General features: G+C 39.8%; 4 protein-coding genes and 2 long non-coding RNA genes across 8 annotated transcripts in view; 4 read left to right on the top strand and 2 right to left on the bottom strand.

The window, feature by feature from the left end:
- Positions 1 to 4,367, top strand: part of prkacbb (protein kinase, cAMP-dependent, catalytic, beta b) — a 19,689-nt gene extending 15,322 nt beyond the window's left edge. Inside the window, exons 10-11 of one of the 2 annotated variants that reach the window (XR_013821928.1) lie at positions 1,863 to 2,899; positions 3,890 to 4,367. Coding sequence is in view for 1 of the 2 variants with exons in the window: in XM_079877768.1 (XP_079733894.1) it covers positions 1,863 to 1,988 (126 nt within the window). In the remaining variant the exon portion in view is untranslated. Of the gene's footprint in view, positions 1 to 1,862 lie in introns of both variants that reach the window. The other variant, XM_079877768.1, reaches the window with a different exon arrangement.
- The window catches only part of LOC307161663 (NLR family CARD domain-containing protein 3-like), a 339,467-nt gene extending 307,948 nt beyond the window's left edge, over positions 1 to 31,519 (top strand). Inside the window, exon 10 of the mRNA XM_079876534.1 lies at positions 31,477 to 31,519. Within this exon, the coding sequence (XP_079732660.1) occupies positions 31,477 to 31,511 (35 nt within the window). The 3' untranslated portion in view covers positions 31,512 to 31,519. The remainder of the gene's footprint in view (positions 1 to 31,476) is intronic.
- LOC307161660 (NACHT, LRR and PYD domains-containing protein 3-like) lies at positions 6,853 to 47,187 on the bottom strand. The gene is made up of 12 exons (XM_079876528.1): positions 47,083 to 47,187; positions 46,121 to 46,249; positions 45,415 to 45,519; positions 45,155 to 45,239; positions 42,666 to 42,861; positions 40,741 to 42,571; positions 39,331 to 39,501; positions 31,368 to 31,541; positions 30,486 to 30,656; positions 17,922 to 18,095; positions 8,075 to 8,236; positions 6,853 to 7,267 (listed from the first exon to the last, which is right to left on the bottom strand). The coding sequence occupies exons 2-12, from the start codon at positions 46,177 to 46,179 to the stop codon at positions 7,222 to 7,224; spliced, it is 3,174 nt and encodes a 1,057-aa protein (XP_079732654.1). The 5' UTR covers positions 46,180 to 46,249; positions 47,083 to 47,187; the 3' UTR covers positions 6,853 to 7,221.
- A 25,888-nt stretch (positions 47,188 to 73,075) lies between these two features.
- LOC307162342 lies at positions 73,076 to 74,219 on the top strand. The gene is made up of 4 exons (XR_013821906.1): positions 73,076 to 73,223; positions 73,308 to 73,370; positions 73,639 to 73,689; positions 74,141 to 74,219. It is a non-coding gene; the product is annotated as an uncharacterized lncRNA (long non-coding RNA).
- Positions 74,220 to 130,001: 55,782 nt separating this feature from the next.
- LOC307161654 (NACHT, LRR and PYD domains-containing protein 3-like) lies at positions 130,002 to 242,969 on the top strand. Of its 2 annotated transcripts, XM_079876518.1 has the most exons (21): positions 130,002 to 130,137; positions 130,685 to 130,854; positions 137,035 to 137,163; positions 157,998 to 158,105; positions 158,296 to 158,403; positions 158,581 to 158,665; positions 158,928 to 159,123; positions 159,218 to 161,048; positions 169,000 to 169,170; positions 178,639 to 178,812; positions 179,341 to 179,511; positions 196,625 to 196,798; positions 197,067 to 197,240; positions 198,648 to 198,821; positions 204,519 to 204,689; positions 228,929 to 229,102; positions 229,372 to 229,545; positions 229,943 to 230,116; positions 230,357 to 230,518; positions 242,025 to 242,108; positions 242,697 to 242,969. In XM_079876518.1, the coding sequence occupies exons 3-20, from the start codon at positions 137,105 to 137,107 to the stop codon at positions 242,071 to 242,073; spliced, it is 4,329 nt and encodes a 1,442-aa protein (XP_079732644.1). In that variant the 5' UTR covers positions 130,002 to 130,137; positions 130,685 to 130,854; positions 137,035 to 137,104; the 3' UTR covers positions 242,074 to 242,108; positions 242,697 to 242,969. The 2 variants fall into 2 exon arrangements, with proteins under 2 accessions (XP_079732644.1, XP_079732645.1); XM_079876519.1 differs by lacking the exon at positions 130,002 to 130,137 and adding an exon at positions 157,669 to 157,762 and having other exon boundaries at positions 130,753 to 130,854; positions 242,025 to 242,969.
- An 18,989-nt stretch (positions 242,970 to 261,958) lies between these two features.
- On the bottom strand, positions 261,959 to 263,658 carry LOC307161687. Its single transcript, XR_013821781.1, has 3 exons — positions 263,233 to 263,658; positions 262,350 to 262,468; positions 261,959 to 262,230 (listed from the first exon to the last, which is right to left on the bottom strand). It is a non-coding gene; the product is annotated as an uncharacterized lncRNA (long non-coding RNA).
- Positions 263,659 to 281,176: the final 17,518 nt, after the last annotated feature.

Below are 281,176 nucleotides of genomic sequence, written 5' to 3' on the forward strand. Positions count from 1 at the left end.
TCCTACTGGTTGTAGTCTCTCGCCTCTGGACAAGAGCCTCAGATGATGCTAAATGACGATTTTTTGCATCATCAGAGGTTTTTTTCCAGACACACAATACAGAAATCTCTCGTCTCAGGGGGGACATGAGGGAGGAAAGCAGGGCCACTCGAAAATACTACCGGGTTTCTACTGATACAAAGCTTAATGCTAATCGCTGAACTATCCCTTTAATAATGGCTCTTATTAATAATAGTTCGGTGTTGAATACAGTTTTTTCATGATTCTTTGAATAAAAAGTTCAAGAGAACAGCATTTGAAATTTGAAATGTAAATATTTTATTTAGTCTTTAAAGTCCCTGTAAAGTCAAAATTAAGTATGTGTTCTGAGTTTGTCACACCACAGAAAAATGTGTTATTAGCCACCCTGCCAAATTTGAATGATAAAAAAGCCGGCAAGTACATAAAATAAGCGATCAAAATCTTGAAAAAATGAGCAGTGGTCTCTGCTCTCAAACGCTGGGGGCGTGTCCGCTGGCTGCGCTGAAACCACGCCCACTCGCGGGAAAGCTGCCGTCGACACACTCAACTGTCACCGCTACAGCCGGAATGGATGCTCCTAGCAGCTTTACAAAGCCATACATGTTCGAGCCTGGACTACCTACTATAATTATAACATAAGCACACAAGGCAACTTACACTCATTGGTGGGCACGCACTGCCGATGATGGCACCAGTTGTCGGCGCGACGGGAGGATGAAGGCCGAGGCGGGAGATAGTCGGTTCGGCCACATTCACCAGTAACAGCGGATTATCAGTGAATGAATCCCAGTTGTCTCCGACGAAAGTTTATAAAACTATCCCGTGTAAAATGATCACTACAGAGGCGGGTTTTGGCGGTGATCCTCAGCTCTCCATCAAGGTGGCTCTTCACAAAATTAATCCACCTCTTCTTGATGTGATAGTTTTTCGGAAATTTAAATAAGGACACCGATCTGTTTTGTACGTGATCGCATCCAGGTAATACGCATTTCCGTGAAGGCATAGCTAGCTAGCAAACTGTAGGATGTAGTAGTAACTAATAGTACTGACAGTAACTCGCGATTGAGTTGCAAACTGATGTGAATGGGCTCCAGTGCGTCAAGTAGGGGCGTGTCCAGGAGCTCAGGGGCTCCAGTGCGTCATCAAGTAGGGGCGTGTCCAGGAGCTCAGGGGCTCCAGAGCGTCATCGAGCCCCCGTTTTAGCCCCGCCCAAAAAATCCGGAACACAGCAACGGTGAAAAACTGTTTAACGGTCTAACTCCACAATTCAGTACTTCACAGTGCACAGTCTTTGTAATATGATTTAGCAATACATTTCTAACATTTATAATGTGTTTAGAATTTTTTTTTAGAATTGCCTTTACAGGGACTTTAATGTCACTTTTGATCAATTAAATGCATTCTTGGTGAATAAAAGTATTAATTTCTTTTCTTTTTTTATGTCTTTCCCCAGATTGTTTTATAAAAAATCTGTGTTAAATCTTTTTAGTGATTTCTGAAGGATCATGTGACGCTGAAGACTGGAGTAATGATGCTGAAAATTCAGCTTTGATCACAGGAATAAATTACACTTTATATTCACATAGACAACAGCTGATTTACATTGAAATAATATTTCACATTATTTTTTATTTAAAAAAAAATGCAGCCTCTGTGAGCAAAAAGAGACTTCTTTCAAAAACACAACATTTTTTAATTATTCCAAGCATTTGACTGGTAGTGTATAGTAAGAGAAGTAAAACTGTCACTATATTGTCAGTATAAGCATATATCAGTGTAGCTGGAGCGCACAGGCATTACGACACACACACCTGATGACATGAGTTTCTCCATCCCGCCAGGTGGAGGCGCCGTTCATACCAAAGTGCAGAGGTCCCGGAGACACCAGCAACTTCGACGACTATGAAGAGGAAGACATCCGTGTGTCTCTCACGGAAAAATGTGCAAAGGAATTCTCAGAGTTTTAATTATGGACACATCAAAGCTAGACATGCGCATATACACACATATGTACTTCTCCATATATGTGTGTATATGTGTGTGTGTTTGTGTGCGTCACACGACACGTCAAATGAGGGTATCTTTGCACTCTAAAGACATGGGATGAGCAGAGAGCACATCACCCTTCCTTCATTCCTCCTCCATCCATCCATCCATCCATCAATCATCCGGCTTTAGAGAGGTCAGAGGTCACCGGGGTCACATGCTCTTAACCGTCATACACTGGCACATCTCTCACTCCTGTAATCACTCCCGTCCCACTCCGCTGTTAAACAACCTCAGTTGTTCGGCATTAAGTTCCCCATTTCAGAGATGCTTTAGTCCGTATTTTAATTATCGTTTGTGTGGGAGAAAAACAAACACACTCAAAGGCCAATCAGCATTGTTATCTTTATTTCCCCGGCAGCGTCTCAGTGTTGTGATTGGAGAGGTAGGCGTTGCCTATTGGCATTGTCGGTGTTACACGTCGCTTTTATTTTATTTTTACCTTAGACCAAAACAACTGACAACTTTCTTTTGTTTTGTTTGTTTGTTACATGTGCAGATCTGTTGAATTCAGAGTGTTTTTCCGTTTATTTGAACCGCCGTGTGTGTGTTGAAAGCATGACCAAAAGCATCATGTTGTGAATGGCAGAGGAGATCCCGATGATGTTACAGTGATCTTGATCACGACGGTACAGTGAAGGTCCAGTCTCATGCATATACTGACAGATGTTGTTAGCAATATGAAATATATCTTATTTTACCACTTCATTATGCAAAGGTTTTATTCTAAAGTGTAAGATAGAACCGGTTCACTTTGATCATTTTAACAGTGCTGTTTATTATCTGATATTTAAAACTAAGAAAAACAGCAAGTGTATTGGTCCGATGTGCTGTAGGATGAATCCCGTCGGGAATGAGCAGCTTCAGTCCCGCAGAGTTAGAGGAGAAGTTCACTTCAGAATTAGTATTTCCTGATGATTTATTCACACCCACGGCATTCAAGATGTTTGTCTTTCTTTGGACAAGGAAAAGGTTTTTGAGGAAAACACTCCAGGATGTTTCTCCATATAGTGACTTCAATGGGGTCCAACGGGTCGAAGGTCCAAATGTGAGTTTCAGTGCAGCTTCAAAGTCTCGACACGATCCAGCCGAGGAATAAGAGTCTTATCTAGACAAACCAGCGGCCATTTTATAAAAAACATAAACATTTATATACTTTTAACCACAAATGCTGGTCTTACACTAGCTGTGATGCGCCACACATTACATAATCACGTTGAAAGGTCAAGCGTGATGTAGGTGTAAGAGCCGACATAGTGTTTACAAAGCCAACGTGCAAAGACCGAGTCAAACGCCCTTTACAAAAAAAAAAAAAAAATTATAAAAGGTAAAACAATGATGTCGCACGATTTTGAAGTTGGAGGAGAAAATGAGATGGTTTTCGCCTTTTTTGAACAAATGCTTGAAGTCGTGGACGTGCAAGACCAGTATTTGTGGTTTAAAGTATATAAACGTTTATTTCTGTTATAAAATGTCCGCTGGTTTGTCTAGATCAGACTCTTATTCCTCGGCTGGATCGTGTCGAGACTTTGAAGCTGCACTGAAACTCACATTTGGACCTTCGACCCGTTGGACCCCATTGAAGTCACTATATGGAGAAACATCCTGGAATGTTTTCCTCAAAAACCTTCAATTCTTTTCCACTGAAGAAAGAAGGACATGAACGTCTTGGATGACGTGGGGGAGAGTAAATTATTAGGAAATTTTAATTCTGAAGTGAATAATCCTTTAACTCAAACCATGATGATTCCTGTAGCTATTAATCCTGAAGCCCTCGATCGTGTGTGTGTGTGTGTGTGTGTGAGATCCTCCAGGACTGAAGCTGCTCATCCCTGGATGTGATCGTCACAGCGAGGCACTTATCAGTTACACATCAGTTACTTATGTTCACGTTTGTGTCACTGTTTTTAAGTTGTTAATGTTGAAGCTGTTTTGCAAAGTTCTCTCTTAACTGAAAATTGTAAAACTGCCAAAACTGTTTTTTTCTTTCCATTGTCGCTGTTAAACTTCTGTCGTCCGTTCTTCTTTTGTTCTTTTCTTTATGACCGAATGTAGTGTTGAAACTTCTAGGTATGCATATTGTTTGACAAGTTTGAATTTTGAGGTACATTCTCACAGACATATACTAAGAAACTGAATATGTTACAAAGAAGGAGAGAAACTGAGGTTAGCGAGCCTCTTCTTTGTATCACATATAATCCAGTTATTGTTCAGCTCATACTGCGTATATGCATTATTTCTTATAAATGTTTTTATTTATACACATATTAGAGAGATGCTAATAAATTTTATTTTTAAGATTGGTTGTTCTTTTCAATGTGTGCAAATGATCTGTTGCTTTTACATGACATCAATTATGTTTTAAATCACCTTTTCAAACTAAGATTTTAAGCATTGTCAAGCAGGCTCAAGCTAAATTATTATGTTTTAATACATGTTGGCATATATGTGTCAAAAAGAGTTAAAATTTCAGTGTATTTATCCAGTACTGGCCTGAGGTCAGTTAGTGCTCATACAGATAAAGCCAGTGTTTTCTGTTCCTCCATTTCCCCAAAACTACTGCATTTCAATCAGTCGGTTTAATACAAGTCTACTGAAGAGATGCGGTTTTTATCCACATATAAACATATGATCAATGCACAAATATAAAACACGTGTAAACTGAAGATAAAACATACTTGCTTGATGCTCGTGAGCCATCATTCTTTATTAAGTATGAAAAACAGTATAATCCTTGTTCACAGTCATCAAGAATATGAAGTTGTTCATCCCTGCATGAGCCACAGGAGAGATGAAGTGATCTCACATCAGCCCAGCAGGAGGAGATGTGGACACACACTCTCTGAGATGAACACACTCCACAACACACACTGGGAACAGATATCCACGAGTAAGCAATGACTGGGTTAATAAACAGAGGTCATGTGACAGGAAAAGCTTGTTTACACCACATAATAATTTTTTTTTAAAGATAATTGAGACTACATCTCGCAATTCTGCTTTATTTCTCAGAATTGTGAGATATAAGGTCAGAATTGAGTGTTATAAAGGAAATAAAAATACAATTCTCAGAAATGCATGTATAGGCTATATCTCGAAATTCTGATTTTATAACACACAATTGCAACTTCATATCAATTCTGACTTTATATCTCGCAATTATATCTCATATAAATATGCAATTGTGAGAGGAAAAAAAAAGTCCCAATTACCTTTTTTATTTTTTATTCTGTGGCGGAAACCAGCTTTCATAGTTAACCTTGCTTTCTGGAAACATGTACTGGTCAAATATATGCAACTGTTTAATGCTGATGTTTTTTTGTTATTTATTAACCCTGTAAAGCCTGATATATGAAATAACGGTCAGACAAGTCTAATGTGCTTTATGTGTTGTACACCGTTGGTATAACGGGCTTTTACAGCTCATAGAGTATTAATACGGAGCTCATACTCATAGGAAACATATATTCCGAGGCCCAAACTGAGCTAAAAATAATCAAGTTGGTGCAGTTGCTGATATTCATCTGGCCATAAACATTTGATGAAATTCTGAGAGCTTGTAACGTAAATCATAAATAACTGTAAAAATAAAAGAATAAAGAAATAGAATAGTTTGTGAATAGAATAGGAAATTAACATCATCGCAATTATTTCATCACATAGGATGCTTTTTTTTGTGTGTGTGTGATTGTTTCAAGATTCATTATTGTTGGGTTCTTGCATTGCAATTTTCAGATTTTGTATTATTATTATTATTATTATCATGTATGTATTTGAGAAATAGGGAAAGCAAAGAAGAGTTTTTTTTTTTTTTTTAGATTTACATTTAGCCTAATCATATTTAGCAGATGCTAATTTTGTCCAAAGCGACTTTCAAATGAGGAGAACAATAAATTAAATCAAACTAACAAAAGAGCAACATCTAAGTGCTGTGACAAGTCTCAGTTAGTCTAGCGCAGTACACATGGCAAGGTTGTGTTTTGTTTTTAAAGAAAAAAATAGACGTATTAGTAAGTGTTAGTGTTGGTCAAGTGTTGACAGAAAAGATGTGTCTTCATCAGTTTCTCTAAGATGGCTCATCAGCTCGAGTTGAGTTGGCCAGGTCAGTGCACCAGCGGGGATCAGTCCAGGTGAAGAGATGTTGTGCCTCTATGAGATGGTGACCACTTTTATATGACCACGAGGTGGCGCTCTCTCCCCCACCACAGGCTTGAGGGAGTGCAGGGGAGATTGTTCTGCACAGAAGCATCAAGCTTGAACTTGAAGCCAGTAAATAAACCCCAGTTGTGCAGGCGGGGCATGTTGTCACACTGCGTTACAATGAGCCCCTATTAGATATATGATATTCTATTCTTTACTTTTATAGTTTATATACACCTATGGGGCATGTTGTCACATTTCACTTCCATTCTTTCAGGCTATATCAAGAAAAAAGTATACAGTGTACTAATGAAACAAAACAATTGTACTAAACGTGTGAAATTAATTCTCTGAACCCTAAGTAGGTTTACACAAACTGAGAAAGTCAAAAAGCGATAGGTTGTGCCCCGCTCTCCCCTACTTATGTATGCCGAGTGTTTCTGCACGTGATCATTTAAATCTTTGTGGACTCGGCCAGACTCGACTCGGACTCGGATGTTAAGGACTCGGACTCAAGTCCGTCTCGGACTTGGACTCGGACTCGATTGTTAAGGACTTGGACTCGACTCGGACTCGACAATGGTGGACTCGGACCCAACACTACTACTCTGTAAAGTGGAATAGAAGAGAAACATTCATGTGCTATACTTGACAATCACGTTCATGATTAGAAATATTTTAATAATTATGGATGAGTTCAATCCAAACATTATTATATTTGCAGGCCTGATACTAAAGATTTCTGCTGACACTCATCTGAGCTTCTTCCTCTGTTCCACCTTTAATTACAACTAAACCATCATTTGGCTGAATAATAAACCAACATGAATCATTCAATATCACATGTTTCTAATACGCATGCTAACACACACACGCTGCTTTATTTAATTGTGAAGTCTGAGTCTCTTCCACCTGTATGAAACACATTTACACATTTATTTCTCCTCATAGACAGTAGTGAGACTCTTCTGTGGATCATCTGATGGTTTCTGCTCCTCTCATGATCATTTCTCACTATGATATAACGCATCCATCAGAGTCTGATGATTGATCTTCATCTCTGTAAAGTGGAACAGAAGAGAAAACAATCAGTGTTCAGTGGAACAAAGTGCAAATTATTATATTTCAATTACTGTTTTCTTGAGTAAAGGGTTAGGTAAATTGAATTCCTGTAATCAGATTAATTACCGACTTTACATGATCTTGCATTGATATTTGTATTTTAAATATAATAGATTTAAATCATGAATCATGTTCATATGTTTGTCTGTGTGTGTGTCGGTGCGACTCCTATTGAGTCTCTGTAAAGGATAAACTAATGAGTGTACGGCGTATGGAATAAACCACAGGGAGCAAATACAAATGTTATTTTGAGTTCAAACACAAACCTTTAGTTAAAGCCGTTTGTCCTCTAGTTTAAACATGTTTGTAGGCTCTTAGTAAATAACTGAGAGTAAAGTAAGTGTAAAGTAGTGTGACGTGTTGCTTGTCACAGTAAAAACACACTAGAGACAGAGACATTTCTCATGTGAGCTGGACGCTGTGAGCTGAAGCTGGAACTGCACTGATTTTAGCAGGAGTGAAGCGTTTCCTACAATCTGACCAAGTCTGTTTTCACACTGAAATGATTCACTTCTACTGACAGAGTTCATAAAGCAGGTGTTGATGTGTAAAGCTGTGACAGTGAGCTTTTGTTCTCTTTCCTCCTTTGTGTTAAACATCTCAATAACTTCACATTTTGTTCTCACACAAACCCTTTGTTGCAATAAAGCTTAATGATAATTTCCTTTCACGAATTTTTGAAAGGTTTGTTCACATATCAGAGGTAAATGAAGATCTCTTTAGTATCTCAGTGATGTTTCCTCACCTCAGGACACAGTTTGAGTCTCGTATCACGTCTCTGAGCCGCCGCTTTGAGTCTCCTATCTTATTGTCTCCCAGATCAAGCTCTTTTAAAAACTGCAGTGCTTTTGAGTCAGTCAAAGACTGAGTTAAAGAAGAAACATCTGTAATGCCACAGTAGACTAGACTAGAAAGACACAAACAGAGGAAGAGAGATTATCTTACAAACAAATCATGAATGTGAAGAATTTTACACAAATATAATGTGAACTCAGACTCACTGTGAGATATTGAGTATAAAGTGTTTTAGTTTAAACTGTTGAAGTGATTTTAAGCATTTTGATTCTTGTCTGTGAATGTAACTGACCTCAATCTCTCCAGTTTACAGTGTGGATCCTTCAGTACGGCACATAAGTGCTTCACTCCTGTGTTTCCTAGCTCATTCCCGCTCAGGTTCAGCTCTCTCAGGTGTGATGGGTTTGATTTCAGAGCTGAAGTCAGGATGAGACTCTGTTTCTCTGTAATACTGCAACTCCACAGACTGAAGACAGAGAAATAACAATAGTTCACATCTATGATGATCATTTTATTGAAGAGCTACAGCAGCATTTAGTTTCCAATAGTCTGTTCTGAAACCCAGTCACACTAGTTCTGTGTGCTGGAAGACACTGTTTCTTCTCTTTCATTTTAACTATTTATTTGACGTCTCTCTTCTTTATTCTCTGTTGAAAAGGCAGATTTCTGCATGTACACAATCAGTACATTGTATCAAATGCTGGAAATTAAACAATTACTATCTAGATAAAAACACATAAAATGTGAGCAATAGGAAAACCCAGAAAGTGCACTGCTATAAACAATGAAACAGAAGCCCTGCTGTCTTCAAATAAATAAACTTCAGTCACACTGTAATTGCTGTACAGTATAATGATACTAACTGTAGTTTCTCCAGCTTGAATTGTGGGTTCATCAGTAGATCACTGAGGTTTTTCACTCCAGAGTCTCCTAGTTTATTCCAGCTCAGGTTCAGCTCTCTCAGGTGTGACGGGTTTGATTTCAGAGCTGAAGTCAGGATGAGACTCTGTTTCTCTGTAATACTGCAACTCCACAGACTGAAGACAGAGAAATAACAATAGTTCACATCTATGATGATCATCTTATTGAAGAGCTACAGCAGCATTTAGTTTCCAATATTCTGTTCTGAAACCCAGTCACACTAGTTCTGTGTGCTGGAAGTAGGGCTGGACGATTTTGGAAAATAATCTAATTGCGATTTTTTTTTACCAATATTGCGATTGCGATTTAATATGCGATTATTTTTTAAGCTCTTTATCTTTTCTATTATTCAACAAAAACAAGCAATAAATCATTGTAAAATAGGGAAGGGAATCTTTAGGCACCTCATGAGCCGATACATTTTTTTTCTTTAATTGATCTTATTAATAAAACTTAAAATATTTAATTACATAATTATAAGTAGGCCTACTTATAATAATTATTACACATTAAAAAACAAAATTAATACAATTACATGTTAATAATTTTAACAAATATAGCTTCAAAACAAATAACAAAGAAGGAAAAAAATATTACAAGCAATAAACAAAGAGTGCTTTCAGTATTTAAGAGTAGGCTGTCTGAACGTGTTCATCTCTTGAAATTATAAGATGTGGTTTGTCCTGTTTGTTTAATAACTGACTGTGTCACATTACCGGTAATTTCGCGTCATAAAAGCATTTTGAGATGCAAACGTAGGCTACATTTAACCACGTAAACTCGCTCACAGCCGCATACTCAAATGCTCTTCGCAAAACGCACGTGAGTATTTGAAATTGAAAGCAGCTTCTGTCGGTGATTTTCATATTTTTAATATATAAGCCAACTGCATTCCAAGACATATGATGCCTTCGTAGAACATTTGTAAGTAAAATACCGGCGGGCGAGACCGCGCACTACTGAAGTAACATCACGCAGACCGCGCGTATCTCATATCTTGCGCAATGAAGCCCGCGAATGTCCTTGTAACTCGCTTCAACTTTTCCGAACTTTATTAAAGATTATTTCTCGTAAGGTTCGAGTGGTGTCGTGTGTGTGTGTGTGTGTGTGAGAAAGAGACAGAGGAATTAGAAGCAAGCAGAATACGGTTGTTTATAAAGCACGCGCGTCGTACACGTCTGTGTTTAAAACTAAGCTCAGACATATACAATACAGAATCGTTGGAGAGAATCTATAACACAATATCACATAAATTAAACATAAACTGTTATTTCCTGTAGCCAGGTCTATATGTGTCGCGTGCCAAGTTGATGCTTCATCTGCAATACAGACTGGTTTACTCTCGCGTGTCACGTGACCAGACTATAATCGCAGCTTTGCGGTTTAAAAAATCGCATTTCATCATATCGCGATATTATCGCAAATGCAATTAATCGTTCAGCCCTAGCTGGAAGACACTGTTTCTCCTCTTTCATTTTAACTATTTATTTGACGTCTCTCTTCTTTATTCTCTGTTGAAAAGGCAGATTTCTGCATGTACACAATCAGTACATTGTATCAAATGCTGGAAATTAAACAATTACTATCTAGATAAAAACACATAAAATGTGAGCAATAGGAAAACCCAGAAAGTGCACTGCTATAAACAATGAAACATAAGCCCTGCTGTCTTCAAATAAATAAACTTCAGTCACACTGTAATTGCTGTACAGTATAATGATACTAACTGTAGTTTCTCCAGCTTGGATTGTGGGTTCATCAGTAGATCACTGAGGTTTTTCACTCCAGAGTCTCCTAGTTTATTCCTGCTCAGGTTCAGCTCTCTCAGGTGTGACGGGTTTGATTTCAGAGCTGAAGTCAGGATGAGACTCTGTTTCTCTGTAATACTGCAACTCCACAGACTGAAGACAGAGAAATAACAATAGTTCACATCTATGATGATCATCTTATTGAAGAGCTACAGCAGCATTTAGTTTCCAATAGTCTGTTCTGAAACCCAGTCACACTAGTTCTGTGTGCTGGAAGACACTGTTTCTTCTCTTTCATTTTAACTATTTATTTGACGTCTCTCTTCTTTATTCTCTGTTGAAAAGGCAGATTTCTGCATGTACACAATCAGTACATTGTATCAAATGCTGGAAATTAAACAATTACTATCTAGATAAAAACACATAAAATGTGAGCAATAGGAAAACCCAGAAAGTGCACTGCTATAAACAATGAAACATAAGCCCTGCTGTCTTCAAATAAATAAACTTCAGTCACACTGTAATTGCTGTACAGTATAATGATACTAACTGTAGTTTCTCCAGCTTGAATTGTGGGTTCATCAGTAGATCACTGAGGTTTTTCACTCCAGAGTCTCCTAGTTTATTCCCGCTCAGGTTCAGCTCTCTCAGGTGTGACGGGTTTGATTTCAGAGCTGAAGTCAGGATGAGACTCTGTTTCTCTGTAATACTGCAATCACTCAGACTGAAGACAGAAAGAGAAAAGAAAATGAATCAGATTTATGATGATCAACTAACGTGTTTAGCTTCATCCAGCAGACTTTTGCTGACAAATAAACAGGGATATCCAGGTTCAGTAACACAGGGAAAGACTACACATTGTTCATTTAAATATACTACCAACATTGTAACAATACAAAGGTTGTCTTGATCTATTTATATTAGTTTACATATTAATTTCACATCATTTTTAAAGGGTCATGAAACCCACTAAAACACATTTTTTTAGATGTGAACAGATATGAACAGACTGTACATCACTGAAAATAATAAAAGCACTCATAAGTATTACAAATGAGAGGAAATTGGTTATTTTTTCTGAGCAATTTGGTTCTTCCGGGCTGAAAAGTAAAGTGGAAGTGAAGATGAACTCAAGAGGTCACATGACTGATATTCATGTATTAAATATATTTCCATAAGAGTATTATTGTATAAATATATATTTGTATACTTCAAATGTGTTTGAATATTTCACCAGTATCAGCACTGGGACTTTTCACTGTATTACTCCACTTGTCTGTGTTTGTGCAACTTGCATCATTAAGCCAGAAGGGGGCGACACGTGACTGTCTTTATGAGTGAGCAATTGAACCATTAATTGAACTGATTAGCACAAAATCATTGATTAATTCAGGAAAGAAACAAGTTGCTGAAACTGATCTTTGATGCTCACACATATTGCTCATATGCCTCTGGACACAGAAGGATTGCATTGGCGTTTGATTGAAATGTAACATCTATGCAAAATAATCATTGAATCATTTCTCATTCCTGTTTGGAATAAATGATTGTGTTTCATCAACAATAATTAATAATTAATAATTTGTCAACATTTCAATTTTGTAGTGTGGATCATTCATTGCAACATTTAACCTGATTCTCATGTTTAAGAATCTGTTTTCTGCTCGACAAATAATTTATGCTACTGTCCACTGACATGCTTTTAAATCTATTGATATCCAATGTGTTTGTCCTTCAAATTGCACATGTGTAGGTGCCCCCCCCCCCTCCTCCCTCCCCCCCCCCTCCCCCCTCCCCCCTCCCCCCTCCCCCTCCCCCCTCCTTGAATAAAGCTGCACTTGCGTTCAGTACTGATGGGAGAAACAAAGCTTTTCAAAGCTTCAAATCAATTAAACCAATTTCTTCGCAAAATGATTCACTGTTTTGAAGCGTTAGTCTAAGCGTGCAAGCGTGTAGTTTCGAAACGACACACGCTGGCCAAAAACTGCATAAAAACACCTTCTACAAACCCATTACAAATGTTTTATTGAAAGTAAAATCTATCAAATGCAATTAACTAATCATCTAATATGATTAAATATCAAGTGTCTGTATAATATGTGCTCTTTTATCAAATTTCAGTGCTTGTTTTGTTTATTTTATGGATGGCTCAGCTAAACAGGCCAATAAGAAACTATTAACTACTATTATTCTTTTTAATTATACTAATGTCTAATTAAAACGTCTACAAATGTATAAAACTGATCAGAGATCAGGTTAAACCCACAGACACTTGTTCAATCTCAGTAAATCTGCATGATTCATGGGTTCACAGAGATCATCGCCCCCCAGTGGTGAACCACTGACATTTCCAAACGTTTCGAAACAGTTATGACGTAACTAAGCCTCGTTTATTGAAATCATGTGACTTTGGTAGTTTGATACACACTCCGAACCACTGATTCGAAACAAAAGATTCGTAAAGGTTTCGTAGCTTCATGAAGCGTGTTTCGAAAGTGCCCATCACTAGCGTTCAGTGGATCTTATTACAGGCAGATACTGATCACAGACTTTTAAAATGCACTTGTTCAATTCAAGTTACAGTATATGCTGCACCAAAATTAGACATTTTACATTTTGTGAAATACAAACATTGAATTGAAAGCAGTTATGAACATTTCTGATTCTGATGTCACAAAAAACATTGTTCTGCCTCTACAGAAACTGAAATAATTATTGACCCATGATCAAACGGTCTGTCTTAACCAAATATTTAAAGCTTCATATCACGTTTTAATTGTGCTTTTAATTTGCTGTTTAATTTTATTACTTTAAATTGTTGTGGCTCTGTGTGACGCTGAGGAAAAAACTGCTCTGACTCAAACAAGTGAGGAAATATTATCATCAGCTAACATTACTACTAAAAGTAAAGTAATATTGTAAATAAATGAGCAATACTCACGTCAGTGTGTTGAGTTGACAGTGTTTATCCTGCAGTAGAGCAGCGATCTGATTCACTCGTATGTCTCCTAGTTCATGTTTACTCAGATTCAGCTTTTCTTGGAGAAACGGGTTTTTACCCACAACTCTCTTCACATACTGACAGGCTTCCTCTGCAGCAGGACTCAAAAACCTGCAGAAGAGGCAATTCAGTTCTCAAATAAATGACGATTGATACGATACAAAAAAATAATAATTCTTTGAACATTTAAATACACAAATAAATATAAATTTAAGATAAACGAGAGCAACACTCAGTCCTAAAGCAAACTCATAAGAACAGAAACGTCTCACAGAGCAGAAGGGCAAAAGCTCACTAGATCATGGTTTTCAGTATGAACACAGAGTGTGAAATTAAGATCTTTCTGGCTTTTAAGCAAGAGAAGTGAGAAACGTCAGCACAGAGAAAACTGGCTTGTGAAACTGCATGTTTGTGAACATCTGGAGACTCATAGACCTGCTGTAGAGAGATGCAGTGAATCTGGGCTTGATGGAAAACAACTGTGTTCAGAAAACTATTTCACTAAAAGGTTATCTAGAATTTTGATGAGAAGTGTGCACAAAAATAAAATTGTGCATTTCAATTATCAAGGTATACTCCAGAATAGCAGCCCATATACTGACCCATAATGTCTATTTGACCTTTAGCTCGTATCACAACTAAACTGTTGACATTTATCATCTTCATGACAGAACCTGCAGCATCTGATCTGATCTTGATCATTTTGATGCAACAAATTGTCAAGCTAATTGTATAGCTAAAATCAGGGTTGCCAACTCTCACGCATCTGGCGTGACACTCATGCTTTCAGCATCAATCTCACGCTCTCACGCACACGCAAGAAATGTCACGCCAAAATCCATTTTTCTCCCCTCTCAATCCATTAATTTTCTGTTGATGACTAGACCACAGCGTATTACTGACAGGAGAGAATTTTAAAGCCCACAGCTGTAACATCTGCCTACAACATTCTCACTGCAGTTTTCTCTGATCGTTGATTCGCTGAAAACCTTGCACCTGATACGTCAGTTGCATGTGAAAAGTTCTGAGAGAGTTCAGAGCATAGGTTCGGAGTCGGAGCCACTGATGAGCATTTGAAAGTTTGGATGACACTAAAGGTAAGCAGATAATAAAATGGTGTGCCTTTCGCTACAGACGTAGCCTTGCCTAATCAGTCTGTGTGCCGAGAGTACAGACTTCATAGTTGCGAAGGTTGTCTGATGTGCGTCATGTGGGCTAGCTAAATTTCTCAATAAAAATAGGCTCATGGTACAAATTACGTTTTGGCAAATCGGGCAAGTGGCATTTTAAATTTCCCCAAATGATCAAAGGTTGCCCAGATTGTGTTGAGCCTGACACAGTCAAATGCTGAGCGAACCTTTTCAGTTACTGGCCTAAACAAGACTGACACCAGGAACAGACTGGCACTTGATGGCACCCTGTGTGATGGGAAGTTCGGATCATTTTACGGACTCGCTTGTTCGATCTCGTTCATTAAAATGAACAAATCTTTTTTCGAGTCATTTCATTCATTTAAGGGGCTTTAAATGTTATACTTTTAACAGCCAAATTCCCCGAACACATCCACCTATGCAGTCTTTATCATATTCTGAATTAAGAAATCATTATAATGCAGTCAAAAATAATTTACAGGGAACATAAATAATTACTTTACCTTCCGAGTCTTTCGTTCATTTGTCACGTGACAGACGCAATGACCGTTCATGACCGGATTGAACCCTGCTTCAGATACGAGCCTCCTGCAGAGGTGGTGAAGCCACAGTGGCATAGGCTACAACAGGCCTAATGTGTGAAACTTGTGTTGTGGTTTTCTGGGGAGGTGGAGTAACTATTATGTGTCCCTTTTGTTTTGAGATTTTTTATTGTTTTGATGTTGTTGTTTTACATGTTTGCTATTTAATTACCTCTATCTTTATTTTTTTTATAGTGCAATCAATAAATGAATTGTACATTTTGAATTTTTTTTTTTTTTTTTTCAGAAATCAGGGTTTATACTAAGTAAACAAGGACTGACATTTTTAAAATTAGGGTTGGGTTACGAGCGCACACTGATGTTTTACAGAGTCTCACTCCAGCCAAAGTCCCAAAGTTGGCAACCCCGGCTAAAATAATATATTTGTTATGAATATTTAGCCTCCATATAACTAATTTAGTTAATTATTTGACCCCGTCTCACCTCAGTGTCTTCAGTTGAAAGTCTGGATCCTGTAGTAAATCATTGAGCTTCTTCACTCCTGATTGTCCAGGATCATTTCCTGTGAGATCCAGCTCTATCAGGTGTGAAGGGTTTGATCTCAGAGCTGAAGCCAGAGCTTTATAACCTTCCTCTGTCACACTACAGTTGGAGAGTCTAGATCAGGAATGAAAGCATTCAGCTGATTAATCAGTTAAACCTGAACAATATAAATCCTTAAACTTGAATTTTATTTTGTTCTTTGTACAAATGCATTGAAATATAGATGCAAAAACTGACAACTGAATATGGAGGCAAACAAAAGGCACAGAAATCTTTAATATGTTAGACATCAACATCACTTTTGAGATTACAATTATTTAAAACTGTGTAAGCCCGTTTATCGGTCCAAATGGGGGTTTCCGCCAGAACGGGTGAAGGTCTCTGCGTGTTACTGTCTTTCCGCGTGGCAAAGTAATTTAATTCCATTTAAGCTTTTATCTAACTCCATTTTATATCTGACTCCATTTTATATCTGACTCCATTTTCAGTTAGATTGCCAATTGGTTATTGGTCAATTACATAATAGTTTAACAATAGATTTAATTGTTCTATTTAACTCTTTACTTATATTTTACCTGTTCATATTAAGAAGCTATGTCGCTCAGAGTTCCTCACGCCTTGTTTAACGTGGGTCTCACGATCACAATCTCTCCAGCTTCGGTCACTAAACAGAGGTAATTGCTATATACCTGAGATCGGTCGCTAGCCTGGCTCCGCCCTCCTGTGTACTTCCGCTCAATTTTATTTCCCTTCAGTACTACGTCTGGGATTGTGGTGTATTCTTTGGTTTTCTCTGGCCAAATTTTTGGCGGCCCAATCAGCGAACAGAGGGAGTGGCTGAGAACGATGACGTTGATGTCGTGCGTTAGTTTGAGTTGTAGGGTTACGTCACGACCAAAGGTTAGCGATTGGTTATGGCAGATCCAGAGTGGCTCTGGGCAGATCCAATAGTTTTAAACTTCAACAGAATACCCGCCTACAAGGAAGTTAACGCTTGTCAATGGAGAGAGGCCAGACTGTACAAATGAAATGTACGAGAGTCTGGTAGAACCAGGCTAATCGGTCGCATTCACGCTTACACAATCAAAGATACTTTGGTATAGCCCCCGTGATTGCATACACTTGAAATTAAAGTAACGTTTACTTCAGTAGAGGTATGGCCACTACTACAGATATAAGTCAACCAACTTTACTTGTCTGGTTTCCCACGTACACTTATCTAAAGTAACATTAAATTAAAACAGAGGTAAGACACAGCCAGATTTAGGTTGGTCAAGCAGCACTTTTGCTGCCCTAAACGGAAATTCACTTCTTGTCTTTGCAAAACACGTACACTTGAATTAGCGCCAAAATATTAGTCGTCACCAGTCTGACACAAAACTATTGGTAACATACGAATCTGTTTAATTCAGCTCTCTCAGGTGTGATGGGTTTGATTTCAGAGCTGAAGTCAGGATGAGACTCTGTTTCTCTGTAATACTGCATCCACAGACTGAAGACAGAGAAATAACAATAGTTCACATCTATGATGATCATCTTATTGAAGAGCTACAGCAGCATTTAGTTTCCAATAGTCTGTTCTGAAACCCAGTCACACTAGTTCTGTGTGCTGGAAGACACTGTTTCTTCTCTTTCATTTTAACTATTTATTTGACGTCTCTCTTCTTTATTCTCTGTTGAAAAGGCAGATTTATGCATGAACACAATCAGTACATTGTATCAAATGCTGGAAATTAAACAATTACTATCTAGATAAAAACACATAAAAATGTGAGCAATAGGGAAAACCCAGAAAGTGCACTGCTATAAACAATGAAACATAAGCCCTGCTGTCTTCAAATAAATAAACTTCAGTCACACTGTAATTGCTGTACAGTATAATGATACTAACTCTAGTTTCTCCAGCTTGAATTGTGGGTTCATCAGTAGATCACAGAAGTTTTTCACTCCAGAGTCTCCTAGTTTATTCCCGATCAGGTTCAGCTCTCTCAGGTGTGATGGGTTTGATTTCAGAGCTGAAGTCAGGATGAGACTCTGTTTCTCTGTAATACTGCATCCACACAGACTGAAGACAGAAAGAGAAAAGAAAATGAATCAGATTTATGATGATCAACTAACGTGTTTAGCTTCATCCAGCAGACTTTTGCTGACAAATAAACAGGGATATCCAGGTTCAGTAACACAGGGAAAGACTACATATTTGAAATTAACAAAGACATTTGCTTTACTGTTTCCAGTCCCTCTTTCCACCACAAGGATCATTTGTAGTTCGTAAAGGCACAGAGGTTTCTGATAGTGATCTAGGCCTGTAGGCCAAAATGTTTGTACTTTTGGGGTGAATTGTCACACCTTTAGTACGGTGGGGGAAGTGTAATTATCTGATTGGTCAGTTTTAATGTCTCACATCTGGGTTTTAGTCACATGGTCAGGAGAGGATAAAAGAAGATTGAAACGCTTCAGTTAACGGTCATAAAGTGTGAGACATGATGTAAGCAGCGAAACTAAACAGCTGTTTTACGCTAGAAGTTTAAAACAACCCACAGAAATAATCAGTTTGCAAAGACTGTATCAATCAAAGCTAATTGATTAATTCAGGAAAGAAACAAGTTGCTGAAACTGATCTTTGATGCTCACACATATTGCTCATATGCCTCTGGACACAGAAGGATTGCATTGGCGTTTGATTGAAATGTAACATCTATGCAAAATAATCATTGAATCATTTCTCATTCCTGTTTGGAATAAGTGATTGTGTTTTGTCAACAATAATTAATAATTAATAATTTGTCAACATTTCAATTTTGTAGTGTGGATCATTCATTGCAAAATTTAACCTGATTCTCCTGTTTAAGAATCTGTTTTCTGCTTGACAAATAATGTATGCTACTGCTCAATGACATGCTTTTAAAGCTATTGATATCCAATGTGTTTGTCCTTCAAACACCATAAATTGCCACATATGTAGATCAGGAAAATCTAAATTTCCCCCGAAAAACTGCATAAAAACACCTTCTACAAACCCATTACAAATGTTTTATTGAAAGTAAAATATATCAAATTCAATTAACTAATCATCTAATATGATTAAATATCAAGTGTCTGTATAATATGTGCTCTTTTATAAATTTTCAGTGCTTGTTTTGTTTATTTTATGGATGGCTCAGCTAAACAGGCCAATAAGAAATGATTAACTACTATTATTCCTTTTAATTATACTAATGTCTAATTAAAACATCTACAAATAAAACTGATCAGAGATCAGGTAAACCCACAGACACTTGTTCAATCTCAGTAAATCTGCATGATTCATGGGTACACAGAGATCATCGCCCCCCAGTGGTGAACCATTGACATTTCCAAACATTTTGAAACAGTTTTGGGGTACTCGGACTCGAGTTAAATTTTGAACGGACTCGGACTTGTCAAGCAGTCGGATGAATTTGTACTCGGACTTGACATGGACTCGGACATTAGACTCGGAAAAACTTCTGAGTACAGTCGAGTCCGGGCACTAGAGGACACAATATTATTCAAAAACGAAACTAAACTACTCGTGTTGTTTGTAGCCAATCACAGACATGTTAAAGGAGAACTCGGCAACTCTAGCGAACTCTAGTCACTTCTTCGCTGATTTTTCCTTTTGTTGTCGCATGTTTTCCCCACGAGCTCCCCCTACAGCTGTGGGGGGGCGTATATTTCACAACACGGTCGTAAAAAACTCACTTGCGGCGGCCTCCTCCCCCTCTCTACAGCTGCTCATGTGCGTTTGTTTTGATCGGAGCAAGCCAACTGTATCGTGTGGAGCTATGTCTACCGAGGTGGGTAATCTGGTAATACATGCGTGTGTGTTTGTCGAATTGCCACAAGCAATTCGTGTTTCGCGCTCGTTCTCGCTTCTCACGAGACTTCCAATTTCTATCTTGCCGGGACGGTAGTCCCCAAGTTGCAAGGTTGGTTTTCCGCCTGGGAACGCTGGGGGGAGCGGGGAAAGTCACCAATATCACCAGAACAGGTTGTTTAACCATCCAAATGAATTCTAGACAGTTTTATTAAGTTAAAAAAGTTACCAAGTTCTCCTTTAAGCGCATGAACACAGTGGCAAATCAGAGGCGTTTTAGAGTCACCATGCGGAGAATTCGCTCAAAATGTAAGTTCAGAATCAGCACAAGATTTATCATTTCGCAAATCCCCTCATAAACAACAAAATATACGCAATATAAATAAGAGATTCACTGTGCAGTACAGACAACTTCAGTGTTTATGACGAGAGTTTCAGTGAGGGTGCAGAACGCGGTAAGTATGTGATGGCTTAAAGGGAGCGCTATTGAAATTATAAAGAGTGATAACTGCATTTAAATGTGGGAGTGATCCGCTAAATTTTAGTCCTGTGAGTCATGAAATTGCGAAGATTGACATAGCAACCTGAAAACGTGATAACCATAGCAACATTTTGTTTTTGTTACATTTACACTTTAGTCATAAGTTTACATACACCTTGCAGAATCTCCAAAATGTTTTTTTTAATAAGAAGGATCATAAAAACATTGTTTCTATTTAGTACTGCCCTGAAAAAGCTTTTTCACATAACAGATGTTTAATAGCCTAGTCCACAAGACAAAATACAAACCCAAAATGCAAGACAAATTACATAGGCTTGATTTTTAATATTGTGTGTGAATGACCTGAATGATCCACAAGTTTGTTTTTTTTTTTTTTTTTTTAATGGTTGTTCATGAGGAAAAATCCTCCAGCTCCTGCACATTCTTTGCTTTTCCAGCATCTTCTGCGTATTTGACTCCTTACTAGCAGTGACTATGATTGTGAGATCCATCTTTTCACACTGGTGACAACTGAAGGACTCATACACAACTATTACAAACCCTGCAAACATTCAGTGATGCTCAATAAGGAAGAATTAAGAGCCAGGGGGTGTAAACTTTTGAACTGGATCATTGGTGTAAATTGTTCTTATTTTGTTTAAAAATTCATTCATAAATTTAATCTTGCCCTTCAGAGGCTAAATAAGATAATAGCATGTAAAACAAAATAAGAAAAATGTAAACATCACCATCATCTTGCTCAAAAGTTTCCCCCTGGCTCTTAATGCATCGTGTTGCATTCTTGAGCATTACCTTGCAGATTCTGAAAGATGTACAGTAGGTAAACGTATGACTGTAACTATACATTGCAATCATTTTGTAAGATTTAAAATATTAAAGGCGCTATGTGTAGTTTTTCTACTAAAATGAATCCTTTTTTTATTGCCTGTGTGTGAAGGGGTTGTAATCTCACATTAAAATGATCCACTTTGCGGGTTTTGCTATTACCTCGGAAAGCAAGTATTCTTATTTTTATGTGAAGGTGCCGGGTTGGATTTACCACGAAATCCAGTGGCGTGACCTGCACGCGCGCTCCTGAGCCTCTCGCCTCGTCTACTGACTTTGCACTCAACAGCGATGACACTGCAACTTATGACATGTCTGATAACACTAAGAAACGACCTGCTCCCAGCACAACACAGACTCCAACACAAACTCCACATATTGATAAAAAACAACAAAAAAAAAAGAAGTTTTTTTTCTGCTGAAGCTCGTGAGGCCAGACGTGAATCGGATCAACTTCGGACAAAAACACGGCTCAACATCGGCAGGGCATTTGAATCATGGAGAAACCTTATCTACAAACCTAGAATGTACCTTTCCTGAAGAAAATGTGAAGTGGTGCTTGCAGTGGCAAAATTCGGCACGGTTGATAGGGTTCCATGCTTATCATGGTACGAGCATGGAGCATTAGTTCAACGTCAAGCTGATAAAAGTAGCCTATTATTGTAACGTTGCAGTGGGAGTTTACCTTAGTTTCCAGCATGTTGTGTGATGCTTTCTCCGATGTGTTGCGTCTCAGTCTGGCCGGTACCCAGAGTGCTTGCTCATGAGTTCGAGCACGCGCAAGAGCACGCGCTTGTAAACATATTGGTTGCAATCTGAAACATCACCGCTAGAGGCCGCTGAAAACTACATATAGCTCCTTTAATTTAAGGGTCCCGTTCTTCGTGATCCCATGTTTCAAACTTTAGTTAGTGTGTAATGTTGTTGTTAGAGTATAAATAATATCTGTAAAATTATAAAGCTCAAAGTTCAATGCCAAGCGAGGTATTTTATTTAACAGAAGTTGACTACAAAAAACGGCTGGATTGGACTACACCCCTCTACTTCCTTCTTTAGTGATGTCACTAGAACCGTAACCTCCGCCTACAGGAACACAGGCGTATTGATGGCGAAATGTCAACAGACGTGGTTGATGTTTATCTATAATCGGATACCGCAAAAGTTTAATTCGAAGTTGTTAGTTTGCTCTGTCCATTTCACCACGGACTGTTTTTCTAACCTGGGATAATATCAAGCAGCCAGGCTTCTCTCAGCGTTTCATACTGACGAAGGGGGCAATTTCAACTATATTCCAGCAAGCGGTAAGTAGTGATCAACTTCACATCGTTTCTCTTAGTAGGATGAAAATAATCTTACTTAAACTGTGATTAATATACAGAAAGCGATCAAAGAACAATCCCTTTCCAATCGCCCAAGCTGTCAATAACACAGCGCGAGTTTATCTGGACACTTGCCAAAACTCGTTATGAAATCAATGACGCTGTTACACTGCACAACGAATCTCTTACTGTATTTATATACCTCATGTTTGCATTGGTGAAATCATTAGTGAGTGCAGAAATTGCGTTGCAATGATAAGATCTTTCACGCGATCAACAGGCTGTCATCTGCTCAATGCTCATCATCACTGCAACCTTTTATGTGATGGGAATAGATCATTCTAAATACTTAAAAAACTTCTCACGATTCGTTAATCCCGATAGCTGTAATAGTAAAAACGTATAATAGCTGTAATAGTAAAAGTTTTCCAGATAGTTCCACATGTAATGCCAGATATTTCATATGCAAGCATGTCAGCCAATCACAGCAGAGGGCGTTTACACTGAAGTCTCACAGCAGACACGCCCCTTCAAACAGAGTGTTCAAACCAGGGAATGAAATCAGGCTAGGAAATATGCCTTTTATTTCTAAATTATAACAATTTTTGATCTAAAAAACATACTAACATTATAAGGGCACCCCTGGAAACATTATAAAATAATAAAAATAATCCATGGAATGGGACCTTTAAGAGCTCAGTGGTGAGACCTTTTGCCGGAATGTGATTGACAGGCGATTTGACCAATCATAATGCAGATTAAAGTCAGTGGATTTGAACTTGAAAAATGGTGTGTATTGATTTCTTTTTGCAGTTCTGGTGTTCATTCATGTTTAATTTGTGCTAAAACTAGAAGATTATCAGTTAACATGCTGCTTGAATTGAGGCCTACACATTAAAGCACCACAAAACAGTATTTATTGTTTGAATTTCCTATAAATTACTAAATTTGAAAGCTGAGACTTTATTTCATACCAAAAGTAACCTGCTCTGTCTTGTCTGTTGGCGCATTGTCAGTGTCCTCTTTGCTCCGCAATATATTTTTCACTGTGTGAGAACATGTGGAGTGAGAGCGGAATGGCTTGTTGTACGTAGCAACAGTAACTAAGAGGGGCGGGTCTTTGTAAAAGGTCAATTTCAAATTGTTTAAATCTTTGTGGACTCAGGCGGACTCGACTCGGACGTTAAGGACTCAGACTCAAGTCCGACTCGGCCCTCTTTGGACTCGGACTCAATTGTTAAGGACTTGGACTTGACTCGGACTCGACAAGGACTAGGACCCAACACTAAGTTATGACGTAACAAAGCCTCGTTTACTGAAATCATGTGACTTTGGCAGTTTGATACACACTCCGAACCACTGATTCGAAACAAAAGATTCGTAAAGGTTTCGTAGCTTCATGAAGCGTGTTTCGAAAGCGCCCATCACTAGCGTTCAGTGGATCTTATTACAGGCAGATACTGATCACAGACTTTTAACCTGTTAACCGTTGCCAGTGCGCCCGCGCACTGAAGCGTTTTTTTTTATTTTGTTCAAAGTTACTATCAGATTTAATGTTATACCTTGACAAACTATACATCATTAAAAAGATATAAGACTCAAGTTTCAGTATTTGACCACTATTGTATTCTGAGCAACTTCTTAATTTATGTCAGGAGTTATGAAATTAAAAAATGAGTCGATACCTTTAATATGAATTATGAGCGTCAGCTGCTCCCATTCAGAAAAAAACTCTGTGCTGTCGTCATGACAGCGCTTGACAAAACAACGTCCCTCAGGGCTTTTAGCTCAAAAATGTGCAGATTTTGAGAAATATGGATAGATTATCATAGGTTTACATCAGATTTCTATAGACAGGAATAATATTTATTGAATTTATACCCAAATGCGTCGATGTAATCATTATGAGCGCTTGGTACTCTATATACTGTGTTTTCAATTCATACCAATAGCCTGAGGGCGCTACATGCACAATAATAGTCCATATATGGAACATGAAGAAGAGCCATAATCATGTGACATTCCAGGATGTCACTGATACACACACAGCTAAACAGAGTAGACATGTGCCGGTATTCGGTAATGCGATAAATCGCGGTAATGAATATGCACGATATTGTTATCGCGGGCACTTCAAAATACCGTGAAAAATAATAGATCCGAATTTAGATTTTTAGAACGCGCATTATAGCTTATTTTCCATCAACTGCTTAAACAAACACTGTGTATATGCTGCGCGAAACACGTGCGCACTCTAATGTAAACAATCGCCACGTGTATAAGCATGCGGCCGGTGCGCACTTCTAGTCTAATGTAAACAGTCCTCACATGGAGAAGCAGCATGGTGGAAGGGGGAACGCCGCCGCCTACAGTCTATGGCCGCCGCCGATCTATCCGGATCCATCCCGCTTCTAAAAGCAGAGCTGCCAACTCGACGCATTCAGCGCGAGACTCTTCACACGCTCACGCCACACATCCGTTTTCTCACGCAGAGAAAAATCGCGGAGCAAAGAGGACACGAAGACTGTCAAACAAGACAGAGCAGGTTATTTTTGATATGAAACAGGAGAACAATTGTGTCACAGAACGTTACATTTAAACCATTTAATTACCAGCAGCATGTTAGATGACTAAAACAAATAGATAAAGAGGAGTATTTTGCTGAATATGTGCACTGCACTTTTTTTACATATTTATTATATTTTTACTTGTGTCATTACATAATTGTTATTATAATGAAAACCACATTGTATTTGATTTAATTAGTTATTTGTAACCTTTAATAATACCAGCTGATCTATATGGTTACATAGCATTATGTGAGATATTTTTTTTCATGAGAAAAAAATAACATTTATCCAAAATTAGTCAATATTGAATCAAGATTTAAATCAAATCCCAAGTATTGAATTGAAATCGTTAAATTTGTGTTAAGCAATACAAACAGTAGCCTACCAGACATTGTACCATGTAATCATTGTATCATGTTGTCACTAAACTTAAAGGTGCTCTAGGTAACTTTGTAACCTTAACTGAACAGCTTCGGAGTCAGTGGAATGGTTATATTACTTATTTCGGGTTGAATGGTGGTGGTTTCGCACCCCCCTGGTGCCCGAGAGCGGAAAAAACTCACTTGCAACTTTGGGACGCGGGTCGGTGTCAGGAAGTATCGCGTGATATCAGGTCTCGCGATGTAACGAATTGCTTGACGGCACTGCACACGTACACGCCCCTATTCAAGCACCGACGGGCTAGCTATAAGCAAAGGGCAACGATAGATTGAGTTATGGCTGAGGCTGAGCCTGTAAAAAAGAAGCAGAAAGCTAGGAAATCTTTGTCGGAGGACCAACGAAAGAGGAAACGGGAGACTGACCGAGCAAGTCAGACTCGAGTAAATATATCGGACCGGCTTTTTCAGAATGGTGAGAACTGAGAGAAACAGAAGCCTGCAAAACGGATGCTGATCCTGCTGTTGCACTTGTAAGTTAAGTATCTTTGGAATAAACTGTGTTTAATATTTAAATTTCAAGTAATTGCGACCTCAGGATGTTTGCTATTGTCTGTAAAGGTTTTTATTATGATCGCTGTCTGTTAGGGGCTTACTAGCTAGATAGTATAACTTTGATGTTAGCATTGTCATAGCAAACACGTTTGATTTCTGTAGTTGTTTGGCCGTTCCTCTGTCGGTTTTATTTGTGTAACTTACACTTTTATTTTATGTCACTAAGTCAACGCGTCTGATAGTAGGCAATATCAGACGCGCAAAATGTTGCACATATCATGATCGAGCTAGAAAAAACGTTCTGATGTTTTCTTAGACAAGCAAAGGTAAACCATCATTCTACCAGATGAACTTACAGACCTTGCTAATATAACTTTAGACAAATATTAGCCTCCGATATATATATATTTTTTATGCTCATGCCCATTCTCCCAAAAACAAACAAACAAACAAACAAACAAACACGAAAGCAGTAGTTCGCCTCGTTCATATCGTTCGTTCCCGGTAAAAATACTAGTATGCATGACAACACAATAAATAAAAAAATCGCCATCAGTTGGAAAGAAAGTATTGCTTTACTTGCCTCGGTAGACATAACTGGTTTTGAAATAGCCGGTTCCTCTGCTCAGCTAGGTTGACAGCTGATCAGCTGGGTTGCTCGTGGCAAGGGGGGAGGGACAACAGTTCGTTTTTACGACAGAGTGTTTGAAAGCATTATACTACCAGACACTAGGGGGAGCTCGTAGAGAAAAAACACTCAGACTTGCATAGTGTCCCTTTAATAAAATTCAGTTTAGTTACCAAATGTTTTGACAATCACAATTACACCTTGTGATGCAAGTTTTATTTATTTTTTTACATATCTGTAAAATTATAAAGCTCAAAGTTCAATGCCAAGCGAGATATTTTATTTAACAGAAGTTGACTACATCCCTCTACTTCCTTCTTTAATGACGTCACTAGAACCGTTTTTTGACTAACCTCCACCCACAGGAATGCTCCCTCATCTCTACCGAAATTCGTTTATGTACTTGCACACTTCTAATAACTTACTGTGTTTACTCAGCTCTTACGGTGATTTTCTGAAGTAAAACTGACGCTTCATCTTTTGTGTGATGTACAATAAACTTTATTAAACTCATCAGTATATGTTTGATCATCATTCAGACAGCAGACTTGTAGGCTATTGAATAATGGATACATACAAGCAGATGACAAATATGTTATAATAACCGTAATTAAACTACTAAACTATACCTGTTCCATCTCTATACAGCACTCTGACTCTGTAGGCATTATTGTCCGACTCGAAATGAACACCGTTACTGAGAGTTTCTGATATTATCATCATTCCGTGAGATGAAATTGTCCTGAGAGACTGAGCACGAGCTCATTAAGCTCCGCCCCCTGTGCCGTCCAGCAGCAGCTCATTTGCATTTAAAGGGCACACACTAAAACAGCGCGTTTTTCTGAGCCCCAAAAAATGACAATTTAAACATGCTGTAAAAAATGATCTGTTGGGTATTTTGAGCTGAAACTTCACATACACACTCTGGGGACATCAGAGACTTATTTTACATCTTGTGAAAAGGGGCATAATACGGGACCTTTAACTCTTCCGAGTCGCCGATCACGCCGGCGTGATCAAATCACATGACCAGTTTAAGACGTCGAAGCATAAAAACAAAGTCACGTTGAGCGCTGCTGTCCACTTCTGTCGAAAGTGCTGGCTTGAAACTCTATTTTACTTTTTGTTTTGTGTTGATAGACCAAGTAAAAACGGAGATATGATAATTTAAACTTTATATAAAAAAATATTGAAAATATTGACGCGTTCATAAAGGAACGCAAGATGGGATGCGACAGGCGTTGCATTTATTCTCATAACTTCGTCGGTTTTTGTCATAAAACAAAACGGAGAAAAATGTGTGAATCTGCTGACTCTGCTCTTCAGGCTGCACATTTTAGGGAGTGGAGGAGGAGCCAACTGAGCAAAGAAGTGAAATTGAAAGGCGCCCGCGGAAGTCGGGAGATTGACGGAGTAGACAGAGAGACATATATATAGAAAGAGAGAGAGAGAAAGATTATTGCTAGTTTTTGGAAAAGTTTGAATAGATTTTGAGAGTAGTTTAGGAGTAGTGTAGATAGTTTAGGTAGTTTTTTGTGGACGGAAAATGAAGCGAATGTCTTTGGTCTCATTGTTGACAGAAACTGTTTTGAGGAGTGGCACAGATAAAAAAAAAAAACTCACCTGATATTCGTTGTAAATAGTTGTATATATAGTTTGATTTTGTGTTCATTTTACCTTTTGTATAGTATATTTGCACTTTTTAGGAACCCCTCTTACTCAAGGAAGGAAAGCCCTGTAATGTAGCTGTCTGTGTAATTGTACATGAAGTGTTTTGTAGAGTTTCTAAGCAAAAAAGAAAAGAAAAAAACGCCTATTGCCACACCTGCTTTTTGCTGTATATAGTTAGATTTTATCTCAATTTTACCTTTTTTATGTTGTATTTGCACTAAATGGGAACCCTCATACTCTGGGAATGCAAGGCCTTAAATATAGCTCTCTGTATAATTGTGTGCATAAACTTTTAAAAAGTGGCAAAGCTAAAAAGAGGAAAAAAAGCCTATGGCTACACTCGCTTTTTTTTTTGTAAATCATATTTTTTTTGTATATAGCTTGATTATATCTGAATTTTACCTGTATATGTTGACATTTACAACTTGTGTTTACATTTTAAACCTTTTAAAATGCTTCATTGAGCATGTTTGTGTTTTTTGTAGTAAAAAAAAATTAATTTTTCTATTCGGATTTTGTGTTTTTTGTGTGATTTTGGGTCCAGTATGTTGATACAGTACATAAAAGTGAAAAAATAATTGTCTGTTCATATAGGTGATGTTGTGCTGAAAAAAACAATACCAAACATTGGTATGGTAAACATTTGTTTATGTCGCAAAATAAAAAAAAATAAAAAGTACTCAAAAACGGCCAAAATAGCCCAAGACTCCGAAGAGTTAAAGACAATAAACATGATTGCAATAATATTTGGTTTGCCTGTGTTTTTCAAGCCATGCCAGGTATTTTCATAATAATAGATTATATTTATAATGTAATGCTAATCTATATAGACTATCATTGTGCAGAATACTATAAAATAGTATATTTTCTGATGGATTTTTTTATCTGAAGCCAAATTAGATCACAGGAAATTATTTAAAACACTCGACTTGCGTTATAAAGTAAGTTTGGAGCACAAACATGGTTTTAATCTCATAAATTGTCATGTATTGATGGTGTGCTAAGCTAACATGCTAGCTAACCCTAGGTGCACCTGCCACCTAACTGTTATTCTTTTATGATTTTTTTCTAAATAGGAATGCTTACTGAAATGTTTCTTTATTCCAGAAGGGCACTTGATCCAGTTAGATACAGTGAGAACTTTGATAAAAGAAATTAGGGATTGAAACTCTATGAATAGCCTGTGAATAGCCAGTCATTAGTAACTATAATGCAGACAAAAGAAATGCATATTTAGAGCCATAACCAGGCTGGAGAGGTGTGAATGTGTGCAGGGGAGACTGAGACTGAATGGGGCTCGTTTGCACCACAAAACAATAGAGACAAAAGAGTGAATGGATGACGACTAAACATCAGTAGCATTTTAGAGTCTAATCAAAATAAAGGCATATGACATGATCTTGAAAAACATTTAACTAAATACAGAGTTTTAGACTTACCATCTTCAGATTTTACATATAACATGGTCAGACATGTGGCTTTAGCTGTAGTGCATTTCTAGATTGCTACAGTGCCAACTTCAATTTTATTTTCATGAAGATGTTTCATAAAAATAAATTTCTAATAACTTTACAAAATTTTGAAGCTATTTATAACTATTTTTTTTCATTATGGCAATAATTAATTCTACATTTAAAATAAACTGCCAGGTGTCAGCTTTCAAATGAGATCATACTTGTGCTTTTAGTGCAAGGGGATCATGAACTGTATCTGTTTCAGTTTGGGTATGTCATTTCTGGGGATTTTTCAAAAGTGGGGTTGCAGGTTAACAGGTTAAAATGCACGCACTTGTTCAATGTTTACAAGTTACAGTATATGCTGCACCAAAATTAGACATTTTACATTTTGGGAAATACAAACATTGAATTGAAAGCAGTTATGAACATTTCTGATTTTGATGTCACAAAAAACATTGTTCTGCCTCTACAGTAACTGAAATAATTATTGACCCATGATCCAACTGTCTGTCTTAGCCAAATATTTAAAGCTTGATATCACATTTTAATTGTGTTTTTAATTTGCTGTTTAATTTTATTACTTTAAATTGTTGTGGCTTTGTGTGACGCTGAGGAAAAAACTGCTCTGACTCAAACAAGTGAGGAAATATTATCATCAGCTAACATTACTACTAAAAGTAAAGTAATATTGTAAATAAATGAGCAATACTCACGTCAGTGTGTTGAGTTGACAGTGTTTATCCTGCAGTAGAGCAGCGATCTGATTCACTCGTGTGTCTCCTAGTTCATGTTCACTCAGATTCAGCTTTCTCTGGAGTAACAGGTTTTTACCCACTACTCTATTCACATACTGACAGGCTTCCTCTGCAGCAGGACTCAAAAACCTGCAGAAGAGTCAATTCAGTTCTCAACTATATGTCTGTTGCATTACAAAAACAATTGATACGATAAAAAAAATTCTTTGAACATTTAAATACACAAATAAATATAAATTTAAAATAAACTAGAGCGACACTCAGTCCTAAAGCAAACTCATAAGAACAGAAACGTCTCACAGAGCAGAAGGGCAAAAAGCTTACTAGATCATGGTTTTCAGTATGAATACAGAGTGTGAAATTAAGATCTTTCTGGCTTTTAAGCAGGAGAAGTGAGAAACGTCAGCACAGAGAAAACTGGCTTGTGAAACTGCATGTTTGTGAACATCTAGAGACTCATAGACCTGCTATAGAGAGATGCAGTGAATCTGGGCTTGATGGAAAACAATTGTGTTCAGAAAACTATTTCACTAAAAGGTTATCTAGAATTTTGATGAGAAGTGTGCACAAAAATAAAATTGTGCATTTCAATTATCAAGGTATACTCCAGAATAGCAGCCCATATACTGACCCATAATGTCTATTTGACCTTTAGCTCGTATCACAACTAAACTGTGTTGACGTTTATCATCATCATGACAGAACCTGCAGCATCTGATCTGATCTTGATCATTATGATGCAGCTAATTGTCAAGCTAATTGTTTAGCTAAAATAATATATTTGTTATGAATATTTAGCCTCAAATAAAAAATCTAGTTAGTTATTTGATCCCGTCTCACCTCAGTGTCTTCAGTTGACAGTCTGGATCCTGTAGTAAATCATTGAGCTTCTTCACTCCTGATTGTCCAGGATCATTTCCTGTGAGATCCAGCTCTATCAGGTGTGAAGGGTTTGATCTCAGAGCTGAAGCCAGAGCTTTATAACCTTCTTCTGTCACACTGCAGTTAGAGAGTCTAGAACAGGAATGAAAGCATTCAGCTGATTAATCAGTTAAACCCTGAACAATATAAATCTTTAAACTTGAGTTTTATTTTGTTCTTTGTACAAATGCATTGAAATTTAGATGCAAAAACTGACAACTGAATATGGAGGCAAACACAAGGCACAGAAATCTTTAATATGTTAGACATCAACATCACTTTCGAGATTACAATTATTTAAAATTGTGTAAGTCCGTTTATCGGTCCAAATGGGGGTTTCCGCCAGAACGGGTGAAGGTCTCTGCGTGTTACTGTCTTTCCGCATGGCAAAGTAATTTAATTCCATTTAAGCTTTTAACTCCATTTTATATCTGACTCCATTTTATATCTGACTCCATTTTATCACGACCTCGAATTTAAGTTTGATTGCCAATTGGTTATTGGTCAAGCAGCACTTTTGCTGCCCTAAACGCAAATTCACTTCTTGTCTTTGCAAAACATGTACACTTGCATGTACATTAGCGCCAAAATATTAGTCGTCACTAATCTGACGCAAAACTTGCGGTAAAATACAAATCCGTTTAATCTACTTGGGAAAACCATTTCAGAGTCAGTCAGAATAAAATCAAATGTAACAATTTATTATGTCAGGTAAATGTATCATGCCAATTACATAATCAGTTCAAAGGTAATAAATACAAAAGATCAAATGCTCTGGAATAAAGAGAGAAGATGCGAACCTGACAATATAAAATACATGATGTGGAGTGCCTGCATACACTCTGCATCACGGTCTAATTTGAGTTACAAATCGCCACAAGTCTTCTTTAAACACTCAGACCAAGGCAGAAACCTCTTTTCAAATGTAAACATGAGTTCACAGTGGGAATTTGCATTGATCACCGTCCCAGACTTACTGGGGACAGAAGTTGAGGGAATGATGTGTAAATTGGGAGGTGATCAACTGAAGTGTGATCGTGTCTCGAATGGGGATGGTAATATATCAAGAGAGTTCAAATGTTAATTTCCTTTGTTTTCTCAGAGAGTTGCCCTCTCTTCCAGTTCTTCCAGTTTATCCAGTCTTACAACTGTACAGGTCTGAAAGTCTGTGATCTGAATGATCCACAACAAGTAACCTGAAAATGGTCGGAAAATGAGAAAAATTAAGTTTGAGAATGGCCTAATTAAAGTCCAGACTTCAACTGCATTGAAATGCTGTGGAAGTACGTGAAACACAGCTCATGCTGGAAAGTCTACAAATGTCACTGAGCTGAAGCAGCTTTGTAAGGAGGAGTGGGACAAATGGACCAAAATACCTTCACAGTGGTGTAAAACACTCATAGACTAAAGGAAGTGTTTAGTCGAGACTAGCTGCAAAGCTGAAAGCAGAATCAAAGATACACAGCTCCCTCAAAAGCACTAAAATACATTAATCCTGCCACATAAAATATTAAGAGAAGTGATTTCTACCAGATATCGCTCTCCATTCTGTGGCAGATTTACCATCTCTAACAGAATCAACATTAGGTATGCAAGTCCTTACTTTTAACATTCACTTCCTGTTCTCAAGATGGCTCCGGGCTGTTTGCTGGCTTGCCGTCAGATGTCAATGCCATTTGTTTTATATGTATTGCTATGGGCGATTTGTTGGTCGGTGATTGAAACCACTGCTGTACTCACCTACGATCGTCAAGCCCTTCTTTATTTACGTCTCTCTTCGGCGGACTGCTGCGGACGCATCCCTATTGAGGATTATTTCTTCAACTCACGGGCCTCCTCTATCTTTCCTGCGATCAGCTGTCACTCGACGGGCTGCTGTCTGCATCGTAAAAAGCGTGCCAGAAAACGAGGAAAACGCAGTGGACTTCTTGTTAGGCTAAAAAGACGCGGGGCTTCATCGCCACGGATTATCCGCGCCTGGCCTGGAAGCTATTGGTTGCCTAAACACAACAGCGCCTCGGAGTCACAGCCTATCGGTCCTGTTCCAGTCCTCTCGGACTCATGGACCCCCTTTCGTCAATCGTTAAGACAACGCCGCGTCAACAGAGGTGTCGACATTCGGAACCTTCGCACTCTGGAATACGTCAAACCACCGGCTGTGCTTACGGACACCGGACCACAACAGGTGAAATTGGCGCTGGTAAACGCAAGATCCATCTGCAACAAATCATTTATTTTAAATAATTTTTTTACATCTCATGACCTGGACTTCCTATTTTTGACGGAAACCTGGCTCAATGCTGGTGAGCTGGATTCTCTGACTGATTTATCTCCAGTTGATTGTGTCTATTTTAGCTCTCCTAGGCTAGTGGCCGCGGCGGAGGCCCAAAAAACGTTTAAAAAACGTTTTAGGTGTAGGCTCTTGCCTGCCACCCAATATCATACATTTGAACTGCAACTATTCACAATTCAGCTATCCAGCCCAGTGACTTGTGCCCTTATTTATAGACCACCAAAATATAATAAGGACTTTATGCAGGAATTTGGGACATTTCTTTCTAATATAGTCCCGACTGTGGATAAATTGCTAATCCTGGGTGATTTTAATATTCATGTCTGCTGTCCTTCCCATCACCTGGTAAAGGAATTTCTACAACTCATTGACTCATTCGATCTCATCCAACATATTAATGGCCCTACACACGAACACGGACATACCATTGATCTTGTTTTAACTTATGGACTCTCAGTATGTAACATTGATATTGAGCAAAGCTGCCTGTCGGATCATATGTCTGTCATGTTTAATATAATACTGCCATATCTACCCCCTAACGACGAGAAGGATGTACACTTTTCTCGTGTAATAATTCCCTCTACTGTAATTGAGTTTTCTAATGCCTACACAGAGTCTTTAACAAGGTCTGTTTTGGAAGCCCCATCGCTTAACCTCAATACTGAGGAAATTACCATGTTGTTTAATGAGACAAATATCTTAGATTTGTTTGCACCACTAAAATCAAAGCGCTTTAAACGCAGCTCTCGCCCTTGGTTTAATCATCATACCCGGGCTCTCAGGCAGGAGTGCCGTAAAGCAGAACGTAAATGGAAAAAAGATAGGCTACATGTCTCATCTGAGATTTTCAAGAACCACCTGTCTACCTATCAGTGCGCTGTTAAAGCAGCTAAAATTGAGTACTTCTCAGATTTTATAAAGAAAAATTCACATAATCCTAAAGTACTGTTTAATACTTTTGATAAAGTGGTTAATCCGAAGCCTTCTTCACATCCAGATGCTACCCCTGAGTTGTGCATACAATTTCTTGATTTCTTTAGGAGTAAGATTGAGGTTCTATACTCTTGTATCCCCAGCTATCATGCCTCTAATTCTTCCAATTCTAGCCCTAATAATGTCCAGCTAACACATTTTAATCCAATTGATCTTATTAAAATGACAGAATTAATTTTAAAATTGAAACCGACCACCTCACCAGCGGATATTATGCCAACACGTTTTTTTAGAGAGGTGTTAGGAGTGATTGGCCCATCTGTTTTGACTACCATGAATAGTTCATTATGCACAGGCATTATTCCATCCTGTTTTAAGCATACCGTGATTAGGCCATTTTTGAAGAAGCCAAGTCTTGATCCATCGGAGTTTAATAACTTTCGACCTATCTCCACAATACCTTTTCTGTCTAAAGTGTTGGAGAAGATTGTCTTTCTCCAACTCTCTGCATTCTTAACAGACCAAGATCTTCTTGATAAATTTCAATCGGGATTTAGGACCTGTCATAGCACTGAAACTGCCCTCCTTAAAGTGACAAACGACCTTTTGCTCACTTTGGACTCGGGTAGCTCCGCTATTTTAATTTTGCTCGATCTAACCGCCGCCTTTGATACAATCCATCATAATATTCTTTTAGATCGTCTAAAGCAGGAGGTTGGGCTTAGCGGCATGGTCTTACGCTGGTTCTATTCATATCTTTCAAATAGGTCTGTCTCAGTTAAAATTGGCAATTACTCATCACCTTCAGTTCCACTATCATGCGGACTCCCACAAGGGTCCATACTGAGTCCTATTCTATTTTCCTTATATATGTTACCTTTGGGCTCTATTTTCAGGAAATATGAGATCACATATCACTGTTATGCTGACGACACTCAAATGTACAGTGCAATGCAATAATGAGTACACCCTCTTTGAAAAGTAACATTTCACACAATATGACAAGGAACACAGATATATTTCCAAAATGTTCCAAGACTAAGTTAAACACAGGTTCTGTTGTGCCTTTGAACTCAAAACAAAGGCTAATAATATAACTTAAATTATTTTTATTTCAGTTTTAGTGAAAGTGGGGTGGTGCAAAAATGAGTACACCCCACTGAAGGGCTCTGAGTAAAGCAACGTTTTAGGCTACCAATGTGGACCTGAACAAACAATTAACCACAGGTGAGTCTAATTAGTAAGTACACAGGTGTTAATTAGGCAGTTGCCTACAAAAGGCTGTTACCTAAAGCAAACCACCCTTTCCCATTTCCTGCTGTCAGCAATGGCACCTCATGGCAAGGAAATGTCTCTGGATCTGAGAAAGCGGATTATTGCTTTACACAAGAGAGGTGAGGACTACAAGAAGATCAGTAAAGCCTTACTTATCAGTAAGAACACGGTTGCAAAAGTGATCCAAAAATTCAAGACAGATGGAACTGCAGCCAAAGTACAGAGACGTACAGGCCGGCCAAGAAAATTAACACCCAGGCAGGAGCGGCTTGTAATGAGAAAAGTTGAGGAAAATCGGCATGCAAGTGCACAACAGGTATCTAAGGAAGTAGAGACTGAAATTGGAGTGAATGTGTCACGTGACACAATATGCCGTACAGTGCAGCGGAATGGCATGCATGGGTGTCGTCCCCGAAGGAAGCCTCTCCTAAAGCCCAGTCACAAAAAAGCCTGTCTAGAGTTCGCCAGGGCACATGCTGAAAAGGATGAAGGCTACTGGGACTCTATACTCTGGAGTGATGAGTCCAAAATCAATCTTTTTGGAACTGATGGCTTCAAAACAGTCTGGCGTCGCAAGGGTGAGGAGTATAAGGAAAAATGCATGGTGCCCACAGTGAAACATGGAGGGGGTAGTGTTCTTATGTGGGGTTGCATGAGTGCTGCGGGTGTTGGAGAACTGCATTTCATTGATGGCATCATGAATTCTCAAATGTACTGCTCTATACTGAAAGCTAAGATGCTTCCATCACTTCGGGCCGTTGGTCGTCGTGCCATTTTTCAACATGACAATGACCCAAAACACACATCTAAGGCCACTGCTGACTTTCTGAAGAGGAACAGGGTGAGAGTGATTCCATGGCCAAGTATGTCACCTGATCTGAACCCTATAGAGCATCTTTGGGGAATACTGAAGAGGCAGGTTGAGCATCATTCTCCATCCAACATCCAGGCTCTGAAAGATGTCATCCTTGAAGAATGGAAAAAGATTGATGTAGCCAAATGTTGTCAACTTGTGCACTCCATGCCAAGGAGACTTGGGGCTGTCATTGCAAATAATGGAGGCCATACAAAGTACTAAATGTACTGGGGTGTACTCACTTTTGTTCCACCCCACTTTCACTAAAACTGAAATAAAAATAATTTAAGTTATATTATTAGCCTTTGTTTTGAGTTCAAAGGCACAACAGAACCTGTGTTTAACTTAGTCTGGGAACATTTTGGAAATATATCTTTGTGTTCCTTGTCATATTGTGTGAAATGTTACTTTTCAAAGAGGGTGTACTCATTATTGCATTGCACTGTATGTCCCACTACATCCTCTTGATAAGTCTTGTTCCAATCTTGTAAAGTGTCTTGATGAGGTAAAGTGCTGGATGGCTAAGAATTTTCTCCACTTAAATGAGAGCAAAACTGATGTTGTTGTTTTTGGCCCTTTTGGCTTTTCACCACTTATCTCTACTTATTTGGGGCCACTATCTAGAAATGTTGACCCATGTGCAAAAAATCTGGGTGTATTTTTCGACTCTGAATTAAATTTTACAAAACAAGTGAGTGCTGTGGTTAAAAGTAGCTTCTACTACTTAAGATTAATAGCGAAAATGAAACCTATAGGAGCCAAAACACTGTACATATTATTTGGGATATGGAATAACCTTATATTTGATTTATAAGGGTTATATTACTACATTAATAGCTTATTGCTAATAGTAGTCGAACATAACTTTATTAAAATATTATTATTTCTCAGTTATGTTTCTTAGTAATGTTAAAGAGGTTTACAGAAAACGATCATTGATATAATTTGAATTATAAATGCTGTTTTTGTGATTTGGAAACAATAAAAAACATTTTCTGTTTAGCTCAGGGTTTAGGTTGAATTTAGGGCTACCGCCCCTTTAAGAGAATTGTGCTGGGTTTCCCGCGATACCGTTGAAGCGTCATAACTGACTTTGGACGCTCGGAGCCAGCAGTGAACTAGGACCTGAGCGATATAGTTTTCTTACCGTAGCCTACGGACGTTACATTGTCTTAGAAATATCAGACAGCATTAGTTTTGGTTTAAGAAACATTTATTTTATTACTCCTGTAAGAAGATTTCACTGTGGGACCTAAATAAACGGTCATTTTTGTTATCCTTTGACATTGGAGTCCAGTGGAGCTTTTTTTTTGCCCTGATACAACGTTCTACGGCACGAGTAATTAACTTATGCAAGGGATTGGACTGCTGGCCCTGAAATAAAACCTATGCTCTCATCGAGGGATTTGGAGACGCTCATCCATGCTTTTATACTATCTAGATTGGACTATTGTAACGTGATATATTTGGGACTCTCTCAGTCATTGCTGAACCGATTGCAGCTGGTTCAAAATGCCGCTGCCAGACTATTGACCAATACGAGAAAGAGTGATAGAATCACCCCAATTCTAACATCCCTTCAATGGCTACCTATCAGATTTCGGATCGATTTCAAGACTTTAATATTCATTTTTAAAATTTTAAATGATCTCGCACCCTCCTATCTATCTGATTACTATCTTATTATTTTGCACCAGCCACTAAAGAATCTGAGATCGGCAGATAAATTATTGCTCCGGGTACCGCGGTCCCGACTCAAGCGGAAAGGTGATCGAGCCTTTTCGATAGCCGGTCCTAGGTTATGGAATCCCTTACCTCTTGCCATCAGCTCCATCCCCACGTTGCATTCTTTTAAAACGGCTTTAAAGAAGCACTTTTATAGTTTGGCATTTAATTCCGACCACCTAAATATATTAATTTTATGTTGTTGTGTTTTGTATTTTCTTTGTTTGGTTTTATTGATGGAATTGTACAGCACTTTGGGCTGCACTTGAGGCAGTAGAAATGTGCTATATAAAAAATAAACTAAACTAAACTAAACTAAGTAATGATTACATCACTAAAGTATAAATTACTATAAACAAAAACTGCACAATTTAAGTGTTAACTTATAAGAAGTAGACTATATATATATATATATATATATATATATATATATATATATATATATATATATACTTTATCCACTAAATATTATAATCCCTTGAAAATTAGCCCATGATTTACTCACCCTCAAGTCATCCTGGGTGTATATGGCATTCTACTTTCAGACGAACACAATCGGAATTACATAAAAAAATGTCCTGGCTCTTCCAAGCTTTATAATAAGTCCATCAAAGTATGAAAAACTCAATGAAAAAACACAACAACAATAAAATAGCACAATGACAGGATTGATATGGTATTCCCACATTGTAACAAATAAATAAAAGATCTTTGAATTTTTCATAAAAGTTCTCTCGCATCGTCCTGTCAATCATCGCACCTCACTCTAGTCATGTGACTCCTGTGGCTCAACTTACCTCAGTATCTCCAATTTACACTTTATATTCTTTAGTCCAGTGCAGAGCAGCTTCACTCCTGAATCCTGCAGATTATTATTGTTCATGTTCAGCTCTTTCAGATTGGTATCTGATCCAAGAACTGCAGCCAGAGCTGAACAGCTTTTGTCTGTTAAGTTACAATCATTTAACCTACAATAAGTCACAACACAGAGTTAGATGGAACACATACAATACATTTTCTATATACAAATATTAAACACATTTTTCATTTATTTTTTACATAAATAGCACATACAGCAAAGAGGCTGAGTTAAACTAACATTCATCTTCAGAAACTACTATTTCCAGTACATTAGTGTTTTTTATTCAGTGACAAATTTCCTAGATAAAATGAAGCATGTTTTAAAAAATATTTGTGTAAAGCTTTTATAGCTATAGGATTTTTTTCTCAATTTATGTCACCTGATGGAGTTTAGGTTTTTTCCACTGTTGCCTCTGTCTTGCTTATTTGGGGAAACTTAATATTCAACAATATTATTGACTTGACTGCACTGACACCATTATATGAGACAGTTCACACTTTTATGGCAAGTTAAAGGCCTTTCACTATAATTCTAAAAATGCCTCCATTCACATGTACATGTCTTTTTGACATAAAATCTTTAATGATTTAAGTAAAGCTAAGATTACTTAAAACTAAGAACCTAAGAAATTTGATTTGTTTTTAATATTTCAAGACTTAGGTAAACCGATGGCTGATGCCGATATCTTAGAGAGCAGGGTGGCCAATGGGTGATATATCATTAATTTAAAGATAGTAAAAAAGCATCCATAACAATTGCTGAAGTGAAATTTATAGTTATTTTACTTAATTACTAAATTAGAAAACTGAAAAATATTTTATGAAAAAAAGACATTTTGAACGACAAAATTTAACTGTTTTGTAGAAAAACCATCTTAAAATCAACAGGCTTTTGATAAATGTTTATTTGTAAATCTCTCGATCTACATATTGCATTACATTATTATTACATAAAACTACAGAATTACTCATAGAAATAAGCATTTAAATTTAAATCTAATTACTGGGAGAAACAGAGGGACAACTAATATATGATGTGGTAATATATATGTACTTTATTTTTTATTCCTGTTTTATAAAATTGTCAATGTTTTATATTATAACCTTCCAGAATTTCATCTTACTTTTTGGCAATATAAATAACATCTGTACCAAATTATTGTCTCCACACAGACACACACACACACACACACACACACACACACACACACACACACACACACACACACACACAAGCTTTATAGGTATAGGTTCATGTTTATGATGGGGAATCACTATAGACTAATGTAGATAAATGCATTTTTCAGATGAGAGCTAAACATGACAAAATATATTAAAAGACTTACAGAGCTCTTCTGGAGGTTTTGATGACTGCCGATAATCTAATGAAACACTCGTCTGATTTCTTGAATTTCTGAAGCTCAAACTCCTCCAGTTCTTCCTCTGATGTCAACAACACAAAGGCTAAAGCAGACCACTGGGCAGGTGAAAGGTCACCAGATGAGAGACTTCCTCTGCTAAGGTGGGTCTGAATCTCTTTCACCAGAGTTTGGTCGTTCAGTTCATTCAGACAGTAGAACAGATTGATGGATCTCTCTGCAGGAAGATCATCTTCTAATTTCTTCTTGATGTACTGAACTATTTCCTTGTTGCTCTGGTCATTGCCGTCTTGCTGTGTCAACAGACCTTGTAAGAGTCGTCGATTGGACTGGAGTGACAGACCGAGGAGGAAGCGAAGGAAAAGGTCCAGGTGTCCATTGTCACTCTCGAGCGCCTTGTCCACTGCAGTCTTGAGAAAATCAATCATGGTTTTATTGTTGTTTTCCTGTTCTGTAGACTCATGTTCAAACACACTTGTCTTGTTGATGTCTAGAAACAGATGTGCATAAAGGGCTGCAATAAACTCTTGAATGCTCAAGTGAACAAAGCAGTACATGGTACCAAGAACGATCCCTGTTTCCTCCTTAAAGATCTGGGTACACATGCCTGAGTACACTGATGCCTTATAGACGTCAATACCACAGGCTTCCAGGTCTGTGTCATAGAAGATCAGGTTGTTTCTTTCCAGCTGATGAAACGCCAGTTTTCCCAGTGAAAGGATGGCGTCTTTATCCCAGGAAACATCTGGTGTGTATTCTCCATCATACTTTCGGCGGCTCTGCTGGATCTGAAAGCGGAGAAAGTGTGTGTACATTTGTGTCAGAGTCTTGGGAGTGTCTTCAGTGTTTGATTCCTGCAGTGTTTTAGAGATCTCATCAGCCTGAGTGTTTTTCACAACATTATTTCTTTCCTCCTCCAGAATGTTCTGGAGAACCGTGGCTGAAATCCAGCAGAAGACTGGGATGTGGCACATGATAAAGAGACTCTTTGATTGTTTAATGTGATCTATGATTGTGTTGGCCTGATTCTCATCGGTGAATCTTTTTTTGAAGTACTCTTGCTTTTGTGCGTCACTGAATCCTCGTATCTCTGTCAGCCGGTCGATACAGTCAGGAGGAATCTTACTGGCAGCTGCTGGTCTGGTGGTGATCCAGATGAGAGCAGAAGGAAGCAGATTTCCCTTCATGAGGTTCGTTAGGAGAACATCCAGAGAGGCTGGTGACGATACATCACGCCACGTCTCATTACAATCAAACTTCAGTGGAAGGCGACATTCATCCAGTCCATCAAGAATGAACAGCACTTTGAATTGATTCCTTCTTGTAAGGTTCAGTCCTTTTGTCTCTGGGAAAAATTGAGTTATAAGGTCCATCAAACCTAGTTTTTCTTTCTCCTTTAAGTTCATCTCTCTGAATGGAAGAGGAAATATGAAGCTGATATCTTGATTTTCTTTTCCTTCAGCCCAGTCCAGAACAAACTTTTGCACAGAGACTGATTTCCCGATGCCAGCAACTCCTTTTGTCAGTACAGTTCGGATCTCCTCGTCTTGTTCAGGTGCTTCAAACAAATTTGTGCAATCAACCTGTATCTCTTGTGCTTCATGACGCCTGGAAGCAACTTCAATCTGTCTCACCTCATGTTCAGTATTGACCTGTTCACTGCCGCCCTGAGTGATATAGAGATCTGTGTAGATGTTATTCAGAAGTGTGGAGTCACCTGGCTTCGCAATTCCTTCAAACACACATTGATACTTCTTCTTTAGGCCACATTTCAGCTGATGAATGAAGAAGAGCTCATCTGAACACAGGAACAGAAAATAGATAGTTTTAGTCTTCATTTTCTCTCCTACATTTATGAGAGACAATCTGACTGATGATCATGAGTCTCTTACCTTCTAGAGTATCAGCAGCTTCATCTTGCTTCATCTCTCTCAGGTAATGTAGTGTGAGATCAAGAGCTGCTGATCTGATACTGGATCTGTTCTCATTAAAATCCTTCACAAAGTGTTGTGTGTTCTGTTTTTGTAATATTTTCTTTAACTTCTCCAGCTCATTCTTCAGAAATGCGATTATTTTGCTCTCAAGATCCTACAAACAAAAGTAAGAGAAAAGACAGAATAACACAATTTAAGCCAAATTGTACATCTACATTTTGTCAACACTATTTATTCAATAATTATAATACATGTACATAAAAAAAATCCAGTTAAAAGACTAACATGCAAACCAAGATGTGCAAAAATGTGTTTAACCCCCTGAGGTCGGCGGTATCGCCGGCGATACCAGCTCGCTTTTTTTTTATCAGTGTAAAAGAAACTCATGAATACTCTGTTGACTTTGATTTTCCATAGGAGTTTCATACATCAATCGATTCTGTTAAATGTGTATTATTTTTTGTGTATACTCACAATAAAAACAAAGTGTTGTGCTTTTCGCCAAATAAAGAAAAATAAACACGAAGCGAGTTCTGCCTTCTCTCTCTCCGTGTAGTCCATTCTGAAACGCGTCCGAAAATGAATCATAACTCAGCGAATACTTCTCACACAGGCACGTGAGATATGTCTTTATGAAGCTTGAAATCTCTTCTTTTGAATGAAGTAATTTATATAAAAAACAAATGTTTTAAACTCATGTAATCCGTTTGAAAGCAAGGAGAGGTACCGTTTTTCCTTCTGCCTCATTATCTTTATAATCAGCTGCGTCCGCCCCGCCCCCGGCGCGATTCACATGTAAATAGTTTAGGTGATCATTGCATACGCCCCCCGATCAATGCCATAAAAACACAGTTTCTATCAGACTTACTGATAGTTCATCGCGTTTTGAGTATGGCACGCTTCTCCGGTAATAAAGACGTCCTTCAGATGATTCTGGACAGCGAGGAAGAATGCACGATACCGGGTTGTTTCCTCAGAGGAAGATTATAACAGACGACGAACGGCAGCATTTTGAAGAGCAAATTCCGCCGAGGACACAATTTCGGAGTAAGTTTTACTTAAAAGTCTTTTGTCTTTTATTTTTCGTGTTCGCATTTATGAGGAAAAAAACAATATTACGTGACAGTTCTCCATTATGGACGCGAGCGCTCTAAGCACTAAAATACTTTCAAACATTCACAGAGACCTCAAAACAGAAAGTACAAATCCTTTCTTTAAAACGAATTTCGTTTTGTATCAATTGTATCTTAATTTTAATAATTTTTTCATTAACAAATTTCCTGGATTTTAAATATATATATGCTAGCAATCACAACATAAGGTCTGAACTGGAGATCATCATGAACCCGTAGCCTACTCGCCTAACATGTCTAAAAAAATTTGAAATATATTTACAGAAAGCTGGTTCTAAACAAAACCATCCAAAACAAAAAAACTATGTAGCCTAATAAATGTGCATTTCTCTGGTGCGTTCACTAGCCTACTGCGAAGATCGCGAGTCAAAAGCCTATCATCAACTTCCTTTTTACCAGAAGTTAAATTTAAATCGCGTGTGTGAATGATGTTTTAGCAAACTGTATTGCTAGACTGAGATGAGTAAAAATTTGACTGAAATATGAATACATAGATAAAATGTAGGCCAATAATCTTTTTTTTTTACAAAGAAAGAGTACACTTGAAATATTGTTAAAATTGTAATTATTGTTGTAATTGTAACCTTTTTAATAAAATAGCAAAACATATTTACAAGATGTAAGCAAAATCTTAAATGGTCAATATAAGTCTTCTTCTAAATATATCTTTTGTCCTTGCATTGTGGCTCAGTCAGTTTCACACCTGAATGAATGGCTAATTATGCAGAGTCATTATGCAGAGTGGGTGGGACAATGTAATCTAAGGTGAAAACCACTCCTCGTTCACGCCCCCCTCGCATATTGGCTTTCCAAGCAAAACCTGTTTTACATCAATTTAAATCAATGTATGGTTTTATGTGAACGATAAAGCAAGACTATTTTCACATAATTTTGAAGAAAAAACTATAGGCGACCACATCCATTAGTCAAAAGTCTTATTGACACATATTTACTATGTGTTTTGTGGCCTTATTTCTGCAACTTTCATTTTAATTTTTTCCAATAACCACGCATAAACATTATTCTCTTAAAAATTCAAACATATACATGCATGTTGATCAGATATTTTGGTAGCCCTGTTTGTGCTATATAGAGTGAATTTACACCTTTGCCATTAACATGTTTATAAATAACTGAAAAAAGCACAAATGTCAGAGCATGTCAGAACACCTCCAGGGCCCAGAAAACAGCTCAGACTCCAGAGGGTTAAAAGGAAAAAATAAGTGATCAAGAAAAATTAAATTAAATTTCTTTGTTCAATAACATATTTGTTTGTTAGAAATATTAAACATTTATAAAAATGTGTTTTCCTACCTGGAAGATCCCTAGAAGATCATCTTTGAAATGCTCGTGGTTCCTGTGAGTCTGAACGTCTGAGTCTAATGTCTCATATTGAAGCCTGTAATCAAATTAGTAAAATAAAATACTAACTGATATTTTACAGAAAGAGAAATAAGCATTAGCTGTGAATACTCTGACAAATATTTGATCTAAACATGTTTCATGATTGGTATTCACTGACACAACTTTTAAACACAGTCAACGTGTGACAAAAAATTAGTAACACAAAATACCTTTTATTAGATGATGGTGTTTTCTCACTGAAGTTTGGTGGATTACCTTTAGACTGATCACTCTTCAGAGACACAGAGCTGGACACATGTGAGCCTGATCTTACACTGATGACACAAAGAACAGAGAGAGAGAAATCACTTTAGTAAAGGAGGATCAACTGTGTCTGAAACACATCTGTGTCTTTATCTAATCCTCCACAGAAATACACACACACTCACATAATCAACAGTTTTATAGTTAACAAACATTTTATTTACTGGCTCACATTAGTTTACCAATTTCTTTAATATATATGAGTGAGATTAAATATGTTGAGATTAAATAATTTAAGAGAACATGTCAAGTTTTTGTTTATTGACAGAAAAGAGAGCAGAAATGTCTGTGCGACAGTTTTGTTAGCATACTTGAATTAAATTAAGTGAATAGTTGTTTTCTAATGTCTATCAATAATTTTATGATCTAAAAACTAAAGTCATATATTTGGATTAATTCAGTGTCTAACAGGTTATTAACAAATTATTAACTGTGATATTTTCTATAGAGGAAACAGGGCTTTATAGATAATGTCAGTGTTAATTTAAGAAGTTCGAAAGTGAAGTTGTGCAAAGCATTTGCATATATAGAACAATGCTTAAAGTTTTGTTATTGACAGGGAAACACAAAGTCCAGTCGAGTTTAAACTGATGAAAACAGACGCAGTCTTACCTGTGTTTCTCTGAGAGACTCATCTGAGAGAGAGAGTCCTTTCCTCTTTCCTCTGACATACTGCAGCTAAACTGACACTGAAAACTGATCAGCACTGCTTTCTGAAAACACTCGATCCTTCAGCATCACCTGGAAATTACACCATTTTACACAGATGAAGAACATCTTATTTAAGACAATAATGAAGAATGCTGAGTTATCATCAACAACAGCAACAGCAAAAACAATCTATAAAATAAAGTGAGTTACAGACAAATATATTGCCATGTAAAATAACCGAATGGTCTTAATCATTTCTGATTGTTTAATGAGTTTAACTGACTCTAAATATGAATTCATTGGGGAACAGAAATTTACATTGTGCTGGGAAAACTGAACCCAATTTGTTATATTCTCTATTACAGTATAATATCATTTTACAATCATATTTACCCAATCTTTATTAATTGTTGAATCGTTTGTCATTTAATCATTACTTCAAGTTCACAATGATGGTTGATTTCATTACTGTCAAATGATCCCTAAATAACTAATTACGTAAAAGTAACCAGAATTATAATAGACATACTGTATAACTACTAATATCATAATCATAACTGCTATATGAACTGAAATATTCAGTTTAATAACAGCAGATTGTTGTTAATTGACGTTAGGCTTCATCTCTGTCTACTGTAAATGTCTGCTTCAAAAATACTTTCGATTTAACATCACAAAAACAACAGCCTAAAACGAGGAAATGGGAGAAAACTTTCAAAAACATATTTGTTTTCAATAACCCGTCATCAATAAAACTTTTTGTGTTTTTACTTAAAAAGATTGTAATTTCTGGCAGATTCTTCGTCTGTTCGGAGTAGCAGAAGAACAGCCTTCTGTAACTTCACATTTAAATCACGCTTAATATACAATATAAAGTTCCTAATAATTACAAATTACTTTAATGGAGAATGTATTAAACTTACTTGCAGTCTTGTCCACTAAGAAGAGAATTTATCAGTATTTTAAACTCAGTAACGCTTGTTGTCAGTCCGCGCGCGTCGTCCTCAAAATCTCTTCCTGGTCTCGATGGATTGTGCATTAAACACATAAATGGCCGCGAGTGTTATTAGAGAGCAACAGGTGTAGGTGTCAACAGGTGTTGTTACTTTCGTTTTCTCCTTCTTCGTGTGTTTTACAGGAGGGTTTGGAACAGCTGAACAGTTGCACACCGACACCTACTGCACTGGAGCGGGATATTATACCACATCTCTAAATCCTGTTTAAAACCTCTTAAATAGACATTTCAACAGTGCATCTGTTATATTCCCTGTTTCTGGACTATTATCTAAGATGCTGGATATTGTAAATGACTGACATCCTGAGGTTTGTATTTATTATCCAATCCTTTTGTTTGCACTGTTATAGTGGATAACAGTGCTTTTGTTATCCAAACACTCGACAACCTGATCTCACAGAATTACGTGAAATGAACACGACCCCTTAACCCCGATTTGCGTGGTGGTGGCACGTAATGTGTTACAACAACACCCATACAAAGTCAATGAGGCTCATTTGTCGTGGTGGACACACGGATTCCCTGGTTCAACAACGTCACAGACTCACAGTGCGGCGGTATGTTGTTTTCTAGTTTACGAAACGTCCTCCTTTTATAATTTATTGTAGTGTATTACTTCCGATTTTTGTTGTCTAAATAACAGTAAATTGTTTGTGATATAACTATCCATTTATAGATGGAGTAGTTTTAAAGAATGGCCCGAGGCTGTGTTAAATAGATTGTTACCTTTACTTTATTAAACCATTTACGATATTTTATTCTTTTCAAATGTATTGTCTGTCATAGCAGCGAATATTATTAATTATTATTATTATGAATCAGAAGACTTTCAGTCGTTACCACGGCAACGATACGTCACATTACGCACGCTTCTTACCCATAATCACCGCGCTTTTACCACTCATTTCTCCCGCCACATGACTACAGTAAGTATCTCAACCCAAGGGGTGTTTGTTTGTTAAAAAGCACGCAAAACCTTTGCTGTTATTTCTTTAGTTGTAGCTGGATTTAATCATCCCTGGAGTTTAGGTTGAATTTGTTAGTGTTGCATTATCATTTACACGGCTACCCGCCGAAGTAGTTACGTTAGCTAGCCAGCCAAATGACAGCTGTCCCGATCCCGGCACAGTAGGAATGTGGCACTTCCACAACAAAAATCAGTTTAAACTCATGTATTTGTCCATGTGTTGTGAGGACAACAGTTAACAACGTGTTGTTGCAGTGGTTAAAGTTTTATTCAAAGTGCAAAGTAAATGTCAGAAGTGTAACTAAGGAGAATTACCGCAATCGGGGATGGACTAGAATAAAAAAGTGGACCGGGAGTCTTTCCAGAAGATTTGACTGCTCAGTGCGACTCAATGTCAATGACCGTTCATACCTGACATAATTAATGCATAATTAACTTGTAATTAACTTAATTATCCTGTAACACTTTGGTGCCATACTTTTGTAAGACTTTGCCATTTTAGAAGACACTGAAATCATCATAATTGTTACTTTAGTTGTGTGACATTGAGAAGAGAGAGCAGTAGATATTATGAGAAGCGTTTTATGCAACAGGACAGAAGAAGACCACCTTTTCCATTATTTGTAGGCCTAAATAAAAATAGATTTGTGTTGGTACTTGCTTGTGTCAAGTGAATGTGGTACAAATCTGATATTTGTACAGTAAGGATTGATTTGTATTGTACGTAGTGGTTGTGATTGATACATATTCAATTAAAGTGCAATTACTCTGTCCTAACAATTAAGAAATGCTCATTTACTACAAATGCTAATAATCTTTTGCTTTTTTCTTGTTTTACAGCTATATTGCAACACTTTGACTCCACCAACACACACATATACACACACGCACACAAATCAAACCAACAGCACTTTTAAGAGCCACTCTCTCTCTTTCTCACTTGTCTCTTTCGATCTCTCTCGTTCTCTCTTTCTTCATTTTGTGTATTGTATTTATATTGTTTGTATTTGTATGTGATGTCCCTCAATTCTGACATGAGGGTCTTTGATGATCCCAATGATGCCAGGATCCACATGGCAGCATTAATTAGTGATGCTTATCTCCATGAGGCCAGGGTAAGGCTTGTCATGATAAGCAAATAGTGCCTAAGTCTGAAAATACTAATTGCTATTGCTTTTATAGATGTGATGTAAATGGTTAGTAAGACCCTTTTATGCAACTACTGAATAATGCTCAATTATAAGTGCTGCTGATATAAGTGCTCTGCAATATAGGCTGCCATGGCCATGGAAACTGCCTTTCCTAAAAAAAAAACGAGGAAAAGGAGGAAGAGATCCCTCACTAATCCACTGGTCACAGGCAGGCGTGAGAAACGTCGGGAAACACACTGCCCTGAATCAGGTTTGTTCTTTACTAAAACATGATTACTGTATCTAAGAATAAAGATAATTCATTAAATAGTGTTGTGGTGGTTACACGTATTATAAAATGAGAGACAGATACCACTTTGACAAAATGGTGTTGCAATGTTTGTGAAAAATGTTCTTACCGTATTTTCAGGACTATAAGTCACACTTTTTTTCATAGTTTGGCTGGTCCTGCGACTTATAGTCAGGTGCGACTTATATATCAAAATTAATTCAGACTGAGATGAACCAAGAGAAAACATTACCGTCTACAGCCGCGAGGGGGCGCTCTAGTTGGCGGAGTTGTTCAGAAGCGACACCAATGATGAAGAAAATGATGAGGAATGAGATCGCGGGAGCTTGGTGAACTTGTTTACTGGTAACTTGCTTGTTGGACTCGCTGGCTTATGTTAATTTAGCTTATTCAGCCTCCCAGATATTTGTTCTTTATGCTATTGTGTAGCTGAATAATGTGTGCGGTGCGTGTTGCGGTGCATATGCTGTGCAGGAGCAGCACGCGCTAAAGTGCTTTCACATAAGCTGCGTTTGCAGTGCGTAACTGACCCGCGGCTGTAACCCCAAACACATTGGCCCTCATTTATCATTCTTGCGTAGAAACGGGCGTATATATTGGCGTAAGATTATGCTTACACTCCTCTCATCGCCTGATTTATGAAGCTGTGCGTACCTTTGAAATCCAGGTGTACGCAATACCTGCCCTTGATAAATGCCGCGGCTGAAAACGATCGTCATTAGAATAACACGCCCCTATATATTCAAGTCTTCGCCTGCCCCACGCCCTCATTTTACGCCATGGACACACGGAAGACGGCAAAGAAGATAAACTTCTTTGAGAAAGAGAAAGCGAAACCAGGAAGTGGAAAGAAACTAAATTGATTTCTAGATTTTTATTATTAATGACGCTTATTGTTATTAAGAAGAAGAATGTCGTTATTATTATTATTTGTATTATTATTATTATTATTTAAAAGAAGAAGAATGTCATTTTTATTATTTTGTCAGTCTAAATTATTTTTTTGGTCATTGAAAGCCTTTCATTACTAAACCCAGTCCGTGCACATCTGCCGGGCCTAACCCTGGCCTAACCATCGTTTCAAAGAATAGTACAACGGCGAGCGCGTCGAGTATAAACGCCTCGTCCGTTTGGGGAGGTGCGCGCGCAGTCTGCGGAGACTCGCGCTGCGGAGCCAGGCGAAAGTATAAACAAGGCTTGAAACGTCAGGTAAAGCGCACAGGCTCGCAACTGAAGGAATGCATATGCCTACAAATCAAATGCTTTGGTAAAATCACACAAATTAAACATTGAAGTCCATGTTGCACAAAAATAAACACTGAAGTTTATAATTACTATGTTTTTTTTTTTTTTTACAGTGGGTCATAATATAGCCTATCATATCTTTTAGTTTGTCAGTGCGTTTTGTGGTGTTAGGAATTGTTTTTCTGCGCATTCCCGCACTCAAAACGTGCGTACACCACCTCCTGAGCTGGCGTAGGATTTGAGCGTGCCGTACGCCAACGTCCATATTGATAAATCTCAAAGTCACCGTGGTTTTGGGTGTACGCCAGGTGTACGCTGGAAATTTGGTGTACGCACTTTTGATAAATGAGGGCCATTGTATTTCAAATCCAGAAGTTATCAGCAAATTTTATTTAAAAAAAAAAGAAAAAGTTTTTTGTCAGCATTGCGATTCTCTTTATACGTACACTCTTTAATAGACGTTTTCACGTTTAAACACAATTTAAACAAACTATTATTCAATGCATTACTTCTATATAATTATATATTAAGTTGCTCAAGCAAGTGGTAAAATATTTAACCATGCACTTATATTAAAATCGCATACATTTTAAATTAAAACTTAAAATTGACAAAAACAGCAGACTCATACCCTTTCTTTTGCATAATTTAAATCTTTATACAATAAATCTTGCATGTCACAAATAACTTGTTTTTCCACCTCCACGAATGAGACGAGTGTTGTTCATTATGTCGCCTTGTTGAAGTAAATTGTAGTTTTCCTTGATTTACCAACGCTTGAAGTAAAAAGATGACTGTGAAAAATAGTAGGCTAGTATTTAATTAAATGCATTTATGATGAAATTACTACATTTTCATGTCAATCTGGTCAATCTGTATTCATTTTGACCACAAACCGTGTGCTGTCACTTTAATTCAGCGCATGCAGCACAGCAAAAATAGACTCGGCGTGGAAACGATCGCTGCACTGCTGTAAGTTATACGCACCGCACCTGGAACGGATCGACGGACGCTAACCGCATGCATTGTGAAAGCTCTGACCTGTTAACAAAGGTACGGAAAAATATACGCACTACAAACGGAGTATGTGTGAAACGGGCGTTAATGTGTTACTTTAACATACTGGACACCTATTCAGCCTGTTGTTCTGTGTGCTACTGTGTAGTTGAATAACTTGCCTTTCCTGATTAAATGTCTGTTCTTGGTCTTGGATTTTGTGAAATAAATTTCTAAATAAATGCGACTTATAGTCCAGTGCGACTTATATATGTTTTTTTTCACTTCATGAGGCATTTTTTGACTGATGGGACTTATACTCCGGAGCGACTTATAGTCCGAAAAATACGGTACTAATATAGAAGATAGTTAAAGAGCATGCGACTGATAATCCTTACTTGTGTTGTGTATTAATAATTTATATAGTTTCCCTCCCTCCAGTCCTTATGGAATATTTTCATTTGGAAATGAATTGGTTTCATGTTATATTGATCAAAGGGTTAAGCAAAATGACTGTCTCTGCAGCTGCTTCTCAATCCAGAAGAAGGGATCCTGTGCATGAGGAGGGCTTTCAGATAGAAGATCAAGAGTTGGCAAGTCTTGGTGAGAATACTGAGTGTTACAGTAGTACAGTAGTACAGTTTTTCCAATTTCCACCATTTATTTAATCATAATTAATCATTATGTTTTGTCTATGCTTCCACTACAGACTCACAGTATAACTGATATATACTTGTGATCATAATCATGAGTATAGACCTTTTAAGGACAAGTGAATGTATATTTTTGTTTTTTAGAAACAAGACTCCAAGAGTTAAGGGACACCATAACTGCAGTCCAGGTTCCGGAGGGAACAGACAGAATAGTTTCTGCTTGGGAACAAAGGCAGCTTCTCACAGATGTGAGAATGAAAACTGCTAGGCCTATGCTTTTGGATGCAAAGCTCTCAGCCGAGAGAGTATTCATCCAAAATTGTCACAGATGCTGTGCTGTAGAAGCTGTGATTAGGTGCCTGGACTGTGTACCACTGGACATGGAGTTCCTCTGTGCTACCTGTGACATGGAGGCCCACAAGAGAAATGTCTTCCATGACAGAGAGGCTGTGTTCCATGGATTTCTTGAGCCCATTCCCCCTACAACTGCTGTGGTGGTGAATGAAAATGGCCAGCCTCAGTTTTGTGAACAAAGTATGTTAAAATTAGCATTATATCAAATTGTCTCATATTTATAGTGTAATTGTCCAAATGTTGTTGTAGATAGTGCACATGTTTATATTTAACAGTGTTTCGAAATGGCTTAGACATTGTTTCTAAAATGCTAATCTCATTCTAAGCTTATTCTAAAAACTCTAAAGTGCAAGTGTGAAATTGAATAGCTGAATAACAAAAGTATGATTGGTTTTGACAGTTCTGTCCAGCATATCTTTGACCAGCTAAGTCAATTGCGTCTTAATATTTTTCAAAATGTGCTTAAGCATTTACATGTTGTTTCAACATAATGACAATTACAGGTGGAATAGTGGTGTGGCCAGTTTGGATTAATTGTTGGGTTTTAAAGCACTATTTTGAAAATGAGGTTAGCGTTTTGGGAAATGCATCTAAGGGACTGAGGAGAAGCTGTAAATACACCCTTCATAACTTCTTTCTGTTTTGCAGTATGTCAACTGCCTGTTCCTGCACCAAGGTCAATTTGTGAATGCACTCATGACCTCACAATCACTCCAGGGAAGCATATTTCTGTGGTCACCATCAATGGTATGTTGTTCTGAAAGCCCTCCTTTTTGTGCAAGTATTATTGTACTAGAACTTTACCACTGTGTGCAACGCAAAGCTTTTTATCACCATGTCATTTTCAGGCAATGCCCAAATGCCATGTCAAATAGCTAATATCCCAGTCACCACGTGAGATCATGCGATGATCACAGTGACATCACACAATCCTCATACTGTGATCCTCACCATGTGTGTAAAGCGTGAGCTCAAGGTGAGTTCATCTGATCCTCATACTGTGATCCTCAGCATGTGTGTAAAGCGTGAGCTCAACGTGAGTTCATCTGATCCTCATACTGTGATCCTCAGCATGTGTGTAAAGCGTGAGCTCAAGGTGAGTTCATCTGATCCTCATACTGTGATCCTCAGCATGTGTGTAAAGCGTGAGCTCAACGTGAGTTCATCTGATCCTCATACTGTGATCCTCAGCATGTGTGTAAAGCGTGAGCTCAACGTGAGTTCATCTGATCCTCATACTGTAATCCTCAGCATGTGTGTAAAGCGTGAGCTCAACGTGAGTTCATCTGATCCTCATACTGTGATCCTCAGCATGTGTGTAAAGCGTGAGCTCAAGGTGAGTTCATCTGATCCTCATACTGTGATCCTCAGCATGTGTGTAAAGCGTGAGCTCAACGTGAGTTCATCTGATCCTCATACTGTGATCCTCAGCATGTGTGTAAAGCGTGAGCTCAACGTGAGTTCATCTGATCCTCATACTGTGATCCTCACCATGTGTGTAAAGCGTGAGCTCAACGTGAGTTCATCTGATCCTCATACTGTGATCCTCAGCATGTGTGTAAAGCGTGAGCTCAAGGTGAGTTCATCTGATCCTCATACTGTGATCCTCAGCATGTGTGTAAAGCGTGAGCTCAAGGTGAGTTCATCTGATCCTCATACTGTGATCCTCAGCATGTGTGTAAAGCGTGAGCTCAAGGTGAGTTCATCTGATCCTCATACTGTGATCCTCAGCATGTGTGTAAAGCGTGAGCTCAACGTGAGTTCATCTGATCCTCATACTGTGATCCTCAGCATGTGTGTAAAGCGTGAGCTCAACGTGAGTTCATCTAATCCTCATACTGTGATCCTCAGCATGTGTGTAAAGCGTGAGCTCAACGTGAGTTCATCTGATCCTCATACTGTGATCCTCAGCATGTGTGTAAAGCGTGAGCTCAACGTGAGTTCATCTGATCCTCATACTGTGATCCTCAGCATGTGTGTAAAGCGTGAGCTCAAGGTGAGTTCATCTGATCCTCATACTGTGATCCTCAGCATGTGTGTAAAGCGTGAGCTCAAGGTGAGTTCATCTGATCCTCATACTGTGATCCTCAGCATGTGTGTAAAGCGTGAGCTCAAGGTGAGTTCATCTGATCCTCATACTGTGATCCTCAGCATGTGTGTAAAGCGTGAGCTCAAGGTGAGTTCATCTGATCCTCATACTGTGATCCTCAGCATGTGTGTAAAGCGTGAGCTCAAGGTGAGTTCATCTGATCCTCATACTGTGATCCTCAGCATGTGTGTAAAGCGTGAGCTCAACGTGAGTTAGGGATGTCCCGATCCGATCACGTGATCGGAAATCGGGCCCGATCACGTGGTTTCAGACTCGATCGGAATCGGACGTTACCTCCCGATCAGGACTCGGATATATATGTATATATATTCTCATTTTTTAACACATCTATAGTTATGCGGTGGCACAGAGTTATGCCGGTTTCACACTGCACGCGTTAGCAGGGCGTAAGCAGCGCAGGAGCAGTGCGTATGGTGAGAAGGAGCAGGACACGCGCGTTTTGCTTTCACACTGGCAGCGTTTGTCACGCGCGGCTGAACCGCGGTTTGTGTACAGACAGAGTACTCCATAATGGATTAGTTGGCATTGCTTTCACGAGTTCACACTTACAAATAAGTCAGATAGAATAAATGCGTATTTGGCGTGCTGTCCGAGGAGAGGGCTCCGGGCTCGGTATTTGGCCCGAACCCAGAGTACTCCCCCCGTATTCCTGGCTGTGAAAGAACAAGCCAAGAGTGAGGAGTCGGGGTGGTGGAGGGATGCTGAAAACTGTCAAGGAAGTTAGGTGAGTTGACAGAGTGAATATATATATATGCTTCCTCTCATGCTGATAGGGTAGACATGGTAATTGTTTGATGAGTTGATTGATTGATTGCTTGATTATTTGAACGTGCTCCTCCCGAACTTTGTTAATAAAACATCATTTCACGAGTTCACACTTACAAATAAGTCAGATAGAATAAATGCGTATTTGGCGTGCTGTCCGAGGAGAGGGCTCCGGGCTCGGTATTTGGCCCGAACCCAGAGTACTCCCCCCAAAAGCTGCAAATAAATGCCGGACAGCCACCAGAATGATGTTGATGTTGATGACCCCCCAAAAACTTGCAGAGTGCAAAGCTTAAGGTATCAGAAGTGGGAAAGGGTTAGTCGCTGGAAGGCTTCTTGTAACATCGGATGGGAGTTGGTTGTCATGACGTTGGATGGTTGTGCCTCTCCGGTAGTAGGCTAGGGATGGTACGTAATGTACTTTTGCGGAAGAGAATGGTATAACCGCTGCAGTGTGATGGAGCAAGTGTGATGAGAATTAGTTCCTGCAGGAGCGGAGGAGATGACACTGCTGCGGCAGTGGATCAAACTTGATTTCGACTTGCTTTCCAACTATCTGATGCAGAAGGATGGAGAATTGAGTACTTGTGGGAACGGAAGAGGAAACACTGCTGCGGCAGTGAAAGCGAGTTGGATGGAGAAACGGAGCTCCTGCGGGAGCGGAGTAGATGACACTGCTGCGGCAGTGGACCAAACTTGCTTTTCAACTTGCTTTTAAATATCCAAAACAATTTGGACATAGAACTGAGCTCCTGGTGGAGTGGAGTAGATGACACTGCTGCCGCAGTGGAGCAAGTTTGGACGGAGTAACAGAGCTCCTGAGGGAGCGGAGTAGATGACACTGCTGCGGCAGTGGACCAAACTTGCTTTCAACTTGCTTTTAAATATCCAAAACAATTTGACATAGAATTGAGCTCCTGCGGGAGTGGTGTAGATGACACTGCTGTGGCAGTAGAGCAAGTTTGGATGGAGTAACGGAGCTCCTGCGGGAGCAAAGTAGATGACACTGCTGCGGCAGTGGATCAAACTTGCTTTTCAACTTGCTTTTAAATATCCAAAACAATTTTGGACATAGAACTGAGCTCCTGCGGGAGCGGAGTAGATGACACTGCTGCGGCAGTGGAGCAAGTTTGGATGGAGTAACGGAGCTCCTGCGGGAGCGGAGTAGCTGACACTGCTGTGGCAGTGGACCAAAGCTTGCTTTTAAATATCCAAAACAATTTTGGATATAGAACTGAGCTCCTGCAGGAGCGGAGTAGATGACACTGCTGCGGCAGTGGAGCAAGTTTGGACGGAGTAACAGAGCTCCTGAGGGAGCGGAGTAGATGACACTGCTGCGGCAGTGGACCAAACTTGCTTTCAACTTGCTTTTAAATATCCAAAACAATTTTGGATATAGAACTGAGCTCCTGCAGGAGCGGAGTAGATGACACTGCTGCGGCAGTGGAGCAAGTTTGGATGGAGTAACGGAGCTCCTGCGGGAGCGGAGTAGCTGACACTGCTGTGGCAGTGGACCAAAGCTTGCTTTTAAATATCCAAAACAATTTTGGATATAGAACTGAGCTCCTGCAGGAGCGGAGTAGATGACACTGCTGCGGCAGTGGAGCAAGTTTGGACGGAGTAACAGAGCTCCTGAGGGAGCGGAGTAGATGACACTGCTGCGGCAGTGGACCAAACTTGCTTTCAACTTGCTTTTAAATATCCAAAACAATTTTGGATATAGAACTGAGCTCCTGCAGGAGCGGAGTAGATGACACTGCTGCGGCAGTGGAGCAAGTTTGGATGGAGTAACGGAGCTCCTGTGGGAGCGGAGTAGCTGACACTGCTGCGGCAGTGGACCAAAGCTTGCTTTTAAATATCCAAAACAATTTTGGATATAGAACTGAGCTCCTGCGGGAGCGGAGTAGATGACACTGCTGCGGCAGTGGAGCAAGTTTGGACGGAGTAACGAAGTTCCAGAGGGAGCGGAGTAGCTGACACTGCTGCGGCAGTGGACCAAACTTGCTTTCTTAAATATCCAAACTATTTTGGATGGAGTAACGGAGCTGGCTGCGGGAGCGGACTAGATGACACTGCTGCGGCAGTGGACCAAACTTGCTTTCTTAAATATCCAATCTATTTTGGACGGAGTAACGGAGCTGGCTGCGGGAGCGGAGTAGATGACACTGCTGCGGCAGTAGAGCAAGTTTGGATGGAGTGACGGAACTTCTGCGGGAGTGGAGTAGGTTAGCTGTAGTAGACTTGGTTGACTTGCTTTTAACTGTCCGATGAGCCAGTTGGGTGGAGAATGGGCTCCTGTTGAAAGAGATGATGCTGCTGTTGTGGTGTTGGAAACAACTTGCTTTCAAACTGTGATCCAAAAGGTGAGTGGGACAGAGATCTGAGCTCCTGCTGGAGCGGAAAATAGCACTGCTGTTGCAGTAAAGCGAGTTAGGATGGGGAACGTGGCTCCTGCAGGAGTGGTGGTCTGTAGGGTTGGGTGTATGAGAAGTTGTCAAAGAATTAATGAGGGTTCGTTGGGCTTCTTTGATATGGAAGCGATTTGAGCAGATGTAACTCGAAAGCCTCCGCTGACCAGTGGCCAAGTGCTTGGATCTGCTGCTGAGAGAGGCCTTTTTTTTTTTTTTTTTTTTTGGGCAGCTGTAGCTGCGCCTATGCAAAATGAATGGCTGGAAAAGTGGTCTTCTGGGATGCCTGAATGGAGCAAAATTTGATCTGTCTTACTTTGCTTTATGGAGTAGGAGATGGTTTCATTGTCTAGCACTGATAGATCTGTGATTGTGGGGTGGACTTTTGGGTTAAAGCTGGAAGTGATGGTGAGTTCTGAGCATCTGAGGAAACTGAAAAAAGCCACTATGAACATTGCGTCCAGTGTGCGGGCAGTGTTGGTAGAGTGGTAGCCTTGGCGGAGGGTGGAGATGCATATAGTAAGTATGTCTAACGTTATTGGTTGTCTGGCATCTGGGCGAGTAGGTTGGGTTATGAGGTTAATTGCTCATGGAAGAGATGGGTTTTCATTTGTCTTTGAATGTAGCCAGGGATTCTGCATTCCGGATGAGGGTGGGGAGAGCATTCCACCAGCATGGAACTGTGAATGATAATGTTCTGGAAAGTGATTTTGTGTCTCTCTGTGATGGAACCACGAGACATCCCTCGTTGATCGACCGTAGGCTTCTGGTAGGGATGTAGGCTTGTAGGAGTGAGTAAAAGTAGGAGGGAGCTGAGCCTGTGATAGATCTGTGAGCAAGCATCAATGCCTTGAACTTGATGCGAGAGGTAGCCAGTGCAGAGAGATGAACAGAGGAGTGACGTGGGCCCTTTGGGCTCGTTGAAGACAAGACGAGCTGCAGCGTTCTGAATCCTTTGTAGATGTTTAGTTGCACATGATGGAGGTCCAGCTAGAAGAGCATTGCAGTTCTTGATGCTGTTGAGATAGGATATGAATGAAGTGATGGCGAGCAGAGAAATTGGGAAAAGGCAGGTTGTATGGGAAGTGGAAAGACTTATAAAGCTTCCATGCGGTTAAGTAGGATTGTAGGGTGCTGGGTGAAACGGCTTGAAGAATGGAATTAAGAGAGGCGTCAAGAAGTGGTTTCAATGGGTGGTTAATGTGGATATCAGCTCTGAAGTGAGGTACTGAGGTTGGGAATGGGTCCGTGTCTGGTGCCAGCAACCTGAATTTCTGGAAAGCAAAACGTGACCCGGGAACATGTTTTGCAGTTATGATGAACTGATCGCAGGCTGCAATCCAAATGAGGCATCTTAGGAGAGGCATTACTGCAGGGGAAATTTGAGCGGCCTTATTGATGCAATGCACGGATGCTTCGTTGTTGCAGTGTACTATGATGCTGTTAGAGGACCATTCTTTACCCCACAGGAAAGCTGCTTCCACTAAAGGATACAACTCGAACAGCGCTGAGGATGTTAATGACTGCGGTGAGTCTAACAGCTGGGCGGGCCATGTAAACTTGAACCAACGGCTTTGGTAGAATCCCCCGAAACCGATAGAGGGAGCTGCGTCGGTGTACAGTTGGATATCCACAGGGAGAGAAATCAGATTTTTTATAGAAAAAGGACAGGCCATTCAATTATTTAAGGAAGGTTAGACAGAAACTAAGCTCCTGCGGGAGCCAATGGTCACATCACTGCTGCGGCAGTGGAGAACATTAGCTAGAGAAACTGAGCTCCTGCAGGAGCGTGAGGAGACATCACTGCTGCGGCAGTGAAATCAATGTTAGCCAGAGAAACTGGACTCCAGTGGGAGCAGAATGGACTGCTGTGACAGTGAAGAAGTTTAACCAGAGGAACGGCAGAGACGGAGCTGCTGTGGGAGCGGAGGAGATGACACTGCTGTGGCAATGTGAGAAGCAAATGGGATCCTACGGGAAAGGTGGATATGGTGAGCTTGTAGGTTTAGAGTTTAGAGGGCAGCCTTGCAGGATTATGCACATCTGAAGTTTAAGTGGCCGAGCGAAGATAGTAGTTCGCGTTTAGGACAGTTTAAAATGTCTGAGAAGGTGGATGAAACCAGAAATATCCTTTGCAGTGCAGTGCAGCCTGGAAATTAACTGTATCCAAGTTAATGCCCAGAATTCAATGGATATGGCTAGACCCATGGTTTATCCTGGGTGACTGGAATCCAAAGCTCACCAGAACCGTGTGGGGCTGAGAGATCGATTGCTAAATTATTTTTATTTTATTTATTTTGAATGAATACATTAGAAGCCTAAATGGTTTATAACCTGATTTGATAACGCATCGATTTGATACTGTAGTTGTTGTTTGATAATCAAACAGCAAAGTACAATCTGATTTAGATGATCGTTTGTTCCTTTATCTGTTGCTGGTTCATTTATTTAGTCAAGTTCAAAATAGACTCACTTATTGTAAAAGACAAAGAGCTTTCATAAAATTTTGCGCCTTGAATTTATCCAATTGTGTTTTAAAATCACTAAGGACTTCAAACTTTGCCGTGGAAACACACTGCTTGTGTGTATTTTATCTAAAAATTTCTCTTCATTTCTATGGGTCACATTACCTGCCGATTTTGTTCGTTCTTAATCAGTTTTTTTTTTTTTTTTTTTTTTTTTTTTTTCCAATGGTGAAGCTGTGGTTTTAAATTACTTTAAAATAAAATACAGCTGTGCTATAACGAAGTTTCGAAGCGATTTTGTAGATAATTTGCAAGACAACGTTAACGATAGGTTCTTAATGATTCTGTGTGCTTGCAATCTAATGTGCGAGCTACTGTTTGTACGTGATAGTTTAAGCCACAAGGAAGCAGCGCGTTAATGACGTCAAATAATTTGAACAGAAACCGTTTAAAACGTGTATTCCCCCGATCAAAATGAATATCCAGATGGCATAACTGTGCTTGAGACTCGACTGAAGCGATGCGAAATTTAACCAGGGACAAAAATGAGAAGGTTTTGAGCTGAGCACTCACGGAGTCGAGCCAGCGGGTCTAGAGTGTGAGCTGGCCGGCCGGGACTGAATCTGCGGCGCGGCTTACTGAGGGCCTGCTGCGGCGGCCTGGTCTTGGAGGAAGACCCGTTTGTTCGTGTGAAGAGGGCGGCATTGCCCGAGACGCGAGCGTGGTGCTCGGCGGGCCTTATAGTCCATTTCTCTATTGCAGGAATTATTGAATGGTCCGGTTTAGAGCAATGCGCGGAAGGAGATCGCGGATGTTTCGCCCATGGTGGTGAGGACCCGTTTGTTTGGCCTGACGCCCGCGAGATAACACCAGAGGATTGCGGCAAAGATTCCTGAAGGACGAAAGATTCTTCATTGGACGGGAGAGCTCATTTCGGAAATGATAGGAAGGTAGGGCGAGGTCAAATGCTGAAAACTGTCAAGGAAGTTAGGTGAGTTGACAGAGTGAATATATATATATGCTTCCTCTCATGCTGATAGGGTAGACATGGTAATTGTTTGATGAGTTGATTGATTGATTGCTTGATTATTTGAACGTGCTCCTCCCGAACTTTGTTAATAAAACATCATTTATTTCATTTTCAAATACATTTAAGAGAAAAGACTTGTCAAGAAGCTTATTTTATTAATAATTTCATTTATATAACTTTTGGCTCTACTTTGTTTTTATTGTTCTGGCAACAAGTTTGTTTTGGACATTTGTTTTCTTTTTACATTGCTGTTGGTCATTTGATCGACTGTTTAAAACACAATAGATATCATCAATGCACTTTTTGGATAAAACTGCGGTGTATTTTGGCCATGATAAACGCATTGTCACTTTAATTCAGCGTAAGCGGCGCAGCAAAAATAGACTCGGCGCCGAAACTATCGCGGCACTGCTGCTTCTGCTCTGTTCCTGACGCGCTGCCGCGCCGCCTCTGCGTGCGGTGTGAATGCTCTAATCTGTTAACATGGGCGCCGAAAAAAATACGCGCTGCACACTCTGCTAACGCGTGCAGTGTGAAACCGGCGAGTGCAGTTCCTAAAAGCACATTACTGGCTTTGGAAACACTGTGGCACTTTTATTTTTTTATTTGTTTACATGCCTGCTGGGTATTTTAAGTTGAGGTGCTATTTGTTTATATATTAGACTTTTTTTTATATTTACTGTTGCACTAAGTCCAAAAGTGAAGAATTTATGTTATTTATTACTTGATTGTTCAAGCTACCTCACAGAAGTGCTCTGTTTGTTAACAGAGTTGTTGAATGTTAAAATAAGGTGAATTGAAAAAAAAATAAGGAACATCCTGGATCTGTTTTTCGCTCTTCTTTATTCTTTTTTTATGTATTATAGAAGTATCGGATCGGGACTCGGTATCGGTAGATACTCAAAATCAAATGACTCGGACTCGAGGGCAAAAAAACCTGATCGGGACATCCCTAACGTGAGTTCATCTGATCCTCATACTGTGATCCTCACCATGTGTGTAAAGCGTGAGCTCAAGGTGAGTTCATCTGATCCTCATACTGTGATCCTCAGCATGTGTGTAAAGCGTGAGCTCAAGGTGAGTTCATCTGATCCTCATACTGTGATCCTCAGCATGTGTGTAAAGCGTGAGCTCAAGGTGAGTTCATCTGATCCTCATACTGTGATCCTCACCATGTGTGTAAAGCGTGAGCTCAAGGTGAGTTCATCTGATCCTCATACTGTGATCCTCAGCATGTGTGTAAAGCGTGAGCTCAACGTGAGTTCATCTGATCCTCATACTGTGATCCTCAGCATGTGTGTAAAGCGTGAGCTCAACGTGAGTTCATCTGATCCTCATACTGTGATCCTCAGCATGTGTGTAAAGCGTGAGCTCAACGTGAGTTCATCTGATCCTCATACTGTGATCCTCAGCATGTGTGTAAAGCGTGAGCTCAAGGTGAGTTCATCTGATCCTCATACTGTGATCCTCACCATGTGTGTAAGGCGTGAGCTCAAGGTGAGTTCATCTGATCCTCATACTGTGATCCTCAGCATGTGTGTAAAGCGTGAGCTCAACGTGAGTTCATCTGATCCTCATACTGTGATCCTCAGCATGTGTGTAAAGCGTGAGCTCAACGTGAGTTCATCTGATCCTCATACTGTGATCCTCACCATGTGTGTAAAGCGTGAGCTCAAGGTGAGTTCATCTGATCCTCATACTGTGATCCTCAGCATGTGTGTAAAGCGTGAGCTCAAGGTGAGTTCATCTGATCCTCATACTGTGATCCTCAGCATGTGTGTAAAGCGTGAGCTCAACGTGAGTTCATCTGATCCTCATACTGTGATCCTCAGCATGTGTGTAAAGCGTGAGCTCAACGTGAGTTCATCTGATCCTCATACTGTGATCCTCAGCATGTGTGTAAAGCGTGAGCTCAAGGTGAGTTCATCTGATCCTCATACTGTGATCCTCAGCATGTGTGTAAAGCGTGAGCTCAACGTGAGTTCATCTGATCCTCATACTGTGATCCTCAGCATGTGTGTAAAGCGTGAGCTCAAGGTGAGTTCATCTGATCCTCATACTGTGATCCTCAGCATGTGTGTAAAGCGTGAGCTCAACGTGAGTTCATCTGATCCTCATACTGTGATCCTCAGCATGTGTGTAAAGCGTGAGCTCAACGTGAGTTCATCTGATCCTCATACTGTGATCCTCAGCATGTGTGTAAAGCGTGAGCTCAATGTGAGTTCATCTAATCCTCATACTGTGATCCTCAGCATGTGTGTAAAGCGTGAGCTCAACGTGAGTTCATCTGATCCTCATACTGTGATCCTCAGCATGTGTGTAAAGCGTGAGCTCATTGTGAATGCTTCACACTCCGGTCCAGTTGGCGGTGGTAATGCACCATCTAAGCTGGTCTTCCAACCACCATAAAACATGTAAAGAAGAAGAAAAAGTTGTGCATGCATGAGCTGTGTCCCAATGTGAAGTCTGCATCCTCCGAAGGCCGTATTTGAAGGCCGATTGCGTCACAGCGGCGCGTCGAAACGTCACAGCGGAGCGACGAAGGATGTCCCAATTCAAAGGCTGCACACTTCGGAGGTCGCATTTGAAGGCCGATTGCGTCACCGCGGCGCGATGAAGGCTGTCCCAATTCAATTCTGCATCCTCCGAAGTCCGTATTCGAAGGCCGGTTGCGTCATCGCGGCGCGACGAAGGCTAAAGCGACGCCAAATGCACCCTTCGTTTCCCCGTGAAAGGAAGGATACATAAATGGACACTTTGCGGACTATCTTACCCTATTCTACCCCATAATTCATCGCGCGGCGGTGACGACAGCATTTTTATTAATAAATAAATAAATAAATGACGGCCGAGAGTTCGCTGGTGGACGGCAAATTCACATTTAAATGTAAGCAGGGGCGTAGTTTGTGGGGGGGTTGGGGGGAGATAACCCCCCCAATATTTAAATCTATGCATTACAACCCCCCCGATATTTATACCATGATCACATGAAAAATATGCAGACCCAAACTTCAACCCCCCCAATGTTCAAACCAAATCTACGCCCTTGAATGTAAGTATTATGTTTTCATTTACTCAAATAGCTAGTGAAACCTGAGTTAAAAGCCACAAGTTTTTCTTTCTTATAAACTTAACCATAACTCCTTCGTCACCATTGCGTGGTGGCTTCATTTGTCAGGTGGTCTGATGCAAAACTTGAGCTAATAGTTTAATAATTGTTTCAGGGAGCAAGGAGCAGACAGCTCAATTTATTAAACTGCAATTTAAAATAAATAAATAAACTAAATAAATTAAATTAAATTTTATTGTAATATTTGCACTAGTCTATCTAACTTGTGTGAATAAGAAATATCACTCACCCTATAAAGCCCACAACAATAGGAAAAGCTGTAGATAAGGCAATGGGGTTTCACTTGTATGTGTTTTTGTAGTGCTGCTATGTCTACAAAGGTTTTAACCAAATTTGAGTATTCATGAATATGATTTCTGAACATGAATATGATTTTAAAAATACAAAGTAAGAAAGTTGAGATCACATCTTTGCTGAAATGTATGTGCTGTTGTTGTTAAAAAGCCATGGTTATTTTGCTCTGCCTTAGGATTGCACGTGTCCTGGGACAGGAGAGGGTGTGAGTGGGAAACCCACTGCTGAAACTTGGCCCTGGTTTGTCCTCATGGATGAGATGATTGCACCCTCATTGCCTCAATCCCTGAGGACACACCAGGGCCGAGTTCAGCTGTGTGTGACCAAGAAGAGGAGGAGCCAGGGGTAGCAGCAGCACCAGCATCAGCAGAGGGGACGAGTTTTTGGACTTGATTAGAGAAGACATGGGACTGCAGAGGCGAGGAGAGCACTGGAGAGAATGGACAGGCTGTTTTCTCTTCTTGAAAGAATGATTGAGAAATATGTATATATATATATTCTTTAACTTTTTTCACTTATATTTTTTAAAAGGAAAAAAAAATATGCAACTTTAAATGTGTAAATAAAAGAGAATTCATTGCTCTGGACATTGTTTATTTTTCAGTTTTTCACAGTCACAGTCATAATTTCTACATGAAAAATTCTTCTATAACGTTTTTCCCCCAACTATTTACAACATACGTTAAACATCTCAAAATCAACATAAACATTTAAATTTACAGTACATAAAATAAGAAAAAATGATGTAGACTTTTATTCAGCTGAGTGGGAGACCCTGGTGTGCTGCTGGACTGGGATGGGCTCCACAGTAGAGACCCGGGTAAGGCCTCCTGCTGGTGGGACATCATCTGGGATGGTCTTCAGAGTGTTTGACTGCATATTTTCACTATCCAGTGAAGTTGTCTACCAACAGGTTTGCAGGGCTGACTCATGGAATAAATATTGAGATACTTTATTACACTAAAGTACTTTTAATAACCACTAATACCGCATTGGGGAAAAACTACTAGTCATATATTTCAAACCTTAGTTAAGCAAAATTATCTTGCATACTGTAATGTACTTAAGGCATCAAGAGTAAAAGTAAAGGAATTCTGCAGGAAAAAAACCTTGTCAGGGTTTTTATGATGGTTCTGCTTTTATATTACTGCATATGTTGCATTTTACTTCTGAATATTTTCAAGGTTGATACATTTAAACTATATACTTTTGTGTAGTTTATTGTAAAACAATGCATCATATTGTAAAATAACATAATTTTGTAGTGTTGCTGTCCTGTGTGGGAAAATCACTTCGAGTATTAACGATGTAGTTCCTTACATACCACCACTGGTTATTTTGAAAATTAAAGTAAATGTAGGCCTATTGTCACAATATTAACAAATTGTTGCTAACTACAGCTCCGTCCCATTTCAAAGGGCGCATCTGAAGCGCTCGGACCGGTCTAGCCTACGGAGGACTGTTCTTGTCGCCTAGCAACAGTGACTGACAGCTGCCAATGAAGAGCGGGAGTAACATTCGCACTGGACTTTTTATATTCAACTGAGTTTTATATTCAAATAGGGTTGAAAACCTGTGTAAATATATTTACCAAGGCCCATTTAAAGAATACACTAGCCTACAAAATCGCATCAAGGTAAGATATAAATTAACATTTGAATCTTCGGCTAAGCCGAAAGTACATGACCTGAAACATCCTTAATACCATGTCCTCCAGTAAAATATAAAACATAAAAATGACAATAGCCAATTCTGGCTCCATAGAGTTTACTCAATTATATCAAATGAATTATCAGGATGGCAGCATACTCTCGCACCGTTGCTTGGCGCCTGGAGCGGTAATCGGGAACACCTGGCTGCACAATTAGGAAATCCTACTAAGGCTACATGGAGCGTCGTTCGGAGGACGCATAGGCTGCATCGTTTGAAGTCCGCAGCCTTCGAAGGATGCAGTCTTCACATTGGGACACAGCTATGGTATTGTTACACCGCAGAAATGGTGAGTGGCCTATTTACATACTTTTGGATGTGCAATGTGGTCTGGTCTTTTTTTTTTTTAGCAGAGTACTGCTCACACATGCTACATGTGCACCAGCCATTTTACCTTCAGTAATCACACCAAAATTGCTAGCTGCAGCTAGTTTGCATATCAGTATTTGTGAATTGTTAGGCCTGTTATGTCAGATACAACATTACTAACTTTATATTTCAATATATTATTTGTTTTTATTTATACTTATATTTCAATAATTAACAAGCGCTGTAAAACATCAGTAAGCAAGAATGCTGCACTGGTGGAATAGCGTAAACTATCATTGCTCTTTGGATAAAAAGATGAAGTACGCCTACTCTCAGACACTCATATTAAAGATAAAAAGCCTTATTTCACCACGCTATATGACTAGTAACAACTTCTATCTGTGGAACTGTAGCTGTTTTATGTTAAAAGCCAACGCCACTTCCCATCAAAGCTCAAAGTGACTGACATTCATCCTCTTATTAACATAACAAGCAAATTTACCCAGACATCAGATGCAACACTACATCATTAAGAATGTAAAGTGTAGATCTACAAAAGTGTAGTTTAAAGTACTTTAGGATACACACTTTCTTTAGGATACACAACAATTGTCCAAAGAAGACTTCTTAAACAATTATCAAATACAGTAATCAGTGAGAGTGGCTAAGGTTGTCCTCTCAAACAAAAAAAAATTGTAAAAGGTTTATGTGTTTCATATAATGTTTTACTAATACAGAAGTTCTTTTTGGCCTGTTAGGATTTGGAAACAAAAATTAAGGCATTGAAAAGACAGCAACAAAAAGCTCGTAGAAAATCAAAAAAGATCATTTTGGCTCTTCAGAAAAAAAATGAAAACACTTCTGATAGTGAACACTCCTCCAGAGAACTTGAATCAGACTACTCATCAGACGACTCAGGAAATATGCTGAATGTTGTGGAGCAGCATCTAAATGAAGACTTGCAAGAACAGTATGATTCCGAATCACAACAGAATACCATAATTAATATGCAAGATCAAGTGCTATGGTATGAAATTGATAGACTAAATGATTCCATGGATGTTACCAGTGAAAGTAACTCAGAGCTAGCTTTGTCTCTGGAGAAAAAGCTGTCTGAGTGGGCAATGAAATTCAACATCTCCATGACCTCTCTCACTCATTTGCTTAAGATTTTGAAGGAACATGACATTGATGTTCCAGCAGACGGACGAACACTATTAAAAACACCTCCTTCTGGCAGTTTGAGAATAACTGAAAAATCAGGTACATTTTAACTTTGAAAATGTCCATGCACTCATTTGGCAATATTATTCAGAAATTTCACTTAACTGTAAAATCTTGTTTTTGATAGGTGGCAAATAGACATATTTTGGATTAAAGGAAGGTCTTACGCATGCTCTGTCTGAGCAAGACACTTCAAAATACGACCACTTTGAGATTTCTTTGAATATTGATGGCCTACCCATTTTCAAGTCCAAAAACCTCACAATGTGGCCACTTCAGTGTGCTGTCATCAACATTGATGAAGTGAAAAACAGTCCTTTTGTTGTTGCTCTGTTTTCTGGAGCAAAGAAACCAAATGATTTGGAGTTTTTGAGGGATTTTATGGAGGAGCTGCAAGAACTGAAGGAAACAGGCTTTAAAGGGAAGAGAATTGTCCTCAAAAACATCATATGTGATGCACCAGCACAAGCCCTCATCAAAGGAATAGTTCAGTTTAATGGCCGCTATGGCTGTGACTTTTGTGATGTAAAGGGAGTTCATGAGAGCAAAATGCTTTTTTTGTATAAAGGAAATCTCAGAACCAATGAGTCATTTAGACAGAAGACAAATCCTGAACATCACAAAACAGATAGCATTCTTTTGAATCTGGACATTGATATGATCAGGCAGTTCCCAATAGATCCCATGCATTGTGTAGATCTAGGAGTGACTAAGCGAATGTTGATGCTGTGGAAAGAAGGACCTTTGGCCCATAGATTATCAGCTGGACATCTTAGCACCATTACTTATTTTCATCAAGCTGTCCGACATCACATACCTCCTGAATTCAATAGGAAACCCAGGGGGTTAGATGAACTGAAGCACTGGAAAGCAACTGAATTCCGAACATTTTTGCTTTATACTGGACCAGTGATTTTGAAATATGTTCTCGATAAGGAGAAGTATATTCACTTCCTTTCACTTAGTATTGGAATGCGCATCTTGTACAGTGAAAACCTAATGGAGCATCGTGATTATGCAGATGAGCTGTTAACATATTTGGTTGAAAAAGGTATCAGCCTGTATAGCACGAGTTTCATCTCATATAATGTGCATTGCTTGCTACATCTCACTGATGTTGCACATTACAACAGATCATTACACTATTGTTCAGCGTACAAGTTTGAGAACAATATGGGTCAAATCAAGAGGTTTATCCGCGGTTCAAGTGATCCACTGATTCAAGTAGCTAACAGATTGGCAGAGAGGCAAGCAATATCAAGTTCTAAGAAATCAAATGTTAACTCTGGTACGCCAAAGACAAAAGAATGTTACAGAATGACCAATGATAGCTACTGCCTTATACATGGAGTTCAAGAAAATCAGATTTTTTGTGAGGTTTTTTGCAGAATGGAACCTTTGTACACTAAGCCATGTGACTCCAGAATAATTGGCATATTCAAAGGATTTCGGAATCACACTAAAATGTTACATACTGACACCACTCAACTGAGACATAAAGCAATCATGATACCTTTGTCATTGATTGATAAAGATGAATACAATGCGGTAGCGCTTATACCGCTCATGCATTCAGTTTGATTAGTCAAGTAAGTCAGTAAGGCAGGGTTTTTGCCTTTTTTATTGCATGTTATCCTGATTTTGATCCAAAGACTATGAATAATGTGTGTGTGTGCATGTGCGTGTGCGTGTGCGTGCGTCTTTCAGTATCGAATTTGTTTATTCGGTGATGGACAGACATCTGTTGTACCAATCAGTTGGATTTTTGATGACAATGGAACATTGAAGTGTCGATGGACATCATCACTCTCAAACATTAAAAACAATTCTCCACCAAACCCTAACTGGAAGGTTTATGACATTGTGAAGATCGTTGGACCATCAATTGGTAAGAAATTGCAATAATGGTGCATTTGAATTGAAAATGAATGTGATGCTGAAATGTGGGTATAAGAACACAAATTCAAGTTGTTGTGCCTAATATAAGACAATCACAATTTTAGTTTTACATAAGTATTTAACATTTCTGGAAGATTTTTTTATCAATATTATGATAGGTGGTCTTATAAATGTGCTAATCATAATATATTTATGTATTCTATGATGAATAAATAGTTGACTGAATTTCCATTATACACATAGTATACATAAATTTACCACTTACAGGAGACTATGATCAAGCAAATCAATACATCTCAGATTACACAACGGGGGTCTCAGCAGCAGAGGACTCAATTACTTATTCAATGACAGACCCTGCAGTTGTGGAATTACCTGAGAAGAGAACAAGGAAAAATAAGCTTTGTGATGAAAGTGACATCAATTCAGAGACATCTTCCTGTGAAGGTCTGTATATATTGAAATGATTGGTATGCAGAAAACAATTTAGCCATAACTCTGTGATCATTCTTTATTTGTATGTATGAACAGATGATATGAACTTGAAGCAGTCAGGAAATGAAGTGAAGCAATCTGGTCTGAAGTCAAGAAATGTCCCACTGCCCAAACCTCCTATATACCATGGTTAGCCTGTTTTAACTTTGATGTAGAACTTTGAACTTGCTAAAGCACTTTTATGTTTTTTCAATCAATTTTTTTATTAGTTTGTTTTTTTCTTCTTTTGAACATTAGTCAATATTCAGCTCATTCAGAAAGTTCAGTGTGACAGTGTTTTAACTTTTTAACTAAACTTTTATTTAATAAAAAATATTTTTCTTCTGCATGATCTATCTTTAAAGATACTCTTCAGAGAAGTGGGAAAAAAGATGATGATCCCAAGCCCACAAGCTCTGATGTCTCAGGTGATTTAAACATATACACACATATACAAATGATAAATTCATGTATTAATGGTGTGTATAATGTGTTACTATGCAGAGGTTTTTACACTTTATATTGCCAAAACCCACCATATATGATGAACCTTTAGCTAAGGAGTAATGTTGGACATGTAAACCTGAAGATAAACATTTTTAGTTCAAATTTATTAGTTTTATAGAAGCTTTACAAATAATTCTGTTTTACAAAGAAATACAAATCCCATACTACAGATAAAAAACAAATATAAACACTTAAATGTCTCTATCAATAACTTAAAAATGTGACTGTAACAATGTTTGAATATATTAATATTTATGTTTTTTATGAATTTTATGAAGACCCTTACAACCCTCTGGAGGCCTGTTGTGGGTCCCCTGACCCCGGTTAGAAAATCCATGCATTCATGTATTGATGTACATTAAGCCACTTACTTCTATATCTTCCTCTCAGAATTTCATGATCTTCAACAACATCACATGACTTATAAAGAAATTACAGTGCAAACCAGGATACCAGGTGTGTATACATTGTTAATTCATTGTGTATACAAGGTTTGTTATGGCAAAAGATTAGGTGATCATACTAATTTTAATGTGATAAACAGATGATGTGCATTTAAAGAAGTCAAGAAATGCAATGAAGCGAGTTGGTCTGAAGACAAAGAATGTTCAGCTGGCCAAAACTCCCAGATACCATGGTAAGCTTGTGTTTTAACTTATCTAAGGAACTTAGCAGAATCAGCTTTATAATTTTATTTGCAGATTTTTAATGTCTTATGTCTTTTCTTGAAAGTAGTCAAGAGTCCACTTATTCAGAAAGCTCTGAGTGTCAAAACATCTGGGGTCTCATTTATAAAGCGTGCGTACGCACAAAACGGGGCTGGAAACGTACGTACGCCAGTTCCCACGCAAAGGTTGTAATCTATAAAAAACAAACTTGACGGGAGAATGTGCGCACCTTTAAGCAAACTTTGAGCCGTGCGTACGCACATTCTGGAGACAAAGGGAATTGGCGACACCGATGGTGAGCTGGAGTTAAGTGTCTTTTTGATCACTTTTAGACAGAAAATCTAAAGAAAATTAAACATATACAGAAAGAAAATACAAATATAATTTCACTCACCAAGCCTGTCACTTGAAGCAAATATCCATCCCTTCTTAAATGGCTGCACCAGCGAGCGTGTTGGGCCGTTTAGTGAAACTGACGCAAATAACAGTTTAAATAAATAAAATAATGATTTAAACTATGTTTTACTTCTGATATAAACATTTAGATTAAATATGCCATTCAAATTAATGAAGTTAAACACTTAAACATGAAATCATTACTGAGAAGTTACAACATTTTTATATTCAAATTCAGTCAATAGAAATATTTGTTGTGGATGCGATGTTTTTGAACACTTTTCCTGTGGCGTGCTGTGTTTTAATGTTTTAACCACAGAGACAATTGCTTATCATGATAACACATACCAGATTGTCTGAGAAAATAGTTTCGTGCAAATAATGCCCAAGGCCTATCTGTTTCCATTAAAAATATAAATCAATTAAAAATACAATTCGCCAAGTGGAAAAGATTGAGAAAAACTTTCTCTGAAATGTATTTTACACTATTTGATTTATGTATTCAAAAACAAGGCAAGGATAGACAACTACTTGATTTTTATTAATGTAATGTGTCTTGTACCGTTAAACGTTAAAACGTGGATGAATAATCATATGCAAATGATATGCAGATGAGGATCTGCATAGTAAAACTAGGCGTTGTAAGCTCCATATATGGTTATTTCGGGGAGGAGACGCATGTACGCACAATCTTCCGCTGACTGGGATTTATAAAGTGAATTCTGCGCAGGTTCTGGCGTACGAACGGTTTTATAAATCTGAATATGTTTTTGCGTACGCCATTTTTGGCTTTCGGGCGCACGTACACTTTTAGTAAGGTTCCTACGCACAGTTTTATAAATGAGACCCCTGGTGAGTATGAAACACTTTTTCTCTTAAATTGAATCTGGTTAAGCTAATTTGATCATTCTAATTCACATTGTTCAGGTGACTGTCTGGATGATAACAATGAAAGCCCTGATGACAGTTATTTAAACTCAAGCCAGCCCAACCCAGTATTCTTAGGTGAGACAATAGATATTCCCTTTAACACATGCAAACACATCACAAGGTACCTTATAAGAGAATTTTGTGTCATGACTCTCACAGATACTCTTCAGGGAAATGTGGCAATGCATGAGGATGATCATCCCAAAAGCTCTGCTTCTTCAGGTGAGTTATAATTTAATATAATTTATTGTGTGTGTGTGTGTGTGTGTGTGTGTGTGTGTGTGTGTGCGCGTGTGTGTGTGTGTGTGTTTTTTTTTTTTACATTGTACCAAATGTCCACAATTAAAGTGAACCACCTACATGTGCATTGTGGATAAAACGATCAGGGAAAAAACGGTTTAATTGATATAGAAAAATAAATATAGAAACAATATAACTGATTTAGATAAATGCAATTTCACTGACCTTATGTATGTAATTTTGATAACAGGGAAGGAACCAAAGGAAACAAAATGCAAAGTCACCATGGAGAAATTGTTTGGTATGTGATATATCAATTAGACATTATTTATTTATACAGACATAAAACATCCTTTGCTATATAACAATCTAACTTTACAATTTTTCAGATCTGAATACTAAGATACTCCAACAAATTCAAATGCTGGAACAGAGACAAGCTGTCATCATGAATGACTTGGCAAAAGTTAAGTCTGTTCTCATGAAGCGGGCAGAAGAAGATGCCCATGAGGAACTTTTTCAACAACAACAGTGCTCCAGCTTTGAAACGTTTGAAGCCTTCTGTCAGAGGCTTGAAGAAGACAAAAATTATCGAGAGCTTTATGTTAGTACTACTATATAAATTTAGCGTTTATTTTTACAACAAAGCCACAGTGTTTTTTTTTTTTTTTTTTTGCAGCAGATACCATGTAAAAGAAATGTTGAAGCCTGGTATATTTTAATCATGACAATATTATGTATGTTTTTGTCAGGTACACTATCTCATCCATACTCACGGCAGCTCCAATATAGGTGAGATGGTGAGACAGGCTTTAAAAAGCATAGCGTCAGACAATGTTCTCTGTCTGTACAACAGAACGGGGAAAGATGGGAAGAAGGTGTTGCCACCTGTGCTCCTGACATGTTTGAAAAGTAAGTGTTTAAGTTTTGGTTTGTGCATCTGGATGCTGCTATAGAAATTGTAATGTTAACACCTTGCTCTTTGTGTTTTTAGAATGTGTCAGGTATTTTCACAAACAAAGTGAAATAGAGGTGAAGAAGCTAAAAGTAACCACCAGAACAACACCAGACGCGGAATGTATTCGCCAAGTAGAAATTTTTTTGGCCAGCGCCAACACCAGGCTGAAAAGGAAACCAAATAAAGGAAAAAGCTGACTTTTTGTTTGATTGTTTTTATTGATGGAAATAAAGAATGTGGGTGTAAAAGTTTGAGCTAAAACAGTATTATACAGTATTGTATAAATACTGTTCGTTTTCTCACACAAACCGCTCGTTTCGTGTCTTAGGCCATCAATGTGTACTTATGATGGGGAATTGTTTCATTTGGACGATGGGGAATTGTTTTAATTTGGACTCTGTGCTTGTGTTTTGAGCCAGTGACCATCGACCTGCATTATATGACTGACAGACAAGAACGGTTTGACCTAAAAATATCAAAATTGAAACTACTGCGGAAACAAAGACACCTACATCTTGGATGCCCTTGAGGTAAGCTAAAACATATCAAAAATTAATTTCAAAGTGAACTATCCTTTTAATTTCACACGTCTAGTTCAAATATGTGGTTTTGTTTTATTAATACAATGTATACTTTTTTCTTAATATAGCCCAAAATAATGGAAGTGAAATGTGACAACATGCCCCATAGGTGGTGGTACATTGTAACATGACCATATGACAGATTAAAATGCTCTCTGATCTAATCAAAAAAAATATATATACAAGACAAACTAAAATATTTTCTCAATAAAATACAATTATTAACTTTTTCATATAAAATAATGGCATTTTTTAATAAATAAAAATAAAATAATTTTTGAGTTTGACAACGAACACAAACTAAAACAGTTGATTCTGTTATAAAAAAAAAAAAAAACTTGCTTCAATTAGCTTGAACAAAACTGAAAATCATTAAGAAGATCTTTGTTTCAAAATATAGTAAATCATTTTAGCGATTTCTCTTTTTTTATGACATTAGATCCAGATGGATCTATAATGCATTTAATATGGTTAGGCACAATTTCATGTATCAGGCCCTAATTATTTTAGCTTTATAAACAAGGTTGTCACAGGGGTGGTTGTATACACACACACACACACACACACACACACACACACACACACACACACACACACACACACACACACACACACACACACACACACACACACACACACACACACACACACACACACGAAGATGATGATTTATTTATTTTTATTTTATTTATTTCAGGTTTATTTAACAGGGACAATGCACACTAATAATGCATAATTAAATGTACAGTGTGCCAGAATTAGCCAAAAGGCTATTTTACATCTGCTGTCCCTGGACAGATCTTAATATGTCACACCTAAAAAAACAAAAGGATTGAAATATTACATGTTAATATGAATTAAAAAAAATTACTAAACCAACATATAAAAAGAACAATTGCAGAACAACACCAACACACACATACACACACAAGCCAAACTGCCAGTCCATTTAACAAACATTTTTTGGACATGCACAAAAAACAATATAGCTGGGACAATAACCAACAACAGAGGTTTCACCTATCTAAACACAAGAGAACACAATGAGCCAGCCAACATCATCGGCATAGCACAAGAAGCACAAATAAACAAACAGGCAGGACAGAGAAGACAGGGTAGCAGCAAGATTTCATGTCAAATGTAATGTTGACAGTCCTGACTACCTGTTAGCCACTTCTTTAAAGTAAGTTAAAAAGAAGCGTAAGTTTTAAAATTCCTAATGTGAATTGGAATGAGGTTCCATTCGCGAGCAGCCCTGACTGAGAAAGCTGTTTGACCAAGTGCACTCTTCCTCAACGGGACAATGCAGTCACACCTCTTGCTGCACCCCTTGTAGATCTGCAAGCATTTGGTGCTGTGCTTACAAACTGGCGCAATACAGGAGGAGCCAGTCCATGCAAAATTGTGTACATAAGACAGAGATCTGCATATATAATCAAGTTTTCGAAATTTAATAGATTATATATTTTTAAAACATGACAATGATGATAATATATGGATTTCCTATCAAGTACTTTAAGATTTTTTTTTTATATAGGGAGTGTAGTGATTTGAGAGAAGTGTTGCTAGCTTGTGACCAGGTTGTCAAACAATAGGTTATATGAGATAAAATCATTGAGTGCATGAACATCATAGCGGCCCTTTTTGACATGCAGCTACGGACATATCTAAAATTTGCCAGGTTGTACTTAATGTGATTACAAACCTTCTTAATGTGTAATTTAAAAGTAAGATTGTTATCTATGTATACTCCAAGGTATTTAAAATCTGAGACGACTTGTAGTCTCTCCCCTGCTACGACTACATCCGGTTCTGCACAGCGGCTTTTAGATTTACTAAAAAAACATACATACTGTTTTGGATACATTCAATTGAAGGCAATTGTGATTTAACCATTCTGTAATATTTTGCATCAAGTTTGATAGCAGATCAGCAGCTTGTGCTGCACTGTTAGCATGTACAAAGATTACTGTGTCATCTGCATACATTTGGGTGTTGGCATTAGGACAAACATTTGGCAAGTCATTTACATACAAAGAAAATAAAAGTGGACCCAAAATAGAGCCCTGTGGGACACCTGCAGATAAGGAAATAACACCTAATTGATGATTCCTAACTCTAACAAACTGAGTCCGATGTGTTAAATAAGATTTGTAGCAACAATGACAATGACATCCGGTCAGCTGCTTTTCAAATTAGTAAATCCTGATCTCGCAAACACATCCTTCATTGTCTGAGAAGACAAGAGGTCTGTTCACTCCTGCACTGGCGTCCCTACGTCTGCTTGGACTGTCAAAATTGCAACTTTGTGGCTCTCCAGAGAGACATTTGAGTCACACATTGCCTTAAACAGAAGGAACCCTGTTGTTTAAAATCCCCCCTCTCTCTAAAACTCACATGCCTTTGGGTCACGTGACAAGCCTCAAAGACATTCCAGGTATTCCACACACACGCACAAGAACACTCGTGGACTTTGAAACAGAAATTTCCACACATGTGATCCAATAGCAATGTTTTTGATATGTATTTTTATGTGTGTATAATTTCCATGACAGATTGAGATGTCTATGTTCTATCATAGAAATCAATTGACACCTAAAATGCTCAGAATTCAGATGCTCTGAATTCCCATATTCTGTACACACCATTTCTGGCATCATTCTAATCGTAGTGATCTCACGGAATTGCATATATGTATGAGATTACAATGAAATGTATTCTTATGGGTATTATCTTTCTGAAAGAGAAAATACGAATTCTATCTCTCACAGGACATAGTCAAAGTAGGCGTTTCTTCACAAACAAAGAAACTTTTTCCCGCTTCAGATCAGAAGATCCGATTTGCTGTTGTCCCAAAAAGAGGGCGTAAGCAGATGCCCTTTAAAAGTAGAGACCCTCTCCTCTTTCTTTCTCTCTCTCTTATCTCTTCTCCCCCGCGCAACACTTCTCCAAGGAACATCTGAAAAGGCTCCGGCCTTCTCCCTTGGACAAACACATGTTCGAGTCGTAGCTGCCGTTCTTTGCAACTAAGTTATATATATTTGCCTCTTCCTTCAAGGGAGATGAATCTTTTTTTCCGGTAAACGTTACATTCAGTGAGCCTTTTTAAGCTTCCCACGACACCGGAAGACGCAGCACAAACAGGACACCGTCCGCGCTTTCCTGCCTCTCAGCATCACCCGAACAGAGAACAAACTTGCAAGTATATTGATCCCTCTTAAAGCTGATTCCAGGTGCCTCTTGAAATTAGGTTTCTGTCTGTAATAATTACCAGCTACTTTCTCTCTCTCTCCTTATTTTCTCTCTTTCATTTCATTCACTCTGATCACATTATTTCTTATGTTCTTGTTTGTTTAAATGTTTGTTTGTTTTATTGTTTGCATTTTTACGTACGTTTATAGTTGTAGCTCATGTAATCTCTAGTTTTACATTTATTAAAACCCATTCATACTTTGACTGTCTCTGTGTTTGAAAACCCACCTTTATGAAGTCAATGAAATGCAAAAAGATCTAATTAAGCTACACGCTCGATATTATAGACTACTTTGAGTAGTTTTAATTCATAAACTCAGAAAGTTTTATGTTCGTGGCCAGAAGATAAACTTTCTTGGAGTTTGTAAACAGGGATACCCCTTCTTAACTGTGATCATCTTACATTTATTCGCTGGACGAATGACTGATGACCAGACCAGTTACAGAACAAGGTAATCTCGAAAATTGATAAAGTAAATGTATATGCGATTTATGAATTATGACCATGAGTTATGATTAGTAATATTTACAAAATTCCCTATATTCTTGAGCTAATTTGCATTGACCCAGAGTCAGATATATTTACGTTACAGTTATTTACGTTACAGATTCTACCCATTTAATAGTGGCTGTATCGAAATTAAAAGTTTGTAACTTAGATTTGAAGAACTCCATGATTAATGGTGTCAAATGCTTTTTTAAAATCTAGAAAAACAGCACCAACAACCCCTCCTCGATCAAAGTGTGACTTGACTTTGTCAACGAAATAGCAATTGGCTGTTTCTGTTGAATGATTAATACGGAAGCCGAATTGATATGGATGTAAAGAATAGGAACTGGTATTTAAATGATTTATCATTTGTTCTGAGACAAGTTTTTCGGCCACCTTGGAAACCACTGGCAGGATACTAATAGGTCTGTAGTTGCAGATGGACAAGCGATCACCTCCTTTAAATACTTTAAAGGGTTACTTCACCTCTGGGAAGATGAATGTGTATTTAAAATAGGTCATTTAAGTAGAAGAAATGTGAAGAAATTTTTGAATTTGGAGCTTTCTAGACTGAGAAAAGCCAGAAAATGTATTTTTGGCTTATGTGGATGTAAGACAACAACTCCCAGAATGCACTTGCTTCGCTGCCTTAGGAGGCCACGCCTACCGGTAAAAGTGTACAGTTGAAAACAACAACAAGGCTAGCTAGTCTACGTGATGAGTTTGCCAGGGATTTACAGATCGCCCAAAATGTCCGGGATTCGGCTTTTGCGTTCTACAGTCGCCATTCATCATGTTTACTGTGGTGAGCAGGACGAGGCTGACGGCCGCGGGAGAACGGCGCGAGGCCGGTGGCTTCATTACTGAGACGCGCCGGGTCTCGCATCTCTCACGGAGGAGCGGGAATTTTCTTAGCAATGTTAAAACGCACATCAACCGATCACTTGTTCAGCGTTCATGTAAACACTACATTCAGATTCACCAATCGGAATGAATTCAGTTAGATTGTAGCAAAAGGTGTGCATGTAAACAATGAATGGCGACCGCAGAAAGCAAAAGCTGAATCCCGTACATTTTGAACGATCTCGCCCGCCGGACAAGTCCGGGAAAAGGAAGATGGTAATCCCTACTTACTCAGCTTTCTCCTACTATTCAGCTTTCTCCACAGAACAAGAGCCTGCTAGCTTAGCTTCCAAAGAAAGACGGCTGACACACTGTGTGTACATTCTGTGAGTGAGATCCCACCTCCTATGGGCGGGCTGAAAACATGCGGAACAACGCCTTCTACTGGCTGTAGTCTTTAGCCTCTGGCCAGAAAATCCTCCGATGACGCAAAATGACGATTTTTGCGTCATCGGAGGATTTTTTTCCAGACAAAAAATACATAAATCTCTTGTCTCAGGGGGATATGAGGGTGGAAAGCAGGGTAATTCGAAAATACTACAGGTTTTCTACTAATACAAAGCTTAATGCTAAATCCTGAAGTACCCCTTTAAATACAATGATGAAGGTTAATAGGTGATGTTTAATAAATCGAACAGGTAATCCAAATGGAACAGAGCAACATACAACATGTAACGGCCACCTAGTGTTAAGTAGTGTTCATGACATGAATGTTGATGTGCCTTTAAGATAACTTCTTCTATGGCGTACGTTATTGTATGCATGCTGTTTTTATGTGAGCGTGCACGCACAGTAGTCAGGGGGCCAAAACTGATATTAAAACTTTGTTGGACACTTTTTGGTACAAGTACACAACCTATCCAGTATTAATATTTAACCCCTCAACATGTGTTCTAGCCAGGTTGTCAGCTTAGAAAATGTTTTTTTGTCCATTTTAACACTATATTCTTAAAAGTGGTAAAAGCGGATTTTCCCCCCAAAGTGCTTCCATTTTCTTCCATGTTACCTATTGTAATTTTGGGCAAATGTGCAATATAATCCAACTTATGTGCAAGCATGATCATTAAAAAATAATAATCAATAAATACCACAAGAGTATCACACCACAAGGGGCACTGTTGTGTCAGCACAGCTGTCATTTGGCAGCAGATTGAGGCAGCAGATCCAGAGAAGATGATCACAGCAGGTGTCAACAGTACAGTCTGAACAAAACTTTATAAAGGAGTGAATCACACAACAGATTAACTTGATCTATTTGTCTACACAAACATTTACCTCAAGATTCTACCATTCTACCATCAAATGTTGCCAGAAACAGGTAAGCTAAACTGTTTTCCAACTAGCTATATACTTACCAGACATACACTCACCTAAATGATTATTAGGAACACCATACTAATACTGTGTTTGACCCCCTTTCGCCTTCAGAACTGCCTTAATTCTACATGGCATTGATTCAACAAGGTGCTGAAAGCATTCTTTAGAAATGTTGGCCCATATTGATAGGATAGCATCTTGCAGTTGATGGAGATTTGTGGGATGCACATCCAGGGCACGAAGCTCCCATTCCACCACATCCCAAAGATGCTCTATTGGGTTGAGATCTGGTGAATGTGGGGGCCATTATAGTACAGTGAACTCATTGTCATGTTCAAGAAACCAATTTGAAATGATTCGAGCTTTGTGACATGGTGCGTTATCCTGCTGGAAGTAGCCATCAGAGGATGGGTACATGGTGGTCATAAAGGGATGGACATGGTCAGAAACAATGCTCATTTAAACGATGCCCAATTGGCACTAAGGGGCCTAAAATGTGCCAAGAAAACATCCCCCACACCATTACACCACCACCACCAGCCTGCACAGTGGTAACAAGGCATGATGGATCCATGTTCTCATTCTGTTTACGCCAAATTCTGACTCTACCATCTGAATGTCTCAACAGAAATCGAGACTCATCAGACCAGGCAACATTTTTACAGTCTTCAACTGTCCAATTTTGGTGAGCTCGTGCAAATTGTAGCCTCTTTTTCCTATTTGTAGTGGAGATGAGTGGTACCCGGTGGGGTCTTCTGCTGTTGTAGCCCATCCGCCTCAAGGTTGTGCGTGTTGTGGCTTCACAAATGCTTTGCTGCATACCTCGGTTGTAACGAGTGGTTATTTCAGTCAAAGTTGCTCTTCTATCAGCTTGAATTAGTCGGCCCATTCTCCTCTGACCTCTAGCATCAACAAGGCATTTTCACCCACAGGACTGCCGCATACTGGACGTTTTTCCCTTTTCACACCATTCTTTGTAAACCCTAGAAATGGTTGTGCGTGAAAATCCCAGTAACTGAGCAGATTGTGAAATACTCAGACCGGCCCGTCTGGCACCAACAACCATGCCACGCTCAAAATTGCTTAAATCACCTTTCTTTCCCATTCTGACATTCAGTTTGGAGTTCAGGAGATTGTCTTGACCAGGACCACACCCCTAAATGCATTGAAGCAACTGCCATGTGATTGGTTGATTAGATAATTGCATTAATGAGAAATTGAACAGGTGTTCCTAATAATCCTTTAGGTGAGTGTATAGCTAGGCTAATTTACTTCCATAATTACTAGCTTACTTACTAATAGGTAAATTAAGTTTTGTGCAGATGTGTAATGGAAATATTATGTTTTTAATTTATTTGCTGCACAGCAGCCTATTTTACAGTCTGCTATAGCTAAAAGTGTTAATAAGTTTGTTAGATAGCAAAGCCCTCAGCTTATGTCAGAGGACATTGTAGTGATCCACTCAGAAACCAATCAGACTAGAGTAGTGAAAAATTTATTTGCCTTCAGATGAGATAACATGGATCCAGAGGGAGCTGTAAGCCTAGCGTCCAAAGAAAAACAAATAGGAAGAGATATTGATTGGGAAAAATGTTTCATTTGTCAAGACAAATATGGAAAATACAGCCAAGATAAAGCCCTTTGATTGAAGTGATTTTTCAGGAAGTGGTGTCTCTGTGCTCTTTCTGGAGATTATTGTAGTATAATATTTTGCAATATTTTTGCAATATAATAGACACACACCATTATTTGCATTGCGCTTAGCTTGACCTTGCTTATTCAATCCATTCAGTCTCAAAGGGATGAGACTGACAACCTGAAAGCCACTGGGGAAAAACATACCTTTGCCATACGACTATTACATAGTTATTACTACTAACTAGTTACTAACCCCTAACCCTAAAGAAGTGAGAGAGCAGTTTTGTTAGGATGGAATTAATAACTATAGTGATATGTGAATTAAATATAATTTGTGTTACAACCTGGTACACTAATTAAGTCAAATAGCACCATAGACCATCATCTACAGTTCTAAATTTCCGCCTTGACATTAAAGTATTATAACTTGTGCAGCATTGCACTGTCTCTCCCTACAAGCTTTAAACTTGGCTTGACTCATTCCCATAGATATGGGTACTGATTGATAGAGGTTTTGGGATACTAGGTTATGTTTCCAAGCTGATATTCACTTTGAAAACTGGTTCTCTTTAGGCGGAGATTGTTTTTTTCATGTTCTAGTTCTGTTGTCTCTTACACTGTACAAGAAATGTTCATTCTGACACTTCAGCAGACATCCCATGAGTGTTGGCTTTCATTTGATACCATTTTTATGAATATGGTCCTTGTGGTTGTGGAGATATTCAACATTTACTGTTGGCATGTCGTGTTAAGCAGGAAACCAAAAAATTGGCCTGAAATTGCTTGTACAAGTCACAAAAAAAAAAATTCAGCTTGACAACCACCCTAATATCTTACCTATGGGTGTCTTCTAACTAAAAAAATAGGGTGACAGCTTGTACCAAAACATGTCCGCAAAAGTCTTAACGGAAGCCCTTTTCAGAATTGGCCCCCTGACTATAAATGTCTGTTGCATTACAAAAACGATTGATACGATACATATTTTATTTTTCTTTGAACATTTAAATACACAAATAAATATAAAATAAACTAGAGCGACACTCAGTCCTAAATCAAACTCATAAGAACATAAACGTCTCACAGAGCAGAAGGGCAAAAGCTCACTAGATCATGGTTTTCAGTGTGAATACAGAGTGTGAAATTAAGATCTTTCTGGCTTTTAAGCAGGAGAAGTGAGAAACGTCAGCACAGAAAAAACTGGCTTGTGAAACTGCATGTTTGTGAACATCTGGAGACTCATAGACCTGCTGTAGAGAGATGCAGTGAATCTGGGCTTGATGGAAAACAATTGTGTTCAGAAAACTATTTCACTAAAAGGTTATCTAGAATTTTGATGAGAAGTGAATTATCAAGGTATACTCCAGAATAGCAGTCCATATACTGACCCATAATGTCTATTTGACCTTTAGCTTGTATCACAACTAAACTGTGTTGACGTCAGTGGCGGAACTAGAGTTTTATACAGGGGGTGTGTTGTGAACTTAGAATCGAAAGACCAGGAGACTTGGTTGTTTCTTCAGCAGGATTCTTTATTGAGAACACGAGCTGTCGGTAGCTGCAGTCACCAAGTCTGACGTGAATGTTCTCTTACAGTTTATATACATTTAGGGGCAGGAACCGAAAAAGACAGGTTTAGGAACCGGTTTTAGACTGAGAGCATTGCCCACCCTAATCCACTCAGCATATCTATTCAAACACTGAGACCCGAGTACAGGACTGGCTGGACTTTCTTGCTAAAACACAAACTCCAAGAGTTTCAGTAAAACAGGACTGACCAGAGTCTTTTGCTAGAAAACTCTGATAATCATAATTTATAACTAACCTTAACATGCTAAATTCAATGTAAACCTAAATTAAACATTTTAATAAATTTGCATTCCCACAGGTGGCCACTGCTACTTTCGGGGGCACACACACACACACACACACACACACACACACACACACACACACACCACACAGTGGAAGGAATTGGGTCACTGTGTTTTTGTCTATAAATGTTGAACATCCAAAATATTTGCAGAAAACAAAGCTGAAGCACCAAGGAGATAAGATACAGTAGCATGTGTCTGTTATGAACTGCTGCGTTTATTTACAAAAAAACTCTTAATAAAAAAAAACTTTTTAATTAGATATAGCAGGCATTAAAGGACAATTCCAGTATTTAACACTTTGAGTCTATTTTGTAGTTTGTTTTGGCTGAACTAGAGTGGTGGACAAAGAAATTTTGACAATGGTTCCTGTCTCGACTTTTTGACTATTTTAGAATTGCCCATGACCGCTTTAGAATGGGAGTCTATGGCCATGCACAAACATGTCCTTAAAACAACCCTTAACGTTCGTTTGCAACTCACCGAGTGGTTAGTGGTTAGTTGATGATTAAAAACAAATATATCGGCGCAATGTATGTGTCAGGTTTCATATAGACGAAGCAGGCAAGATGGTAAGTTTAAATGCTTTAATTTGCAGAATGGATCGGTACAGCGTAACAGGTGAGTAAACAGTAAGTTGAATATCAGATGATAGCTTAACTGAATGATAACAAAGTCTCTCTTTCTCTTGCAGATGCAGATGATGAAGATTCTCTGAAGTTGGACTGAAGACAGGCTGAAGAAGATCGGGATCGACGGTAAGTATGCAGGTAGGAGAAGGAAGGGAGTCTGTGAGTCTTGTATTGACGAGACCAGACAATGACTGAAGGGTGAGTGCTGAATATAAAGGGGTGAGATGACGAGGTACAGGTGATGATGATAATTACTCAGGGGAGAGTGAGGAGAGTGAGTGCAGGTGTGCGCCAAGGAGGATTCTGGGGAGTGTAGTGCAGAGACAGATGAGGAAGACAGACGGTGGATGTGACATTACTCCCCCCTCCCACAAGGCGCGACCCGCGCCGAAAGCAGCAGAACACGGGAGGGGGGGGTGGGCATCTTGGAGTCCGTGATGGGGAGGTGGACCGGGTGTAGATGAACGGACTCCAGGATGGTCCAGACGGCCATGGTGGAACAGACTGGTCAGGGGATCATGGCGGAGACTTCCCTTCGGACGGCCATGGTGAAGCAGGCTGAGGAGGTGACCATGGTGAAGAAGGCTGAGGAGGTGACCATGGTGAAGAAGACCCTTCGGGCGGCCATGGCGGAGAAGACCCTTCAGGCGGCCATGGCGGACAAAAACCCTTCGGGTGGCCAGGACGGCATTGTGTCGGTGAGGCCTCCACGGTCCCCCCAGAGGACTTATAGCCCCCCCCCCCCCCCAAAATTTTCTTGGGGAAATTATCAGGCTCTGGTTCAAGGCTGGATGAGACAGCGGGCAAAGGCGTTGTATTCATGGCTCTTTCTCTTGCAGATGCAGATGATGAAGATTCTCTGAAGTTGGACTGAAGACAGGCTGAAGAAGATCGGGATCGATGGTAAGTATGCAGGTAGGAGAAGGAAGGGAGTCTGTAGCTGTGTCCCAAAGTGAAGGCTGCGTCCTTCGAAGGCCGTATTTGAAGGCCGGATGGCCGTATTTGAAGGCCGATTGCGTCACCGCGGCGAGACAAAACGTCACAGCGGCGCGACGAAGGACGTCCCAATTCAAAGGCTGCATCCTTGGAAGGTCGCATTTGAAGGCCGATTGCGTCACCGCGGCTCGATGAAGGCTGTCCCAATTCCTGCGAAGGCCGTATTCGAAGGACGGTTGCATCATCGCGCCGCGACGAAGGCTACCCTGATTCAAAAGCGACGCCAAATGCGCCCTTCGTTTCCCCGTGAAAAGAAGGATACATAAATGGACACTTAGCGGCCTATTCTACCCCATAAGTCATTGCGCGCCGTTGACGACAGGCCGGCGGCCGAGACTAGAGATCGGTGGTGGACAGCAAATTCACATTTAAATGTAAGTATTATGTTTTCATTTACTCAAATAGCTAGCGAAACCACAGTTAAAGTTTATTATAAACTTCATCTTAACTCCTTCGTCATCATTGCATGGCTTCATTTGTCAGGTAGTTTTAGGCAAAACTTGTGGTAATAAAGTTAACGACCTATTTGTAATATTTGCACTAGTCTATCTCACTTGTGTATTATAAGAAATATCACTCACCCTATAAAGCCTAAAAACAACCAACCCCCAAATTTGGTTTTTAATGTTGGTCTAAATTGGTATTGATGTGTCATATTTTGCAGTGTTAACAATGCACTTAAGATTGCACCCCTGTGGTAAGTACCCTTTTCTGCTTTTTTAGAACAGTTCAGTGAAAAATGGGTCTGGGGAATCTAACTCCCATACAGGCACAAAATAATATATATATATTATTTTGTGCCTGTATGGGAGTTACATTCCCCAGACCCATTTTTATATGGGTATATAGTTTTATATATATAAGAAAATTAATACACACATTTTTGCTTAAATGTATTGTGCTGTTGTATTGTGCTGTTGTTGTTAACAAGCCGTGGTTAATTTGCTCTGCCTTAGATTGCTCGTGTCCTGGGACAGGAGAGGGTGTGAGTGGGAAACCCACTGCTGAAACTTGGCCCTGGTTTGTCCTCATGGATGAGGTGTTGGGACAGAGGCATTGCACCAACCCCGCTGTCCTCATGGCCTCAATCCCTGAGGACACACCAGGGCCGAGTTCAGTAGTGTGTGACAAGAAGAGGAGGAGCCAGGGGCAGCACCAGCACCAGCACCACCAGCACCAGCACCAGCACCAGCACCATGAAGAAGGCGAGACAGAGAGGACGAGTTTTTGGACTTGATTAGAGAAGACATGGGACTTCAGAGGCGAGGAGAGCACTGGAGAGTAGGGAGAGGATGGACAGGCTGTTTTCTCTTCTTGAAAGAATGATTGAGAAATATATATATATATTCTTGTTTAACTTTTTTTTCACCTATATTTTTTAAAAGGAAAAAAAAATCTGTACATTTATTTTTATGCAACTTTAAATGTGTAAATAAAAGAGAATTCATTGCTCTGGACATTGTTTATTTTTGTAATGATAGTCATAATTTCTACATGAAACAAATTCTTCTATACCTTTTTTCCCCCCAACTATTTACAACATACGTTAAAAATATCAAATTCAACATAAACATTTAAATTTACAGTACATAAAATAAGAAAAATGATTTAGACTTTTATTCAGCTGAGTGGGAGACCCTGGTGTGCTGCTGGACCGGGATGGGCTCCACAATAGAGACCCTGGTAAGGCTTCTGCTGGTGGGACGTCATCTGGGATGCTCTCCAGAATGTTTGACTGCATATTTACACTATCTACTAAGTTGTCTACCAACAGGTTTGCAGGGCTGACTCATGGAATAAATATTGAGATACTTTATTACACTAAAGTACTTTTAATAACCACTAATACCAAATTGGCGAAAAACTACTAGTCATATATTTTAAACCTTAATTAAGCAATTTTTTTTCATTATCTTGCATACTCTAATGTACTTAAGGCATCAAGAGTAAAAGTAAAGGAATTCTGCATTTCTATTACTGCATGTTGCATTTTACTTCAGAATATTTTCAAGGTTGATACATTTAAACTATATACTTTTGTGTAGTTTAATGTAAAACAATGCATCATATTGTAAAATAACAGTTTTATAGTGTTGCTGTCCCGTGTGGGAAAATTACTTCGAGTATTAACGAAGTATGTAGTTCCTTACATACCACCACTGGTTATTTTGAAAATTAAAGTAACAAAATGTAGGCCTATTGTCACAATATTAACAAGGGCGCATCTGAAGCGCTCGGACCGGTCTAGCCTACGGAGGATTGTTCTTGTCGCCTAGCAACAGTGACTGACAGCTGCCGATGAAGAGCGGGAGTAACATCCGCACTCGAGTGTTTATATTCAAATGGGTTTTATATTCAAATGGGGTTAAAAATGTGTGTAAATATATTTACCATGGTCCATTTATGTGCATAATAAAAAGAATACACTAGCCTACAAAATCGCATCAAGGTAAGATATATAAATGAACATTTGAATCTTCGGCTAAGCCGAAAGTATGACCTGAAACATCCTTAATACCATGTCCTCCAGTAAAATATAAAACATAAAAATGACAATAGCCAGTTCTGGCTCCATAGCATATCAAATGAATTGTCAGGATGGCAGCATACTCTTGCACCGTTGCTTGGCGCCTGGAGCGGTAATCGGGAACACCTGGCTGCGCAATTAGGAAATCCTACGGAGGCTACATGGTGCGTCCTTCGGAGGACGCATAGGCTGCATCCTTGAAGTCTTCAGTCCTTCGAAGGATGCAGCCTTCACATTGGGACACAGCTTGTGAATCTTGTATTGACGAGACCAGACAATTACTGAAGGGTGAGTGCTGAATATAAAGGGGTGAGATGACGAGGTACAGGTGATGATGATAATTACTCAGGGGAGAGTGAGGAGAGTGAGTGCAGGTGTGCGCCAAGGAAGATTCTGGGGAGTGTAGTGCAGAGACAGATGAGGAAGACAGACGGTGGATGTGGCAGTATGATTTCAATCCGTTTATTTTTCTATAGTGGAACTATTTTTTCAGATACCTCACAACCCGCGTATAAACTTCCGCTCTTCCGTAACTTACATTGCTCTGCTCACCAGGGGTGTAGGAGCAATTTTGAACCTGGGGGGGGACAGTAAATGCTAGGGGGGTTTGGGGGAAATTCCCCGAATTTTTTTTATTTTATTTATTTATATATAAAGTACTTAAATGCTCATTTCTAATGACTTTTGGAAACAGACTGTACTACTTAGTTTGGTTGTAAGAGGGTATATGCAGTGACGGACTGGGTATATTATAAAAACAGAGAGAAGCAATCTAATATAACTACAACCAGGGGTTCAATTGGGATTTATTATATGGGGGGGCTCTCCCTAGGGGGGTCCGGGGGTATGCCCCCCCGTGAATTTTTTTTGAAAAATAAACCATTAAATGGCATTTTCTGGAGAGTTTTGTGCAAAGAAATGGAGAAATTGAGTCTTCCAAGATATGTGAAAAACTGCAAGGTTAAGAGCATATTCTTTGCATTGTTGTAGTATCAACAGGTATTAGGACATTTAGCATTTACATTACTGTTAATCAGCAGTGGTGGAATGTAACAAAGTACAAATAGCCTACTTTGTTACTTTACTGAAGTAGGCTACATTTTTCACGTAGTTGTATCTTTACCTATCTGTAGGTTACTTTACTTAAGTAGAATCAATAGTGCATAGGCATACTTTTGACTTTTACTTCGTTACATTTTGCAGCAATTATTATACTTTCTACTCCACTACATTTCTACAACGTTTCATTACATTTTCTGATCAGTTTTTCCCCTGCCAAAACTGGGATTGAAAAAAATCTCCTAAGGGTGGCGCTGCCAATAAAGCACCTAAAAGCTGTCACAAAGAACCGGCAAAAGTAATGATTATGAATATGTAAAATATAGCAAGGAGACATTTTAATTGTTTATTGATAAACAAGTGTTTTCTGTGTCAGTGCCCTGCATAGATGAAGTTGACGATGCTGACTCGCGATCTTCGCAGTAATGAACGCGCCACAGAGAAATGCACATTTCATACGGATTACACAAGCAACAGTCTGCTTTCTCTCGTTTTGAATTGTTCTGTTTAAAATAAGACATTTCAAGCTTTCTATAGATATTTCTCAGTTCTGTCAGGCAAGTAGGCTAACCTTATACGCTGAGTTTCGGTTCATTTGTAAGACGAGCTCCAGTTCACGCGCCGGCGCCTATTGTTTGCTATATTTACTTCTTAATTATTTAAAGGGACACTTCACCCATTTGCATTAAGCTTTGCATTGTTAGAAACCCAGTCATACTATTGAATGGTCGTGCAACACTCTCTCATTTTCCCCTGAGACGGGAGAAATCTGTTATTTACCTCTTACACTTCCTCCTACAATGACGCAAAAATCGTCATTTTGCGTCATTGTAGGAGGAAGTGTAAGAGGGGGGGATTTCTGTTAAGACTACAGACACTAGTTTCTCATCTTTCCCAGGGTGGGGCGCGCTCACGCTACAGACCTATTACAGATCAGTGGGTGGGACTTTACTCTCTGAAACTGAAAGCAATATCCTCCATCTTGTTTGAAGCTAAGCTAACAGGCGCTGTGGAGACAGATGTAAAGTTATGACAATAGCGGAGGAGAGTGCTCAATATGATATAGAAGAAGAGGATTTCGGAAGTCTGATGCTTGAATCAGGTGTTTGTGGCTACCTTTACAAGCCGCATTATAGCGAAGAGCAGCCGAGGCAGAAGACCTGCCTGCCGCGGACGAGGAGCCCGGACTGGCTCGAGTTAGGGCGGACTGGTGGCGCCGGTGATCTCACAATGCAGCTACGAACCGCTACGAACACAGAGATAGAGTCCGTCTGCGGCAAAGAATTTCAACGATGACAATTTCTCCTGGACGAAATCTCTGAATCAGACGAGGACACGGACGTTTGTGTTGAGAACTATCCTAGTTTCGCACCGCATATGTTCTGACTGAACATCCAGGTACCATGCAATAATTCACCTTTTCGAAAGAAATACAAACGAGGAGTAATGCACTATATGAGTTCGCCAACTAACTAGACATTTTGTGTGAATGTGAAATGAATTTCAAGCTCTGGTAGTAGCTAGCCTTGTAGACGGAAGAGTGATTTCTCTTATAGGCAGATATGCGCTTTCTGGATTAGTGGGAGTGGCTTGCGGAGCTGTGCAATGTGGTGCATTGTGGGAGTTGTTGTCTTTCATACAAATGCGTTCTGAAGTTATTTTTTGTCTTTTCTCGGTCACGAAGGCACCAAATTCAAAAATTATTTTACATTTCGACTACATATATGACCCACTTTAAATAAAAAACAATGTTCAAATGGGTGAAATGACCCTTTAATCCTAGCAATTGGTTGATGAAACATTGATTAAAATTAAGATATCATTAATACAAAACAAAATTTATTTTAAAGAAAGGCTTTGTGCTTTCTGTTTGAGGTCTCTGTGAAACAGTCTTTTAGTGCCGCTTTCAGAGCGCTCAGTCCGCAACATTGTTTTTTCCTCATAAATGCGAACGTGAAAAATAAAATAAAATGAATATGTTCTGTTCTGTGGAGAGTCAACCCTTCTTCATCCGGTGGGTAGTACTTTGGTTTGCTGTTTAATTCACAGAATTACAAAAAATATATTTTGCCACCTAAAAGTTAAAGATTTTTTGTATCATGTCCATGGCATGTGTAGCCTATTTCCCTCATATTAAATATAAAACGCATGTGTAGACTGATATCTCTTTATTAAGGGAGTATGGATATATAAACAGTTTTAATATATTGGTAGGCCTATTAAATGCATTTTCTGAGAATTTATATTTCAAGTTTTTACTGCAAATGTCACGTCCATAACGCTGGAATTGACATCACTTGATTACACATTGTATTACCTTGTTATGATATAGTGACCCATACAATGTGCCAAACATATTTTCCTTACCTTGTCATTCAAGGCCAGGACACTTTTTGTACAACCAACGTTGTGCTGAACTTGACAAAATTGATCTGCAGCGGCGGCCAGCAGCTCGTGAGTTTTATTTTTTTCAAGGCAGCTTAAGGTTCTGGAACTTTTGCGCGCTTCCACATCCCGCGCAACTACGGATCTCCCAGAAACATTCATTATATATTGCTGCGCACATTTATCCGTGTCGGAGTTCTGAGTAGTAGCCTACCTAGATGCGCATGGCATGCGCGAGCGGTGCGCGATCATGGTCGACTGGACAACGAGATTAAGCAGCTGAACAAGAATAAGGCGGCCTCCTGTATTTTTGCTAGTCGATTTTATTTCATCTAGTGACATGATGGGTTTTATCTTCATTCAGGAGATTTTGGGTAACTGCACAACTGACAGATGACTTTGAGCGCACCGCCAACTGTGTGTGTGCCTGTGTGTGTGTGTGTGTGTGTGTGTAGTGTAACCATAGCGACAAAACGACCAACTTTCGGACCCTGCAGTTAAGCCTATAATTTCATTAAAAAAAATTAATTATGTATTCATAAGTTGCAGAATGGATTCATTTGGAGACTCCGAAATCGGCAGAGATGGGCAGGCAATGCAAAATAAAATCTTACATTGGGAAATAGTGGGGGGGACAAAACTTAGATTTTGAAATGTGGGGGGGGCATGTCCCCCCCTCGTATAATGGCTACTACGCCCCTGCTGCTCACGCTAGCCTTCTGAGAGACAGAGAACCGAGCGAAAAGACCTAAAAGACTACAACCAAATGTAAACAGCCCCCTTTCCGTTTCCGGTAGCGCAGTAATATCAACGAGCAATGAGTCCTCCAACGGAAATCAATGGGATTTTACAAAATGCCAAATAAAACACGACAGAAACTGTATTTCGCTACGCTACTTGTTTTGGAACATCAACGAACACCACTAACCACTCGGTGAGTTTCACAGTTTTGAAATCGAACGTTAAGGGTTGTTTTAAGGACATGTTTGTGCATGGCCATAGACTCCCATTCTAAAGCGGTCATGGGCAATTCTAAAATAGTCAAAAAGTCGAGACTGGAACCATTGTCAAAATTTCTTTGTCCACCACTCTAGTTCATCCAAAACATACTACAAAATAGACTCAAAGTGTTAAATACCGGAATTGTCCTTTAACCCTTGTGTTATGTTGCGGGTCAATTTGACCCGTTTAGATTTTCTAGTTGTTGGAAATACTGGTTAACCTATGTTTTTTTTCTTGATATTTTGTGACTTTTTCTCATTTATCATCATGAACATGCATGCAAAGTTTCAACATGCTGGTGTTTTTTGACATATACAAACAAAATTACTATTCCTTTCGTGATGTTCGCGGGTCAATTTGACACGCATATTTTAACGCTCTAAGGCAACTGTACCGACCCAAAATAGTAACATTTATTGGTTATATTTTGTTATTTTATTTTTTTACTACCTTATGAAGCTAAAAAATTTGGTTTTCCACACTTACTTCAATACAAAAAATATTTTGTCAGTCACAGATGGTAAAAATTACCTATAATTTATTTTTTCAAGCTACCTGAAATAATATTAAACCTTTGTTTTTTTTCTTGATATTTTGTGACTTTTTCTCATTTATCATCATGAACATGCATGCAAAGTTTCAACATGCTGGTGTTTTTTGACATATACAAACAAAATTACTATTCCTTTCGTGATGTTCGCGGGTCAATTTGACCCGCATATTTTAACGCTCTAAGGCAACTGTACCGACCCAAAATAATAACATTTATTGGTTATATTTTGTTATTTTATTTTTTTACTACCTTATGAAGCTAAAAAATTTGGTTTTCCACACTTACTTAAATACAAAAAATATTTTGTCAGTCACAGATGGTAAAAATTACCTATAATTTATTTTTTTCAAGCTACCTGAAATAATATTAAACCTTTTTTTTTTTCTTGATATTTTGTGACTTTTTCTCATTTATCATCATGAACATGCATGCAAAGTTTCAACATGCTGGTGTTTCTTGACATATACAAACAAAATTACTATTCCTTTTGTGATGTTTGCGGGTCAATTTGACCCGCATATTTTAAAGCTCTAAGGCAACTGTACCGACCCAAAATAATAAAATTTATTGGTTATATTTTATTTATTTATTTTTTACTACCTTATATGAAGCTAAAAAATTAGGTTTTCCACACTTACTTCAATACAAAAAATATTTTGTCAGTCACAGATGGTAAAAATTACCTATAATTTATTTTTTCAAGCTACCTGATATAATATTATTATACTTTGTTTTTTTTTCTTGATATTTTGTGACTTTTTCTCATTTATCATCATGAACATGCATGCAAAGTTTCAACATGCTGGTGTTTTTTGACATATACAAACAAAATTACCATTATGTTTGTGATGTTTGCGGGTCATTTTTGACCCTCATAGGCTATTCAAAAGCAACTATACAGACACAAAATAAAAAAAATATATATATTCAGGGCATGAACTCCAGTTCTAAAGTGTAAGTGTATCTAAAATTGCTCTAACCATAACCAAACTTGAAAAAAGCTAAATCATGGTGTTCAGAATTAATTGCAAATTACAAATGAAAATCTTTGACAGACACAGAAAGTCAAATAAGCTCTCATTTATAAGCTCTCTTGGTGTCTGAAATACCTAGCTTTTAACCAAACCTTTTATGTAGGATTTTCAAAGGCAGCTTCACAGAGCCAAAAAAATAAATAAAAAACATGTATGTTTTTGTTATGTCTGGTTTCTCACTCACCTGTGAGTGAATAATGAGCTTTCCCACACTTTTGCTCAGTGTGGCACGAGACTTTGAAAAAGACAGCAGGAAAAATGAGCTCCCGAAGATTTACAGCAAAAGAAGTAGTTTCACAGGTTTTGGAGTATGATACCGATACAGATGAAGATGTTTCAGAGTTGGAGGATGCTTCAGAGATTGATGAAAATGCTGATGAAGACACAGAAAGTGAATGGTCTATGGATTACTCTGAGGAAGAGGCCGCCACATCCTCCACCTCATCAGAGAGAAATGATGAATCACAGCAACCATCAAGCCTTCAGCGATGGATGTCAAAAGATGGTAAAATAGAATGGACATCTATACCCCCACAACAGCGGGGAAGACTGCCAGCATCCATGGTTATCAAGAACATTCCAGGTCCGACACGATTTGCCATCTCAAGAGTTCATGACATACACTCAGCTTTTGAGCTGTATTTACAACCAATAGAGAAGACTATCCTGGATATGACCAATCTGGAGGGAAGCCGTGTGTTTGGTGAGAAATGGAAACCACTTGATCTTATTGATTTGAATGCTTATATTGGATTGCTAATTTTAGCTGGAGTGTACAGATCAAAGGGAGAGGCAACTGCCAGTTTATGGAGTACAGAGTGTGGAAGGCCAATATTTCGCTCCACAATGTCTAAGGAAAGATTCCACATCATTTCTCGGGTCATTCGTTTTGATGACCGTGAAACCAGACACAGTCGACGTGAGAGGGACAAATTAGCGGCAATCAGAGATGTGTGGGATAAATGGGAAGAAATTCTGCCTCGTCTTTACAACCCTGAGCCACACATTACAGTGGATGAACGCCTTGTACCATTCAAAGGACGCTGTCCTTTTCGCCAGTACATTCCAAAAAAGCCAGCCAGATATGGCATAAAAGTATGGGCAGCCTGTGATTCCAAGTCCAGCTATGCCTGGAAAATGCAGATTTACACAGGCAAGCCATTAGGTGGAGCACCTGAGAGAAACCAGGGGATGCGAGTGGTTCTAGAAATGAGTGAAGGGCTGCAAGGTCACTGCATAACCTGTGACAACTTCTTTACATCGTACAACCTTGGTGTCGAGCTACTCAAGCGAAAGCTGACTTTGATTGGAACAGTGAAAAAAAACAAACCTGAGCTACCCAGAGAGATTCTGAACATGGAGGGCAGAAACGTGCATTCGTCAAAATTTGCTTTCTCTGAAAATGCAACAGTAGTTTCCTACTGCCCTAAAAGAAACAAGAATGTCCTTGTGATGAGTACAATGCACAGAGAAGCATCACTGAGTGCAAGAGAGGACCTGAAGCCAGAAATGATACTGGACTATAATTCCACGAAAGGAGGGGTTGACAATTTGGACAAAGTGACATCAGCCTACAGCTGCCAGCGCAGGACTGTCCGTTGGCCTCTGGTTGTCTTCTACAACATCTTGGATGTGTCAGCGTATAATGCCTTCGTCCTGTGGCGTGAGATCAACCAAACCTGGAATGAGGGCAAATTGAACAAACGTCGGTTGTTCCTGGAGGAGCTGGGAAAAGCTCTCGTCACACCTGAGATCCAGAGACGCGCCTGTCCACCTCGATCACCAGCGGCTGCAGCATTGGTTGAGTCAGTGCAAGCAGGTGGATCTGAAGTCAGACCCACAGAAAATGAAAGAGTGAAAACGGGTGACCGGAAAAAACGGAAGAGATGTGAGGTGTGCCAACCCAGGGACGACAGCAAAACCAGCACCATGTGTGTGAAGTGCAAGAAATACATATGCAGACAGCACACACTTGCTGTGTGCTCATCATGTCAAAAGTAACTTCTTGACTTTACAAAATGAGTTTATTTTTTTGTAAAGTTTGAGTTTGTTTCATTATACAGATTGTTTCAAATGAGTTTGTTTCATGCAGCTAAATTTATTTGTTCAATTATGATGTTCTAAGCAAAAAAAAAAAAAAAAAAAAAAAAGTTACAAAAATGAATATGCAAAACAAGTCAGCATACTGTTTATTTTCAATTTTTGTCAAAACAAAACAGTTTTAAAAAATGGTTAAAAAAACATTTTCATTAAATAATATCTTCATATATATTTCTTTTGGACTATTTGACAATGTTGACATTAAAAGTTTACAGTTTGAACCGGAATCTTTGTTGTTTTTCATAGTGTGATTTTTGAGGAATTGTATTGAATCCAATGCGGGTCAATTTGACCCGGACCATAAGGGGAGTGCACAGAATTCCAACATAACACGAGGGTTAAGCAGACATGTCCTTGAAAAATTTAAACAATTTTAGTGCCCATCAATATAAAATCTTATCCTAGGAAGATTTAATACAACATAATTCTGCGGTTCTGATGAGAACTGGCAAAATGTTTCACAAAATCATCCATGTTGAGGGAGCGTGCTCTCCTTGACTTAAAGGGGCATTCCACCCATTTGAACATTGTTTTTTATTTAAAGTGGGTCATATATGTAGTCGAAATGTAAAATAAATTTTGAATTTGGTGCCTTCGTGACCGAGGAAAGACAAAAAATAACTTCAGGACGCATTTGTATGAAAGACAACAACTCCCACAATGCAAGGCAAGGCAAGGCAAGTTTATTTATATAGCACATTTCATACACAATGGCAATTCGAAGTGCTTTACATAGAAGAAATTAAAATAATAAAAGAAATAGGAATAATTAAAACAGTTTAGAAAAATAAAATAAAATACAGTACAAACAGTCGGTTGAACATTGGCACAGTGCTCATTCAGTAAATGCACAGCTAAACAGAAGTGTTTTGAGTCTGGATTTGAATGTGACTACTGTAGGAGCACGTCTGATCTCCTCTGGAAGCTGGTTCCAGCTGCGGCTGGCATAATAGCTAAAAGCGGACTCGCCATGCTTAGAGTGAACCCTTGGTATTTCTAGCTGATATGATCCTAGTGATCTGAGTGATCTGTTGGGTTTATATTCAGAAAGCATATCTGCAATGTATTGAGGTCCTAGGCCATTGAATGATTTATATACCAGTAATAATACTTTAAAATCAATCCTAAATTTAACTGGGAGCCAGTGTAAAGACCTGAGGACTGGTGTGATGTGTTCATATTTTCTGGTTCTGCTCAGAATCCTGGCAGCAGCGTTCTGTATGAGCTGCAACTGTCTTATGGTCTTTTTGGGAAGGCCAGTGAGGAGTCCATTACAATAATCCACCCTGCTGGTGATGAAAGCGTGAACAAGTTTCTCTAAGTCTTGTCTGGAAACAAAGCATCTAATTCTTGCAATATTTTTCAGATGATAGTATGCTGATTTAGTTATTGCTTTGACATGACTACTGAAACTAAGGTCTGACTCTAGGGACACACCGAGATTCCTGACTTGATTTTTAGTTGTTTGACCCCTAGAGTGAAGGTATGCGTTCACCTTGAGAACTTCATCTTTGTTTCCAAACGCAATGACTTCAGTTTTGTCTTTGTTTAACTGAAGAAAGTTTTGACACATCCAACTGTTGACTTTGTCAATGCATTGGCACAGGGAGTCAATGGGGCTGTAATCGTTAGGCGATAGGGCTAAGTAGATCTGTGTGTCGTCTGCATAGCTGTGGTAAGCAATTTGGTTCTTTCTCATTATTTGGCTCATTGGGAGTGTCACGGGTGACAAAATGCTGGGAAAAGCGGAACCTTGTTTTTCTTTCCATGTTCCCCGAGGGGAATTATTTTGGTGTAACGCCTCACTCCGGTTCCGGGTGTAGCGGAGATATTGTCCAACCTAATTATCACTGATGCACGGCAGGTGTGAGAGAGAGAGGAGCGGCGTTTGCACAGGCTGTTTGCTTCACAAGAGGAGGATAAAAGAGCCATTCGAAGTCGAGTTGAGGTCGAGGTTGGAACTGGTAAAAGTCAATCGGTGTTCAGTTGATCAGTTGTTTGGCTGGGTCTCTGTCGTTGTGTTTTGGGGTAGAAGATCTCCTGTTTGAGTGCTTACATTTGATGCTGTGATCCTGGAAATTTGTGTAAGTGAAGAACTGTCATTGGAGTCTGTCGTTTAGAACTGCTTGTGGAATACTACTGGATTGAACTGCTGCTTGGATCTGCGCTGGAAGAGGAAGAGAGAAAGATAAGTGAATTAATTACATCGTTGAATCAAAATGTAAAGCTTGAAGAGAAGACTGTGAATGTGAGATTTACTATTGAGGAGGACATCTGTTTCAGATATGCTGGAGAGGAATTGAGAGTTGAATATTCCCGTTGAAATGCATGGATGAAGCGAGGTTTCTGATCAGCCCTACTGTGTGTGAGTGATTTGCAGTTGTTTGCCTTACCCGATGCACGCTGAATTAATGCTGTGGATTTGTAGTGAACACGAGTGCTGTGTGCTATGCTGAGAAGAGTCTCCCAACGCCTGCTTTCATTCTTGTGAAATGATCTACTTGTCCCCATCCAAATTCCAGAACGATACAACTGAACTGGTGAAGTAATGCTTTGTATTATCCTCTCTTCCACTGAGTATTGTTGTGAAGTAATCCCTTATTGAAGGCTCCTGTTAAACCCTCTCTCTCTCTGAAATTACAAGTCTCGTGAAGAACCGTATGGCTGTGGAAAAGTCTAAACCGTTATACTTACTGATGGAGCTCTGAAGATGTACAACATCGCTGGTAAAGCTGCCTATTGAGTCTCTCGCTAATGTCTGATGAAAGTGTTTGATGCTGAGGGAAGAATCCTGAAGACTGCAGCAACGCTGTGAAGTAAGTTTTAAAGTCACAATTTCCCTTTCATGTCCTGATGAGAGAATCTGCTGTTGGGCGAAGAAACATTACCTGTTACTTACCGTCTGAGTCCTGCAGGTGTGCAGCAACGCTGAGAAGTGAGTTTTAAAGTCACAATTTCCCTTTTATGCCCTGATAAGAGAAGCTGCTGTTAAGAGAAGAAATCTTACCTGTTACCTACCGTCTGAGTCCTGCAGATGTGCAGCAACGCTGTGAAGTGAGTTTTAAAGCCACAATTCCCCTCTCACGTCCTGATAAGAGAAGCTGCTGTTAAGAGGAGAAATCTTACCTGTTACCCACCGTCTGAGTCCTGCAGGTGTGCAGCAACGCTGAGAAGTGAGTTTTAAAGTCACAATTTCCCTTTTATGCCCTGATAAGAGAATCTGCTGTTAAGAGAAGAAATCTTGCCTGTTACCTACCGTCTGAGTCCTGCAGATGTGCAGCAACGCTGTGAAGTAAGCTTTTAGAGTCACTGTCCCACCATTGTGCCCGACGACGTATCTGATACTGAGAAGAATACATTACCTGTTACTTACCGTCTGTGTCCTGCAGATGTCCAGCAACGCTGTGAAGTAAGCTTTTAGAGTCACTGTCCTACCATTGTGCCCGACGACGTATCTGATACTGAGAAGCATACATTACCTGTTACTTACTGGTTGAGTCCTGCAGATGTGCAGCAACGCCGTGGAGTAAGCCTCCCTAGCCACTATCGCTCCGTTGTGACCCGAAGACAGTGGAGAATCGTTTCAGCGGCTACTCCGGTCAAATAGCCCTAGAAGAAAAGAGCTGCTCATTCTTTCCTCAAGTTGATTATTATTCAATAAAGATTGTTACTTGTGAACTCAATTACTTGCCTCCTCCTTTGTCCGTCCGTTGCGTGCCTGTGGTGTCGGCTCCTCACGGTGGTGTCTGGAGTCAGGGGCGGCTGGTCATCCGAGTCCGCCCCGGCCTGCACCGGTGACAGGAGCATATACAGGTTGAACAGGAGTGGTGCAAGAATTGAGCCTTGAGGGACTCCGCATGTCATGGATGAGACTTATGGTCACCTATACTCACATAATAACCTCTCCCATCTAAGTATGACCTGAACCATTTTAGGACTATCCCAGAAAGCCCCACCCAGTTTTCCAGCCTGTCAAGAAGTATGTTATGATCAACAGTGTCAAATGCAGCACTGAGGTCGAGTAGTACCAGCACTGATAATTTGCCTGAATCAGTATTTAAGCGAATATCGTTTATTATCTTTATGAGCGCTGTCTCTGTGCTGTGGTGCGGTTGGAAACCAGATTGAAAATTGTCAAAGTATCCATTCAAGCTCAAGAATTTGTTCAGCTGATTGAAGACAACTTTTTCAATGATCTTGCCTATGAAAGGAAGATTTGATATCGGTCTATAGTTGCTTAATATGGTCTTATCCAGATTGCTCTTTTTCAGGAGGGGATTGACAACTGCAGTTTTCAGGGAGTATGGAAAACTCCCAGAGCGAAGTGAGACATTTACCACTTCTAGGAGATCTGCTTCTAAACTGTTTAACACACTTTTGAAAAATGATGTGGGAAGTGTGTCAAGAGCGCATGTTGATGTTTTAAGGTGCTGTACAGTTTCTTCCAAAATGTTGCCATCAATTTCTTTGAAATCAGACATAGTAACTACTTTCTCAGGTGGTTTGATCTGTCTGACCCCAGCGCAACTCAAGGATGTGCTGATCACCTTTCTGATATTACTGATTTTCTCAGAGAAGAACGAAGCAAACTGACTACACTTGTTCACTGAGAGCATTTCACTGGGAATCTGGCTTGGAGGGTTTGTCAGTCTCTCTACAGTAGCAAAAGGAGTGCGTGTGTTTAAATTGATGTTTATAATATTTGAGAAGAAAGTCTGTCTAGCTTTGCCTAGTTCCATATTGAAAGCATGAAGGCTGTCTTTGTAGATGTTATAATGGACTACAAGTTTAGTCTTCCGCCACATGTGCTCTGCTTTTCTGCATTGTCTTTTCATATTTTGCACTGCTGTTGAGTTTCTCCAAGGTGCTTTTTGTCTGCCACTCTTCTTCCTGACTTTAACAGGAGCAATATCATCAATTATACCTTTAACTTTTGAGTTAAAAGAATCAAGGAGAAAATCAACAGAGTCAGCAGATATACTTGGTGTTCGTCCAGGAGAAATTGTACAATGCACCACATTGCACAGCTCCGCAAGCCACTCCCACTAATCCAGAAAGCGCATATCTGCCTATAAGAGAAATCACTCTTCCGTCTACAAGGTTTGTATTTCTTTCGAAAAGGTGAATTATTGCATGGTACCTGGATGTTCAGTCAGAACATATGCGGTGCGAAACTAGGATAGTTCTCAACACAAACGTCCGTGTCCTCGTCTGATTCAGAGATTTCGTCCAGGAGAAATTGTCATCGTTGAAATTCTTTGCCGCAGACGGACTCTATCTCTGTGTTCGTAGTTGCATAGTGAGATCACCGGTGCCACCAGTCCGCCCTAACTCGAGCCAGTCCGGGCTCCTCGTCCGCGGCAGGCAGGTCTTCTGCCTCGGCTGCTCTTCGCTATAATGCGGCTTGTAAAGGTAGCCACAAACACCTGATTCAAGCATCAGACTTCCGAAATCCTCTTCTATATCATATTGAGCACTCTCCTCCGCTATTGTCATTACTTTACATCTGTCTCCACAGCGCCTGTTAGCTTAGCTTCAAACAAGATGGAGGATATTGCTTTCAGTTTCAGAGAGTAAAGTCCCACCCACTGATCTGTAATAGGTCTGTAGCGTGAGCGGGTCCCGCCCCCTGGGAAAGATGAGGAACTAGTGCTTGTAGTCTCAACAGAAATCCCCCCCTCTTACACTTCCTCCTACAATGACGCAAAATGACGATTTTTGCGTCATTGTAGGAGGAAGTGTAAAAGGTAAATAACGGATTTCTCCTGTCTCAGGGGAAAATGAGAGTGTTGCACGACCATTCAATAGTATGACTGGGTTTCTAACAATGCAAAGCTTAATGCAAATGGGTGGAGTGTCCCTTTAAAGGTCTCGTTCTTCGTGATCCCATGTTTCAAACTTTAGTTAGTGTGTAATGTTGTTGTTAGAGTATAAATATCTATAAAATTATAAAGCTCAAAGTTCAGTGCCAAGCGAGATATTTTATTTAACAGAAGTCGCCTACATCGAACGGCTCGTTTGAACTACATCCCTCTACTTCCTCCTTTAATGACGTCAGTAGAACAGTTTTTTGACTAACCTCCACCCGCAGGAATGCTCCCTCAACTCTACCGAAATTCGTTTATGTACTTGCGCACTTCTAATAACTTACTGTGTTTACTCAGCTCTTACGGTGATTTTCTGAAGTAAAACTGACGCTTCATCTTTTGTGTGATGTACAATAAACTTTATTAAACTCATCAGTATATGTTTGATCATCATTCAGACAGCAGACTTGTAGGCTATTAATAAATAATGGATACATACAAGCAGATGACAAATACGTTATAATAACCGTAATTAAACTAAACTATACCTGTTTCATCTCTATACAGCACTCTGACTCTGTAGGCATTATTTTCCGACTCGAAATGAACACCGTTACTGAGAGTTTCTGATATTATCATCATTCCGTGAGATGAAATTGTCCTGAGAGACTGAGCGTGAGCTCATGAAGCTCCGCCCCCTGTGTCGTCCAGCAGCAGCTTATTTGCATTTAAAGGGAACACACTAAAACAGCGCGTTTTTCTGAGCCCCAAAAAATGACAATTTAAACATGCTGTAAAAAATGATCTGTTGGGTATTTTGAGCTAAAACTTCACATACACACTCTGGTGACATCAGAGACTTATTTTACATCTTGTGAAAAGGGGCATAATACGGGACCTTTAACACTGAGAATTCCGATGTGACTTAACCTGTCATCTGCCATTGTTGTCCTAAGGTGGGTTTTAACCCCCTGGGGTCGGCGGTATCGCCGGCGATACCAGCTCACTTTTTTTCTTATCAGTACAAAAGAGAGTCTAAATAGTCTGTTGATTTTTTACATGTAAGTGTTATACATCAATCAAAACGCTTAAATGTCTTCTTTTATTTGTGTACACTCATAATAAAAACAAAATGTTGTGTTTTTTGTAAAAAAAGAAAATAAACATGATGCGCGTTCTGCCGTCTCTCTCAATGTGAAACTCATTCTGAAACGCAACAGAAAATGACCTGTAACTCAGCGAATGTTTGTCACACAGACTTGAAACGCATGTCTATACAATGCTTGGAGTCTCTATTTTTAAAGTATGTAAATTATATAAAAAACAAATATTCTCTGTTTAAGTAATCTGTATGAAAGCAGCGGCATGTACAGTTTCTCAAACGCTTCCTTATTAACTCTAATGTGACCACGCGCACGAGCGATTGACATGCAAATGATCCATGCGGAACGCAGACCTGTAAACGCCCGCATTACCGCAAAACAAAGAATAAGAGACTTCGGTAACTTACTCCTCTGCTTCTCATCGAGTTTGGAAGACTGTGTTTGTGCTGTGCTGTGCTGTTTACCTTGGATTTACCTCAGAAGAATTAGAAGAACGCGATTTGAAGATGAGAAGATTTTTAAGGTAAGACATGTTAAACTGGTGGTGCCAGATTAAAATGTATGTTATGAAATGAGATTGAAGTAAAAACATGAACTAAGCCTAATATCATACATGTATATGTATCTATAAATAGACAACATGTTGAAATGTGAACTAGACTGGTAGGCAATACATGTCCGACACAAGGATGTTTTTATATTCTATAATAAAACACAGCATGATAAAAGTAGGCTAGTATAAGTGTATACTATGGTGAATATTATAATGTTTAGAACCGTGTTTACTGTTAAATACTGTGTTTATGGATATCTGCTGAAACATAGATGTATAACAATAATTAGTTTAATAGTTTTGAGCGGCTTGATCGCTTCAGTAAATGTTATCTGCGCGCGTTTGGAAAGCAAAATGCGCCAAACAATCGGCTTTTTTTTTTTACTCCAAATGTTTATTTTCGTTATGACATTATGAAATGAGATTGAAGTAACATGATTATCAATATATGTTTCTCTAGTGCAGTGAAGTGTTGAAGTGTTCCTTTTTAATGATTTATAGGCTATTGTTATTATTATTTTATGCAGCACAGCTTATGCCTACAAGGCACAACAAACCTGGTGATCATTATATATATATATATATATATATATATATATATATATATATATATATATATATATATATATATATATATATATATATATATATATATATATGTATGTGTGTGTGTGTGTGTTCTGTACATTTTAAAAAGCAATTTTAACCTGAAAAATCTAAAATGTATTCCCCAAATCATGCAGCCCTAGTTTCTCTTGATATCAGTATGTTCACAGCGTTTTTTTTTTTGTTTGTTTTTTCAGGGATCAGATGCTCCACTGAGTCCTGCTGACTTCAACATTCACATAAGTCTAATGGCGGGATGTACCATTTCTCCGTTGGCATTTATAATGGCAATGGAGGTTATCATCAGATCCTCAAAATGGGTTGCTGGTGGACAGCAAGTCGACTCTGGTTTCCGCCTCCCTCCACTCAGAGCCTACATGGACGACATTACAACATTGACCACCACTGTTCCATGCACCAGGAGACTGCTCAGAAAACTTGAGGAGAACATCAGCTGGGCCCGTATGAAGACTAAACCATCCAAGTCACGCAGCATCTCGATTGTGAAGGGAGTACTCTCTGACTTGAAATTCTTCATCGGAGATGACCAAATTCCAACAGTGTCTGAACAGCCAGTAAAAAGCCTTGGAAGGTGGTATGATGCAAGCCTGAAGGACAAAGACCAGGTACAACAGCTGCGCAAAGACATCAGTAGTAGCCTACAGTCCATCAACAACACCCAGCTACCTGGAAAGTTAAAGGCCTGGTGTCTGCAGTTTGGTCTCCTACCCCGGGTGTTGTGGCCCCTAGTAGTGTATGAGGTTCCAATCTCAATAGTGGAGAAGATGGAAAGAGGAGTCACAGGCTACTTAAAGAAGTGGCTCGGAGTTCCACGATGCCTTACCAGTCCTCAAGCTGCCCCTCACCAGTCTAACAGAGGAATTCAAGTGTGCAAAAACCAGGCTCCAGATGACACTGAATGAATCTAGAGACCCAGTGGTGAGCAACAACGCACCGACCTTGGCAACTGGGCGCAAATGGAGGCCAGGAAAAACAGTCCAGGAGGCAACAGCAGCCCTCAGACATGCTGACATTGTGGGTCATGTTCAGCAAGGGAGAGGAGGCCTTGGGCTAACTAGCCATGCTGTTTGGAGTAAGGCCACTGCACCAGAGCGGCGGAAGATGGTAGTGCAGGAAGTACGCCATCAGGAGGAGGCTGCAAGGTGGGCCAAGGCAGTCTCTCTTGCCAAACAGGGACAGTGGACTCGATGGGACAGTGTGGAGAAGAGGAAGATCAGCTGGTAGGATCTGTGGGCTATGGAAGCGAGGCGGTTGAGCTTTTCCATCAGAACAACATATGACGTCCTTCCAACACTAGTTAATCTTCACCAATGGTATGGTGAAGATCCGGACTGTGCCCTCTGTTCCATGCCAGCCAACCTCAGGCACATTCTCACAGGGTGTAAAACAAGCCTCACCCAAGGACGCTACACTTGGCATCACAACCAAGTCCTAAAAAACCTTGCATCCGCCCTGGAGGACAAGCGAGCTGCCACCAACTCCCTACCACCCCCAGCAGCATCACACCCCTTACGGACGACTTTTGTCCGCGAAGGGGCAAAACCACCGAAGAACAGCTCTACACCATGAGAGCAAGATCAGCTGCGCTTGGCCCGCGACTGGAAAATGCTAGCTGACATTGGTCGGCAACTTGTGTTTCCTCCGGAGATCGCAACCACCACCCTAAGACCTGACATGATGCTCTGGTCCCGTTCGCTCAAGAAGGTCTTCATTATTGAGCTCACAGTACCCTGGGAGGACTCAGTAGATGAGGCTTATGAGCGAAAACATCTGCGCTATGCCGATCTAGCTGCCGAAGCATGGCATCATGGCTGGAACACAGAAGTCCGACCAGTGGAGGTGGGCTGCAGAGGTTTTGTGGCAACATCTACAACCAGACTGCTTAGAGACCTGGGAATTAAGGACCAGAGCCAGCGTTCGGCAATCAGAGCTGTATCGGAGGCGGCAGAAGGCAGCAGTCAGTGGCTCTGGATGAAGAGGAAAGACCCCAGCTGGGCCCGAAGTGAGAGGGCCAGGAGGTATGCGGTCAACAATGCTTGACTCAGGGAGAAGGATGCCCCTGCCATGCATAGTCCCATGGGATGTTGGCTATCAACAACAAGGCAACTCCTATGACTAATTGGGAATGGGACGCAAGCGTAGGATTGATCACCCTGTCGCTGGCCGCCTTTGGGGAGGGTGTATAGTGTGAAAGGCCGAAACACCCTAGGAACCAAAGGTACACTACTGACGATGCGCTCCCTAAATTTCATCAGGCTCACTGTTCATGAACTCTTGGAAGTGCTTGCACAAAGGATAGTAACATCTCATCCTGTGTTCTTGGAATCTGTACATGAACATGGTAAAGTGAAAAATCAAACACCTTGGAAATGAAAGGTATGTACTATGTTTCAGGAATGGCACAAAGGTGTATAAGTCTGGTTAAGTCTCTGTCTTTAGTTCAGTGTGTTAAATAATGTGCTTTTTTGTCATTTGTTGTGTATATTTGGATTACGCTGTGTTGTAAATAAATCCAAACAATCAAAAAGCCATTCTTTTTTAAATCTCTGGGGTCTGAGCTGTTTTCTGGGTCCTGGAGGTGTTCTGACATGCTCTGACATTTGTGCTGATTTCTGTTACTTGTGACATTTTCATGGCTAAAGTCTGATTACACTGTATTCAGCACAAACTCTGCTACAATAATATATCAGCAGCATGTATGTAAAAGTTTGTAGTTTTGAGATAATGACATTTATGCGTGGTTTGTGAAAATACAAAAAAAATTGTCACTGAAATAAGGTCATAAAACCCATACTGATTATTTCTTCACAAGACTTTTGAAAATTGTATCACGTAGCCTAGGATATTTGCTCCAAAACTATGTGAAAATCATCCTGACAACTCATTCAGATAAGATAATATATTGATTTTAGATTTGTAAGACGTGTTTTCTATAAGAAAGCTTTATGCGAAGAGGCGTGATCACATCATTAATATGTAAGCCTTTCACACCTGAGAAAGACAAAGACACTCCCCTAACGGCCCTATTAGGAGCTATCAAGCCCTGTAATTTTGAGCAACCTTGCACAAAGAATGAGGAGATTTAACCCTCTGAGGTCGACAAACGCGCCGGCGCGTTTTGCTGGATTTTTTTCACATAGCAACAACATAAACTTAAAAAAATCCGTCATTTGTGGTCATATAAATAAAATAAATACATGATTATAAACTATAGAGGGTCGTCTTTTTTTGTGTACACTCACATTAACATTAAAACCTTGTTTTTATTTTTAAATAAATAAAATAAACAGGGTGCGCTTTCAGCTTACTCTGTCTCCGCAAAAATCTTTCTGAAACAAGTCTGGAAAATGAACTGAAACTCAGCTAATACTTATCACACAACTGTTATGATGAGACGTATTGTGTATGGTCTCTCTCTCTCTCTCTCTCTCTCTTTCTCTCTCTCGCTCTGTCACTCATGCAGGTTGCACCTCCCTAATTGAACGTGTCGAGAATGTGCCCTGTGGTTGGTCAACCTGGAACTGCGCGTCTTTCAAAAAAGAGGAAGAGACGTGGATCCGGCAGAGAGAGAAAGGGGACTGTTGTTCACTCATTGCGCTGTTGTTGAAACTGTTGTGTTTTTGGAAAGAGAAATATCTCAGTGTAGTGACTTAAATACTGTGTTATTTATTGTCCATTTATTTTATCCCCGTTTGTTGTTCTTTTTCCTATATATTATTTTTAACCGTTCTGTGAACGGTTTTTCTTTTAACACTCAACGTGTCTGAGTGTTTCGTTCCTTATTATTATTATAGTAAATATCACTACTGCAGCACAGAAGCCGTAGGGGTTGGGGTGCCACTTTTACTTTATTGTGAACATACGTTTCTCCTGTTTTTGGCTAGTTAGGGAGTCAGTTCAGTCTGTATATTTTTGTTTTCTTTTTCTTTGATAGGATAATAAGTTTTCTTTAAAAAAAGGTAAATTGAATTTTTGTTTGTTATTTTGGCTTTCTCAACCCTGAAGTTAATTTGCTTCTTTTTCATGTCTTGTGCTGCTGTTTTCCAATTTGAACAACTTGTTTCAAAGTAGCCTAATAAAAGAAAAAGAAACAAGAACTCAGTTGTATCGTACATTATTTATGTTATTCTCCCGGTCCCTAGACCTGGGACGTAACATAAATTGGGGGCTCGTTCACAAAAAAACGGATTATTATGGCAAAAATGTATCCATGAACTCTTCTTGTGGCTGCGCAGTTGGTAAGTCATTCCAATTAATTCTTTGTTTGACTGCTTTCCTGTTGGTGTGGAGTGCGACTAATGAACAGAGTGTTATTATGGAATTTGATTTGACTGCCTTTACACTATCTCCGAGCACGGAACAGTTTAATCGCTGTCGTAAGGACGATCTGTTTAAAATTGCCGAATTTTTTAAAATTGTAGTACCGCATAAAGCTTCTAAGAAAGAAGTAAAAACCGCGTTGCATCAGGAATTGATCATGCAACGAATATTGCCTAGTGAGTCGGGAATGAGTGGTACAGAAGCAAGAGCTTCTACGCCGACGGAGGTCGACGAGAAGCCCGCATCTGCGCCATTCTCGCCCGTACCGTCCAGATATCAAGCGTTCGCGCCAGTCAGTAGTACTCCGTTTGAACCCCATTCGGACCCGCTGTTAATGTTAAGAGCGAAGGAGGTAGAATTGGAAATTAAACGGGAGGAGAGTGAGACAAAAAGGCTCAGGCTAAGGGAACTGGAGCTTGAGTTCGAAAGGGAACGGTTTCGGCGTGATCACGGCCGGCCTCACCCGACTGGGAGCGCGCTGGATAATTCTCCTGTTTCTCCCTCGTTTGCTCGTTTACCTAATACTGCCCCTATGCCAGTCTCCTCCGATGCCGTTTCAGCTCCGCTCTTAAGTTCGTCGCCTGGGTTTGATGTGAGCAAAAACATTAATTTAGTACCTCCTTTTCGCGAAGCTGAAGTGGACAGTTATTTTACAGCTTTTGAACGTGTTGCAGCTGCCTTGCAGTGGCCGAAAGAGATGTGGGCTCTTCTACTGCAATGTAAGCTGACTGGCAAGGCACAAGAGGTTTGCTCTGCGCTGCCGGTAGAACAGAGTCTCAATTACGATGTGGTGAAACAGACTGTTCTTCGTGCTTATGAATTAGTGCCGGAGGCTTATAGACAGAGATTTAGAGCCCATAAGAAAGCAGATAAACAAACTTTTGTGGAATTTGCAAGAGACAAACAAGCTCTTTTTGATAAGTGGTGTGCTGCAAATAAAACTACTACTTTCGAAGCTTTGAGGGAGTTGGTTTTATTGGAAGACTTCAAGAGCTGCGTTTCTGAAAATTTGGTTGTACACTTGAATGAACAAAAAGTCATGTCACTTTCAGCAGCCGCTGTTTTGGCTGACGAGTTTGTGTTAACGCACCGAACGTTTTTTTCACCTGTACGTTATGATAAGTTCGCTGTCCATGGTGCTGAAGGGCAGGTAAAGGGGTTAGGCGGTGCTTTTAAGCCTGTGAGAGGAGGATCCTTTGGAGGCCGTAGGGGTGCTGGTGCTCAGTATCGCCCAGGGGAAAACAGGGTATGTTTCTATTGCCTAGATGCTGGCCACCTAATTGCAGATTGTGAGGCATGGAAGAAAAAAAATGCATCAGCTAAGCCTAAAGGTGTTGGTTTGGTACAAACTTTGAAAAAAGTTTGGTCATCCGATAAAGAAAAAGCACAATATGAACCGTTTATGCTACAGGGGTTGGTGGCATGTAGCCGTGAGGAAATATCTAAGCCAGTGTCTGTTTTACGAGATACGGGGGCCGCACAGAGTCTTATGCTGTCTGGCACTCTGCCTTTGTCACTTGAAACATATACGGGTTCTGATGTTGTTTTGCGAGGAATAGGAATAGGCTGTGTAAAAGTTCCCCTACATAACGTCTATCTCCAAACAGATATAGTAACAGGTATTGTGTGTGTTGGAGTCTGCAATGAACTGCCCTTGGAAGGAGTCGATTTTATTTTGGGAAATGACTTAGCTGGTGGTACAGTTTTCTCTTCTCCAATTGTTATTAATCCTCCTGTAACAAATGAGAAAAATGATTTGTCTTCTCAGTTTCCAGATGTTTTCTCTTCTTGTGTAGTGACACGAGCCCAGGCCCGTAAATTTGAAGATGTGGTGGATATTTCTGATACTTGTTTACAATCTATAGGTGATAGGATGGTCGGGAAGTTATATCTGGAACCAACATCTTCGACCAGTGGTATAGCCTCTTTACAGATGGGTCGGTCGCAATTGGCTGCTGCGCAGAAATCTGACCCGTCGTTAGCGTCATGTGTTGCGGCTGTGACAGATAAGATAAAAGTTCCTAGTGACAAGGTAACTTATTTTTTTGAAAATGACGTTTTGATGAGAAAGTGGGAAAATGGCGATAGTGTTCGTCAAGTTGTTGTTCCTACCGGTTACCGTTCGCAAATACTGAGTCTCGCTCATGACCATGTCCTCTCTGGTCATTTGGGTATTCGAAAAACATACGATCGGGTTTTGCGATGTTTCTTCTGGCCTGGCTTAAAATCTGATGTTGTCGCTCACTGTCGGTCGTGCCATGTTTGCCAATTAGCCGGTAAGCCAAATCAAACCGTGCCTCCGGCTCCTCTACATCCGATCCCAGTAATAGGCGAACCATTTGAGCGCATCATTATTGACTGTGTGGGTCCTTTGCCGAAGTCTAAATCGGGCCATCAATATTTGTTAACAATTATGTGTGCCGCAACGCGTTTTCCAGAGGCCATTCCCGTACGAAGTATAAAGGCTAAAATAGTGGTTAAGGAGTTAATTAAATTTTTCTCTACATTTGGCCTACCCAAAATTATTCAAACCGATCAGGGTTCTAATTTTACTTCCACACTGTTCTCCCAGGTTCTTCGTGAGCTGGCAGTTAAGCATCAACTTTCGAGCGCCTATCATCCCGAGTCACAGGGCGTGCTCGAACGTTTCCACCAGACCCTTAAGTCCATGCTGCGCGCGTTCTGTGTGGAAACTGGAAAGGACTGGGATGAGGGTCTGCCGATGTTGATGTTTGCTGTACGTGAGACCGTGCAGGAATCTTTAGGCTTTAGTCCGGCTGAATTAGTTTTTGGACATACTGTGCGTGGGCCATTAAAACTGTTAAGAGAACAGTTGTTAATGGAAAAGAAATTTCCTGTGACCGTGTGTGATTATGTGACTAAAATGCGTGAGCGCTTGAGTCATGTGTTGGAAATGGCCAAATCAAATCTGGCTACGAAACAAAGACAGATGAAAGAACATTTTGATAAGAAATGTGTCGCTCGAGGTTTTCAGCGGGGAGATTTAGTGCTCGTTCTTCTTCCGCTACCTGGCTCTGCACTTCAAGCTAAGTTTTCAGGGCCCTATGTCGTGGAAAGCAAATTGAGTGACACAAATTACCTGATTCATACTCCTGAGCGTAGAAAAAAAAGCCGTGTTTGTCATGTTAACATGATTAAAGCTTATGTGAATAGAGGAACTAGTGAAGGCTCGGTTGTTGCCCCGTTAATGACAGTTACTCTTCTGCCCCTTACTGCTGTCTCTGAGGATGACGAGTTGGTCGCCACTGAAACTATGGCCATTACCGCTAAATTGTCCAACTCTGAATTGTTGAAAAATATAGAGGGTTGTTTGTCTTATCTCCCACACTCCCAGCGTATGGAGGTTGTTTCATTGATTCACGAATTCTCTTCTCTCTTTTCAGACAGTCCTACCCAGACCAACGTTCTGTTTCATGATATTGAAATTTTAAAATCTACACCAATTAGGCAGCATCCATATCGTGCAAATCCCAGGAAGAGAGAAGAAATGAGGAGTGAAGTAGATTATCTGATAAAACATGGATTGGCCGTGCCCAGCTCGAGTCCATGGAGTTCACCGTGTATCCTAGTGCCAAAGCCTGACGGTTCGAGTAGATTCTGTACTGATTACAGAAAAGTGAATAGTGTCACCAAGCCAGACTCTTTCCCGTTACCTAGAATGGAGGATTGTATAGATCGCGTTGGTGCCGCCTCCTTTGTAACCAAGTTAGATCTATTAAAGGGTTATTGGCAAGTGCCACTTACACAGCGTGCCTCCGATATCTCCGCATTTGCAACACCAGATAACTTCCTACAATATACCGTAATGGCCTTTGGAATGCGAAACGCTCCCGCAACCTTTCAGAGGTTGATGCAGAAGGTATTGTCTGGTGTGGAAAATTGCGATGCATATCTGGATGATGTGGTCATTTATTCCCGTACATGGAGTGATCACCTGAAAACACTACGTGAAGTGTTTGCTCGTTTCGAAGAGGCATCATTAACTGTGAACTTAAAAAAATGTGAATTCGGAAAAGCAGTGGTTACTTACCTAGGAAAACAGGTCGGACATGGACAGGTGCGTCCTGTTAATGCTAAAGTTGAAGCAATTATAAATTTCCCTGTACCCAAGAGTAAAAGGGAGTTGCGCCGTTTCCTCGGTATGGTTGGTTATTACCGAGGGTTTTGCAAAAATTTCTCCTCCGTTGTGTCCCCTCTGACAGATCTATTAAGTGGGTCCAAAGCTTTTATTTGGAGTCATGAATGTGATGTCTCCTTTAATGCTGCTAAAGACCTCCTGTGTAGTGCTCCAGTCCTTTCTGCCCCTGACTTTTCGCGACCATTCAAACTGGAGGTGGATGCCAGTGGGTTGGGAGCAGGGGCAGTTTTATTGCAAGAAAGTGAAGCTGGAATAGACCACCCTGTGTGTTATTATTCAAGAAAATTTTCTAAAACACAGCAACGTTACAGCACCATTGAAAAAGAGGCCTTAGCGTTACTTCTTGCCCTTCAGCACTTTGAGGTGTATGTCGGTGGTAGTTCGCTACCCTTAACTGTTTATACCGACCACAACCCCTTAGTCTTCCTTCTGCGCATGGCCAACTCTAATCAAAGGCTAATGCGGTGGTCTTTGATGGTTCAGAGTTTCAACATTTATATACGCCACAAGAAGGGAAAAGAAAATGTTATTGCTGATGCCCTTTCTAGGGTGTAAGAAGTTTTGTTGATGTTTTTGTCAAAATGGGATTTTGACTTTTATGGGTGGGGGTGTTATGATGAGACGTATTGTGTATGGTCTCTCTCTCTCTCTCTCTCTCTTTCTCTCTCTCGCTCTGTCACTCATGCAGGTTGCACCTCCCTAATTGAACGTGTCGAGAATGTGCCCTGTGGTTGGTCAACCTGGAACTGCGCGTCTTTCAAAAAAGAGGAAGAGACGTGGATCCGGCAGAGAGAGAAAGGGGACTGTTGTTCACTCATTGCGCTGTTGTTGAAACTGTTGTGTTTTTGGAAAGAGAAATATCTCAGTGTAGTGACTTAAATACTGTGTTATTTATTGTCCATTTATTTTATCCCCGTTTGTTGTTCTTTTTCCTATATATTATTTTTAACCGTTCTGTGAACGGTTTTTCTTTTAACACTCAACGTGTCTGAGTGTTTCGTTCCTTATTATTATTATTATTATAGTAAATATCACTACTGCAGCACAGAAGCCGTAGGGGTTGGGGTGCCACTTTTACTTTATTGTGAACATACGTTTCTCCTGTTTTTGGCTAGTTAGGGAGTCAGTTCAGTCTGTATATTTTTGTTTTCTTTTTCTTTGATAGGATAATAAGTTTTCTTTAAAAAAAGGTAAATTGAATTTTTGTTTGTTATTTTGGCTTTCTCAACCCTGAAGTTAATTTGCTTCTTTTTCATGTCTTGTGCTGCTGTTTTCCAATTTGAACAACTTGTTTCAAAGTAGCCTAATAAAAGAAAAAGAAACAAGAACTCAGTTGTATCGTACATTATTTATGTTATTCTCCCGGACCCTAGACCTGGGACGTAACACAACCATGAAACATGCGTCTAAAGAAAGCTTTAAATTTCTACTTTTAAATAAAACAATTCCTATTCAAAACAAATATTCTCCTGCAATGTAATCCGTATGAAACTAAAGAGAAGTACAGTTTCTGTCAGGGTCCCGCCCTGACAGTCTTGTCTGTGTTGTCACTGTTTAATGTTTCCTTGTTTGTCTTGTGTCTGAGCACATGGCTCTGTCTTTGTTTGTGTTTGCCTTGTGCTCCTCTTGTCCTGCCTCCTTGTTTCCTGTTACCACGCCCCCTTGTTTAGTCCACGTCTTGCCTTCGTTTCACTAATTGTGCTCACCTGATCCTCATGTGCTCTGGTCCCTTTTTATTGTGCTTCTTTCCCTCATGTCTTTGCTGGTTCGTTTTGTGTGCTTTGTGGTATAGTCTTGTTTGCCTTTGTATGGTTAAACATAGTTCCTGTTCTAGTTGAGTATTTGATCGTTTCTTGCAGTAGTGTATCCTTTTGCTTTTTCCTTCAAGTCTTGTTATAGTTAGGTTTTGTTTTTTTCTCTTAGTTTTATTTCTTCTCTAGGTTATCTCCAGTTTCTAACTCCCTATTAGTTTATTTAGTTTTATTTATCTTTTTGATTGCAAGTTCTTTTGTTTTATTCCAAGCTCTTTTCTTTTCCCTCTAGTTTTTGTTCTGTTTTACTTTTATTCTTTATTTGCCTATTTAATTATACTCTTGTGCCTTGTATGTTTATCTTGTCTTTTCTTGTTCATTGTGAGTCTTGTGTTTGTTCCTGCCCTGCCTTGTATCCTGAGGTTTACTGGCCATTGACCCCAACTGTCTGACAGCTAGACTGTAACACCTTTCACATTGAAGAGATCATCAAGCCTCCGGTTCCTTGTGTTCCTGTTTGTGTTCCACACCATCATTCCACCTGGTGCTGCCTTTTCCTCTGGAGTTTTCAAGCTCTTCGTCACCCCAGTTCTGGTTTCAGTGATCATACTTCCTGCCTGTCGTCGTGTCATCTGCCCTGCCCTACTGTTTGAACTGTTTCACGATTCACTCCCCTTGTTGTGCCTTGTCTACAGTATTGTTAATAAAACTTCCCTTCACGTTTGTTCTGCGTCTGGGTCCTCTCTCTTGCAGAACCTGACATAACGAACCAGCCATCACCAGACCCAGCAGAATGAGTTTCCAAATTGTTCCCCCTGCTACGGCTCAAGAGAGAAGGGCACTTCAGCAAGCAGTTATGTCACTTCGTCAGCAGGGCCAGGAGGTGCGGTCCTTCGCCCAGTTCTTCTGGACTATGGCCAAGGGCCTTGAGTATGAGGATGAGGCCTTCAAGGAAGTTTTTAACCTCTGCCTTGATGACTCCCTGCCACGGTGGGAGATTGAGCAACTGAGAATTCTGGATTTCTTGAGATTCACCAACTATCTGCACCATCGCAAGGACTGGCAGATTCTCACACCACCAGAGTCAGCCTGCAGTGACCATACCGCCATTCCCTCCTCACTGAGTCAAGTTCAAGGTCCTTCTCTGACCCCAACAGTAAAGCGTAGACTGAGAAGGAGGAGGGCAGCCCAGACCACTGTCTCTGAGTCCACAGAGTCTACTCCAGCTATTCCAGAGCCCGAGCCCGCTCCAGCTATTCCAGAGCCCGAGCCCGCTCCAGCTGTTCCAGAGCCCGCTCCAGCTATTCCAGAGCCTGCTGCAGCCACCCCAAGGGCAGTCAAATTTAATGCAGCCACCCCAGAGGCGGTCGATCGCACATTGTTGTGCCCCCGAAAGCAGAAGCCTAGGAGGGCCCATATTGTGAATCAGGGGATCCTGAGTCTAGTGGGCCAAGAGGGCCCGAATCAGGAGGCCCAGAGTCCAGTGGTCCAGGGGGACTTGAATCAAGAGGCCCTAAGTTTTATGGTCTTGGAGGACCAGAGACAGGAGGTCACAAATCCAGTGGTCCTTGAGGAACCTGACAGTTGCCTGATTCTCTCTTGCAGAACCTGACAGTTTCTCCCGTCTCATCTAATTATCTGTAATGAGTTCACACCCACTCGCAGAGCGCGCTATTCATAAGATAATGTGCTGAGGTGATCTATGCAAAATAAGGTAAACGCCCCCTGAAATGCCTTCAAACCAGCAAGTTTCATTCATTCACTTTCCTGCGCCGTTGGAAGATGACACAAATTCACTGGTGAGGAAGCCCTTCAGCTAGTCCTGGATAGTGATGAGTTCAAATTTTGCTCAGAAGAAGAGCGGGACTCTGACGAACGTTTGTGTTTTGAGCGACGAACGTTGAGCAATTTGATCCAGCCGTGGATAATATATCGGATGAGTAAGTCTTTTTAAATTTACTTGCATTAGTTGACAAGATATTTTATATAAACGTAGGCTACATATCTTACTGGTTGGACCATTTCCATACTTGTCATTCAGAGTAATTTATATTTAAATGGTCTAGGCTATGCTGTATAAAGTAGGAGAGAGGCTTCATGCAGTCTGTTTTCTTTCGTTTTTAATAGTTTTGTTTAAAATAACACATTTCGAGCTTTCTATATATTTCTGTGGTATTTTAGGCAAAGCATATGAGTTTGGGTTCATTTATGAGGCGAGCTCCAGTTCACATGCCGACACGGAGCTCTATTGCCTGCTATTTTTAATTCTTATGTATTAAATACAGGCAATTGGTTGATGAAACAACAATTAAAATTAAGATACAATTAATACAAAACGAAATTCACTTTAAAGAAAGGCTTTATACAAAAAATAAACTTAATGAAATGGTCAAAATCTTGTCTGCCCACTCCATTTGTCTCGTGATTGCGCATGATCTTACTCATGCTTTTCACTTTTCATATAATCAACATAAATGAAATAAAAAAAATAATAAAAAAAAATAAAAAAAAAGATTTTATTTAAACATAAATATGAACTAAATTGTTTTATTTAATGACTAGGCTACAACATGTAGGCCAATTAGCCTACAGTACAGAGAAATTAGTTGACAAGATATTTTATATAAACGTAGGCTACAGATTTTACTGGTTGGACCATTTCCATACTTGCCATTCAGAGTAATTTATATTTAAATGGTCTATGCCAGAGGTCTTCAACCCTGCTCCTGGAGGCCCACTGTCCTGCAGAGTTTTACTCCAACCCTAATCAAACACACCTGAACCAGCTAGTCAAACTCTTCAGGATCACTTGAAATCACAGACTGAATGTGGTTCAGGTGTGTTTGATTAGGGTTGGAGTAAAACTCTGCAGGACAGTGGGCCTCCAGGAGCAGGGTTGAAGACCTATGGTCTATGCTATGCTGTATAAAGTAGGAGAGAGGCTTCGTGCATAAATAAACTTATTTGCACAAACGCGTTTCGGCGCGATTATTTTGCTTTATTTTGCTTAGAGCCCGCATCAACATAAGCATTTACTGTGAGATACCTGCAAATTTAGAACATTTAGTTCCTCCACATAAAGGAATTACAATAAAACAGATTGAAAAACAAAACCTTTGAATCTCCTCTTCTTTAAGGCTGCTTTACTTGATGGGCCATTGGGGAAGTGTCTGTCACACCCCTGGTCTGAATCTCATTAATATTGATAGGCCATTACCCCTCCCATGCATAAACCTCTTCTGACAAAAAAACTGTTTTACAACGTTTAAATCAATGTATTGTTTTATGAGAACGATTAGGCAGGATGATTTTCACATCATTTTAAAGCCAGAACTCAAAGCGACAACATACATTAGTCAAAAGTCTTGTGGACACATATTTAGTATGTGTTTTGTGGTCTTATTTCAGCAACTTTCATTTTTATTTTTTCAAATAACCACGCATAAACATTATTCTCTTAAAAATACATACATTTACAAGCATGTTGATCAGATATTATGGTAGCCCTGTTTGTGCTATATAGAGTGAATTTACACCTTTGCCATTAATATGTTAATAAATAACTGAAAAAATAAATAAATGTCAGAACACCTCCAGGGCCCAGAAAACCCCTCAGACCCCAGAGGGTTAAAGCCTTACTTAGACTAAAATGTAGCTCTCCTTGAGAAAGAACGCATTATCTTGATGTTTTGAGACGAGACTCCTGTTTATAGTTAGAGCCTGGCCAAATCCAACCTTGGAAAAGCTGTGTGTCGGTGTGTGTGTTAGTCTTCTTGGTTACAGGTTAAGGAACCATTGGCATTATTGGAGATTGACTGAGTTGTTGTTCGGGACATGTAGGCACCCAGCAACCCAAATCTGTGACCTGGAAGGTCACGACGTGCCTGACTTCAGGGTCTGAGTGTCAGCTGCATAATCTAAGGAGATATGCTTCAGTCTATCTGTATATGTGTGGAAAATTACTATGTTTATCTATTTCTTAGCCAATGAGAATCATTCAACCTGTAAGAAATGATGTAGCTTAGACCTTGGAAATGGTATAACTGCTGTGATCTTTGTAACTGTAAGGGGCGGCCTACGAACTCCTGTGTGAGTCTTGAAGCTGACTTCTGCTGATGAAACTGCAAACTATTTTCAGTAAAACTTTTCTTAAATTTTTTATAATTCTGACTCCGGGTCTTCTTTCAAACATCTGGTTCTTGGGTCCTAAACTGTTAACCCCTAACACTCTACTGTAAATAAAAAATCTTGTAATGCCTGCGATAGACTACGATTTCAGCAATCATTATAAATCACACAGTAAGACATGGATCTAATAAACTTGGGTACGACATGTGTGTAGACTGTACGATGATGACACCTATTGAATCGTAGGCTTTGACGCAAGTTAGTATAGAAGAATAAAACATCATCAGCATGTGTTAGTGGAGAACAAACAGAGCAAGATGAATCACACTTTGGCAATTGTGTTTTTTATGTGCGCTGAAAAAGAGGAGGAAGCGAAAGAGAAGAATATGGACGTGGTCATGGCTAGGGGAAAGAGGACAACTTGGCATGACAATTCTCCAAACTGAGCTTGAGGAAAGTAGTTTTAAGTTTTAGAGCCAGGTGGCGCCATTTCATGTGGCATTTTTATTGGCTAGTCAGTAGACGCAGGTCGTAGCTGCAAACACACTGTGAGATGATCATGCTGAATTTATGACTGTCAGAAAATTATCACTGGCTATCTTTGGTTGCAAGAACATGAGAATGACCATCTTCTCACTTTTCTATTTTCTAATTTATTGTTTTTAAATCAATAATTTTAAACATCTTTTGATGTCTTATTGTGTGCCTGATTTGCTGATGATTAAAATTTGTGACTGATATCAACAGCACTAATGAACAGCTAAATGCACCGCTGACAAACAAATCTTATGATACTTTTGAGACAAATGAACAACAAGCATTAATATCACTAATTACTATTGTAAAAGTAATTATTATATTATGATGATTAAAAGAATTTTAGCACTAGAACCTCGACTTAAATCATAACTAAGGCCCACACATGGACAAATAAAGGACAAATGAGAAATCTGCGCAGAACTGATCACCGGTGATCAGCCCGAGATAAATGCCAGTTAGAAATGTGTCCCAGTGCGGTCCGCCTTGCTCTGATGTCATGCTGACGTATGTCAAAAACTCTCTCGAGCGCAAGGCGGCCGTGTCGGATTCTGCAGTCAAGCGCAGCTGCTCTCCACCGACTGCGCTGATCAAAGGCATGATGGGAAACGACTTGCTGACGACACAGCTTAATGCTCATTGGTTAAAACAACCGTGATGTATTGTTCTCTTTTAAACTATTTGATTTTAAAACTCTGATATCATGTTTTATGTGTATAAATTATGTGTGAATATTCCCAAACTGTGTGATCTCTATATGGGTTATGTGATGTCAATTTTATATATAAATAAACTGTCATTAAAATATGTTCATTTAAAAACATTTTAAAAATACAGAAACACAATTATTTAGAAAACGTCTCGGTTACATATGGTAACCCTCGTTCCCTGAGTCCAGGGAATGGAGACGCCTCGTCGGGGGAGTTCCCCTGACGAATTGGGATCACGCTAGGGAGACCAATTGCCTTCGAGTGAATTAAAACGAGCCAATGAACATTGGCATGCAACATTTGCATTCCGCAGCCCGCCTACCAGCGCGGGTATAAAGCCCGGAAGCAAACATTGCATCATCGCTTTTCGCTGAGGAGCCGAACAGTGTCCAGCCCTCCGCGAAGGTACAGCAACATGGCGACGGGACGAGGCGTCTCCGTTCCCTGGACTCAGGGAACGAGGGTTACCATACGTAACCGAGACGTTCCCTTTCGTCAGCAGGGAACTCCGACGCCTCGTCGGGGGAGTTCCCCTGACGAATTGGGATCCCTACCAAAACGCCATGGTGCTGGCCCCTTCCAGCGCCCAGCTAAGCTACAGCCCTGCAGCAGTTTCCCTGCAGCTAGGGAATCACACTGCTGTTCCGCAAGACCCAATCAGTGGATATTGGTTAACACTGGGAAAGCGTGCCCGTCCCCAAGGAAAATAATAATGGGGGGTGAACGCTGCGGAAGCTGAGGCAGCCTAGAGGAAGGCCCTCAAATACACACATGTACTAACCACGTAGGGTAGTGAAACATATGGCAGTCCTTGAAGGTAGTCCCAGTCCGGAGGAGTGAGGAGCGTACTCAACAGGGACGACAGAATGAGTCTGTCAAGGGGAAGACACGGCTGAACTGCACGTGGCAATCATGGGTCACCACAGGGACCACTGGAAAAGGCACCCAGTCTACTAGCAACTCCTTACTGAAGGTAGCAGACCTGGTGCCGGCGGTCCGCAACGCCTGGCACCGGAGGGGGTGATGGAGGAACTCACGAGGTTAGCCGTTTGTTGGGTAACCAACGGAGCAAAAAGACGCACGTATCCGCTCACGGAATGGCGTCGCAAGCCGACACACCTATTCCCTCTAATTACTGGCCATAGCAAGTACTTGGGAGGAAACAGGTTCCACACGTAGGCTATAAAACCTAGCGAACGTGTTCGGTGTCGCCCAGCCCGCAGCTCTACAAATGTCTGTTAGCGAGGTGCCTTGTGCCAGAGCCCAGGAAGCGGCAACACTCCTAGTGGAGTGAGCCCGCAACCTGGGTGGGCAGGGCTCACCCTGGGACTCATAAGCCCTGGTGATAGCATGCACTAGCCTGTGGGCTAACCTCTGCTTGGAGACAGCCTTCCCCTTCTGCTGGCCTCCATAACAAACAAGGAGCTGATCTGAGGTCCTGAAGCTTTGCGTTCTGTCTATATAAACCCGGAGGGCCCGGACGGGACAGAGAAAAGCTAGGGCTGGGTCTGCCTCCTCCTGGGGCAGCGCTTGCAGGTTCACTACCTGGTCCGCGAAGGGAGTGGTAGGAACCTTGGGCACATATCCGAGGTCTCAAAGCCGGGGTCTCAATGTAACATGAGAAAGGCCAGGCCCGAACTCTAGGCACGATTCGTCGACCGAAAAAGCCTGCAGATCCCCTACCCTCTTGAAGGAAGCCAATGCTAACAGGAGCGCTGTCTTAATGGACAGGATATTAAGCTCAACTGTCGTCAAAGGCTCAAAAGGAGGACTTTGGAGCGCTCTAAGCAAAAGTTAAGTCCCAAGAGGGTACAGGGTGCAAGTCGTGAGGTGGATTTAGCCTCCTAGCACCCTTGAGGAATCTGATGACCAGGTCGTGCTTCCCCACGGACTTACCTTCAACTACATCGTGATGTGCGGCTATTGCGGCAACATACACTTTGAGGGTGGAGGGAGACAGCCTTCGCTCCAACCCCTGTTGTAGGAAGGAGAGCACGACTCTGATCGGGCAAGTTCGTGGGTTCTCCCCGTGGGAAGAACACCAGCCGACGAACAGGTTCCACTTCAGAGCGTAGAGGCGCCTCGTAGAGCGGCTCCAAAGATTCGCCAAATCAGCTGGACCACCTGGGAATGGAGTCGCCATTCTCCCGGAAGGGGAGGCTGACGTGAAAGCTCGTCGGCCACACAATTGAATTCCCCTGGGACATGAACGGCACGAAGCGACCTCAGATGCTTCTGACTCCATAGGAGGAGGTGGGAGGCGAGTCGCGACATACGACGGGAGCGCAGACCACCTTGTCGGTTGATGTACGCAACGGTCGCAGTGCTGTCCGTACGGACCAGTACGTGCTTGTGTCTGAGAAACCCCTTGAGGCGACACAAGGCCAAGCGTACTGCTTGCAACTCTAGGCAGTTGATGTGCCAATGCAGCTGGGGCCCCGTCCACAGACCCGAGACTACATGCCCTTTGTACGTGGCCCCCCAACCCTTGGCAGAAGCATCTGTGAATACCACAGCATGCCTGGAAACCTGGACTAGGGGCACTCCGGCCCGTAGAAACACAGGATCCGACCAAGGGGTGAAGGTTTGGCGACAGTGCGGGGTGACTTTGACCCGGAACGTGCCGCTCTGCCACGCCCACCTCGGGACTCGATCGTGAAGCCAGTGCTGGAGCGGTCTCATATGCAACAAACCGAGCGGCGTTACTGCGGCTGCGGCTGCCATATGCCCCAGGAGCCTCTGAAACTGTTTCAGTGGAACCGCTGACCTGCCTCGAAAGGACTTGAGGCAGTTGAGCACCGACTGGACGCGTTCCTCCGTGAGGCGCGCAGTCTGAGCGACCGAGTCCAGTTCCATACCGAGATAAGAGATCCTCTGCACGGGGCAGAGTTTGCTCTTCTCCCAGTTGACCTGAAGCCCCAACTGACTGAGGTGCCGGAGCACCATGTCCCTGTGATCGCACAACATCTCTCGCGAGTGTGCCAGAATGAGCCAGTCGACGAGGTAGTTGAGAATGCGAACGCCTTGTTCTCTCATGGGAACAATGGCCGCCTCCGCGACTTTCGTAAAGACACGGGGCGACAGGGCCAGCCCGAAGGGTAGGACCTTGTACTGATATGCTCGACCCTCGAAAGCAAACCGAAGGAATGGTCTGTGTCGGGGAAGAATCGAGACATGAAAGTACGCGTCCTTCAGGTCGATCGCTGCAAACCAATCCCGGGGACGGATGCATTCGAAAATGCGTTTCTGCGTGAGCATCTTGAACGGGAGCTTGTGCAGGGCCCGATTCAATACTCGCAGATCCAGGATTGGCCGTAACCCACCGCCTTTCTTGGGTACAATGAAGTAAGGCTGTAAAACCCTGACCTCATATCGGCTGGAGGGACCGGCTCGATCGCGTCCTTCGCCATCAGGGCGTCGATCTCTTTCCGCAAGATAGGAGCATCCACTGGACGCACACGGGTGAAGTGGATGCCCTTGAACTTGGGAGGCCGGTGTGCAAACTGAATTGCATAGCCGAGCCGGATGGTGTGGATGAGCCAGTGCAACGGTCTCGGGAGCGCTAGCCAGGCTCCGAGAAACTGCCGCAACGAGCCCACCCGCACCGCCGGCGTACCCGCGGAGGAGCAGCGAGGCGGAAGGCAGGGACACGGCTCCGGTGGCATTGTAGCGGCCGAGAGCGGGGCCTGGGTGTGTGCTTGGACAACACCTACCTGCTTCCACCCGGGGACAGACGGCAGAGAAGACCCTAGAGTGTTCTGCTGCGGGCTGTCGCCTGGCGAGAGAAGGGGAGGAGACGAGGAGCGAGGCCCAAGGGCAGCTGCTGGTCTCCGTACCTTCCCGCCCAGCGGCAGACAGGAGTGACGTGACCGGGGTGGCGCCACTGCTATCTTAGAGCTGGGGAGAGGGGAACGAGAGCGGCGCAGCTCGGGGGCGGCGCGCACTGCCATTCTGACCCTCTCGGACGGAGGAGACTGGTCTTATTTTACTGCCAGTCTCGACCGTGAGGGGAAACGAGGAGCGAGGCCCGGGGGGCATCGAGTCCTGGTTTCCGCCTCACCCAGCGAGAGACGAGAGTGACGAGGCCGAAGCCCTCACTGCCATCTAAGCGCTGGGGCCCGTGAGCGACTTAGAGGAAGTGGACTGCTCAAACTTTGGGTACCGCTGACTGGATGACCAGCGGCGGAACAGAAACAAAATTCTCCACCCGGCCCTCCCCCGGGGGAAGGAGTGGTGATGACACGCACTCCCGAAGAGCAGAACGTCACATACTCTGGTCGCTTCTCTCAGAGTTATTTCCCTCCCTTTTGCTAGGGGGAAACAACTCTGAGCGGGCTGGTTTTGAGGCGCTCCTGGACCACTAGTGTGGACATCGTCTGACCGAGGGCCAGCGTTGTGACTAATCACGGTCAGTCACTAAGCGCAGCTCCACCCCGAGTCAGAACTACCCACGTGCAGTGAAAGTGCAGGGGTAGTGAGAGAGGAAAAACTTCTGCAGATTTAGGCATGTTTGGCTTGCCATATTGGCACCAAAAAGCTTCCATACTGCAAAAAATTTTCACACACATCCAGGCACTTTAGAATAGCCCAGGAAAGTGTGGCTGTCAAGTCTGACCCTTCAGCATGAGAACACACCATTATAGTAGGAACTCAGCATCATTTTCAGAGTATAACAGCCCTCTCTCCGATGTAGCAATCGACATCTGTCCTCCCTGGAGCCCCGAATGAAATGCTCAGTCCCTCATGAGAAGGACCAGAACCCCATCCGAAAGCCTCGACGGCACACGGCACGCTGAGCGGCTGAAGTCTTTACGAGAAAGACGAGACGAACAACGTGCCGACGTGGACATGCACTCATGAGAGAACATGAACCACCCACGAACACAGTCTCAACACACTGATTAGGCATGTGAAACAGTGATCGTGGCCGTCAACCAGGCATGCAAGACAGTGAACGTGGCCATCGCCTCGATGACACACGGCACGTTGAGCGCTCAAGCCTGCAGGCAAGGCGAACAACGTGCCGACGTGGTCATGCTCTCATAAGAAAGCATAAACCACCCACGAACACAGTCTCAGCATGTTTGCGATGCGCTGGAGGAGTAGGAAGCTCGTGAGGGTCTTTCACCTGGCGAGACGTTCCGCACTGTAACCCTCAGACCACCAAATGCTCATTAACCAAAGTAGTCCTCTTTTTAGAAAAGGAACTAAATTGGGGAACAAGCAAATGGGACTCAACCTCGTAGAGGCACACGAGTCTCGGCCGCGCATCTAGAGCGCCGAATGACGCGCGCTGAGTTGCCGTGACAACCCACGCTGTCAGCCGGCGCTCGACGGCACACGGCACGCTGAACGGCTCGATCCTTTAAAAAAGGGGAGACGAACAACGTGCCGACGTGGTCATGCACTCATGAGAGAGCATGAACCACCCACGAACGCAGCTTCAACACACCGATTAGGCATGTGAAACAGCGGTCGTGGCCGTCAATGAGGACAGGAAACGATCGCATCCAGAAACACACGAGTGAAACGTCATCCTGAAAAGGACGCGATCTTCACTCGTGTTGCTCTTTCAGGAAGAAAGTACTCTCTTTATTGTGCTGAAGCACACAGGGATCCAACGCGGCGACACAGCGGGGAAACTGCAAGCCCGCTGTGCGCACTCAACCGTTTACCAGCTGTGAAAACAGCTTTTGAATTAACAGTGTAGACGCAGCCAGCAGACAGGAAATCGCGTGGTCGCTGAAGCGCCGTCTCACCAACACAGAGAGATCCCCTCCTGAAACAGCAGACTCGTAGAGCGTAAGAAAGATACAATCTTAAGCTCATTCACTCAGAGAGGACACAACCGGTCGGCTCCGAAGCAAAAAGCGATGATGCAATGTTTGCTTCCGGGCTTTATACCCGCGCTGGTAGGCAGGCTGCGGAATGCAAATGTTGCATGCCAATGTTCATTGGCTCGTTTTAATTCACTCGAAGGCAATTGGTCTCCCTAGCGTGATCCCAATTCGTCAGGGGAACTCCCCCGACGAGGCGTCGGAATTCCCTGCTGACGAAAGGGAAGTAAAGATTCTGAAAGCATTGAATGAGATCCCATAATAATTTAATATAGATTTACAGTAGGAACTAATAATGGTATTTTGTTATATGAAATGATTGATATCATATTTTTAAATATGATGGTTTCATTATAAATATGGTGATTATCTCTAAGGTGGACAGACAATTTGATATAAGATAGCCTATTTACCATCTGAATCTAACCATGTCATGTCAACAAATGGAAAAGTCAGCCGACTGTTTATTATCATGTTAATTATTGTTTTTTTTCCCCCAAATACCATACTTTTACTGTTCTTCTTCTTCTAGACATCTTTGCCTCTCCCGTGGACACGCCGGAGAAAGAGAAACCTGTCAAAATAAAAGTTACATAGAGAATAATACTTTTGTTACACACACGCGCGTGCACACACACACCAGCATCTGCAGTCTCACTGTATGAGGACAATCCACATGATCTTCATCTCCAGAGCTGCTCTTCAGAGTCACTTCACAAGCTTTTCCCCGTTTCATCTGAGGAAAACTACTGTCAAATACACACTGACTGATTACATTTTAAAAGTTTTAATTTATTTCAAAAGACACCATATTTGATGATACATTTGTATTAAATCATAAAACATAGAATCCAGAAAAATATAATAAAAAACATGCTTTAGGGAAAAATAAAACAATGTTGGGCCCTAAATTAAAAGGTAGCTTACTCTGTGGAGTTTAATTGTGAACAAACAAATTATGATGATATTTTTGGCCATATCGCCCAGCTCTAGTTTTGAATCATGAATCATTTGTGTCCTAATACAAAACAAAAGGATTGAATGTATAATAAATACAAACCTCAGGATGTCAGTCATTTACAATATCCAGCATCTTAGATAATAGTCCATAGATAGATAATAGATGCACTGTTGAAATGTCTATTTAAGAGGTTTCAAAGGGGTAATATAATGGTACATGCACTTTTACAAGTTGATTGTACTGAAATGTGTGTTGGCAGTGCCTGTACACAACCAACATAAAATGATAAAAATCCATCCATCTCATTATATGTTTTCCCCTCTCTCAAATCAAGCCGTTCGACCTGGTGACGTCACACGGTCGGACGTCCCTCCCACGATTGTTGATTGACAGCAGCGTTTCAACACAGACCAGCCCTCGCTCGTGAGCGAGCTGACAATCATAGCCCGCGCGGACCGGCGCATCATTGTTGATACGCTGGAGCACTGTCTATGAGCAGAATGGCGTCTAAGCGATTGTGGTGTTCTGTTCTTGGATGTAATAAGGAACACAGCAGTCATTTTGATGTTCCTAAATCTGATCTACTGAAGACGCAGTGGCTGAGTTTGTTTTCGAAGGGAATATTCCCCACGATCAACGTCAATGCTTTCATGTTTGCGCGAATCATTTCACACACCAGACTGCTTTACAAACGAGGGTCAGTATAAAGCTGGTTTTGCTATTATATTTATATTAATCTTTGCAAATCGCTAGCACGCTTCACGATGAATGCGGCTGTTTACACTCAGGCAGTGTGCGAAATACCCGTCAATATTCCCGTCTCCCGATTGTTGCGCAATACTGATCTAAATTTTCTCAATATGCAGTAGGCCTATAACATTACAATATTTCATGGATGCAAGCCAAGACAATCAGTCTATAGCCTACATGACAACACACATGCACACACTTAACAATTTTTGATAATCCCATGGTGCCTGGAGAAGTGGGTATACTCTTAATTTATGCCCCCAATATTTTTTTAAGCGTCCCAGCAAAGGATGAACGCTCTGTGTTATAAACAGTGACATGTAAGACTAGTCTTGCACATTAGTTCACCATAAAATGATCCAGTAGTATTTGCACATTATCACTTAACTTTTCCTGCTTGACCAGGGATAAAGGATCATTATGAAATTAATATTAGCCACAGAAGAGGAGCAGTTTTTGTAATTAATACTGGCCCACAGACTACAGGAAGAGACAACTAAATAATTATGAATTTTGAGTGATTTTTCCCTTATTCTATCCACACATGAAAATTGGACAAATATTAAAGGGATCACTGCATCACTGTCTTTACTGGGTGCAGGGCCGATGCAGCTGGAGTTGTATAAATACAGATGTCCCAAAAATTCTGTTGCTAGGGGGCTTCGGGGACATGCCCCCCCGAGAAAATTTTGATTTTCCCGATCTCGACATGTGCATTTTAAGGTGTTTTGAAGGCCAAAAAAATGGACAACAGTAGCTTTAAAAGCATGTCAGTGGGCAGTAGAAGTTTTTTTTTATCAGAAAACAGATTTTTGTCGCAATGAATGATCCGCACTACAAAATGGAAATGCATAATGTTTATGCTTATTGTTGACAATACACAAATCACATATTCGAAACGGGAATGGCCTTAAGAAATTATTCAAGGATTATTTTGCATAGATGTTACATTTCAAACAAACGCAAATGCAATATCATATGCTATATAAGCAACACTGACATAGGAGGTTACATTGGCTAAAGTTGTTTGGATGCACATTGTTTTATAACAAGGAGAGGCAAAGTTGTGCATTACAATGCAGACATGACAATAATTTGCACATCTGCCGCACTTACAAGAGCAATCAACTTAATGCATGCCAGGTATAGCCAATAGAAAAAAATAAATAAAAATAAGGTATAGCCTATCGAGCATGGCACGCAATCAGTGCACTTGTAAATGAGAGCCTGCAGTATGAATGACCGATCGTGATGTGACAATATGAGCCTGCATTTTGTTCGCAGATTTAGTCACACAAACAGCCCAAGCGGCTTGTGACAGAACGGAAACCGACTGAATGACACTTTAATTTAAGTAGAAAGTCTCATGGGTTAATCGGGGGGGTCGAGCCCCCCCGGACCCCCCTGTATTTCACACACTGCACTCAGGGTACATTATGGCATGTTTTCTATGTACGACGTTCTCAATATAATTCATAATCCCACGTTTATAATGAACAATGCGTTATGGTTATTGTGTTATTGTGTTACAAACGGTGTACTCACAGAACAGAGGGGCGGGGTGAGCAAAGCTCATTATCATTTAAAGACACATGCACTTAAACGGCATGCTGAAAACAGAGCTGTTTTTGACCAGGTAAAATGAGTGTTGTCTTACAATAATAATGAGAATTTTTAATTAAAGTATATTACAAACTTTTAATTTAGACCCTAAAGAATCATAGTAGATTGTACAAAAATGGCATTATTCCACGGAGGGCCTAGTGTATGCAGGTTTTCTCTTTTACCTTGAACCAAACTGATTGAGTAGGTCACTAATTGGTTAAGATCTCCCCTCACCTGGTAGTCTAGGTCTTAATTGGGCACTAATTGAAGGGAAAGACCAAAAACCTGCATACACTAGGCCCTCCGTGGAACCGGTTTGAGAACTCTTAGATATATATGTGGTATCCCACTCCAGTGCAGTAGGTGTCAGTGTGCAACTGTTCAGCTGTTCAGTCCAAACCCTCCTGTAAAACACACGAAGAAGAGGAAAGCGAAAGTAACACCTGCTGATGAAACCTAAACCTGTTGCTCACTAATAACATTCGCGGCCATTTAAAGGAGGTTACTACCAAGCCTTGCTCTATTGGTTATTGGGCTAAATTTGTTAGAAACTCTTGGGAAAGTGTTTGGCTATTGCCTCACAAGTTTTTTGTTACAAACAAGGTAAAAGAAATTTCTTTCAAAATTATTCACAAATTCTATCCTGTTAAACATTTTCTTAGTAAATTTAAGAAGGATATTGATGTTTTCTGTTCTTTTTGCTCTTTGCAATTGGAAACTGTATCTCACGTCTTTTGGCACTGTAGTTTTGTTAAAAAGCTGTGGTATGACGTCTCTGTGTTTATCACAGAAAAGGTACTCTCTAATTTTATTTTGCTTTTTGAAAATGTAGTTTTTGGATATTTTACTCAGGATAATGTGAATAACGAAGCCTTTGTTATTAATCTGTTTATTCTTTTAGTTAAGTTTCACATCCATAAGTGTACATTTTCTAACAGAAAACCCTGTTTTACAGTGTTTTTTAAAGAATTGGAAAATTACTTATGTACTATTCAGAGTAGCACTAATAGAAAGGCTACTAAAACTGTCCGTTTATGTTCTGTCTTCAAAATATTTGAGTAATGTAAAGTTCTTGCCCTTTTTTTTTTTTTTCTTCCTTTATTTCCCTGGCTTTATATTGTCTGCTGTATTGTTCTGTATGTTGTTTAAGGCATAAAAAAAAAAAAAAAAAAAAAAAAAACACTCGCGGCCATTTATGTGTTTAATCCACAATCCATCGAGACCAGGAAGAGATTCTGAGAATGACGCGCGCGGACTGACAACAAGCGTTGCTGAGTTTAAAATACGTATACATTCTCTTCTTAGTGGACAAGACTGCAAGTAAGTTTAATACATTCTCCATTAAAGTCATTTGTAATTATTAGAAACTTCATATTGTATATTAAGCGTGATTTAAATGTGAAGTTACAGAAGGCTGTTCTTCTGCTACTCCGGAGACGAAGAATCTGCCAGAAATTACAATCTTTTGAAGTTAAAACACAAAGAGTTATATTGATAAAGGGTTATTGAAAACAAATATGTTTTTGAAAGCTTTCTCCCATTTCCTCTTCCGTTTTAGGCTGTTGTTTTTGTGATGTGAAATCGAAAGTATTTTTGAAGCAGACATTTTACAGTAGACAGAGATGAAGCCCAACGTCAATGAACAACAATCTGATATTATTAAACTGAATATTTCAGTTCATATAGCAGTTATGATTATGATATTAGTAGTTATACAGTATGTCTATTATAATTCTGGTTACTTTTACGTAATTAGTTATTTAGGGATCATTTGACAGTAATGAAATCAACCATCATTGTGAACTTGAAGTAATGATTAAATGACAAACGATTCAACAATTAATAAAGATTGGGTAAATATGATTGTAAAATGATATTATACTGTAATAGAGAATATAACAAATTGGGTTCAGTTTTCCCAGCACAGTGTAAATTTCTGTTCCCCAATGAATTCATATTTAGAGTCAGTTAAACTCAATGGCCCTCATTTATCAAAAGTGCGTACACCAAATTTCCAGCGTACACCTGGCGTACGTACACCCAAAACCACGGTGACTTTGAGATTTATCAATATTGACGTTGGCGTACGGCACGCTCAAATCCTACGCCAGCTCAGGAGGTGGTGTGGCTACGCACATTTTGAGTTAGTGCGGAAATGAGCAGAAAAACAATTCCTAACACCACAAAACGCACTGACAAACTAAAAGATATGATATATATGACCCACTGTAAAAAAACAACAACATAGTAATTATAAACGTCAGTGTTTATTTTTGTGCAACATGGACTTCAATGTTTAATTTGTGTGACTTTACCAAAGCATTTGATTTGTAGGCATATGTATTCCTTCAGTTGCGAGCCTGTGCGCTTTACCTGACGTTTCAAGCCTTGTTAAGCCTTGTTTATACTTTCGCCTGGCTCCGCAGCGCGAGTCTCCGCAGACTGCGCGCGCACCTCCGCAAACGGACGAGGCGTTTATACTTGACGCGCTCGCCGTTGTACTATTCTTTGAAACGATAGGGGGCGACTCGAGTAATTGTCCACCAGGAATCAGCAGTGAGAAGAAGAAAGCTATACACACGTGACAATAGCCGTTTCTCAATACCAAGTACGCAAAGTTCGGACTTGAGTCCTTGGTAGTTCGGACTGACAAGTTCGACTCAGGAGAACGAACTCCCGAGGACGGGAGGACACAAGTCCGATAATTCTGCAAATGGAACAGCGGCGTACTTGATAGCGTCACTCATGCAGCTCGCTCTGGCTACTCCGGTTATCTCTTTAGGCTACAAATAAAACGAAATATGTTATAAACCACCACTTTGCCTCTTTTCATTTTCATTTTAAAAAAAATCTTTAACATAATGGCCACACAAATGTGGTTCAGGAAACGCAATTGATTATCTTCACTGCATATTTACAACAACACAAAATATAAAGCACAACCCTGACTCTTTTTGTTTTCATTTTAAAAATATGATGAATAAAAAAACATTATAATATTGATCATTAAAACGAATATTTAGCAAAAAGAGACAGGGTTGTGTCATATATGTATATACAGTGAAGAGAATAGGCAACATGCAGACTATAATAAAATATTGTATAGGCTATGTTTTAAATATATAAAATAAAATGACATAACCTTTTTTGTTAAATGTCAGTTTTAATGATCAATAATACCCATTCTAAAAGTATAAGTAGCCTAAAAGGTATAAGAAGCTATACAACAATAAAAAGCCAACGATTCAGTCAAACATAAGTCAGCTCTCGCTAAAACGTTAAATTTAAATAGACTAACGTTAAATAAAGCTATGAAACTTCACTTTGCTCTCAGCTAAAACGTTTTGCCAGGGAACAAATTATACATTAATGAGACAAATAAAATAAATAAATCGCCTGTTGGATATACACAAGACGATTTATATCTCATGTTAGTTAAACCACTAGACTAGACATCCGAGCCACCGGCAAGTCAGCAGCACTAGCCGAGAGAGGCTGTTCTCGGCGGGGTACGAGCGCCGAGCGTCCGGTTGCCTGGTTCTCAAAACTCCGAAAACGTCAGATCAAATTTTCAAATAGGCGCTATCTTTATAAATAAACCAAAGATTTGAGCTTTTAACAACTACATTCTCGCCTGAAATACTCTTAAAACTACATTTTGTGACACAATTATAGCAGTATTTTTAAATTACGCGGGGATTTCTCCTCTGCTATTGACGCTTGCTGGTTGGTGTGAGATGCATTCTGGGATACCTGGCTGTCTGAAGTCCGCACAAGTCACCTCTCGATGCATCCTCGGTAAAAGAGGCGGATCAAGAACACATCCGGGGATTTGAACTGGACTTGGCTAGATGTGAACTTTGAATTGGAACAGTACTAGGGCAGCGACTGATGACGTTTCACAAGTCCACAAGAACACAAGTACAGACAAGTTCGCATATTGAGAAACGGCTAATGTTTATTTTCACCACCAATACCACGCTACAAAAAGAATAGTGTAAAACCCAGTAAACCCAGAGATTATTACTCGTGACAATAAAACAAAATATATGGATATTAGAATGTGTATAAAACATAACTAAACTAACGATCTCTTACATATTTTCTAATTTCACTAAACATTTCATTAAGTTTCGTGAACATATTTATTAAACATGGACCTTTATGTTCATTAAAAATACTTTTTATGCTATTGTATGTTCATTTTTTAAATGTAAGGAACTCATTTATACGTGCAAACTGGGTGCCTATGTGTAGCCGGTGTGGTGAGAAGTTCGAGCTCGGCCAGATTCGGCTCAAAGTCGTTCATCTTCGGATGCGGCGCCGCGCGCGATGTTACAAAAAGTGCCGTGCACACCGCCAGGCGAAACTGGGTCTTGCGAACCCAACGCGCGAGACCGCCCACTCCGCAATGACGTCATTTTTGCCGCGCGCGCCTCGCGATCTTGCGGCTGCGTCGAGTATAAACAAGGCTTTATACTTTCGCCTGGCTCCGCAGCGCGCGTCTCTGCAGACTGTGCGCGCACCTCCCCAAACGGACGAGGCGTTTACTCGACGCGCTCGCCGTTGTAGCTACTATTCTTTGAAACGATGGTTAGGCCCATAGATATCATATAAAGGCTAGATGGCTCGTCCGCGCTGCTGGCCAATGGAGCTCGACATCCGCACACGGCGGCCATCTTACGACAGGGTGCTCGCTCACTCATAACATGGTGCATGTACTTTTAAATAACCATAACTTGCTCAATTTTCTACCGATTTTCAAACGGTTTGGTTTGTTATAAACGTCAGAGATGTAGCTATTATACTGCATACATATGAATAATTATGTTCAAAATGTTTAAGCATTCAGAATTATAGCCACGTTAATAACGTTTGTAAGAAACCAAACCGTTTGTAAATCCGTCCAGATTTCAGCGAGATAAGAGGATTTGTGTGCGTGCTGCTCACTCACCTTAATTCACAGAGCCCTGTCCTAAGATGGCCGCCGGTGATGCCGGAAGTGACTCCGCCTTGAGCCATCTAGCCTATGATATCTATGGTTAGGCCCGGCAGGTGCGCACGGACTGGGGTTCAGTAATGAAAGGCTTTCAATGACCAAAAAATAATTCAGACTGACAAAATAATAAAAATTACATTCTTCTTTTAAATAATAATTATAATACAAATAATAATAATAACGACATTCTTCTTCTAAATAACAAGCGTCATTAATAATAAAAAATCTAGAAATCAATTTAATTTGTTTCTTTCCACTTCCCTGATTTCTCTTTCTCAAAGAAGTTTCTCTTCTTTGCCGTCTTCCGTGTGTCCATGGCGTAAAATGAGGGCGTGGGGGAAGCGGAGACTTGAATATATAGGGGCGTGTTATTCTAATGACGCTCGTTTTCAGCCGCGGCATTTATCAAGGGCAGGAATTGCGTACACCTGGATTTCAAAGGTACGCACAGCTTCATAAATCAGGCGGTGAGAGGAGTGTAAGCATAATCTTACGCCAACATATACGCCCGTTTCTACGCAAGAATGATAAATGAGGGCCATTAACCCTAAAACAGGCAACGTGACTCACTCAGTTTTTATTGTCTTTTTTGGGGCATAAGAAAGATTTTTTCATCAAATCCTTATATCATTTATCACAGCCTGGTCTGTCTTGAGTATGCTGGTCACATGATTTGCTTCAAGTTTTTTGTGATAAATTAAGGCTTGTTCGACTTGAACCGGCGCTGCACGGACCGATCGGTTTATGAGATCAAAATACCGCGAGAGCGATTCAAAAGCATAAGGAGCCGTCTGCTCTCTATTCGCTCTCGCGGTATTTTGATGTCATTCACCCATCGGTTTGTGCAGCGCCGGTTCAAGTCGAACAAGCCTATTGTCAGCCTGACCTAAATCCAACATGGTGGTGCAGGACCAACGGTGGTGCAGGACATTCAGATTTTGAGGAAAGTAAATATATATTAAACTTACTTTTCTTCTGGAAAAATAATAATAATACTGCTAACATTAATGTGAACATTGTCTTAAGGTGCTGAAGAATAAAATTAATTAATATGTTGTTCATGTTGTTATTTAGCACATTTTGAAATATATGTGACTCCCACGTTGCCTGTTTAGGGTATAATAAAGGGATTAACCCTAATTTTGACCATCTTTGTATTTTGAGTTTTTAATTCACTATATTACAATTAAAACCTAATCTACTCATGACAAACTATATATCGTTGGAAAGGTCTAAGACTCCTAAATATATATTTAAGCACTGTTTCTTGTTACTAATTATGTAGGAACAGTAATAGATTAATTTATGACAAGAGTGCACCTCAAAAAATCTACATCATAACAGGGGTTCTGGCGTTTGTAAATAAAAAATTATAAAATAATATTATCCTCTAAAAAGTATAATATATATATATATATATGTATAATAATATATATATATATATATTATCCTCTAAAATATAATATTATCTTTTATCACCTTTTTTATTACATCACATATTTTAGTAGTTATCATAAATTAGGTATCATTTGAAAGCTTACAAACTCAGAATTCATCCTGTGAAAACCGTTTTGAAATTTGATGTTGCGTTACCATAGAAACTGTAGTCTAAATTCTTTTAGCCAGAGCTCCTCCCCTTTTGGGCGTAATCATGTTTCATAATTTATGATCTTGACAAAATATTGTCAGAAAGGTCTGAGTCTCAAGGTTCGATATTTTGTGACAGAAGTGATATTTGGACGGAAATGTATTAATTTGTTACAGCAGAATGCATACAATTAAATTCAATGGAATGTATGTCAACCGGTGGCTATTTTTGGTATTACGCCTAAACAAAATCTCATGAGAACTTCAAGTTTTGTGATATCAACTTCAAATTTGGAACACAACATGGTATATGGCTTTGATTTTATATTAATTTTAGAGTAAAAATATTTTGTAAAATAGATATTTTATATAAAAGAATATTAAGTACAGTATATTTGATTTACTGTAAATTTAAACTTCCATAACTTTTTCATACTTTCATTTTTGAAAGTGCTTTCACTTCAGCAATAATCTGCTGAGTGTTTTCTTTAAAACAAGACCAAACTATTGAAAGGTCTATTCCCAAAAGCATTATTGAATTACAACCATTTAAGTTTGAATAATGCATTTTAATGTCCGTTCTCAATAAGGGGCCTGGGAGTCACAACTCATAAAATACTAAATATATCAAACATTTAAAAAATTATTTTGGATGTGTTTTACTTAAGTCCAGATGATATAAAAAATTACATGAAATGATTTTTTGCTTATTTTCTACTCTTGCCTGTTTAAGGGTTAAACTATCAGAAATTATTAAGACCATTCAGTTATTTTACATGGCAATATATTTGTTTGTAACTCGCTTTATTTTATACATTGTTTTTGCTGTTGCTGTTGTTGATGATAACTCAGCATTCTTCATTATTGTCTTAAATAAGATGTTCTTCATCTCTGTAAAATGGTGTCATTTCCAGGTGATGCTGAAGGATTGAGTGTTTTCAGAAAGCAGTGCTGATCAGTTTTCAGTGTCAGTTTAGCTGCAGTATGTCAGAGGAAAGAGGAAAGGACTCTCTCTCTCAGATGAGTCTCTCAGAGAAACACAGGTAAGACTGCGTCTGTTTTCATCAGTTTAAACTCTACTGGAGTTTGTGTTTTGCTGTCAATAACAAAACTTTAAGCATTGTTCTATATTTGCAAATGCTTTGCACAAAAATTTTGAACTTCTTAAATTAACACTGACATTATCTATAAAGCCCTGTTTGCTCTATAGAAAATATCACAGTTAATAATTTGTTAATAACCTTCTAGACGCTGAATTAATCCAAATAAATGACTTCAGTTTTTAGATCATAAAATTATTGATAGACATTAGAAAACAACTATACACTTAATTTAATTTGTTAGGATTTAAGTGTAGTAACACTGACTTGGCATCCGGCCAGATGTTCTGAATTAGCGAATCCTGATTGTTTCTCTCATGCTAAAACACATAGGAGCATATACATGTTCGTATTCAGAAAGCTTTGAATAATGTGGCTTGGTAGCATGTCTCCAAGTTTGCAAGCAGACCACTGGTTAATGTTTACCACGACTTAATGAAATCAACGAACAGGCCCCTGTTGTTTCTCAAACTATCACATGCTGCGACAACACCCCTTTTGCTATGTCTAACGTTTGTTCTTTGTGTACTGAAGGCAAATTACAAGACTGACTCCTTTCAGTTCTCCAGAACTATCTGCTTCTCTCAGCAAAATTCTACGACGCCTCAGGCTGATAAGTGTTTGCATACAATACTACCTTTGTCTCTGAGACTGCCATTTTCCAATTAAACCCCCAACCCCTCACGTGGTACGCATACCACGGGATGCAACAGACACACACACACAATCATGCACAAACACATGCAGAAACCCACTACAGAAAAGGACTTTTTACCCATAAAGTCACTCTTAAATGTACTAAATATATCCCTTTTTGTGTTAAGAGGTGTTTGTAAACCATAGGAAAGCATACACTCACCTAAAGGATTATTAGGAACACCATACTAATAATGTGTTTGACGCCCTTTCGCCTTCAGAACTGCCTTAATTCTACGTGGCATTGATTCAACAAGGTGCTGAAAGCATTCTTTAGAAATGTTGGCCCATATTGATAGGATAGCTTCTTGCAGTTGATGGAGATTTGTGGGATGCACATCCAGGGCACGAAGCTCCCGTTCCACCACATCCCAAAGATGCTCTATTGGGTTGAGATCTGGTGACTGTGGGGGCCATTTTAGTACAGTGAACTCATTGTCATGTTCAAGAAACCAATTTGAAATGATTCGAGCTTTGTGACATGGTGCATTATCCTGCTGGAAGTAGCCATCAGAGGATAGGAACATGGTGGTCATAAAGGGATAGACATGGTCAGAAACAATGCTCAGGTAGGCCGTGGCATTTAAACGATGCCCAATTGGCACTAATGGGCCTAAAGTGTGCCAAGAAAACATCCCCCACACCATTACACCACCACCACCACCAGCCTGCACAGTGGTAACAAGGCATGATGGATCCATGTTCTCATTCTGTTTACGCCAAATTCTGACTCTACCATCTGAATGTCTCAACATAAATCGAGACTCATCAGACCAGGCAACATTTTTCCAGTCTTCAACTGTCCAATTTTGGTGAGCTTGTGCAAATTGTAGCCTCTTTTTCCTATTTGTAGTGGAGATGAGTGGTACCCGGTGGGGTCTTCTGCTGTTGTAGCCCATCCGCCTCAAGGTTGTGCGTGTTGTGGCTTCACAAATGCTTTGCTGCATACCTCGGTTGTAACGAGTGGTTATTTCAGTTAAAGTTGCTCTTCTATCAGCTTGAATCAGTCGGCCCATTCTGCCCTACAAAGGCTAAGAGCAGTATCTTCAATTTTTCAAAAAAAAATTTTTTGCACAAATAAAAAGTGCAGGATCTGCTCTTCAATCTGTTAAAATTTCATATGGCCACCTAATAAATTTCTTATAGAAATTGACATTTTTAGTTGCAGTATTGTATTGAAAAGTAGGGTGAAACCAAGGCAGAATGCAGTATCTGCCCGTACTGCCTTGGTTTCACTATGATACTGCAGTTTGCCTTTGTGTCAGCATGAACATTGTTGCAGCTAGCTAAGTGGCATGAGTCAGGTTTTATAGCATACAGTATGTTATAAAACCTCTCTCAGAGAAGAAAGGAACTGTCAAAATGGCTTCACTTTTACGTGGAAAAATGCTGGTGAAACTTGCCTTAAACAAGTCACCAAAAATTGTTAAGTTTTAAACCTCTTAACCTTTTTATTGTTGTCAATTTTGTCTGTTTAGCTCTTTCTAGCTAGCATTAGCTTTTTTTACAGCATTGGGATAGCAACCATACCTTGGGGAATACCTTAGAGAAATAACCTTAAAGGTCAAAATTAATCTGTAATACTGACAGCTAGTGTTTAAAATAGTTACTGCAGTACAAATTCAAAATACTGGAGAGAGTCGTCTCCCCTACCCCCTCCTCTCCAGACTCACAGTAATAAAAAATTATTTGATTTATGATTTATGATATAAGCAAGTGATTATGATGACTTGCTACACTTACTGCTATTTGTTATTGTATGGCCATGTAAGTATACGCAGTAATGCAAAGGCAAAGCGCAGTATAGCCTATAAAACTACCAAATTTTTGCCTGACTGTCAAAAAACGAAATGTTTAATATTCACCTCCCTCTGATCTATCTAATTGTACCCTTTGTTGTTAAATTTAATTGGATGCTTATATTTGGTGTAAGAAAAACACAAAAAGCCGTTTTTCTCAGTTTGGTGTTTTTGCTGATACTGCTCTTAGCCTTTGTAGGGCAGCATTCTCCTCTGACCTCTAGCATCAACAAGGCATTTTCGCCCACAGGACTGCCGCATACTGGATGTTTTTCCCTTTTCACACCATTCTTTGTAAACCCTAGAAATGGTTGTGCGTGAAAATCCCAGTAACTGAGCAGATTGTGAAATACTCAGACCGGCCCGTCTGGCACCAACAACCATGCCACGCTCAGAATTGCTTAAATCACCTTTCTTTCCCATTCTGACATTCAGTTTGGAGTTCAGGAGATTGTCTTGACCAGGACCACACCCCTAAATGCATTTAAGCAACTGCCATGTCATTGGTTGATTAGATAATTGCATTAATGAGAAATTGAACAGGTGTTCCTAATAATCCTTTAGGTGAGTGTATATGTCCTATTGTAACATTAATCGAACTGCAAATGCCTATACTAATGCATAATAATGTATATTTGCATTGCTTCAACGTCTATATTCTATTTTTGATATCTTTGTAACCCTCTCCAGCTAACGGAGTGGAATTCCGATAGCAGAATGCAGTAATGTGCATTGTTTTATACATTTCATATGTCTTGAGCAAATCTTCTCAAGTTAAATCTCCTCATGACTCATTCCAGTGGGCGTCGTCCACTGGACAGAGGAACTTTTCCCTTTCGAAATGCTCTAAGATGATTCGTCCCCCACGAAAAAGGGGATGTGGGACACTGCTCACGGGACACTGATAAAAGTCCAAACCTTCAATTCTCTCTCTCTCTCTTCTACCTTCTTCGACTCCTTCGGAAACTTTGGAACCCCAAGTCTGGACCGGCTTCGGCCTGCTTCTCTTCTCTTTTATTTCTTTGTATGTTTTCTATAGTCTAGTTTGTTTCCTATTCGCCTCTGTTCATTCACGAGCTGAATGAACTTAGCCTGAATCATTCCCGGCAACTTCACCTCAAATAAAGAGACTCTTTGAATCTCCCGCGACCTCGGAGAGGGAACACACGCACGCTGCTCTTAAGGACACACGACTCTGCTTTCCTCAACCAACACAAGAGAACAATTTTGCAAGATAAGTTTACTGAACTTTTAATGTGATCTGATTTCCTTGTTGGCTCTCAAGGTCCACTTTGTTTGTGATTTGCCATAAATTAAAGAGATCGTTCCAGAGGATCTCTTTTTCCTCCCTTCTCTCACACACTCTCATTCTCTCTCTCCCTCTCTCTCTCTCACTCTGATCGTTCATTTTGCTTTCACTTTCCCTCGCTCATCCTCACTCTCTCATCCTATCGTAATGCGTTATTCATCTTCTTGTAATGTGTTTTGTCTAGTTTTGTCTTAATGTTTCTGTATATACATACAGTATATTACGTGTATAACTGTAGTATTAGTTCAATGATTAAAAAAAAATCCATTATAATCCTAGATTGATTCTGTCTATATTTCTCACATTACGGGTCCCTGAAATGTTTTTGATCCTAGCTACAAGCTTTACAATTTGATTATGGTTTAAGTAACCTAAATTTTATAAGGACAGGAGAATGGTTTCCATGGCCAGAAACTACGTTTCCTGAACTTATAAGAAGTGATACCTTTTATGAGAAGTTGATAAGTAATCTTACGGTCTTTGCTGGACAAACAACTGTTCGATAATTACATTAATTTCAAGGATATCAGGATAATTGATCTGAAGAATGGTATATTGATATATTCAATTTATCTATTTTTCATAACTTTAATGTAACTGTAATATGCAATATATATTAATCATATTCCTGATTAATTATATAAATTCCCTGTATATCATTTGAGCTAATGCGTTTACGCTACATAAGTATGCTAACAAAACTGTCACACAGACATTTCTGCTCTCTTTTGTCAATAAACAAAAACTTGACGTTTTCTTAAATTATAATTCTCAACATATTTAATCTCACTCATGTATTAAAGAAATTAAACTAATGTGAGTGTTGTCAGAGAGATCCATTTGCAGCTTAATTTGAGTAGTCAAACAGGCAAGGGTCAGAACCAGCCGATACAGCAGTGAAGACAGGGCTAAATCGTAGTACAATTCCAGGCAGAAGATCAGGGCAGGCAGCAAACAGTCAGAGTCAGAGAACAAAGCAGAGGTAACGTAGGCAGACAGCAGACAGGGAGATATCCAAAACCGGTAGGGTCACAAAACGATCAGGCAGTCACAGGAATAAACGCTCAGTAATTTTCACAGTAGCAAAACAAGACTTCACACTGAGAGCTGCATGCAGTGCAGCTAAAAAGCCTAGTAGATGAGATACAGCTGAGCATAGTGATTAGAGTCAGAACTGGGGCTGTTGGGAAATGTAGTGTGTAGTGAAAGAGTCAATATTCAGGTGAGGGTGCCCTCTGATCGCTGGAGAGGGAGGTTACAGAGTCTGTGACTGTGACAGAGCCCCCTCCCTGCGAGCGACTCCTGGCGTGAGGTGGCTGACGACGTCGGGGTCTCCCACGTGGTCGGGGAGCAGGTTTATTTTTATATTGAAATTCATTATTTCTTTAAATTTTTTATAAATTGAAAATGCAATGAAAATACAAAAATACAGTTTGTTTGTCCTCGATGAGATCTTTATAATTCGGTAGACTTGAAGATATGCCCTGCGGTACGTTCGGTAGACTTGAAGATATGCCCTGCGGTGCTCTAAAACAGCGGAACCTGCAGCTGCGAGCCGGCGTTCTTAAACAGAGACCCATGGCCACTTCATCCGTTTTCTGTGATCGGATAGCTATCCTCCGATCGTGAAAAGACCAGGTGTAAATGGCCTCCGAAACGCATTCGAGACGGATTTAAACCCGATCGCTCAAACCACTTCAGGAGGAGATCTGAGACGCATTCCAGACGAAACTGGACAAGAGTAAATGCATCTGGTTGTTGAAACCACATATGTAAATTTGACTTATCCCAAAAATGCTAAGAAATAAACGTGTGAGAGCGTGTTATAGGCTATATGTCATGTTATAGCCAGATATGACGACGCTACTTCAACACGCATCAATACAGATGAGCATCTATTCATCAAGCCAACGTGCAAACTATTGCAAATCAAAGTGAAAGTCATTCATCAACACACAATCATCTTCATTAAAAGTAAAGAACCGAAATGATCTTACCAGGGCTGTTGCCGCAATATCTTGTTGCGGTCTTTGATTTAGAAATTTTCGCTGATGATCAATAAAATGCAGCTCATATCAGTTGCTTTCGGTTACGTGCAACAATTTAAATATGCATATAGCGCGGGAATTCAAGATCGGATTTATATCCGTTTTGCAAAAACACATTTATGTGACCAGGTGTAAATGGAATCGTTTTGATAAATCAGATAGCTATCCGATCTGAGAAAACGCATGAATTTCCCATAGAACTTCTGCACCAGTCTACTGATTTCTGTTGAGAAAGATAAACATGTTGACATGATCTGGGATCAGACGCGACCGCAACCTGGTGACAGCCAGTCCAGCCGCCGAAAACACCCGCTCTGAGGGGACTGACGTTGCCGGGATGCACAGGTATCTCCGCGCTAAAATGAATTCCATTGCTTCAAGACTCACACTACGCAACGCAACCTGCATTAGTTTAATCGATAACAAATAAACGTGATTGACGAAATTCTTAACGATCAATTATCGATCGTCGATTAATCATGCCCATCCCTAATTTCGACATAATAAGGGGATTCTAATCTGCATTAAGCCACATTAAAGGGATAGTTCACTTTGAAATTAAATTTTGGTATGTTTTAGCTTACCTCAAGGGCATCCAAGATGTAGGTGTCTTTTTTTCCGCAGTAGTTTCAATTTTGATATTTTTAGGTCAAACCGTTCTTGTCTGTCAGTCAAATAATGCAGGTCTATGGTCACCCCCTCAAAGAGCATGCACAGAGTCCAAATTAAAACAATTCCCCATCATCCAAATTAAACAATTTCCCATCGTAAGTACACATTGATGGCTTAAGACACGAAACGAGCGGTTTGTGTGAGAAAACGAACAGTATTTATATAGTTTTTAGCTCTTATATACAGCCACGTCTGCGCACACGTCACACACCAGGATGCGCCCGCGCCCTCAGATCACTTGGACGTGGCTGTGTATAAGAGCTAAAAACTATATAAATACTGTTCGTTTTCTCACACAAACCGCTCGTTTCGTGTCTTAGGCCATCAATGTGTACTTACGATGGGGAATTGTTTAATTTGGACAACGGGGAATTGTTTTAATTTGGACTCTGTGCATGCTCTTTGAGGGGGTGACCATAGACCTGCATTATATCACTGACAGACAAGAACGGTTTGACCTAAAAATATCAAAATTAAAACTACTGCGGAAAAAAAGACACCTACATCTTGGATGCCCTTGAGGTAAGCTAAAACATACCAAAATTTAATTTCAAAGTGAACTATCCCTTTAAGCGTTCTTATAATGGTGTTCTATGGGAGGAAATGCTTAACCCTCTGGGATCTAAGGTGTTTTTGGGGTCCTTGAGATGTTCTGACATGCCCTGACATTTGTGCTTTTTTCAGTTGCTTTTAAACATATTAATGGCAAAGGTGTAATTACACTCTATTTAGCACAAACAGGGCTTCCATAATATGTGAGCAACATGAATGTACATGTTTGCATTTTTGAGAGAATAATGTTTATGCATGGTTATTGAAAAAACTAAAAACTAAAGTTTCTGAAATAAGGCCACAAAACATACTAAATATGTGTCAATAAGACTTTTGACTAATGGATGTTGTCGCCTTCAAGAATTTGAAGAGTTTTTTCTTCAAAATGATGTGAAAATCATCCTGCCTAATCATTCACATAACACAATACATTGATACGATACACAATACACACTTTCTGTTTGGAAAGGCAATATGCGGAGTGGGCGTCAACGTCCAACACCATCATGCATATTTAGTGGTTCATCCTGAGGAGACAATGGACACACACGGTGTTGACTTCCTGTTGACGAATGCACATGCGTCGCGTCTGAATGCGTTGCTGTCTTTGGAGCTCCATCGATTTGATTTATAATTCTTGATTTTCTCTCTAAACTCACTTACAACGAACACTTTCTACTTTTCCTCACCTCATAGTTACAATGTGGACTGTTGTGCAGACGCGTCTCAAGCCTATTAGTGATCTAACATCGGATACTCTTATAGGTTACTCCTGTGGATCACGGCTGAACGCGTCTTCGCACACTCACTTACAAACAAACATTTTTTCGCCTATTGTGCGTCTACTCTACACCCGTACCACTAAAAAGACGGATTATATCCAAGACTTCAGTCATAAATTAGTATTAATATTGATAGCATCACTGGTAGCATCGTTGCTAACTTACTGTCCATCTGTTAAAATGACGAATATATCAGATGTAAGTAGTCTACCTTTTGGTGCAGGTGAGGACACATTTGAGCTGCACGCACTGCAGTCTGAGCTGGAAGCTGTTGAGAAACAGATCCACGACCTTTTAGTGAGACAAGCCGAGCTGAGAGACCGGCGTTTAGCTTTTGAAACATCACGTGCCGATGCACACAAATCAGTGATTAACGTTACTAACCCGCTGACTCTGACCTCGTCTACTCCGTGCGTTTCTCAGCATCGGTCCCGAGCGCCGAGGTCGTAATCAGCCATGGTCTCGTTCACTCCGGCTCCAACACGCCACCACGAAGCCTGGATGGTTCCGCAGCGGAAGACGCGAGTCAGGTCTAGACCAAGACTCTCTCCGACCCTCCCGGTTTTCGAGATATCCACCCAAAACCGCTTCTCCCCTCTTCGCGAAACGGAACGTGATGCTGTGATCATCGGCGATTCCATCGTTCGGCACGTACACTCTACGTTAGGTAAAAGTAAGGTGCACAGTCACTGCTTTCCTGGTGCTCGACTTTCTGAAATCGCTGCTCGCGTTCCCAAGATTCTGAACGGTGACGAGCGCGTCGGAACTGTGGTCCTGCACGCGGGAGTGAACGACATCAGGCTGCGCCAGACGGAGGTTCTGAAGAAAGACTTCAGGAATCTGATCGATACGGTACGCAGCACATCGCCTGAAACAACGATCATTGTGTCAGGACCGCTTCCCACGTACCGACTAGGACATGAAAAGTTCAGTAGACTATTCGCGCTAAATGAATGGTTAATGTCATGGTGCAATGAGCAGAAACTGCTCTTTGTAAATAATTAGAATCTGTTTTGGGAGCGTCCTAGGCTTTTCCGTGCTGATGGCTTACACCCAAGCAGATTCGGAGCGGATCTTCTGTCGGATAACATCTCCAAAATGTTAAATACCTTTTGACTAGTAACCAAAAGTCCAAATCATAGTCTCTGCTGCACCAATTTAACTGATATAAATACTAGTGTAGAACATTACATAGAAACTGTGTCTATTCCTCGTTTAGTGAGATCAAATAATAAATCTACTGCAGGATCTAGGAAAAATCTAATTGTTATTAAAACAGAAAATGTTGCTATTAGTAAACAAAAACAATTTCTAAAGCTAGGTCTTCTAAACATTAGATCACTCACACCTAAGGCAGTTATTGTAAATGAAATAGTCACAGATAATAGCTTCGTTTGAAGTACTTGTACTAAATGTTACGCTCTTAGATGTTAGAAAAACATCCCTATTATCTCTAGCCTTGGCTACTGTATATAGACCGCCTGGGCCTTACGCTGATTTCCTAAAAGAGTTTGCAGATTTTCTCTCAGACCTATTAGTCAATGTCGATAAAGCATTAATTGTTGGAGATTTTAACATACACGTAGATAATCCAAATGATGCGTTAGGGGCTGCGTTTACAGATTTATTAAACTCCTTTGGGGTCAAGCAAAACGTTACCGGACCAACTCATCGTTTTAATCATACACTCGATTTAATTATATCACATGGAACCGATCCAACCGATATAGATATCATTCCACAAAGTGATGATGTCACTGACCATTACATGGTAACTTGCATATTACGTACTCCTGTAATATGTCATGCTGTGCCGCGTTATCGATCAGGCAGAACAATCCTTCCATCCACCATAGATAATTTTGCTCAGTGAACCCAAACAAACAGATGAACTAGAGGAATTATCTAGCACTATGAGCACCATTCTCTCTGGAAAATTGGATATTGTTGCACCCATTAGATTAAAAAAGGTCAGAGAGAAAAGTAAAGCACCATGGTACAACAATACTACGCTTGTTCTAAAGAGAGAAACCCGTAATTTAGAGCATACATGGAAACAAACTAATTTAGAGGTCTTTAGAATCGCATGGAAATACAGTATGTCACGTTATAAAAAGGCCCTAAAAGCAGCCAGGGCTGAGCACCTCCGCAAACTAATAGACAACAACCAAATCCTAGACACAATCCTAGGTTTTTATTTAACAAATAAACAGATGTCACCTGAACAAAATATTTCGTTACAGTTTAGTAGTAATGATTTAATGAAGTTCTTCACTGAGAAAATAGAAAACATCAGAACCACAATTGTAAACGTTCAATCCTCAATCGCGCCTTATAATTCAGCCTCAATTATCACCCCGCAAGAACAATTACAGTGCTTTACAACTATAGAACAAAAAGAGTTAAATAAACTTATCACTTCATCTAAAACAACAACATGTTTATTTAGATCCTATACCCACTAAACTACTGAAAGAAGTTTTACCTATAGTGGAAGAGCCTCTCCTCAATATTATTAACTCATCTTTATCTTTAGGTCATGTTCCAAAAACATTTAAATTGGCAGTTATAAAACCTCTCATTAAGAAATCACAATTAGACCCACATAATCTAGCAAATTATAGACCCATTTCAAATCTTCCTTTTATGTCTAAAATACTAGAAAAAGTTGTATCCGCCCAACTGGGCTCTTTCTTGAAAGAAAATGACATCTATGAAAAGTTTCAGTCTGGATTCAGACCGCATCATAGCACTGAAACTGCGCTCGTTAAAATCACAAATGATTTACTATTAGCTTCTGACCAAGGCTGTATCTCAATACTAGTTTTACTTGATCTTAGTGCTGCGTTCGATACTATAGATCACACAATACTCTTAGATCGACTACAAAATTATACTGGTGTTCAAGGACAAGCATTAAGCTGGTTCAGATCATACTTATCTGACCGCTACCATTTTGTCTATTTAAATGGAGAAAAATCGATCATAACTCCAGTAAACTATGGAGTGCCGCAGGGATCTGTGTTAGGCCCTCTATTATTCTCAATATATATGATGCCACTTGGAAATATTATAAGGAAACATGAAATTAGTTTCCATTGTTATGCCGATGACACTCAAATATATATTTCATCACGGCCGGATGAAAACGCTAAATTATCCAAATTGACAGAGTGTATTAAAGATATAAAAGATTGGATGACGCGTAATTTTCTTTTATTAAATCCAGACAAGACAGAGGTACTACTTATCAGTTCAAAAAACCGCCCACAAAACCTCTCACAATACAACTTTAACATAGTAGGATGTCCTGTTACTTTATCCTCTACAGTAAAAGACCTGGGTGTTATATTAGATTGCAACCTGTCTTTTGAAAATCATATTTCATATGTTACAAGAACAGCCTTTTTCCACCTTAGAAACATTGCTAAGCTACATAATATGCTATCAGTTTCTGATGCAGAAAAGTTAGTTCATGCATTCATGACCATGAGACTAGATTACTGTAATGCTTTATTAGCTGGTTGTCCTGCATCCTCAATAAACAAGCTACAGTTAGTCCAAAATGCAGCTGCTAGAGTTCTTACTAGATCAAGAAAATATGATCATATAACACCGATTTTATCATCACTTGTCACGGAATGGATGAATGTGAGACGAGGATTCAAATGCAGAGGAAATTTATTAACCGGCAGACAAGGTACAAACTCAAAAACTCAGATAGCAAAACGGGAAGGAAACACCAGGAACAAGCAACTAGGACAAACAAACCAGCACAGGACTACAAACACAGGGAGGCTAAATAGGGGAACAAACAAAGGAGGGTAACGAGAAGGACAGGTGGGACAAATAAACCAATAATCGGATAACAAGATGGGAGGGGCTAGACAATAGACAGGAGAGCACATGGCACAAGGAAATAACATGACAGCCATGTGCTCACAACAGACCAAACAACACAAACACATGACAAACCGGGAGTGTCACAGCTCTGTCACAAACCAAGAGAAAACCCAGAACAAGGGTGACAGAACTGTGACATCACTACATTGGTTACCTATAAAGTTCCGTATTAATTATAAGGTATTGCTACTGACTTTTAAAGCCCTAAACGGCTTAGCTCCAGTCTATTTAACGGATCTTCTATCGCCCTATAATCTATCACGCTCTTTAAGATCACTAAATTTGAGGCTTTTGGTCATACCTAGGATATCCAGATCCACCAAAGGAGGGAGAGCATTTTCACATTTAGCTCCAAAACTCTGGAATAGCCTTCCTGATACTGTTCGTTGCTCAGACTCGCTCTCCCAGTTTAAAACTAGATTAAAGACGCATCTCTTCAGCCAGGCATTCATATAATATTCTTAATCTTACAGTTCAAACTACAATCCGGCCTCTAGTTCATAAATGCCAGAGGAGAACTGGCCCCCGACTGAGCCTGGGTTCTCCCAAGGTTTTTTTTTTTCTCTCCATTAGGTCACCTGATGGAGTTTCAGCTCACCATTAGGTCACCTGATGGAGGTTTTTTTCGGTTCCTTGCCACTGTTGCCTTTGGCTTGCTCAGTTGGGGATATTTTGGGAATATTTAATTTAATTTTATCAATCAATAAATTTCACTAGAAACAAACCTTGTTGTATTATTTTAATTTAATACTGTGAAGCTGCTTTGATACAATCTGTATTGTGAAAAGCGCTATATAAATAAACTTGACTTGACTTGACTTGACAATGGGGCCCGCATACTTAATGAGCCACTCATTCAGGTGTGTCACTGAGCCACAAGAAAGAATGCAAGAGCAACAGTTGGAAGCATCTCATTTGTTTTGTTTTTTTTTCACAAATTGTGCTTGCAAATTGGCCTATAATATCCAAGGAAAACATGTCTAGTAATTGTGCAGTTAATTCTCATACTGTATTTTCAGTTTTGGAATATTTATCCTCTCCCCAAATTTGTCACTAATAAAACACAATAAAAATTATTTAAAGAAAAGGCTTATATTTACCTTTTAATAGTTTGTTTACATCTACCTTGTAAATATATATTTTTTTATTAAAAAGGTTACAATTACAACAACAATTCAAGTGTAATCTTTCTTTGTAAAAACTAAAGTATACATTTTATCATACATATTTCAAAGTTAAGGATTCATTACTTGAATATAGCCTAGGCTACATTGGAATAAACACTAGCCTATAACATATTATTTGATTATTTTTGACAAAACATACTATATTTAACATATGAGCAAAAATTGGCAAACAAAAGCTTATTTGAGGTGGCAGATATTTTACAGTAAAAATGTATAATCTATCCAAAACTAATCAACGAAATGTTGTCTTTCATCTGTCTGTAACATAGGTCTTTCGTTTTTATTATAAGAAATATAAATGTTAATTTGCAGTTTAATACGTTGCTTATACAAATACATTTTATTTCAACATATTTCAGTCGATTTTTACTCAGTATAGCAATACAGTTTGCTAAAAGCGAAACATTCATTCACACACAGAAACGTGATTCAAATTTAAACCGTCTTTTTGCCAGTTGTGGTAAACAGCGCGCATCTCTGCCGTTCATTCATTCACACACAGAAACGCGATTCACTTGAGAATGAAAAAAAACTTACTACAGTATTCCATAGCTCAGGATCCGTTGTCCTCGAAATACCAGCACTTCTGAGTAGGGCTGGGCGATATGGCCTTTTATAAATACCGCAATATTTTTAGGCCATGTCACGATACGCGATATATATCTCGATATTTTGCCTTAGCCTTGAATTAAAACTTTGATGCATACAATCACACCAGTATGATGATTCTATATGTCTACATTAAAACATTCTTGTTCATACTGCATTAATATATGCTAATTTTAAACTTTCATGCAAAAAAGGGGATATCACAACTAAGTCAAAGTTAACATAATTGTATTTATTAAACAGTGAGTGGCACAAACATAAAATTGTCAACAGAAAGTGCATGTTTTGTGCAAAATTGTCAGAGACAACATTTCAAAACAAGACATTAGGGCACGCTTGTGCATGCTGTAACTCACATGGCATTTCAAAACACAAAATTAAAGTGCACTTCTTGTACATAATGCCACTACAATAATTTAAAACAAATAAAGTGCCCTTTTGTGCATGTTGTCATTAAGATGACATTTCAAAACAACACTAAATTTAAGTGCACCTGTTGTGCATAATGCCACTAGGATATTTAAAACAAATATATATAATGCGCTTTTGTGCAGGATGTCACAGGTAATTTCAAAATCAGTAAAATAAAAAATAGCTGCATAATAGGAAATCAAATGTTGGAAAAGAAAGTGTATTTATAAAAAGGACCCTCCTTTTAGTTTTTTAATAAACAATCCTATGGTTTCAAACACAATACCTAAACATAAAACAATTCACAAAAGGTGAATCTGGTCCATTATGGAAAAGTTTGCAGCTTTAGTTTTGGTTTCTTCTGCATGAAATATATGGCACAAATAAAAAGTAAAAAAATATGTAGTTGTATTTCGTGCATACTATGTTGTCCCTTTGTAACAACAACCAGTGAATACCAGGTTGTTTAGAGGTTTTGTGCCAAAAACACAAGCCTATCAACAGCGTCTGGTTTGAGAGATGCTCGATGGCATGTAACTATATTACCACTGGTACTAAATACCCTTTCCGACGGGGAACTGGTGGCGGGCACACACAGATATTTTTTTGCCACATTTTTCAGGTTTGGGAACATTTCCTCATGGTCGTTCCACCACTGCAATGGATTTGCTTCACTGTCAACATTAACAGACTGCAAGTAGGCAGACAACTTTTTTTCAATAAGCTCTCTCTGCGACAGTGTGGCGGAAGATGTTGCTGCAGTTTTAAAGAAGCTGCCCAGGGATTTCTTCCTTAGTGGCTCTTCTGGCTGTGATACCGTTGTTGCATCTTGAGGCAGTGAAGCAGCCAACTCAGCTGTGCCCTGGTCAGTCTCATAGAGCATTGCCTCCATCTCGGTTATGGCTCTGCTCTTGATGGCCTCCACCTTTTTTTCTGTGCAGTATGTTATCTTGAACCTGGGATCCACTAAGCCTGCCATGTCCAGCAGGTCGTTAGTGGAAGGATCAGAATACTTCTCCCTCAGGTAATCCAGGATAGAGGCTTTGATAGACTGGGTCAGTGGGGTGTCATTCTCCTGACGTGCCAAGAGGCTGGACTGGAAGAGATGGAGAACAGGCTTGACATAGGACACTGTGACATAGCTCTCACCAGATAGAGCGTCGGTGAATTCCAGGAGAGGTTTGAGAGCCTTGTGCACTGACTCTAGAACTTCCAGGTCTTGCCAGGTGAGAACGAGATGCCGGGTTTTCTTGTCTGCAGCCAAGACTTGAGAAATAGCTTGCTCCTGCTCAGAGGTGGGCACAAATACATCAAAAACTATTTTGTTACAAACTACAAATACTGGCTCATGAAATGTAACAAAATAAAATACAAAATACTGATGTGAAAAATGTATTTAAATAAAATACAAGTAATTAGTATTTTGAAAGTACAAAAATACTCCCACAATAATCTTAAGTCTTCTTTTGTATTACTGAAAGGTCAATAACACAAATAGTAGCAATAACACAAATATGAGAAATGTGTAAATTCAAAATGGCGAAGTAGTAAAATAAAAAAGCATGGGCATTTCACTAAATCTCTACAGGGCCTGAAATAGCTCCCTCTGACGTAAATGGCATGTATAGCTAAGTTCACATCAATGGTGTGGTAGGCTGCCCTTAATAGCAAAACGTGTTTGATGTAGGCTACGTAGCCATATTATCACCGTTACTCTACTCGTGCCTTAAAGGGATACTCCACTTTTTTTTGGAAATAGGCTCATTTTACAACTCCCCCAGAGTTAAACAGTTGAGTTTTACCGTTTTCTAATCCATTCAGCCGATCTCCGGGTCTGGGGGTCCCACTTTTAGCATAGCTTAGCATAGATCATTGAATCGGACGAGACCATTAGCATCTCTCTCAAAAAAATGACCAAAGAGTTTTGATATTTTTCCTATTTAAAACTTGACTCTTCTGTAGTTACATCGTGTACTAAGACCGACGGAAAATGAAAAGTTGCGATTTTCTAGGCTGATATGGCTGAGAACTATACTCTCATTCCGTCGTAATAATCAAGAAACTTTGCTGCCGTACCATGAGTCCAGCAGGCGTAATGATATGACGCAACTAAGACAAATGATATGTCTTAGTACATGATGTAACTACAGAAGAGTCAAGTTTTAAATAGGAAAAATATCAAAACTCTTTGGTCATTTTTTTGAGAGAGATGCTAATGGTCTCGTCCGATTCAATGATCTATGCTAAGCTATGCTAAAAGTGGTACCGCCAGACCCGGAGATCGGCTGAATGGATTCGAAAACGGTAAAACTCAACTGTTTAACTCTGGGGGAGTTGTAAAATGAGCCTATTTCCAAAAAAAGTGGAGTATCTCTTTAAGAGGAGCAGCGCCACTTCTTCTCCTGTGTTCAAAACTCATTCACTTCTTGGAGGGAGCCCGGTCTACAGGGTGTCACGTGATTTTCGTGCATCTAACCTGGACATTGCCTTTGGCAACATCAGACTGAAAATATGGCAAAATCATTTACTATGGTGATAAGCATATGGTGATTTGTCTTAAGTATTTAAGTATTTGAAATACTCTAAATACACTCCCTCAAAATATTTTGTTACAAACTACATTTTATTTTTTCCACACCTGCAAAATACAAATTACAAAATACACTAAAGTAATTAAATACGTATTTAAAATACATTTAATTGAAATACTGCCCATGTCTGCTCCTGCTCCAGTACCCGCTCAATCATCTTCTCTCGGGATCCCCACCTGGTAGGAGACTCACTGATGAGCTGGTGTGCCGGGAGATTTAGCTCTTGCTGCGCTGTGGCCAGGTCTCTCCTCCTCTTCCAACTGAAAGAGAAGCTGCTCACTACCTTCTTGCACACAGCAACAGCACGGTCAATACGGGGGTCCTTCATGCTTCTCTCTGAGAATGAAAACAAACATTTAAAATGTTATAATCATTTAAAAGGGTATAGTAATTGTGAAGAAATCCACTCAGCCTAACACTAAACTAATTCTTGGTAATTATTTATTTATATAGTACTGTGTAAAAGTGAAGATGCTATCAAAAAATATAAGTTTCAAAATATAAAAAAATGCATAATAAAGAGCAGTCTACTGACACACTAATGCAGAAAAAGAAAGAACATGTAACTCTAAGGTGCCTAAGCTAGTATAGTACAGTATGTACTTTTTTGAAAAATCACTCGCATTCATTCTCTCTCTCTCTCTCTCTCTCTCTCTCTCTCTCTCTCTAATATTCAATACAGCTTTATTGGCATGGGAAACATATGTTAACATTAAATTCTGTGTTATGACCATGCAGTAGGCTATTATAACATTGCTCATATATCAATAAAGATAATTACTATTTTATCACAGTGGTAAAAAACACTCACCAATTGCAAGATGCAGGCGATGGCCAAAACACTGTAGACTTGTCCAGTGGTTCAGGCTCACAGCTTTGACGATGTTAGCGCCGTTATCGGTGGTGATGCACACCTGACGAGCTTCATTTAAATTCCATGACGAGAGCATCTTGCAGGCCTTGTGCGATGATCCCGCCAGTGTGATCCTCAGGAAGAAAGCTCGTCTGAAGGCACTTGCTTTTCAACTCCCAATTGTCTATATAGTGGACCGTCAAACTGAGGTATGGCTCACATGTTCGGCTGCTCCATATGTCGGCAGTTGTTGAGAAGTGGGTCACATTTACAAGCTGACTGGCCAGCTCTTCCCTCACTTTAATGTACAACTCAGGCAGCGCTTTCTCTGCAAAATATTTGCGACCCGGCAGATTATATCTTGGGTCAAGTGTGTTGATGAGCTTTCTGAACCCGGGCTTTTCAACAACATTAACCGGGGCCATGTCTTTCGCGATGTGGTGGGTTACTGCACACGTTATCTCCTTCTGTTTTTGACTGTTTTTGTCGTACGGCGTTGATCTGGAAATAGAAGAGGCCAGACTCAGTTGCGTGAGTGCTGGTTGCTTAGGCACTTTCTTTGATATTGCACCGCTCTGAGATGTTGTCGTGCGGAGTTTCAAGCACTCTTCATTTTCTAGCGGGTGGTTTCTCAAATGGTGATATAAATTTGATGTACTGCTACATTTTGAAGCGATGCTTTTGCGACAGATTTTGCATATCACCGTTGTTTGTTCAACATCTTCCTTCTTGAAACCAAACCACCGCCAGACGATGGATCCTGTGCTGTTTCTTTTTTTTATTAATTCGTCCTCCTCCATGTGTAACCGTTAGCACCTGCTGCCGCTATCTTTCTGCTGGTCGAGGGCGTATGACGTTGCATGCGCGACAGACTGACGTTTGTAACTATGTGCATTTGTTTTGTCTCTCTGTGAGAGGGAAAGACGAGAAAGAGTGTGAGAAGCCTGGAGTTAAATGTCCGCGAGTATGTAAAAGTTAATCTACAAACAAGCATCAAAAATAAAATAAAATAAGCTTCTTAACTTAGGCTATCAAGGTAATCATTATGCTTGCTTCGATGCTGGACAGGACAAGAGGGGGAAAAAACAAAGGAAAAAAAAATGTCCGCAAGTTTCAGGATTTAGTCATTTTCTACATCGCACGGACTACAAGCCGCGATATATCGAGTATATTCGATATATCGCCCAGCCCTACTTCTGAGGTACATTTTCCATTATTATTATTACGATAGTATTATTCCTCACAGCGTCGCGAGACGGTGTAAACAAGTACAATGATCTGAATAAGCTTGATGTGTTTTCTCGCGCTGATATGGGGGCGTTCACAGGTTTGCGTGGATTGCCTCAGTCATTTGCGTTTGAATAGCGCGTGCTGTCCGTGGACGGGGTCAAATTAAAAATAATGAGCTGAGATGAGAATGACTGACATCTCTCTCTTTTCATACAGATTGCATAAATTTGTTTTTTATAAAAATTACTTCATTTAAAAGAAGAGAATTCAAGCTTCATGCCTGTGTGCCTGTGTGACTGTTTGACTGAGTATTCGCTGAGTTATGGTTCATTTTCGGACGCGTTTCAGAATGGACTTAACTGACAGAGAGAAGGCAGAACTCGCTTTGTGTTTATTTTTCTTTAATTGGCAAAAAGCACAACACTTTGTTTTTATTGTGAGTATTCACAAAAAAAAATACACACTTAACAGGATCGATTGATGTATGAAACTCCTATGGAAAATCAAAGTCAACAGAGTATTTATGAGTCTCTTTTACACTGATAAAAAAAAGCAAGCTGGTATCGCCGGCGATACCGCCGACCCCAGGGGGTTAACGTGTAATTGCGTTCATATTCTGGGCTCATCTGATTTTTTGTACATAGCATCGCCTACTTTGTTATGATTTTAGTATCATAATGATTAATAAATGTACGCACAATTATCCGTGAACTTGATTTGAACAAATGCCTTTCAACTTGTGTGTGCAAAATTCAGAATTAAATGAATGTGCAGCAATTTGTACAAATAGAGAGTCTGTAGGCCTACTATACTGTTGAAGCCATTAAATAAGCGCATTTAGTTTCATATTTGTTAAAATATTATAATGTTGAAATAAATAAATATGAAAAGTGAACAGCATGAGATAGGATGCACAATATATGACACGTGTGGGTCAGACATGATTTTGAACACTTCATTAAGTTTTGTTTTGTAGAAAGCGTTTCTTTAAAGTGAATTTCGTTTTGATTCTTAATTTTAATCAATTTTTCATCAACCAATTGCCTGGATTTAATGAATAAGTGTATATTTGAATAAGAACAAATATAACAGACAATAATCATGGAGGCACCCGCGCGGTCACTTGCATTGCACGTTAACTGGAGCGCATCTCATCCATTATGTGCATTTCTCTCTATAGGCGTGTAATGCGTGTTCACTATATATGGCGATCGTCAACTTCGTCTTTGCAGCTGACACTGTCAGAAAACACTAGTTTATTAATAAAAATGAATACACGTGTCACCGGATTTACAAATGCACATCTTGCTTGTTGCATGCACACATATTATGTCGAAATAACGAGATATTATGTTGAAATAACATTATTATTAATAATAGCCTACATCTTTTAGAATATTTGATTGAATGCTGAATGTTGCGCTTGTTCAATTTAATAAAATTAAAACTTTAATTGTGATCATTAAAATAATTGAATATTAAATATTTAATGGCCAAGTTTTGCGAAGCTCCCCTTGTCAATGATCTAGCACCCCCTCAGCACATGCGTTAAAAATTCTCTGGAGCGCTGTTTTGAGTCGCCGGATCCACCCCCCCCTGCACTCCGGGACCTCCCACTTTACAAATTAAGCACTGGCGGTGACCCCTGACTTTGAGAGAGAACGGCTCCTAAACCGGTGTTGAAAGCGTCCACTTCGACCACGAATGGTAATTCAGGGTCAGGATGGTGCAGGATGGGTGCTGTGGTGAAACGCTGCTTGAGCTGATTAAAGGCTTGGGTGGCCAACTCGTTCCTTTCTTCACCAGGGATGTGAGTGGGCTTGCCACTGAACTGCAGTTTCTTATGAAGTGGCGATAGAAGATGGCAAATCCGAGGAAGCGCTGCAGTTCTTTCAGGGTGGTAGGTTGTGGCAATTCTAGGACTGCTCTGACCTTGCACTCGTCCATGGTGACTCCTTGAGTCTGTGATTGTGACAGTGAGCCAGTAAATTAAATGATTGTTAACTATAAAACTGTTGATTATGTGAGTGTGTTTATTTCTGTGGAGGATTAGATAAAGACACAGATGTGTTTCAGACACAGTTGATCCTCCTTTACTAAAGTGATTTCTCTCTCTCTGTTCTTTGTGTCATCAGTGTAAGATCAGGCTCACATGTGTCCAGCTCTGTGTCTCTGAAGAGTGATCAGTCTAAAGGTGGAAGAGGACCAAACTTCAGTGAGAAAACACCATCATCTAATAAAAGGTATTTTGCGTGTTTACATTACATTATAGGGTTGTATTATTTGTGTATTATTATTTGTGTATCATGGTCATAAATGAACAAACACACAGCTATACTGCATTTGATTACTATTTGCAACTTTAAACCTTTTCAAATGAGACTTAGTATCTCCTGTAGTAAAGTGTTTTCTCTCTGTTCTTTGTGTCATCAGTGTAAGATCAGGCTCGCATGTGTCCAGCTCTGTGTCTCTGAAGAGTGATCGGTCTAAAGGTGGAATACCACCAGACTTCAGTGAGAAAACACCATCATCTAATAAAAGGTATTTTGTGTTACTAATTTATTTTGTCACACATTGACTGTGTTTAAAAATTGTATCAGTTAATAACAATCATGAAACATGTTTAGATTAAATATTTGTCAGAATATTCACAGCTAATGCTTATTTCTCTTTCTGTAAAATATCAGTTAGTATTTTATTTTACTAATTGGATTACAGGCTTCAATGTGAGACATTAGACTCAGACGTTCAGACTCACAGGAACCACGAGAATTTCAAAGACAATCTTCTAGGGATCTTCCAGGTAGGAAAACACATTTTTATAAATGTTTAATATTTCTAACAAACAAATATGTTATTGAACAAAGAAATTTAATTAAATTTTTCTTGATCACTTATTTTTTCCTTTTAAACACATTTTAGCACAACTTGGTTAGCATGTTAGTCTTTTAACTGGATTTTTTATGTACATGTATTATTATTGAATAAATAGTGTTGACCAAATGTAGATGTACAATTTGGCTTAAATTGTGTTACTCTGTCTTTTCTCTTACTTTTGTTTGTAGGATCTTGAGAGCAAAATAATCACATTTCTGAAGAATGAGCTGGAGAAGTTAAAGAAAATATTACAAAAAGAGAACACACAACACTTTGTGAAGGACTTTAATGAGAACAGATCCAGTATCAAATCAGCAGCTCTTGATCTCACACTACATTACCTGAGAGAGATGAAGCAAGATGAAGCTGCTGATGCTCTAGAAAGTAAGAGACTCATGATCATCTGTCAGATTGTCTCTTATAAATGTAGGAGAGAAAATGAAGACTAAAACTATCTATTGTCTGTTCCTGTGTTTAGATGAGCTGTTCTTCATTCATCAGCTGAAATGTGGCCTAAAGAAGAAGTATCAATGTGTGTTTGAAGGAATTGCGAAGCAAGGTGACTTCACACTTCTGAATAACATCTACACAGATCTCTATATCACTCAGGGTGGCAGTGAACAGGTCAATACTGAACATGAGGTGAGACAGATTGAAGTTGCTTCCAGGCGTCATGAAGCACAAGAGATACAGGTTGATTGCACAAACTTGTTTGAAGCGCCTGAACAAGACGAGGAGATCCGAACTGTACTGACAAAAGGAGTCGCTGGCATTGGAAAATCAGTCTCTGTGCAAAAGTTTGTTCTGGACTGGGCTGAAGGAAAAGAAAATCAAGATATTAGCTTTATATTTCCTCTTCCATTCAGAGAGATGAACTTAAAGGAGAAAGAAAAAATAAGTTTGGTGGACCTTTTAACTAAATTTTTCCCAGAAACAAAAGAAATTAACCTTAAAAGAATGAATCAATTTAAAGTCCTGTTCATCCTTGATGGACTGGACGAATGTCGCCTTCCTCTGAGGTTTGACTGTAATGAGGTGTGGCGTGATGTATCGTCACCAGCCTCTCTGGATGTTCTCCTAACGAACCTCATGAAGGGAAATCTGCTTCCTTCTGCTCTCATCTGGACCACCACCAGACCAGCAGCTGCCAGTAAGATTCCTCCTGACTGTATCGACCGGCTGACAGAGATACGAGGATTCAGTGACGCACAAAAGCAAGAGTACTTCAAAAAAAGATTCACGAATGATATTCAAGCCAACACAATCATAGATCACATTAAACAATCAAAGAGTCTCTTTATCATGTGCCACATCCCAGTCTTCTGCTGGATTTCAGCCACTGTTTTCCAGAACATTCTGGAGGAGAAAATAAATAATGATGTGAAAAACACTCAGGCTGATGAGATCTCAAAAACACTGCAGGAATCAAACACTGAAGACACTCCTAAGACTCTGACACAAATGTACACACACTTTCTCCGCTTTCAGATACAGCAGAGCCGCCGAAAGTATGATGGAGAATACACACCAGATGTTTCCTGGGATAAAGACACTATCCTTTCACTGGGGAAACTGGCATTTCATCAGCTGGAAAGAAACAACCTGATCTTCTATGACACAGACCTGGAAGCCTGTGGTATTGACGTCTATAAGGCATCAGTGTACTCAGGCTTGTGTACCCAGATCTTTAAGGAGGAAACAGGGATCGTTCTTGGTACCATGTACTGCTTTGTTCACTTGAGCATTCAAGAGTTTATTGCAGCCCTTTATGCACATCTGTTTCTAGACATCAACAAGACAAGTGTGTTAGATCGTGAGTCTACAGAACCGGAAAACAAAAATGAAACCATGATTGATTTTCTCAAGACTGCAGTGGACAAGGCGCTCGAGAGTGACAATGGACACCTGGACCTTTTCCTTCGCTTCCTCCTCGGTCTGTCACTCCAGTCCAATCGACGACTCTTACGAGGTCTGTTGACACAGCAAGACAGCAATGACCAGAGCAACAAGGAAATAGTTCAGTACATCAAGCAGAAATTAGAAGATAATCTTTCTGCAGAGAGATCCATAAATCTGTTCTACTGTCTGAATGAACTGAACGACCAAACTCTGGTGAAAGAGATTCAGACCCACCTTAGCAAAGGAAGTCTCTCATCTGGTGACCTTTCACCTGCCCAGTGGTCTGCTTTAGTCTTTGTGTTGTTGACATCAAAGGAAGAGCTGGAGGAGTTTGAGCTTCAGAAATTCAAGAAATCAGACGAGTGTCTCATTAGATTATCGGCAGTCATCAAAACCTCCAGAAGAGCCCTGTAAGTCTTTTAATATATTTTGTCATGTTTAGCTCTCATCTGAAAAATGCATTTATCTACATTACTCTATAGTGATTCCCCATCATAAACATAAACCTATACCTGTAAAGCTTTTGTGTGTGTGTGTGTGTGTGTGTGTGTGGAGACAGTTTATCAAAACTAAAAACAAAATATAAAAAAAAACATGTAAAAATGTTTGCATGTTTGTTTTGTAAGGGTGTCACGATTCTCCAAATCCTCGATTCGATTACATTTTCGATTCTAAAGTCACGGTTCGATTCGATTCTCGATTTGTTTGATTGTAAAAAAAATTGCATCACAATAAGTGTATTGTGATTGTCACTAACATTTTAGTAACTAAACTGAATTTTATTAGGTTTAGTGACAACATGTTACAATGTTTACATGGTACAATTTCTGGTAAGCTACGCTTTTTTATTATTTCAATTCAATTCAATTATTGTGTTTTGATTTAATATTGACTCATTTGGATAAATATTAGGTAGGCTACACAAGATAGGTGTTAATTTGTCTCAAGAAAAAAAACAACTCACCTAATGCTGTAAACATACAGAGAGCCCCATCAACTGGTAGTAGGCTATTATTTAAGGTTAAAAATAATTAAATACAATGCATTTTTTTTTTATTATAATAACAACTTTATTTAATGATATAAGTAAAAAATATAATAAATATGTTATATAGAACACATATTTAGCAAAATACTCTCTATAGCTATTTTTTTTCTTGCCAACTATACGTGCTATAGCATATTATGGTCATTTAATGGCTTTCCTGAGGTAAATGTGACATAATTGTTCTCCAGCTATGTTATTGACTCTTCACGCTGATGAAAAACGTACTCGGTTACTAATGTAACCTCGGATCTCTCTAGAAGAGGGAATGAGTATTGCGTAAGTTGCTTACGCATCGGGAAAGTCTTCTTTCTTCGAGAACTGAAGCCAAAAAATTATCCTTAATTTTGTATTCATTGTCAACGCAGTGCAGCAGCCGACAGACCTAGGCAGGCTGTATAAGCGTGCTCATTGGCTGCTCGGCGGCAACTGCTTAAGCCTATCAGTGAGCGCTCTGAACGCGGCAACCAATGAGGGCGCTTCGCGCCCTCCACACCCTTCTAACCGTCAGAATGGGTGTGGCCAGCGTGTATTCAGTGCTCACAGGCTAAAATTCTGGTTTTCGCAGTCTGAAGCGCAAAAGCTCGTGGCGCGACACGGCAGGTTACGCAATACTCGTTCCCTCTTCTAGAGAGAACCGAGGTTACATTAGTAACCGAGTACGTTCTCTTACGAGAGGTTCTCTCGTATTGCGTAAGTTGCTTACGCATCGGGAACCCCTTGTCAACGCCGTGTGCGCCGAGCATCCAGCCCATGAATCCCAGGGAAACCGGGGAAAAACATTCTGCTGGAATATGTGGCCGGTCGGAGAGACGGGCCAGCACAGTACAAGCACTTCATGCCGTATATGAAATAGAGCGGCGCGGCCGGTCTATAAGCATATAACAGTGCAAAACAGTAGGGCCGGCAGAGCGAGCCCATACATTACATAAGCACTCATAAGGGTAGGAGAAGAACGACATAGTCGGTCTCACATGAAGAGAAAAATCCCCGCGCCACAGAGAGGAATACGGGCGGCCAGCAGCGCGGGCCAGCACCGATAACAGCGCGTAACGGGAAATAGGAAACAGAGCGGATCAGCCGGTCTGAGTCAAACACTTCACCCTGAGTATAGTACCAGAATAGCGCCAGAATATGAACGTAGTCTGCACACGAGAACTGGGCAGAGCATACATGTCACTTATACTGACAATATTTTTGCCTGTAGGGCAGGAACTTCCAGGTTATAAAACCTCACGAATGTTGACGGGGAGGCCCAGCCCGCCGCCATACAAATATCGTGGATAGAAATTCCGCTGGACCAGGCCCACGACGAGGCCATGCCTCTAGTGGAGTGGGCTCTGATGCCCAGAGGGCACTGCAGGTGTTTGGAGGCATAAGCTGCTGCGATCGCGTCCACTATCCACCTGGACAGGCTCTGCTTCGAGGCGGCGAGACCCTTGGTGCGTCCGCCGAAGGAAACAAAGAGCTGCTCTGAACGCCTGAAAGCGGCGGAGCGCGTGATGTAAACTCTCAGCGCCCGGACAGGGCATAGGAGGTTATCACTGTCCCCATTATCGGATGCTGGCAGAGCCGAAAGGGAAATAACTTGTGCCCTAAACGGGGTTCCAATCGCTTTGGGGATGTAACCGTGTCTCGGTCTGAGAATGACTTTCGAGTCATTCGGCCCGAACTCAAGACATGCAGGGCTAATAGATAGTGCGTGTAGATCACCCACTCGTTTGACTGAAGACAGAGCTATCAGAAAAATGGTTTTAAGCGACAGGTACTTTAGATCCACGGATTCAGGCGGTTCAAAGGGAAAAGCCTTCAGGGCCGCCAGGACCAAGGACAGATCCCAAGAAGGAACCGAGGGGGGCCGCGGGGGATTCTTCCGTCTAGCTCCTCTGAGGAAGCGGATAATGAGCTCATTCCTTCCCATTGCCCGGCCGCGCGTCGTCTCAGCGAACGCTGCAATAGCGGCCACATATACTTTGAGCGTGGAAGGGGATCTGCCCTTTTCCAACAGCTCTTGTAAGAAGGAGAGCACCCGCGGGCACCCGCGGGACCCCGCATGCACGCGGATCCAAGCTTTTAGTAGCGCACCATTTGGAAAACACCGACCATTTAGACGCGTAGAGCCGTCTCGTGGAGGGGGCTCTAAACTGTGTGATCGTGTTCACGACCCCTTCTGACAGGTCAAAGGATATCCGTTGATCACCCATGCATGCAGCGACCAACGCTCTGGATGGGGATGCCAGATCGATCCACCGGCTTGGGAAAGGAGATCCTTTCTCACCGGGATCGGCCATGGGGGTGGGTGCGACAGCCTCACCAGCTCTGGGTACCAAGTTTGGTTTTCCCATCGCGGGGCTATAAGAAGCACTGAGTGGTGCGTTTCTCTGATCCTCGACATGACCTGTGGCAACAGGGAGATCGGAGGAAAAGTATACAGCGGGAGGCTGGGCCATGTCTGGGACAGCGCATCCTCGCTCTTCGAGTAAAACCTCGGGCATAGAGCATTGTCTTCCGACGCAAAGAGGTCGATCTCCGCTCTGCCGAATAGGCGCCAGAGAAACTGGACTGTCTGGGGGTTCAGGGACCATTCTCCCGGGGGAATGTTGTCCCTGGACAGTCTGTCTGGACCGACATTCAGGTGGCCCGGCACGTGCGCAGCTCTCAGCGAGCGCAGCGAGCGGTAAGCCCACACGAGAAGGCGTTCTGTCAGCTTGCACAGATTCCTGGATCTGACACCGCCCTGTCGGTTCACATAGGATACCACGGACATGTTGTCGAGCGGACTAGCACATGGTGATCCTGTATGAATGGGAGGAAGCGCTTGAGCGCGTTCTCGACCGCTATCATCTCCAAACAGTTTATGTGGAGGCATTTTTCCTGGTCTGACCATAGGCCAAAAACTGGTTTGCCCTTGAACAGAGCGCCCCAGCCTGAGGTGGAAGCGTCCGTCGAGATAACTTTGCGGTGTGAGATAGCTCCCATTGTCACTCCCCGCTGGTACCAGTCAGCCGCTAACCAGGGCTTCAGTGCTGAAACGCAGCTCTGAGTCACTCTGATGCGGATACCGCCGGAAGCCCATGCTCTGTGAGGCACTCGGGCATTCAGCCAGCGTTGTAGCGGGCGCATTCGTAAAAGGCCCAGCCGAAGCACTGCTGCGGCTGAGGCCATACAACCCAGTAACCTCTGAAATGTTTTGAGAGGTACGGTGCTGCCCGGCCGGAAGGACGCGGCCAGGCGTCGAATGCAGCGCGCGCGCTGTGTCGACAGGCGGGCCGTCATCGCTACAGTGTCCAGATCCAAACCCAGAAAAGAGGTTGATTGACTGGGCACCAGCGAGCTCTTGGTCCAGAGACAGGCCGAACGGCAGGACGGTGTACTGATATACCTGACCGTCGAAGGCGAATCTCAAGAATGGCCTGTGACGGGGTATTATCTGGATCTGAAAGTACGCGTCTTTTAGATCGAGAGATATAAACCAGTCCCTCGGGCGAATTTGCGCGAGAATTTGTCTGGTTGTGAGCATTTTGAACGGTCTTCTCATAAGAGCCTTGTTCAAACGTCTCAGATCCAAAATTGGTCTGAGAGCTCCGTCCTTCTTGGGAACGAGGAAATAACGGCTGTAAAAGCCCGACTCGCTCATGGAAGGGGAAACCGGTTCTATAGCCCTTTTGCACAGAAGTGTAGCTATTTCTGCTCGAAGTAGATGTGCTACTTCCCCATTCACTCTGGTCTCGATAGCCCTGTTTTACTGTGCTTAGCACCCATTCTGATGCGCCTGGAATAGCTTCCCACGCTTTTGCGTGTGCAGCCAGGGGCAGAATGGCCTCCGGGCTCCGATCGCCGCGCATCACGGGCTCGAGAGCTCGAAACGGAGGGGCGGGCGTGGCGCGCGCGCTCTTGGTGCTTAGATACGGCGGATCGCACGCAGCGATAGCTGGCCGTTTCACACACAGTGTCCCGGTGGCTTTTGACAGGGAACATATAGTGTGGGGGGCGAAAATGTTCGTTAGTATGTGTGAGCGCTCGAGGGCGGGCACAGGACTTACATTCAGGGGCGGGCGCGCGCGCTCGTGGTGCTTAGATACGGCGGATCGCACGCAGTGATAGCTGGCCGTTTTACACACAGTGTCCCGGTTGTGTGAGCGCTCGAGGGCGGGCACAGGACTTACATTCAAAACATGACCGGTCGTGCGACAGAGCGGGCAGTGAGTAGGTGTGGGCACGGAGAAGTGGACACGTGACCTACTTTTAATACTAAAGCGGCTTTTGCCTGCTTTATGAGAGTGGGCTCTGTGAGAGACACGGGATGTATAGTGCTTGTGTACAGGGGTGAGCACAGAAACGTGGGCACATTCACTGCACTTGAAACACATACGGCATCAGCCGTGCAACCAGACATTATGCTCTTTTGAAATTTCTCTGGGTTGCCGTGAGAACGGCGGTTGCGCGCAGGCGAGCGGGTAGATATACCGGCTCGTTGACTGCGAGGTAAACAGCTGCAGTAGCCGTGGCAACGGGGACTGACAGAGCGTTAAGCTTCGACGGTGGTCCAGCCGCAGCGCTGTGGGACTTAACCGTCTTTTCTTCTCTCGTATTCAGACGCTCATAAATACTCGAGCACCATGAGTAGGTGTGGTGCGAGAGGCGGGTTCGCTTTCTGTAAGTAAGAAAGACTGGCCGCGAGCTCGGAGAAGCAAGCAGCATACATTTTTATCTGCCACGAAAGCGTATGATTCTGCCACTGAGCCACAGGGGAAAACACATTAGCTTTCGGTTAGCGCGAGCATATAAAAAGCGACCTCATGTGTCGCGTCGGCGTTTGTTTGCAGGCGTGCGTGTATTTAAAACAGGCTCGTTTACTGCAATAGTAATATTTCCAGTCGCCTGAACTTAAGAGGGGACTGAGAAATGTGTGAGAATTGGCGGTTGTCCAGCCGCAGCGGGACTAACACACTCTCTTCTCTTTTCGCCGGTGAGTGAGGCGCGCACGCTGAACGTTGCTCGTGACCGCCCGCTTTGTCATCCCTTGAACGGCGCAATCTGCGCGGCCCAACGAGGGAGAGAGCGGGCTTGCTTTCTGTATGTAAGAAAAACTGGCCGCGAGCTCAGAGAAGCGAACAGCATAAATTTTATCTGCCGCGATATACTGCAATAGTAACAATTCCAGTCGCCTGAACTTAAGAGGGGCCTGAGAAATGTGTGAGAAATGGAGGTTATAGTCCGGCCACGGCGGGACGAAAACACTCTGTTCCCCTTTCACCGGTGAGTGACGCGCGAGGACGGAGTAGCTTTCTTGTAACGTAAAGAGAGCTCCAAGACCGTCCGCTCCTGCCATCCCTTGTGAGCGGCGCAGTTTGCGCGGCTCAAACAGAGGGAGAGGAAACTCGCTCCGAGACCGTCCGCTTCTGCCATCCCTTGTGAGCGGCGCAGTTGCACGGCTCGAACAGAGGGAGAGTACGGGTATCTATCACATTCGCCTCATCTCCTGACGCGGCGGCGGCGCGGGCGAGAGCCGGCGGTTGAGCGGCCGGGAGGGAGAGGGCGAGAAAGAGCTCGAGGGAGAGGTTCCGGCGAGCTCCTCAGTCACAACAGTCTCCGGTGGTCTCTGCGAGCGGCGCTTCTTATTGCGCGGCCCAGGCAGGGACAGGCAGAGCGACAGCTTGGTCGAAAGCTTCAAGTCGAGCCCGCAGGGTCGACATTGAAAGCTCTTCGCACTCGGGGCAGCCGCACTCGGCACAACCGTGTGGTGGCGGCGTGCCCGCGGCCCAGGCAGAGAGTGCAGAAGAGGTGGCGGTCTCCGTTGCTGAGCGGGGCGCGGCACGAGCCGCAGGAAAAACGAGCTCTTTTAGAATACACACAGTAACAGTAATAATGTAAAGGATATGTCGCCGAATAGCGTAGCAGGCACGGATGGCTGAAGGCGGCGAAGACGGCCGGCTTCCTCAGGCGCTGTCCTAAGCTTGCTGGTCGCTGGTTTCAACGGCGGCGGCTCTCAAGATCCAGCGATTCGAAGAGCTTCGCTGAAGACAAGAAAATCAGAATTTTAGCCTGTGAGCACTGAATATATACACGCTGGCCACACCCATTCTGACGGTTATTTATTTTTTGAATTTCGTAATAAAATTGACAGAATCATAGAGCTGAGATTTTTTTTATATCATAAAGTAACCTGCTCTAGTCTGTCGGTCTCTGTGTCTTCTTTGCTTCGTGATTTTTCTGTGCGTGAGAAAATGGATGTGTGGCGTGAGTGACAGCGTGTGAAAAGTGTCAATTGCGTGTGTCTCACGGTGAATGTGTGAGAGTTGGCAGACTCGCAGCACTTCAACACGTGTGTTTTTTTTTTTTTTTTTTTCGCTTGGCAAGCCAAGCTGACGTGACATGGGGGCGTGGCAGAAATCGAAAATCGAAATCGTGACACCCTTATTGTTTTGTATCATATGATACACCAGACTTGTATGACATATAGAATTCTGACATATTTTATTCATATACCCAAACTGGGGTGAAGGAAAGTAATTTGGTACAGATGTTGTTTATATTGCCAAAAAGTAAGATGAAATTCTGAAAGGTTATAGCATAAAACATTGAGATTTATATAATACAACCTACTTAAAGTACATATATATTACCACATCATATATTAGTTGTCCCTCTGTTTCTCCCAGTAATTAGATATTTTAAATGCTTATTTCTATGAGTAATTCTGTAGTTTAATGTTATAATAATGTAATGCAATATGTAGATCGAGAGATTTACAAATAAGCATTTATCAAAAGCCTGTTGTATCATATTTGATGTACACATTTTAAGAGGTTTTTTCTACAAAAAAAGTTTAAATTTTTTATTGTTCAAAATTTCTTTTTTTCATATAATGTTTTTAAATATATTTTTCTAATTTAGTAATTAAGTAAAATAACTATAAATTTCACTTCAGCAATTGTTATGGATGCTTTTTTACTATCTTTAAATTAATGATATATCACCCGTTGGCCACCCTGCTCTCTAAGATATCGGCATTAGCCATCGGTTGACCTTAGACCAAGAACCTAAACTCCATCAGGTCACATAAATCCTAGATATAAAAGCTTTACACAAATATTTTTTCAAACATGCTTCATTTTATCTAGGTTATTTGTCACTGAATAGAAAACACTAATGTACTGGAAATAGTAGTTTTTGAAGATGAATGCTAGTTTAACTCAGCTTCTTTGCTGTATATGCTGTTTATGTAAAAAATAAATGGAAATTGTATTTAATATTTCTATATAGAAAATGTATTGTATGTGTTCCATCTAATTCTGTGTTGTGACTTATTGTAGGTTAAATGATTGTAACTTAACAGACAAAAGCTGTTCAGCTCTGGCTGCAGTTCTTGGAGCAGATACCAATCTGAAAGAGCTGAACATGAACAATAATAATCTGCATGATTCAGGAGTGAAGCTGATCTGCACTGGACTGAAGAATGAAAAGTGTAAAATGGAGATAATGAGGTAAGTTGAGCCACAGGTGTCACATGACTAGAGTGAGGTGTGATGACTGACAGGACAATGAGAGATAACTTTTGTGAAAAATTCAAAGATCTTTTATTTATTTGTTACAACTTGGGTATACCATATCAATCCTGTCATTGTGCTATTTTATTGTTGTTGTGTTTTTTCATCGAGTTTTTCATACTTTGATGGACATGAAAAATATACAGCCATTCACTGCTATTATAAAGCTTGGAAGAGCCAGGACATTTTTTTATATAATTCCAATTGTATTTGTCTGAAAGTAGAATGTCATATACACCTAGGATGACTTGAGGGTGAGTAAATCATGGGCTAATTTTCAAGGGATTATAATATTTAGTGGATAAAGTATTTCCTATATACAGTGGGGTGAACAAGTATTACACTGCCGATTTTACAGGTTTTCCTACTTACAAAGAATGTAGAGGTCTGTAATTTTTATCATAGGTACTCTTCAGTGGTGTAGTCTAGATTTTTGTAGTGAGTATACTGTAATATCACCCCCCTCCCCCCCCCCCCCCCGCCTCATACTCACCCATCCCAGAGCGTCACCCCATAAGCACCACCACACTCACTAATGCATACAGTATGCATCGACATGAAATTGAGACCATTATGAAATATTAGGTGTTATCAACATGTCAATTTATTATAAGCAACACAAGACTTTAACAGCCAATGACATTTACTGCTGGGGAGACTGAACTGATTTTCTACTGTTTATTGTTTAATCACCATCTAATTTAGCCAGTTAAGAGCTACATTTAGCCCCCCCCCCCCCCCCCCAAAAAAAAGAAACATTATAGGCAGAAATACAAATTTACTTTTAGAAATGGTGCTTTTGAAAAAAAAAATGGTGTTGTTTTGGCAAGTTTACTGTTTAAATTAAAACATGTATGAAAACTTGTGTGATATTCCCTTAAAATAACGTTTTAATAGATTTTATTATTATTTTTTTTTATTATTATTATTATTATTATTATTTTAAAATGAATTTTACTGTGCAATTTCTTTCTAATTTCTTTGAGTTAGACCAAACTTTTATTTTGGTGGGTTGTAGACATTTGAGTTTCTGTGTGTTTTAATAAACTATTATTATTATTATTATTAGGCCTACTTAAAGTATACTCTACTGTGCAATAGTAATATATTTCTGTTATAATTTCTTCAAGTTATACTGAACCTTTATTTTGACAGGTTGTTGTGAAGTCATTACAGTTTCTATGTGTAGGCTATATGAAATGAATGAATGACGATAGTTTTATCAAATGAAATGGTGAAATTCTCGTGCAGTGACTCTCATAGCAGCTCTGCGATGAAAGTGCACATGTGTATCCTATCCTACATCATGTCTCAATACAGTGAAACGCTGAAAATACCACGAGCGTGAGTCACACATGCTTCAGTGTGTGTGTGTGTGTGTGTGTGTGCGTAGTAGTGGAGCACACTGAGCGCCCATTCCCAGAGACGCGTAGAACAATTGCAGTCTCTTTTAACTTTAATATTCACAGACACTAGTCCATATCGAGATTTGATTCATTGTACAGCCCTACTTTTGATTTATTCATTCAAAAATAGCCAAATTCTGTGACGTTCTGCTTAGCAAGCTCCATTTGTGACTGGATTCCGCGATTCGGTGTCGCTTTGCAAACACTGACGGGGTGTGAATTTATGAATGAAAGTGAAAGTTCTGACACAAAACGAAGTTGTTACGTATCCTCACTATTTTTTAAGTGGGTATACGGAAATCCTTGGCCTTTTCTAGTGGGTATACGGCGTATACCTGCGTATCACGTAGACTACACCACTGGTACTCTTCAACTGTGAGAGACGGAATCTAAAGCAAAAATCCAGAAAATCACATTGTATGATTTTTAAATAATTAATTAGCATTTTATTGCATGACATAAATATTTGATCACCTACCAACCAGTAAGAATTTTGGCTCTCACAGACCTGTTAGTTTTTCTTTAAGAAGCCCTCCTGTTCTCCACTCATTACCTGTATTAACTGCACCTTTTTGAACTCGTTACCTGTATAAAAGACACCTGTCCACACACTCAATCAAACAGACTCCAACCTTTCCACAATGGCCAAGACCAGAGAGCCGTGTAAGGACATCAGGGATAAAATTGTAGACCTGCACAAGGCTGGGATGGGCTACAGGACAATAGGCAAGCAGCTTGGTGAGAAGACAACAACTGTTGGCCCAATTATTAGAAAATGGAAGAAGTTCAAGATGACGGTCAATCTCCCTCGGTCTGGGGCACCATGCAAGATCTCACCTCGTGGGGCATCAATGATCATGAGGAAGGTGAGGGATCAGCCCAGAACTACACGGCAGGACCTGGTCCATGACCTGAAGAGAGCTGGGACCACAGTCTCAAAGAAAACCATTAGTAACACACTACGCCGTCATGGATTAAAATCCTGCAGCGCACACAAGGTCCCCCTGCTCAAGCCAGCGCATGTCCAGGCCCGTCTGAAGTTTGCCAATGACCATCTGGATGATCCAGAGGAGGAATGGGAGAAGGTCATGTGGTCTGATGAGACAAAAATATAGCTTTCTGGTCTAAACTCCACTCGCCGTGTTTGGAGGAAGAAGTAGGATGAGTACAACCCCAAGAACACCATCCCAACCGTGAAGCATGGAGGTGGAAACATCATTCTTTGGGGATGCTTTTCTGCAAAGGGGACAGGGCCATGTATCGCGAGATCTTGGCCAACAACCTCCTTCCCTCACTAAGAGCATTGAAGATGGGTCGTGGCTGGGTCTTCCAGCATGACAACGACCCGAAACACACAGCCTGGGCAACTAAGGAGTGGCTCCGTAAGAATCATCTCAAGGTCCTGGAGTGGCCTAGTCAGTCTCCAGACCTGAACCAAATAGAAAATCTTTGGAGGGAGCTGAAAGTCCATATTGCCAAGCGACAGCCCCAAAACCTGAAGGATCTGGAGAAGGTCTGTATGGAGGAGTGGGCCAAAATCCCTGCTGCAGTGTGTGCAAACCTGGTCAAGAACTACAGGAAACATATGATCTCTGTAATTGCAAACAAAGGTTTCTGTAACAAATATTAAGTTCTGCTTTTCTGATGTATCAAATACTTATGTAATGCAATAAAATGCAAATTAATTACTTAAAAATCATACAATGTGATTTTCTGGATTTTTGTTTTATATTCCGTCACTCACAGTTGAAGAGTACCTATGATAAAAATTACAGACTTCTACATGCTTTGTAAGTGGGAAAACCTGCAAAATCGGCAGTGTATCAAATATTTGTTCTCCGCACTGTATGTATAGTCTACTTCTTATGAGTTAACACTTAAATTGTGCTGTTTTTTGTTTATAGTAATTTATACTTTAGTGATGTAATCATTTCTTGCATACCTAGTGTTGAGTCAGAATTCAGATTATTCTGTTAGAGATGGTAAATCTGCAACAGAATGGAGGGCGATATCTGGTAGACATCACTTCTCTTAAAGGTCCCGTTCTTCGTTATCCCATGTTTCAAATTTTAGTTAGTGTGTAATGTTGTTGTTAGAGTATAAATAATATCTGTAAAATTATCAATCTCAAAGTTCAATGCCAAGCGAGATATTTTATTTAACAGAAGTCGCCTACATTGAACGGCCGGTTTGGACTACATCCCTCTACTTCCTTCTTTAATGACGTCAGTAGAACAGTTTTTTGACTAACCTCCGCCCACAGGAATGCTCCCTCAACTCTACCGAAATTCGTTTATGTACTTGCGCACTTCTAATAACTTACTGTGTTTACTCAGCTCTTACGGTGATTTTCTGAAGTAAAACTGACGCTTCATCTTTTGTGTGATGTACAATAAACTTTATTAAACTCATCAGTATATGTTTGATCATCATTCAGACAGCAGACTTGTAGGCTATTAAGAAATAATGGATACATACAAGCAGATGACAAATACGTTATAATAACCGTAATTAAACTACTAAACTATACCTGTTTCATCTCTATACAGCACTCTGACTCTGTAGGCATTATTGTCCGACTCGAACTGAACACCGTTACTGAGAGTTTCTGATATTATCATCATTCCGTGAGATGAAATTGTCCTGAGAGACTGAGCGTGAGCTCATGAAGCTCCGCCCCCTGGGTCGTCCAGCAGAAGCTTATTTGCATTTAAAGGGCACACACTAAAACAGCGCGTTTTTCTGAGCCCCAAAAAATGACAATTTAAACATGCTGTAAAAAATGATCTGTTGGGTATTTTGAGCTAAAACTTCACATACACACTCTGGGGACATCAGAGACTTATTTTACATCTTGTGAAAAGGGGCATAATACGGGACCTTTAATATTTTATGTGACAGGATTAATGTATTTTAGTGTTTTTGAGGGAGCTGTGTATCTTTGATTCTGCTTTCAGAGCTTCCTCTAGTTTATGAGTGTTTTACACCACTGTGAAGCTATTTTGGTCTATTTGTCCCATTCCTCCTTACAAAGCTGCTTTAGCTCAGTGACATTTGTAGACTTTCCAGCATAAGCTGAGTTTCACGTACTTCCACAGCATTTCAATGGAGTTGAAGTCTGGACTTTAATTAGGCCATTCCCAAACTTACATTTTCAAATTTTCCGACCATTTTCAGGTTCCTTATTGTGGATCATTCAGATAACAGACTTTCATACCTGAACAGTTGTAAGACTGGATAAACTGGAAGAACTGGAAGAGAGGGCAACTCTCTGAGAAAACAAAGGAAATTAAATATTTGAACTCTCTTGCTATATTACCATCCCCATTCGAGACACGATCACACTTGAGTTGATCACCTCCCAATTTACACATCATTCCCTCAACTTCTGTCCCCAGTAAGTCTGGGATGGTGATTAATGCAAATTCCCACTGTGAACTAGAGCTTAGATTCTCTGCCCGAGCCCGAGCCCGGACTCGACCCGACCCGACCCGCGGGCCGGGTCGGGCCGATATTTCCCGCCACTGTCCTCGGGCCGGGTCGGGTCGGGCCCTTGATAAAGCACGTTATGTGTCATGCGCAGCGTCTCGTCCAGTCTCGCACGCGTGACGCATCACACCTGCTGTGCGTGCTGTAGGCTACTATTCTGCTGCTTAAGTGCAACATGGAGCTTGAAGAAGCAAAGAAAAAAATTAAAACAGGAGAATTAACTTTGAGCAAGTTTGGAGGAAAATCGGAGGTATGGAAACATTTTAAACTAGTCGTGCGGAGTAACAATATGTGTTGGCTTTGTCTCGTGCATTAAATGCGGCACGCTGCTCGCCTATGACAGCAAAAAAACGGGGACTTCGACGATGAACAGACACATGAAGCAGTCTTGCCATGGCAGAAATTATGATAGTAGTCAGCCTCAGGCCTCAATGTCCTCTTTTGTTACTTTTCCGATCCATTCAATTATTTCTGAATAAACAAACAAAATTCAGAATTAAATGAATGTGCTGCAATTTGTACAAAAAGAGAGTCTGTAGTAGGCTAGCCTATGTGTTTTAGCCATTAAATAAGCACATTTAGTTTCAAGTTTGTTAAGTTTCGTTTTGAAGAAAGCTTTTCTTTAAAGTGAATTTCGTTTTGTATAAATTGTATCTTAATTTTAATACATTCCAATTGCCTGGATTTAATACATAAAAAGCAATAGGCCTATAATAGCAGACAATATAATCATGACATGCAGTCGCCGGCGCGTCGCGGTCACTTACACCATTTGAAACTCGTAACACACGCTGTCACCGAATTTACAAATCTTGCTTGTTGCTCACACACATATTATGTTGAAATAACAATATGTTGTAGTAACATTATTCATCTTTAAGAATATTTGATTGAATGCTGAATGTTGTGCTTGTTCAATTTAATAAAATTAAAACTTTAATTGTGATAATTAAAATAACTGAATATTTAATATTGAGTGGGCAATTTTTGCTCATTTATTAATAGTATTTATATAATATATATAACTGCGCAGCTACCCCCTGTAGCTTAAATGATCTAGCACAGCAGCACCTGCGTTAAAAAATATTCTGGCGCCGCCCCTGGTTATAACGGCCCACATATTAAAAATGGTCGGGTTTAAATCGGGCTCGGGCTCATAATTACAGTGAATGTGTCGGGCCGGGCCGGGCTCGGACACAACGTGCTCGGGCTCGGGTAGGGTCGGGCTTGATTTGTTGGGCCCGATCTAAGCTCTACTGTGAACTCATGTTTACATTTGAAAAGAGGTTTCTGCCTTGGTCTGAGTGTTTAGAGAGATGCTGAAGAAGGCTTGTGGCGATTTGTAACTCATATTAGCCTGTGATACAGAGTGTATGCAGGCACTCAACATCATGTATTTTATAATGTCAGGTTTGCATCTTCTCTCTTTATTCCAGAGCATTTGATGTTTTGTATTTATTTTTTGAACTGATTATGTAATTGGCATGATACATTTACCTGACATAATAAATTGTTACATTTGATTTTATTCCGACTGACTCTGAAATTGTTTTCCCAAGTAGATTAACCCTCTGGGGTCTGAGGTGTTTTCTGGGCCTTGGAGGTGTTCTGACATGCTCTGACATTTGTGCTTATTTCTGTTACTTGTGACATTTTCATGGCTAAAGTCTAATTACACTGTATTCAGCACAAACTCTGCTACAATAATATATCAGCAGCATGTGTGTAAAAGTTTGTTGTTTTGAGATAATGACATTTATGCGTGGTTTGTGAAAATACAAAAAAAAATTCTCACTGAAATAAGGTCATGAAACCCATACTGATTATTTTTTCACAAGACTTTTGAAAATTGTATGACGTAGCCTAGAATATTTGCTCTAAAACTATGTGAAAATCACCCTGACTGCTCATTCAGATAAGACTTAAAGACTTTTTTTTTATTGATTTAAAAATTTTACGACGTGTTTTGTGTGAAAAAGCTTTATGCGGGAGCTCATTAATATGTAAGCTTTTCACACCTGAGAAAGACAAAGACCCTCCCCTAATGGCCCTATTAGGAGCTATCAGGCCCTATCATTCTGAGCAACCTTGCACAAAGAATGAGGAGATTTAAAAAATAATGGCTTTTAGATTTTTTAGGATTTATTTACAACACAACATAATCCAAAGATACAAAACAAATGACAAAAAAGCACTCATTGAAAACAATTATCCAAAGACAGAGACCTTTGTGCCATTCCTAAAAACATTGTACATACCTTTCATTTCCAAGGTGTTTGATTTTCACTTTACCATGTTCATGTACAGAGACTCATGTGAATGTTGAAGTCAGCAGGAGTGGCATCTGGTCCCTGGAAAAAAAAAAAAAGTGAACATACTGATATCAAGAGAAACTATAGGCCTGCACGATTTTGGGAATAAATTTTAGATTTTTCTGGTTAAAATTGCTTTTTAAAATTCACAGAATACACACATACACACACACATAAATGTTTCCAACAATATATAATATAATGAACACCAGGTTTGTTGTGCCTTGTAGGCATTGGCTATGCGCAGTGCTGCATAAAATAATAATAACAATAACCATAGCAGCCTATAAATCTTCCAAAATATTTCAGTAACAACTAAGCTAGAGAAAAATATATTGATTATCATGTTACTTCAAATGTTTCCATTCGTTTTGATGATATGAAATGAGATAATAGTAAAAACATGAAGCCGTTTGGTGCTTTTCAAACGCGATCGCGATCCAAAATATGAAACATTCAAACGCGATCGCGCTCAAATATAAAACATTATGGTTACCATATATATATCTACATTTGAGCAGATATCCACAAACACAGTAACAGTAAATACGGGTCTAAATATTATAATATTCACCATATATCTAGCAACAGTTCAACTGCAATGTGAAATTTATGCAACAATAACAAACTAATATGTAAGAATTTCTTTCCTTACATCTTTCTTGTCTTCAAATCGCGTTCTTCTTCTTCTGAGGTAATTCCAATGTAAGCTCACAGCGCGTCTTTCAAACTCGACGAAAAGCAGAGACTTGTGAAGTGTTTTGGTGTTTTGTTTTTGAGGTAACGAGCGCGTTCGCGTTCCATGTGGAGATTTGCATGTGAATATCTTTTGCGCGAGTGGGCGTGTTCAAATTAAAAATAATTAGGAAGCGTTTGAGAAGCTGGACATCTTGTTGGTTTTATACAAATTACTTAAACAGAGAATATTTGTTATCAGTTTGAATCCGATCATTTAAAAGTACACACCTAAATGTTTATAAAGGTATATGGCTCATAAATGTGTGACAAGTATTTGCTGAGTTTTGTTTCAGTTTATAGACGTGCTCAAGAAAAAAAAGTTCACCGGGACGGAGAGGCAGAACGCACACCCTGTTTATTTTCTTTATTTTACAAAAGCACAATGTTTTGATTTGATTGTAAGTGGACACCTACAAAAGTAAACATATCACAGATTCTTTTTTTATATTTCTTTTTTCTATATGACCATAAATGACGGAGTAATTTAAGTTTATAGTGCTACAATGTGAAGAAAATCCGGCAAAACGCGCCGGCGCGTTTGCCGACCTCAGAGGGTTAAATGGATACGTATGTTACCGCAAGTTTTGCGTCAGATTAATGACGACTAATATTTTGGTGCTAATTCAAGTGTACATGTTTTGCAAAGACACAAAGTGAATTTGCGTTTAGGGCAGCAAAAGTGCTACTTGACCAACCTAAATCTGGGTGTGTCTTACCTCTGTTTTTATTTAATGTTACTTTAGATAAGTGTACGTGGGAAACCAGACAAGTAAAGTTGGTTGACTTATATCTGTATTAGTGGCCATACCTCTACTGAAATAAACGTTACTTTAATTTCAAGTGTATGCAATCACGGGGGCTATACCAAAGTATCTTTGATTGTGTAAGCGTGAATGCGACCGATCTTAGGTATATAGCAATTAACTCTGTTTAGTGATTGAAGCTGACGAGATTGTGATCGTGAGACCCACGTTAAACAAGGCGTGAGGACCTCTGAGCGACATAGTATGAGCAGGTAAAATATAAGTAAAGAGTTAAATAGAACAATCAAATGTATCGTTAAACTATTATATAATTGACCAATAACTAATTGGCAGTCTAACTGAAAATGGAGTCAGATATAAAATGGAGTCAGATAAAAGCTTAAATGGAATTAAATTACTTTGCCATGCGAAAAGACAGTAACACACAGAGACCTTCACCCGTTCTGGCAGAACCCCCCATTTGGACCGATAAACGGGCTTACACAGTTTTAGATAATTGTAATCTCGAAAGTGATGTTGATGTCTAACATATTAAAGATTTCTGTGCCTTTTGTTTGTCTCCATATTCAGTTGTCAGTTTTTGCATCTAAATTTCAATGCATTTGTACAAAGAACAAAATAAAATTCAAGTTTAAGGATTTATATTGTTTGGGGTTTAACTGATTAATCAGCTGAATGCTTTCATTCCTGTTCTAGACTCTCTAACTGCAGTGTGACAGAAGAAGGTTATAAAGCTCTGGCTTCAGCTCTGAGATCAAACCTTTCACACCTGATAGAGCTGGATCTCACAGGAAATGATCCTGGACAATCAGGAGTGAAGGAGCTCAATGATTTACTACAGGATCCAGACTGTCAACTGAAGAAACTGAGGTGAGACGGGGTCAAATAATTAACTAAATTAGTTATATGGAGGCTAAATATTCATAACTGATATATTATTTTAGCTATACAATTAGCTTGACATTTTGTTGCATCAAAATGATCAAGATCAGATCAGATGCTGCAGGTTCTGTCATGATGATGATAACCGTAAACACAGTTTAGTTGTGATATGAGCTAAAGGTCAAGTAGACATTATGGGTCAGTATATTGGCTGCTATTCTGGAGTATACCTTGATAATTGAAATGTACAATTTTATTTTTGTGCACGCTTCTCATCAAAATTCTAGATAACCTTTTAGTGAAATAGTTTTCTGATCTAGTGAGCTTTTGCCCTTCTGCTCTGTGAGACGTTTCTGTTCTTATGAGTTTGCTTTAGGACTGAGTGTCGCTTTAGTTTCTCTTAAATTTATATTTATTTGTGTATTTATATGTTCAAAGAAAAAAAAATTGGATCGTATCAATCATTTTTGTAATGCAACAGACATTTATTTGAGAACTGAATTGACTCTTCTGCAGGTTTTTGAGTCCTGCTGCAGAGGAAGCCTGTCAGTATGTGAATAGAGTTGTGGGTAAAAACCTGTTACTCCAGAAAGAGCTGAATCTGAGTGAACATGAACTAGGAGACACACGAGTGAATCAGATCGCTGCTCTACTGCAGGATAAACACTGTCAACTCAACACACTGACGTGAGTATTTCTCATTTATTTTTAAAATTACTTTACTTTTAGTAGTAATCTTAGCTGATGATAATATTTCCTCACCTCAGTTTTTACATCAGCATCACACAGAGCCACAACAATTTAAAGTAATAATATTAAACAGCAAATTAAAAACACATAATTAAAATATAGTGATATGAAGCTTTAAATATTTGGTTAAGACAGACAGTTTGATCATGGGTCAATAATTATTTCAGTTACTGTAGAGGCAGAACAATGTTTTTTGTGACATCAGAATCAAAAATGTTCATAACTGCTTTCAATTCAATGTTTGTATTTCCCAAAATGTAAAATGTCGCTCTCACGCCACACCATGTTCTCACGCAGTGAAAAATACATCGCGGAGCAAAGAGGACACTGACAAAGCTCTGACAGACAGGAAAGACCAGGTTATTTTTTAATGTGTCGTGTAGTGATCGACCGATATATCGGTCGGCCGATAAATCGGGCTGATATTTGCGGGTTTGACGTGTATCGGCATCGGCCGATACGCGGCTGCTGCGTTCGCCGATAGTTTTTTTCCCGGCATTAATTACAGACAGGCGTCTGCAGGTAGCTCTGTGTTGCTGGAGACGCTGCAGTTCACGTGCAGCCCATGCACTGCCCCTCCCACACTAGCAGAAGCCTGGAAGCCTCTTCTAGACAATGGTTAGTTTTAAACTTTCAAAGCATCTTTTAACTGTTTGACTTAGCTGAAATACACTTTGAAAGTGGAAACACGTTGCTCTATATGTGCGTGCAACTATAGCTAAGCAAGTTTGTGGGTCCAAATGGAAAATGTGAATGCCTCATCTATAAAACTGCTTGTCGTTGTATTTAGGGAGCTGCAAATAGCTAAGTTTGAGGCTATCCATATGCATACGGCAGCTGTTACAAACACTGGTAATAGGACTAAATAATGCCGACGTTGTTCGGTGATTCCGTGATATTTGTGGGAGTTTTATTCAGCGACCACCTGGCTGAGGTTTGGACGTGTGCTCATAAAAGAAGCGACGCGGTTGCGACACGCATGCGATGCAGCGCGCTCGTTTGTCCAGGCGCTCCTATGCCGCCGGTGAGATGAAAACATCTAAACTTTTCAGAATGCCGCAAGCGCACGCAGGTCATGTGACAAAAAACAACTGACCTTTCCATGACAACATCGAAAGCTCGGCCGAACAGCGGATCATAGCTGGACAGGGCGGGTTTTTATTTCTCATCTCCATAAATATATGTAGTCGTAAAGGGCTAGAAATAAATTAATCCTTACTTCCTCGTCATCATGGAGAGAGCAGTTCATGTTTGCATAGCAACAACAGACGCAAGCGCTTGTAGAAGTGGCGCGGCTGTGCTTTCCACACGTTTTAGACGCGATCCCTAATTCATAATAAACTTAGAATCTATTTGGTTTAAAATCGTTTTTGTTTTGTTTAAAACGGAGATCACGATTACATACAGTATATCAGACAACTACACAGAATAACATGTTCCAGTCAAATTATTTTATTTATTATGCTTAAATATTTATTTTCAGAATTTATTTTCAGAATTTGAATTATGCTTAAATATTTATTTTCAGCACTGAACTTTTTTTCTGTTCTACCTCACATGTTTTTAATGTCAAATATTGTTTCTTTTTTAAGTTCAATAAATGTTCCTTTCTTAATTGAGACTTGTAACAGTTGTTATCATTATATATTATATACGTGTCATTTTTATGATGTAAACTGAGTGAGCAAAAGCAGTATTGGCTCCAAATATCGGCCCAAGAAAATCGGCAACCCGTATCGGTCATCGGCTAAGGCTGATGAAAAAAAATCGGTATCGGTATCGGCGCTAAAAAATCCATGTCGGTCGATCCCTAGTGTCGTGACAGATCGCTGTAGAGCCTCAGATAAAGCTGCTCGTGAACCGATCATCTCTTCCTTCTAGTTAATTTATAGCATCAAATAAACATGAATGAACATAATGGTGCATTCACAGCGGACGCGAATAGCGCGTCAAGCGCGAGTGATTTCAATGTTAAGTCAATGCAAAGACGCGTTACGCGCGTAAAAAATTCCTGCGGCGCGAATAGGGCGTAGAGTGCGGCAGACGCGAATACGCCTCATTCGCGAGTCAAGTTCGCGCGAATTGAGCGTCTGGTGCGTTTCGCGCAAATGATTTTATTAGCGCTTTTTGTGCATTCACGCATTTGACGCGAATTCGCGTCTGCCGCCCGAGTTGAAAAATCTGAACTTCTGCGTCAATTCGCGCCGCGTTAACCAATCAGAAGCCTGCTTGCTGCTGTCACGTGGTGAAGTGACAGTTTATAATGTTATTTTATGTTTGGCCTCAATAAATTTTGTAATATGACTAAAATGCACAACAAAGCAAATCTTTCACATAAAAACTCGATTTCAATATATGAGAGATACTAATTTTGTATTGAATGCTATTTATTCCATATCTATTCTAGATTATATGAAACATTATTAATCTAATGTAAAGACAAACACAATTTAGTGTATAAAAACAAACAAAAAAATCACAGGACAGGTTTCACTTTTGGAGGCTGGCTTCATTTATTATCAAAACAAAAATAAATGACAGATTAGGTGGGTGCGGGCGAGGGTGAACCTCACACCGGGATGTACAGCGCGGGCTCATCAGGCAGCGACCACTCGAGGCCGAGGCCTTATACGGCCTACGCTGTCCTCGTCAGCGTCCTCACCGTTATGTCCACCAAACCTAGCTCCTGGAGCAAATTGTGAAACTCCTGAAACCCTCCGGAGGGTCTGGTGGACCCGAGTACAGCGACGATGTCCCCTACGCAGCTGTTTCTGCTCTCCAGAGCATATACGAGCGGTGACTCTCTCGATTAATGCTAATGCTCGATAAACATCTAAAAAAGATGGCCGCCAACGGGTTTCGAAACTTTCGCCTCCGGATTTCGCCTCTGACGCGCGTAAATTTTGCTTCAAACTTTTGATTTTACGCGCGTCAATTTCACTCTTGACGCGCGAATTAACACAAAGTGGTCAAGCGTATAACTAGACGCGGCAGGCGCGAAATTTGACGCGCTATTCGCATCCGGTGTGAACACACAGTAAGAAGGCAGTAGCGTGGGAAGGAGCACCCTCGTCATAACATCAGCACCCCCTGGTGGGGGGCTGTGGACTAACATAATATTGTACTTGTAGCGACAATGCCTGACATGCGGTCACATGCTGTTCCAATTAGTAATTCCTTGTCTCCAAACACATCCCTCGTTGTCTTTTTAGACAACGGGTCTGTCCACGACGTCGCTAAGTCTGCTTGGACATGTCAAAATTGCAATCTGTTGTTCCCCAGAGGGACATTTTAGTCACAAAGGAACCCTGTTCTAGACAATCCCCTCTAAAACCCCCATTTCAGCATGAACTCCCTGTGACTTTACAGCCTCGTGACATTCCACACACACACACACACTCGTGGACTTTCAACCAGAAACCCACCACGAGATGCAACTGAAGCACATTTCCATATATGGACTTCCACATAGTAAAATTTCATTTTACCATTCATTACAAATTTATAATAGAGGTGTGACTTGCTAGAGTAAAATCTTTAATTCTGAAGGTTCCTTGAAAGAAAATCACTCCATAGTGTCTTGTAACTCGACCTGGTTCGGTCTGGTAATTTGGTCATAAACTTTATGACCCAAAGCTGCATCTCATCCAGTTCCTCTGCAAGCCAACATTCCAACACCTTAACACACATGGAACATTTCAGAGAAAACTCTTCAAATGTTTGATACATATTCCTATGTTTCTCAAAGTGTCGTCGTTTGCTATAACGGAAACACTGACAATTTTATTGTGTGTTTAATCAAGCTTTATTTGTGTGTAATGATGCATATGAACGTAATGTTATGTGTGTCCAAAATCTACCTGTAATTCTTGGTATCTGTCTGACCGTCCTGTTTTAATTCAACCAGTCCCACAGAGGGTATATAAGTAACATCTTTAGTTCAGTGTGTATAATCTTAAGAGGAAATATGAATTATTTCGCTCAGGAAGACATATGGTCAAGGTAGGCGGGTTTTCTTCACACAAAGAGAATTTTTCCCGCTTCAGAAAAGACAATCTGATTCGCTGTCGTTTCAAAGAGAAGGCGTAAACAGATGTCTGTTAAAAGGAAGAGACCCCCACTTCTCTCTCTCTTCTCTCATCGATCCCGCTGATCTTCCTCTTCTTCCTCCGGTCCCTGACCTCCTCCTCCTTCTCCACGTGCAGCGCTGCTCCAGCTGAACGGGCCTTACCTTGGCCTCTGGGACACATGGCCCGCGCCATGTAAAAGCCTGCCATCTTTGCAACCAAGATTTGCAACCTCTCCCGTCCCGGGAGACGAATCTAACTTTCGCGGTAACTTAAATTCAAGTAAGCCTTTACAGCGTCTTGCGAAACGACCCAGAAGACGAAGCCAGACGCAAACCAGCCGGACACGCGCGCCTCTTTTACAGCATCGCATTGAAAGAGTACAACAGCTCGCAAGTACTATCTCTCAACCTAAAAGTTGATTTCCTGGTGTCTCTTAGGTCTGTGAATTAAGTTACCCTTCTTCCTCTTCTCTTCTCTTCTCTTTCTTTCTTTCTTTCATTTCATTCTGATCACTTATGTTATTGTTTGGTTATATGTTTGTTTGTTTATTGTTTGCATTTTTACGTACGTTTAGATTCGTAGCTCATATAATCTCTAGTTTTGCATTTATTAAAATTCATAAATACTTTTCACTGTCTCTGTGTTTGAAAACCCACCTTATAAGTCAATGAATCTAAAAGATCTAAGCTACAAGCTCGATACTAGACTACATTCAGTAGTTTTAATTAATAAACTCAGAAGTTTAATGTTCGTGGCCAGAACATAAACTTTAGTGGAGTTTGTGAATACCCTGTTCTTAACTGTGCTGATCTTACATCTACTCGCTGGACGAATTAAAGGTTGGTCAGACCAGTTACAGAACAAGGTAATCTCGATAATTGATAAAATAAATGTACATGCGACTTATGAATTATGACCATGAGTCATAAATATTAATATTCCCAGAATTCCCCATATTCTTGAGCTAATTCACATTTACCCAGAGTCGTATTCGTTACATACTTAAAAACGTGAAATGACGTGGACATCAGTGTTAACTAGCGCTCTTATGCCTAATGTAGTGAGTGTTCAAGCTACGGAGAAAATTAAATAAAGTTTGAATTTGTCATGCTTTGTTCCGATCAGGCACGTGAGCGGAGAGCGCATTTCTGAATATTCTGCTCCTGAATACGACCGCACCCATAAAGCTTGCCATAATGAATGTGTCAAAAATAGCAAGGAGACATTTAATTGTTTATTAATAAACTGGTGCTTTCTGTGTCGCTGCCAAGATGAAGTTGACGATGCGGACTCGCCATGAACGCCAGAGAGAAATGCACATTTCATATGGATTACATAATCAGAGAGTAGCCTATTTATTTTCATTTTGAATAGTTGTGTTAAAAAGTAGACATTTCAAGCTTTCTATAATAGATAGCCTATATTCTATTACTCGGCACAAGTTGAGTTTCGGCGCCCTCCAGTTCACGTGCAATACAAGTAAGTGATCGTGCTGACGCCTTATTACATTGTCTGCTATATGTTTGCTTCTTATTTATTAAATACAGGCAATTGGTTGATAAAACATTGATCAAAATTAAGATACAATTTATATAAAACGAAAATCTTTTAAAAAGAGACTTTCTACAAAACTCAATGAAGTGGTCAAAATCATGTCATACCCACTCCATGTCTCCAGACATACAGACATCTCATGATGTAGGCTATCATATCTTTCACATGCTGCATGCTCACTTTCATAATCAACATTGATCAAATTAAAAATAACATTAGCCTAATATTTAAACATAAATATGAAACTAAATATGTTTGCTTTAACCCTCTGTGGTCTGAGGTGTTTTTGGGGTCCTTGAGATGTTTTGACATGCCCTGACATTTGTGCTTTTTTCAGTTGCTTATAAACATATTAATGGCAAAGGTGTAATTACACTCTATTTAGCACATACAGCGCTACCATAATATGTGAGCAACATGTGTGTACATGTTTGTATTTTTGAGAGAATAATGTTTACGCATGGTTATTGAAAAAAATAAAAATGAAAGTTTCTGAAATAGGGCCACACATACTAAATATGTGTCCACAAGAGTTTTAAATAATGGGTTAATTGTTGCTTAGAGTTTTTTCTTCAAAATGATCTGAAAATCATCCTGCCTAATCATTCACATAAAACAATACATTGATTTAAACTTTATAAGACACGTTTTGTTTGGAAAGGGAATATGCGCGTGGGCGTGATTCACACCTGAGAAGACAATGACCCGCATAATAAGCCTTTCATTCAGGTGTATCACTGAGAGTACCACAAGTAAAGAATGTGAGGACTTATTTTGTATGCATGCAAATTGCATAATATCCATGGTAAACATTTCAAGTCACTACGCAGTTAATTCTCATACTGTATTTTCAGAAAGTTTTGGAATATATCCTCTCCCCAAATGTGACACTAATAAAAAGTATAATAAATAATTTAATGAGAAGGTTTATATTGACCTATTAAGATGTTGCTTACATCTATCTTGTAAATATATGTTTTGCTATTTTATTAACCCTCTGGGGTCTGAGGGGTTTTCTGGGCCCTGGAGGTGTTCTGACATGCCCTGACATTTTTTTTTTTTTTCAGTTATTTATAAACATATTAATGGCAAAGGTGTAAATTCACTCTATATAGCACAAACAGGGCTACCATAATATCTGATCGACATGCTTGTAAATGTTTGTATTTTTTAAGAGAATAATGTTTATGCGTGGTTATTTGAAAAAATAAAAATGAAAGTTGCTGAAATAAGACCACAAAACACATACTAAATATGTGTCCACAAGAGTTTTAAATAATGGGTTAATTGTTGCTTAGAGTTTTTTCTTCAAAATGATCTGAAAATCATCCTGCCTAATCATTCACATAAAACAATACATTGATTTAAACTTTATAAGACACGTTTTGTTTGGAAAGGGAATATGCGCGTGGGCGTGATTCACACCTGAGAAGACAATGACCCGCATAATAAGCCTTTCATTCAGGTGTATCACTGAGAGTACCACAAGTAAAGAATGTGAGGACTTATTTTGTATGCATGCAAATTGCATAATATCCATGGTAAACATTTCAAGTCACTACGCAGTTAATTCTCATACTGTATTTTCAGAAAGTTTTGGAATATATCCTCTCCCCAAATGTGACACTAATAAAAAGTATAATAAATAATTTAATGAGAAGGTTTATATTGACCTATTAAGATGTTGCTTACATCTATCTTGTAAATATATGTTTTGCTATTTTATTAACCCTCTGGGGTCTGAGGGGTTTTCTGGGCCCTGGAGGTGTTCTGACATGCCCTGACATTTTTTTTTTTTTTTCAGTTATTTATAAACATATTAATGGCAAAGGTGTAAATTCACTCTATATAGCACAAACAGGGCTACCATAATATCTGATCGACATGCTTGTAAATGTTTGTATTTTTTAAGAGAATAATGTTTATGCGTGGTTATTTGAAAAAATAAAAATGAAAGTTGCTGAAATAAGACCACAAAACACATACTAAATAGGTGTCCACAAGACTTTTGACTAATGTATGTTGTCGCTTCGAGTTCTGGCTTCAAAATGATGTGAAAATCATCCTGCCTAATCGTTCTCATAAAACAATACATTGATTTAAATGTTGTTAAACAGTTTTTTTGTCAGAAGAGGTTTATGCATGGGAGGGGTAATGGCCCATCAATATTAATGAGATTCAGACCAGGGGTGTGACATAGACACTCCCCCAATGGCCCATCAAGTAAAGCAGCCTTAACAAAGAAGAGGAGATTCAAAGGTTTTGTTTTTCAATCTGTTTTATTGTAATTCCTCTATGTGGAGGAACTAAATGTTCTAAATTTGCAGGTATCTCACAGTAAATGCTTATGTTGATGTGGGCTCTAAGCAAAATAAAGCAAAATAATGCAAAACGAGCAAAATAAACTAAAATAAAGGCAGATGGAATATAGTTGCATGTCTTGGTGCCATTTTTGAAAACAGTTCCTGTTCAATGAAGACACAAGTGAACATTACATGCCTGGCATTTCCAAATATAATCTAAACATACATAATATTTTCTAAATTAATTTCAAAATTCTAACTTTCATACAGGCCTATGATCTAAACATATCGTTGTACATATTATACAGCATGTCTAGGCTATTGTAATGCCAAGCCAGCAGAGGGAGCCATCACCCGAGTACTGACTGAGCGCTCCCTCTGCTGCTTCTACATTCACTTCCTGTTTGGGACTACTTAAGCTGGGACCATGTGCTTTCTCATCGCGAAGTATTGCCAGTTAACCCTGCCTTACCAAGCGTTTTTCCTGATATTCTGATTGTCTGCATGTGTATGATTCTGACTCGTTCTCTGACCATTGATTCTACGGATTTCCCTTTCTGGATTGTTTGCTTGTGTGGACTGATCTCAAGGTTTGACTTCTCTGCCTGGTTTCTCACTAACGTCTCTTGGATTATCCCTTGGATTGTCGAAAGATCGGACTGCTTTACTGTTATCGACCCTCTGCCTGTTTCCACGTGTTTGTTGTTTGATATTTGCAATAAACTTCTGCATATGGATTCTAATGCTGCATCAGCGTCCTCATTACAGCTATGCTGTATAAAGTCTTCTGAAGGCACGCGCCGAAACGCGTTTGTGCAAATAAGTTTATTTATGCATGAAGCCTCTCTCCTACTTTATACAGCATAGCATAGACCATTTAAATATAAATTACTCTGAATGGCAAGTATGGAAATGGTCCAACCAGTAAAATCTGTAGCCTATGTTTATATAAAATAGCTTGTCAACTAATTTCTCTGTACTGTAGGCTAATTGGCCTACGTGTTGTAGTCTAGTCATTAAATAAAACAATTTAGTTCATATTTAGGTTTAAATAAAATCATTATATTTTTTTATTTCATTTATGTTGATTATATGAAAAGTGAAAAGCATGAGTAAGATCATGCGCAATCGTGAGACAAATGGAGTGGGCAGACAAGATTTTGACGATTTCATTAAGTTTATTTTTTGTATAAAGCCTTTCTTTAAAGTGAATTTCATTTTGTATTAATTGTATCTTAATTTTAATCGTTGTTTCATCAACCAATTGCCTGTATTTAATACATAAGAATTAAAAATAGCAGGCAATAGAGCTCCGTGTCGGCATGTGAACGGGAGCTCGCCTCATAAATGAACCCAAACTCATAAGCTTTGCCTAAAATACCAGAGAAATATATAGAAATCTCGAAATGTGTTATTTTAAACAAAACTATTAAAAACGAAAGAAAACAGACTGCATGAAGCCTCTCTCCTACTTTATACAGCATAGCCTAGACCATTTAAATATAAATTACTCTGAATGACAAGTATGGAAATGGTCCAACTAGTAAAATATGTAGCCTACGTTTATATAAAATAGCTTGTCAACTAATGCAAGTAAATTTAAAAAGACTTACTCATCCGAAATATTATCCACGGCTGGATCAAGTCGCTCAACGTTCGTCGCTCAAAATACAAACGTTCGTCGTCAGAGTCCCGCTCTTCTTCTGAGCAAAATTTGAACTCTTCATCACTATCCAGGACTAGCTGAAGGGCTTCCTCACCAGTGAATCGTGTCATCTTCCAACGGCGCAGGAAAGTGAATGAATGAAACTTGCTGGTTTGAAGGCATTTCAGGGGGCGTTTACCTTATTTTGCATAGATCACCTCAGCACATTATCTTATGAATAGCGCGCTCTGCGAGTGGGTGTGAACTCATTACAGATAATTAGATGAGACGGGAGAAACTGTACTTCTCTTTAGTTTCATACAGATTACATTGCAGAAGAATATTTGTTTTGAATGTGAATTGTTTTATTTAAAAGTAGAAATTTAAAGCTTTCTTTAGATGCATGTTTCATGGTTGTGTGATAAGTATTAGCTGAGTTTCAGTTCATTTTCCAGACTTGTTTCAGAAAGATTTTTGCGGAGACAGAGTTAGAGTGAAAGCGCATCCTGTTTATTTTATTTATTTAAAAATAAAAACAAGGTTTTGATGTTAATGTGAGTGTACACAAAAAAAGAAGACCCTCTATAGTTTATAATCATGTATTTATTTTATTTATATGTGACCCTGCCTGTGAAAACCCAGCTAAAGTCATTTTTTTGTGATTCAATGTTTTCTACATAAAATCATCCTACACAATGTAAAGAAAATTCTGTGAAAATATAACCTTAATATCTTTAAAATTGACTGAGTAAGGCCATGTCAAAGATTTGCTAAAATTCGGGCTCAGAAAATCATATTTTTGAGAAATTCCAATTTAAAAATAAGTTATTTGTTAAAACTGCAACACATTTGATCCATAGTTATCCTGCATATGTGCCTTATATCACATTAAAGCTGAGATTCTCCCCTTTTTAGTGATATATGACACATCAGTGGAAAAATTCTTAAAGTTTTGTAAACACGTCTATTTATTATGATGTGCATGTTTATTATGATGTGCATATTATGATAAAAGCATAAACACATTGAAATGAATGGGGGTTCAACAAGAGCTTTATCGTAGCAACAATTACCATGTCAATTCAGTGGAATGATTTGTATAACTTTATTAGTAAAATGTAATATCAGTGAAATGTCAATAATATATAAATTAAATAACATAACATTTCACATTCTCTGAAATTATCATTCTCTTACTGGCCCACGGTGTAACTGAGTAAATCTGGAGTAACAAAAAATGGTAACACTTTACGGTAAGGGTACATGAATTATCATGAATTCATGTATAAATTCATGCATGAAATATGCATTCATTCATGCATTAATATCTCATGAATCATTAGGAACTAACACGAGTTCAACGTTTTTCATTCATGACTTCATGGATGAACAACACCTTAATTAAAGGTGCCCTAGAATGTGAAATTGAATTTATCTTGGCATAGTTAAATAACAAGAGTTCAGTACATGGACATGACATACAGTGAGTCTCAAACACCATAGTTTTCCCTTTCTTATTTAAATCTCGTTTTTGAAAAACACCCCTGAAAAACAGGCGAATCTCCACATAACACCAACTGTGACGCAACAGTTGGGATCATTAATATGTACGCCTCTAAAAATTTGCATATGCCAGCCCATGTTCAATGCCAGGCGGAACTGCACAGCCGAATCATCAGAAGTTCTGCAGGTGAAGAAACAAGCAGGAGGATCATAGGGAAAATGGCAGATCTATCTATAATCTGATACCGCTACAGTTTAATTCGAAGTTGTTAGTTGCTCTGCCCGTTTCACCACGGACTGTTTTTCTAACCTGGAACAATATCAAGCAGCCAGGCATCTCTTGGTGTCTCAAACGGACGAAGGGGGGCAATTTCAACTAACGTTATATTCCCGCAAGCGGTAAGTAGTGATTTTATTAACGATAATTTACACTGTGTTATCTAGATCCAGCGCGATATTGTTTTTCCTCGAGAGACATCGCGGCTTGCAAACGAGCGAACGAAGCATGGCAGGGCAGTTGCTCAGTTTGGATGTAACTACAAATGAACACAAAAATATATTTTTAGCTCCTTCATCCGAGCCTCTGGAGAACCAGTGCGTTATGTGAATTTCTGATGTGTAATTGTTCAAGTTCAGACAGATAATCTTTCTCTCAAAGTCGTTCAACACTGTTTATGCATCAGTAGATCGCGTTGCAGTGATAAGATCTTCATTCACGCGATCAACAGGCTGTCATCTGCTCAATGCTGGAATAATCGAAATACTTAAAAAACTTCTCATGATTCGTTAATCCCGATAGCTGTAATAGTAAAAACGTATAAAAGCTGTAATAGTAAAAGTTTTCCAGATAGCTCTACATGTAATGCCAGATATTTCATATGCAAGCATGTCAGCCAATCACAGCAGAGGGCGTTTACACTGAAGTCTCACAGCAGACACGCCCCTTCAAACAGAGTGTTCAATCCAGGGAATGAAATCAGGCTAGGAAATATGCCTTTTATTTCTAAATTATAACAAATTTTGATCTAAAAAACATACTAACATTATAAGGGCACCCCAGGAAACATTATAAAATAATAAAATAATCCATTCTACGGCACCTTTAAAACATTAACTAAGATGAGTACATCATCATGAATTATGATTTATTACGCATGATCATGTTTTCTTTGTTCACACAAAAAATTGGTCTTTACCACCCATTGTGGATAAAGCTATGGTTATGGTACATGAATCATCATGAATTCATGCATAAAAAAGTATTAATTCATGCATGCAAGACTACTCTTCAAATTATTAAAGGAATGTACAAAAATCCACATTATCTAATGCATGCACACAGGCTAGAACAGTATATCAATTAATGTGAGAACTTTTTTTCTGAATTATGATCTGAGTTATCCAGCATGTTCATGTCTTCTTCATAGCCTGCAGGTAAATGGACAGACCCCAAAATTGGCCAATCACAGCACATAACATACGAATTCTGTTGGCGTTCAAATACTAGTCATCATTAACTAAGCATTATTTATCAATGATTTCATCATGTGTGTGGCCCCTCAACTAAAGTGGTGACTTGGTGCTTTGAAACACTGATGAACAATGTGTTTTCATTATGATCTGAGTTATCCAGCATGTTCATGTCTTCTTCATAGCCTGCAGGTAAATGGACAGACCCCCAAATTGGCCAATCACAGCACATAACATACAAATTCTTTTGGCATTCAAATACAGTAGTCATCATTAACTAAGCATTATTTATCAGTGACTTCATCATGTGTGTGGCCCCTCAACTAAAGTGGTGACTTGGTGCTTTGAAACACTGATGAACAATGTGGCATAACTGTGAAATGACATGAATATGAGCATGAAAGTTCAAGTCTTTGCAAACAATGTACTGTGGACACAAATGGACTTTGATCGTAACCATAATTTAGGGCAATTCCACCGAGATTAATACCAAGCAAGCTGTTTAAGCAAGCAGCTATTTTCCGTTCCTGCTCATACTTCGGTGTCGCCGGCGAAGCCATGGCCATGTCAGATGTCAAAACAACGCATTAACGTTACCATCCAGCAAATAACACGTAGTAGGCCAAAAATGTCCTTAAAATAAGTTTAATATTATTGGCAGAATACTAAGCTACAAAACAAATAAGCAGTTCTTAAAATAATGGCTATGACAAGAAAAAATCACCACAGACAAACGCGGCTGACATCTCTCTTTTTTTTCATTGTGTTGACCTGATTACCGGCGCTCGCGGATTGATATTAAAGTCTGTTTTTACTCTTTCTAATAGAAAAGACACAGAAAAGAAGTTCCTGAACCGAATGATATACGAATCAGCAGAGTTGTTGCGCGAAATAAACCCAGAGACGATTGAAATCAATGTTTAGGAAGCGCCACGTCCGGTTTTTTTTTTTTCCGCAAAAGTATAACGTAGTGTCAATAAAATCATTAATTTCAGTATTTATCATGTTATAAAAGAAAATTTAAGTATTGCATCTCAAAACCATTGGTATAATCTATCATTTCCAGCAATAAACACACATGGACTATTTTTGTCATTTTTATGGCTATGACTACTTTGACGCTCGTTAACTCATAATTCGATTCTGCGACTTTAGCCGGGGTTTCACAGGCGGGGTCACATATGACCACAAATGACGGATTTTTTTAAGTTTATGTTGCTGCTATGTGAAAAAAATCCAGCAAAATGCGCCGGCGCGTTTGTCGACCTCAGAGGGTTAAACAGTTTTCACATATAAATCAACAATAATTACAATTTTAACAATATTTCAAGTGTAATCTTTCTTTTTAAAAATTATACATTGATTTTATTATACGTATTTCAAAGTTAAGGATTCATTCGTTTGAATATTGGAACAAACACTATAATAACATCTTAGTTGATAATTCAATATACCTACTTTGTTTTTAACAAAACATCACATACTATATATTTAACATATGAGCAGAAATATTTGCATATAAATGTTAATTTGCAGTTTAAAACGTTGCTTATACAAAGACATTTTATTTCAACATTTCAGTCGATTTTTACTCATCTCAGTATAGCAAAATAGTTTGGTAAAAGCTAAACTAGTAGATGTGTTCATGTAAAAATAACATATTTACTAATGTAAGTGCAAGTGTGCGCTGTTGTTTACAGCTGTAGTAAACATCTGTGCCGTTCATTCATTCACACACAGACACGCGATTCATATTTAAACAGTCCTTTTGCAGTTTACCGACACTATTGCGTATCGCAATTAGAACAAAGCACTTAAGATTAAAAAACTTACTACAGTCCTCTGAATAGCTGGATCCGTTGCTCCTCGATGTGAAACTAAATCATTCCTTATTCCTAACTAAGGATTATTCCACACAGCGAAGCAAGACGACATAAAGTGCACGAGTCTGATTAAACTCACGGTGTGTTTATCCAGCTGATTGTGGGTGTTGACACGTTTGCAGGGATCGCCTCAGAAAAAAAGCGAGCAGATCACGCCGGCATGATTGCCGACCCCAGAGGGTTAATGGATACAACACGTATACAGTACAGCGAAATTTCATGTCTTGTCGTCAACCACAACATAATGACGTCACATATTTTCCAAACCAGCACTCAGCCCCCCTCACATGAAACAGCTTCCAGCGCGCCTGTAAGAAGGAATGTTGTTTTTACGCGAAAAGACAATTTGTTTTTCAAGTTTAAATCCTCCAATGTTAATCTACTAACTCTACTGACTGCGTGTCTGACAAAATGGCGGATTATGATTGGTCAGATCGCCTGTGTTGTAATTCCCTTGTTTTGTGAGACCGGGGTCGGCTGGCTGAGGCTCGTGGGTATTTTATTAAAGGGGGGGTACAATGGTGTTTAATGTATTCAGAGTTGTTTACAGTGTTAAAGAGATGGATTCTCATGCTAAACATGGCCAAAGTTTAAAAAAAATATTTTGGACGAATAATGGATAATTTCTGTGCCGAAAATCTTACTTCCGGGTTGGTACAAGTTTCGGCTGTTTTTTTTTCGATCGTGGCTCTAATGACGTAGACGAGAGTGGAACTCCTTATATGAGCATGTCTCTCGCGCCCGCGAACACGTCGACCAGAGGAGAGCGAGAGCGAGAGCGCGCACATAAATGCGCTTCAACAGGAAATCATCGGCAGCGTTGCATAGGTTTTATAAACAAGGCCCAGTTCGACGCCGGATTTGCAGATCGTCTAATGCTTAAGGATGGAGCAGTCCCAACGATAAAGGTTCACGGTCGTGCGTTCGTGGAACCGCAGGCGCTGAGTAAAACCAGAGAATGTCTAATAAGGAGACGGGCTCTGGTAAAACTGCTTCAAATGCTTGTGTTGTTAGCTATCGGCGCTCCGCCCACACGGCACGCCTCCAGCTGCTCGTTTTTTTCCGGAAAGACTCGGTTCAGCCTATCTTTCTTTTATAAATATAATAAAACTAAAGACTTTTTGGAGATATGAAGGATGCAATACTACTCTATAGGTACTCAAGATTAACATGAGATTGACTGAAACGGAGTGTTTCACCCCCCCTTTAAATAAACTCGTATAACAATCGCGCCACATGCATGTCAAACTCAAAACTCATTCAACAGTTCAAATTACTCTGCAGCATTCGTCTTTCTCGCTCAGCGTTCTCTGTTCACGGTCCAACGAGTCCTCAGCCCTCTCTCTCCTCGATCGCTGGTTCCTGATGATGTGAAAAATGTGAGAAATAACAGTAACTCCACTGAAATTATTTGAAACTAAAGTAACGAGCCAATTTTGTAAAATGTAAGGAGTAGAAAGTACCAATATTCATGTTAAAATGTAAGGAGCAAAAGTAAAAAGTTGACAAAAATAAATAGTAAAGTAAAAATATCTGAAAAATCTACTTGAGTACAGTAACGAAGTATTTGTACTTCGTTACTTCCCATCTCTGATATAGACCATATATAGCCTCTTTTCAGCGCTGCGCTCGTTGTCTTTTGACTTCCGGTCTGCATTTTTACAGCGATCTTGTGTATTTATGAATGAACGGCTCATTTTAAAATCTCCCCGGTCTACTAACATTTGGTAAGACATCTGCTTAAAACATTACCATGCTTATGACAACTTTCATTAACTTTACAATAAGTAAATCCACTTCACCAGCTAATTACTCCTCGACAGCGATGCCATAGAAATATACAGAAATATATCATGATCAGATGTACGGCTTACAACTTACAACAAAAACTTCTATATCAGTGTCTTTATTTGCACATATATTTAATTTGAAGAAGAGCGGTGCTGGTTCATGTTTAGAGCACTAGAGTATATGAAATATGTCCATAAAAATGTAAAAAACGCTTGCTCTGGTACATATATGAACTATTTGATCCACCTCACGTTCACACGCTCTGAAAGCACGCTTCTACCTCACATTCAGCCAATCACATGATCCGAAAGCACACTTCTACCTCACATTCAGCCAATCACACGATCCGAAAGCACGCTTCTACCTCACATTCAGCCAATCACACGCTCCGAAAGCACACTTCTACCTCAGATACAGTGACGTCACTTCCACTTTACTTCCAGCCTGGAAAAACCAAATTGCTCAGAAAAACATAAAAAAGGAGGAAAAATTTCCTCTCATTTGTAATACTTATGAGTGCTTTTATTATTTTCAGTGATATGCAGCCTGTACATGTCTGTTCACATCTAAAAAAATGTGTTTTAGGGGGTTTCATGACCCTTTAAAAATGATGTGAAATGAATGTGTAAACTAACATAAATAGATCAAGACAATATTTGTATTGTTACAATGTTAGTAGTATATTTAAATGAACAATGTGTAGTCTTTCTCTGTGTTACCTGAACCTGGATATCCCTGTTTATTTGTCAGCAAATGTCTGCTGGATGAAACTAAACACGTTACTTGATAATCATAAATCTGATTCATTTTCTTTTCTCTTTCTGTCTTCAGTCTGTATAGATGCAGTATTACAGAGACACAGAGTCTCATCCTGACTTCAGCTCTGAAATCAAACCCGTCACACCTGAGAGAGCTGGACCTGAGCAGGAATAAACTAGGAAACTCAGGAGTGAAGCACTTATGTGACGTACTGAAGGATTCACACTGTAAACTGGAGAGATTGAGGTCAGTCACATTCACATACAAGAATCAAAATGCTTAAAATCACTTCTGCAGTTTAAACTAAAACACTTTATGCTCAATATCTCCCAATGAGTCTTAATTCACATTATATTTCTGCAAACATGTTCAACTTAGTATTTTGTGATCTGGTGAAATAAAGATGAAGATCTCTCTTCCTCTGTTTTATTTGCTGATGAAGATGTTGTGACTTTACAGAATAAAGAGTTTTCTTTCCTCTGTCTTATTTTCTGCTCTCTCTCTGCTAATGTAGTTTAAGCTGCTGTGATATGACAGATGAAGGTTGTTCTGATGTGACTTCAGCTCTGAAATCAAACCCGTCACACCTGAGAGAGCTGGACCTGAGCTGGAATAAACTAGGAGACTCTGGAGTGAAAAACCTCAGTGATCTACTGATGAACCCACAATTCAAGCTGGAGAAACTACAGTTAGTATCATTATACTGTACAGCAATTACAGTGTGACTGAAGTTTATTTATTTGAAGACAGCAGGGCTTATGTTTCATTGTTTATAGCAGTGCACTTTCTGGGTTTTCCCTATTGCTCACATTTTTATGTGTTTTTATCTAGATAAAAATTGTTTAATTTCCAGCATTTGATACAATGTACTGATTGTGTACATGCAGAAATCTGCCTTTTCAACAGAGAATAAAGAAGAGACGTCAAATAAATAGTTGAAAATTAAAGAGAAGAAACAGTGTCTTCCAGCACACAGAACTAGTGTAACTGGGTTTCAAAACAGGCTATTGGAAACTAAATGCTGCTGTAGCTCTTCAATAAAATGATCATCATAGATGTGAACTATTGTTATTTCTCTGTCTTCATTCTGAGTGATTGCAGTATTACAGAGAAACAGTCTCATCCTGACTTCAGCTCTGAAATCAAACCCATCACACCTGAGAGAGCTGAATTAAACAGATTTATATGTTACCGCAAGTTTTGCGTCAGATTAGTGACGACTAATATTTTGGCACTAATTCAAGTGTACGTGTTTTGTAAAGACAAGAAGCGAATTTGCGTTTAGGGCAGCAAAAGTGCTGCTTGACCAACCTAAATCTGGGTGTGTCTTACCTCTGTTTTAATTTAATGTTACTTTAGATAAGTGTACGTGGGAAACCAGACAAGTAAAGTTGGTTGACTTATATATGTAGTAGTGGCCATACCTCTACTGAAGTAAACGCTACTTTAATTTCAAGTGTATGCAATCACGGGGGCTATACCAAAGTATCTTTGATTGTGCAAGCGTGAATGCGACCGGTCTTAGGTATATAGCAATTACCTCTGTTTAGTGACCGAACCTGGCGAGATTGTGAGACCCACGTTAAACAAGGTGTGAGGACCTCTGAGCGACATAGCTTCCTAATATGAATGGGTAAAATATAAGTAAAGAGTTAAATAGAACAATTAAATGTATTGTTAAACTATTATATAATTGATCAATAACCAGTTGGCAATCTAACTTAAATTCGAGGTCGTGATAAAATGGAGTCAGATATAAAATGGAGTCAGAGAAAAGCTTAAATGGAATTAAATTACTTTGCAACATGGAAAGACAGTAACACACAGAGACCTTCACCCGTTCTGGTGGAATCCCCCATTTGGACCGATAATTGGGCTTACACAGTTTTAGATAATTGTAATCTCGAAAGTGATGTTGATGTCTAACATATGAAATATTTCTGTGCCTTTTGTTTGCCTCCATATTCAGTTGTCAGTTTTTGCAACTAACTTTCAATGCATTTGTACAAAGAACAAAATAAAATTCAAGTTTAAAGGATTTATATTGTTCAGGTTTAACTGATTAATCAGTTGAATGCTTTCATTCCTGTTCTAGACTCTCTAACTGCAGTGTGACAGAAGAAGGTTATAAAGCTCTGGCTTCAGCTCTGAGATCAAACACTTCACACCTGATAGAGCTGGATCTCACAGGAAATGATCCTGGACAATCAGGAGTGAAGAAGCTCGATGATTTACTACAGGATCCAGACTGTCAACTGAAGACACTGAGGTGAGACGGGATCAAATAATTAACTAAATTAGTTATATGGAGGCTAAATATTCATAACTAATATATTATTTTAGCTATACAATTAGCTTGACAATTTGCTGCATCAAAATGATCAAGATCAGATCAGATGCTGCAGGTTCTGTCATGATGATGATAAACGTCAACACAGTTTAGTTGCGATACGAGCTAAAGGACAAATAGACATTATGGGTCAGTATATGGGCTGCTATTCTGGAGTATACCTTGATAATTGAAATGCACAATTTTATTTTTGTGCACACTTCTCATCAAAATTCTAGATAACCTTTTAGTGAAATAGTTTTCTGAACATAATAGTTTTCCATCAAGCCCAGATTCACTGCATTTCTCTATAACAGCTCTATGAGTCTCCAGATGTTCACAAACATGCAGTTTCACGAGCCAGTTTTCTCTGTGCTGACGTTTCTCACTTCTCCTGCTTAATAGTGATCGACCGATATATTGGGCCGATATTTGCGGGTTTGCGTTCGCCGATAGTTTTTTCCCGGCATTATTTACAGACAGGCGTCCACAGGCAGCTCTGTGTTGCTGGAGATGCTGCACTGCCCCTCCCCCACTAGCAGAGTGCTGGAAGCCTCTTCAAGACAACAGTTAGTTTTAAACTTTCAAAGCATCTTTTAACTGTTTGACTTAGCTGAAATATTGCCATACACTTAGTGGAAACACATTGCTCTATATGTGCGTGCAAAAGCAAGTTAGTGGGTCCAAATGGAAAACGCGAATGCTGAATGCCTCATCGTCATTGTATTTAGGCAGGGTTGCCATTTCTCACGCATCTGGCGTGACACTCACGCTTTCAGCATCAATCTCACGCTCTCACGCACACGCAAGAAATGTCACGCCAAAATCCATTTTTCTCCCCTCTCAATCCGTTCATTTTCTGTTGATGGCAGTATATTCTGATCGTTGATTCGCTGAAAACCTTGCACCTGATACGTCAGTTGCGTGTGAGAAGTTCAGACATGTTCCCCCCTCTTTTCGAAATCCCGTTCGTACCCCCCACCCCCCACTTTCTAATTAGTTTGTTATGATTTTTTAACCGCACGCCGTCTTCGCCAAAGAGGAGCAGGACCGAGCAGGACAGAGAGCCTGCCTGCGTCAATGCGCACAGCCGCGTCCAGGAACGTCGCTTGCACACACTAAAAATACCTCACTGAAAGTTATAATGAGCAGGTATCGCGCTGTCTGTGAATGTCCTGACGCACACACACAACGCACAGAAATACTGGATCCTGGAGTCTTTTGTAAATGAAAATTTGCTTTTTGAAAAATTTCAGTCTGGTTTTAGGAAACATCACAGTACAGAATCTGCACTTTTAAAAGTTCTTAATGATGTTTTATTGACTGTAGATTCTGGAAACGCGGCAGTTTTGGTGTTACTCGATTTGAGCGCGGCATTTGATACTATAGACCACGAAATTCTTATCGCACGACTTGAGAGGTTAGTAGGGATACGAGGCGTTGCTTTAAATTGGTTTAAGTCTTTTTTAACAAATAGAAGTTTTTCAGTTACCATGGGGGAATTTACATCTTCGTCTGCCCCTCTTAAATGTGGGATACCCCAAGGGTCCATCTTGGGACCCATTTTGTTTTCATTATAGGCTACATGCTTCCTATTGGTGCTATCTTTCAAAAACACAGAGTATCATTTCACTGCTATGCAGATGATACACAGATATATATGCCTGTAAAAAAGGAAGACAATCATTCATTAGGGCCCCTTTTAGCATGTCTGAATGATTTGAAAACTTGGCTGGCTGCAAATTTTCTTCATCTAAATGAATGTAAAACTGAGATTGTTGTGTTTGCACCTTCTAATGTTTCTGAGTCAGGGTTGATGTAGGTTCTTTATCCATTTATTGTAAATCCATGGTGAAAAACTTGGGGGTAATTTTTGATAACACACTAAAATTTGACAAACAAGTAAACGCTGTTGTGCGGTCAGGTTTCTTTCAGTTAAGAACCTTGACAAAAGTCAAGTCATTTTTGTCATTTGAAGACTTAGAGAGAGTAATGCACGCTTTTGTGACCTCACGTTTAGATTACTGTAATGCCTTGTATGCAGGAATTAATCAGTCAACTTTGAGACGTTTGCAAATTGTTCAAAATGCCGCAGCTAGATTGCTGACAGGATCTCGGAAGCGGAGCCATATCACTCCGATTTTGTTTTCTTTACATTGGTTGCCTATCCGTTATAGGATTGATTTTAAGATTTTGTTGTTTGTTTTTAAATCTCTAAATGGTCTGGCACCACCTTACCTCTCAGATCTATTGCAGATATACTCTCCTTCAAGATCTCTTAGGTCTTCTGACCAGAAAATGCTAATTGTCCCAAGGTCAAGACGCACACTTTGGGGTGATCGTTCCTTTTCAGTGTTGGCACCGAAACTCTGGAATAGGCTACCTTTGCATATTAGAACTGCCTCCACAGTGGTGTCTTTTAAATCTTTTTTAAAAACTCATCTTTTTTCACTGGCTTTCCTGTCTAAACCAAATAGCTGAGTTAGTTGATTGTTTGTTTTATGAGAGTAGTTAGATATTTGTATTATATTGTATAAATGTTTTTGTACATTTGCTTTTTGCATGTTTTTACAAATTGTACAGCACATTGGTCAACTACCCGTTGTTTTTAATTGTGCTTTATAAATAAACTACCTTACCTTACCTTACCTTACTCGCGCCAGTATCGAGCGCACAGACAGCGCGTCAGAATCAGTTTTGCTGGGCAGTTCTCTTTCGCGCTTGAACGAACAATAACACATGCCAAAATGTCAGTTTTGTCGTCGAGTATCCTCATAACAATAAGCAGTCTTAAATTAGTTACATAAAGTCTTAAATGAACAAGAGAAAATGAGATGCGTGAGAGCCTGCCAGCAGCGGCAGATTTTAAAGTGACAGCAGCCACTAATTCTGTAGTCAGTAACGTTAACCAAAGAACAAAGGGAACAGAGAAAATCACTCACTGCTCTTGACTAAAGAACGCTTGCAGCTTTAATAAGGATTAATCTAATTTAATTCATAATTTATGCAGTGCGGACTGTTTGATAACCTAATTCAATTTCTGTATATTTCATACCTGTTAGACAGGAAGGGCACAGGAAGGGCACATGCAAATATTACATTTATTGTTGGGTTTATGTGAGGAAAGTTTTAAGTTCACTTATATTAAAAGTTGTTATAATTTTATATTAAAAGTAAAAAATAATTTTCATGGAGACATCAGTAGCTACAATGATACTGGCCTTCATTCATAAAAAATGGCATTAAACAATTGTTTAAAATATACTGTCTTTATGTTGTTTCTATATTACAGTAGAAATTGAGTCTCACATTATTTAAATTTTATTTGCACACAAAACGTTAATGGTGAACATTTTTGACTTTATAAAATGATTCTCTCAAGTCTTGGCAATTGGCCCCTATTAAACAATAAAGAAAGAAAGACGTATTTTTCTTATACATAGTTTAGTAGCCTACTATATTCTTTTTGGCATAATTTATCATTATAATCAACTTAATTATTTCCTGGATTTTGTATCACCATAGTCCCTAAAGGTATGTAAATGCAGGAAATGTGATTAAAATTGTGAAAAACATTTTTGCTTTTTTTAAAGTGCAAAAACTTTTTCCCCCATTTTGTGTGATGATCAAAAAATGATCAAAGGTTGCTCAGATTGTGTTGAGCCTGCCACAGTCAAATGCGGATGCTGAGCGAACCTTTTCAGTTATTGGCCTAAACAAGACTGACACCAGGAACAGACTGTCACTTGATGGTACCCTGTGAGTGATGGGAAGTTCGGATCATTTTACTGACTCGCTTGTTCTACCTCGTTCATTAAAATGAACAAATCTTTTTTCGAGTCATTTCGTTCATTTAAGGGGCTTTAAATTTTATACTTTTAACAGCCAAATTCCCCGGACACATCCACCTATGCAGTCTTTATCATATTCTGAATTAAGAAATCATTATAATGCAGTCAAAAATAATTTACAGGGAACATAAATAATTACTTTCCGAGTCTTTCGTTCATTTGTCACGTGACAGACGCAATGAACGTTCATGACCGGATTGAACCCTGCTTCAGATACGAGCCTCCTGCAGATGTAGTGAAGCAGGCCGACACTGCCACTGTGGCATAGGCTACAACAGGCCTAATGTGTGAAACTTGTGTTGTGGTTTTCTGGGGAGGTGGAGTAACTATTATGTGTCCCTTTTGTTTTGAGATTTTTTTATTGTTTTGATGTTGTTGTTTAACATGTTTGTTATTTAATCACCTCTATCTTTATTTTTTTATAGTGCAATCAATAAATTAATTGTACATTTTGAAAAAAATTTTTTTTTCATAAATCAGGGTTTAGGCTATATAAGTAAACAAGGACTGATGTTTTTAAAATTAGGGTTAGGGTTACGCGCACGCACTGATGTTTTACAGAGTCTCACTCCAGCCAAAGTCCCAAAGTTGGCAACCCTGATTTAGGGAGCTGCAAATAGCTAAGTTTGAGGCTATCCATATGTATACGGCAGCTGTTACGAACACTGGTCATAGGATTAAATAATGCTGACGTTGTTCCGTGATTCTGTGATATTTGTGGGAGTTTTATTCAGCGACCACCTGGCTGAGGTTTGGACGTGTGCTCATAAAAGAAGCGATGCGGTTGTGACACGCATGCGATGCAGCGCGCTCGTTTGTCCCATAGACAGTATATAAACTGTTTGTCCCATAGACAGTATATAAACGGTTTGTCCAGGCGCTCCTGTGCCGTGGTAAGATGAAAACATCTAAACTTTTCAGAATGCCACAAGCGCATGCAGGTCATGTGACAAAAAACAACTGCCCTTTCCATGACAACATCAAAAGCTCGGCCGAACAGCTGATCATAGATGGACAGGGCGGCTTTTTATTTCTCATCTCCATAAATATATGTAAAGGGCAGGAAATAAATTAATCCTTACTTCCTTGTCATCATGGAGAGCGCAGTTCATGGTTGCATAGCAATGACAGACGTTTATTATGCTGCTTGCTTGTTGCTACTGTGTGCAATAGTGTAATTATTTTATTTATGCTTAAATATTTATTTTCAGAATTTATTTTCAGAGTTTGAATTATGCTTAAATATTTATTTTCAGAATTTTCAGCACTGAACTTTTTTTTTTTTACTTGTTCTACCTCACATTTTTTTAATATGTCAAATATTGCTTTTTTAAGTTCAATAAATGTTCCTTTTTTAAATTGAGACTTGTAACATTTGTTATCATCATTGTGTCATTTTTATGATTTAAATTGAGTGAGCAAAAGCAGTATCGGCTCCAAATATCGGCCCAAGAAAATCAGCAGCCCGTATCAGTCATCGGCTAAGGCTGATGAAAAAAAATCGATATCGGCATCGGCACTAAAAAATTCATATCGGTCGATCCCTACTGCTTAAAAGCCAGAAAGATCTTAATTTCACACTCTGTATTCTGAAAACCATGATCTAGTGAGCTTTTGCCCTTCTGCTCTGTGAGACGTTTCTGTTCTTATGAGTTTGCTTTAGAACTGAGTGTTGCTCTAGTTTCTTTGAAATTTATATTTATTTGTGTATTTAAATGTTCAAAGAAAAAAAAAAAAGTATCGTATCAATCTTTTTTGTAATGCAACTGAATTGACTCTTCTGCAGGTTTTTGAGTCCTGCTGCAGAGGAAGCCTGTCAGTATGTGAATAGAGTTGTGGGTAAAAATCCGTTTCTCCAGAAAGAGCTGAATCTGAGTAAACATGAACTAGGAGACACACGAGTGAATCAGATCGCTGCTCTACTGCAGGATAAACACTGTCAACTCAACACACTGATGTGAGTATTGCTCATTTATTTATAATATTACTTTACTTTTAGTTGTAATGTTAGCTGATGATAATATTTCCTCACTTGTTTGAGTCAGAGCATTTTTTTCCTCAGCGTCACACAGAGCCACAATAATAAAATTAAACAGCAAATTAAAAACACACAATTAATACATGATATCAAGCTTTAAATATTTGGTTAAGACAGACAGTTGGATCATGGGTCAATAATTATTTCAGTTACTGTAGAGGACGAAAAATTTTTTTTGTGACATCAGAATCAGAAATGTTCATAATTGCTTTCAATTCAATGTTTGTATTTCCCAAAATGTATAATGTCTAATTTTGGTGCAGCATATATTGTAACTTGTAAAAATTGAACAAGTGCATTTTAAAAGTCTGTGATCAGTATATGCCTGTAATGACTCTGTAATTATTTTGAGTCAATATTGAGATCTTTACAAGAAGTTAAATCTTGGATGTCCGAAAATGTTCTGCATCTGAATGAAAGTAAAACTGAAATAATCTGGTTCGGGGCCCCTGACACTAAAAATTATTTTGATCTGGGTGAGTTAGCTCCTTTTTGTAAATCTGTAGTGAAAAACCTTGGCGTCCAATTTGATAGTTCTTAGAAGTTTGACAAACAGATTAATTCTGTGGTGAAATCTTGTTTTTTCCATTTAAGATCAATAGCAAAGGTTAAACCGTTTTTGTCCTCCAGTGATTTTGAAAGGATTATTCATGCTTTTATTTCTGTACGACTAGATTATTGTAACTCGCTATATGTAGGTGTCAGCCAAGCACTTTTGAATCGTCTTCAATTGGTTATAAATGCGTCTGCTAGACTTTTAACAGGGACTCGTAAAAAGCAGCATGTAACACCGATTTTAGCCTCACTTCAATGGTTGCCGGTGGAGTTCAGAATTGATTATAAATTATTGATATTTGTGTACAAAGCCTTGCATAATTTGGCCCCATCATACCTTGCGCATCTTCTTCATATACACAAACCTTCTAGGTCTCTCAGATCAGCAAATCAGATGATCCTAGACATTCCAAGGACTAGATTAAAATTGAGTGGTGATCGGGCATTTGCTGTGGCAGCTCCAAAGCGCTGGAATAACCTGCCTCTACATCTCAGACTGGCTCCTTCCTTAGGTTATTTTAAACGAAATCTGAAACTGCATTTGCTAGAATTAGCATTTGGTTCAGTAGGTTAATTAGTAAGAGGCTCTTTTCAGATGTTTGTTAGTCATTGTTCTGTCTGAAAAAGAAACATTTTATTATGTAATTTTATTGTGTGACTGTACAGCACATTGGTCAACATCACGTTGTTTTAATTGTGCTTTATAAATAAAGTAAATGAAAATGAAAATGTAATAAGATCCACTGAACGCTAGTGATGGGCGCTTTCGAAACACACTTCATGAAGCTATGAAACCTTTGCGAATCTTTTGTTTCAAATCAGTGGTTCGGAGTGTGTATCAAACTGCCAAAGTCACATGATTTCAGTAAACGAGGCTTTGTTACGTCATAATTTACCATAATTTAGTGTTGGGTCCGAGTCCACCCTTGTCGAGTCTGGGTCCGAGTGTTGGGTCCGAGTCCACCCTTGTCGAGTCTGAGTCAAGTCCAAGTCCTTAACAATCGAGTCCGAGTCCAAAGAGGGCTGAGTCGGACTTGAGTCCGAGTCCTTAACATCCGAGTCCGAGTCGAGTCCGCCCGAGTCCACAAAGATTTAAACAATTTGAAATTGACCTTTCACAAAGACCCGCCCCTCTTAGTTACTGTTGCTATGTACAACAAGCCATTCCGCTCTCACTCCACATGTTCTCACACAGTGAAAAATATATTGTGGAGCAAAGAGGACACTGACAATGCGCCTACAGACAAGACAGAGCAGGCTACTTTTGGTATGAAATAAAGTCTCAGGCTTTCAAATTTTGTAATTTTTATGAAATTCAAACAATAAATACTGTTTTGTGGTGCTTTAATGTGTAGGCCTCAGTTCAAGCAGCATGTGAACTGATAATCCCTTCTAGTTATAGCACAAATTAAACATGAATGAACACCAGAACTGCAAAAAGAAATCAATACACACCATTTTTCAAGTTCAAGTCCACTGACTTTAATCTGCATGATTGGTCAGATCGCCTGTCAATCAAATTCCAGCGAAAGGTCTCACCACTGAGCTCTTAAATTAATATTTTAAACCTTACAAAATGATTGCAATGTATAGTTACAGTCATACGTTTACCTACTGTACATCTTTCAGAATCTGCAAGGTAATGCTTAAGAATGCAACACGATGCATTAAGAGCCAGGGGAAAACTTTTGAGCAAGATGATGGTGATGTTTACATTTTTCTTATTTTGTTTTACATGCTATTATCTTATTTAGCCTATGAAGGACAAGATTACATTTATTAATGAATTTTTAAACAAAATAAGAACAATTTACACTAATGATCCAGTTCAAAAGTTTACACCCCCTGGCTCTTAATGCTTCCTTCTTGAGCATCACTAAACGTTTTCAGGGTTTGTAAAAGTTGTACAAGAGTCCCTCAGTTGTTACCAGTGTGAAAAGATGGATCTCACAATCATAGTCACTGCTAGTAAGGAGTCAAATACACAGAAGATGCTGGAAAAGCAAAGAATGTGCAGGAGCTGGAGGACTTTTCCTCATGAACAACCATTACAAAAAACAAACAAACCAAAAAAGTTGTGGATCATTCAGGTCATTCACACACAATATTAAAAATCAAGCCTATGTAATTTGTCTTGTATTCTGTATTTGTATTTTGTCTAGTGGACTAGGCTTTTTCAGGGCAGTACTAAATAGAAACAATGTTTTTATGATCCTTCTTGTAATGAAGCTTCAGGGGAGTGAGGATCCATTTGCAGTTTTATTATAATCTTGGTCGTACAATCAGGGTCAATCACCAGCAAACACAACAGTAGAGATAACGCAACTCGTAATCCAGAAACAGGCATAAGGTCAGGGCAGGCAGCAAACTTACATAAATCAGTCCAGTATAGAATATAGTCCAGGGCAGGCAGCAAAGAATCAAGACGAGAATAGACAGTCCAAAAGTAATCCACGGGAAGACAAAACACAGGAAGAAACGCTCAGAGTTGATCACCAGGGTAAATACAAAACTTCGCAATGAGGCAGAGTCTGAGAGCACCTTAAATAGTCCACTGATGAAGATCAACTGCAAAGAAATCAGTGTCAGGTATGTGGGAAATGTAGTTCAAATGGTTTAATATTCAAGAGAGGGTACCCTCTGGTGGTGAGCAGGAGGAACCGCGGGAGACTCGTTTGAGACACTTCTTATAAAAAATAAATTAAAAAAAAACCTTTTTGGAGATTCTGCAAGGTGTATGTAAACGTATGACTAAAGTGTAAATGTAACAAAAACAAAATGTTGCTATGGTCGGCGGATTAATGCGAGAATAAAACACCGGCTTGATCTTTGACACGTGAAAGGTGGGATGAATTCTACTGTATGCCGGAGGAAGTTTGAGTCGGACTATCATCAGACTAATAATCTTGGTAACAGGAAATGGGCCAATAAATTTGGGAGCTAACTTGTTGGAAACGGAACGGAGCGGAATGTTCTTGGTAGAAAGCCACACTTTTTGACCCACGATGTATACGGGAGGCCTTGATTGGTGGCGATTGGCCTTAGCCTTAGTGCGCGCCCCCACCTGGAGCAGAGTCTCACGGGCTCTGGTCCATGTGCGGTGGCACCTCTGGACGAAGGCGTGAGCAGAGGGGACCGCGACTTCGGATTCCAGACTCTGAAAAATTGGTGGCTGGTACCCTAAACTACACTTAAACGGAGAGGCCCATGGATGACACTGGTAATGAGTTATGTGCGTACTCAACCATAGATAGTTGTTGGCTCCAGGACGAAGGATTCTTGGATACCAAAACATCGCAACATTCTCTCCAAATCTTGGTTGGCTCACTCAGTCTGACCATTACTCTGGGGATGATAACCCGAAGACAAGCTGACTGTAGCTCCTAATAACCTACAAAACTCTTGCCAGAATTTGGACACAAATTGGGAACCCCTGTCATAAACCACGTCCATCGGGAGGCCATGTAGCCGAAAGACGTGATCAATTACAGTCACCGCTGTCTCCTTGGCTGAGGGTAATTTGCGCAAAGGAATGAAATGTGCCGCCTTCGAGAACCGGTCCACTACGGTTAAAACAACCGTCATGCCATTAGAGGGTGGGAGGGCGGTGACAAAATCTAGCACTATGTGGGACCAGGGTCTCAAAGGGACAGACAGCGGTTGGAGTAACCCATCAGGAGGTCGGTTAGACGTCTTACCAGTGGCACAAACTGAGCAAGCCAAAACAAAACTGTGAATATCGCAAGCCAGAATCGTTGCTCTACTAAATAGCTGGTGCGGTTTACTCCAGGATGACAAGCCACGTTGGAGCAATGACCCCATCGAATAACCTCGGACCGTAACCCCTCCGGAACAAACAATCGACTCGGTGGGCAACCGGGCGGAGGCGTTACCCCTTCTAAGGCCATCTTGACCTTCGACTCGTCCTCCCATGTGAGTGTGGAGACAACTACCTTCTCTGGCAAAATGCACTCGGGAGTAACCAGGTGTTCGGATGGATAAAAAATACAAGATAAGGAATCGGGTTTGATGTTTTTGGACCCCGGGCGGTACGAAAGAGAAAAGTCAAAACATCTGAAAAAATTGCCCACCGAGCCCACTACTTGCCTGTAGTTAAGTCTTTTAGCAGATCTAATATATTCAAGGTTCTTATGAACGGTCCAAATGATAAAAGGTACCCCCGACCCTTCTAACCAATGATGCCACTCCTCCAACGCTAACTTGACGGCCAACAACTCTCTGTTACCAATGTCATAGTTACGTTCGGCAGGTGATAAACGATGGGAAAAAAACGCGCAAGGATGCATCTTGTCGTCTGAGGAAGCGCGTTGGTAGAGAACTGCACCTACCCCCACCTCTGACGCGTCGACCTCCACCACAGACTGACGTGTGGGATTAGGGACGACTAAGATGGGAGCTGAAACGAAGCGGCTCTTAAGGTTGGTAAATACAGCCTCAGCTGTATCGGACCACCTGAACATCATTCTGGGGAGGTCAAGGCGGTCAGAGGTGCGGCTAGTTGGCTGAAGTTGCGAATGAAACAGCGATAGAAATTGGCGAACCCCAGAAACCGCTTTAGGGCCTTACGGGAATCTGGACTTGGCCAATCTATCACAGCCTTAACCTTGTCAGGATCCATGCGTACTCCCTCAGAAGAGACGATGTAACCTAGAAAAGAAACAGACTGCATGAAAAGCGAATTTCTCCGCCTTGACAAAAAGCCCATTCTCTAGCAACCTCTGAAGCACTCGTCTGACGTGTTGAACGTGTTCCTGGAGAGACGAAGAAAAAATCAATATGTCATCCAGGTAGACATATAAGAACTGATCTACCATGTCTCTCAACTAGGGCATGGATACCCGACCCGGGCTGGGTTCGGACAGATATTTATAAATTATGTTCGGGTTCGGTCACATCAGCGCGATAAGGCACTGAACATTTTAAATTTAAAACAGATTATTATGTAGGTAGCCAATGTGCCTGATGCTTTCACGTGATTCAAACGTTCATTTTTGTGATTAAAATACATGTAAAATATTACCATATCATCTGTCTTCCTGTGTGTGAAAATTTGTTTTTGTAGCCGTGACAACGAAACACGTGCGTGCGTGCGCGCCTGTGTTAAGCACGCTGCTTGTTGCTCCATGCGCGCTGATGCACTCATCCTGTTGACATTTCCGAATGCCTTAACAGTTGCTTAATAAAAGCGGACTTTCCACACAAACAAACGTTCATGTGTCATTAGTATGAGAAAAAAATGGGATTTTAACTGTCAGTCTCGGGTCGGGCTCGGACATAAATATCTTTATGCCTGTCGGGCTCGGGTCGGGTTCGGTTACTGCTCTGTCGGACGCGGGCATCAACGGCAAAGGATAAGTATTCTTTACCGTGATTGTTGTTCAGCTCTCGGTAATCAATACAAGGTTGCAGAGACCCATCCTTCTACCCGATAAAAAAAGAACCCTGCCACCGCTGGAGAAGAGGAAGGCCGGATGAACCCCGCTGCCAGAGAATCAGAAATATATTTCTCCATGGCCTCCCTCTCAGGAATAGAAAGAGAGTAAAGCTTGCCTTTAGACGGAGACTTATCTGGCAGTAAATCTATGGCACAGTCATAGGGACGATGCTGAGGAAGAGAAGCAGCACGAGACTTACTGAACACTTCCTTCAGGTCAAGGTACACCTTGGGCACGTTTGATAAATCCGCTGCCTTCTCCTGAAACACAGAACCAGACACAGACGGACAAGCAGATACAAGACAGGACTCATAACAACGCTCGCTCCACATGGTGATGGAGTTTGAGCCCCAATCCACTCTGGGATTGTGCAGTACCAGCCATGGGTGGCCCAAAACCCCGGGTGCTACTGGGGAGTCCATGAGGAGGAAAGTGATGATCTCTGTGTGATTGCTGGAGGTGATGAGGGTTATAGGACCAGTGGTAAGTGAAATGTTGGGAAGTTCTTGACCGTTCAATGTGTTAACAGAGATCTGATGAGTAAGTGGTGTGATGGGGAGGTGTAATTTGTGAGCAAAGTGAAGATCCATGAAATTACCCTCGGCTCCGGAGTCCAGTAAGGCTTGGCAGGTGTGAGTGTGGTTGGCCCATCTCAGTCTTACCGGAAGTAGAGTTGATGGTGAGGACTTCTCGGCGGAGATCCCAATCGATAGTAGCCTCTTCTTTACTATCGGGCTTGCTCCTTCTACTGGGCATGAATGCAGAAAATGTCCAGTGCCACAGTACAGGCACAGTCCTCGGGATCTCCGCCTCTCTCTCTCCTCCCGGGAAAGCCGAGCTCTCCCCACCTGCATGGGCTCGTGATTGATGACGTGACCGACCGTGTTCTCATCGCTGACGACTCGACCCCCAACTCCTCCAGGAGTGCAGATGGGGTGAGTTTACTGCTCCATACGACTGATGCGGGCATCCACTCGTAGAGCAAAGTCAATAAGTCCATTGAGACTGAGGCAGGTCCAGCATATATCTATATATCTCCTTCTGAACACGGTCGGCCAGCCCATGCAGGAACATATCCCATTGCGCCTCCTCGTTCCACTTGCACTCCGCCACCAATGTGCAAAAAATCGATAGAGTAATTGACCACGGAATGATCACCCTGCTTGAGATCAACGAGTCTTCTGGCAGCCTCCTTGCCGGCTACCGCATGATCAAAGACTCTCTTCATTTCGGCGGCGAGTGCGTGGAACGAGGCGCAGCATAGGTCTTGATTCTGCCACACCGCCGTTCCCCACAATGCCGCTCGTCCAGTAAGCAAGGTGAGCACCAATGCCACTTTAGACTCCTCCGTCTCGAACGTCCTGGGCTGCAATGAGAAATGCATGGAGCATCTGGTAAGAAAGGCTCTGCAGAAATTTGGCTCACCAGCATAACTCTCAGGGACGGGTAAACGTGGCTCTGGTCGATAATTTGGCTCCGGTGCTGTGGGGGGAACGGATGGCGTGGGCGACGCAGTGGTAATACTCAGGAGTTGGATCTGCTGGGTGAGCTCGGACACCTGCGTCACAAGCGCTTGAACCGCGCCTCCCGTGTTGTTGATGCTCTCCTGCTGCTGGTCCATCCGGGAGATGCTGTGATTGACGAACTCAGTCATCGATGCTGTACTTGCTGCTTCCATAGATGGTCAGATCGTTCTGTTATGTAAAATACAGACGGAAGCAATTGCAAGTAAAAAATGGTTTCTGCATACTTTTTAAAGTCAAATTTAAGGCTTTTTAAGACGTTTTTAAGACCTGAAGAAATCAAAATTAATACCAGTTTTTTTTTATAATAATTAGATAATATTTTACTGATTGTGTTTCTGTGCTTGGTGCCATGGCTGGTTTAGGCCTGTTGTTGACAGCTGACGAAGATATTCATATTTTTTCATATTCTATGCAGTGGTCAATTCACAGCAGTGACAGAAATTAACATTTTTTATTAAAGCTACACTGTGTAATTTTTTTAGTTGATTCTTAGCAAAAAACACTTAGTTCTTTCAAAAATATATGTGCTCATTAATGTATATTTACTTCTTTATAAGTTTATAATCTGCCATTGAAAGTACATACGGGTGAGGGGTTCGAATGCCGGTCGCCATGTTGCCCATCCATCTTGAAACTACATTAGCCAAAGAGGGACATACAAGATTTGCCTTTCACGTTTTTACACGCAGTGGCACCGTGACGAATGTGAGAGGGAGATTACTCGCGACTGCCGGCAGATATGAAATAATACGGCCACCGTAGGAGTTAAAACGCCTTTGGAATGGGAGGAGCTAGAAAGTAATATTCAGTTGGTAGTCATATACAATTTCACTGCTAGATGGGAGTAAATCCCACACAGTGTAGCTTTAAGGGGTAATATTTGCCATCTTAAATTGATTTCCAGGGGCATTTTCACCTATATATGGACATTTGTAGATGTATGCATTACCTTTTATGTCAAATTCTAACATTCAAATTAAATTCTATTAGAATAATTACACAATACCACTGTTTCCAGTCAAATTAAATCATTAAATCAAAATCCATCTTTGCAGTGCAGAGGTGACACAGAAGTTGCATCAGATCTGGCATTAACCCTCTGGGGTCTGAGGTGTTTTGGGGGTCCTTGAGATGTTTTGACATGCCCTGACATTTGTGCTTTTTTCAGTTGCTTATAAACATATTAATGGCAAAGGTGTAATTACACTCTATTTAGCACAAACAGGGCTACCATAATATGTGAGCAACATATATGTTCATGTTTGTATTTTTGAGAGAATAATGTTTATGCATGGTTATTGAAAAAACTAAAAACTAAAGTTTCTGAAATAAGGCCACAAAACACATACTAAATATGTATCAATAAGACTTTTGACTAATGGATGTTGTCGCCTAGAGTTTTTTCTTCAAAATGATCTGAAAATCATCCTGCCTAATCGTTTACATAAAAACAATACATTGATTTAAACTTTGTAAGTCAGTTTTTTTGTCAGAAGAGGTTTATGCGTGGGAGTGGTAATGGCCTATCAATATTAATGAGATTCAGACCAGGGGTGTGACATAGACACTCCCCCAATGGCTAATGGGCCATCAAGTGAGGCAGCCTGAACAAAGAATAGAATGAGAGGAGATTCAAAGGTTTTGTTTTTCAATCTGTTTTATTGTAATTCCTCTATGTGGAGGAACTAAATGTTCTAAATTTGCTATAAGCAAATCAATTGTGAGCGATAAATAAACAAAAGTAAAGGCAGGTAGGCTATCTCACAGTAAATGCTTATGCCCCGTTGATGCGGGCTCTAAGCAAATCAAATGTGAGCAAAATAAATAATCAAAATGGTTGATTGCAATCAAAATTGTATTCAAAGAATCCTGAAAAAAACATATCATTGGTTATAAAAATATATTAAGCAGCACAACGGTTTCCAACATTGATTTAAAAAAAAAATATATATCAGAATGATATATATATTCTACCAAATTGGTTCACAGTTAGAAGCACCTCAATTTTTTTAATTTTCCCACAAATTGTGCTAGCAAAATATCCAAGGTAAACATGTCTAGTAATTGTGCAGTTAATTCTCATACTGTATTTTCAGTTTTAGAATATGTATCCTCTCCCCAAATTTGTCACTAATAAAACACAATAAAAAATTATTTAAAGAAAAGGATTATATTTACCTTTTAATAGTTTGTTTACATATACCTTTTAAATATATATTTTTATTAAAAGGTTACAATTACAACAATTCAAATGTAATCTTTCTTTGTAAAAACTAAAGTATACATTTTAACATACATATTTCAAAGTTAAGGATTCATTACTTTGAATATAGCCTAGGCTACATTGGAAAAAAACACTAATAACATATTATTTGATTATTTTTGACAAAACATACTTTATTTAACATATGAGCAAAAATTGGCAAACAAAAGCTTATTTGAGGTGGCAGATATTTTACAGTAAAAATGTATAATCTATCCAAAACTAGTCAACGAAATGTTGTCTTTAATATGTCTGTAACATAGGTCTTTCGTTTTTATTATAAGGAATATAAAAGCGGATCATTCATTCACACATAGAAACGCGATTCAAATTTAAACCGTCTTTTTGCGAGTTGTGGTAAACACAGCGCATCTCTGCCGTTCATTCATTCACACACAGAAACGCGATTCACTTGAGAATGAAAAAAAAACTTACTACAGTATTACTCAGCTCAGTGGCATCCCTTGCTCCTCGAAATACCAGCACTTCTGAGGTACATTTTCCATTATTATTATTACGATAGTATTATTCCTCACAGCGATGCGAGATGGTGTAAACAAGTACAATGTGTTTTCTCGAGCTGATATGGGGGCGTTTGCAGGATTGCCTCAGATCATTTGCGTTTGAATAGCGCGCGCTCTCCGTGGGCGGGGTAAAAATAATGAGCTGAGATGAGAACGACTGACATCTCTCTCTTTTCATACAGATTACATAAACTGAGAATATTAGTTTTTTTATATAAATTACTTCATTCAAAAGAAGAGAATTCAAGCTTCATGCCTGTGTGTCTGTATGCCTGTTTGACTGAGTATTCGCTGAGTTATGGTTCATTTTCGGATGCGTTTCAGAATTGACTTCACTGACAGAGAGAAAGCAGAACTCGCATCATGTTTATTTTTCTTTATTTGGCAAAAAGCACAACTCTTTGTTTTTATTGTGAGTATACACAAACATAATACACACTTAACATGAGAGATTGATGTATGAATCTGGTTTGTAACATCAAAGTTAACACAGTATTTAGAGTCTCCTTTGCACTGATAAGGAAAAAAGCGAGCAGATCACGCCGGCGTGATTGCCGACCTCAGAGGTTTAATATATTTACACTGCATTTACAATTGCATAAATAAAGCTATGAGATTTTTTAATATGAACTGATTTCTAATTTTAACGTTATAATTAAAGGGTAGGCTACTTTAAATGTGAAACTAAAACTGCCAGTAGGTGGCAGCAAGTCACTGTCTTAATAAGTGAGTTGAGGGAGTCATTCATTCAACCGATTTGTTCAAACGGCTGATTCATTCGGGAAAGAAGCAAGTGACTGTTCATTGAATCATTAAATTGATTCATTCAAAACACGGATTCCATTCAAAAACTCGTCGCTGTCTGTTGCATTGAGACTCTGCTATGGCTTCATTTTTAAATTCTCGTCAGCAAAATAAAGGGAAAACAAACAATATTGACAATATTGTTTATAAGATTTAACTCAAAATGTTAATTTATTGTTAATTTAACCTGTGCGTGGGCGCACTGAAGCGTTTTTTTATTTATATAGTTCAAAGTTACTATCAGATTTAACCCCCTGAGGTCGGCTATCGCGCCGGCGCGATAGGCTCGTTTTTTTTCGTATGAGTGCAAAAAAAAAATAAAAAAAAAATATTAATTTTTATCTTATATGCTTGTGTTATACATCAATCGATCCTGTTTAGTGTGTATTTTTTTTGTGTATGCTCATAATAAAAACAAAGTGTTGTGCTTTTCGCCAAATAAAGAAAAATAAACATGATGCGAGTTCTGCCTACTCTCCGTCAGTGAAGTCAATTCTAAAACGCGTCCGAAAATGAACTGTAACTCAGCGAATACTCAGTCAAACAGGCATACAGTCACACAGGCATGAAGCTTGAATTATCTTCTTTCAAATGAAGTAATTTTTATAAAAAACAAATATTCACAGTTTATATAATATGTATGTAAAGAGAGAGATGTCAGTCGTTCTCATCTCAGCTAATTAAGTTTTAATGTGACTCCGCCTACGGAGACCGCGCTATTCAAACGCAAATGTGAGGCGATCCATACAAACCTGTGAAACGCCCACATCCGCTGGATAAGGCCGGTGAAACACTGGATGCGTGGCGTAAGCGTCTCAGCTGCGTGGCGTGTCCGTTTTTATTTCGGCTCCCATCCATGTTAACAGTTTAGAGTTTGCACACTGCCTGTGTGAGACGCGCGTCTCAGGCGCGGCACGAGCCGCGTGGAAAACGCGTGCATTCTAGAAATAGAACCGACGCCTATTTTTCACGCGACACGCAAGCGTCTTGGAAGCGTTTCCATGCAAAATTGAATAGGAAAATCTGTTTATTTGTCATTTTGACACGAATACATATTAATAAATGTCCTTTTGATGTTTAAAAGTGTCTAGGTTTTGACATAAATGCAAATATAAATGTAATTTTACAAAATATGATCGATTTTCAAATACTGCTGTATTGAATGAACAGCTTTTAGCAAACTCTATTGCTATACTGAGATGAGGAATATATACTGTATGTGTTTTGTCAAAAATAAAGTCATCAACTAACTAATGAATCCTTTACTTTGAAATACGTATGATAAAATGTATACTTTAGTTTTGAAAGACGTTGACTAGTTTTGAAAAGATTATAAAGTATGTATGTGCATGCATATATATATGTGTGTGTGTATATATGAAGAGTTCAGATGCAAAAGCCTCTAAATGCCATCTGAAATTTTCTCCTAGAATGATCATTTTTATGAAGCTTGTATATTTAAGTTAGCTATAGGTGACACGTCACCTGAATGAATGGCTCATTAAGTATGCAGGGACGTAGTCTCACCAGGTGTGAACTACTACATATGCATGATGCTGTTGGAGCGTTTACGCCCCATCCGCATATTGGCTTTCCAAACTAAAAGTGTTTCACAAAACTAAAATCAATGTATCGTTTTTTTGTGGATGATTAGGCAGGATGATTTTCATATCATTTTGAAGAAAAAACACTAGGCGATGAAATCCATTAGTCAAAAGTCTTATTGCCACATATTTAGTATGTGTTTTGTGGCCTTATTTCAGAAACTTTAGTTTTTAGTTTTTTCAATAACCACGCATAAACATTATTCTCTCAAAAATGCAGACATGTACATTCTTGTTGCTCACATATTATGGTAGCCCTGTTTGTGCTAAATAGTGTGTAATTTTTTTTTGCCATTAATATGTTTATAAGCAACTGAAAAAAGCACAAATGTCAGGGCATGTCAGAACATCTCAAGGACCCCAAAAACACCCCAGACCCCAGAGGGTTAATGTTATACCTTGACAAACTATACATCATTAAAAAGATATAATACTCAAGTTTCAGTATTTGACCACTATTGTATTCTGAGAAACTTATAGTGACAGTTATGTCTTAATTTGTGTCAGGAGTTATGAAATGAAAAAATGAGTCGATACCTTTAATATGAATTATGCGCGTCAGCCTGTTCCATTCATAAAAAACTCCCGTGCTGTCGTCATGACAGCGATACACAAAACAACGTCCCTCAGGGCTTTAGCTCAAAAATGTGCAAACTTGGAGAAACATTGATATATTCTCATAGATTCACGTCATATTTCTAAAGACAGGAATAATATTTATTGAATTTATACCCAAATGTGTCGATGTAATCATTGTGAGCGCTTTTACTGAGATGTGCAGTGTTTTCAATTCATACCAATAGCCTGAGGGCGCTATATGCACAAAAAATAATCCATATATGGGACATGAAGAAGAGCCATGATCATGTGACATTCCAGGACGTCACTGATACACACAAAGCTAACAAGAGATCCCGCTGTAATATGCAGATAAAAGATGTTTTGAAGACAATAAACATGTTTGCTATGATATTTGATTTGCCTGTGTTCTTCAAGCCATGCCAGGTATTTTCATAATAATAGATTATATTTATAATGTAATGCTAATCGATATAGACTTTATCATCGTGCATAAAACTATAAATAATGTTTTCTGTCTGATTTTTTTTTTATCTGAAGCCAAATTAGATCAGAGAAGATTATTTAAAACACTCGATTGCGTTATGAAGTAAGTTTGGAGCACAAACATGGTTTTAATCTCATAAATGGTCGTGTATTGATGGTGTGCTAAGCTAACATGCTAGCTAGCCCAGGTGCACCTGCCACCAGGGGTTATTCTTTTATGAATTTTGTTCTAAATAAGAATGCTTACTGATATGTTTTAGTGCATTTGACCACTATTTAGTGCACTTCAAATGTGAAGTGAGAACTTTGATAAAAGAAATTAGGGATTGAAACCCTATGAATAGGCTGTGAATAGCCAGTCGTTAGTAACTATAATGCAGACAAAAGAAATGCATATTTCGAGCCATAACCAGTCTGGAGAGGTGTGAATGTGTGCAGGGGGAGACTGAGACTGAATGGGGCTCATTTGCACCACAAAACAATAGAGAAAAAAGACTGAATGGATGCTTAGACGATGACTAAACATCAGTTGCATTTTTAGAGTAGCCTAATCAAAATAAAGTCATGACATGATCTTGAAAAACATTTAACTAAATACAGAGTTTTAGACTTATTATCTTCATATTTTAAATATAACATGGTCAGACATGTGGCTTTAGCTGTAGTGCATTTCTAGATTGCTCCAGTGCCAACTTCAATTTTATTTTCATTAATATGTTTCATAAAAAAAAAATTCTAATAACTTTACAAAACTTTGAAGCTATTTAAAAAAAAAAAAATCATTATGACAATAATTAATTCTACATTTACAATAAACTACCAGGTGTCAGCTTTCAAATGAGATCATACTTGTGCTTTTAGTGCAAAGGGTTCATGAACTGTATCTGTTTCAGTTTGGGTATGTCATTTCTGGGGATTTTTCAAAAGTGGGGTTGCAGCTTAACAGGTTAACTGTTATATAAAATAATCACATTTGCAATTGTGCACGGGAAAACGGAAGTCTTGCTAATGTGATATTGTAGGCCTATGATAACAACATAATATGATATAAATATAAGACAAAAACTAATTTGGGAACATACCTATAACCGTACACATCAAGCAATGAAAGCACGAGAGACAAAAGCGATGTCTGCTCGCAGTGCCTCCTACATCGTTAAAACAATGATAACAATATCATAATAGACAATACACATCACACATAAAGAATGAACTTAGAATTGAACTGACATTTACCAACTCGCTTCTCCTTCTCTCCTCCTGTTTCGCGTGCAGGAGACAGACGTAATGCTGCCGCGAATGACGCAAAATGTCAAGTGAACAAGCAAATCCACCAAAAAAGAATAATAAATAAAAAAGTACGCTAATTAGATGGTTCTAATTTGGAAAACATTTAGATGTGTCTAAGTCAAATTGCCATCGAAAATGTAAGACCTTTCATAAGTAAAAAAAGACTTAAGACTTTTTAAGGCCTTAAATTTTAAAAATCTAATTTAAGACTTTTTAAGACGTTTTTTGGAACGACAGCTCTCGAGCTGTGGTTAGAAGCATAGTTTCTAGATTGCATGACATGTGATAAATCCTTATCTTTAGCAAAATAAGCAAGATGACATTCAGTACAACCTGTGTCTTTTATTTAGAATACATACAAATGTAATTTGTCTTTTAGTTTGTCAAGAGATTTAAAGCACCGTTTTTGAAAAGTGCACATGTGCGAACGTGCTCTACTATGTAAGAACGAGCCTTTAACTGAATCTGATAATAAAGCAAAATAACTGAGAAAAATGAGAAATAGTCTTCAGATGCCATGTCTGTAATTTACAGCAAAACATATAGCGTTAATTCGATCTCAAACAGATTCATTAAAAGAAGTTCCCTTTCGTCCTGGGAACTCCGACGTGTCGTCGGGGGAGTTCCCTGACGAATTGGGATCACGCTAGGGAGACCAATTGCCTACGAGTGAATTAAAACGAGCCAATGAAAATTAGCATGCAGAATATGCATTCCGCAGCCCGCCTACCAGCGCGGGTATAAAAAGGTGGAAGCAACGCATACACAATGCTTTTAGCTTCGGAGCCGACCGATTGTGTCCTCTCTGAGTGAATGAGCTTTAAGATTGTATCTTACGCTCTACGAGTCTGCTGTTTCGGGAAGGGATCTCTCTGTGTTGGCGTGACGGCGTTTCAGCGACCGCGCGATTTCCTGTCTGCCGGCTGCGTCTACACACTGTGAATTCAAAAGCTGTTTTCACAGCTGGTAAACGGTTGAGTGCGCACAGCGGGCTTGCAGTTTCCCCGCTGTGTTGCCGCGTTGGGTCCCTGTGTGCTTCAGCACGATAAAGAGAGTACTTTCTTCCTGAAAGAGCAACACGAGTGAAGATCGCGTCCTTTTCAGGATGACGTTTCACTCGTGTGTTTCTGGATGCGATCGTTTCCTGTTCTCATTTGACGGCCACGTTCATTGTTTCACATGCCTAATCAGTGTGTGAGACTACGTTCGTGGGTGGTTCATGTTCTCTCAGGAGTGCATGACCACGTCGGCACGTTGTTCGTCTCCCCTTTTTAAAGGCTCGAGCCGCTCAGCGTGCCGTGTGCCGTCGAGCGCCGGTTGACAGCGCGGGTTGTCACGGCAACCCAGCGCGCGTCATTCGGTGCTCAAGATGCGCGGTCAAGATCAAGACTCGCGTGCCTCTATGAGGTGAGTCCCTTTGCTTATTTCCCGATCTAGTTTCTCTTCTGGTGCACCAGAAGAGGGCTACTTTGGCGAATAAAATTGGTGATCTGAGGGTTACAGTGAGCACGAACCACTCACTCCTCTAGCGCATCGCAAACATGCTGAGACTTTGTTCGTGGGTGGTTTGTGCTCTCTACATGAGAGCATGACCACGTCGGCACGTTGTTCGTCCTGCCTGAGGGCTTGAACGCTCAGCGTGCCGTGTGTCATCGAGGCGATGGCCACGTTTACTGTCTTGCATGCCTGGTTGACGGCCATGATCGCTGTTTCACATGCCTAATCAGTGTGTTGAGACTGCGTTCATGGGTGGTTCATGTTCTCTCATGAGTGCATGACCACGTCGGCACGTTGTTCGTCTCCCCTTTCTCGTAAAGGCTTGAGCCACTCAGCGTGCCGTGTGCCGTCGAGGCTTTGAATGGGATTTTGGTCCTTCTCATGAGGGACCAAGCATTTCATTCGGGGCCCCGGGGGAGGACAGATGTCGATCGCTACATCGGAGAGAGGGCTGTTATACTCTGAAAATGATGCTGAGTTCCTATTGTAATGGTGTGTTCTCGTGCTGAAGATTCAGACTTGACAGCCACACTTCCTGGGTCTAAAGTGCCTGGATGCGTGTGCAAAATTTTGGCAGTATGGAAGCATTTTGGTGCCAATATGGCAAGCCAAACATGCCTAAATCTGCAGAAGTTTTTCCTCTCTCACTACCCCTGCACATTCAGTGCACATGGGTAGTTCTGATTTGGGGTGGAGCTGCGCTTAGTGACTGACCGTGATTAGTCACAGCGCTGGCCCTCGGTCAGACGATGTCCACACTGTGGTCCAGAAGCACCTCAAAACCAGCCCGCTCGGAGTTTGTTTCCCCCCCCAGCAAAGGGAGGGGAAACGACCCTGAGAGGAGCGACCCGGAGTATGGGATGTCTGCTCTTCGGGAGTGCGTGTCATCACCACTCCTTCCCCCGGGGGAGGGCCGGGTGGAGAATTTCATTTCTGTTCCGCCGCTGGTCATCCAGTCAGCGGTACCTAAAGTTTGAGCAGTCCACTTCCTCTGAGTCACTCACGGGCCCCAGTGCTCAGATGACAGTGAGGGCTACGGCCTTGTCACTCTCGTCTCTCGCTGGGTGAGGAGGCGGAAACCAGGACTCGATGCCCCCGGGCCTCACTCCTCGTTTCCCCTCACGGTTGAGTCTGGCAGACCAGTAAGACCAGTCTCCTCCGTCCGAGAGGGTCAGAATGGCAGTGTGCGCCGCCCTCGAACGTCGCCACTCCCGTTCCCCTCTCCCCAGCTTGCGGATAGCAGTGATGCAGCCGAGGCTGCATCACTCCTGTCTGCAGCTGGGCCCGGAGGCGCAGAGACCAGGTCACGAGGAGTCAGGGCCTCGTTCCTCGTCTCTCCCCCTCCCCTCGCCACCGGGCAGCCCGCAGCAGAATGCCCACGGGCCTTCTCTGCCGTCTGCCCACAGGTGGAAGCAGGTTGGTGTCAAGTTAAAACGCCCAGACCCCGCTCTCGGTCGCTACAATGCCACCAGAGCCGGGTCCCTGTCTTCCACCTCGCTGCCCCTCCGCGGGTATGCTGGTGGTTCGGGTGGGTTTGTTGAGACGGTATCTGGAAGCCTGGCTAGTGCTTCCGGGTCCATCCCGATGGCTCATCCGCACCATTCGGTTCGGCTATGCAATTCAGTTTGCACGCCGGCCTCCCAAGTTCAGGGGCGTCCACTTCACCCGTGTGCAGTCAGTGGGTGCCCCTGTCTTGTGGGAAGAGATCGATGTCCTGCTGGCGAAGGACACGATCGAGCCGGTCCCTCCTGCCGAGATGAGGTTTGGGTTTTACAACCCCTACTTCATTGTACCCAAGAAAGGCGGTGGGTTACAGCTAATCCTGGACCTGCGAGTTTTGAATCGGGCCCTGCACAAACTCCCGTTCAAAATACTCACGCAGAAGCGCATTTTCGAATGCATCCGTCCCCAGGATTGGTTTGCAGCGATCGACTGTCGCCAAATCTTCTTCCCATGGTTGGACCCTGTGTTTCTACGGGCCGGAGTGCCCTTAGTCCAGGTTTCCTGGCATGCTGTGGTTTTCACGGATGCCTCTGCCATGGGTTGGGGGGCCACGTACAACGGGCATGCAGTCTCGGGTCTGTGGACGGGGCCCCCAGCTGCATTGGCACATTAACTGCCTAAAGTTGCAAGCAGTACGCCTAGCTTTGTGTCGCCTTTAGGGGTTTCTCAGACACAAGCATGTACTGGTCCGTACGGACAGCACTGCGACTGTTGCGTACATCAACCATCAAGGTGGTCTACGCTCCCGTCGTATGTCGCGACTCGCCTCCTATGGAGTCAGAAGCTTCTGAGGTCGCTTCGTGCCTTTCATGTTCCAGGGGAGCTCAACCGTGTGGCAGACGAGCTTTCACGGTTGCCTCCCCTGCCAGGAGAATGGCGACTCCATCCCCAGACGGTCCAGTTGATTTGGAGTGTTTTCGGAGTCGCACAGGTCGACCTGTTTGCTTCTCCGGACACAACCCATTGCCAGTGGTTTTACTCCCTGACCGAGGGGACCCTCGGCACGGACGCCCTGGCTCACAGCTGGCCCCGGGACCTGCGCAAGTATGCGTTTCCCCCAGTGAGCCTTCTTGCACAGACCCTGTGCATGGTCAGGGAGGACGAGGAGCAGGTCCTTCTAGTGGCGCCGTATTGGCCCACCAGGACTTGGTTCACGGAACTCATGCTCCTCGCGACAGCCCCTCCTTGGCCGATTCCTCTGAGGAAGGACCTCCTTTCTCAGAGACGGGGCACTCTATGGCACCTGCCTCCAGACCTCTGGAAACTCCATGTCTGGTCCCTGGACGGGACGCGGAGGTTCTAGGTGGTCTACCACAGGCAGTGGTAGACACCATCACTTCCGCTAGAACCCCCTCTACGAGGCGCCTCTATGCGTTGAAGTGGAACCTGTTCGTCGATTGGTGTTCCTCCCGTCAGGAGGACCCCCGAACCTGCCCGATCAGGGTTGTGCTTTCCTTCCTGCAAGATGGGTCGGAGCTAAGGCTGTCTCCCTCCACCCTCAAAGTGTATGTCGCTGCAATAGCAGCGCATCACGATGCAGTTGAAGGTAAGTCCTTGGGGAAGCACGACCTGATCATCAGATTCCTTAAAGGTGCTAGGAGGTTAAATCCACCTCGTGTTTTGCACTCTGTACCCTCTTGGGACCTAGCTCTGGTTCTTAGAGCTCTTCAAAGTCCTCCCTTTGAGCCCTTGTCAACAGTTGAGTTGAATTGTCCATTAAGACAGCGCTCCTGTTGGCATTGGCTTCTTTCAAGAGGGTCGGGGATCTGCAGGCTTTTTCGGTCGACGAATCGTGCCTAGAGTTCGGGCCGGGCCTTTCTCATGTTGTATTGAGACCCCGGCTCGGATATGTGCCCAAGGTTCCTACCACTCCCTTCGTGGACCAGGTAGTAAACCTGCAAGCGCTGCCCCAGGAGGAGGCAGACCCAGCCCTAGCTTTTCTCTGTCCCGTCCGCGCCTTGCGGGTTTATATTGACAGAACGCAAAGCTTCAGAACCTCAGATCAGCTCTTTGTCTGTTATGGAGGCCAGCAGAAGGGGAAGGCTGTCTCCAAGCAGAGGTTAGCCCACTGGTTAGTGGATGCTATCACCCGAGCGTATGAGTCTCTGGGTGAGCCTTGTCTTCCCAGGTTGCGTGCTCACTTTACTAGAGGTGTTGCTGCTTCCTGGGCTTTGGCACAAGGCGCCTCGTTGACAGACATCTGTAGAGCTGCGGGCTGGGCGACACCGAACACGTTCGCTAGATTCTATAGCCTACGTGTGGAACCTGTTCCTCCCGAGTACTCGCTACGGCCAGTGGTGCGAGGGAATAGGTTGTGTCGGCTTGCTACGCCATTCCGTGCCTCGGCCGGATACGTGCGTCTTGCTCCGTTGGTGCCCAACGTCGGTGAGCCTCGTGAGTTCCTCCATCACCCCTCCGGTGCCAGGCGTGGCGGACCGCCTGGCGCCAGGTCTACTACCTCTAGTAGGAGTTACTAGTAGACTGGGTGTTTCCAGTGGTCTCTACGGTGACCCATGATGCCACGTGCAGTTCAGCCGTGTCGTCCCTGTTGAGTACGCTCCCATTTCCCTCGGATTGGGACTACCTCAGGGACTGCCATTTGTTTCACTACCCCAATGGGTTAGTACATATGTGTATTCCAGGCCAGGTCTGCTCAGACGTTATTACTCCACCATGTGCGCAACATCATAAACCAACGTGGTTGAACGACCACTTTGCGACAATACAGTTTCGGGAAACAGTTGTGACTAGCTAGTTGATTTCTTCAACGATGCATCGTACTATGGTAGTTAAGCAGCAAGTTACGTCGTTGTTCGGGAAACGCACCCCAGATGAGGTCGTTTATCGGGGTGATTTTCAATATCATTACAGCACCAAAGTAGAGTTAATATTAGCCAATTATTTCACAACCTTGATTATATAGACCATATATAGCCTCTTTTCAGCTGCGCTCGTCGTCTTTTGACTTCTGGTCTACATTTTCACAGCGATCTTGCGTATTTATGAATGAACGGCTCGTTTTAAAATCTTCCCGGTCTACTGAGATTTGTTAAGACATCTGCTTAAAACATTACCATGCTCATGATAACTTTCATTAACTCTGCAATAAGTAAATCCACTTCACCAGCTAATTACTCCTCGACAGCGATGCCATAGAAATATACAGAGTGACCGCAAAAACAGAAGTTCAAAGACAATATTTTAAAGATGCATAAGGCGTATACTGTTAGGTCTATACACGTCGAAAAATGACCAAGGTCTGGACCTCAATGGTGTGTATGGCCCTGCATGAGGGCTAAATATACACACAGACACTATTAAGCACACAAGAAACACCTGAACACAATGAACCACATTTGTCCCAGTGAGCAAACCAAAGGTCACATTGACATGAAAGAACCTTAAAGTGTCATGAAACCCTGTTTTAGCTGGTCGTTCACATCTCAGAGCTGGAAAAGTCTGAGGAAATGTGTGTGTAAAGCTGTGGAAAAGGGGGTGTGTAGAGGGTGGGAAAAGGGGAGACAACAACCAATAAAACACAGACCTGCAACACTCTCATTATACAGAAACATGAATATTAACCTTCTGGGGTCGACAAACGCGCCGGTGCGTTTTGCTGGATTTTCTTCACATAGTTGCAAAATAAACTTAAATTTCTCCGTTATTTATGGTCATACAGAAAAAAGAAATATGAAAAAAGAATCTGTGATATTTCTACTTTTGTATGTGTCCACTTACAATCAAATCAAAACATTGTGCTTTTGTAAAATAAAGAAAATAAACAGGGTGTGCTTTCTGCCTCTCCGTCGTAATGAACTTTTTTTTTCTTGAGCACGTCTATAAACTGAAACAAAACTCAGCGAATACTTGTCACACATTTATGAGCCATATACCTTTATAAACATTTAAGTGTGTACTTTTAAATGATCAGATTCAAACTGAAAACAAATATTCTCTGTTTAAGTAATTTGCATAAAACCAACAAGATGTTCAGCTTCTCATGCGCTTGCTCATTATTTTTAATTTTGACCACGCCCACGCGCGCAAAAGAGATTCACATGCAAATCTCCACATGGAACGCGAACGCGCTCATTACCTCAAAAACAAAGCACCAAAAAACTTCGAAAAAGTCTCTGATTTTCATCGAGTTTGAAAGACGTGCCGTGAGCTTACATTGGATTTACCTCAGAAGAAGAAGAACGTGATTTGAAGACAAGAAAGATGTAAGGTAAGAAATTCTTAATTATTAGTTCATGTTATTGTTGCATAAACTTCACATTGCAGTTGAATTGTTGCTAGATATATGGTGAATATTATAATATTTAGACCCGTGTTTACTGTTAATGTGTTTGTGGATATCTGCTCAAACGTAGATATGTATAATATGGTAACCATAATGTTTCATATTTTGGAGCGAGCTCTGGTTTTGAATGTATCATATTTGGAGCGCGATCACGTTTGAAAAGCAAAACGCACCAAACAAAGGATTCATGTTTTTACTATTATCTCATTTCATATCATCATAACGAATGGAAACATTTGAAGTAACATATGATAATCAATATATTTTTCTCTGGAAGATTTATATGCTGCTATAGGTTATTGTTATTATTATTTTATGCAGCACTGTGCATAGCCTATGCTTACAAGGCACAACAAACCTGGTGTTCATTATATTATATATTGTTGGAAACATTTGTGTGTGTGTGTATTCTGTGAATTTTAAAAAGCAATTTTAACCAGAAAAATCTAAAATTTATTCCCAATAAATTTTAGAACTATATTCCCTATAGTTTCTCTTGATATCAGTATGTTCACTTTTTTTTTTCTTTCAGGGACCAGATGCCACTGAGTCCTGCTGACTTCAACATTCACATGAGTCTCTGTATATGAACATGGTAAAGTGAAAATCAAACACCTTGGAAATGAAAGGTATGTACAATGTTTTTAGGAATGTTTTAGGTGTATCTTTGGATTATGTCGTGTTGTAAATAAATCCAAACAATCAAAAAGCCATTCTTTTTAAAATCTCCTCATTCTTTGTGCAAGGTCGCTCATAATGATATGGCCTGATCACTCCTAATAGGGCCGTTAGGGGAGTGTCTTTGTCTTTCTCAGGTGTGAAAAGCTTAAAACTTTTACATACATGCTGCTGATATATTATTGTAGCAGAGTTTGTGCTGAATACAGTGTAATCAGACTTTAGCCATGAAAATGTCACAAGTAACAGAAATAAGCACAAATGTCAGAGCATGTCAGAACACCTCCAGGACCTAGAAAACACCTCAGACCCCAGAGGGTTAAAATATGACTGCAGAGGAAAAAAATAAATGGATCTGAAGGCACCTTGATTCATTTTAAAAATATAACAGAGTCGCTCAGAACCGGCTGATGTACAGAATCGTTCTCTCCAGCCCCGGCAGCCAATCACACGCTCCGAAAGCACGCTTCTACCTCAGATACCGTGACGTCGCTTCCACTTTACTTTTTAGCCCGGAAGAACCACATTGCTCAGAAAAACACAAAAATAACCAATTTCCTCTCATTTGTAATACTTATGAGTGCTTTTATTATTTTCAGTGATGTGCAGCCTGTTTTTCACATCGCAAAAAATGTGTTTTAGGGGGTTTCATGACCCTTTAAAAATGATGTGAAATGAATGTGTAAACCAGTGATCTCAAACTCAATTCCTGGAGGGCCACAGCTCTGCACAGTTTAGCTCCAAACAGCTCCAACTCACACCTGCAAGGAAGTTTCTAGTAATCCTGAAGACCTTGATTAGCTGGATCAGGTGTGTTTGATTAGGGATGGAGCAAAACTGTGCAGAGCTGTGGCCCTCCAGGAATTGAGTTTGAGATCACTGGTGTAAACTAACATAAATAGATCAAGACCATTTTTGTATTGTTACAATGTTGGTAGTATATTTAAATGAACAATGTGTAGTCTTTCTCTGTGTTACCTGAACCTGGATATCCCTGTTTATTTGTCAGCAAAGGTCTGCTGGATGAAGCTAAACACATTAGTTAATCATCATAAGTCTGATTCATTTTCTTTTCTCTTTCTGTCTTCAGTCTGTATGGATGCAGAATTACAGAGAAACAGAGTCTCATCCTGACTTCAGCTCTGAAATCAAACCCATCACACCTGAGAGAGCTGGACCTGAGCGTGAAAAAACTAGGAAACACAGGAGTGAAGCACTTATGTGCTGTACTGAAGGATCCACACTGTAAACTGGAGAGATTGAGGTCAGTCACATTCACAAACAAGAATCAAAATGCTTAAAATCACTTCGACAGTTTAAACTAAAACTCTTTATGCTCAATATCTCACAATGAGTCTGAGTTCACATTATATTTCTGCAAACATGTTCACCTTGGTATTTTGTGATCTGGTAAAATAAAGATAAAGATCTCTCTTCCTCTGTTTTATTTGCTGATGAAGATGATGTGACTTTACAGAATAAAGAGTTTTCTTTTCTTCTGTCTTATTTTCTGCTCTCTCTCTGCTAATGTAGTTTAAGCTGCCGTGATATGACAGATGAAGGTTGTTCTGATGTGACTTCAGCTCTGAAATCAAACCCGTCACACCTGAGAGAGCTGAACCTGAGCGGGAAGAAACTAGGAGACTTTGGAGTGAAAAACCTCAGTGATCTACTGATGAACCCACAATTCAAGCTGGAGAAACTACAGTTAGTATCATTATACTGTACAGCAATTACAGTGTGACTGAAGTTTATTTATTTGAAGACAGCGGGGCTTATGTTTCATTGTTAATAGCAGTGCACTTTCTGGGTTTTCCCTATTGCTCACATTTTTATGTGTTTTTATCTAGATAAAAATTGTTTAATTTCCAGCATTTGATACAATGTACTGATTGTGTACATGCAGAAATCTGCGTTTTCAACAGAGAATAAAGAGAGACGTCAAATAAATAGTTGGAAATGAAAGAGAAGAAACAGTGTCTTCCAGCACACAGAACTATTGTGACTGGGTTTCAAAACAGACTATTGGAAAGTAAATGCAGCTGTAGCTCTTCAATAAGATGATCATCATAGATGTGAACTATTGTTATTTATCTGTCTTCAGTCTGTGTGGATGCAGTATTACAGAGAAACAGAGTCTCATCCTGTCTTCAGCTCTGAAATCAAACATGTCACACCTAAGAGAGCTGAACCTGAACTGGAATAAACTAGGAGACTCTGGAGTGAAAAACCTCAGTGATCTACTGATGAACCCACAATTCAAGCTGGAGAAACTACAGTTAGTATCATTATACTTTACAGCAATTACAGTGTTACTGAAGTTTATGTATTTGAACACAGCAGGACTTATGTTTCATTGTTTATAGCAGTGCACTTTGTTTTTTCGTTTTTTAAACTAAAACACTTTATACTCAATATCTGACAGTGAGTCTGAGTTCACATTACATTTGTGTAAAATTCTTCACATTCATGATTTGTTTGTAAAATAATCTCTCTTCCTCTGTTTGTGTCTTTCTAGACTATTTGACTGTGGCATTACAGATGTTTCTTCTTTAACTCAGTCTTTGACTAACTCAAAAGCACTGCAGTTTTTAAAAGAGCTTGATCTGAGTCTCAATAAGATAGGAGACTCACAGCAGCGGCTCAGAGACGTGATACGAGACTCAAACTGTGTCCTGAGGTGAGGAAACATCACTGAGATATTAAAGAGATCTTCATTTACCTCTGATATGTGAACAAATCTTTCAAAACATTCATGAAAGAAAATGATCATTAAGCTTTATTGCTTAAAGGGTTTGTGTGAGAACAAAATGTGAAGTTATTGAAATGTTTAACACAAAGGAGGAAAGAGAACAAAAGCTCACTGTCACAGCTTTATACATCAACACCTGCTTTATTAACTGAGTGAAAACAGACTTGGTCAGATTGTAGGAAAACGCTGCACTCCTGCTAAAATCAGTGCAGTTCCAGCTTCAGCTCACATGAGAAATGTCTCTGTCTCTAGTGTGTTTTTACTGTGACAAGCAACACGTCACACTACTTTACACTTACTTTACTCTGTTATTTACTAAGAGCCTACAAACATGTTTAAACTAGAGGACAAACGGCTTTAACTAAAGGTTTGTGTTTGAACTCAAAATAACATTTGTATTTGCTCCCTGTGGTTTATTCCATACGCCGTAAACTCATTAGTTTCTCCATTACAGAGACTCAATAGTAATCGAGGCAAAGTAGCATTTTACAACAGACTAATTGTAAAATAATTTTTTTCAGCATAGATCTTTTCTATGAGGTGTCCAGAACAACATACTAAAAGTCTTAAGAAATCCTAGTTGAGGAAATATGTTAAATTCTCATCAATCCGAGATGTGTGCCAATAAGGCCAGGCAACAATACACCCCAATGGGGCTATTTTTTTCCTTTACTCCTATCAAAATAAAACTTTACACAATGAAAGTACCCATGAAAAGTCAAATTTTTTGTATTACAAGATTCTTTGAAAATGAATTTTAATATACAAATGAGCTATAGACTAATCGAATATGCCCAAAATACACCTGTCAGGTTTGCATACACGAAGCAGACAAGATGGTAGGTTTGATATTTTAATAGCAGAATGGATTGGACACAGCGTGAAAGGTGAGTAAACAGGAAGTAGATAATCAGATGAAGCTTAACTGAATGATAACCAAGTCTATCTCTCTTTTGCAGATGAAGATGAAGTTTCTCTGAAGACGGAATGAAGACAGGCTGAAGAAGATCGGGATCGACGGTGAGTATGCAGGTAGGTAATGTAGAGGGTCTGTGTGTCATGAATCGACGAGACCAGACGATGACTGAAGGGTGAGTGCTAAATATAAAGGGGTGAGATGACGAGGTACAGGTGACGATGATAATTACTCAGGGGAGAGTGAGTGCAGGTGCGCCAAAGAGGATCCCTGGGAATGTAGTGCAGAGAAGACAGACGGTGAATGTGGTGAATGTGACATTACTCCCCGCGAACCGCGCCGTAGAAGGCAGAACACGGGAGGGTCTGTGACCGGCGGGTGGACAGGAAGACGACAGACAGGAGACTCCAGGATGGTATTGCCAACCACCACGGAGCAGGACGAGGAGGAGACCATAGCGGTGCAGGCTGAGGAGGTGACCATGGCGAAGTAGGCTGAGGAGATGACCATGGCGGTGAAGACCCCTCGGTCGCCCATGGCGGAGAAGACCCTTCGGGCGGCCGTGGGCCCTTGGGTGGCCCCCCCCCCAAAAAAAATTCTTGGGGAGAGTGACGGCGTCAAACCCAGCCTTTGGGACAGGCTCTGGAACAGGCTCTGGGACCAGGACATGAACAGTCTCTGGCTGGGCTGACAGGACGAGCGGAGAGGGATATGTACTGGGCGGGACCAGCGGTGAGGGCTCTGTGCTGGACGGGACCAGCGGTGAGGGCTCTGTGCTGGACGGAACTAGCGGTGAAGGCTCTGGGCTGGATGGGACCAGCGGTGAAGAGGGCGTTGAGCTGGACAGGACCAGCGATGAAGGGGGCTTAGAGCTGGGCGGAACCAGCAGCGAAGAGGGCTCCGAGCCGGGCGGAACCAGCTACGAAGAGGGCTCTGAGCTGGACGGAACCAGCGGTGAAGAGGGCGTTGAGCTGGACGGAACCAGCGGCGAATAGGGCTTTGAGCTGGGCGGGACCAGCGATGAAGAGGGCTTTGAGCTGGGCGGAACCAGCGGCGAAGAGGGCTCTGAGCTGGACGGAACCAGCGGTGAAGAGGGCGTTGAGCTGGACCGAACCAGCGGCGAAGAGGGCGTTGAGCTGGGCGGGACCAGCGATGAAGAGGGCTTTGAGCCGGACAGAACCAGCGGTGAAGAGGGCGTTGAGCTGGACGGAACCAGCGGTGAAGGAAGCTTCAAACACTGTCACAGGCGCGGTGGGCATGACGCTCACAGTCTCAGGGGTGGCGGGCATGACGCATACTGCCTTGGACTCGGCAGATCTGGCGTGAAGTGTGGGCTCAGCTGGACTGGCGTGAAGTGCAGGCTCGGCTGGACTGGCGTGAAGTGCAGCCTCGGCTGGACTGGAGTGAAGTGCAGGCTTGGCTGGACTATGGATGAGGATGGATGGCGTGGCGAAGATGGCTGGAGATGGTGGCGTTGCGGACCCGAACTGGAATGCCGGCTCGGCAGGAACCAACCGGATGATGAACGGGGCTGCGTCGAATAGGGACAACAGGTTAACTCTGGAATCCAAAAGATTCTGCATTTTTGGTCTGGTCTTCTGTCAGGTTTGCATACACGAAGCAGACAAGATGGTAGGGTTGATATTTTAATAGCAGAATGGATTGGACACAGCGTGAAAGGTGAGTAAACAGGAAGTAGATAATCAGATGAAGCTTAACTGAATTATAACTAAGTCTATCTCTCTTCTGCAGATGAAGATGATGAAGTTTCTCTGAAGACGGAATGAAGACAGGCTGAAGAAGATCGGGATCGACGGTGCGTATGCAGGTAGGTAATGTAGAGGGTTTGTGTGTCATGAATCAACAAGACCAGACGATGACTGAAGGGTGAGTGCTGAATATAAAGGGGTGAGATGACGAGGTACAGGTGATGATGATAATTACTCAGGGGAGAGTGAGTGCAGGTGCGGCAAAGAGGATCCTGGGGAATGTAGTGCAGAGAAGACAGACGGTGAATGTGGTGAATGTGACAACACCCAAATAGGCTTAATTTATTTTCTTTACTCCTAACACAATGAAATTTACATAGTAAAAGTATACATGAAAAGTAACTTTTTTTGTATTACAAGTTTCTTTTGAAATTAATTAGAATATGCACATGAGGGCCACACCTATTGAATATGTCCTAATTTGAATAGGCAGAAACACCATTCATATGTATGACAAATACATCGGCCCAATATTCATCCAATCATCCTACTGCCAATGGGTGATGGCAATGCTGCTTTTAGACTATGGAGCTTATATTATGACAAAATGATTTGAATTTGAATTGTGTAAATTTGAATTATTTGCAAGTGTAATCTAACAAAATTGAATTTTAAGTGGTAGTTTAAATAGTTCTGAATTTGATTTTTATTAAAAGAATATTGAACATTTGAAATTTAACAAATTGAAATGTTTTTATGGCTGAATTTTATAGACATGTATTTTCAAACAGCTAGTTTTTTTGTTCTGAATTCTCATACTGCAAATATTCAGTTTAGAAAAATACAGATTCAAGTTTTCAAGATGAAGAAATTCAGAACTTCAAATTCAGTTTTCTAAAATTCAATCTCAAAAATTCAAACTCAAAAATTCAGGTCTTACAGAAAGTAGGTCACAGGTCATCCACAGGGAAGAGTAAAGGATCTCAGATAAGTCGAACAGAGCATTTTGGCTGCACTGCAGTAGTTTTCTGCCGCAAACACGGTGGTGGTTCAAGAGAATCCGTGTATCTTTCGTTCAGTTGTTTTTTTATTTAATATTAAGAGTAGAAAAATGAGAAAACAGCTTGAGTATTAGATTTCTAATATTCTAGTTATAATAGTCCGCTGCAGCAGTTCCACGGAGCTTACAAAACTTAACGCGTGCATTGCAACTATAGGCTACATTTCATTTTCTCATCAAACAACTAGACTAAGGAATGGCTCGGTACAACAGAAGAGCCTAGAACGGGCTTTTTCTCTGTGTAGACCAGCAGTTGGTCTGAATTTGCTATAATAGCCTATTTTCCGGACTGTATAGGCTAAGTCACGTTTTATCATGAAACACGCTGTGATTTATTCCAAAGTGACTCAGGCATATATAATGCATTTAACGTTAAATAATCTAAATGTTGACTTTCAAAATTAGGCACGCCAAGAAGGCTATTCACTGTATTTTGGTTAATTTTTGGTGAGCGCCAATAAGATCTTGAAGGAGACCGAGACGCGCTAAAGCAGCGCATCATGTTGTTTTATTTATTTTTCAATGGCATGAAAGTCATTGTAGTCATTTCGAATGTACACAAATAAAAATATACATTTTACTGTCTCGAATGATGTCATATTATCTGTATGACTATAAATAACAGAGTATCAAGTTATTTCCCAGCAGTGGATGGCGCTCGCGCATCGCGCTCTCACGCAACAGTTCTGGCGCTGCTTCATATCGCAGACTGCTCATTATCAAAATGAAACACAGTCAACCAAACATAGAAAAAGTTATTCTGCCTAATTTAATTGGTCTGTTGTACAATATAAAGGGCAAGCTGTGCCGCACACAGTCTTACTTGTTATTCCAAACATTTCCCTTGCTGTGAAGACGCTGATTTAGCCTATATGTGCATATGGGACTCGACTGAAGACGCCTTCTTTACATTAATAGTTAGCATCCACATGTTATATTGCAAATATGAAAACTTTTGACTGAATGAGAGATGCGTGACCGTTTCGATTTAAATAAATTTGTTTAGGCTTGGCGTTTAAAATAGGCTAAATGTTGTTTGTAATAAAGGGCACAATATAGGCTATTTTATAGGCTATGTAGCCTATATATTATTTTATTATACATGGCTACTTATTTTTCATTCTTGTTGTTTTCTGCATTCATTTAAGGATTTGTCACACAGTAAGGGAAAGTAAAATAGGCAACACATAGCCTACATGTTGTATTTTATTTACAGGTCTTTTACACTATTACTGAAATGTGTTTTTCTATGACGATTTGACGCGCACGCGTTTCTCTCTCAACATGATCCGGTGTGACTTGCACTCAGGTGCATGCAACTTATTTTCTGGCAAATACGGTCAGTTAAAAAATGTTGCTGTATTATTACAAAATGCATAGAGTGGAGACCATTTGGGCAAAAAAACAAACATATTGTGTTCATTACCCCCACCCACATTTGGGCTTAATCACTGTTATTATTAGGGGGTCCTTGGAAATGTATTTAGGTGTAGACAAAATCAGTTTATTTCATAAATATGAACGTACCTCGTATCTCCTGGACACTAGCCATTAGTCTACTTCTTTGGCCTATTTTTTTTAGCTGGCCAATTCTCAAACTCGGTGTGGAAAAGCTGCGGAGCGCGGAGAGAACACACAATGGCTTTGCTTTGGAAGGTTTTTTTATTTTTTTTATTTTTTTTATTATTATTTATTTTGGAAGTTTACAGAGAAAATAACACACCGTTTTGTTTAACATCAATTGATACTCAATATTAATGAAATAAATAAATGTAATGTCAGAGAATGCACAAAGCTCATCCTTTTGAGATGTAAATTATAGTACATTTTAATTAAAATAAAACACATCTACATCATAAAACTCAGAAGATTATGTATTTGAATATATTATATTACAATACAAATAAAAAGGCGTCATACTTCAGTCGAGTCCCAAAATACACGTAGCCATATAGGCTAGCGTCTTCACAGCAAGGGAAATAACAAGTAAGACTGTGTGCGGCACAGCTTGCCCTTTATATTGTACAACAGACCAATTAAATTAGGCAGAATAACTTTTTATATGTTTGGTTGACTGTGTTTCATTTTGATAATGAGCAGTCTGCGATATGAAGCAGCGCCAGAACTGTTGTGTGAGAGCACGATGCGCGAGCGCCATCACTTGGATTTGTTCCACTGCTGGGAAATAACTTAATACTCTGTTATTTATAGTCATTAGATGTTATTTAGATGTCATATAGATAATATGACATCATTCGAGACAGTAAAATGTATATTTTTATTTGTGTACATTCGAAATGACTACAATGACTTTCATGCCATTGAAAAATAAATAAAACAACATGATGCAATGCTTTAGCGCGTCTCGGTCTCCTTCAAGATCTTTCTGGCGCTCACCAAAAAGTAACCAAAATACAGCGAATAGCCTTCTTGGCGCGCCTAATTTAGATTATTTAACGTTAAATGCATTATATATGCCTGAGTCACTTTGGAATAAATCACAGCGTGTTTCATGATAAAACGTGACTTAGCCTATACAGTCCGGAAAATAGGCTATTATAGCAAATTCAGACCAACTGCTGGTCTACACAGAGAAAAAGCCTGTTCTAGGCTCTTCTGTTGTACCGAGCCATTCCTTAGTCTAGTTGTTTGATGAGAAAATGAAATGTAGCCTATAGTTGCAATGCACGCGTTAAGTTTTGTAAGCTCTGTGCAACTGCTGCAGCGGACTATTATAACTAGAATATTAGAAATCTACAGTGGTGGTCAAAATTGATGGCACCCCTGATAAATATGATAAAAAATGGCTGTAAAAAATAAATCTGCATTGTTTATCCTTTTGTTCTTTCCTTCAAAAAATTCGCAAAAATCTAACCTTTCATTGAAGTAAAAGAATTGAAATTGGGGGGTAAATCACATTATGAAATAAATGTTTTTCTCCAAAACACGCTGGCCATAATTGTTGGCACCCCTAGAATTTTTTACGAGAAAAATATCTCTGAAGTATATTCCCATTAATATTTACCTTTATTAGCACACCAGGGTGACTAGGAACATGAAATGGTCCAGCTATGACATCTTGTTTCACAGGAGTTTAAATATGAGGAAGCACAAAGGCCAAATTCCCTTAATCATCCATCACAATGAGTAAAACCAAAGAATATAGTTCTGATGTGCAGCAAAAGATTGTTGAGCTTCACAAAATAGAAAGTGGCTGTAAGAAAATATCTAAAGAATTGAAAATCCCCATTTTGACCATCAGGGCAATAATTAAGAAGTTATAATCAACTAAAGATGTTATGAATCTGCCAGGAAGAGGATGTGTGTCTATATTGTCTTAATGGATGGTGAGGAGGAAAGTTTGAGTGGCCAAAGACTCTTCAAGGATCACAGATGGAGAATTGCAGAGATTAGTTGAGTCTTGAGGGTCAGAAAGCCTAAAAAAAATTATCAAACAACCCCTACATCACCACATGTTGTTCAGGAGGTTATCAAGAAAAATCCTCCTCGCTCCTCCAAAAGTAAACTCCAGCATATTCAGTTGTCAGACACGACTGGAACTTCAAAAGGGACCGGATTCTGTGGTCAGATGAAACAAAAAAAGGGATTTTTTGGCAGCAAACCCAGCAGATGTGTTTGGTGCAAACAGGGATGAAGAGTACCCCATGCCTACGGTTAAATATACTGCTGGATCTTATATGTTGTGGGCCTATTTATTTGCTGGAGGTCCTGGACATCTTGTTCAGATACATGGTATTATGGATTCTAGCAAATACAAACAGATAAAAAATCAAAACCTGACTGTCTCTGCTAGAAATCTGATAATGGGCCGTGGTTGGATCTTCCATCAGGACAACGGTCCAAAACAAACATCAAAATCAACACAAAAATGGGCAACTGAGCACAAAATGAAGCTTCTGCCATGACCGTCCCAGTTCCCCTAAACTGAACCATATAGAAAATGAGTGGGGTGAACTGAAGAGAAGAAGCACCAACATGAACTTGTGAATCTGAAGGATCTGGAGAGATTCTGAATGGGAGGAATGGTCTCTGATCTCTTGTCAGTTATTCTCCAAACTCATCAGGCATTATAGGAGAAAACTCAGAGCTCTTATCTTGGCAAAAGGAGGTTGCAGAAAGTGTTTAATAACAGGGTGCCAACAATTATGGCCAGCGTGTTTTGGAGAAAAACATTTATTTCATAATGTGATTTACCCCCACTTTCAATTCTTTTACTTCAATGAAAGGTTAGATTTTTGTGAATTTTTTGAAGGAAAGATCAAAAGGATAAACAATGCAGATTTATTTTTTACAGCCATTTTTTATCATATTTACCAGGGGTGCCATCAATTTTGACCATGACTGTAATACTCAAGCTGTTTTCTCATTTTTCTACTCTTAATATTAAATAAAAAAAACAACTGAACGAAAGATACATGGATTCTCTTGAACCACCACCGCGTTTGCGGCAGAAAACTACTGCAGTACAGCCAAAATGCTCTGTTCGACTTATCTGAGATCCTTTACTCTTCCCTGTGGATGACCTGTGACCTACTTTCTGTAAGACCTGAATTTTTGAGTTTGAATTTTTGAGATTGAATTTTAGAAAACTGAATTTGAAGTTCTGAATTTCTTCATCTTGAAAACTTGAATCTGTATTTTTTAAACTGAATATTTGCAGTATGAGAATTCAGAACAAAAAAACTAGCTGTTTGAAAATACATGTCTATAAAATTCAGCCATAAAAACATTTCAATTTGTTAAATTTCAAATGTTCAATATTCGTTTAATAAAAATCAAATTCAGAACTATTTAAACTACCACCTAAAATTCAATTTTGTTAGATTACACTTGCAAATAATTCAAATTCAAATCATTTTGTCATAATATAAGCTCCATATTAGACTGGCCTCTAACCTGAAAACTGCCTGGCTTGGTAGTACCTTCCAGGGGTATAACCCCCGGCGGTATAGTCTTCAGGGTCACGGAGGCACAAAAGCCTCCCCACCACGACAAGGTAGCAACAACAGGGGAGGTTTCTTTCTGGTGTTTTTTATTTTATTTTAAATTTTTTTAGTTTTTCTTTAACTAACTAGATATTGCTGTTGCTAGCTTCTCATAACACTGCAAAGCTACTTTACAAACGGTGGAAGTCTGATGTGTGGCCCGCCTGGTCTGAAATACTTGCTAACTACAAAAAAGAGAAGCAGTTTTGATGTCTGGAAAAATTATTGTAAAGAGCTGGAATGTCTGGAAAGTGTGTCTGGTTTTTCATCTGTCTTCTGTGTGAGAGTGAACCGTTTAGTTGGTAAGAATGACTTCTGCCTGTAATCTCGTAATCTTACCAACAATACCAATCATTTGTAAATCTACCAGCCCAAAATTTAATCTCACCATGTTACTAATGACTAAAATGGCTATTCTAACTTTCTTCTTATGTTATCTGTGGGGGAATGTCATTACGTAAGGCTTGTTAGCAAGAAAAAAAAAAGAAAAGAATTTAGAAAGCAACTGGAGGCAAGATTGTGCAATCAATTCTTAAGGTCAATATAATGGTGCCTTCACGTGCTATGGTAATTATGGTAAATACCAAAAGCCGACGTGGAAAATGCACATGAACACCCCCTCATGTGGTATTTTCCACTGGGCAACTCGTAGAATATTTTGATGCACGAGTTGCCGAGATGAGATAACCTTTGACCTTTTCAAAATGGCGGAGAGCAACGCAAGAGTCGTGAATACTGTTAGCAGATAGTTTTTGTGGCCTATACAATGTTGTGTCATTAACAATTATAATATAATGCGTTAACACTCAATTTTCAACTTCGCCGCAATTTCCTTGGTTCATATTTAATCATTTTATGTCGTTTTATTTTTTTTTATTATTAATTATGTTTTAATAATCCAAATAGCATCACATTTAGGTGTTTTTTTTTTGTTTTGTTTTTTTGTAAAGATAAAAAAGATACTCTTCTGACACAGACCTTGCGGGTACTACATTACGACAACAAAAGTACTTGAACACAACACACTGGTAAATACCAGTTCACAAGTGGAAAATATCATCTTTTCCAGAGCACATGAAGGCAGCATTTGTCTTTTTGTGGCAGGTGACCCAGGTAAGTGTGGCAAGTGACTTTAAAGGATTAGTTCACCCCAAAATGAAAATTTCCTAATAATTTACTCACCCCAATGCCATCCAAGATATCCATGTCTTTCTTTCCTCAGTGGAAGAGAAATTATGTTTTTTGAGGAAAACATTTCTGGATTTTTCTTCTAACAATGGACTTCATTGGTTACCATCGAATTTAAGTACATTGAACTACAATATAGTTTCAAAAGTCTTTTAAGTGTTTAAACGGGCTGTACGCGATTACAGCTGAAGAAGAGGTTGTTATCTAGCGAACCGATAGGTCATTTTAAAAAAATATATATAATTTATAGACTTTTTAACTTCAATAGTTCAGATTGAGCTGATCAACAAACGGACAGGGAACTACGTCATCACGTTGAAAGGTCACGCCGGCGCCGGCAATACTATTTGAACTACTATTCATATTCATCAGAATGTTATTCATGTACTATTCATATTCATATTCACTGAATACTATTACTATATATATAATAGCAAACAATACTATTGGAACTATCCTCCTACGTACGGTTGCATTGTAAACAGTGGGGCGGTACTTCTGCCGGTGCCGGCGTGACCTTTCAACGTGATGACGTAGTTCCCTGTCCGTTTTTCATTTTGGGGTGAACTAATCCTTTAAATTTATCGTGTTTATGCATAGGTTAACTTACTGAATGGACATGAATGTGTTAGTTATTTGGCCCCTGTTTTTTCTACTTGTGACTTTATGGTATCTTGGCCATACAGTAAGTCAGTTAGGCCTAGTGTTGAGCTCATTTGCATATTTAAAATAGATTTTTCACAGAAACTTGTAAAACAAAAATGTTACTTTTCATGTATACTTTCACTGTGTGAGGTTTGATTGTGATAGGAGTAAAGGAAAAAATAAGTCCATTAGGGTGTATTCTGGACATATTCGATTAGTATATTGCTCATTTGCATATTTCAATTCATTTTCAGAGAAACTTCTAATACAAAATGTTTTACTTTTCTTGTAGACTTTCATTGTGTAAAGTTTTTTTGGTGTTAGAAGTAAAGGAAAAAATTAAGCCTATGCAGGTGTATTTAGCCTATATTCGATTAGTGTATAGCTCATTTGCATATTCAAATTCATTTTCAAAGAAACTTGTAATACAAAAAATGTTACTTTTCATGGGTACTTTCATTGTGTAAAGTTTCATTTTTGATAGGAGTAAAGGAAAAAAATAGCCCCATTGGGGTGTATTATTGCCTGGCCATATTGGCACACATCTCGGATTGATGAGAATTTAACATATTTCCTCAACTAGGATTTCTTAGGACTTTTAGTATGTTGTTCTGGACACCTCATAGAAATGATCTATGCTGAAAAAAATTATTTTACAATTAATTATATTTTTGGCTCCAAAATTAGTTACTTTGCCTGGACTATAGGAGTTACCTGACATGATTCAGGTTTTACATCTATTATATTTAAAAACACAAATATCTATGCAACATCATGTAAAGTCAGTAATTAATCTGATTTCAAGAATTCAGTTTAACTTATTTTTACTCAAAAACAGTAATTGAAATATAATAATTTGCACTTTGTTCCACTGAACACTGATTGTTTTCTCTTCTGTTCCACTTTACAGAGTAGATGAATATCAATCATCAAACTCTGATGGATGCGTTATATCATAGTTTAAAATGATCATGAGAGGAGCAGAAACCATCAGGTGATCCACAGAAGAGTCTCACTACTGACTATGGGGAGAAATAAATGTGTAAATGTGTTTCATAGGTGGAAGAGACTCAGACTTCACAATTAAATAAAGCAGCGTGTGTTAGCATGCGTATTAGAAACATGTGATATTGAATGATTCATGTTGGTTTATTATTCAGCCAAATGATGGTTTAGTTGTAATTAAAGGAGGAACAGAGGAAGAAGCTCAGATGAGTGTCAGCAGAAATCTTCAGTATCAGGCCTGCAAATATAATAATGTTTGGATTGAACTCATCCATAATTATGTAAATATTTCTAATCATGAACGTTATTGTCAAGTATAGCACATAAATGTTTCAAAAGATATAAAGTTTACATGTAACTTTTAAACATTTACATTATCTCTAATATTTTATACACAGAATATATTTATTGTTATTGTTTTATTGTATATGAAGCTAGTTATGTGTGCATCTGTTGCTGATGCACAGATCTACAGTATATTGTCTTTGTTCTGTGGATGAAGTCTCTTCTCCTCTACAGACCGACTAAACATTTTTACCAGTTAACAGCATTTGTGTGTGTTTCACTCGCTCCTCAGATAGCAGACGGATGTGGGCCACTTCAGGCAATGATGCGGCACTGCAGGCCTTCTTATGGCCCGGACTAAATGTATGTGAGCCTGAAGTGGCCCACATGTAAAATGGCAAATATGGCCCAAATATTTTAAATCACATGTGGGCCTTTTTAGGCAAAGATGCGGCACTCATGGCAATGTGTAATCTGAATGTGAGCTTAAAGTGGCCCATATGATAAATAATGAATATGGCCCAAATATTACAAACCAGATGTGGGCCAGCTATGGCAAAAATGTGGCACAATCGGCAATGACTAATCTGGGTGTGAACCAAATATGGCCCACATATGTTGCAGCAAATGTGGCCCAGTTATCTTAAAACATAACTAGGTCAGTTTGGGCAAAGATGAGGGACTATAATCACTGTGAATCTGAGTATGACGACGTCAGGCTATTTAATAGGTGCTTGTGCTTTTAAAGGTATAGTGGAGGATTTTCTTTTTCCGGGTGAATCATCAAGACTATTGGTCCTCCTAATTGTCATTCTGGTGATTTATTTACGTAAGGCCGTCGTACGTGCTTGCAAGTAAGCATGTATGAGTGATGCCGACAGCAAATTGTAAACAGGTTTAATTGTAAATAGGATTTTTCCAAATTTTAGAAAAGAACCGCCCTCTCCACTTGCACACGCCCAACACTCTACCTGCTCCCGAGAGGGAACGCCTATTAAACGTGTGCGAGAGAGCATGCACAAGCCCAGTTCTCATCGTGCATGCTCTCTCGCACACATTTAAAGGTCCCATTCCATGGATTATTTTTATTATTGTATAATGTTTCCAGGGGTGCCCTAGAATGTTAGTATGTTTTTTAGATCAAAAATTGTTATAATTTAGAAATAAAAGGTATATTTCCTAGCCTGATTTCATTCCCTGGTTTGAACACTCTGTTTGAAGGGGCGTGTCTGCTGTGAGACTTCAATGTAAACGCCCTCTGCTGTGATTGGCTGACATGCTTGCATATGAAATATCTGGCATTACATGTGGAACTATCTGGAAAACTTTTACTATTACAGCTATTATACGTTTTTACTATTACAGCTATCGGGATTAACGAATCGTGAGAAGTTTTTTAAGTATTTAGAATGATCTATTCCCATCACATAAAAGGTTGCAGTGATGATGAGCATTGAGCAGATGACAGCCTGTTGATCGCGTGAAAGATCTTATCATTGCAACGCAGTTTCTGCACTCTCACTAATGATTTCACCAATGCAAACATGAGGTATATAAATACAGTAAGAGATTCATTGTGCAGTGTAACAGCGTCATTGATTTCATAACGAGTTTTGGCAAGTGTCCAGATAAACTCGCGCTGTGTTATTGACAGCTTGGGCGATTGGAAAGGGATTGTTCTTTGATCGCTTTCTGTATATTAATCACAGTTTAAGTAAGATTATTTTCATCCTACTAAGAGAAACGATGTGAAGTTGATCGCTACTTCCATATTAAATCACTACTTACCGCTTGCTGGAATATAGTTGAAATTGCCCCCTTCGTCAGTATGAAACGCTGAGAGAAACCTGCTTGATATTATCCCAGGTTAGAAAAACAGTCCGTGGTGAAATGGACAGAGCAAACTAACAACTTCGAATTAAACTTTTGCGGTATCCGATTATAGATAAACATCAACCACGTCTGTTGACATTTCGCCATCAATACGCCTGTGTTCCTGTGGGCGGAGGTTACGGTTCTAGTGACATCACTAAAGAAGGAAGTAGAGGGGTGTAGTCCAATCGAGCCGTTTTTTGTAGTCAACTTCTGTTAAATAAAATATCTCGCTTGGCATTGAACTTTGAGCTTTATAATTTTACAGATATTATTTATACTCTAACAACAACATTACACACTAACTAAAGTTTGAAACATGGGATCACGAAGAACAGGACCTTTAATAGGCGTTCCCTCTCGGGAGCAGGTAGAGTGTTGGGTGTGTGCAAGTGGAGAGGGCGGTTCTTTTCTAAAATTTGGAAAAATCCTCCACTATACCTTTAAATTGAGCTTATAGTTTCCGCTGTAATAGTGAAGAACATATATCTGTGTTAAATATGAATCCATTGTAATAATGTTAGGGTGCTTTCACACCTGCCTCATTTAGTTCGGTTGAATCGCACTAGAGTTCGTTTTCCCCATTGGTGCGGTTCGTTTGGTCAGGTGTGAATGATGCGGCAATGGCACTCGGGTGCGCACCAAAAGCGGACCAAACAAGCGTACCGAGACCTGCTCGAAGAGGTGGTCTCGGTACGCTTTGAAACGAACTCTGGAGCGGTTCGTTTGTGGTGAGAACGTGATCCGACCTCGAACAGAACCAACTGCCAAAGAAATGTGCATTTTTGGACTAAACCAGTTGCCGTAGTCAGCTGTGCTGTGCATTATGGGATGAGGAGAAATGTTTGTTGACAGTTTGCACTCGCGGACAAACTTATAATAATAATAATAATAATACATTTTATTTATAATGCGCCTTTCACATACTCAAAGCGCTAGTAAAACTTGCGTTGTGAGGAGGTGCGGAGCCTGATAGAAATTATTAACAGCCGCATCTTCGCTTCATTCTCAAATATTATTGTTTGTCTAAAGTGGTGTAGACAAACTATATAATAAAATATGACCAAGGATACAATCAGCCCACGCAGTCGTCTCTCCATAGTAAACAGCGGCGTGTTATCTGCCGTATTTTCCCGCACGTTAATTCTGACCAAACGAAGTGCAGTTATGTAAATGCGTTCAAGACACATCTGGCCAGCGAGTGATGTGGATGTTGTCACGTGACTGCATTTTTGTTCGTTTTATCAACTCATAAATTGATTCGGACCAGAGCGATCAGTCTGGTGTGAAAAGGAACCAAAACGCCTGAAAAATGCTACAAAGTATAATTTTTCACCCTTGGTCCGGACCAAATTACCTGAACTACAGATGTGAAAGCACCCTTAATCTCACCCTGGACACAGTATGCTTCCTCTCTCATCTCCATCACATTCTCTCTTTCTTCTTCTCTCAGTCTCCTTATCTTCACCTGTATATCTTCCCTTCCCAAAGCTGAGCTTTGATTGATACAGTCTTTGCAAACTGTTTATTTCTGTGGGATTATTTCTGTTATTTCTGTGTTTTTTTAAATAGAAGTTTAAAACTTCTATCGTAAAACAGCTGTTTAGTTTCGCTGCTTACATCATATCTCACACTTTATGAGCGTTAACTGAAGCGTGTCGTGAAGCGTCGCGCTGGAATTCGCACTCGACTCGCAGCTTCTGTGAGCTTAAAGCCCGCCTACTTTGATTTGATTGGTCATCTCAAACATTTTGACATTAACGAGTGTTGTTAGTCCGCTGAAGCAGCTCAGATGAGGTCGTTTATCGTAGTGATGTGCAATATCATTACAGCACCAAAGTAGAGTTAACCCTTGTGTGGTGTTCATATTTTTTTTGTTCAGCCACTGTTCGTGATTCTGGTGGACCCGCTGCATTTTTGGGTTTTTAATTCAACATAATCAAACAATTTATGTTAAAATACACAACAGATGTTTACTTCATCCCAATTACACACAATATAAACAGCATATATGGTTAATATTTCCTCTTTAGCTTTGTTAGATCACATTTAAGAATTGCAACCTTGTGCGGGAACGGCAGGGGTAGAAACAAAACTCACTTTTGCACTCACACTCTCTCACACTTACACACAATGTCTCTCTGACATGCACGCACACACTTGCACACACTCGCACACACACAAACAAACGCACACACACACACTGTAACGGTCACCAGCTGGAGTGCCCTTGAAAAGCCACTAGAGGGCACTCCACACCAGACTATCATGTTTCACTCACAAACTACATCAGCAGAGCAGTACATTTTTGAAAACTATATAATACAAATAATATGTGAATCTTAAAGCATATTTAACAATCGATACGGGCCATTTAAAATACACCTTTTTTACTATTTTAATCTTAAATGTTATACATGCCATTATTTCTATATTTTTCTTATAGTCAACAAACGCCTTAGGCTAAATATTCCATCGCCTCTCAGGCGCGCAATCTCTTTAAATATCATGGCATCTTTGTGGATACTTTCAAAACTTTGGTGATTTTACTTCTTGGTGACCATCTCTCCAGCGAACACAATGGCCAAAAGTAAGTAATTTCTCTTTAATTAATTTATGATGTGTTAAGTAACGTACCTGTTGTATTAAATATACCCTGATTATGTCCGTCAATATTCCGTGATTTAATCATACTTAATTGTGTGTCTCTGCTGTAATTGTAACAGATGCAGCATTGGTGAGACATATAAATTAAAATGTATAGAACAGTATTATTTTTTTTGTGAATGAACTGACGATTTCTGATGTACACAGTGTTTAATTATATATTTTTACATCGGTAGTGACGATTTGCTTTAAAAGCTCGTATATGAAACCAGTGGCGGATACAGAACGTCATTAACCCTCTGGGGTCTAAGGTGTTTTTGGGGTCCTTGAGATGTTCTGACATGCCCTGACATTTGTGCTTTTTTCAGTTGCTTATAAACATATTAATGGCAAAGGTGTAATTACACTCTATTTAGCACAAACAGGGCTACCATAATATGTGAGCAACATGAATGTACATGTTTGCATTTTTGAGAGAATAATGTTTATGCATGGTTATTGAAAAAAACTAAAAACTAAAGTTTCTGAAATAAGGCCACAAAACACATACTAAATATGTGTCAATAAGATGAATATGTTATCGAGAATATGTTGTCGCCTAGAGTTTTTTCTTCAAAATGATGTGAAAATCATCCTGCCTAATCATTCACATAACACAATACATTGATTTCAATTTTGCAAAACACTTTCTGTTTGGAAAGCTAATATGCGAGTGGGCGTCAACGATCCAACACCATCATGCATATTTAGTGGTTCACACCTGAGGAGACAATGGGGCCCGCATACTTAATGAGCCATTCATTCAGGTTTGTCACTGAGCCACAAAAAATAATGCAAGAGCAACAGTTGGAAGCATCTCAATTTTTTTTTTTTTTTTCACAAATTGTGCTTGCAAATTGACCTATAATATCCAAGGAAAACATGTCTAGTAATTGTGCAGTTAATTCTCATACTGTATTTTCAGTTTTGGAATATTTATCCTCTCCCCAAATTTGTCACTAATAAAACACAATAAAAAATATTTAAAGAAAAGGCTTATATTTACCTTTTAATAGTTTGTTTACATCTACCTTGTAAATATATATTTTTTTTTTTATTAAAAAGGTTACAATTACAACAACAATTCAAGTGTAATCTTTCTTTGTAAAAACAAAAGGATACATTTTATCATACATATTTCAAAGATAAGGATTCATTACTTGAATATAGCCTAGGCTACATTGTAATAAACACTAACATATTATTTGATTATTTTTGACAAAACATACTATATTTAACATATGAGCAAAAATTGGCAAACAAAAGCTTATTTGAGGTGGCAGATATTTTACAGTAAAAATGTATAATCTATCCAAAACTAATCAACGAAATGTTGTCTTTCATACGTCTGTAATATATATAATTATATTTTATTATAAGAAATATAAATGTTAATTTGCAGTTTAATACGTTGCTTATACAATATATATATATATATTTCAGTCGATTTTTACTCAGTATAGCAATACAGTTTGCTAAAAGCGAAACATTCATTCACACACAGAAACGCGATTCAAATTTAAACCGTCTTTTTGGCCGTTCATTCATTCACACACAGAAACGCGATTCACTTGAGAATGAAAAAAACTTACTACAGTATTCCTCAGCTCAGTGGCATCCCTTGCTCCTCGAAATACCAGCACTTCTGAGGTAGATTTTCAATTATTATTATTATTATGATAGTATTATTCCTCACAGCGCCGCGAGACGGTGTAAACAAGTACAATGATCTGAATAAGCTTGATGTGTTTTCTCGAGCTGATATGTGGGCGTTCACAGGTTTTGCGTGGATCGCCTCAGATCATTTGTGTTTGAATAGCGCGCGCTCTCCGTGGGCGGGGTCATGTTAAAAATAATGAGCTGAGATGAGAACGACTGACATCTCTCTCTTTTCATACAGATTGCATAAACTGAGAATATTTGTTTTTTATAGAAATTACTTCATTTAAAAGAAGAGAATTCAAGCTTCATGACTGTGTGTCTGTATGCCTGTTTGACTGAGTATTCGCTGAGTTATGGTTCATTTTCGGACGCGTTTCAGAATGGACTTAACTGACAGAGAGAAGGCAGAACTCGCTTCATGTTTATTTTTCCTTATTTGGCAAAAAGCACAACACTTTGTTTTTATTGTGAGTATACACAAAAATAATACACACTGAACAGGATCGATTGATGTATGAAACTCCTATGGAAAATCAAAGTCAACAGAGTATTTTTGAGTCTCTTTTACACTGATAAAAAAAAAAGCGAGCTGGTATCGCCGGCGATACCGCCGACCCTAGGGCCTGGTCAATATACAGAGGGGCCTCGGTTTTTTAAGCTTATATACACGCCTGATAAATATGTCAACTATAGCAGATCGGTACTTCGGTAGTGAATTTAAATAGGCCTATGGCTTGTACTCATGTCAGTCAGCCCTCCCGCCTGCTTTAAACCTGAAGGTCATCTGTTTGTCATTACACGCGACTCGCATGTAGACTATCACACTGTTAAGACTCGAAACTTTGAAGGAGGACAAAGGAGTAAGAGGAGATACAAGAGCCAAAATACATGGACTTTACAAGCAAGCAATAAAAGGCAAAACTTCCTTCAGTCTTCTTTGCTGTCAAGCTCTATTTGAGCCATGTGAAGCAGTGGCCAAGAGCCTGCAGGGGAACAAGACAAGCGCTCTTGGAGCCACAGAGTGTGTGAATCTGCAGATGGAGAGACTAAAGGCCTTGAGAGTTGACAGCACAGTGGCAGGAATGATCAACCAAGTGAAAGACTGAGCTACAAAGAATGGTATGAAGATGCCTGAGAGTAAGTAAGACTCCAGCTCGCTATCGCTATACTACAGAGACAGAGGAACTGCCGCCAGTAACTCATAAACTGAGATGGAGAACATGACTTTTTGAAGCAGTGGATCTGTTTTATCTTTAGATTCAGCCGGGATGGAATGAAAGTCGCAGCCTTCGGAGAGCAGACTGTTCTTAATGCGGCACATGGAAAATCTTCACCAACACTGGACATGCAGTCTCTCCTTCTTCCCACGGATATTGATGTGGAATGGCTGAAACTTCAGCTACAGATGTTAGGAGATGATTCAGAGGTGCTGTGTGAAACAGAGCCTCTCCAGACTTCATTCTCAAACCAGATCTCTATTTGTAGAAGCAGAAAAACTGCTAAAACTCTGCCTATGCCTTCCTGTTTCTATTGCTTCATCTGAGAAAATTTTCTCGACCCTCAAACATCTCAAAACCTGGTTGAGGAACAGCATGTCTCAGAAGAGATTGACTAATTTAACTCATCAAGGGTGACAGACAACATCCTTCAGGAGACCTAGTGGAACAAAATAACTGTCTAGAGTATACATTGTTAACTTTAATACACTGTTATCTTCCTGTTAAAAATCTCAAATCTTTCCAGCAACATTCAAATCAATGTTAAAATGTGTTCATTAATTTCTCTATTAACCCTCTGAGGTCGGCAAACGCGCCGGCGCGTTTTGCTGGATTTTCTTCACATTGTAGCACTATAAACTTAAATTACTCCGTCATTTATGGTCATACAGAAAAAAGAAATATAAAAAAGAATCTGTGATATTTTTACTTTTGTATGTGTCCACTTACAATCAAATCAAAACGTGCTTTTGTAAAATAAAGAAAATAAACAGGGTGTGCGTTCTGCCTCTCCGTCACGGTGAACTTTTTTTTCTTGAGCACGTCTATAAACTGAAACAAAACTCAGCGAATACTTGTCACACATTTATGAGCCATATACCTTTATAAACATTTAAGTGTGTACTTTTAAATGATCGGATTCAAACTGAAAACAAATATTCTCTGTTTAAGTAATTTGTATAAAACCAACAAGATGTCCAGCTTCTCAAACGCTTCCTAATTATTTTTAATTTGAACACTCCCACTCGCGCAAAAGAGATTGACATGCAAATCTCCACATGGAACACGAACGCGCTCATTACCTCAAAAACAAAACACTTCACAAGTCTCTGCTTTTCGTCGAGTTTGAAAGACGCGCCGTGAGCTTACATGGGAATTACCTCAGAAGAAGAAGAACGCGATTTGAAGACAATAAAGATGTAAGGTAAGAAATTCTTACATATTAGTTTGTTATTGTTGCATAAATTTCACATTGCAGTTGAACTGTTGCTAGATATCTGGGGCCTGTACCATGAAGCCGGTTTAGGTGGCTAGCCAGCTATGTTTCAGTTTAGTTTCCGCCAACCCTGGGTTTTAGGTACTATGAAAATAGCTTGGCTTTAATCGGTGTTCGTTGCCATGGTATCTTACGCTGCACGGCTAACCTGCTCCGGGGCAGGTTATGTTTTGGATTCAAGATCTCAGACTGAAGTTTGACCAATCAGCTGAGAGCAAAGAAACATATAGGTGACGTAACTTATTCCCAGTGTCTGTTACAATGACTTCACATTTTCTTCCAAATCCGGTGGACATCTAAGCGCAAATTGTTTGACGAGCACTTCGTAGAGAAAGAGTTTTTAGCCAGACAAAATCCCCTTGCCTTTCCTGATAGTTACTTGTATGAAAGATACAGATTTTCCGCGGAAGGAATGTCTTATCTTTGCGAACTTCTTGAGCCGCACATAAAGAATTTAACACGTCGAATTCATGCACTTACTGTACCGCAAATGGTATTGCGTTGCGTTTTTTTGCAAGTGGTACATACTTGCACGGTGGGTGATGCACAGAAGCTAGGGGAAAACACGGTTTGTCGAACCATTCGCAAGGTGGTTCTCACTCTGCAGGAGTACATGAATAGTTTAATTAATAGTGTTCCCCGGACATTTATCGTCCATAAAAGAGGGCTTTTATAAAATTGCCGGTAAGATATATTGATAGGGTGACATCACATGAACACTTTTTTTTTTTTTTCAAAAAGCACATTTCACAAAATGTAGCCTACTATACAATATAATACATGTTAAGAATTATTTTAAATATTTTTATTATTATTCTGTTAATCTTATGATAGGATTCCCTAGAGTCATTGCAACATGTATGCAGTCTCCAATCTCCTCTGCTCTATAGGGGAACATGAGACAGATTATGTTAATAGGAAGTCCTATCACAGCCTTAATGTTCAGGTAGAGATGATGTGAATATGTGAGATGATTATTTTCTGTGAGATGAATCTTTAAATTAATAGAAACATGAACAGATATAACAATGATCTACTCAACATTTCATCTGCAGACGACTTGTGGTCATGAACGTATGATCACAAGTTTGGATGCCAAATGGCCTGGCTCAGTGCTTGACTCACAAATTTTCCGTGAGTCTGTGTTGTGTCAGCACTTTGAGGAAAGCAAGTTAAATTTGGTACAGTACAAAACACTATTAATTTGAACTGAGATAGAAAAACCTACACAATAACCCCCTATCATGACCCTCAGACAGGGCCACAGCACCGCTTCAATGTGGCCCTCAGTAAAACCAGAGTGAAGATCGAGATGACCTTTGGCATCCTAAAGGCACATTTCAACTGTGTTCGGCGTTGAAGAGTCACCAGAGCGGGCATCACAGATAGTGGCTGCATGTGCCATTCTGCACAATATAGCCACAAGTAGAAAGAAGCGAGAAACACCACAAAACCAGCTTCTCCCCGATGAAACTGACCTGATCACACTTGACCACCCTGCTGGTGCAGATGTAGATGCAATCACCATACAATATTACACTTAATAAAAGCACACTGAAACTGCAGATAGGCCTCACACTGTTTTATTGGTTTTGTGGGATGGGAGGGAGAAAGAGAGCAAGAGAAAGTTGCATTAATAAATATTCATACTAAAGTGTTACGTGGTTAAATAAGTTCACATACTGAGGTCAGTTTTATCCAGCTGTTTGATCTCCAATTTTTTTTTATTTGGAGCCTCCTCAGCTCACAGTCCAGCTCCATAGTGAACAGTCTAGTTCGAGACTCCTTTAGTGTGCAGTATAGTTCAAGACTCCTTTAGTGTGCAGTATAGTTCAAGACTCCTTTTGTACAGGGCCCTGACTGAGTCTGTTTCCACCTGAAACATAATTCCACCACAAACATGATCATTACAAGTCCCTTTTTTATGCCACACATTCAAATGTTTGCCATAGTAAAAAGCCCAGTGCATTCACATCAGCAACTGTCTGAGAACACACAGACAGAGTGTCTTCATTTCCTCCACCCTAATAAATAAAAATAGGCCAATGTAAAGCATAACTGTTGTAAAGCAGGTTATGTTTGGTGTTCTGTCTGCTGCATACTGACCTCTGTGTGGGAGACTGTGAATGTGTGCTGGCTGCAACAGGGACACTGTATTTCCCTCTACTGCAGAACATACAGACAGCCATATTTAAAACTTAAAAAAAGTATTAATGTATTGCACACGTACCCAGTGTTACTTGCTTAGAGGAGCCAGCAGGGTCAGATTGTACAGCACCTGTAATCACATCCATCATCGGCCGTCCCTTATTGCATACTCAGAGCCGACTCCTCCACCAGTGTATTCTGGTTTTCTGAATTTAACTCTTTATTTCTGTTTGCTGCAAACAAGTGTTTGTGATAAAATGTTCACAAAAATAATAAAAGGTTGTGGTAAATACTCACCACTTTGAATTATATTTTTATATTTTGTCTTTATCTGCTGCCAAGAACATTTGGAGTTGGGGTTGCATCTAAAAATCAATGAATATTAATCTTAGTACATACATGCACGTTTTTTATATTTTATAAAAATAGCCTATAGGTTATATTACACATATAGGCTACACATACAGTATAATTTTACATAAATATAGAACGTATTTGTTTAACTTACACATTAACAATCAGCAATCTTTCTCCAACAGTCTTCTCTTGCTTTGGCAGCAGAGACCGTATTGTTTCGAGCTTGAAATATATATTTAAATTCATCGTAATTATGAATGATTATCTCTTGCTCCTCCGCGTAAAAATATATCGCTCTCGCTTTACCCGCGATTGGTTGTTCAGTGTCGACGTCACTCTTTTATGTGCACGCGCACGTGGAGTAATCATAGCTTAAGGATCAAAGCCTGAGTTGACAGAGAAAGCCGATGATCTGCATCATGGTACCAATAAAGCCTGATTGCATCGGTTTGGTTTTGTCGACTCAAAACCAATCCTGTAACCCCGAGTTTGTTCAGCTACCTTCATGGTACAGGACCCTGGTGAATATTATAATATTTAGACCCGTGTTTACTGTTACTGTGTATGTGGATATCTGCTTAAATGTAGATATGTATATGGTAACCATAATGTTTTATATTTGAGCGCGATCGCGTTTGAATGTATCATATTTTGGATCGCGATCGCGTTTGAAAAGCACCAAACGGCTTCATGTTTTTACTATTATCTCATTTCATATCATCATAACGAATGGAAACATTTGAAGTAACATGATAATCAATATATTTTTCTCTAGCTTAGTTGTTACTGAAATATTTTGGAAGATTTATAGGCTGCTATAGGTTATTGTTGTTATTATTATTATCATTATTATTATTATTATTATTATGCAGCACTGCGCATAGCCTATGCCTACAAGGCACAACAAACCTGGTGTTCATTATATTATATATTGTTGGAAACATTTATATGTGTGTGTGTGTGTATTCTGTGAATTTTAAAAAGCAATTTTAACCAGAAAAATTTAAAATTTATTCCCAAAATCGTGCAGGCCTTTCTCTTGATATCAGTATGTTCACTTTTTTTGCTGACTTCAACATTCACATGAGTCTCTGTACATGAAAATCAAACACCTTGTAAATGAAAGGTATGTACAATGTTTTTAGGAATGGCACAAAGGTCTCTGTCTTTGGATCAGTGTGTTCAATAAGTGCTTTTTTGTCATTTGTTTTGTATTTTTGGATTATGTTGTGTTGTAAATAAATCAAACAATCTAAAAGCCATTCTTTTTTAAATCTCCTCATTCTTTGTGCAAGGTTGCTCAGAATGATAGGGTCTGATAGCTCCTAATAGGGCCGTTAGGGGAGGGTCTTTGTCTTTCTCAGGTGTGAAAAGCTTAAAGCTTTTTCACACAAAACACGTCGTAAAAATTTTAAATCAATATATTGTCTTATCTGAATGAGCAGTCAGGGTGATTTTCACATAGTTTTAGAGCAAATATTCTAGGCTACATCATACAATTTTCAAAAGTCTTGTGAATAAATAATCAGTATGGGTTTCATGACCTTATTTCAGTGAGAATTTTTTTTTTGTATTTTCACAAACCACGCATAAATGTCATTATCTCAAAACAACAAACTTTTACACACATGCTGCTGATATATTATTGTAGCAGAGTTTGTGCTGAATACAGTGTAATCAGACTTTAGCCATGACAATGTCACAAGTAACAGAAATAAGCACAAATGTCAGAGCATGTCGGAACACCTCCAGGGCCCAGAAAACAGCTCAGACCCCAGAGGGTTAACAAATGAGGCTGAATGGTATTAAAAGCAGAAGAGAAATCAATAAATAAAAGCCTGTCACATGACTTAGGTTGTTCCAAATGTTTATACGCAAGATTTAACAGACAGAGAAAAGCGTCCTCCACACCCCTACACTCTCTATAGGCAAACTGAAGTGGATCAACGTTAGTTTCTATTTTTCAAAACCTTTCATAATCTTTCAAAATCTCCTTATTACAGGAGCAATGACAATGTCCACTATCTCTCGAAGAAGGAGGAAAAGACTTCATAGACAGTCGGTTTCTGGAATTTGTTCTGCAATCATGAAATGGCAGTAGTCGAAAAAGAGTAAGATTCTCCATAGCACTACCTCCCAAACGGCCACTTTTGAGAGCTCTGTCTGAGAGTGGTACAGGTTTTGATGACACATCATTTTTGCTATATGGAAAGTTCTTAGTCTCATAATTTAAGTCACTTAGTGCAAAGTATTTCTATTTTAGCCACTGGGAGATACTTAGACTAAGGACAATTGGTATGATCCCTTCATGGAAATCATGCATAATGTCCGGTGGAAAAAGGTGTAATATCGGAGAGGGCACATGCTCCAACTTTGAAAGGCAACAGGCATTAGTGATCCCCTAGACTGACGAGTTTGCTGAATCTTCTTCAACAGCATCAAGATGATACCTCTAATTGGCAGCATTCCTCATGATGAACTCATCCTCTGTGAATTTAGTCTTGATGTCATTTGCATTTGCCAGTCAAAAGCGGCAAACTCTTCCAGTTGAAAAACTTCTGGTGAGTCCTGCTAAGGCATGAGCAGAGAGGTGATCTGCTGATACAGATGCCACTGTACCATTAAATAACAGACTTTCTCAGTCACATGACAACATATGCCCAGTAGTTTCCAACATTGCAAGATCAGTAATAAGAGGCTGAAGTAGTTCAGCATAAGATGCGAGTTCATTTTTGAGGGACCAATGGTGGACCAGTGTTGACAAATAAATGTTTTGTGGCTTGGATGTATCCTTGTGGTCCAGTGGTATCCTTGTGGTTTGTGAAACTTCCTCTTTTTGAGCAAAGTGGATTGACCACTTCAAATTCATCCACATAAAAATGGAGACGTAAGCTGTGAAAGGGTCATGTGTCTGTTTGATTTAAACATTTCACCATCTGTGAAATCTGTGAGAATTTCATCATTTACAGATTGGGCTCTATTAAGAGTAGTCCAAACATCCTTGTTCTTTGCAATCTTTTGCAGCAAAGCAAGCAGAGGAATGTACTGGAATTCTTTTTTTTTTTTTTCATTCTCTTGTTTATTGAGGCATATCTCAATGGGTTGTATCATATCCAGCTCTTTGATGCAGTCTTGTTCCAGCATCCATTCAGAACTAATGCTCTTAATGCACTGCTCAAAAAATAAGCTGTTACTTAGCAAAGCCTGGAGCTCATGGTCATCTTCAATGTTTATTTGCTTATTTGTCAGATGAAAACAGATGGCTTCTGTGTAATCTGTGATAAATGTGTCACATATTGTTCTGAGATCTTCAACACTTTTCTGTACAACTGTTGGCACTGTGTGTTTTTCACGAATTTTTAAAACAAACAAGAAAAGGATTTTTTTTTAAACCGTCAATTAATTGTTCATGAGTAAGGTTGCAATTTTTTTGATCAGTCTGTACAAGGTCACAGTCTTCTTCTGGGATATCTGATTCTAAATCATGCTCATCTTCTTGTACTATGCCCGATCCTAAATCAGGCTTAGCGTGTTGATGGCTGTCCACTGAATGATTGCGTTTTAACAGTTCCTTGTGTTTTCGATAAACAAGAGAACGGTGGGAAGTAAAACAACTACTGTTATGGCTGCACCCATTAAGTCCACAAGTTATGTGAAAATGAGGCTCATGTTGATGTTATAGTCCAATGTGTTTGAGTAGATGGGTAAGATAAAATGTCTTCTTGTTGCACAGTGGGCAATTATAAACAGTCATTGTTGAACTATTTACACACCTTCAAAAGACGGGGCAAGTGCAGAGAGGTCATTTCTTGTCAGCCAGCAACAGACATCAGAAACTGTCCACTGCCTCACATTAGAGATGTCCCTATAAAAGATAATTCATGAGTCAATTCTAATGCTCATCAAGGCTGCATTTATTTGATGAAAAATACAGTAAAAACAGTAATATTGTAAACTATTAAAACAGTTATTTCGAAGTCCAGAAATATAGGCCTACTTACATTTGTTGCAGCTCAGTGAAACCTGTATTTCAGAGGAATAAAGGAATATATTTCAGTTGGAAAAATACACTCTTTCCAGAGTAAATATTAAACTTGTGTCTATTTCAGTTAAAGCTGTATAAGTTATAAAGCTGTCTCATATGTGAATTTAACCTTTAAGTTGTATAATATAACCACTAGGTGGAGCTCTAAGCATATATTTGTATTCTGGTCGTTATTCACAGAGGAAGAGATGTATATTGTAACGAAGACGGCTGAAGCAGATGCAGAAGCAGGATCCAAGTGCAGCAGGTTTTATTAAAGAAACTCAAAAGATAGCAAACTCAGACAGAGACTCGGGAACAGCCAACATAAAACGCCAAGAACTCACAAAGACTGAAACAAGACACAGGGCTTAAATAAACAGACAAGCTAAACAAGATAACAAGGGGGTGTGGCTAATGAAAAACACCTGGGGAGACTAATCAACATAACGGGGAACTGTTATACATAGGATGAGACTGGGTAACACAGACATGAATCGTGACATAGCCCCACACTTAAGGGAGGCAGGCCTGGGGGCGAGATGGAGGACCAGGCCCGTGGAGCGGAAGAGGACCTGGAGACTGTGGTAGGACGGGAGGCCAGGGCGGAGCAGGCAGTTCCGGAGGTCTAAGGTCCTATCAAGGGACCCACTGCCCCAAATTTTCTTGGGGACAGCTATAGTGTTCGGCTCAGGAACAGACACCCGCGGCGTGGCGGCGGCCATCTTGTCCAGGGACCGGCTTCCCGGCCAGTGTATAAGCGTTAGGCAATCAACAACAATAGCCGAATTTATGATAATCTCAGTCATTTGTTTTTTGCAAAGTAACGTTAGCAGCCATTCCCCATGTTTACCTCGAAGCTAATACAGTGTTGTGCCTGAACGCGTTCATTGAACGATAGTTTATGAACTCGTTCATATTTTGGGCGAACGTGAACTGAACGTACCGCATTACTGCCTGATGAACGTTACTGTGAACTCGTTCATTCTGGTATCTGTGAACGCCACGCTCTCTCAGTTTAACTTTGTTCAGTAGGATGCCAGATTTCTATAAAGCCTTCCAGGCGAAAACCCACCTAAAACACACCGTAAACCGGCCTTAATATGTAGCGGAAAAACACCCAATCTGGCAACACCAGATCTCGTTCATCAAAATGAACAAATCTTTTTTCGAGTCATTTCGTTCATTTAAGGGGCTTTAAATGTTACTATTAACTGGCAAATTCCCCGAACACATCCACCTATGCAATCTTGATCATATTCTGAATTAAGAAATCATTATAATGCAGTCAAAAATCATTTACAGGGAACATAAATAATTACTTCACCTCGAGTCTTTCGTTTATTTCTCTAGTGACAGACGCAATAGCATACAATAGCCGCATTAGCAGTTAGCTGCTGTTTGTTACACACAGTACAGCAATAAAAACAGTCTTACCGTTTCAATTGCAGGCAAGTCTCTGATTGTTGGAATGGCGCTTTTCCCGAGCTTCGATGCCAACTTCGCCTGATATTGCCCCAAATTTGTGAAGGATTCCGGCGTACAATGTTTAGCACAGCACAGACACAACGTTAAGCCAGTGGGAAGGGTTGAAGGAACCGCGTCATTAAAAATGAATTTAATCCACTGGTCCCTGATAGTTTGGTCCATTCATGGTAGAGAAAACACATTTACATGTTGATTCTGGCAGTCAACAACAGAGCAACTCACGTGTGCACTACGTTTCTGCATCTTTCTCGACTGAACTGAATATGAGGGGGAGAGGGGCAGGGCTTCCTGCAGCGGTGTCCATATATGGTATATCCTGCCCCGTCTTGACGTCAAGACGGGGCAGAAATCAAAATCTCGTTTTTTAGTGCGCGTGCACGTGGGCTATTTTACAAACCCTGAGGTAAACAAACGCTTCACTTTTAAATATCGGCTTCCCGGCCAGTGTATAATCATTATGCAATCATAACATACATTGATTCTCGTGGAAAAGTGAAAATTGCAGGTTATGACTCCTTTAAATTACATGACAGATCTGTTTCAAAACACATTGTCATACTCTGGCTTTGCTCCATGGATGGGGCAACATACACAAACCAGTGATACCCTACCGTAAACTGAAGTTTTCAAAGGGCTATCCCACAGTGACAGTGACAGCGAGCAGTTGTGTTGCAAAGGACATTGATGAGGACCATATTTTAGAAGTTCTCGATTTAAAATCGGTACATGATTTTCTTACCTTTACATTGACATGCAACACATTACTTAAAAATTTTGCATTCCTAAACATTTTTTAATGTAAATTATCATTTGATCAGCCAAAAAAGATGAGCTCTCCTCGGAGTGTCTGCCAGTGGATCCATCGCTGACATGATTGAGGAGTTTCTCCTTTATAAGCATATTTAACCCAAAATGTTTGTGAAACTCAAAACAGCTGGAGGTAAGATGGGTTTTGTTACTCTATGGCATGTATAGAATTTATAGGGAACAATATATTTTAAAGAAATTTTCTTTAGTAATACAATATATTTTTGGTTAAACTCACCTACTCTGTTCCATAAATTAAGGTTAACGTTTCATATTTGTTGCAATACAGGTGGAGTGTTACATATGGGATGCACCCATAGAGTGGTGTACTATTCATGGTGGCAGGAGTCCGCTCGGGATCATGCACTGCATGAAAATTGGGATTTCCGACCCCGTAAACGGCCGTAAATCTCCCTAATTTTCGGCAGTTAACGACAATTTACAGCCTGTGAACGTCGCGTTCGTCTGTGCCGAATATTGTCGGAAACGAACCATGACGTATGCAGAGCGCTCGCGCCGGAGGTGTGAATGGCTCTAATTACCATATGAATAGCAGCTCCCGCCAGAGAAAGGCTTGAATTTCCTCACTCACTATTGGTTGAACCCACGTGGTTTAAACAAGAAAAATCACTCGTGATTGGTTGGCAGATCTGTTACTATTGGTCACCCTCGCTCATTATAAATTCAAAAAATTATAATATTCATATAAATTATATATAAATTATTTTTTTATATTCATAATATGCTATTCTGTGGTATATTCATGTCATTGTTAACCTATCGACTACTACACTATTACCATCAAGGACATGAATTTATAAAGGAAAGGAAAATTTGCCAGGGACATGCTGTTTATTCAAAGAAAGAGCTTTATTAGCACAAACACAAAACAATACACCTATGTACAAAGCATAGATCATCTGCACACACAACATATTGGAAGCTCAGTGTCTGTTTTCATCTTCGGAGCTGTAGGTGACTAGCGGCGCTCTCTCTGAATTCGATCCACTTTGAAAACGTCTGTGGTGTGTTGCCCTGTATTTAGGAGTCGCCTCTAATCTCGACTGCAGCGTAGCACAGAGTTCTGTGAGCTCCTGGCTGGTGGTTGAACTTCATCGGACATCAGATCTATGGTGGCGCACTTCCAAATGCCCACGTCATCCTCACCTAGCACACCGTCTCGCTTCTAGCAGCTGTAAAAACAATACAGACAATCAGTACTGTGATGCACTGTGTATGGACACAAAACATCTATTAATGCACATGAAAAATAGTCACATTGACTAAAAATCTTACCCTCTTTCTTCTCGCCCGACTCCGAGCTGAACTCTTCACAGCTTCGGCCTGCAATGCCAGATCTGGTTGTTTGTACCTGAAGCTCCTGCGTGCTGTCTCTTAGTATGTCTTACAGGCAGCTGGAAAACAATTAAATGAGAGTGATATGAATAAAAACAACACAAGTCACAGTAAAATGAAACAAGGAGAAAACAGTAAAAGTTACTTACAATGTCGTCATGATCAGCGTCATGAAAATCTGGACTTGCAGACATGGCTCTGAGTAAATGTGAGGTTACGCCCTCGTTATGAGGCGAGGTTACTCTGTGGAAACATGTATGATTAAGATCGTAAACTATAACGGATCTATTTTCAAGAGAATGAAAGAATATTCTTTGAATCTTACCTTTAAAATGTTTGTAAGTTTATATGAAAGTAAAAAAATAAAAGAATGTAAGATTCTTTTTTTATTTTTTTACCTTGATCCAGTTCGTAGCGCCCACAATTTGTCTCAGAGTTGTGAAGATGGCATACTGCTTCCTGTAAATTACAGGATTATTTACATTAAACAAATAATAGCCATCAGCCATCATTATGAGGTGATGTTACTCTGTGGAAACAAAATGTATGATTAAGATCAGTATCTATAACGGATCTATTTTCTTATACAAGAGAATGAAAGCATATTCTTTGAATCTTACCTTTAAAATGTTTGTAAGCTTTTATGAAAGTAAAAAAAAAATAAAAGAATGTAAGATTCTTTTTTTTTTTTACCTTGCTCCAGTTCGTAGCGCCCACAATTTGTCTCAGAGTTGAGAAGATGGCATACTGCTTCCTGTAAATTACAGGATTATTTACAAGTCGCCTCTAATCTCGACTGCAGCGTGGTACAGAGCTCGGTGAGCTCCTGGCTGCGAAAGGACGGAGGTCGCACAATCCATCCAGACATCCCGCCGACGATGCCGTCTTCCTCATCAGACATCAGGTCTATGGTAGCACACTTCCGAAGGCCCACTTCATCCTCAGCTAGCACACTCTGTCTCGCTTCTAGCAGCTGTAAAAACCAATAAAGATAATCAATACTGCGCAATACACTGCGTATGGACAACACACATCTATTAATGCACCTGAAAAATAGTCACATTGAGCAAAAACTAATCTAATAAATCGTACCGTCTTTCTTATCGCTCGACTCCGAGCTGAATTCACCACAGCTTCCGCCTGCAATGCAAGATCTGGTTGTTTGTACCTGAAGCTCCTGCGCACTGTCGTGTAATATGTCTTAAAGGCAGCTGGAAAACAATTAATTGAGAGTGATATTAATAAGAACAACATAAGTCACAGTAAAATTAATAAGAACAACATAAGTCACAGTAATATTAAACAATAAAGGAGAAAAAATGCAACCGGGTGAAATTCAAGAAATACACACCGGAAGCAAACTATGCTTTTTGAAATTGGGGTTTTATTCTGACTGCTGTTTAAAATAAGTGACAGCGGTCAATGGAAGCACAATTAAACACATAAAAGTCTGATTAAGAAAAAAGTTTGCCTTGTTCGAAGAGATTTCACAAGAAAAAAAAATAGATTTCACTAGTTAAACAAAAAAACAACAAAAAAAAAAAAGAAATTGTAGAAACAGTTTACAGTAAATTTGAAGATGACAATCAAATGTCACAAAAAGCTTAACCAGTGGATCAATGCCCAAATCCACAGAATACTTAACTCAATTCAAACTGAAATGCAGTGTAATACATTGCAACTGGTCAGATTTAAATTGATTTCTCCAAACCAAAATACGTTACAATTAAATATGATAACACAAACTGGAATACGGCAGTGGCTGAGGTAACGTTAGGCCTAAGTTACAAGAGAAATAAAAGCACTTTAACAAAGCCACAACCCACGTTTAATCATGCCATGCGGAACCAGAAATATGCATTTAACCATTAAGTTATACTGTATAATCACAGAATATAGATTCAACTAATTAACAGATTTATCAAATAAACATGCCATCAGAAAATTTCCCCCATAAACCATGAAACGTACATACCCAATCCTTTACCGTCCGATCACCACGAGGTTCACTCGTCACACATGCGCTCCAAATAAATCTATAAACAAAAATGTACACATCAAATGTTCTTTTAACTTCGCTTCACAACTTATTTGTGCATATTAAAGATATTGGAGTAATATTTACCAAGAAAGAAGAACGTATAACACAGAATCCGCTCGATGCACGCACCGTCATGGAGCTCTCCTGAACAGTGTAAAATGGCGTCTCTGGTCGCGCGCACGCGTCCAGCACAAGTGAATAGTAGCGCGAGAAGAGAAGGATTTCTTAAAGGGGCCACACACATTTTTAATGCAAAATAGAAACGAGGTATATTTACACTACTACTAGGCCAGAAAAGTAACAAAAAAGTTACTTACACACAATATTGTCATTATCAGCATCATGTCAATTGATCTAAGTAAAAATATATGCACAGAATTGAGAAAATAGTATTTAGCCTATAGAGATAAATTGTGGCCTATCACAGGGCAAACATGTGAATGTTCACGGTACATTTTATGCAAACAACTCTAATCGTAGTTGTAACTCTATATGTACAGTAGGCATAATTCTTGTCATTGCGTGTGTGTATGCAGCATGAGTCAAATACAATCTTCTGTTTGTGTTGTATTATGCACAGTGGTTGGGCTCTAAGAGATTGTGATGCTGTTTGCATGGAATGCACATTTTACCTTTGTGGCAAAGCCTGATTGAAATTACTTGTTGAAATAAATGGTTTTGTGTCTTTTTTACATAACATTGGCTATTGCTAATGACACATAGTAACTAATCTAGCTACTTTCATTAAATATATCAATTTAAGCTAAAGTCTATAATTAGGCTTTACTGAGCCTGATCTATTAATACCAGAGATTTTCTTAGAATTAAGTAAATACCTTTTAGAAAAATGTTACCTGGGGTCTCACCGGGACACGCAAATATGAGTCGATCACCCCTATTTTATTCAAACTCCACTGGCTACCTGTCACATTCAGGATTGATTTAAAAAATTTACTATTTGTGTATAAAGCTCTTAACAAACTGGCCCCCAATATCTGACCAATCTCCTCTGCCCGTACACTCCATCTCGTACTTTGAGATCCAGTGATCACTGTGTTCTCATCGTGCCCAGATCCAGACTTAAAAAATTAGGCGACTGCACTTTTGCGACTGCAGGCCCAAAACTTTGGAACAGTCTACCCCTCTATATCAGACTAGCTCCCTCAATTTCCATCTTCAAAACATCCTTGAAAACTTATTTATTTTCTCTTGCTTTTAATACCCCTTGACTATGATACAACTATTGCCTTTTTTTTTTTTTTTTTTTTTTTTTTTTATTGTCCTGTTTCTGCCCTGCATTTTATCTATTGCCCTGTACAGCACTTTGGTCAGCCTTGGCTGTTTTTAATTGTGCGTTATAAATAAATATTGTATTGTATTGTATTTTTTTTAGAATTAAGTTAATACCTTTTAGTCACCTGGGATAAAACTCCCCCTGCTACCCTCATTTGCATTTGTAAAGCTCACAGCAGTCTCATTTACATGTTAAAGCATTAGAGGGAGGGGGGTCATGGGGCAAGCAAGTCCCACGTCAATTTCCGACAATTTCCGACAGTTTGCAGTGCTGCCTGTAAATTGCCGTTTGCAGTCGTAAACCTGAACTTTCACGACAATCTACAGCGCCGGTAACTGTCGAAAATCCCACTTTTCATGCAGTGATGGGGATGTTGAGTTTCAAAAACCCTCCGACTGTGTACAGTATGACATTGCTGGACGTGTTGCCAGACATGATGGGAGGGTGTGTGAGCCAACAGAGGCAAACATCATCTGCTGGGAAATTGAGGGTAGATCCTGACTGGGTCAATAACATCAAGACGAAAATAAGACTGAACCCAGAACTCTCAACAATGGACAATTTTTCACAACCACATCTAGAAACTGAATCTTCTCCTTTTCTGATCGGTTCCACCAAAAGAACCAAAAATGACCAGAGGAGAAACTGCGGAGTCTGAAAGTAATCCCTGAACCCCAGAAGCTGAACAAGTGAATAGGCAGCGGTCCTTAAGCCAGTATTCATTGTGCCAGATGAGAGATAACCACTACATGTTTTCACTACGCCTGTACTTCCATCTACATAATGTCAGGAAAAACAGAAACGGACAGATGAAAATATACACCTAGGACTACAGGGCAAACTGATGTGAGGCAATGATGTGAAATTTGAAGTAATGTGAGCTGTTACACGTTATTTTTTCATGATAGCTGATCTGTAATATTTACTATATATATATATATTCATAGATAATTGCAGAAACAAACAATGCCTTGGCTAACTGATAATCTAAGTATTAAATGCTGTAAAGCATTATACAATGTGTCTTATCCATAAATTTAATATGTAAATATGTGGCATCACCCCCACATATGTTTATCTAAAACAATAAAAAAAAATATTTTCTTTTGGTTTAAAGGCTGTGAATTGCCGCATTGCTCAAATTGTGGAAGAGATTAAGGATGTAAGTTATTCACACAGAGCCTTTGACTTACCTGTGACATTTATAGTTTGTTATATAAAGACTAACACCTGTGATTTTGGCTTTCAGGTTGTGGCCTTGAACACAGACACGTTCATTCTATGGCACAGAGATCGGCAGAGTAAAGCAACTGTGTCCAACGTGCACTTCAAAGTTCTTGAGGTATTTACAAAATGTGCAATTCAAAATGCACATCTTTTTTCAGCATAAGCATCAAGACTAATATTTTGACATAAAAGTGTCATACATGTCTCAGAAGTGAATGTTTCCAGTTTGCTTCATTTCAGAATGCTTCAGATGTCGGACCTGGAGATAACCCAGAGATGGGATGCCACTTCATTCTTTGGGTAAAAACTAATTGTATACTAATGAAATGTTACTAATTGTTTTTTCCCCCTTTTTTGAAACACCCCTCGCTGCAGCCTGTAGCACGATGACATAGTTGGATGATCCAATACGTACTGGGTGGGGAAGTTCGGATCATTTTGCTGACTCTCTTGTTCGATCTCGTTCATCAAAATGAACAAATCTTTTTTCGAGTCATTTCGTTCATTTAAGGGGCTTTAAATGTTATACTTTTAACTGGCAAATTCCCCGAACACATCCACCTACGCAATCTTGATCATATTCTGAATTAAGAAATCATTATAATGCAGTCAAAAATAATTTACAGGGAACATAAATAATTACTTTACCTTCCGAGTCTTTCGTTCATTTGTCACGTTCATGAACATAATTCTCATGTGCTGGTCTTAAAGGTGCTGTATGTAACTTTTCTACTAAAATTAATCCTTTTTTTATTGCCTGTGTGTGAAGGGGTTGTAATCTCACATTAAAATTATCCACTTTGCGGGTTTTGCTATTACCTCGGAAAGCAAGTATTCTTATTTTTATGTGAAGGTGCCGGGTCGGATTTACCGTGAAATCCAGTGGCGTGACCTGCACGCGCGCTCCCGAGCCTCTCGCCTCGTCTAGCCTACTGACTTTGCACTCAACAGCGACGACACTGCAACTTATGACATGGACTTATGACTTATGCAACTTATGACATGTCTGATAACACTAAGAAACGACCTGTGTCGTACAACACAGACTCCAACACAAACTCCACATATTGATAAAAAAACAAACAAAAAAAAATTTCTGCTGAAGCTCATATTAAAGGCCAGACGTGAATCGGATCAACTTCGGGTGAAAAAACACGGCTCAACATCGGCAGGGCATTTGAATCATGGAAAAACCTTATCTACAAACCTAGAATGTACCTTTCCTGAAGAAAATGTGAAGTGGTGCTTGCAGTGGCAAAATTCGGCACGGTTGATAGGGTTCCATACTTATCATGGTACGAGCATGGAGCATTAGTTCAACGTCAAGCTGATAAAAGTAGCCTATTATTGTAACGTTGCAGTGGGAGTTTACCTGAGTTTCCAGCATGTTGTGTGATGCTTTCTCCTGTGTGTTGCGTCTCAGTCTGGAAGGTACCCACAGTGCCGTTTATATACTGTCTATGCACAGTGCTCGCTCATAAATTCGAGCACGCGCAAGAGCACGCGCAAGAGCACGCGCTTGTAAACTTATTGGTTGCAATCTGAAACATCACCGCTAGAGGTCGCTGAAAACTACATACAGTACAGCACCTTTAAGTGAGATGATGTTCTAGTATTCATCAATAATTACTTATTACTATTTATCAGTAGGCTACTACTACTACACAGGTTAGAAGTTCTAACCTGTGTAGTAGTAGTAGCCTACTGATAAATAGTAATAAGTAATTATTGATGAATAAGTAATTATTTACATAAATGTGATGCTTTCCTAGTTTCTCTCTACCTACATGCAAAATAGTTAATTTTACAACATTTTAAATAACATGATTTTAAACCTAAATGTAATGGATTTAATGTGTGTATATACAGAACATTGTAAAATAAAGCCATTTTATTTTATTCAGGTCATATTTGCTGTTGAGTGGAAGCAAAAATGAGTCAAGTAATTGTCTCTGTATTTTAATCCTAGAGGTAGGCCAACAATTCAATACGGTCTGTAAACAACTTAAAATACCAGTACACATTCAAGGGAAAATGCAAAAATAATAACAGCATCAAGAAACTAAATCTTGTCAGAAAAAAAAGTGCTTAATGACAATTTGCCTGGTAAGAGTTCCTTCTTTAATGGCTATACTAATTTTTCCACAGTGATCCGTACATAAGGTTCCTCTTAAAATCCGGAATCGTCCCGTATTTACAAGTAAGATGATGCGTCCCGTATCAAATCAATAAGGGACAGGATTTGTCCCGTATTTTTCATTAGGCCCACACATAGTTGAATAAAAACATAAGGATTTTGCAGTATGGATAATACTAATTGCAAATATAAAAATATAAATTTCACAATAAGTAGTAGAGAAGCTCATTGCATGATTGCATTTTAGCATCTTTGTTTCTATAGCGACGGAGTCGATGGAGTTTTATGTACGTACATCATGCCATGATGTACATACATAAAAAATAAATAATAATTAAGTTTAATATACAAACTGATCACAGCAGTCAGATCAAGTGATCATTTATATTTAACTTGAATTCAGTGTTTTTTAAAAAATATTATTTGTACAGACCAAAACACACCACCGCGCATGCGCGTCCAGTACGTGTCGGATCTGATCCAGCTACGTCATCGTGCTACAGGCTGCAGCGAGGACCTCTTGCCTTTTTTTCCTGCTTCAGGCTGCTTTAAACTGGACCACCACTGCATATTGCAGTAGCCACTGCTTTTTCATATGCAAAAGATGTTACTGTTATCTTTACTTAAAAATAAAATATTAAAATATCAAATAAAAATATTAAAATGTGTCAGGAAATGCTGCACGATGAACAGATGGGATATCTTCATCTTTGCCATGCCTCACGCATGGTGAAAAATCTGCAACCAGAGGTAATGCTGTGAATTTAAAAAAAAGTTTACAGTTTACAGGGTTTGCAAAGCTTAATATGATTAATTAAGCACCTGAGGTTAAACAGTCCAGAGTGCAACACAGAACAGCTGTTCATCATTCAAACATCATTCAGCTGTGGATGTGACACTAAACATGTGCATACATTTGAGAGGTATATTATACCTTAAATGATATCTTTTTCATAAAAAAATGACAATACACGTTTTAATGCCACTTTGGTTTTACAGAACATGGGCACTCTTGAAGCACGGCTGGTTGGTTGACATTGTAATACATGAATATCAGTCACGTGACCTCTTACGTCATCCACTTTTTTTCCAGTTGACTGCCGCCATCTTGAGTACCTACCAAGTACTGTCTATGGTACTGACAAGCATGAGCTAGCTAGCTTGCTATGATTTACAGCTTCGTACGGATACAGTAAATGGCTGAGAAAGACAACATTTCGCACCTCGACTGCCATGAAAAGAAACGCTACTTTCAAAAAATAATATTGTTAGGGTGTGATCCCTACGCAATACCTGATACGTACTTCTAGCCTCTGTCTGCTGCTAACGAGCTACCAATCCTGGCTTTCAATGATATATGTTGATCCGACTATTTTAAGCGTGTATTTAAATGGTCCAGGGGCAGAACTTTTGCCAAGCGTGTCAGAGGTTCTGGGTTCTAATCCGCACTCATAGTTTTTTTTTTTTTTTTCATCAAAACCGATTATGTTTATCAGGGGTTGTATATCAGGCAGGGACACGTTGCATTTTGTTTTGTAATTTCACGGGAACGAATAGAGAGTCTCTCCACATTGAAGCGCGCGTCAGAGTGAAGACTGTGCGCGAGCCACAAACAAACACTTTGATCACTTGATTTCAGAAACAACACATTTCAGCGCTAGATTGCCTCTTATTTAACAAACGAACGAAATGAATGCTCTGCTAGTTAACTGGAGATGTTTTGTTTATTTGTATTGGTACATTCATGCCGTGAGATGTTTCAAAAGTGGTGGGGACATGTCCCACCCGCAAATCTTTTTTCATCCTGAGGTAGCCTGTAAAAGGATATTTTGGGGTCTCCTTTGTTGTTGCCGCCCGCTGCACAACATATTGAAGGCATAGCTAGCTAGTTCCTTTGCGACTGACGTGAATCAGGTACTCAAGATGGCGGCAGACAAGTTTTAGAAGTGAGTGACGTCAGTGAGGAGACGTTGGTGACATCATCTGATATTCATCTATAGAGGATCAAGAGATCTTGGTTAATATTACAAATTACTAAGCAACACATTTTACTACTTATATATATCCTAGCTGTATCATTTTGAGTATTGTTATTTACATCGGGGTGGTCTCTCATTTACACATTTCACTTTTGTAATGTTTTTCATGTGGTTACATAATGTATAGCAATGTAATCTGTTAGAGCTAGTAGAGGTGCACTAAAAAATTTGATTCATAAATATTTTAAATTATACCTTAATTTAATTTTTTTTTTTTTTTTTTTTTACCATAATACATAGGCCACCACTTTATATATGCTGTTTATTGAAAGTTTACATTTCTTACATTTGTCTTACTCTTTTATCTATATAACATTCCAGAAATTACACGAAGGCTTGAAGAATGGCACAATCCGATCCAACAGGATTTTTTATTTAAACATCCCACATTTTCTCCAAAGCTCAAGATGAAACTTAGTGAAAAGCTTTTTTATTTTATTTCATATTGTTTGCCTTGTTCAGCAATTTATATAGTTAAAATAAGTTTGTGTTTGTTTATTTATTTGTTGTACCATAAGAATACAAGACTGTATACAGATGCATAAGAAAATATGTCGGATATATTTGAACATCTCACATTTCATTGTACCGTATACTGTCAATGTAGATTTTCTACAGAAAAATTAATTAGAGAATTACTTTATAAATTGGAATAGATTTTTAAAACATTTAAATGTTAATAAGTACAATTTTAACAATTGTTTTGCTACAGACAGAGAGGATAATTAAAAGATTAAACACGATAACACAACTGCCCAGAGTTTCCCTGCAAAACACAACCTACATTCAAGTTTTGACCCCTGATGTACATATACAGACACTTTGATACAGTTCATTGACAATTGCATTGAATGTAATGTACCTTTTGTAACTGTATCTTCTTGTCTTTTAAAGCTACACTGTTAATTCTGCACAAGACTTCACAGGTTCCAGGCAGAAATGGCTTTACAGTCAGACATTGCTTTGGAGTACGTCTTTCTTTTACTGTTGTTGTTTTTTGTTCTTCCTTACAACATTTCCACTTAAACCCGTGTCCTATTTTTCTTTTAAAGGGTGAAAAATAAGTGTGTGATAAGGGAGGCCAGCTACAACTGAGCAACTATAGGCCCAAGAGCAGGGGAGCAAATTCAGTTTACATTCCTCCAATGATTGAAGTTCAGTAATTTCATTGACATTCAAGACTTTATGTAAAGATTGCTATTGAAATATAAATTTATATACATGTTTATACGCATTTATAGATATTTATAAAAATGTATGTAAATAACACATTTCTGATCATAAACATTCATTCACATTGCAATAGGGGACTTTTTGGAAGTTTTATTACAAGAAATTGTTGGTGAAATACTGAAAAACTAATAAAAATTCTTTGTTTTGTTATACCATTTTTGTAGCATTTTAGGTTACTGTTGTGACTCGGTTGCAAAGCAACTACATCACTGTGTATTCAGAAGAAAAAAAAACTACCTTTCAGAATCAGGATGCGTTTTCCTGGTCATCTTTGGTTGTTTAACAGTAACTTAAGAAAATATAAAGTTATATACAGTTCTGTAACAGGTCATGTGACACAGGCGCATACAGTGGTGATGGGTGCGAGTGACAGATCTCAAAGAGTAATCATTTGAAAACTCAACAATCACTTTTAAACTGAACAAACATCATCTCAGAACATTTATGAATCTCTCAAGTATCAATATTGATGGATATTGGTCCATAAAAAACATTTTACATACCTGTAGAAAACGAGCTAAACACAGAACGTAAATTCCTCATCACTCTAGTATAATGCGCCACCTACAGGCATCTTACAGAAGACACTTAAATCCATGTAACATTATAACACATTTTTAGAAACTCTATTAAATATTTAAAACTTAAGTAAGAGGACATTTTTTTAATTTTTTGGGCTACCTATTAATACTCAACACCTTTCATCGTCACATTTCCAGTCCGTCACACATGCGATGCGAGTGTGTCAGTGTGTCCCAAGTCTAGGTCTAGGTCTAGTTCTTGTTTTGTCAATAACATAACTAAATAAAATAAATAAATAAACAACACAAGAACAGTCAAAAGTGAAGCAAAAGAAATATAAAAAATTGCCACTTTTAGTCAATTAGATTTAGACAGGGTTCGTACAAGGTGCTTAAATACTCACTTGGATGGGTGAAATGCAAAACACAAATTCAGAGTATGGGACACCATACCTGGCTAAAAAAAACCCTCTAACGATAGATATGTTACCATCTCCACAATATACAGTATATTAGTGATGTGTCGTTCGCGAACGAGCCGGCTCTAAGAGCGAACCTTTTGTAGGAGGTTATTTGTAGCGAACGAAAAGAGCCGAATCTTCAGCCACAGGCAGGGGCAGGACTTTATTTGGATGGGCACACCATGCGGTCAATCACAGCTCTGAAGATAGCGAGTGTCGTACAGGCCAGGTACACAGGACAACAGAGAGAGGCGGGGGGCCGGATTTAAACACAAGCACAAAAAAACGAATAAGAAGCAGCATCTGATATTGATATTGGAGCAATGATATTGAAGACTGCAAAGCTGAGTGCAGAATTTGTCAAATTAAAATATCCGTCAGAGTAGGGTCAACAACAAACCTGCACAGACATCTAAGAACCACCCACCCATCCGCAGCTGGAGGAGAGAGAGCAAGCGAGCTTGCCATCCTCTGGCCCTGAGCCAGGTACTTCTGCTAAGGCATCCACTGTGTTGCAGAAAACTGTAGATATATTATGTCCTTCTGCAAGTCAAACCCAGATGAGCTCATTTATTCGAAAACAAATGACCACAGCCAAACGGATAAGTGTTGATGAGGAGCTGGCTAAAATGATAGCCAGTGACTTTCAGCCATTTTCCATTGTGAAGGACAAAGGATTTAAAGCCTTTGTCTAGGCCTTAAACCCCATGAATGTTCTCCCCAGTAGAAAAACCTTGTCCCAAACAATTATTCCAGAACTATATAACACAGAGCGTGCATTGTGCAAGACAGGGTCAAAAAAGCTTCAGCAGTTTGCCTGACAACTGACTGCTGGACATCCAGAACGACATGCTTATACATGTCCGTCACTTGATTGAAAAATTTAAGATGACATCTAGCCTTCTTGACTGTTTTGAGTTTGCCGAGAGACACACTTCAGAAAACCTGGCAGAGGAGCTTTTAAGAGTGGCAAGTAGATGACAAAGTGGTGAGCTGTGTTACTGATAATGCAGCAAACATAACAAAAGCAATACAGAATTTGCAGTGGACCCACCATGCATGTCTTGCACACACAATAAACCTGATGATTAAAGATGTGCTGGAAATGGTGAAACCAACTGTGGACAAGGTGATGGCTATTGTAGAGTTTTTCCACAAAAGCACGGTGGCCACAGAGAAGCTGAAATCCTCACAACGCCAGATGGGGATGCCATAGCTAAGGCCCAAACAGGAGTGTGCTACAAGGTGGAACTCAACATGTTATATGTTGAAACGCATCCTTGAGTCAAAAAATGCCATCATCTCCACCCTGGCTGTCATGCTCCTGTTGATACTCTAAGTCAAGAGGAATGGGAGACAATGAAAAGAGGTCTGCACCGTTCTGGAGCCCTTTGAGGAGGTGACTGTGGAGATAAGTGCAGAAAGGTACCTTGAACAATTCTGTTTTTACTTTATTACTTTTACAGTTAAAGATTGCAGTAAATATACGATTTATAACAGACAAATTATTTCTTAATTGTAAAAAGAGCAATGTATCACATAACAAACAAAGCCTAATTTTCATATTTGCCGTAACAAAGCAAGCCTAATTTTCATATCTGCCGTTTTCTCTTTTTCAGCTATGTCACAGCCTCCAAAATGCTTCCTCTTTGCAAGGGTCTGCCATGGGTAACAGCCCACCACCAACGGAGTGTAACAATTAAAATAAAGGAGCTGGCCACCGCTCTTTGTTCATCCATGGACAGAACATTTCTGAGAATGGAGTACAACACTGTGCTTTCCAAAACCACTGGTTTAAAAAGAAGTAGTTGGAGAAGGGGCGGGTTCAAAGGAACCACGAGCTTCTGCTGTGTGGAGGCTCTTTGATGAAACCTGATGCTATACTGGAGGTGAGGTCATATCTTGAGGAGCCCCACATCCAAAGAGCTGAAGACCCACTGAACTGGTGGGAGGTCAAGGCTTCAGTCTACCCACGCCTGGTTAAGGTAATGGTAGGAAGACTCTGCATTGTTGCAACATTGGTCCCCTTAGAGAGAGTCTTCTCAAAAACAGGACAAATAATTAGAGGAGAAATTGCATCAGCCCATCCAAGCTGTAGCATCTGATATTTCTGAATGTTTTATTTCATCCTGCACTAGACTAAAGTGTCTTAATTTTAAGACTTTTGCCTTTATTTATTGTATTTGTTTGCAGTGGTTGCTGTGGTTCTGTTCAATTGTTCAATTAAAGATTTATTAAAATGTTAAATAATAGTAACTGTGTATTTCTTTATAACGAAAAACGCCCTGAGTGAGCTGATACAGTCTAACATTGATTCGACGCCGGAACACTTCCCTTGTCACTTCTTCTTGAGTCTCTCCATCAATGTCAGACTCTGGTTCAAACCTGCAAGGCTGAATACCGCTACTGACAGTTTCAGGCATTTTCCTCGCTTGAGATTGTCCTGTTTTGTAGTTTCTGGTATGCCGGAGCATAAGCTTTTGAAGCTCTGCTCTCTTCTTGAAAGGGGGCCAGGAGCACTCACCCTCATGTATGTACTGTAGTACATCCTGCATGACTGTGGATGCAAAGCTGCATGAGTTTGAAACAACATGAGGGTGAGTAAATGATGTCAGATTTTTCAGTTTTGGGTGACTAGGCATGCATGTAATGCTTTTTTATATTAAATTAATTATAATAATTTATACATTTTAAAAAATGTAACAAAACAAGACAAAACAAATGTAACAATTACATTAAACATTTTATCTGAATTCATTAATGCTGTTTACAATTTTTTGTTTAAACTTTTAACGTTTACATTAATACAGCAACTAGTTAATGCAAACAATTGTCAGCAATGCATCGCGAATGGAAACAGCAGCATTTATGCAGAACGCAGCATGCGAGCACTACATCTGACACAGTGTTAATGTTAATGTAATTTCTCTCAAGTAAGCATCTCCACCTTCCTTTCAGGCATCCAAATGCGTTCTCCTCAACTATCTTTGCCGAGCTCAACCGATGGTTGAAGTGTCTTGATATATCGTAGATCAAATTGTCAATGAATAGAGTAGGCTATTTCAGAATCACTGTATCATGATACCATCAATATGATGGACAAAATTGTATTGTAGTTGCGAGTACACCTATGCAATTATTCTTGCCTCACTAAATGCCACAAAGTGTCCTCCTTTTTGATGTTATGGGAATGACCACCCTAGTCTCAACTCAGACATGTTCAAGTGTTTGCACAGGATGCAACATTCCCCCTCCAACATGCTCAGACAATGGTTTAAATATACAAGTTTCCCGCCAAACACTAGTGGGACGAACCATTGTCACGGGGTGGAACCTTTCCCCGTAACACTCATCACTGAATTCCACAGCAAAACATTGGCACCTAAATAATATAACTAATGTTCAAGAACTCATTTCTGACATGCAATAATCATAATACAAACATACTTAGCATACAACCACAAACTCAAACATTTAACACCTCATAGCACTCATGTCTCTCTCCATCTTGAAAAATGGTACGTTCTGGCTATGCGCACTACCAGAGCCCACCTCCAAAACACTGGCTCAGACAGGTAAGATCTAACATGTGCTATAATATGCAAACTTACCCAATAAAGAAATAATTTAAAACAAACAATGGCTCTCTATTATCAGTCAAAACATTAACACGTTGAACACTTGATGTTGGTATTGTCCATCCACATATACATTGTCAACATACAATACATAATAAACTATTCCTGCAATCAGCACACCAAGTAACTTCAAAATAGCACTTGGCTGGCACTCTAGTAATGATGTCATTGACCTGGTTCATCATCATCACACCTTGACATCATAGTTCCCAAACTTTCACAACTATTTTACATGCACTTCTCTCACCTCTCTTGCATAGATTTGACCACCCTGTTGATGCTCAGCAAGACTATAACTATTGGAAGTTTCCAGTCCACCCAACATAAACATCTGTGAAACTATAAACAAAATGCATAAAATTATGATTGGTAAATAATTAATTAACCAAAGGAAAGAAACCTGTCTGTAAAGTTACTTGCCACATTTTGTGGTCTACTACGCCATGTAGTATTATTGACTGCCAGCCTTTGCGATTATAATAGTCCGCTGGGTTTTCTCTGGGTTTTCCGCATATCTTCAAATGTCTGCCTCTTTTAATTTTGCAGTGATGTACCCGATGTAGTAATTCATAATTTATTTGAAGTGTTTTTTTCTTCAATTGGAACAATTTTGTTAAGAAAAAGAAAATAACTGTCAATACCACAGAAGCTGACATTGTTTTAAACCGCCCAGCGCGTGATACACGGTAGCACACACAGAAAATGTATTTTAAATTTCGTATTTTTATTTATTTCGTGTTTAAATTGTTTTTTATTTTTTATTTTAAACCTTATTTTATAGCATTTGTTTTTGTTCAAACTAATTTTTAAATTGTAGTTTACATATTTTTAAAGGTATGTTTCCCACTATTTTAATTCGTGTGTAAATGCATTTATGCCGCTTCAGAACAGCAATAAACAGTCTGTGTAAATGCACATTTTCGTGGTTTTATGCCACTTCAGATCGGGTTCCTGTGCCGCATTTGCTGTGTAAATATGCCTTTAAACTGCTGATCTTGTTATCGTGCTAATAAATAGTGTTTTTACTATAGTTTGGATATTGATATCCACTGCATAGCTGATAGTTCCGGCCCGTTCAAGTGAACACTGGACGAGTCATTTGCTCGGCTGTAAAAGTAGTTCTATCAAAATTAAATTTTGAGTCAGTATCAGAACAAGTAATGAAAATCATAAATGAGACAATTAAAAACGGGACACACTTGATGTTAAAGGTCCCGTTCTTCGTGATCCCATGTTTCAAACTTTAGTTAGTGTGTAATGTTGCTGTTAGAGCATAAATAATATCTGTAAAATTATAAAGCTCAAAGTTCAATGCCAAGCAAGATATTTTATTTAACAGAAGTCGACTACAGTGAACGGCTCGTTTGGACTACACCCCTCTACTTCCTTCTTTAATGATGTCACTAGAACCGTTTTTTGACTAACCTCGCCCACAGGAATGCTCCCTCAACTCTACTGGCTACTTGCGCACTTCTTATAACTTAGGCTACTGTGTTTACTCAGCTCTTACGGTGATTTTCTGAAGTAAAACTGACGCTTCATCTTTTGTGTGATGTACAATAAACTTTATTAAACTCATCAGTACATGTTTGATCATCATTCGGACCTGGTCCAAAACAGCAGACTTGTAGGCTATTAATAAATAATGGATACATACAAGCAGATGACAAATACGTTATAATAACCGTAATTAAACTACTAAACTATACCTGTTCCATCTCTATACAGCACTCTGACTCTGTAGGCATTATTGTCCGACTCGAAATGAACGCCGTTACTGAGAGTTTCTGATATTATCATCATTCCGTGAGATGAAATTGTCCTGAGTCTCCTGACAGACTGAGCGCGAGCTCGTGAAGCTCCGCCCCCTGTGTCGTCCAGCTGCAGCTCATTTGCATTTAAAGGGCACACACTAAAATAGCTCGTTTTTCTGAGCCCCAAAAAATGTCAATTTAAACATGCTGTAAAAAATGATCTGTAGGGTATTTTGAGCTGAAACTTCACATACACACTCTGGGGACATCAGAGACTTATTTTACATCTTGTGAAAAGGGGCATAATACGGGACCTTTAAAGGGGGGGTGAAATGCTATTTCATGCATACTGAGTTTTTTACTCTGTTAAAGAGTTGGATTCCCATGCTAAACATGGACAAAGTTTCAAAAATTAAATTGTACGTTTGAAGGAGTATTTCTGTTCCAAAAATGCTCCTTCCGGTTTGTCACAAGTTTCGGAAAGTTTTTTTTCGAGTATGGGTATGTGTGACGTCAGATGTAGTGGAATTTCCTTATACGGGTCCTAAGGGCACTTCTCCGGAAGGACGCGGGCGCACGCGCAACCGTAGACCAGAGCAAGAGAGCGAAAGCAGTACGCCCATCAAAGCCATTTATCCATTTAGCTCGGCTTTAGGGAAGTCAATTTCACCAAAGAAGTGGGTTTTTGGTTGCCAGGGCAAGACAACCCTGCACAGATTCCCAAAGAACCCAGCGTTAAGGGACTAGTGGATGGAGTTTGTTTTTCCAGAGCATCAATGGAGGTTGTGCAAGACTGTTTGTTCCCTGCATTTCGACGATGATTGTTTTATAAACAAAGCCCAGATCGTCTAATGCTTAAGGATCGAGCAGTCACAATGATAAAGGTTCGCGGTCGAGTGTTGAAACCGGGCGGTGAGTAAAACTGCTTCAAATGTCTCTGTGTGTTGTCACTAGCTCGGCGCGTTAGCACAGCTTTAGCTCCGCCCACACGGCCCGCCCCCAGCCGCTCGTTTTTTTCCGGAAAGACTCAGTACAGCCTATCTTTCTTTTATAAATATAATAAAACTAAAGACTTTTTGGAGATATGAAGGATGCAATACTACTCTATAGGTACTCAAGATTAACAGGAGATTGAGTGAAAATGAGCATTTCACCCCCCTTTTAAAAAGAGTTATTAAGTCATGAAAAAGAACTTAGTTCTATTATTTACAAAAAAAAGTGCAAAAACGGGCCGTGCCACCACTCTTAAGAATGATGAGACGGGGAATTCCAAACAGTGGAGCATGTAATGGATTTTTTAATGAATAAAATAGTAAACTGTACAGTATATCAAACTAATCATAATTCTAACATCTAACATTACCTCTCCTTTATGCCTAACACTTGAACAAAATGTACTCTGAAGATTGTGTCGAAACCAGTGGAAAATTCTGAGATGCTGGCTAGACAGTATCAGAAATATACTGTCTAGAAGAGTCTCATGACATACAGAGTAATCCTTTTCTTTTTTTCTAATGATTTGAGATCTAAGTTTGCTCCTACCTAGTAACAGAAGGGTTTGCATTTGAAGAACCAATCAAATTGTAGGGAAATTATGTAATGTTTCATGTAATTTTTGCCATGCTCCTATTCTATAAAAACTGTTGTGTTCTTTTTGCTGGTGGGATTCTCTCTGAAATTTGTCTCTGAAATTGAGATGCTCCGGCCGTGATTAAAGCATATTCGAAGGCATTGTCTGGAGTCTGTCTAGTTAATGCTGCACAGCAAGTTAGTTAGTGGAACAAGTTATTTAGCGAAACACTAGAGATCTTAGGCCACATTTACATATAGCCAGGTATTTAGAGAAACTAATAGTTTTAGCTCCGGAGTTTTTAGAAATAATCGTTTTCTGTGATAAAAACAGGGTTTTCGTGTAAATGAGAGGCCAAACCGCAGGAAAATATCTGCGTCTTCCCTTCGTGTAAAAGGGGCCTTACTTCTATTCCCAAGTGATAGTGTGGAGCGGGTTAAGAACACTAGAGACCTTATTCCCAAGTGATAGTGTGGAGCGGGTTAAGAACACTAGAGACCTTATTCCCAAGTGATAGTGTTCAAACGGAACAAGACGTTGTTTGACTCTTTGTGAGACTCTTAGACGGGGTAGGATTGCGGTCAGGTAACTATAATTCTTAGGCATTTTATGCGGTCAGAATAGCTACACTTAGGCATCAACCCGAGCGGTCAGAGGTGAACTCAACTGAGTATAATATTTTCAGGTGTCAGGGACACTCGATTCAACATAAGTCAGGTGCGTACCACAAATCTACCACAAGCGCTTAACAGCTAACCCGTTTTTGAACAGGTACTTCACCTCATCCTGAGAGTTCAGTGTTCTGTTGGCGTTGTGGTGCTTCATTGGACTTCGTGGGAATTTTCCGTGGATTGTGTTGTCGATTATCACCAGCCGCTGGGACCCGGCCGGTTGATTTCATCGAGTCGGACATGCGTGCACTGCGCGGTGGATTTCGGCGTGCATCTCTTGGAGTGCGTGCATGTGCCCCTTCAACTAACAGTTCTAGTTCTGGTCGATTTTTACAGTATTCTTTCAATTTTTTCTTCCTCTTTTCTCTTGAGGATTAACTATTTTACTTTGACTTTTGTGGCTGCATGTGGACTGTAGCTTGACAATGCTGTATATAACTTCTGATCGAGTGGCTCTGATGGCTTTACTCTTTTTGATATCCAACCTGGAAAACTTCAGCTACAGGTATGACTCGTATCATGATACCTCTACAGTTTTAAAAGGGATAAATTGGACAGATATTGGAGTAACTTTATACACAAACATTCATGTTTTTAGGGACTGTCGACTAGCAATTTATGTCAAGGATAGATTTGAAGCTACTGTATTACTTTCTGAATCAGTGGTTAAACAATATGAATTACTAGCTTTAAATCTCATTGTCTCTAAAACCGTACATCTTAGAGTAGTTGGTTGCTATAGACCTCCTTCAGCTAATAATGATGCAGTTTCATCTCTGATCATTGGATTACAAAGAGCTTGTTCTTCTGGGTGATTTTAATGTGAATTGGTTGCAGTCAGCCTCTGATGGGCTTAAATTAATTTGTGATACTCTTAACCTTTCTCAGCTAGTTGAGACACCTACTAGACCAAATTTGAAGGATTATAAAAAGTCAACATTAATTTATCTTATTTTTACAAATGTTCCACACAAATATTCATTGGCTTCTGTATATGCAAATTATGTTAGTGATCATTGTGTTGTTGCCACAGCTAGAGATACAAAATTACCTAAACAGAAATCACATATCATTACAAAAAGGTGTTTGAAATATTTTAATGAGCAATGTTTTCTCCAAGACCTTGCTACTTATGATTGGGAAAGGATCTTCCTCATCCCCGATGTCAAGTTTGCCTGGCAATATTTTTATGATGGTTTTACTTCGGTTCTTAATAGGCATGCACCATTTAAGAAATTTAGAGTTAAAGGCAGGGATAACCCTTGGTTTTCCACAGCATTGTCTGTTCTTATATGTGAGCGGGATACTGCTTGGGCAAAAGCTAGGCAATCTG

Source organism: Squalius cephalus (genome assembly GCF_949319135.1).
Source record: "Squalius cephalus genome assembly, chromosome: 7".
Classification (NCBI taxonomy): Eukaryota; Metazoa; Chordata; class Actinopteri; order Cypriniformes; family Leuciscidae; genus Squalius; species Squalius cephalus.

Bases quoted from the DNA above. Each gene is read 5' to 3' on its own strand.
- LOC307161660 (XM_079876528.1), bottom strand. From the start codon at position 46,179: ATGTCAGAGGAAAGAGGAAAGGACTCTCTCTCTCAGATGAGTCTCTCA. The intron at 45,520-46,120 runs GTAAGACTGCGT...TTGTGTCATCAG, and splicing joins AGTCTCTCAGAGAAACACAG to TGTAAGATCAGGCTCACATG. The intron at 31,542-39,330 runs GTAAGTTGAGCC...TTCCTGTTCTAG, and splicing joins TGTAAATTGGAGATACTGAG to ACTCTCTAACTGCAGTGTGA.
- LOC307161654 (XM_079876518.1), top strand. From the start codon at position 137,105: ATGTCAGAGGAAAGAGGAAAGGACTCTCTCTCTCAGATGAGTCTCTCA. The intron at 198,822-204,518 runs GTGAGACGGGAT...ACTCTTCTGCAG, and splicing joins TGTCAACTGAAGACACTGAG to GTTTTTGAGTCCTGCTGCAG. The intron at 230,519-242,024 runs GTGAGGAAACAT...TCCACTTTACAG, and splicing joins GACTCAAACTGTGTCCTGAG to AGTAGATGAATATCAATCAT.